This window comes from Leucoraja erinacea, chromosome 18, assembly GCF_028641065.1.
Source record: "Leucoraja erinacea ecotype New England chromosome 18, Leri_hhj_1, whole genome shotgun sequence".
Classification (NCBI taxonomy): domain Eukaryota; kingdom Metazoa; phylum Chordata; class Chondrichthyes; order Rajiformes; family Rajidae; genus Leucoraja; species Leucoraja erinaceus.
Window position 1 is genome coordinate 385,001 of NC_073394.1, and position 272,500 is coordinate 657,500.

At 45.2% G+C, this 272,500-nt stretch overlaps 4 protein-coding genes and 1 long non-coding RNA gene across 10 annotated transcripts in view; 2 read left to right on the forward strand and 3 right to left on the reverse strand.

Moving 5' to 3' along the window:
* Positions 1–2,255: 2,255 nt before the first annotated feature.
* LOC129705992 (interferon regulatory factor 3-like) lies at positions 2,256–18,206 on the reverse strand. Its single transcript, XM_055649963.1, has 10 exons — positions 17,996–18,206; positions 11,641–11,827; positions 10,665–10,750; positions 9,769–9,829; positions 8,040–8,151; positions 7,358–7,403; positions 6,169–6,316; positions 5,401–5,854; positions 3,982–4,093; positions 2,256–3,474 (listed from the first exon to the last, which is right to left on the reverse strand). Exons 1-10 carry the CDS (start codon positions 18,158–18,160, stop codon positions 3,313–3,315), a joined length of 1,533 nt encoding a protein of 510 aa, XP_055505938.1. The 5' UTR covers positions 18,161–18,206; the 3' UTR covers positions 2,256–3,312.
* A 12,637-nt stretch (positions 18,207–30,843) lies between these two features.
* On the reverse strand, positions 30,844–98,368 carry phrf1 (PHD and ring finger domains 1). Of its 2 annotated transcripts, XM_055649117.1 has the most exons (19): positions 98,235–98,357; positions 94,475–94,568; positions 88,840–88,957; positions 86,495–86,641; positions 80,429–80,625; positions 77,916–77,999; positions 71,981–72,102; positions 57,481–57,572; positions 55,203–55,384; positions 53,660–53,798; positions 53,064–53,197; positions 52,789–52,976; positions 52,371–52,502; positions 50,917–51,068; positions 43,381–46,971; positions 39,178–39,335; positions 37,370–37,675; positions 32,337–32,465; positions 30,844–31,622 (listed from the first exon to the last, which is right to left on the reverse strand). In XM_055649117.1, exons 3-19 carry the CDS (start codon positions 88,931–88,933, stop codon positions 31,470–31,472), a joined length of 6,000 nt encoding a protein of 1,999 aa, XP_055505092.1. In that variant the 5' UTR covers positions 88,934–88,957; positions 94,475–94,568; positions 98,235–98,357; the 3' UTR covers positions 30,844–31,469. The 2 variants fall into 2 exon arrangements, with proteins under 2 accessions (XP_055505092.1, XP_055505093.1); XM_055649118.1 differs by lacking the exon at positions 94,475–94,568 and having other exon boundaries at positions 98,235–98,368.
* LOC129705547 (uncharacterized) lies at positions 37,683–38,950 on the forward strand. The gene is made up of 3 exons (XR_008724922.1): positions 37,683–38,455; positions 38,488–38,600; positions 38,814–38,950. It is a non-coding gene; the product is annotated as an uncharacterized LOC129705547 (long non-coding RNA).
* Positions 98,369–117,031: 18,663 nt separating the features above from the next.
* Positions 117,032–235,218, reverse strand: cstpp1 (centriolar satellite-associated tubulin polyglutamylase complex regulator 1). Of its 3 annotated transcripts, XM_055649119.1 has the most exons (9): positions 235,138–235,218; positions 206,056–206,158; positions 175,382–175,512; positions 159,860–159,944; positions 139,754–139,839; positions 132,218–132,407; positions 129,528–129,637; positions 120,328–120,391; positions 117,032–118,793 (listed from the first exon to the last, which is right to left on the reverse strand). In XM_055649119.1, the coding sequence occupies exons 1-9, from the start codon at positions 235,178–235,180 to the stop codon at positions 118,640–118,642; spliced, it is 966 nt and encodes a 321-aa protein (XP_055505094.1). In that variant the 5' UTR covers positions 235,181–235,218; the 3' UTR covers positions 117,032–118,639. The 3 variants fall into 3 exon arrangements, with proteins under 3 accessions (XP_055505094.1, XP_055505097.1, XP_055505095.1); XM_055649122.1 differs by lacking the exon at positions 206,056–206,158 and having other exon boundaries at positions 235,138–235,202; XM_055649120.1 differs by lacking the exons at positions 206,056–206,158; positions 235,138–235,218 and adding an exon at positions 182,206–182,429.
* A 33,610-nt stretch (positions 235,219–268,828) lies between these two features.
* Positions 268,829–272,500, forward strand: part of lrp4 (low density lipoprotein receptor-related protein 4) — a 204,375-nt gene continuing 200,703 nt past the window's right edge. For 2 of the 3 annotated variants that reach the window (XM_055649123.1, XM_055649124.1), the window contains exon 1: positions 268,830–269,328. In XM_055649123.1, the coding sequence (XP_055505098.1) occupies positions 269,271–269,328 (58 nt within the window). In that variant the 5' untranslated portion in view covers positions 268,830–269,270. Of the gene's footprint in view, positions 269,329–272,500 lie in introns of all 3 variants that reach the window. The other variant, XM_055649125.1, reaches the window with a different exon arrangement.

The following is a 272,500-nucleotide window of genomic DNA, read 5'->3' on the forward strand; positions in this document are numbered from 1 at the left end:
ATGGGCCGAATGGCCTAAATTTGCTCCTATCATTTATGACGTTATTTCCCGATGAACCGGGTCAGTTTAAAGGGAGGAAATGCCGAAACAAGGAACTGCAGATGCTGTTTTAAAACAAACATACAAAGTGCTGGAGTAACTCAGCGGATCAGGCAGCATCTCTGGTGGTGACGTTTCAGATCGAGACCCTTGTTCAGACTGGTTAGGGAGAAGGGAAACGAGAGATATAGACGGTGATGTGGAGAAATACAGAACAATGAATGAAAGATGTGCAGAAAATACAACGATCAAGGAAACACTATAAATAATTCAGTCTGAAGAAGGGTCTCGGCCCGAAACGTCACCCATTCCTTCTCTCCAGAGATGCTGCCTGTCCCGTTGAGTCACTCCAGCATTTTGTGTCAATCTTCGATTTTAACCAGCATCTGCAGTTCCTTCCTACACATAATACATTCTCTTATAGGGGGGTTGCACGAAAGGTCACTGGGTCCTAGGGCTCGACGCACGGAGCCGCTCAATCCATCTGGAGGACATCCGTCACTTCCGGTATATGTTATTAATGCAAGAAACGCGCACTTTCCTACCTGTTAAAAATCGCCAAAATGTTGAATTTTTGCGCTGAAAAAATTTGTGGGAGTCTGGGTAAGTATTAGACGTGTACCCAACTTTAGAATTCTAAACCTGAAGCAAAATGAAGGTATAGAGATGTGAGAACTGAAGGGACTACAGCAGCTAAAGTGCTTGGTAAACATTGAAAATATTGGGAATTATCGCGTTTGCTCACTGCATTTCATCAAGTAAGGCATTATTTGTGTTTTTTATTGATTCCTTTGGTATCTAAAAATTCTCAGAAGTGATAAATCTGGCTGTAAATTTTTCTTCAGGTGCGTTTTCATTTTGTATGTAAAAACCCACGAGAACCATGGGCGATTTAAAAAATTACAGCCAGATTTATCACTTCTGAAACTTTTTAGATGCCAAAGGAATAAAGAAAAAACACAAATAATGCCTTACTGTTGATGAAATGCAGTGAGCCAATGGCCAATGTTCGCCAAGCACTCTGGCTGTTGTTGTCCCCTTCAGCTCTCGCTTCTATCTACCGTCATTTCTCCTCACTTTTGGAATTGTGAAGTATGCTAAATGTCTCACACACTTATCCCAATTTCCATAATTATTTACAGCGCAAAAATTGACAATTTCAGCGGTTTTTAACGGGCCCGCTACGCTGGAAACAATGGTAAGTGCCTACCTGCAGTTCATCGGGTGTAATCCATTTGGAGTAGCGTAGCAACAGTACGGGTCATGGTTCGTGAGCCGACTGCCGTGAAACCTCCCTATACAAAAACAAATCTATCAGCTACACACTGATGAAGGCCGGCAGGTGCTGTGAACATGAGCGTTAGTGGTTCCTGCCCGTTCACGGAGCCCAGTCGGTGTGAGAGGTAAATAACGGGGAGAGTTAGCGGCTGTAAACGGTGTTGGCAGGGGCGGCCGCGGTGGGAGGAGCCGACTTTGGGCAATGGCGCTGGGTCAGACTCACCCCTCCTTCACCCATACACCCGGCCTTAATGTGAGGAAATAAGGAACCGCACATCTCCTTCGGCCAAGATCAGACACTTGGCAGTTGCCAGGTGGCGCGGCCGGGATATCCCATCTTCTCGCCGCCACAGCCGGGCAGGACCAGGCTCAGATACCACCAGGTTCCTGAATCCACCCACATAACCCTAACCCAACCTCGGCAACTGAACACATCTTACACAACCGCGGGCTGATTCCTAATATCTTGCTTTTACCATGGCCTGCCTCGTGTTATTTATGTATAATGTCCCTGTGTCGGTGCTGCAAGGGACATCTCACACCGTTGCCGTCCGCTCCCTTTGCACCGCGCGTGTTCTGGTCAAACTCGGGAACCGCAAATGTACTTCCCCCGCCCGCTGACATAACTCAAGTGGACAGCGGACAGTGACCGATCTGTGGGCATCCGCCAGTTACATCCGTCCAGCCTGAAACATCACAATTCTGTTTGCCACTAGACACAGATTACAATTCATTGCAAGACACGTCCTTCAGTGCAAGTCGTTTAATTTGTTTAAGAAGGAACTGCAGATGCTGGAAAATCGAAAGTATACAAAAAAGCTGGAGAAACTCAGCGGGTGCAGCAGCATCTATGGAGCGAAGGAAATAGGCAACGTTTCGGGCCGAAACCCATTTCCTTCGCTCCATAGATGCTACTGCACCCGCTGAGTTTCTCCAGCTTTTTTGTATACTTTGGTTTAATTTGTTCAGTTTGAACCGTCCAGGCTCTTTGTCCAATACCGCTCGGGCCGGACACTGTGCCTCTGTGTGTCCACTCCCCGACACATCGGACAGTCGGCACATTTGCTTCCCCGAGGAGGATGTCTTCCTCTGTGATTCTATCTCTTTGATCGCTGATCCCAACATCTTGCAGTAGTAATCTGGACCTCTGGCCTGCAACACAAGGATTGCCTTTGTTGCTTCCAGCCAAGTGCATGAGCCAACATCTGTTGTTGTGTTGGAGGGAACCGCAGATGCAGGTTTACACTGAAGACACAGCATGCTGGAGTAACTCAGCGGGACAGGCAGCATCTCTGGAGAGAAGGTATGGGTGGCGTTTCGGGTCAAGGCTGTTGTGAGCCTGTAACGTTTACACTCTGGAACTGGGGAGGGTCTCGGATTTTAATTCGCAGAGATTGAGTTGAGACCTTAGGATTCTGGAGGTTGGAACATCTCAGGAGAGAAAGAATGGGCGACGTTTCGGGTCGAGACCCTTCTTCAGACGGATTTGTCTACATGAAGTTCAATAAGGCACTTGGTGAAGCTCCTCCTCGTGGGCTGATCCAGAAGATTATGATGCAGTGGGGTCGACTGAGTCATTTGTGTTCCGACTGGTTTACTGACAGCAGACAGGGGGGGGGGGGGGGGGAGGGGGGATTCAGGCCGCAGCTCCGTGACCCGTTCTCCCGGCCACTGACCATCGCTGACTGGGAGGGAATGTTTCCGGCCGGGGGGGGGGGAGACCAGCGGCCAGCGTCAGTCGCTCCCGGTTAAAGATGGGTGGGGTCACAGGTCAGGGCCTGGGTGGGGGAGGTCAGAGGTCAGGGCCTGGTGGGGGGGTCAGTGCCTGGGTTGGGGAGGTGCAGGGGGAGGGTCAGGTCAATTGTCCAGCGGGACGGGGTCATGGGTTAAAGGTCCAGCGGAGGGGGATTGGTCCATTGTCCTGGGGGTCGCAGGTCGGGGCCTGAGAGTGGGGGTCAGGGGTCAATGGGGTGAAAGAAGGCTGGTCCAATGGGGTCAGAGGTCGAGCTCCATGTCCTCCACCTCCCGCAACAAAGCGAGCAGGCTGTCGAGGGAGGCCGTGCTGGAGATTTGTAGACTGACGTTGTCACTGTCCAGTGAGGAGGCGCCGCAGTGCTGGGCCATCTCCGTCAGTGCAACCCAGGCCAGGGGCACCACCTGTGGGAGCAGCACCCCGGGGTGGGGGATCAGTGTGTGTGGGCCAGCACCTTAATCTCACCCCCCGCCCCCCCCCCCACCCACGCCCCAAACCCCACCTCAAGCCACCCCCCCTGCGGGCACCACCCATGGGAGCAGCACCCCCGGGTGGGGGATCAGTGTGAGGGGTCAGCACCTTAATCTCACCCCCGCCCCCCCACCCACCCCCCACCTCCACCTCAAGCCCCAACCCCCACCTCAAGCCCCCCCCCCCCCCCCTGCGGGCACCACCCGTGGGAGCAGCACCCGGGGGTGGGGGATCAGTGTGAGGGGTCAGCACCTCCATCTCACCCCCGCAATCCCCACCCACCCCCACCCACGCCCCAACCCCCACCCCCAACACCCCACCCAAGCCCCCCCCACCCATGCGGGCACCACCTGTGGGAGCAGCACCCCGGGGTGGGGGTCAACACCCTCACCACAGACCAGGGCCTGGGCGGGGGTCACAGGTCAGCCCCGCCTCCTCACCTTGACCAGGATCAGCTTCTTGTTCTTGTTGCTGCGCAGGAACTGCTGCCCGAAACACAGAAACGCGGCACAGTTTGGCGCCCCCCGCGGTGCTCCATGAACGCCCTCAGCTCTGTCGGGAACGGCAGCGTCAGTGGGTGGGGGGGGTCAGTGAGGGGGACAAGGGGTCAACGGGGGGGGGGGGGGGGGGGTCAGTGAGGGGGACAAGGGGGGGACAACGGGGGGGGGGGGGGGGGTCAGTGAGGGGGACAACGGGGGGGGGGGGGGGTCAACGGCGGGGGGGGGGGGGGGGGGGGGGGTCAGTGAGGGGGACAAGGGTGAGTGGGGGGACAACGGGGGGGGGGGTCAGTGAGGGGGTCAAACGGGGGGGGGCCGGAGGGGGACAGGTCGGGGCCGTCATCAAACTAAAACCGCAATCTTCTGTCTCCGTCAGCGGGGAGCAACGGGGGGGGGGGGGGGGGGGGGGGGGTCAACATCTGGGGTCCCAAACGGCGAGAGAGCACCCCCCTCCCTCGACCGCAAACGTCAACGGGGGGGGCCCACTCCCCCATCTCAGATTTCAACGGCGGGGGGGGGGGGGTCTCCCCCCCCCCCCCCCCCAGTGGGGGGGGCCAGGGGGTTCGATCGGCAGGGGGGGGGGTCTCAGCCCCAGCGTTGTCTGTGTGGAGTGAGGGGGGCCCGAGACTAAAAGATGTTCCCAGCGAGGGGGGGGACAGTCACCAATGGTTCAGCCCACTCCCCCATCTCAGATTTATCCCCCCCCCCCCCAGCCCCAGGTTCGATCCTCAGCCCCAACGTTGGTGGGAGTCGCAGGCGAGCGGTAGGGGGGCTGTGGTCGGCAGGGGAGGGGGGGGGGGGGGGGGGGCTATTTACCAGCTCCAACCTCAGTCTGAAGAAGGGTCTCGACCTGAAACGTCACCTATCCATGTTCTCCACAGATGCTGCCTGACCCGCGGAGTTACTCCAGCACTCTGTGTCTATTGCCAGCTCGGGGTTTCATTCAAGCATTTATCCGCCCCCCCCCCTCCCCCCGCCCGCATCTGAGGGGCGGGGCTGGTACAACCACAGCATTCGGACAGGTACATGGATGAGACAGGTGTGGAGGGACATGGGACAAACACGGGCAGGTGGGACTGGTGAAGCGGGGATGGGTTGGTCGACGCGGATGAGTTTAGTTTAGAAATATAAGTGCAAACAGGCCCTTCGGCCCACTGAGTCCATGCCGACCATCGATCAGCCCGTACACTAGTTCCATGATATCCCACATTCTCATCCACTCTCTACACACTAGGGGGTAATTTACAGAAGGGCCAATTAACCTAAAACCCGCACGTCTTTGGACCACCCGGAGGAAACGGATATGGTTACAGGGAGAACGTGCAAACTCCACACAGACAGCATCCGAGGTCAGGTTGGAACCCGGGTCTCTGACGCTGCGAGTGACCGCGCTTTGTACGACCCTGCTCACCTCTGACGAAGTCCTTGAGACATAAGATGTGAGTGCGCTGGTTGCGGTTGAGTTTGATGGCGCCGCCGCCCGGTCCCGCTCCCGCTCCCGGCTCCAGCTCCAGGTCCGGGCCGCTCTCAGAACGGGCCCAGAACACCTGGCAGCGGCCCAGGCGCTCGGCCAATACGTCTCCTGCCCAGTGGTGCAACAACAACCCGCCCTCCACACTGGCCAACAGCTGCTCCGTGAAGTCCCGCTGCTTGATGTCGGGCAGGCCGTCGGTGGGCGGGAGGCGGACGGGCTGAAGCTGAGACAACGCGGGCTCCTCTTGCCGCGAGTAGAAGCGGCAACCGCCGGGGTTGGTCACCGTGCAGTGTAGCACTTGGAGGCCGCGGTAATACACCGTGATGTCCAGGTCACTGGGCTCTGGGGGGAGGGGAGTAGAGTGAGGGAGCGCCGCGCTGGGGGAGGGGCGGTGAGGGAGCGCCGCGCTGGGGGAGGGTTGGGCGGTGAGGGAGCGTCGCACTGGGGGGTGGGAGGGGCGGTGAGGGAGCGCCGCGCTGGGGGGGGGAGGGGCGGTGAGGGAGCGCCGCGCTGGGGGAGGGGCGGTGAGGGAGCGCCGCGCTGGGGGAGGGGCGGTGAGGGAGCGTCGCGCTGGGGGAGGGTTGGGCGGTGAGGGAGCGCCGCGCTGGGGGAGGGTTGGGCGGTGAGGGAGCGCCGCACCGACGGGTCGTACGTACCTTGACCACTGATGAGGACTGGTGCCCAAAGGGGCAGGTTGGGCGTCAGCGGCCGGGGGGTGGAGGGGAGCGGGGGGGTACACAGGTCCCTGTTGGCTGAAGCCCCCCTCCCCGCACGCTCCCCCTCCCGGCAGCGGCCAACAGCGCTCTAGGAGAGAGAGACAAGGGTCAGTCCCTGACAGTCAATCCATTTCCCACCCACAGTGACCCCTCACCCCACAGTGACCCCTCACCCCACCCCTCACCCCAGTGACCCCTCACCCCACAGTGACCCTCCCCCCCACAGTGACCCCTCTACCCCACAGTGACCCCCCCCCCACAATCCCCTCCCCACAGTCACCCCCCCCACAGTGACCCCTCACCCCAGTGACCCCTCACCCCAGTGACCCTCCCCACTCACCCCCCCCACAGTGGCCCCCTCACCCCAGTGACCCCTCACCCCAGTGACCTAGCCCCCCACAGTGACACAAAGCTGGACCCAGTGTGACCCCTCACCCCAGTGACCCCCCCCACAGTGACCCCTCACCCCAGTGAGTGACCCCTCACCCCACAGTGACCCCCCCCCACAGTGAGGTTATCCACTTTGGTGGCAAAAACAGGGAACAGTGACCCCTCACCCCCCCCCCATCAGTGGACCCCTCCCCCACAGTGACCCCTCACCCCACAGTGGACTCCCCCCACAGTGACCCCACGGGTTATTGACAGTGACCCCTCACCCCACAGTGACCCCCCCCCCACAGTGACCCCTCACCCCACACAGTGACCCCCCCCCACAGTGACCCCCCCACAATGACCCCTCCCCCCCACAGTGACCCCCCCACAGTGACCCCTCCCCCCCCCACAGCCCCCCCACCCCACAGTGACCCCCACCCACAGTGACCCCTCACCCCACAGTGACCCCTCCCCCACAGTGACCCCTCACCCCACAGTGACCCCTCCCCCCACAGTGACCCCTCCCCCACAGTGACCCCTCACCCCACAGTGACCCCCCCCACAGTGACCCCTCACCCCACAGTGACCCCCCCCCACAGTGACCCCTCACCCCACAGTGACCCCCCCCCACAGTGACCCCTCCCCCACAGTGACCCCCCCCCCACAGTGACCCCTCACCCCACAGTGACCCCCCCCCACAGTGACCCCTCACCCCACAGTGACCCCCCCCCCCCCACAGTGACCCCTCACCCCACACCCGCTCCCCCTTCCTGCTCCGCGGCCCCCCCCCCAGGCAGTGACCCCTCAGCCCCCACAGTGACCCCCCCACAGTGATCTGTGGAGAGAGAGGGGGTGACCCCCCCAGTTTTGACCCCTCACCCCACAGTGACCCCTCACCCCACAGTGACCCCTCACCCCACAGTGACCCCCCCCCCACAGTGACCCCTCACCCCACAGAGACCCCCCCCACAGGTGACCCCTCACCCCACAGTGTCCCTTTTCCCCCCCCCCCCACAGTGACCCCTCACCCCACAGTGACCCCCCCCCCACAGTGACCCCTCAGGGGGTACCGCCCCCCACAGTGACCCCTCACCCCACAGTGACCCCCCCCCCCACAGTGACCCCTCACCCCACAGGGACCCCTCACCCCACAGTGACCCCCCCCCCCACAGTGACCCCTCACCCCACAGTGACCCCCCCCCCCACAGTGACCCCTCACCCCACAGTGACCCCTCACCCCACAGTGACCCCCCCCCCCACAGTGAGGATCCCCCCCCCCCCACAGTGACCCCTCACCCCACAGTGACCCCCCCCCCCACAGTGACCCCTCATGGTCACCCACAGTGACCCCCCCCACAGTGACCCCTCACCCCACAGTGACCCCCCCCCCACAGTGACCCCTCACCCCAGTGACCCCTCACCCCACAGTGACCCCTCACCCCAACTCACCCGCTCCCCCTTCCTGCTCCGCGGCTTCCGAGAGGAGGCAGCTGACTGCAGCGCCCCCTTGCTGGGGCTGGAGGAACAGCGGGTGTCCGGCGTCCAGCTGATCTGTGGAGAGAGGGGAGGGCGGGGTCAGTTTTGGGAAGGGGGGAGTGAGAGGGTCAGTGACAGGGTCAGCCTGGTGTGTGGGGTAGGGGCGAAATCCTTTAAAACCGAGATGGGGAGAACTTTTTTCACACAGACACAGACAGCAGAGACAGGTCCAGGAGGGAGAGAGAAACTGACCCAGAGGGAGAGGGAGATATGGAGCACAGGGGGTCCCTTTTCCCTGTGGCTATCAAACTATCGTGGGGTAGACTGAGACTGACTCTCCTCCTCCACCACCAATCCTTTCCACTCATCACTTTAATGTCAACTTTTATGTATCTTGTGATTTGTGACTGTTAGCAAATCAATTTCCCCCCTGGAATAAATAAAATTCTATCGTAACGTAACCGGTCCCTCAGAGACGTGTGGAGTTGAAACAGGCCATTCGGCCACCTTGCCCATGCTGACCTAGTTGGCATTCTGGGCTATTCCCATTTGAGTGCGTTTAGCCCATATCCCTGGAACCCGCACCTATCCATAGAGTTGGCAAACACTGTGATCTGTGTACCCACTTCTCCAGCTCTACTCAGTCTCATTGCACTTGGTGCAGCGGGTAGAGCTGCTGCCTCACAGTGTCAGTGACCCGGGTTCAATCCTGATCACTGGTGCTGTCTGTGTGGAGTTTGCATGTACTCCTTGGGTGACTGCTTGGGTTTTCGCTGGGTGTTCCAGTTTCCTCCCACATTCCAAAGACGTACAGGTTTGTAACTTATTTGTGAGTTTGTTATTCTGACCGGTGACAAAGGCAAGGCAGTGCCTTTACCACCTCAGGCAGCTGAGGAAATTCAGAGTCTCTCTGAGGATCCTTCAGTCTTGTACTCTGGTGCAGTGGAACGTATCCTGACCGGAAACATCACAATCTGGTTTGGCAACAGCTCTTGCCAGGACACTAATCTTCTGGAATTTTTTGAGGATGTAACTAGGAAAATGGACAAGGGAGAGCCAGTGGATGTAGTGTACCTGGACTTTCAGAAAGCATTTGATAAGGTCCCACATAGAAGATTAGTGGGCAAAATTAGGGCACATGGTATTGGGGGTAGAGTGCTGACATGGATAGAAAATTGGTTGGCAGACAGGAAACAAAGAGTCGGGATTAACGGGTCCCTTTCAGAATGGCAGGCAGTGACTAGTGGGGAACCGCAAGGCTCGGTGCTGGGACTGCAGCTATTTACAATATACATCAATGATGTATATGGTAAATATACAGTATATTTATTGTGGGGGGTGCGGCTGGTGGCCCATGGCCCAACGGGGAGCGAGTTCCTCGGGAGTTAGAGCGAGGTTGGGCTGGAGTTGGCACCTCTTCTCCGCGCTGGCTGTGGGGGGGAGGGGGGGGGGGAGGGGGGGGGGGAGGGGGAGGGGGGGAGGGAGGGGGGGGGAGGGAGAGGGGGGGGGGGAGAGGGGGAGGGAGAGGGGGAGGGGGAGAGGGGGGGGGAGGGAGGGAGGGGGGGGGGGGAGAGGGAGGGCGGGAGAGAGGGGGAGAGAGAGGGGGAGAGGGGGAGAGGGGGAAGGGGGGGGGGGGAGAGGGGGGGAAGGAAGGAGGAGGGGAGGGGGGGAGGGGGGGGGGGGGGCACCAACCTGAGGGGCTGTCGGACAGACTCATGGATCCAAAGTTCGGCATCACCTCATCCAGGGGCAGCTGGTGACAGAGTAGAGGGTCATCACCGACCTCACCCCTGACCCCCGCATGCTCACCCCTCCCCCTCCCTCTCCCTCTCCTCCCACCCTGCCCATCCGGTTACACCCATTCCCCACCCCTCGCCCGGCACATTGGTGGGGGTGCGGAAGGGGGGGGGTACGTACCTGAGGAGGGGGGCTACTAGAAGGAGGCTGGGGGGGGGGGGGGGGGGGTGTCATGTGGGGTTTTGGGGGATGGTGGGGGGTTGCGGGATGGGGGGACTTTGATAGGTATGTGCGGTGGGAGGGATTGTCGGGAGGGAGTTAGGGAGGGAGGGGGGGGGGTACCGGGGGAAGGGGACTGGACTGTGTCGGTGGTACGTGGGGGTGGGGGTGGGTGCAGGGGAGGGGGAGGGGGGGGGGGGGTGTAGGGGAGGGGGGTGCAGGGGGAGGGGGTGCAGGGGGAGGGGGAGGGGGTGTAGGGGGAGGGGGTGCAGGGGAGGGGGGGGGGTGTAGGGGAGGGGGGGTAGGGAGGGGGTGTAGGGGAGGGGGTGCAGGGGGAGGGGGGCAGGGGAGGGGGTGGGGGTGTAGGGGAGGGGAGGGGGAGGGGGGGTAGGGGAGGGGGAGGGGGTGTAGGGGAGGGGGAGGGGGGGCAGGGGGGAGGGGGTGCAGGGGGGGGGGTGTAGGGGGAGGGGGGGAGGGTGAGAGGGGGGAGGGGGGAGGGGGGTAGGGGAGGGGGAGGGGCTGGGGGGGAGGGGGAGGGGGTGTAGGGGATCCAGGGGGTGCAGGGGAGGGGGAGGGGAGGGGGGTGCAGGGGAGGGGGGAGGGGGAGGGGGTGCAGGGGAGGGGGTACGTACCGGGGGGAAGCCGGGTTGGGTCGGGTCGGCCTCGGGGCTGAGGTGCAGAATCGATTCCAGCTCCTCGTCCACTCCCATCGCTCCATCTGAAACCATGACAACCGTGTCACCCATCACTCTCTGCTGCCTCCCACTGGCCACTTGGCTGTGAAACTTCTGCTAGCTCTGGCCTCCCCTCCCCCTCTCCCCTCCCTCTCCCCACTCTCACCATGGGGGGGTGGGGGTCTCATTAGATGTTCCGCTAAAGTGTATTATTATTATTATTATTATTATTGTTGTTGTTGTTCTCCACAGATGCTGCCTGACACGCTGAGTTACTCCAGCACTCTGTGAAACATCACCTATCCATGTTCTCCACAGATGCTGCCTGACACGCTGAGTTACTCCAGCACTCTGTGAAACATCACCTATCCATGTTCTCCACAGATGCTGCCTGACCCGCTGAGTTACTCCTGCACTTCCTTGTTTTATTCATTCTACATGTACAATATATTTGACTAATGTTGGCAGATCAATTTTCCTCCTGGGATAAATAAAGTTTTATCATTTCGTATCGTATTATACCTCGCTACAACCTCCAGCATTCCAGAGTCTGTCAAACCGCTCGCTCCCTGTAACTAATACCCGCTAAACCAAGCATCATTCTGGTAAACTTCCTCTGCCCCCTCTCCAAAGCCTCCACATCCATTGTGTAATGGGGCATCAGAACTGCCCGCTATACTCCAAAACCGACCTGACCAAGGTCTCATGAAGCTGCATCGTGACTCTGGACTCTTGTACTCAGTTCCCTGTTGATGAAAACGTGACACCTTCCTTACCACCATTACTGATAGAGCGTATACGCATTGTGAGAGTGTGTACACGCGTTGTGTGACAGTGTGTACACGCGTTGTGTGACAGTGTGTACATGCGGTGAGAGTGTGTACATGCGGTGAGAGTGTGTACACTCGGTATGAGGGAAGGTGAGTACAGGTACCTGGGGGAGGTTCAGGGTTATGGTCCACGATGAAGTAGACCTTGTGTGGGTCTGTGGATTCCTTTGAGAGGTCGGTCAACATTTTGAACGACTCGTTGCTGTTCAGGGCGCAGCGGAAGTTGGTTTTCCATTTGGGGGGGTCGTCGGCATCTTGCCCGTTGAAGCGGCCACTGGCGATTGCCCAATCCTGGAGAGAGACAGGGGGGGGGTTATAAATGAATGAAGAGTAGTTTTATTGGCCAAGTATGTACACATACAAGGAATTTGCTTTGGTGCTCCACTCGCAAGTAACAACACGACAAACAGTAACAATTAAGAATGACACATAAAACATTAAACATTAATAATAAAATATTGATTAAACATGTGAATTAAATTAAATACCAGAGTAAAAGGAGGCTACAGATATTTGGTTATTGAGTAGAGCAACTACTCGTGGATAAAAAACTGTTTTTATGTCTGGCTGTGGCAGCTTTGACAATCCGGAGTCGCCTTCCAGAGGGAAGTGATTCAAAGAGTTTGTGGCCAGGGTGAGAAGGGTCAGAGATGATCTTGCCCGCTCGCTTCCTGGCCCTTGCAGTGTGCAGTTCATCAATGGAGGGAAGGTTGCAGCCAATAACCTTCTCTGCTGATCGGACGATTCTCTGCAGCATCCGGGTATCGTGCTTGGTGGCTGAGCCAAACCAGACCATGATGGAGAAGGTGAGAACAGACTCTACGTGGCCGTGTACAATTGGACCAACATTGCCTGTGGCAGATTGTGCTTCCTCAGCTGCCGCAGGAAGTACATCCTCTGTTGTGCCTTTTTTTACTTTGGAGTCGATGGTAGCCCCCCACTTAAGGTCCTTGGAGATGATGGTTCCCAGGAACTTAAAAGACTCCACAGATGTGACTGCGGTGTTGTTGATGGTGAGTGGGGTGAGGGGAGGGGGAGCTCTCCTAAAGTCTACAATCAATCCCACTGTCTTAAGAGCATTGTGCTCCAGGTTGTTGCGATGGCACCAGGACACCAGCTGTGACACTTCCTGTCTGTAGGCAGATTTCTCCCCATCCTGGATCAGTCCAATCAGGGTTGTGTCGTCCACAAACTTGAGAAGCTTGACAGGGGAATCAGTGGAGGTGCAGTCATTGGTGTAGAGAGAGTGGAGGAGAGGAGAGAGTACGCAGCCTTGTGGTGCTCCTATGCTGAGGGTCTGTGGGTCCAAGATATGCTTTCCCAGCCTCACATGCTGCTTCCTGTCTGTCAGGAAGCTGGTGATCCACCGACAGAGGGGTTCAGGCACAGTCAACTCAGAAAGTTTGGAGTGTAGTAGCTCTGGCACAAGGGTGTTGAATGCAGAGCTAAAATCAACAAACAAAATCCTCGTATAGGTCCCCTGGTGGTCTAGGTTCTGGAGGATGAAGTGCAGGCCCAGGTTGACTGCATCATCCACAGATGTATTGACCCGATATGCAAATTGCAGAGGGTCCAGCAGGGGGTTTGTGTTATTTTTCAGCTTGGCCAGCACAAGCCTTTCAAGGGTCTTCATGACTACAGAGGTCAGTGCGACAGGCCTGTAGTCATTAAGACGTAATCCTTGTCTTTTTGGGTACAGGGACAATAGTGGAGACTTTGAAGCCGGCAGGGACAGTGCAGGTTTTACAGGGACTGGTAGAAAATGTCTGTGTAGACCGGTGCCAGTTGTTTGGCATGGAGAGAGAGCTTGAGGGTAGAGGGGGAAACATTGTTGGGTCCTGGAGATTTCCGGCTTTTCTCTCTTTGGAAAATCCTCTCAACCTCCTCAATTTCTATTGTTAGTGATGGAGAAGGGGCCAGGAAGGAGGGGGTGAGTAGTGAACGAGGGCCCTGTCTTTGCCAACTGGAGTCAGGCTGTGAGTAGATGTGAATTGGTGATTGGGGAGGGGGGAGGAGGGAGGGGGTATCAGGGTTACATTCCATTTATCAAACCTGCACTGGAACTTATTAAGGACCTTGGTCAGCTGACGATTGTCCAAAGAGCAGGGGGCTTTCCTCTTGTAGCTGGTGATTTCTTGCAAACTGTTCCAAACTGAAGAAGAGTCATTAGCTGAGAACTTGCTCCTCAACTTCTCAGAATACCTTTCCTTGGCAGCTCTGATTGGTCTTCTCAGCTTGTACTTGGCCTGCCTGTAGAGGTCTGCATCCCTGCTCCTGCAGGCCTCCTCTTTAGACTGGCAGAGCTGTCTGAGTTCTGCAGTGAACCAGGGCTTGTTGTTGTTGAATCAGGTCCGGGCCCTAGTTGGAATGTAACTGTCCTCACAAAAGCTGACGTATGATGATGCAGTGTCTGTATATTCATCGAGGCTTGTGGTTGCTTCCATGAACACATTCCAATCCGTGCAGTCAACTTCAAGTTAGTTTATTGTCATGTGTCATAGAAACATAGAAAATAGGTGCAGGAGTAGGCCATTCGGCCCTTCGAGCCTGCACCGCCATTCAATACGATCATGGCTGATCATCCAACTCAGTATCCTGTATCTCTCCATACCCCCTGATCCCTTTAGCCACAAGGGCCACATCTAACTCCCTCTTAAATATAGCCAATTAACTGGCCTCAACTACCTTCTGTGGCAGAGAATTCCAGAGATTCACCACTCTCTGTGTAAAAAATGATTTTCTCATCTCGATCCTAAAAGATTTCCCCCTTATCCTTAAACTGTGACCCCTTGTTCTGGACTTCCCCAACATCGGGAACAATCTTCCTGCATCTAGCCTGTCCAACCCCTTAAGAATTTTGTAAGTTTCTATAAGATCCCCCCTCAATCTTCTAAATTCTAGCGAGTACAAGCCGAGTCTATCCAGTCTTTCTTCATATGAAAGTCCTGACATTCCAGGAATCAGTCTGGTGAACCTTCTCTGTACTCCCTCTATGGCAAGAATGTCTTTCCACAGATTAGGTGACCAAAACTGTACGCAATACTCCAGGTGTGGTCTCACCAAGACCCTGTACAACTGCAGTAGAACCTCCCTGCTCTTATACTCAAATCCTTTTGCTATGAATGCTAACATACCATTCGCCTTCTTCACTGCCTGCTGCACCTGCATTCCTACTTTCAATGACTGGTGTACCATGACACCCAGGTCTCGTTGCATCTCCCCTTTTCCTAATTGGCCACCATTCAGATATAGTCCACTTTCCTGTTTTTGCCACCAAAGCGGATAACCTCACATTTATCCACATTATACTGCATCTGCCATGCATTTGCCCACTCACCCAGCCTATCCAAGTCACCTTGCAGCCTCCTAGCATCCTCCTCACAGCTAACACTGCCCCCCAGCTTTGTGTCATCCGCAAACTTGGAGATGTTACATTCAATTCCCTCGTCCAAATCATTAATATATATCGTAAATCGCTGGGGTCCCAGAACTGAGCCTTGCGGTACCCCACTAGCCTGCCATCGTGAAAAGGACCCGTTTACTCCTACTCTTTGCTTCCTGTTTGCCAGCCAGTTCTCTATCCACATCAATACTGAACCCCCAATACTGTGTGCTTTAAGTTTGTATACTAATCTCTTATGTGGGACCTTGTCGAAAGCCTTCTGAAAGTCCAGATATAACACATCCACTGGTTCTCCCTTATCCACTCTACTAGTTACATCCTCGAAAAATTCTATAAGATTCGTCAGACATGATTTACCTTTCGTAAATCCATGCTGACTTTGTCCAATGATTTCACCACTTTCCAAATGTGCTGCTTTCCCATCTTTAATAACTGATTCTAGCAGTTTCCCCACTACCGATGTTAGACTAACTGGTCTGTAATTCCCCGTTTTCTCTCTCCCTCCCTTTTTAAAAAGTGGTGTTACATTAGCTGCCCTCCAATCCTCAGGAACTACTCCAGAATCTAAAGAGTTTTGAAAAATTATCACTAATGCATCCACTATTTCTGGGGCTACTTCCTTAAGTACTCTGGGATGCAGCCTATCTGGCCCTGGGGATTTATCGGCCTTTAATCCATTCAATTTACCTAACACCACTTCCCGGCTAACCTGGATTGCACTCAGTTCCTCCATCTCATTTGACCCCCGGTCCCCTGCTATTTCCGGCAGATTATTTATGTCTTCCTTAGTGAAGACAGAACCAAAGTAGTTATTCAATTGGTCTGCCATGTCCTTGTTCCCCATGATCAATTCACCCGTTTCTGACTGCAAGGGACCTACATTTGTTTTAACTAATCTTTTTCTCTTCACATATCTATTAAAGCTTCTGCAGTCAATTTTTATGTTCCCTGCCAATTTTCTTTCATAATCTATTTTCCCTTTCCTAATTAAGCCCTTTGATCTCCTCTGCTGGACTGAATTTCTCCCAGTCCCCTGGTAGGCTGCTTTTTCTGGCTAATTTGTACGCATCATCCTTCGCTTTGATACTATCCCTGATTTCCCTTGTTATCCATGGATGTACTACCTTCTCTGATTTTTTTTTTTGCCAAACTGGGATGAACAATTGTTGTAGTTCATCCATGCAGTCTTTAAATGCCTTCCATTGCATATCCACCGTCAACCCTTTTAGAATTAATTGCCAGTCAATCTTGGCCAATTCACTTCTCATACCCTCAAAGTTACCTTTCTTTATGTTCAGGACCCTTGTTTCTGAATTAACAATGTCACACTCCATCCTAATGAAGAACTCAACCATATTATGGTCACTCTTGCCCAAGGGGGCACGTACAACAAGACTGCTAACTAACCCTTCCTCATTACTCAATACCCAGTCTAGAATAGCCTGCTCTCTGGTTGGTTCCTCTACATGTTGGTTTAGAAAACTATCCCGCATACATTCCAAGAAATCCTCTTCCTCAGCACCCTTGCCAATTTGATTCACCCAATCTATATGTAGATTGAAGTCACCCATTATAACTGTTTTGCCTTTGTCGCACGCATTTCTAATTTCCTGTTTGATACCATCCCCAACTCCACTACTACTGTTAGGTGGCCTGTACACAACTTCCACTAGCCTTTTCTGCCCCTTAGTGTTTCGCAGCTCTACCCATATCGATTCCACATCCACCAAGCTAATGTCCTTCCTTTCTATTGTGTTAATTTCCTCTCTAACCAGCAACGCTACCCCACCTCCTTTCCCTTTCTGTCTATCCCTCCTGAATATTGAATATCCCTGGATGTTCAGCTCCCAGCCTTGGTCACCCTGGAGCCATGTCTCCGTGATCCCAACTATATCATTGTCATTAATAGTTATCTGCACATTCAACTCATCCACCTTATTACGAATGCTCTTTGCATTGAGACACAAAGCCTTCAGGCTTGTTTTTACAACACTCTTACCCCTTATACAATTATGTTGAAAAGTGGCCCTTTTTGATTTTTGCCCTGGTTTTGTCTGCCTGCCACTTTTACTTTTCACCTTGCTACCTATTGCTTCTACCCTCATTTTACACCCCTCGGTCTCTACGCTCACACATTTAAGAAACCCTTTCCCTTTAACTCCATCCTCCACTATCCCATTCGACACCCCACCCCCCTTATTCAGTTTAAAACCACCCGTGTAGCAGTGGCAAACCTGCCTGCCAGAATGCTGGTCCCACACCTGTTAAGATGCAATCCGTCCCTTTTGTACAGTTCCCCCTTACCCCAAAACAGATTCCAGTGATCTAAGAATTTAAATCCCTGCCCCGTGCACCAGTTCCTCAGCCACACGTTCAGGTCCTGTATCTCCCTGTTCCTGCTCTCACCAGCACGGGGAACGGGAAGCAAACCGGAGATAACAACCCTGGTGACCCTGTATAGGATAATGAAATTCGTGCTTTGCTTCAGCACACAGAACATAGTAGACATTTACTACAGAACAGATCAGTGTGTCCATATACCATTATATAAATATATACACACATGAATAAATAAACTGATACAGTGCAAATAACAGAAAGCAGGACTGTAGGTTCTCGCTTGTCCACCATTTCATTGTTCTGGCCACAGGCTTATTAGCAGTTTCTGCCTGTAGGTCGGAATAAGGTGAACTAGACAATGATCAGAGACCCAGAGCCACCCGGGGAACAGAGAGATATGTGTTCTTGTAAGTGTAACAGTGATCCAGTGTTATCTGGAGGGGCAGGCAACATGAAGTCTGCACTTTGGGCTCCCCCCCGCCCCGCCCCCATCGCCAGGTGTTGACATGTATGTTCCCTTCATGTGTGTCATGCGGTGGTTCCCGTGTTGGCACCCCGGAAGGAGCCGTACCCCATGTCCTCCAGAGACCGCGGCGCTCCCTCCCCCCCCGCGGCGCCCCCCCCCGCGGCCTCCCCCTCCCCCCCGCGGCGCTCCCTCCCCCCCCCGCGGCGCTCCCCCCCGCGGCGCTCCCCCCCCCCGCGGCGCTCCCTCCTACCCGGAAGATGCGATAGTCGTCCTGAGTCAGGTCCTGGCGGGACGCGTGTTTCCACGGGATCCGGAACATGTTCCGCCGCCCGTTCACCCACCGCAGCCCCGGGAAGCGGCCGCTGTTGACCTGATCGATCAGCCACGGCCGTAACTGTGGCCTGTTGTTGTTCATCCCGCGGCCGGGAGCCGGGGCCGGGACACCGGGACACCGGGAGCCGGGGCCGGGCCGGGACACCGGGAGCCGGGGCCGGGACACCGGGAGCCGGGGCCGAGACACCGGGAGCCGGGGCCGAGACACCGGGAGCCGGGGCCGAGACACGGGGAGCCGGGAGCCGGGGCCGGGACACCGGGAGCCGGCGGAGAGAGCGCGGGGAACGGGAGCCGGGGCCGGGGGATGGAGCGGGCACAGACCCGGGCAGAGTCCGAGCCGGAACACGTCCTCACTCACTCGCTCGCTCGCTCCGCCCCCACTCCCGCCTCTCATCTCCTCCCCATCCTCACCCTCCTAACATTAGAGGGTGGCTGCAGTGAGATAGCAGGGAACCGATGAGCCGAACGACCGCAAACACATGACCCCAATCCCCCTCCATCCAATCACGTCCAGGGCCCACCGCACATCTCCGTTAAACTTTTACACACATACACTTACACACACATACACACACACACACACTTACACACACATACACTTACACACACTTACATACACTTACACACACATACACACACACACATAGACACACTTACACATACACACACTTACACACACAGACACACTTACACATACACTTACACACACACACACACACTTACACACACACATACACACTTACACACATACTTACACACACACACTTACATACACACACACACTTACACATACACACACACTCTTACACACACACTTACACACACTTACACATACACACTCACACACACACTTACACATACACACACACTTACACATACACACACACACACACTTACACACACACACACACACTTACACATACACACACACTTACACATACACACTCACACACACTTCACACATCTCAAAGCTATGCCCTCTAACGTTGGACATTAGGAGAACAAGGTTGTGGACTCCCCAATGTTGGGCGACTCCAGAACCAGAGGCCACGGTCTTAGGATAAAGGGAAGGCCAAGTTTAAACTGAGGTGATGGGACAGGGGCTTTAGATAGAGCTCTAGGGGCTAGTGGAATCAAGGGATAGGGGGAGAAGGCAGGCACGGGTTATTGATTGTGGATGATCAGCCATGATCACAATGAATGACGGTGCAGGCTCAAAGGGCCGAATGGCCTCCTCTGCACCTATTTGCTATGTTTCTGTGTCCACCCTATCTGCGCCTCTCATAATTGTATATATTTCGACCAGGTGTCCCCTCAGACGCTCCAGATAAAACAATCTCTCCCTGTAACTGTAGCCGTCTAATCCAGGCATCATTCTCGTGAACCTCTACAGAGTCTCAACATCCTTCCTGCAACGGGGTGACCAAAACTTCCGGCAAATCTCCACTTGTGGGGTGTGATCTGACCCCAGCCACACCTGAATCATATGCTATGTTGTTGCCATGGATGTGGGCCTCAGGGAGAGAGAGTGACCACTCCCCTGGTCACCAGCGCTGGGGACCACAGGCCGGCTCAGCGGGTCAGGCAGCATGGTTGGAGAAAAGGGATGCGTTGTATACTCCCTAATATTAACGAGCTGAGGGAATGGACAGACGACACTTCGGGTCACGACCCTTCTTTCAGACGGAATTGAAATAATGTTGAGTAATGAGGGGCGGGTCTGTGCTGCCAGAGATCGGAAACAAACTGAATTTGCAGAGTTTACTGCGTGTGGCTCTGAGATTAATCTAGCAGGGACCAGAGGCAGGCAGCTGGAGATTGCTCAGGCCGCACTGCGCCCAGCAAATAGCACGAGCTTCGGATAAAGTCCAGGCAGACCACAACTCTTGTACTTAGTATGATTTAATGTTCAAAAATGATAGGAGTAGAATTAGGCCATTCGGCCCATCAAATCTACGCCATTCAATCATGGTTGTCTCCCTCCTAACCCCATTCTCCTGCCTTCTCCCCATAACCTCTGACACCCGCACTAATCAAGAATATATCTATCTCTGCCTTAAATATATCCACAAAAAATATCCACGCCCGTCTGTGGCAAAGAATCCCACAGATTCACCGCCCTCTGATTACCTCGCGTATTGTAGGATTGTCACTGAACTGTATGCAAATAAAACCACTTGACTTGAGTAAATGTGACCACAAAGGTCTCTCCAGGGGCAGGAGGTTTCAGTCTGACTGGATTTCCGTGTCTGAGGGGAACGCGGAAACTGCTGAGGTCAGCTACACCAGGACTCCCCGCTCTCTGAAAGAATGATGCTCATTGTATCACAGGGTCACGGAGCGGAGGCGCAGGCCGTTCGGCCCATCGTGACTTCCAGAAGGCTTTTGACAAGGTCCCACATAAGAGATTAGTATACAAACTTAAAGCACACGGCATTGGGGGTTCAGTATTGATGTGGATAGAGAACTGGCTGGCAAACAGGAAGCAAAGAGTAGGAGTAAACGGGTCCTTTTCACAATGGCAGGCAGTGACTAGTGGGGTACCCCAAGGCTCAGTGCTGGGACCCCAGCTATTTACAATATATATTAATGATCTGGATGAGGGAATTGAAGGCAATATCTCCAAGTTTGCGGATGACACTAAGCTGGGGGGCAGTGTTAGCTGTGAGGAGGATGCTAGGAGACTGCAAGGTGACTTGGATAGGCTGGGTGAGTGGGCAAATGTTTGGCAGATGCAGTATAATGTGGGTAAATGTGAGGTTATCCATTTTGGTGGCAAAAACAGGAAAGCAGACTATTATCTAAATGGTGGCCGATTGGGAAAAGGGGAGATGCAGCGAGACCTGGGTGTCATGGTACACCAGTCATTGAAAGTAGGCATGCAGGTGCAGCAGGCAGTGAAGAAAGCGAATGGTATGTTAGCTTTCATAGCAAAAGGATTTGAGTATAGGAGCAGGGAGGTTCTACTGCAGTTGTACAGGGTCTTGGTGCGACCATACCTGGAGTATTGCGTACAGTTTTGGTCTCCAAATCTGAGGAAGGACATTATTGCCATAGAGGGAGTGCAGAGAAGGTTCACCAGACTGATTCCTGGGATGTCAGGACTGTCTTATGAAGAAAGACTGGATAGACTTGGTTTATATTCTCTAGAATTCAGGAGATTGAGAGGGGATCTTATAGAAACTTACAAAATTCTTAAGGGGTTGGACAGGCTAGATGCAAGAAGATTGTTCCCGATGTTGGGGAAGTCCAGGACAAGGGGTCACAGCTTAAGGATAAGGGGGAAATCCTTTAAAACCGAGATGAGAAGAACTTTTTTCACACAGAGAGTGGTGAATCTCTGGAACTCTCTGCCACAGAGGGTAGTCGAGGCCAGTTCATTGGCTATATTTAAGAGGGAGTTAGATGTGGCCCTTGTGGCTAAGGGGATCAGAGGGTATGGAGAGAAGGCAGGTACGGGATACTGAGTTGGATGATCAGCCATGATCATATTGAATGGCGGTGCAGGCTCGAAGGGCCGAATGGCCTACTCCTGCACCTAATTTCTATGTTTCTATGTTTCTATAACCGCTTGGAGGTAGTGATCATAATATGATTAGTTTTAATCTGTAATTTGAGACGGAGAAGGTTAAATCGGAAGTGTCAGTGATGCAGTTGAACAAAGGGGACTATGAAGGCATGAGAGGGGAGCTGGCCAAGGTAGACTGGAAAGGGATCCTAGCAGGAATGACGGTGGAACAGCAATGGCAGGAATTTCTGGGCATAATCCGGAAGACGCAGGATCATTTGATTCCAAAAAGGAAGAAAGATTCTAAGGGGAGTAGGAGGCAACCGTGGCTGACAAGTGAAGTTAGGGATAGAATAAAACTAAAATAAATGATGTATAACACAGCAAAGAGTAGCCGGATGCCAGAGGATTGGGAAACCTTCATAGGACAACAGAAGGAAACAAAACGGGCAATACGGGCTGAAAAGATGAAGTACGAGGGGAAGCTGGCTAGGAATATATAGGACAGTAAAAGCTGCTTTAGACATGTTAAGGGAAAAAAGAATAGCAAAGTCAAATGTGGGTCCCTTGAAGGCAGACACGGGTGAAATTATTATGGACAACAAGGAAATGGCAGAAGAGTTGAACAGGTACATCGGATCTGTCTTCACTAAGGAAGACACAAACAATCTCCCAGATGTACTGGAGGACAGAGGATCTAAGGAGCTGAAAGAAATTTTCATTAGGCGAGAGATAGTATTGGGTAGGCTAATGGGACTGAAGGATGATAAATCCCCTGGACCTGATGGTTTGCATCCCAGGGTCCTCGGGGAGGTGGCTCTAGAAATAGTGGACGCATTGGTGATCATTTTCCAATGTTCAATAGATTCAGGATCAGTTCTTGTGGATTGGAGGATAGCTAATGTTATCCCACTTTTCAAGAAAGGAGCGAGAGAGAAAACGGGGAATTACAGACCAGTTAGCCTGACCGGTGGTGGGAAAGATGCACGAGTCAATTATTAAAGAGGTAATAATGGGGCATTTGGATAGCAGTGAAAGGATTAGTCCAAGTCAACATGGATTTATGAAAGGAAAATCATGCTTGACTAATCTTCTGGAATTCTTTGAGGATGTAACAAGTAAAATGGATGAAGGGGAGCCAATGGATGTAGTGTATCTAGACTTTCAGAAAGCCTTTGATAAGGTCCCACACAGGAGACTGGTGACTAAAATTAGAGCACATGGTATTGGGGGTCGGGTGTTGACGTGGATGGAAAATTGGTTGGCAGACCGGAAGCAAAGAGTGGGAATGAACGGGTCATTTTCAGAATGGCAGGCAGTGGCGAGTGGAGTGCCGCAAGGCTCGGTGTTGGGGCCGCAACTGTTTACCATATATATTAATGATTTGGAAGAGGGAATTAGGAGCAACACTACCAAGTTTGCAGATGACACAAAGCTGGGTGGCTGTGTGAACTGTGAAGAGGATGTCAGGAGGTTGCAGTGTGACCTGGACAGGTTGAGTGAGTGGGCAGATGTATGGCAGATGCAGTATAATATAGATAAATGTGAGGTTATCCACTTTGGTGGCAAAAACAAGGGGGCAGATTATTATCTCAATGGGGTTAGGTTAGGTAAGGGGGAGGTACAGTGAGACCTGGGTGTCCTTGTACACCGGTCACTGAAAGTTGGCGTGCAGGCAGTGAAGAAAGCTAGTGAAATGTTGGCCTTCATAACTAGAGGATTTCAGTATAGGAGTAAAGATCTGCAGTTGTATAGGGCTCTGATAAGACCACATCTGGAGTATTGCGTACAGTTTTGGTCTCCTAATTTGAGGAAGGACATCCTTGTGATTGAGGCAGTGCAGCATAGGTTCACTAGATTGATCCCTGGGATGGCGGGACTGTCATATGAGGAAAGATTGAAAAGACCAGGCTTGTATTCACTGGAAAGTACACAAAAATGCTGGAGAAACTCAGCGGGTGCAGCAGCATCTATGGAGCGAAGGAAATAGGCGACGTTTTGGGCCGAAACCCTTCTTCAGACTGAAGTTCACTGGAGTTTAGAAGGACGAGAGGGAAATCTTATAGAAACATATAAAATTATAAAAGGACTGGACAAGCAAGATGCAGGAAAATTGTTCCCAATGTTGGGCGAGTCCAGAACCAGGGGCCACAATCTTAGAATAAAGGGGAGGCCATTTAAGACTGAGGTGAAAAAAAACTTTTTCACCCAGAGAGTTGTGAATTTGTGGAATTCCCTGCCACAGAGGGCAGTGGAGGCCAAATCACCGGATGGATTTAAGAGAGTTAGATAGAGTTCTAGGGGCTAGTGGAGTCAAGGGATATGGGGAGAAGGCAGGCACGGGTTATTGATAGGGGACGATCAGCTATGATCACAATGAATGGCGGTGCTGGCTCGAAGGGCCGAATGGCCTCCTCCTGCACCTGTTTTCTATGTTTCCTCCCACCCGGCTTCTGCGTCAAGGCAGAGAAACCAAGAACCCGCCGAGTTACTCCAGCACTTTGTGTCTGTTTATCTCTGGTGTTACAGCTGGTGGACTGGCCTTGCTTCAGCATGTGGCCACAGTCTCTGCACATTTCCTGGTTACCTTGGTCGGCCTGGAGAAGGTTGGTTGAAGGGCCCGTTTCCATGCTGTCCAGCTCTAGGAGGGTGGGAGATTGCAACCTTCACGTTCACTAATGCAATCAACCTGGCGTGCACAATCAAATAGAACAAGTTGTCCTGTGACGTTAAGCTGTGCACGCTATACGCAAGAAGACTGTAAACTGAAGCAGGCTGCAGTGAACTTTCTAGAAGGATCAGCTCGCCACGGTGGGTGAAGGGTCCCCTGCACCTGACCAACCTCTCCCAGATAGTAACAAAACGCACACTCATTTTAGATGAGCCACACAGACAGTCCCTTCCTCTGTGGGTGACACAAGCGTAATCCAACCGCCACTCACCACACTACACACCAGGCATCCTCTCACCCTTTGCAGCAGAGCCATAGTGTGATACAGCATGGAAACAGGCCCTTCGGCCCAACATGTCCCATCTACACTGGTCCCACCTGCCTGCGTTTGGTCCATATCCCTCCAAACCTGTCCTATCCATGTACAGGTAGATGATCTCCAGCACCATCACCAACTTCATCCACTCCAATGCCCTACCCGACCGAGCCTCCAACCTCATCGTTCCCCAGCCCCGCACAGCCCGATTTTACCTTCTCCCTAAAATCCACAAACCAGATTGTCCCGGAAGACCCATTGTCTCCGCCTGTTCGTGCCCCACCGAACTAATTTCCAAATACCTTGACTCCATCCTATCACCCTTGGTTAAATCCCTCCCTACCTATGTCCAAGACACCTCAGACACTCTCCGTCGTCTCCGCGCATTCAATTCTCTAGGCCCTCACCCCCTCATCTTCACCATGGACGTCCAATCACTATACACCTCCATCCCCCACCACGATGGTCTCACAGCCCTCCGGTTCTTCCTCGACCAGAGAAGCAACCCATACCCAGCCACTGACACTCTCCTCCGCCTAGCGGAGCTGGTCCTTACCCTCAATAACTTCGAGTTCGACTCCTCCCACTTCCTCCAAATACAAGGCGTAGCTATGGGCACACGCATGGGCCCCAGCTATGCCTGCCTATTTGTAGGTTACGTCGAACAATCCTTGTTCAATACATACCAGGGCCCCATCCCCAACCTCTACCTCCGCTACATCGACGACTGCTTTGGTGCCACCTCCTGCACCCGCACACAACTGACTGACTTCATCCACTTCACCACTAATTTCCACCCGGCACTGAAATACACCTGGACCATCTCCGACACTTCCCTACCATTCCTTGACCTCACTATCTCCATTGCAGGTGGTAGACTTCTAACCGACATACACTATAAACCCACTGACTCCCATGGCTATCTGGACTACACTTCTTCCCACCCTGCTTCCTGTAAGGACTCCATCCCCTACTCCCAATTCCTCCGTCTACGCCGTATCTGCTCCACGGATGAGGCGTTCCACACCAGGACATCTGAAATGTCCTCACTATTCAGGGAACGGGGGTTCCCCTCCTCCACCATAAATGAGGCTCGCACCAGGGTCTCTTCCATACCCCGCAACACTGCTCTCTCTCCCCATCCCCGCACTCGCAACAAGGGCCGAGTCCCCCTAGTCCTCACCTTTCACCCCACCAGCCATCACATACAAAAAATAATCCTCCGTCAGTTTCGCCACCTCCAACGTGACCCCACTACTGGCCACATCTTCCCATCTCCCCCCATATCTGCCTTCCGCAAAGACCGCTCCCTCCATAACTCCCTTGTCAATTCTTCCCTTCCCTCTCGGTCCACCCCCTCCCCGGGCACTTTCCCTTGCGGCCGCAGCAGATGCAACACTTGTGCCTTTACCTCCCCCCTCAACTCCTTTCAGGGACCCAAGCAATCGTTCCAGGTGCGACAGAGGTTTACCTGCATCTCTTCCAACCTCATCTATTGCGTCCGCTGCTCTAGATGTCAGCAGATCTATATCGGTGAGACCAAGCGGAGGTTGGGCGATCGTTTCGCCGAACACCTCCGCTCGGTCCGCAATAACCAAGCTGACCTCCCGGTGGCTCAGCACTTCAACTCCCCCTCCCACTCCACCTCTGACCTCTCTGTCCTGGGTCTCCTCCATGGCCACAGCGAGCAGCACCGGAAATTGGAGGAACAGCACCTCATATTCCGTTTGGGGAGTCTGCACCCCGGGGGCATGAACATCGACTTCTCCCAATTCTGTTAGTCCTTGCTGTCTCCTCCCCTTCCTCAGCTCCCTTGCTGTCTCCTCCCACCCTCCAGCCTTCCGGCTACTCCTCCTTTTCCCTTTCTTGTCCCCACCCACCCCCACCCCTGATCAGTCTGAAGAAGGGTTTCGGCCCGAAACGTTGCCTATTTCCTTCGCTCCATAGATGCTGCTGCACCCGCTGAGTTTCTCCAGCTTTTCTGTGTAACCAACTATCCATGTACAGGCCTGTTTCTTAAATGTTGGGATAGTCCCAGCCTCAACTACCTCCCTTGGCAGCTTGTTCCATCCACCCACCCACTGTGTGAAAAAGTTACCCCTCAGATTCCTATCAAATATTTTCTCCTTTAACTTCAACCTCGTCTCTGGTCCTCAATGCCCCTACTCTGGGCAAGAAACTCTGTGCATCTACCCAATCTATCCCTCTTATGATTTTATATCCTGCATAAGATCACCCCTCATCCTAATACGCTCCAAAGAATAGCGTCCCAACCTACTCAACGCCTCCCTCAGACCACCTCTTCCTGGCAACATCCTGGCAAATCTTTCCCATCATTCCAACAACACAACAACCTGTGCACCAGCTCCCATCCAAACCCACAGGCTGCCCCCCCCCCCCATACCCCTCATCACCAGGGACCTACCTACCTGCATGCTTCCGCTGTGAAAGGGTCAAGGCACAGAAACAGGCCCTTCAGCCCAACTCCACCATGCTGACCCAGTTGTCCCATGCAAGCTAGAAGGGTCCCACCTCAAAACGTTGTCCGTCCATTCCCTCCCCAGATGCTATCTGGCCCTCTGAGATCCTCCAGCATTGTGTGTTGCTTAAGGTTCCAGGATCACCAGTTTCTTGTGCCCCCATCCGTGCAAGATGTCCAATGTGACTGTGTTCAGCCCATATCCTTCTAAACCTGACCCACCCATGTACCACACCATCTGGCAGCTCGCCCATATACATATATTTTGTGAAAAATTTGCCCCTCAGGTCCTAACCTACATCCTCTAGTTCTTGATTCCCCTACCTTGGTAAAAGTGTGCATACACCCTCTATATTTACACATCTCTGTAATATCCCTCCCCCATCCACCTCTGTTCCAAGTAAAACAATCCCAGCCTCCCCATTTATTATTGAGTGCTTGCCATCAACTCAGGGGAGCAAGATGTCACGAGGACAACACGAGAACTGTAAACAACTGAGCTCACAGCTACCCTGGGTATAGTTTGTGCCACATAGCATCTCTGCCTCTATCTCACTAAACACCAAGTAGTCAGCAGACTACCACCTGCAGCCTCACAGCTCGTGATCCCGCTTCGATCTTGGTCTCCTGTTCCTTCTGTGCAGGGAAAAAAATTACACAAGTGATGGAGTAACTCAGCGGGTCAGGCAGCATCTGTGGAGAACATGGATAGGTGACGTTTCACAGAGTGCTGGAGTAACTCAGCGGGTCAGGCAGTATCTGTGGAGAACATGGATAGGTGACGTTTCACAGAGTGCTGGAGTAACTCAGCGGGTCAGGCAGCATCTGTGGAGAACATGGATAGGTGACGTTTCACAGAGTGCTGGAGTAACTCAGCGGGTCAGCAGCATCTGTGGAGAACATGGATAGGTGACGTTTCACAGAGTGCTGGAGTAAACTCAGCGGATCAGGCAGCATCTGTGGAGAACATGGATAGGTGATGTTTCACAGAGTGCTGGAGTAACTCAGCGGGTCAGGCAGCATCTGTGGAGAACATGGATAGGTGACGTTTCACAGAGTGCTGGAGTAACTCAGCGGATCAGGCAGCATCTGTGGAGAACATGGATAGGTGATGTTTCACAGAGTGCTGGAGTAACTCAGCGGGTCAGGCAGCATCTGTGGAGAACATGGATAGGTGACGTTTCACAGAGTGCTGGAGTAACTCAGCGGGGGTCAGGCAGCATCTGTGGAGAACATGGATAGGTGATGTTTCAGGTGGGGGTGGTTTACACGCCCAGGCGTTTCGCTCTGTGGGAGCGAGATCCACATTCTACAAGGACAGGAATTGTGTAGTGGGACTTGGGCCAAACGCAGGCAAAGTGGGACTGGTTTATCCAGGGGAACCTTGGTCGGCATGGACGAGTTGGGCTGAATGGTCTGTTTCCATGCTGTGTGATTCTATGTGGAAATAAGGAGGTGACTGTCTTTCCCACCATCACATTCTCCTTCATGAAACACAGTATTCTCTGCCTCTGCTTTTCAATTATTCCAGGACTTAAACTGCTTGGAATGAAATGAATTCTCTGAAATGGGATGGATGTTGAACTCAGCACATGAGGTGAGTAATCTTTCAGAGAGGTCAGTGGAGCTTTGTCCCAACATTGGACCCTGTACATACACAACCCATTATTGAGCAGCAACTGTACCCTGCTATTCCAACGTTTAAGAAGGAACTGCAGATGCTGGAAAAATCGAAGGTCGACAAAAATGTTGGAGAAACTCAGCGGCCTCGACCCGAAACGTCACCTATTCCTTTGCTCCACAGATGCTGCCTCACCCGCTGAGTTTCTCCAGCATTTTTGTTTACCTGCTGTGCCAACAGGCAGCGTGCAATCACACAGATTTACAGCATCTTAATACATCAGTTCCTAGGCACTAGAAAATAAATAGCTCTCTTTCCAAATATTGTTTGGGCTATGTGCAGGTAGGTAAGAGATAGTCTTGGCATCACATTTAGCACAGATATTGTGGGCCGAAGGGCCTGTTCTTGTGCTGTACTGTTCTATATTGTAGTGAATCAGCTTGTGACAGATAGTCTACAGGTGTACAGAGGAGAGTACACTGACAGGTGCAACATGATTCATTATGGGCACTTAAACACCCTGAACCAAAACAGATCACAGGTACTGATCTCCCCACCATCAAAGGTATGTGCATGAGGCACAGCACAACATTAACCACTACCTAGCAACTATGATCTTCTAAGGCTGCACTCTGGTCTTCAGTTTTGTACCATTATGGTTGCCTCGTATTAGTTATTAATTTATTGTTTTGATTCTTATACTATCTGTGTGTTACTGATTTTACAATCCTGTTAAGCTGCAGCAAGTACAAATGTCATCGTTTCGTTGGCAGTACAGAAGACAATTAAACACACTGGACTCTTAATCAGGCAGCTGAATGTTGTAAAGATACAAACATCGAGAGTTCAAGAATGAGTCATGGCTTCAGAATATGTCAGTGAGAGGGGTTCAGCACAAGGACAGGCCCTTCGGCCCACCACATCCATGCCAGCCCATCCACACAAATCCATTTGCCCGCATTAGGACTGTGCCCTATACATTGTTTAATTAAAAATGGAAACAAGAGTGTAGCTGCGGGAGTAATGGTCAAAAGCAAAATGTTGGAAGAACTCAGGGGGTCAGGCAGCATCTGTGGAGGCACAAGGTGCAAGTCGATCCTGTGTCTCGACCGGGATGTACATTGCATGTTGAGTATAGTTAATGATTTAAACATTAGCTGTTTCTCTCTCCACAGACACTTCATGCCCGCTTCCAATATTTCCTGATTTGTTTCAATTCTCCAGTATGTATCTGCAGCATCTTTCTCTTAAATTATCAGTAGTAATTGGCGTTAAAAAACATTTTGAGCAGACATATGGATATATGGGTTTGGAGGACCATGGGCCAAATGCAGGGAGATTGACTAGCCCTGTATTGCAACTTGGTCAGCATGGACAAGGAGGGCTGAAGGGCCTGTTTCCCTGCTGTACCGTTCTATGGTTTGTGTTTGAGAGACCAGTGAATGTGGTTACCTCCAGAGCATTTGATGCAACTATACAGAGATGGACCTGCGGTGGGTGGTCTTACACAGGGGTGGGCTATGGTCACTAAACAACAACACACTTTGATCTGAGAGAGATCAACACTGACCCTCAGCCTCGATCTACAGTCAGATGGGATGAGAGTGCAAGTTTGCTGACAAATCAATGCTATGTCGAAAGGGAGCTCGGAGATGGAACAGTAACGTCAGGTGAGTTGACGTGTAGTATAATGTGGAGTAACATAATGTTATTTTGGCATAAAGAGGAGGAAAATACATTTTTAATTGGTGAGGAGCTGTAAACAATGTTTCGCTGAGAGAGTCTAGAGTGTTTTATTCTCATATGTCCCTAGAACAATGACATTCCTACCTTCAGAGACAAATGCTGGAAGCTGCAGTAAAACACAAAGTGCTGGGGGAATTGAGTCGTCCAGGCAGCATCTGTGGAGGGAATAGACAAATGATGTTTTGGGTCAGGTCCATCTTCAGACTGAAGAGTCCTGACTCAAAACGATGTCTGTCCATTCCCTCCGCAGATACTGCCTGACCCGCTGAGCTACTCCAGCAGTTTGTGTTTCTGAATATTCTGTCTGTTACTGAAGGGACTTGGTGAGTATTCTGTTGGAGCATCCTAGGTATTATTGTACGGGCATTAGTTAAGGTTTGTTCAAAGACAGGGCAAACAGAAATAAAAGCCCAGCATGAATGAATACCATTTACACTTCATCTTTATCGTCACAGACCCAGAATTATTCATACTGGGGAAGAGAAAAGAAAACACTCTAACAAATGAATTTCAAATATTATTTACAGCATTAAAAGATGCAATTATGGCTTTTAAATTATGATTCATGACAAGCAGTTTAGAGCAGGTTTTGAGAAGGCAAATGTTATGTGTTACTCAGAAATGAGGAACCTAAAAAATAAGAGACTGTTTGCAAAAGTGACCAATGTTTTATAAAGCCGAGTTATTCAGACTGTGACGTTCTCAGGCAGACTCAGACCGACCAAACGCAGCTTCAAGTATTCAATCCATTTTAAGTCAAAGGAACAGAATGCTAAAGGCAAACAATGTCTACAAACCGGATTTGTGGGAAGATGGACAGTCACAGTGTGGAATTGTGTTCTATTGTACAAAAAGAAAACAAAGCAGGCAGGAAGGTTCTAGGGGTTTTTCCTTTCTCCCAGGACCACAGATGAATGGGGTGACGATAGCATGAGATATAAAGTGTCTGGGTGCAGACGTCACGCTGACCCTCTGGCCTTGCTTGTGGCCCCTCCACACTCACGGACAATCTGTACTAGGAGCTGTCTGTGCGGGCAGCGGGCAAAACCTTCAGCTCTCCTCCGCCTTGCTGTCAGTTTCTTTGCTGCTCTCTCCCTCAGCCCCCTTCTTGTACTTCCTGATGTGTTTGTACTTCTCCACGTAACCTTTCACCAGGTTCGCCACCTTGACCGGGTTAATTTCACCACTTTTGCTGTGGCAGATCTGCAGGGTGATACAGAGATGTTTCACAAACCCAGTGCAGCAGCCAGTCCCCCCCCCCCCACCCTCCCCAGTGATACACGATGGCTGAGGGCCACAGAATGCGGTGGGCTCAGATACACTCGAGCCCAGCGTTGGCTGGCGGATGTAACGTACTCTCCAGCTACTGACAACACACATTAACTAGATTTAAAAATTAACCTACAAACCTGTACGTTTTTGTAGTGTGGCAGGAAACTGAAGATCTCGGAGTAAACACCACGCAGTCACGGGCACTGTAAGGTCTCTGGCACTGTAATGTCTCTCTCACTGTGACTCTATGTCTCTCTGGCACTATAACCTCATTGACTCTATGTCTCTCTGGCACTGTAACCTCATTGACTCTATGTCTCTCTGGCACTGTAACCTCATTGACTCTATGTCTCTCTGGTACTGTAACCTCATTGACTCTATGTCTCTCTGGCACTGTAACCTCATTGACTCTATGTCTCTCTGGCACTGTAAACTCATTGACTCTATGTCTCTCTGGCACTGTAAGGCAGCAACTCTACCGCTGTGCCACCATGCCGCCCACTAGTTGATCATTCACTGATGGGGATTCTTCACTGAAGTCTATATCCATTTGGTTTCCACCACTGTAACTAAAGTACAGCTGTGGGATTCAGGTCACTGCTACCTACACACTTGCAACAGTTCACCCACTCAGGCCAGTCTCACCTTCTGTACTGCTTTACGCAGGATTTCTTTGTACTCCTCTTTGGTGATGTCTTTACTCTGGTAATACGGCTTTAACGCCAACTTGGCTTCCTCAACAGCTCTCTCTTGCACGTGAAGTTTCTTTATATACTGAAACAGAAAACAAAGAGTTTAAGGTCAACACTTGATCAGGCCAACTATACATCCAGAACATTATGGTGCAGAGATGACTTCCAATACACTGCTCAGGGCAGGCCATTCTAATATCACATGATACTCACTGGCCCTACCACTGGGAACTCTTTATTCTGAGCCTGACCCACTGCGTTCCTCCAGAACTTGTTCTTTTATGCATTTTATTCTGTATTTCTCCGCGTTCTCATCAAGTCCATCCTTGCACTTGTCTAAACAACGCAAGGTTGCTGGCTCCAGACCCTAGACAAGTTGTTCGCCACCAATCAATACAAGGCTGATCCTCTCACCCTTGTCTACTTTCTCACTCAACCCCCAGACCTTACTTCCAGACAACAGTAACTATCGCTGGTGTCTAGGGAGATTTACAACCCTAGTCTACTCATCACTGTGATAAATGACAGCTCTCCTCCCCCCCCCCCCCCCCCCCCCACGCCCCTTTGTGTACAATCTGGCGTTTACCTTTTCAATGCTTTCAGAATATTGTGATTCAATGAGATTATCGAAACTCCCTTACAGTGGAGCAAGTACAGACTGCTTTAGTAAATCTCTTCCCATTCGGTCAATTCCCTGATCAAATAATCAATCCAGTGAATGTACTGGGCATCGAATCCAAGTAAGTATATTCCTCCTTGGATCTGGAGATCAGAACTGCTCTTCGTACCTACAGATGGGGTCTCACCAGATTGTGTTACCTAAAAAACAGAACATGCTGGAAACACTGCGCAGGTCAGTCAGCAACTGTGGAAAGAGAAGTTAATATTTGGGTCAGGGGAGAAAGAGAAATGAACTTTCTCCCTTTCCCAGTTCTGAGGAGGCGTCTTCAATCGGAGACGACAACTGTTTCTCTGACCAGAGATGATGACCAGCTGAATGTTTCCAGCATTTTCGGTTCGATTGTTTTCAGATTTCCTGCATATGTAGTTCTTTTCGGTTTTCATTAATTGTGTCTTCAACTGATTTCATTTTGTATTAGATTCTCCAGCTGGGAAGCTTTAAGCTTGCATCAGGATCAATCACCTTGTAGCTACCGTCTGCAGTTCTGGTGGCCCTGATGTAGGAAGGATGCCATGATGTTAGGGGAGGGGTGAAGAAATTCAACAGGATGTGACCTGGACTTGTGGGCTTGAGTTATAGGGAGAGGTTAGATTGGCTGGGACATTTCATTGTTGTAGTGTAGGAGGCTGAGGGGTGACTTTATTCAGGGCCATGGATAAAGAGAACACTCACAGTCTTTTCCCCAAGGTAGAGGATTCTAAACCTAGAGGGCACAAGCTTCAGGTGAGTGGGAGAGATTGAAGAGGGACCTCAGGAACAACATCTTCACTCAGAGGGTGGTCTGTATCTGGAATCAGCTGCCAGTGGAAGCTGTAGAGGTGAATACCATCATGATTTAAAATATAAATGTGGACAGATATATGGATAGGAAAGGGTTTAGCGTGAGGAGGCAAAGAGAATGGGACAAAGCCCAGTATGCCAATTCCAGGGGCATGGACAAGGTGGGCTGAAGGGCCTGTTTCCATGCTGTGTAACTGTGATGCTATTAATAAGACTACTGCAAGGTGAGTAACAGCAGAGCTGGTCTCTGTAAACTAGATCCTGCAGGCAATGGACAGAGAAAGTTCTGTACAGCACTGGAACATGCCCTCTGGCTCACAATATCCATGCTCATTTAAACTAATCTCCTCTGCCTGCCAGTGAAGGGAGGCATTCATTGTTCATTGTTTTTATCCGTGTCCTTGGTCAGGTACTAAACAGTATCCATAACAGGGACATCTGCTCTTCAGCAAACTGGGCTGACATTCCTTACATTTAAGGAGGAGCTGCACATGCTGGAAAATCGAAGGTACACAAAAATGCTGGAGAAACTCAGCGGGTGAGGCAGCATTTATGGAGCAAAGGAAATAGGTAATTTCCTTCGCTACATAGAGGCTGCCTCACCCGCTGAGTTTCTCCAGCATTTTTGTCTACCTCTGACATTCCTTATACCCATCAGGAGGCAAGCCAAGTGCTGGGTTAACACCTTCTCTGATGAAGGCTTTCACTTGCACAGGTTGCCCCGGGTTACGGCAGGGTTCCATTCCTGTGAACTGTTCATAACTCAAACAATTCGCAAGTTGGAAATGTGGTCATGACCAGAGTTGCCATGCAGCAGAAGACGTCTGCAGTCCCACAATAGCCAGCAAACCCACCCCACCGCTCTCCCAAACACTCGCTGTGTGTAGGGCTTACATAGCTCGGCCGTTAGCCGGCTGGAGTGGAGCCTGGACTATCAAGGCATTGTCTCAGCTCCGGGCTCTGGTCCGGGTGAGATGGGGATGTAGGGAGAGCATGAGGGAGTCGTGATCTCCAGAACAAGGGGCTGGTATGTTCAGGGTGATGACGAGAAGCATTCTGTCACAGAGGACAGTAGAAATATGCAACTCTTTGTCCAAGAGGGCAAGTAAAAACTTCAAACTGTGATTGGGTAATGGAGGTAATGGTCCCAGGATGGTGACTGGGATTGAAGTACTCAGCACTCATGGTCTAATGACTTTCAGGGTTAAGGAGATGTTCAGCCTCACCCTCTTCCTGTCTAACAGGTTGTGTAGTTGAACCAGTAAACAGTAGGGCGGTGTCCACATGGACTTTAGTAAGGCATTTGAAGTATTTTCGATTGTAATGATGTATTGTCTTTCCGCCAACTGGTTGGCACGCAACTAACGTTTTTCACTGTATCTCTACACGTAACACTAAATGAAAACAAGATGCATGGGGTCACCGTGACATGGTCATTTGGATTCAGAACTGGCTTCCTCATAGAAGGCAGAGGGTAGTTATGGAATGATGGAGACCTGTGACCAGCAGTGATCTGTGCTGGGACCTCTGGTCATTGTCATATTTACAAGTGACTTGGACATAAATGTAGATGGGTTGGATAATGATTTTGCAAACAACAACATTGGTGGAGTTGCAATCATCGAGGAAGGCTGTCAAAGGTTACGTACGCCAAGATATATATCGGTTACTGAGATGGACAGAGAAATGGCAGATGCAAGTGTGAAGTGCCGCACTTTGGGAGGTCAAATGTAAGGGGACAATATACAGTTAATGGCCGACCCCTCCAAGTCCACAGCTCTCTGAAAGTAGCAACATAAGTGGATAGATTGGCAAAGGTGGCAAATGGTATGCTTGTCCTACATCAGTCAGGTCATTGAGTAGAAGTCAGGAATGTTAGCTTTATAAAACTTTGGTTAGGCTAACGTTGAAGTATTCTGGTCAGCTCATTACAGGAAGGATGTGGAGATGGAGTAGAAGAGGTTCACCAGGGTGTCGCCAGGATTAGAGAGTATTAGCTATAAGGAGAGGATGGACAAAATAGTTTTCTCTAGAGAGCAGAGTCTGAGGGGGATAGATGTACGTAAAATTATGAGAGGCAGAGAGAGCGTCACAGTCAGAATCTCCCCCCCCCCCCCCCCCCCCAGAGTGGAAATGTCAAAGACTAGAGGGCACACACAGCTTGAGGTTGAGGCTGATCCAACAGTGGCATATATAAGGTTTTAGATAGATACATGAGTATGCATGGAATGTAGGGAGGGAGATGACGTGCAGGATGACAGCATTAGTTTGTTTGGCACCGACACTGATGTTCTGCCCTATGTCTCCCTCTGTTGCTGGAAGGATAACATGAAAGAAAAAAACCCTCGAAACATGAGAGACAAAGTTAAAACCAGCAGAGAAAATTAACCTTAACCAGAGATTCATCCCCAGTGAAACCATTGTGACAGATTGACAAGATGAAGATAATCGCAACATTAAGCATGAATGGGCAGCTGAATGGGACTGTCCAATGAGGCATTTGCCATGTCTGAGAGAATGATCATGTTGAAATTAAAGCCTGTCTCAACTCTACAATTAAACTAAGTCGGTGATGGACGAGGCTTAAAAAAGTACAACAGAAGCACATGGCGTTTAATGATTCGATAGAAACAAGACCAGGCATTGCAGGCCAGAGGATGAACCACACAGCAAGTTGTTTAACTCCTAACACGTACTCTACTCAACACATTCCTCAGGAGCTGGGAAACCTGGAAGAATTAAAATTATCTTCAAGACTATGCTAGTGAGCAGATGTTGACTGTTACAGCAGTAAATCCATGATGGCACTAAACCTCTGCATGTTCACCCACATGGAGGAGGGATGTAACTCTTTGGGCTCAGCAGTGATCACTGCGGATTCCAAAGCTAAAGGGCAAAGACAAGGTGAGAGGGGTTTAGGAGGATCCTCAGGGGCAACATTGTCCATTCAGAGGGTGGTGTGTGTCTGTAATGTTACCAGGGGAAGCTATAGAACTTTTAAAAAGCATTCGGACCGATACATGGATAGGATGAGTTTGGAGGTTACAGGCCAAATGCGGGCAGTTAGTATGCTGACATGGTCGACACAGACAAGGTGGGCCAAGCGGCCTGTTTTCATGCTGTACAGCTCTATGACTCTGTAAACTAAATTCATCGCTCTCCCTTGATATCTCCCTGCAATTTTCGAAACTTCTATGACAACGGTGCTGGCTCGAAGGGCCGAATGGCCTACTCCTGCACCTATTGTCTATTGACCACAACCTGCTCCGAATGAAAAGATTTCCTCCCTTGCCTCCATCGTGAGGAGATGGAATCCCAACTGCTGCAAGGAGTGGGAATGCTGGGAAAACCTTTTTTTACAAAACACAAGGTGGATGAACAGTGCACGGGAAGAGAGAATCATCAAAGGAAGAGAGAAACAAGCCTGCAGGGTCCAGCAGCCTAAAGCCAATCTGCTGCAACATGGTCTGGCTGCCCGTCAGTAGAGCCTGCCAGCTGAGTACCGTGTAATCACACTCGCTTACATTCTGATTCTGAGTCCTGTCCTCGGAGACTTTGTTATCAGTGTCCAGGTTTGCTTCCACTTGAGCCACGTGTGTCTCTGCAGCCAGAGGAGGAGCGACCACAGGGACGGCCACCTGAGCAGCTGCAGTCCCACCCTGGTAGGTGGGTGGCGGCAATAACGGCGGCACAGGCGTGGAACCAATCAGCGGGATACCGCCCTGCATGATGTAGGGAGGGGCGGGCTGGCTGACGGGCGCGTAGGGTGGAGGATGCAGCGGTGGGAACGGAGGCATGAACGGGGGTGGCATGTTGAGTTGGTTGAATGCCTGCAGGAGGAAGAGAAAAAACACTCAGAGATGGAGAGCATGAACAGCAACGAGCAACATTGTTCCGGCTCACAAACCTCACGCTGCACGCACGGCAGGTCAGGCCCAGCTCACGCTGCACGCACGGCAGGTCAGGCCCAGCTCACGCTGCACGCACGGCAGGTCAGGCCCAGCTTATAGTCACCTGCACAGGTACGGTCAGGTATAGGTACAATGGATATCTGCTTGTTGTAGCATCATGGACAATACACAAAACATAAACAAAACACACGTGCTGGACAAGCTCAGACCGTAAGGCAGCATCTATGGAGCAGATGGACAGGTGACATTGTGGGTTGGGGTCCTTGAGCTCTCGAGGCTACTGGTCTAGGGGCTAGTGGGCCCTAAAGCTCTAGGGGCTAGTAGAATCAAGGGATATGGGGAGAAGGCAGGCATGGGTTATTGATTGGGGCCATGATCACAATGAATGGCGGTGCTGGTTCGAAGGGCCAAATGGCCTCCTCCTGCACCTGTTTTCTAAGTTTCTATTTCAGAAGAACTCTACAGCCCATGGAGAACATTGTTGTGGAGAAGCTTGATAATGGAACAGGCAGTCTGCATTAGCACGCAGTGATGCAGGCAGCGCTGGGGGTGAGGTTGCTTGATGTTCATGGAGTCAGGGGTTAAGTTGGGGCAGAGATCAACCAGCAACTGACTCACGGCCTTCCCCTCTCTTTCAGGCACTGTAGGGGATTGCACCTGAGACATGTCTAGAACCAGGATCAGCAGTACAACAGACAGGTACACAGCAGTACAGCAGACACAGGTAGCAGGTACACAGACAGGTACGCAGCAGACAGGTACACAGACAGGTACGCAGCAGACAGGTACACAGCTGTACAGCAGACAGGTACACAGCAGCAGCAGACAGGTACACAGCAGACAGGTACACACAGACAGGTACACAGACAGGCACACAGCAGTACAGCACACAGACAGGTACACAGCTGTACACAGCAGTACAGGCACACAGACAGGTACACAGCAGTACAGCACACAGACAGGTACACAGACAGGTACACAGCTGACAGGCACACAGACAGGTACACAGCAGTACAGCACACAGACAGGTACACAGACAGGTACAGCACACAGACAGGTACACAGACAGGTACACAGCAGTACAGCACACAGACAGGTACACAGCTGTACAGCAGTACAGCAAACAGACAGGTACACAGCAGTACAGCACACAGACAGGTACACAGCTGTACACAGCAGACAGGTACACAGCAGGTACACAGCTGTACAGCAGACAGGTACACAGCTGTACAGCAGACAGGTACACAGCACAGCAGACAGGTACACAGCAGACAGGTACACAGACAGGCACACAGCAGTACAGCACACAGACAGGTACACAGCTGTACAGCACACAGACAGGTACACAGACAGGTACACAGCTGTACAGCAGACAGGTACACAGCAGGGCAAGGAGAGCAAGAGTGAATGTTGAGACTAACCTGAGGTGGAAACAGCCCAGGGAAGATTGGCGGGGGGATCATGTAATTGGGAGCTGCAGGTGGGAAGAGTGGCATAGGGCTCGCTGGTTGACTTGTTTCTGGAGGTTTCCAAATGCTCTCTTTATTGTAGCGGTGCGTCCTGTAGGACATTGGAGTTCCTGCAACAAAGTGATAAATTCTTAAAACCAAGCTCCCTTTCCATCCTGTAACATGTAATTCCTGTGTATCACCTTAGACGTGGACTAAACTGAGCAGGCGTGGAGGGGATGTGAGGATGTATAACCACAGGGTAGATGCAATCTGGAACCGTGGAGGCAGGGATTATCACAGTTAAGGAACATCGGGATGAGCACTTGAATCAACAAGACACTGCAGGAGCAAGTGCTGCTAAATGGGATTAGTGTATATAGGTTAGCATGGACATGGTGGACCGAAGGGCCTGTTAATGAGCTGTATGACTCTGACTTAACATTCAAAACTATTCCCAAACTAGCGGTGCCTGCAACTAGTGTTGGCACTGAGGTTCCCATGAGGGAGATTATTCATGATATCAGCAACACACAATTCTCGGGCCAAGGACAACAGGCCAAAGCCAACACAATTTCCCATTCTGGGTGGTTTTGTCAGTTCATATCCTGCCTATAAACAGCTGTGCTTAATAATGAAGAATGCAACGAAACAGAACAGCACAGGAACAGGCCCTTCGGCCCACAATGTCTGTGCCGAAATTATGTCAAATTAAACTAATCTCTGCCTCTTGTACTATACAATTTACAGTGGACAATGAATCTACCAATCCACATGCCTTTGGGATGTGGGAGGAAACGTGAGCACCCACAGTAAGGCCACAAGGTCACAGGGGAAACATGCAAACTCCGCACAGACAGCGCGGGAGTCAGGATTGAGCCTGGGCCACTGGAACCGTGAGGCAGCAGTTCCACTAGCTGCACCATGTACCCCGATCCAACTAATCACCGATGGGACTGCACCAAGACAGCTCATAGACCAATAGCTTTCAATCTAATGTGTCACTGATGAACCGCGCTGGCTGCTCTGAGGAGAGATGATATCATTTCACAGTCAGCAACCTTACATCGAGGCAATAAGAGGGCGATTCAAGCAAAATACACAAGAATGGACAGGACAAATAGATCCAATTCTATCTGGGAGGTGTTGAGAACGTCGGTGTGGTCAAGAGAGAACATTGGGAGAGAAGGCCGTCCACTATTGATGCTGCATTATCATTCACTGACATTAATATTTGTGGTCTCTCTTGTTCCTGTAGTCAGTGAACCCGAGTGGGAAATGAAACTTCCACAAAGCTTAATCTCAGCTTTAAGTACACGCAGACAACTAGGAACGTTTGGTCAGTGTGGTCTAACAGACGTCAACACCTTAACAGCTGTGGAGACACTCTGTTTCCATGCATTAGTGTTTAAAAGACTACAGAGGAATGATGGCCCTATTCTGCAATTGGCAGCTGACTTCAGTAACAGTCCCCTCACCACATGGAGCACCTGCTCACCAGAGAGAGGGTAGTTGTTGGATTTGCTGCAGCTTCTGCAGAAGGTGGGTCCAGGATGGAAGGATGGATGGATGTCAGCTGCAGGGTCTGGGCAGTGGCCATCGCTGTCTGTGACTCCCTCACTGAACAGGGTCCAGCGAACCAACGTAAGATGATCAAACGTTCGTTCAAACAACAGCAGAGCAGGAGGGGAAGTGGAATCAGAGATGGATAAAAATACAAAGGCACGAGAGAGGAGAGTGGGAGATGGGGATCTGTGTAATAGTCTTACTCATCCTACTGTGGATATTTATAGTCCAGTCCTCATTGATATTGGGAATGTGGACAAAAAGTCACTGGATCCAGTGGGTGAAGCTCTGGAGTTCTTCCCAGTGACCATCAGGCTTGAGAACACTGTACAACACTAACGTTTGGTTACAATACTGACCACGGACTTTGGTTTCTGCACTATAACGGTTACCTAGTATTATGATTATTCATTTATTGTATTGTTATTAGTATATGTTGACTCTTGTGTTATTATATTTAGGGGTCTGTAACCTGCAGCAAGCTCTGGCTGCTGAGACACTGGGTGTAAGTGCAAGCACTATCACTCTGGCCCATGTGTCCAGCAGTGTGTCAATATCACACACAGTGAATAGAGTTGTCTGAAGACTAGCTTTAGTCACAGTGGAGCCTCGAGTGGAAGAGAAGATGGATTATACTCGGCACTATTCAATAGAGCTGGCTGCAGATTCTACAGCCTAGCTTTAGGCACTTGTGCTGGCTCTTGGATTCATGGAGCCCCTTCATTCCACAAGCAGCATCTTTACAGCGGATTGTGGAAACATTAACTTTGTTTATAGAATATGTTTCTCTCTATTCATTATTTGCAACGACTAATGACCAAACCAGACCACCTGATTCAGATGAAGTGTCCGTAACATAGCAACATATGTACAACAAAAAAAGACACAGAGTGCTGGAGTAACTCAGCGGGTCAGGCAGCATCTGTGGAGAACATGGATAGGTGACGTTTCACGGAGTGCTGGAGTAACTCAGCGGGTCAGGCAGCATCTATGGAGAACATGGATAGGTGACGTTTCACAGAGTGCTGGAGTAACTCAGCGGGTCAGGCAGCATCTATGGAGAACATGGATAGGTGACGTTTCACAGAGTGCTGGAGTAACTCAGCGGGTCAGGCAGCATCTCTGGAGAACATGGATAGGTGACGTTTCACAGAGTGCTGGAGTAACTCAGCGGGTCAGGCAGCATCTGTGGAGAACATGGATAGGTGACGTTTCACAGAGTGCTGGAGTAACTCAGCGGGTCAGGCAGCATCTGTGGAGAACATGGAAAGGTGACATTTTGGGTTGAGACCATTATTCAGACTGAAGAAAGGACCCGACCTGAAACGTCATCTGTCCATAGATGCTGCTTAACTGGCTGAGTTACTCCAGCACTTTATGTGTCTTTTTTTGCAAACCAGCATCTGCAATTCCTTGTGTAGGAAGGAACTGCAGATGCTGGCTTAAACCAAAGATAAACACAAAATGCTGGAGCAACTCAGCGGGACAGGCAGCATCACTGGAGAGAAGGAATGGGTGACATTTCAGGTCTGAGGGAGGGTCTCGACCCGAAACGTCACCCATTCCTTCTCTCCAGTGATGCTGCCTGTCCCGCTGAGTTACTCCAGCACTCTGTGTCTTTTTTTGTAAACCAGCATCTACAGTTCCTTGTTTCAACATAAGTATGGCCATTACTGTTGGTCAGAGGTAAGCCACAGAATGTACTCTAGAGAGAGGGAGATCCTGTGACTATGACTTTGAGCTCCTATGTTACTTGATTCAAAGGGATGTTGGCAAAGCAGATGGATAGAAAGGATTGCCATTCATCTCAGAAGGCTCACTATCATCCACCATCCCGTAACATTCCGTGTTCTTTGTTGGTGATATTCATTCTTAAATTGGGAATGGGAATTGGCTGTGTTTCCCCAAGATGGAAAATGAAAGGAGAGAGGTAGAGTAGGGGAATGAATCAAGAACCAGAGGACATAGGTTAAGGTGAGAGGGGGAAGATTTAATAGAATCCTGAGAGGCACCTGTTTCACACAGAAGGTAGTGGGTATATGGAACGAGCTGCCACAGGTGCCATAACTAGATTTAAAAGACAATTGGACAGGGTCCTGGAGAGGAAAGGTTTAGAGGGATATGGGCCAAATGCGGGTAGGTGGAACTATTATAAATGGGCATTTGGATGACATGGGCAAGTTGGGCCGAAGGGCCTGTTTCTGTGTTGTGTGACTTCTTGACAGTAAGAAGCTCCCTACATTGGCCGTGTGGAATACCAGCGAGGTTAGAGAGCTCTCGCATTATGCTATTACAAACGTGGAGCGATATCTACACTCAATAACTCAGTACACAAGGAAACCAACCACCTGTTTTGACAGTGCTTGTATCTGTTCAGTCGACATATCTTGAAGCTTATTTTATCAATGGAGTTTGAAGGTTTGCTGGGAAGTTAATAACAATGACAGACAATGTCATTGTCCTGCACTGACGTCAGGTGAAGCAGCACATTAATTACAGAGGGAAGTCTGCAAGGTTTAATTACATTTTGGCCTCCAAAGGAAGAATCTTTAAGTGGTCTGTGATGAGAGTTTGGAGCGCAGGAGGATACAAGAGACACAGCATACTCACTGGCAGGTTTCGCTGAGGAAGCCTCATCCTTCTCTGTCTCCAAGTTCCAAGTTACTCTCTTGACCAGCGTCTTGGCTTTGACTCCGCTGTTGCAGCCCTGTGCTGCTGTATCAAGCTCTGCCTTCACATTCACAGCATCTGCCTGCTGCAAGAGCGCAATCTCCACACATTCCTTACTGCTCTCCACATTCACTGGCCCCAGCTGCTTCGGTGATGAAGCAGTTGCAGATTCATCAGTCGGCGATTCCTCTTGCTTGCCTGTACTGTTTGAAGCAAGGCAAACACTGTCCAACTCTGGTTCTGTCTTCTGGTAGCACTCATCTGTTGAGCTGCTGTCCACCTGCTCACTCTTAAAGCAGCACACAGCCTCAGAACCTGCAGGGACAGGGCTATTGGACTTCTCACATGCGCTCACATCCACCGATGCAGTCTGATCACATGCGCTTACATCCACCGATGCAGTCTGATCACATGCGCTTACATCCACCGATGCAGTCTGATTACCTGCACTCACATCCAGCGATGCAGTCTGATCACATGCGCTCACATCCACCGATGCAGTCTGATCACATGCGCTCACATCCAGCGATGCAGTCTGATCATATGCGCTCACATCCAGCGATGCAGTCTGATCACATGCGCTAACATCCACCGATGCAGTCTGATCACCTGCACTCACATCCAGCGATGCAGTCTGATCACATGTGCTCACATCCACCGATGCTGTCTGATCACCTGCACATATCGTCTTACCAAAGTTCAAAGAGTCATCTCCAGCACTAGGAGGGTCGGGTTCAGCTGGGAATGGCTGGGGGAATGGTTCTACTTCAGGGCACAAGGCTTCTTTGTTTACCGCCTCCTCTTCTTTACTGAGACCTATCAGTGGAATGGAAACCACATCTTCTGTAGCCTGCTCCTGGTAACAAGGACTGCCCATTTGGAAATACTCGGAGGGGACACTTGCACTTGTTATTTCACTGTCATCTTGCCTTGTGTGTGTGTCAGAGTCTTCCCAAACATGCTCAATAGCAGTGAGGATATCCACATCGTTTCCCTGCACGCTCTCACTCGGACACACGGACTCTCGCCATTGTTCGGGAAGTTCCCACTGCCCTGTTGCTTCTTGTACTTGGTCAATGTGCGGCACTGATTCCTCTTTTAGTCCCAGTGAATGAGCAGAGGTCTGGTCCTCAGGCAAATCATTACCATCCTGGGAGCTCTCAGCACTGCAAGGAATGATTAACTCCTGCATCGAGACGTATCTCTGGGGCGGCTCTTGATTGGGGGAGGGAACTTTCTTTTCCTCTTGATCATACTCTGCATGTAGTATTTTCTCCTGTGTAAAGTTCCATCTGCCTTCGTCCTCTGGGGCTTGGTACTTTGACTGACAGCCCCTCTCTCTGGACTGCGATCTGCTCTGGTCCCTCGATCGCGAGCGGGTTCTTGAGTGAGTTGTTGGTTTCCTCCTTTCTTTGGATCGGGAGTGAGTCTTTGATCTTCCTTTGTCTCTGTATCTGCCGGATCTTCTCTTCTCCCTGGAACTCGACCGAGTGTGTGAGCTTCTCTTATCGCGGGAGCTCGATCTCGACCCTGATCTCCTTTCTCTGGAACTAGACCTGGACCAAGACCTAATCTTCTCTCGGATTTTAGGCCAGGGCTTTTTCCGATCTCTGTTTCTGGAACTGGACCTCGAGGGCCTTCTCTCCCTGGACCACGAGTTTGACCGTCTGCTCCGTCTTTCATACTGCTCCCAACTTTGCTCCCGATGGTACTGCCTTCTCTTTCCTCTCTCGCTGCTGCTGTGGGAGTGTTTGTAGAAACCCTTGTGGTCCTTGGACCCAGAGACCTTCCTCCTCCTCTTGTGGCTGTCAGTAGACAGGTCAGAGGATGAGCTGCCTGACCTCAATCGCCTCCCTCTCTTTTCCCTGCACCGTTCCTGCTTCAGTTTCCGTCTCCTGTACCTGTCAAAACTACTGGATCGAGACCGCGATCTGGATCTTGTTCTCCTGCGTTCTCTTGAATGTGATCTCAACTTTTTCCGTTCCTTCGACCGCGACTTCGACCTGTGGCCCCCGCGGTTCCCGTGAACCAAATTCTTGCTTTGCCGTCGGCTGTGAGAACTGGAGCGTGACCTCGATCGGATCCTCGATTCAGGGCGAGCTTCTTTATCAACTCTGCCTCTTACTTCAATTTCTGAAGAAATATCTACATCAGTTCTCGTATTAATGGGAACAATCTTGTCGACAGCTTTCTCAATCCCCTCATCACAAGAGGCAGATGAAGAAATACCATCACTGTCTGCATTTACTACCCGTTGCTCAGACCATGCTCCATCTGGACACACTGAAACACTGACACGCACATTGTCCCACTTGCTCATACCTGATTCTGCCCTCAATTTCACATCCTTGACCTCAACAGAAAGGCGCGAGTCACAAGTAGCTTCCCAGTCAGAGTCCAAAGAAAGTCGAGCACGAGGTGCTGGAGACTCGGGACCCTCAGCAGTGTCTTCTGTTGCCTGGGGTTGAGTTGGGATTTGACGAGGCTCGGATAGCTGTGTAGGGGATAACTCTATACTGTCAGAATCATAATAAAGACTCGATGTGGGCTCTGTGTGCTTCTCTGCTACTGAACTCCCATAGCCAGGGCTGGACATTGGCGATTCACCTTCACATCTTGACTCAGGCCTATCAGGGGTGGAACTTGATGAACTTGGGTCAGAACCCGTCGGTTCAAAAGGATCGTACATATCATCTGCACTTTTTAAATTTATTTGCAACTGCGAATGACTGTCCTTTCTGCCACAGTGCTGCACTTCATCATCTGTAGGTTCAAATGGGTCGTAGGCTTCCATCTTGGGTAGCCTTGTGGAGTGGACAGCCTTCAGACGGGTCAGAGTGGACAGGTTGGGTGCCACGTCCAGAGCTCGCAGCTTCTCCTGGCAAAGGCGGGAGTTGTCCGAGCCCGAGGACTGAAGCCTTTCGCCAGCCTTCTGCAGCTCTCTGGCTCCTGTAGTCTGCTCACTGCTCATCTGTCTGCTTAAATGAGATGCTCCATTACCCTGTGTGTCGCTACCAGTCTGAGTCTTGATCTTTGGTATCCGAGGGAACTCAGAGATGTCGAGTCTCCTGACGGCTGGCTGCGGTGCAACACGTTTCAGCGTGCCCACGCTGCTTTTAATATGAAAGTTGGAGGCACTATTCAGCCATCGGAAAGGTGTGAAGCCGCTGGTTCCCTTCTGACCGTCGCCTGCGCCTTTACTTGCTGCTCCCGTCCATTCCGCACCAGGGAAGGAAACAGACCCTCCAGGCCGAGGGCCGGCTGACACCTCTGGCATGGGAGTAAAAGTTCCTGAAAAGGCCGGTCGCATGTTGCTGGACGCTGCCGGCTGCCGCGGGTTTGGTTGGAAACGAGACGTTGATGGAAAAGTCGGCGCGGCCGACTTGTTGGTGACACCAGCAGTTTTCCAATCCCCCTTTGGGGCATGTGTAGAGTTCCCCGAGTTATAACCACTTGACGCTGAACACCCAGTGGACGCCTCACCTGTTCTGTTGCTACCTGACGGTAACAGTGCGGGCTGGCCTGACGCAACTGTGGAGAGGGAACGATTGAATGAATACAGTGGGAAACACAGCAACAAAGCACTCTGTCAATATCAACATTACATTCACATCCAATCTGCTGTAATACATTGATGGAATCATGTGTAGCCTTTTCGCTGACTGTATAAAAACACAACAAAAATACTTTTCACTGTATCTCAGTACGTGACAATAATAAACGGAACTAAAACAAAAGTACATTGTTAGCCAAGGAGAGCGAGGGTGCTCGGAGAGATTAAGGCGGTAATCTATATATAGAAGGTACTGCAGTAACTCAGCGGAACTGGCAGCATCAATGGAGAGAAGGAATGGGTGATGCTTTGGGTCAAGACCCTTCTGCAGGCTGGTGTAGATGTGGCCCTGGTCCTGAATACCTTTCATCAGTTTCGCCAAGAAGACATAGAAAATGTTAAATTCAGGGTGAGGAATGTGGATAATCTGGAGCACGTTGGTGTGAAGGAATAGGAGGCGTTGGATATCACGGGTCAATTAATGGTTAATAAATTTCCATGGACAGACGAGAACAACCTGAGGTTGCCGTGGGAAATGAGGCACGAGGTAGTTGGGGCCCTGACAAAGATTGCTGTGCAGGAGACATTGAGAGAGCTGTTGTTGTTCCTTTACTAAAGAAAGGCAACAGTGATAAGTCAGGTAACTACAGACCAGTGGGAATTTATTGGAGAATATTCTCAGGGATAGGGTTTGTGTCCATTGGGAGGCAGGGGCTAATCAGGGATACAGCTCCATCTCATTAATTTAACTGAATTGTTTGGGGGGGAGGATGATGAAGGCATGGCGATGGACCTTGTCTACATGGTTGCTAACCCACTCACCCAGCTTGTCCACACCCATCAAGGCCTCTTTAATCCTTCTCCACACTCACATTCCCACTTAGTTTTGTCAAGTGGGTTTAATTATCATATATGCCAGCAACAGAACCAGCCAAAATCTGCTGGAAACCACATATAAACCACGTCAAAGCAAAACTGGCAAAGTCTATAGCAACATTGGGAAAATCAAGACACATTCTGGACCACAAATCATTACATACTCTGTATAATACATTCATATTGCCATATCTGAGTTACCGTGTGGAGATATGGGGTAACACCTACAAAAACCAACCTATAGCCGTTATGCACATTACAAAATAGAGCAATAAGAATTATCAATAACGTTGGATATCTTGAACGTGCCAATTTATTATTCTTAAAGTCACATACACTGAAGTTCACCGATCTGGTTACATTTAAGACTGCGCAAATCATGTACAAAGCAAGACATAATTTACTTCCAAGAAATATACAAAAACTGTTTATGGAAAGACAGGGTGGGTATAATTTGAGAGGGGAACTTAATTAAAAAAAACAATGTCAGAACAACTCTTGAAAGTATGTGCATAGCAATCTGTGGGGTGAATTTGTGGAATGGTCTGGAACAGGAGATAAAACTTAGCACAAACATAATTCAGTTTAAAAAGATGTACAAAACACATTTTTAAAAGGGTATTGGGATGAGGATAGGTGATACTGATTGTATTGGGAAGGGTGATTATAGGGTGATGGGTTGTATATATGACAACCCATCTTATATATATCTTATATATGACATATATATATAAGATACTGTGTAGTATATGAGGGTTTTTTCTTTTCTTTTTTCTTTTTTTCTCTCTTTTTTGTATGGCTTTGTAAATATTTGATTAGTGTATAAATGTAAATAATTTGGTGTACACATAGCTGCTGGTGTACTATATGATGTACATATAGCTGCTGGTGTACATATGGTGTACATGTAGCTGCTGGTGTACTATGGTGTACATATAGCTGCTGGTGTACATATGGTGTACATATAGCTGCTGGTGTACATATGGTGTACATGTAGCTGTTGGTGTATATATGGTGTACATATGATGTACATATAGCTGCTGGTGTACATATGGTGTACATATAGCTGCTGGTGTACTATATGGTGTACATATAGCTGCTGGTGTACATATGGTGTACACATAGCTGCTGGTGTACTATATGATGTACATGTAGCTGCTGGTGTACTATATGGTGTACATATAGCTGCTGGTGTACATATGGTGTACATGTAGCTGCTGGTGTACATATGGTGTACATATAGCTGCTGGTGTACATATGGTGTACATGTAGCTGTTGGTGTACTATATGGTGTACATATAGCTGCTATATCTGTATAAGATAATTATAAGCAGTTGAATAAGGGGTGGGAATTAATAAGATTTGGCTTCTTCCTGCTCCTTTTCGGACACATACGATTTCATTTATTTATAGATATTGTTTATGACACTTTATAAATATTCTTGTTTTGGTTTTTCTATGCTGTTTCACACTTGCTTTTTATTCTTTTATTCTGTTCGAAACTGTCAGTTGAACAGAGGGATCTGGGAATAACTGTGCACAGTTCCCTGAAGGTGGAATCACATGTAGATAGGGTGGTAAAGAAAGCTTTTGGTGTGCCGGCCTTTATAAATCAGAGCATTGAGTATAGAACTTGGGATGTAATGTTAAAATTGTACAAGGCATTGGTGAGGCCAATTCTGGAGTATGGTGTACAATTTTGGTCACCTAACTATAGGAAGGATGTCAACAAAATAGAGAGAGTACAGAGGAGATTTACTAGAATGTTGCCTGGGTTTCAGCAACTAAGTTACAGAGAAAGGTTGAATAAGTTAGGTCTTTATTCTCTGGAGCGCAGAAGGTTAAGGTGGGATTTGATAGGGGTCTTTAAAATGATGAGAGGGATAGACAGAGTTGACGTGGATAAGCTTTTCCCTCTGAGAGTAGGGAAGATTCAAACAAGAGGACATGACTTGAGAATTAAGGGACAGAAGTTTAGGGGTAACATGAGGGGGAACCTCTTTACTCAGAGAGTGGTAGCTGTGTGGAATGAGCTTCCAGTGAAGGTGGTGGAGGCAGGTTCGATTTTATCATTTAAAAATAAATTGGATAGTTATATGGACGGGAAAGGAATGGAGGGTTATGATCTGAGTGCAGGTATATGGGACTAGGGGAGAAAACGTGTTCGGCACGGATTAGAAGGGCCGAGATGGCCTGTTTCCGTGCTGTAATTGTTATATGGTTATATATGAAATAAAGAATCAAATAAATAAACAGATAAATAGATTATTACTTGCTGCCGTTTAATAGGGCTGTAAACACGCTAACATAAATATATAATAATCAATAATAATAACTTAATAATGGTAATACTATCGAACTAGTGCAGCCAAAGTTACAGGTACACAGTAGTTGCTGAGGTAGTGGTTTGTCTTGTGCAGACATCGAGAGTCTAATAGTTGCTGGGAAGAAGTTTTTCTTAAACCTGGCAGTCACAGTTTTCAGGCTCCTGTATCCGCTTCAGAATTAAAGGATGTTCTTTTAGGAAGGAGATGATGGAAATTTTCTTTAGTCAGAGGCTGGTGAATCTGTGGAATTCTTTGCCACAGACGGCTGTGGAGGCCACAAGTCAGTGGATATTTTTAAGGCAGAGATAGATAAATTCTTGATTGGTACGGGTGTCAGAGGTTATGGGGAGAAGGCAGGAGAATGGGGTTAGGAAGGAGAGATAGATTAGCCATAATTGAATGGCGTAGATCTGATGGGCCGAATGGCCTAATTCTACTCCTATCACTTATGACCTTTTCTCAGCAACCATCGGCAAATGTGCAAATATTAAACATAAATTTGCTTCCCTCAGCAACTTGTCAGAAGCTGGGACCAAGCACTGAGCCCACGGTAGCTGAGGTAGCTCCACTCACAACCTGTTAACCTGGGCCACCTGTTCATTCCCTCTCGTTGTTTTCTTGTTAAATACGGGATGAAAAAGGTGACTTGACCCGCATTATTAATAAAAATAAGAGTAGTTGAAGAGTTTCAGAGAGATTGACATGCTGTGGATGGAGTACCTTTAGCCTTCAGTGATCCATCCCGATTGATCACGATGTTGGAACTGTCCATCAGTAGGACATTCTGCTTGGCCAGGATGCCCTCCAGCACATCTGGAACAGGCGCGGCCTGTGGTTGTGCCTCCTGCCCCACAGCTGGAAGCCGTCCGTTTCTGTCACACAGAAAAATCACGTTAACACACGTCCTTGCAACACTCACTCTGCTGCAAGCCCCGCCATTGTGGAAGGGCAGAGGCCGGAGAAGATTGCAGGTGTCAGACATCTCAGGAGCACATGTGACACCTTGCCGTAGATCACAAAGTCCTCCCTTAGATGTCTGCCAGGCCATGAGCCGATCACACTACCTTGGGCTTCATCCTCCATCACTTTATGCACAGAGTCAATGGACTTCACCGCACATGTCTTTGGACACAAGTCAGCAGCAGTCTACACTGTGATGAACGACAATAATCTACACAGCCTGTGTGCCCAGCACACTGCACAGCCTCTGGAGCGGTGAAGGCTTCCGGCAGGGTAATTAGGAAGAAACAGGTCATCTTTGGCAGGTTGGTGGCTGGCTGACAGTAGAGATATAAGGTGAATAGATCAGCTAGATACACAGTGTTTGGGTAAGAGCATAGGTTTAAGGTGAGGGGGGTAAGATTTAATAGAATGTGTTCCCACAGAGGGTGGTGGGTGTATGGAACAAGCTGCTTGCAGGTACTAATGCAACGTTTAAGAAACATTTAGACAAATATATGGATAGGACAGGTTTCGAGAGATATGGGCCAAATGTAGGCAGGTGGGACATGTTGGCTGGAGGGCCGAAGGGCCTAGTTCCACGCTGTATCACTCAATGACTGGCAGGGGAACCAGAAGAGAGGAGAAAGAGCAAGGCTGGAAGAAATGGCAGAACTTGAATGGGCAATGCAACACTCCCACTGCTGATCTGCTAATGCACAGTTAATCCACACAACACCAGGCAAGTTTGTTTCATGCTCGTGGCTGTGAAAGATTCAAGGAAACAAACCACTCAATAATTACAAACACAGAAAGAAAGGTGCTGAACAACAAACCTCTGACAATCAAATAAGGTAAGAGGCATTAGTCTGGAGTCAGAGCCTTCCTCCTCAGGTGGTAATATGTAATACTAGAGGGCACAGCTTGAGGTGAGAGGGGCAGAGTTTAAAGGAGATACGTAGGAGATGCGAGTTTTGTGTTACACATAGGACCTGGAATGCGCTGCGGAGGTGGTGGTGGAGGCAGATACGATAGTGGTGTTTAAGTGACTTTTGAATACGCACATGGATATGCAGGAATGGAGTGATATGGATTATGTGCAGGCAGGTAAGGGTTGGTCTCGGCATCATGTTCAGCACCGACATGGTGGGCCAAACTGTGCTGTACTGTTCTATGTTCCTCTGTGTCCCAGTACGCTTCCCATCACAGTAAGGGTAATCTGCAGCTTTTCCTACCTGGAGATTTTCACAGAGATAGGTCGGGCGACCGGCCGGTGAGATCGTAGCGCTGAGCGGGACAGGATTCGTCTCTTGTTGCTGAGAGGGGAGCCAAGACTTGTTGTGTCTCCGTACACATTGTCAGCTTCACTGAAAGACAGTGGACATTTCCACACCAGTCAGTTTGAACACATTCTATATTATTGACAATTTTATGCAAAACTAATGGGTAACCATTCAAATAGTACAAGAAATGTTGAGGAGCTTGGAACTAATTAATTGCAACGAACCAAAATGATCTATATTCCCAACATTTGAAGGAACTCGCTTTGGAGATATTAAGGAACATCTGAACATTGTTGATGCTGGAGGCCAGATTTTTGCACTGGGTCATCCCGTAAACATTTTTATAAAATTCACACAAGGGCAAACTGACCTCTCAAAGGGATCCAGGTCATTGGGGTCACCATAGACAGAGAGTGAAGCGGCTCCAATGTCCGTCCGCATAATCCTCAGGGATGGCTCCAATGGCCTGTACATCGAGGGGACTGAGATCCCATTGACGGGTTTCCCCAGGCCTAGGCTCCGTGCAATGCGTGAGCGCGCTGTCACGCTCACCTTACTCTAATTAAAAACACAGAAAGAAATGTCACACTGATTTTCTGAAGGAAAGTCAGCAAAGTCACACCCAACAGAATCAACGTTGCTCACCACTTTCTTTGCACCCTTCCTTCTCCTCGTCTTTCTCCTGCGTTTTCTCGTGGACTTTTCACCAACCTTACTTCCCAACCAGAGGCCGGTTTTACCGCGAGATTTCTGTGTCCTAGCCTTCTTCCTTTTTTTACCTGTAGGGAGATTACACCACCAGTCAGAGTGGGTGGGAACTGCAAGATTAGATATTACATCCACCCACAAAATCCCACCTCGCCTTACGCTAATGGATCTCCTGATCTGCTGAATATACTGATATCAAAGCAGAGAAACACGCACCAAAGAATTCTAGCCACAGTGACAGTGAAGTTACTGAACTAGGTCATGAAGCGACTAGTCCACATGCTCCCCTCAAGGTTTTACGCCCCTCTATAAGATCATGCCTCAACCTACTGTGCTGCAAGGAATGATGTCCCCCGTACAGCTCAGGGCCTCGAGTCACGGCAACATCCTTGTTCACACTATTTCCACATTAATGGCCGTTATCCTATGGCAGGGTGCCTGAACACATTACTCCAACGCCTTGTACAACTACTCCACCTGGTCTCTGACATTGTACAACTACTCCATCTGGTGCATTCCAAGTGCGTGGTTACCTGATCTTTTCCAACGTTTCTTTGTGGTTCGAGCTCGGGGGGCGAGGGGCCGATGGTACACTGCTGTATTTAAACCCGCAACAACACACTCAATGGTTTCATCCAGCAGGCTTGGGTTCATCAGATACTGGGGAACATCCTGTGGACACACACATTACAGGCGTTACAACACAAGCTGAATTACACGTTGGTGTCTTTCAGTGCAACCCAACAACTGCAATCAGCTTCCTTCACCTGACCTTGTGTGACAGAAACTCAGAACGAATGTGAGTCAGAACTACAGCACATGGTACTCATCTTGCCACAGCATCAGAGCTCCATTGAGATGTACAGCATGGAAACAGGCCCTTCAGCCCACATTGTCCATGCCAACCAAGTTGACATACTGGGCTTGTCTTATTTGCCTGCATTTTCCCCACTGTCGTTTCTATCCATTTATCTGTTCAATAGTTTTGTAAAAGTTTGACTTGTATCTGCTTTTATAGTTACATCCAGCAGCTCATTCCACACACGGACAACCTTCCGAATGATAAAGTTGCCTGACGCTGGCAGGTGGGACTAGTGTAGCTGGGACATGTTGGCCGGGGTGGGCAAGTTGGGTCGAAGGGCCTGTTTTCACACTGTGTCACCATGAATCTAGGTCCCTCTTATTTCTCTCTCCTCTCACCTTTTGCCTGTGCCTTCTAAGAATGTTCTAGTGTGGTACAAAGACTGTACAGTCTAGGATTTGATATCAGGAGCTTATGTTAACTGTCCTGTCCCACATCAAACCATCTCCCCACATTCATTCATATCTAGTTTCCTTTAATTTCAAGCCTCCATTAATTTCAACACTATATGGGCTCAATAATAGACCATCCACAGCGTGAAGTAAAGATTTCCAAAGACTGACAAGGGGGAAAACCCTCCTCACTCCTACAGGGAGTCTCTGTTCCTCGTTTACACCACTATCCAGGACCTGTCAACCCTTGAGGTTAGATCAACTCTCAATAAACGGCAGCTGGAAATCTAAAATTAAAATAATTCAGGTCAGACAGCATCTGTGGAAAGTGAAACTTTCAGGTTAAAGACCGTTCACTGGTTCTGATGAAGGATCTTCCACTCGAACCACCTGGTTGCCTGATGCCTCCACAGATGTTGCCTGATGCCTCCACAGATGTTGCCCGATGGACTGATCATTTCCAGCATTTACAATTTTACATCATCTGGCACCTCTCGCCCCAGAAATCACAACGTTAGAAACTGCAGATGCTGGAATCTTGAGCAAAACACAAAGCGCTGGAGGAACTCAACGGGTCCGGAGCTTCAACAGAGTCTTAAACAAACTACTTCCCATCTCGACAGGAACATATAATGAAAGTTACATCGGGGATATGTCCAGGGCAGTTGGTGGTCCAGTGAATGATCACTGAAGATGCTGCTGAAAAATGGAGTAAACACAAGGGGCCCAATAACTCCTGGTTTAATGATCTTCTGACAATGTACTTGGTGTTTGCCTCCTGGTAATTTCACCCATATCCAGACTGTGAAGCTGTCCACGTACCCTGATCTGGTGAGCCCGGGTAATCCTGCTCCTGTTCACATTTGCTCGCACCCTCTCGCTCTGACGAGTCCTCGCTATGGCCCGCGTTCTTCTGGCAGTGAGACGTAACCGAGACGTAGTGGGTTCCTGGGGTGCGTCCGCAATTAGGAACGCTAACTCCTCATCGTCGATCTCTTCTACAGCTGCAGACAGAGGAAACCAGGTTTAATATTACTTCACCAGGCTCTCCCATTAGCCCTTCTATTCTGACGTTTGTGCTTGGATTAAATAACTTTCAGTTATTTGCCCATGCAGCTGGCAAATTCATGTCGAAGGAACCATTACCCTGTGAGCTGGGCAAATCACTGGCTGCTTCATAGCCCCCTGCAACAAGTCACTGACATGCTGATAAATGTAAAAGCCCATCTACAAGGGCTGCTCTCAGGTTGCTCTGTTTAAATACAATGATGGAGAATCCAAATAGAATCCATGTACATTAAGGGAAAGGGAGTAAATAGAGAGAGAATAGAGCCCGTCAGAATTCAATGCAGTCATCTCTGCGTGGAGCCAGAGCATCTCTGCGTGAGCCAGAGCATCTCTGCGTGGAGGCAGTCATCTCTGCGTGGAGCCAGAGCATCTCTGCGTGAGCCAGAGCATCTCTGCGTGGAGCCAGAGCATCTCTGCGCGGAGCCAGAGCATCTCCGCGCGGAGCCAGAGCATCTCCGCGCGGAGCCAGAGCATCTCCGCGCGGAGCCAGAGCATCTCCGCGCGGAGCCAGAGCATCTCCGCGCGGAGCCAGAGCATCTCCGCGCGGAGCCAGAGCATCTCCGCGCGGAGCCAGAGCATCTCCGCGTGGAGCCAGAGCATCTCCGCGTGGAGCCAGAGCATCTCCGCGTGGAGCCAGAGCATCTCTGCGTGGAGCCAGAGCATCTCCGCGTGAGCCAGAGCATCTCCGCGTGGAGGCAGAGCATCTCCGCGCGGAGCCAGAGCATCTCCGCGCGGAGCCAGAGCATCTCCGCGCGGAGCCAGAGCATCTCTGCGTGGAGCCAGAGCATCTCTGCGTGGAGCCAGAGCATCTCTGCGCGGAGCCACAGGAGATGGCAAGAACATTTCTCCTCTGTTTTTACCGTGGTGAATATGTCCCTGTGAGGTACAGCTTGGGAACTATAACCAGTCATCCTAATATTTCTGGTCAGCAAGTTACTGGAGAGGATTAGGGACAAGATATATATGCATTTGGATAGACAGGGGCCGATTTGGGTTAATCGGCATTATTTTGTACGTTTACAAATTTGATTGAGTTTATTGAAGTCAAAAACCAAAAGGTTGACAATTGAGAAGCTGAAGACATTGTCTATATGGATTCAGCAAAGACTTTGATAAGGCTCTGCATGGCAGACTGCTCCACCATCGACCGAGCCCCCCAGTGACCAGCTCCACCGCTGGTGACCCAAGACTCTACAGGGTCCAACAGGGACGTCTAGTTCCTGCTCCACCATAATACTGACTGTCGTCAATGGTCTGTATTAACTACTCTGAGGGAAAGGGGTAAAGTGATGGCACCCAGTTCACACTCTGAACTAGACTGAAAGCTGCACAAGCAGCCCATGCACTTCCAGTGCAGAGCGAGCATCCTCCCACCAACACCAGCTCAGCACCAGCACAGAGAACATCCTCCCACTAACACCAGCTCAGCACCAGCTCAGCACCAGCACACAATGAGCATCCTCCCACCAACACCAGCTCAGCACCAGCACAGTGAGCATCCTCCCACTAGCACCAGCTCAGAGTGAGCATCCTCCCACTAGCACCAGCTCAGCACCAGCACAATGAGCATCTCTCACCAACACCAGCTCAGCACCAGCACAGTGAGCATCCTCCCACTAGCACCAGCTCAGCACCAGCACAGAGTGAGCATCCTCCCACCAGCACCAGCTCAGCACCAGCACAATGAGCATCCTCCCACCAACACCAGCTCAGCACCACCACAATGAGCATCCTCCCACCAGCACCAGCTCAGCACCAGCACAATGATCATCCTCCCCCCAACACCAGCTCAGCACCAGCCCAATCAGCAGCCTCCCACCAGCACCAGCTCAGCACCAGCACAATGAGCATCCTCCCACCAGCACCAGCACAGTGAGCATCCTCCCACTAGCACCAGCTCAGGGCAAGCACAATGAGCATCCTCCCACCAACACCAGCTCAGCACCAGCACAATGAGCATCCTCCCTCTAGCACCAGCTCAGCACCAGCACAATGAGCATCCTCCCACTAGTACCAGCTCACTTTCACTCACCAGCTGTGGGATTGCTCTCAGCACATTCTGGACAAAACCATTCTTCCACTGGGACGGTGTGAAGGGCAGGAGTGAGACAGTCCAAGTGATACCTGGAACAAAAGAGTGACAGCCTGGATCAGCAAATACTCACAGCGCAGACCAGTTGTACATGTGGCATGTAGACATGATAGAGCTAAACGATTCATGAAGTAGCAGTGAATACTTCCCAGCTGGTCAGCAACCCCCAAACAGAAATAGGCACAAAATGCTGAAATAACTCAACGGGACAGGCAGCATCTCTGACCCTTCTTCAGGGTCTCGACCCGAAACGTCACGCATGCCTTCTCTCCAGAGATGCTGCCTGTCCCGCTGAGTTACTCCAGCATTTTGTGTCTACCTTTGATTTAAGCCAGCATGTGCAGTTCCTTCCTACCCAAACAGAAATAGCTCATTTACAACTTAAGATGAGATTTGTCGGCAAGATCTGCCTCTCTGCACAGTCACAAGCCACACTAATTGTGTAGCAGCATGGAGTGATGTGTCATGTCATCCTCCTAACTGAATACAGGAAGGAGCTGGATGAACTGAATGGCCTCATCTGTTCTGACATTGCTTGTATATATGGTGAACTCTTCAGAAGCAGTGAGTAAAGGTTCCAAGCTTTGTCATATTTAAAACACACAATCTGTTTCAAAATCTGTAAAGTTGCTGACTCCATGTTTTGTGTGTTTTGTACTGGAGCCGAAACCCCCATTCAACCTGTACCTTGATTAAAGACCAACTCCTTCCCTCAGTTTATCTTTATACTTTAGTACTTCATCACGTCATTAATTGCCCTCAATATGCACAACACGTCAAGATATGAATCAACATTTACAATGCTTGAACATTTTTTACATCACTTTATTTTGAACCTCTAAATGTCAAACATGAGGAAATAGATCAGATGGGGCATCTTGCTTGGCATGAATGAGTTGGGCCGAAGGGCCAGTTTCTGTACTGTATGACTCTATCTGTAACAGATTTGTGGACCAGTGACCTGGGCTCAGGCCCAGCAAAGAGCTAGCACGGCTAAATGGGCCAAATGGGCAGTATATGGCAATGGTTCCATAGCAACTACCGACAGTGTTCCGTGTGATGGGATTCCACTCCTCTGCACTTACATCGTCACAGTCATGGAAATAAGTGCTTGGACAGAACCTTATGCCAGCACATGGTTCCATCATGGCAGCATCTTTTTTCAGATGGTCAGTCAATGTCTCAGTGTCAAGGAAGGTCGGAGCACCACCCCATGTCCAGCAAAGAATGCTTACTGTCCTGGTTGGTAGCAAACTAGCAACAGAGCTGTGCTAAATGGGCCATTACATTATGGTTGGTTTGTTCCTGGCCTCTCAGGCCCGATCTTGCATTCTGCCCTTTTTGTCTTCAGTCACAAACAAGATTGATTAGTTGAGAAATTGAAATAAAAGGCAACCAATATCGTCAAAGACCCGCACTGTCCTGACCACGCTCTCGTCTCACTGCTACTGTTGGTACAGGAGCCTGGAAACCGTGACCTCCAGATTCAAGGACAGCTTCTTCCCAATCAACGACAGACCCAGAACAATGCACAACACTAACCTCTGCAACTGTGGACTGTGTCTCTGGTGGCACTGGACTATGGGACTGCCGACAGGTACTATTATGGTTACCTAGTATTAGTTATTAGTTTATTGTATACTTATCTCTGTGTCATTGTGTTAATGGGCCTGGCAACATTGTACATATGACAAGCTTTGACTCTTGCCTCTTGCTAGTTTGTCACTACAGAGTACATAGATTAATGTGTTTTAATTAATTAACAGACTTCCTCAGAAACTGAAGGCTAACACAAGTCAGGCAAGTTTGACGAAAGATACTGAGCATGATCAACCATGTGTTGCTTGGTAACTCAGTGACTGCATTGGGCAGTTCAATTTTAAACAAAGCACAACCCCACATTAAAGAGTAAAGATAAGGTGACTGATGGAGCAGATTCTCTGCCCTCTCCACATCCCAAAGCATTTTACCGCCCATGAAATGAACCCTTTCTAGCAATCTAAGAAATGGAACAGCCAAACTGTGTCCAGCAAGCTCCTGTAAACCACATCATGGGAACAGCATGGAAGGCCATTCAACCCATCATCTCTACCAGCTCTATGTAAAAACAATCCTTTTCCGCTTTCCATATCCTTTCAGATATTTATCCAGTTTGTTTTGGAACACTGGACCTCAGCCAATGGAGATGGAGTATTCCCAACTCCATCTATCCTGTGTGGACAGACATTTTTGTTCTATGCTCCCTGATTGATGCACCTTCCGTCAATGGGAACAGTTCCTCTCTATGTCTATCCTCCTGCATTTAAATCCCTCTCAACTGTTCCTCTTCCAAGGAAACTGATTGCAACTCCATATCCACATCATTCAGTTGCTTGTCCCTGGAATGAGTCAATCTCTCCGGCACCCTCCCTAAAGTCTTTGAATCTTTCCGACAGTGCATGGCCCAGAATTAGACACAGTATTCCAGGTTTGGACAAGCCAATGTTCTTCAAAGGACTACTGTGACTTCCTTGCTCTAGTGCCCCAAACAGAAAGCCTCAGATGCCTGTTGCTTCTTAAACCACTTTCCTCACCCACTTTCAACATAGTATGCGCATATGGGGTTCACCTCCCTCGACATTCTGCATCATCTGAAAGCTTAGAAATTATGGCCAAGTACAAATTATTAAGAAAATTACTGTTCCTTGCACCAATCTGTGGGAACTCAGGGAAAGGTAGGAAATGGGCAGACGTGGAACAACCTTTCAGTAACCGACTTCACACCATTGTAAGTTTGTGTGTTCAGAATACTGGGCTTGAAAAGCAAAGTTCCTCACCTCACACTGAGTGAGATGTTCTATGATCCTTTACTATGAGCATTTATTGATCAACCTTGACACGCCACCATTATAATCTTCTCTCCAGTCTAATGAGACAATCTTTCACCACTACTCTCTCATCCCTGTACAGTGTTAGTTCTCTATCCACTGGTAACTACATAGCAACGTGATACTGACCAGGGCATTGGTTGTTATGAAGCTGGTTTGGGGTTAAATATAATCCACAAACAAGCTGTGTTAATTCTCAGGCAAAGCAATAGACAATAGACAATAGGTGCAGGAGTAGGCCATTTGGCCCTTCGAGCCAGCACCCGCCATTCAATGTGATCACGGCTGATCATCCACAATCAGTACCCCGTTCCTGCTTTCTCGTCAAATCCCCTGACTCCGCTATCTTTAAGAGCTCTATCTAACTCTTGACAGCATCCAGAGAATTGGCCTCAATGCCTTATTTCATTCTATCCACATATGACAGTCCCGCCATCCTGGCAATTAACCTCGTGAACCTACGCTGCACTCCCTCAAAAGCACAAAGCACTGGAGGATTCCAGTGGGTCAGGCAGCACCTGTGGAGTGAATGCACAGATGACATTTCGAGTCGGGTTAGGACTGAGAAGGCTTCCGACCTGAAACGTTATCTGTCCATTTCCCTCCACAAATGTTACGTGCCTGCTCAGTTCCTCTAGTACTTTGTTTTTTGTTCAAGATTCTAACATCTACAGTTCCTGTGTCTCTCCACACTGTGTTAAATCTCAACTGAAGCTAAAGAACAGCACAGTTTTGTTGTGAATAAGTGCCGATCCAGTTGAAACATGGTATTCAGTTCTGGCCTTTGCACATTGGGAGGGACTGGCAGATTCACCAGGATGGCACTGGAGTAATCAGCGTTAAACTGTCAGGGTTAAGCACCTTGTACGGAGTTAAGGAATGGTCTAATCATGTACGGGTTGAAACATGTGGCCAGTGATTCATAGGGACATGTCGACAGCAGGGTCCCTGCACATCAGCCCGCCTCTCATGTGGTGTGAGGAAGACAGGGAACTGCTGCAGCTCAACCTGCTCCTGCTCCACTGCTGGACCCCAGGCCTGGCTGGGGTGGGGCACAGCATCAGCCCCTCGCCTTTACACCAGAGGCACCAGCGAGACACCAGCCTTTAAACAGGGAACGGGACCTTTGTGTGCACTTTTCTAATTCATCTTTAAACTGTGATTCAAGCAAAGAGTTCAAGCTCTTTGTTTATGTTCATTATTTATATCCACTTGAACTATCAAACAGCCATGGGGCTCTCTGGGAACAGGGTCTGGATCCACCTTGTGAGGCCCAGTTGCGAACATCTCCACTGGCGGGATCACTCCAGCAGGTGGACCACTCCAGCAGGTGTACACCAGCAGGTGGACCACTCCAGCAGGTGTACACCAGCAGGTGGACCACTCCAGCAGGTGTACACCAGCAGGTGGACCATTCCAGCAGGTGGACCACTCCAGCAGGTGCAGCCCTAGGAACAGCGAGGGGAGGGCAGCATGGTGGGCAAACACAGGCCGTATTCAGTTTGACCCAGCCCAATGTGCTGACATTAACTACCGAAGCTGTGAATGGTACAGCCCTGGGGTGAGTGGTAGAACAGAGGGACTGAGGAGTACAAGCACATAGTTCCATGAAGATGGTATCATTGGTAGATATGGTGGTGATGAAGGCTTCTAGCTCACTGGCCTTCATCAGTGAGGGCACTGGCTATCGAGGTTGGAACATTATCTCACAGTTGCACTAGAAGTTGGTGAGGCCATGTTTTGAGTTGTGTTTAGTTGTGGTCACTCTGTTATAGATAGGATGGATGGTGTTAAACTGGAAAGAGTGCAGAGAATATTTACAATGATGTTGCCTGGACTCTAGGGCTTGAGTTAGGGAGAGGTTGGGCAGACTAAGACTTAATTCCTTGGAGCACAGGAGACCGAGGGGTGTTTTTATACAGGTAATCATGTGGGGCATAGACAGTGTGGAGACCCGGGGCTGGGAAATCAGGAACTAGAGGGCATTGGTGTAAAGCCAGGGGGGAGAGATTGAGCAGAAAACCAAGGGGCAACGTTTTCACACAGTTACAATAATAGACGGGGTGGCACCTTTAAAACAACACTTGGATGGTACATGGATAGGAGAGGTCGAGAGGGACATGGGGGCAAATGGGACTAGCTTAGACAGGATATCTTGGTCAGCATGGACAAGTTGGGCTGAAGGGCCTGTTTCCATGCTGTGTGTCTATGACAGCTGATACATTAGATTTCAACTATTCCTTTCTATAGAAAAATACAGAACGAAAATAAGGGCCCTGAAAAATTTCACAGAAGTCTCAAACTCTCTCGCTGGCCCAAAAAGCTGTCCAATAGGAAATGTCACAGTGGAAATGGATTGACTTTAGTTTGGAGAAGTTGTGGAGTGCATGCCAGTCAATCATGTTCAGATAACAAACATGATTTTACTGGCTGGCTGGAAATGTAAAGGCCAGAACTGTGTACTGATGGTTCCTGTTGATACTATATTTCGTAATTCTGTGGACTGGGCAGCAAGCTACGGTGCAGCGTGCATTCAGGCTTGGCCTTACTATAGCAGAGCAGTTTGTGGGGCTGTTGTGGACAACTGCTCACTGGGTGAGAGCATCAGCTGATGATATTTACAGGCCCAGGTATTCTGCTCCTGCTTTACTACCACAGGCTCATTTCGTTCATTTGTAAGCAAGCAGCTCTGTACACATCAGCACAGCAGCCAGCTGCTGTGACAGCTCGAGATGAGCAGACATTGCCTTTCGCACTCACCCCTGTAGCTTGGGAGAAGGAGCTGAGGTTGACATCAGTGGAGTGCCTTTGGCCACCTCCCTCGGGTCTTTGGCTGCTTCTTTTAGGTGCAGTTCAGCCGTGTTCCAACTGAACGGTGGAGCAGGCTCAGGGGGCTGAGTGGCAGATACGGAGGAAAAGCCAGACGATCAGCTGACTGATCAGCTCCTCCACGTGTGGTCATCTTGTCGGCAGGAAGCCCACGACTATCCAGCTCTAAAGAGAAAGACATTGCTGACAGCCCCGACTCCCACTCATCTCCTATTATCAGACATTCTTGTAAATACCAGCACTGAATCACTGTTTAGACACCCCACTGTAATGCTACCATGTTAAACAACATTCTCATTCATCTGCAGTATTTTGCCAACTCGCTAATGTTCTGTGACCAAACAGCAAAATACAGAATTCTGCAACATCCCAATACCCATAATACAACAATGATACTTTTTTGTTCTATTTTCCAGTATACTGCCTATTATAAACAACCCAGCACGAAGATCACCTTAACCACGTGTCAATGCTGCTGCCTAGTAAAGCATGTGAATCAATGCTAGAAGGGGCAGAGAGTCATACAGCACAGAAACAGGTCCTTCAGCACAACCTCTATTTGTCTGCATCTGGTTCACTTCACTCCAATCATTTCCTGTCCATGTACCAATACAAATGTCTTTGAAATGACGTTATTGTACCTGCCTTTACCACTTCATCCATAGACTCACCACCTTCTACAATGGGAAAAGTTACCCCTCGGGTTCCAATTATTCTTCCCCTCTCACCTTAGACAAAGGCACTCTAGTTTTTGACTCCCCTACTCTAGGGGAAGGACCAGTTGATTACCTTATCCATGTCATAAGAGTGATACAGTGCGAAAACAGACCCTTCATCCCAACTTGCCTTCACCAACCAACATGCCCCATCTACACTAGTCCCACTATCCTGCGTTTGGCTCATATCCCTCTCAACCTGCCCAGAAAAGGGAAGTACAACGAGATCTGCGTGTCACTGAAAGTCAGCATGCAGGTACAGTGAAGCATGCAGGTATAGTGAAGCATGCAGGTACAGTGAAGCATGCAGGTATAGTGAAGCATGCAGGTATAGTGAAGCATGCAGGTATAGTGAAGCATGCAGGTATAGTGAAGCATGCAGGTACAGTGAAGCATGCAGGTATAGTGAAGCATGCAGGTATAGTGAAGCATGCAGGTATAGTGAAGCATGCAGGTATAGTGAAGCATGCAGGTATAGTGGAGCATGAAGGGAGAAGGCAGGAAAATGGGGTTAGGAGGGAGAGATAGATCAGACATGATTGAATGGCGTAGTAGACTTGATGGGCCAAATGGCCTAAATCTGCTCCTATCGCTTATGACATGACTTATGACGGCCGTGTTCTATAATACCATCATCACACTCAACACGGCCCTGTTCTACAACACTCAGCATAGCCCGACTATTTGCTGTGCAAGTCCTGCCTTGCTTTCTTTTACTAATATGCATTGACATATGAAACTATTGAAACTGGATAGAAAATTGGCTTTATGGAAGGATGCAGAGGGTGACGGTGGAAGGTTGCTTCTCGGACTGGAGATCTGTGACCAGTGGTGTGCTTCGGGGTTTGGCGCTGGGCCCGTTACTGCTTGCCATCTCTATCAATGATTTGGATGACAAACATGGTAAGATTAATGAGGAAATATTAAATAGATAGAACCACTTGGATAGTGACTTTTATATAAGCTAGATAATTTGCAAAAGAAAAGCTTAAAGTTTTCCTGAACTGAAATAAAGTGCAAACAGACAGATACACACAGGCAAAGATGAATCAAAACATGGAGGCCTGAACCTGAATCTGCTTAGCTTAGGTTTATTGCTGAGGCACTGGAGGAAATTGTATTTGATATGACTTTGTGTTGAAGAATAGATAACTGAAAAGGGGCCTCTTCTTAGGCCAGAGGTCAGTTTTTCTTTTCTTTGTGGACATTCTTGAGCTGTGAGGTTTGTGCTTAGTTTGAGATAATAGGCCCTGTAGTTAGCCTTGGCTATGTTGAATTAGGATGGATGTGAGGGGAGTATTTGTAAAAGACCTTGTAGAGAGATTGGAAATACAGCTCCCAGAGATAGCAGGAAAAGGGGAGGCTGTAAGTTAAGCTGTATGAAGTATGTAAGATAAGTGAATCCTGGAACCAAACACTAATTAAGTAAGTTGACAGATTTACGACCAATGTATCCTTGGTTGGGATGTGAATGGGTTTTGAACTTAGAAACTGTAATTCAGCAAACTTATATAATTAATGTTTTAAGGACATAGGTAAAAGTATTTCAAACTGTGAAATTGTAGTAAAACAAATTATGAAATGTATGGCCTTAGTAGAAAGGTACACTTTAGGCATAGAAATGGTTTAGATTTATATAAATATCTTTCTTCTTGGTATGGGAAGTGTGTATGACTTCCGTGTGATCATTGTATGTATCTTATATTTTGAGGAGTGGTCTTTCATAAGAGCCTACTGGGGTTTTGCTGTGTTGAAATAAAATAATTCTAAGTAAAGTTATAACACAGGCAAACAAAGGTTGTAAGATGAGGCCGGGAAGGGGGATCATGTGACTAATGTTGTAAATCACCAGAAGGACTCAGATGATTGGTTACTAGCTTGTCATACCCTCTGTATCTGAAATGTCTAATACCTATATAAATGCCATGAGTTTGTATCAAAGTTACTCCTCTCTGGACCCGCCCCAGAGCATCAGCTCTGTGTTGGAAGGTTCGAGAGACTAGTCTCAGCTAAATAAATAATTGATTTTAACAGCAACAAGTTTGAGTCAAGGTGACTTTAGATTGACAGAACTCAGTTTAACATTAGCAAGTTTCCATATAATACATAAGTGGGTGGTTTTGCAGGTACTGAAGATAGTTGTGCAAAATTACAGCAGGATCTTGATCAATTAGCCAAGTGGGCTGAGGAATGGTTGATGGAATGTAATGCAGAAAAATGTGAGGTGTTGCATTTTAAGAAGTCTAATATGGGCAGGACTTACACAATGAATGGTAGGGCTCTGAGTAGTGTTGTAGAGTTATATAAGTTATATAGGATGTTGGTGAGGCCACATTTAAGAGTATTATGTTCAGTTCTGGGCACTGTATAATAGGAAAAATGTTGTCAAGCTGGAAAGGGTACAGAGAAGATTTACGAGGATGTTGCCAGGACTAGATGGTCTGAGCTATAGGGAGAGGTTGCGTAGCCTGGGACTATTCCTTGGAGCGTAGGAGGATGAGGGGTGATCCTATAGGGGTGTATAAGATCATGAGAGGAATAGCTTGAGTAGATGCACCAAGTCTCTTGCCCAGAATTAAGGACCAGAGGGCAGAGGTTTAAGATGAAGGGGAAATGATTCGATAGGAATCTGAGTGGTAACTTTTTCAGACAAAGGGTGGTGGATGTATGGAACAAGCTGTCAGAGGATGTAATTGAGGCAAGCACTATCCCAACATTTAAGAAACAGGTACATTGATAGAACAGGTTTGGAATGATATGGACCAAATGCTAGCAGGTGGGACACGTGTAGCTGGGACATGTTGGCCATTGTGGGACTGTTTCCACACTGTATCACTCTATACCACAACTACATGGGCAGTAACAAGTTATCCAGACCAATAGTGCAGCACTATACAGATGGGGCAATCCGTTGAATGCCTGATCATTATTTCACACAGCAACAAAACAGTGCAACATGGCCATATGCACATCTGCTGCAATGCAAACCTATCAGTAGTGCTTCATTGTAAACAATTGTCAGATATCCTGAAAGGATATAAAGGCAGTACTAAGCACAAACCTTTCCAGACACATTTGTCTTTGTGTCATCATTTGTATTAAACCTTTACTATAAACTAGAAAAGCATTTTAATAAATCTAATCAGAGAATTTTCATGTTTCAGTTCCATTGTTTTGGCTTCAAACCCCAAGATTGAACTATTGTCAGCCCACATCACCGCTGTAGAGGCACAGGGGCACACAACACGCTAACAGGCTCTTCGGCCCAACTTGTCCATGCTGACCAAGATGCACCATCTAAACTAGTCCCAGTCACCCACATTTCACCAATATGCCTCTAAATGTATTGACATGACTATTTATGTACCTCAACTGGCAGCTCGTTCCATATATCCCCGTGTCTCTCAGATTCCTATTAAATCTTTCCCCTCTTACCATAGACCGATAGTTCTTGACTTCTCTACCCTGGTAAAAGAGTCTGCATTCATCATATCTATTCCCCTAGTGATCTTATTCACCTCTGTAAGATCACCCCTCATCCTTCTGGGCACCAAGCAATAAAGTCCCAACATTTACAGTAATCCCAAGGTGAATGCAGGAACACATCTCATCCATCGTATTGGCCTTTCTTAACTTCACCAAGTCTTCAACCAAGGGAGAATGGAAAACTCTCTCAAACTGAAGCCAGCATCGTATGCAGACAAGACTCGCATCTGTTCACGCTCTATTGTACCAGCACTGCCTAAAGCTGACTGAGGGAAAGCATGATTCATGATTGAATCCTCACGCCTGGCACGCAGCTCGTGAAGTAGCATTGATCCACCCCCTTTCTATCCACCCCCCCATTTCCCCAGGCCCGCAACCTTGGCATGATCTTTGATTCCACCCTCTCCCTTGAGCCTCACATCCGCCATGTCATTAAAACCTCCTTCTTTCATCTCCGCAACATCGCCAAACTCAGACCCTCTCTCACACCTCCCGCTGCTGAAAGACTCATTCATGCCTTCATCTCCTCCCGACTGGACTACTGCAACTCACTTCTCCTTGGCATCAGCTCCACCTACATCAACCGACTCCAACTCGTCCAGAACGCAGCCGCCCGACTCGTCACCCACACCAAATCCTGGCATCACATCACTCCAGTCCTCAAACAACTTCACTGGCTTCCCATCTCCCACCGGATCAACTACAAAATCCTGATCCTACAAAGCCCTCTACCATCTGGCCCCCCCATATCTCACTGACCTCCTCTCCCCCTACCAACCCTCACGGTCCCTCAGATCCACATCAGCCGGTCTCCTCTCCATCCATAAGTCCAACCTCCGCAGTTTTGGGGACAGAGCCTTCTCCAGGGCAGCTCCCAGGCTCTGGAACTCCCTCCCCCAACTGATCCGCAATTCCGTGTCCCTCACCATCTTCCAGTCCCGCCTCAAGACCCATCTCTTCACCTCTGCCTATCCTTAGCCCCACATCCCCCTCCCTTTTCATCTGTGCATTAATTGCCTCATATTGTGTTTTGTATTGAATTCTGTCTTTAATTTGTGTACTAGTCATGTCTCTACTATTTATTTCATTCCCCTTACATGTTTTTCCTCTACCTGCTAAATTTTTGTAAGGTGTCCTTGAGACTCTTGAAAGGCGCCCATAAATAAGATTTATTATTATTATTATTATCTGAGGGACAGGGACAACCTCCAATACAGACGTCAAAGCTCCCTGCTCGATCCTTCAACTACATCCACAGTGATGGCATCAGTGCCCTCTTGCAGCAAACAGCCCCAGGACTGAAACATTGACCATGCTCAACCTGCTCTGATGAGCCTGCCTGAAACCCAACTCCCAAAACAAGTACTCTGTTTTGTTCTGCTGTCTCAAAAATGTTGCACTTTAAGGATGTTTCTCAAAGGCTTCTACACAAAAGGATTATGTCCGCACCAACTCATTGAACCCTCTGGCCAAGGGATACAGTGCCCGTGGGAGAAGCATCCAGGAGGTTCTGAACCCCAACAGGTCTCAACAATGGGAGCACACAGAGGGGGAAGTACAAACAGTAGATTGAGCACTCCGTTTCCTCATCAAGCACCATCTGTACCACTGGGGCAGCCTGGAGATTTGACATTGACCTCATTGGTCATCTCAGAACTGATAGAAGCAAGTCACACTAGACTACAAGATGCCTACGTAAACAGATCAGGCTGCCATTACTCCTCTCCCCACCACAGCCATTCCACTGTGACCAGCACAGAATAGTAACAGCACGACTAGTTTACATGCCAGCTTCCTGTCTAAATGTGGCCAAACAAATTTATCATGGAAATAGGACAGAGTGCAATGTTCAATATGGGTGCACATTACATGAGAGGAGACTTGTACAAATCACTGCCACCCCACCACAAACCCACACTGCACTGGCCTCAATGTGCATTGTGTAACTCAGTGGCTAACAGTCAGTCATCCATTAGAAATTGCTTGTGCATGCACAACTCAGACATAGACTTCCCTTCTTGCTGCAACGAGGTCAAGTCAAGTCTGATGTCAGCATTTTAAATGGAGAACTATGTAATCTGTCTGCATGAGTATTCCATGCAATGGTGCAGGGTCTGCACAGTGTTGCATGCAATGCTGCAGGGTCAGGCTGCAACAGCATTGCTTCCACCCCTTGCTCCCTTCTCATTGTATCCCCTGGTGCACTAGGGTAGCATAATGAGCAAAACGCTGCTGGAGGAACTCAGTAACTCAGGCAACATCCATGGAGGGAGATGGACAGATTCCTCCTCGTCCCTCTTTATCAAACACCCTTTGTCTCCATTTCATTTCTAGCCATTCCACCATCACCCTCCACCCCCCCCCCCTCACCTGTATCCACCTATCACATGGCAGGCTTGCCACCACCACCTGCCCCCCACCTCTCTTTTTCAGCTTTCCCCCTCTCTCCTTCATGTCCCGACCCGAGATGTTGTCTGTCCATTTCTCTCCACAGACGCTGTCTGACCCGATCAGTTCCTTGTTATTTTGCTTAAGATTGCAACATCTGTAGACTTTGGTGTGGCCATGTTAAAGACACATGCTTGTGTTTGTAAGGGGTTACACTACCTGAACATTTCAACATGAAGAGGATTTCAATGATCAGTTGATCAACCAGAATTAGAACTAATCAGACATATGCCTGCCTATAATTCAGCTACGTTTCCATACTCTGGTCCCGATGAGATCCCCATCCGTCCCCCTGCAAACCTTGTCCAAGGCCCTGTGATGAAACATACAGGGCCCTGCATTCACTAACCTCCATACAACTGTCTCCACAGAGAGGATTTCAGTTCAATCAAGATAATGTTAGTTGGAGCAAAAATCGAACTGCTGGAAGAACTTAGCAGGTCAGTTAGCATTAGGGGCGGGAAATGGACAGTCAATATTTCACTCGAGGCCCTTCATCTGGAATCAGAGACCAGATACAAAATGCCGACTGTCCTTTTCCATTCACAGATGTTGATCCACTGAGATCTTCCAGCAGTTTGATGTTTGCTCCAAATGCCAGCATCTGCAGTCCTTTGTGTGGCGATAATGTTAATCAGACACTTCATAGATTGTGCTTCAATTGCTACTTTACAGAATGAATACTTTGATGTTGGAGCCCACATGCAGATTTACTGCTGATACTACCAATACTCCACTGAAAACTACAACATGATTTGAGGAATTATTATAGTGAACACTGTCATTATCCCGAAGAGAAACAGCCAACTGATGGTAGAACCTGCAGACTCCCGGGGAGTGGACAGTCAGGGTGAAAGCAGAACAGGAATAGGTGGGGCCTCGTATCACAATGTGTTTAAAGAAACTATAAACTTGAGCTTCAGACCTGGAATATTAACTGTAATGTTGCAGTTACATGTATGGGATAAGTCAAATGATAGTTATTATCATTTAATATCTTGGAAACTTCAAATATTAAAGACACAGTGCTGGAGTAACTCAGGGGGTCAGGCAGCATAAAAACATAGAAAACAGCTGCAGGAGGAGGCCATTCGGCCCTTCGAGCCAGCACCACCATTCATTGTGACCATGGCTGATCGTCCCCAATCAATAACCCGTGCCTGCCTTCTCCCCACATCCCTTGTCTCCACTAGCCCCTAGAGCTCTATCTATCTCGCTCTTAAATCCATCCAGTGACTTGGCCTCCACTGCCCTCTGTGGCAGGGAATTCCATAAATTCACAACTCTCTGGGTGAAAAACGTTTTTTCTCACCTCAGTCTTAAATGACCCTCCCTTTATTCTAAGCATCTCTGGAGAACATGGATGGGTGACGTTTCCACCAACATCCCTTCCTCTAGCTTCACAATTCACAACTCTTCAATCATTTTGTCCCACACTTTGTCCTTTGCCCTAGCTATCTGCCTATCAACCCCCCCCCCTCCCTCACCACTGTGCAGCTATTATCTGCTAAACTTCGTCCTTCCAGCTCTCTCCTCCCCCCTGCTCCCCCACATCTGGTTTGATGAAGGGTCTCGACCCGAAACGCCTGACCCGCTGAGTTACTCCAGCACTCTGTGAAACGTCACCTATCCATGTTCTCCACAGATGCTGCCTGACCCGCTGAGTTACTCCAGCACTCTGTGAAACGTCACCTATCCATGTTCTCCACAGATGCTGCCTGACCCACTGAGTTACTCTAGCACTTTTTTACTCCAGCTATTTTTATAAACCAGCACCTGCAGTTCCTTGTTTCAACATCAATGGCAACTGTGTCTGAAGCCTATTATTACTGCAGTGAATTATAAGCAGGAACGTAGGCAATTGCCCGATAAAACACACTCACTACTTGAGGCAGAAGTGATGCCGTTCTCATATTGGCCAAAGGATCAGAGACCAGTGAGAGAAATGGGTCCCAGGGACCATCGACTAAAAGCTGCTCTCAACAGTGCTAAACTTTGGATAAACAATTGACATCAGATGGGCACAGTAATGAAAGCAATTGTCTACGTCTCCACACAGCGTTAGATTAGCTCCACATCCAGCTGGTTACATACCCCGCATCACAACCATCACAGAGGAGAAGGCTATCTTCCCGGTCACTCCGTCCACACACCTCACAGTTTGTCACGTCCTCTTGCCCCTCTTCATTGTCTTTGTTAGGGTTCAGTACTGGAAGCTTCAAAAGAAATTGAAGGTTTTAGTAATCATATATCTGACAGACTTATTATACCTCAAGGGTGGCACAGTGGAGCAGCGGTAGAGTTTTTTTGGCCTTCCATCACAGCAATGTAATGGATGTTTATGTAAATTATGTTGTGTCTCGGGTCTATTTAACTTTCTGGTGCTTTCCCCACAGTGGAAAGCTTTGATTCTGCTGTGGGGGGACGTTTGTGAACTCTAAAATGTGGTGTGTCCATTTTATTCATTTTTATTTTTTAACCTACTTCTATGGTTTGTAATGGAACTTATTATTTAATTTATGTAAAGCACTTTGGGGTCAATGCAAATTGACTAAAAATGTGCTATATAAATAAACTTACTTTACTTTACTTTACTTTACTACCTTACAGCGCTGGAGATCCAGGTTCCATCCCGACTATGGGCGTTGTCTGTACTCCGTTTGTACGTTCTCCCCGTGACCTGCGTGGGTTTTATCTAAGATCTTCAGTTTCCTCCCACACTCCAAGGACGTACAGGTTTGTAGGTTAATTGTCTTGGTAAATGTAAAAAAACTGTCCCAAGTGTGTGTAGGATAGTGTTAATATGCGGGGATCTCTGGTCGGCCGAAGGGCCTCTCTCCGCGCTGCATCTCTAAACAAAATTACACTAAACTCATGTGCTGCACAGATCAGCTGTCAAAGGGGCGAGGTTGTGAAGCCACAGTGTGGGAGGGACATCAGATTCATTTGTAAAAATAACATTCTATTACAGCAAGGACAGAATGCTAAACTAGTGTTAGCCAGAGCTGTATACATGTGCATGCCTGGTTCAGACAGGGTCACATGCCAGCCTCTCCTGACTGTAACCAAGATTCATTCATGTGTACTGTTCCCAACACCACCGTGACAAACAGAATGTTTACCAAGCAGAACTGAATGAGGAAAAATAGTAATCGCTTCTCTATTGATGCAATAAGCAGTTAGCATACTGTTATATTCCGGACGGCAGAATGAATAACAACTTACACGCAGGTTGCCTGGATCACGAGAGAGATTTATTACCCATCATTCCCTGCTTAAATTGAACACCAACTCATTAACATACACATGAATATGTATGAACACATAGCACTGCTCTCCTTTAAATCTAAGTACTCAGTTACAATTTTGTTGCTGTGATACTTGATTTAAACCAGTATATATAAAATCTTAAATGATAAACATAATATATTTATTTTACATATCTACACATTTTTGTTCTACTTGTGCAGTGATTTATTTAACTTACAAACCTAACCTGGCTACGGGTTTACGCATCCTGCCTGATCGTCTAACAGTAACAGGTGTAAGAGGTTTAGGTGTTGACTCAACTGTAGGCTTGCTTGGCTCTGTTTTAGTACCCTGACTTTGACCAGAGGAATCTGTTTCATTGTCTGCACTAACTGAACTTTGTGCTTCAATCACAGTGGTCTCTTCCAACTCGGCTTCAGATAAAAACTCAGGATTAGGACTTCATGCTCAGTTTTTGGTTCATCTTTGGCAGGACTCATTTGATCAACATGAACACTTTTGATCCAATCTCTAACTTCAACTAGGTATCTTTTTGTTCCACACACTTCCACTATTTTCCCAACATCCCATTTGTCTCGACTGGACTTGTTGGGAGGACTGAGAACATGAACCTGTTCATCTGGCTTGATGTAGCTCTCCTTTTTGTGGGAGTCAAAATGGCGTTTTTGACTTAACTGTTTTTGCTCAACTATCAAGGCCAAATTCGGTTGAACTAGACCTATTCTTAGCCTTCTCTTCATCAACAGTTCTGCAGGTGAGTAACCTGTTTTTGTGTGTTGTGTGGTTCTGTACTTCAGCAAGAAACTAGCCAAACGATGTTTCATGCTGAGCTTTGAACTACCCTGCAAAACCTGTTTCTTGAGAGCGTGTTTGACAATTCTAATAGACCTTTCCGCCTCCCCGTTAGAGACTCGACAGTATGGAGGAACAAGCGTGTGTTTTACACCCTTCTGCTGCATGAACTCTTTGAACCGTTCTGAACGAAACTGAGGCCCGTTATCAGAAACAGGTTCTTCCGGTAAACCATGGCATGCAAAAATTGATCTCAACTCATCTATGGTACACTCAGTAGTAGTGCTTGACCCCATATGCTTAACCTCAATCCATTTGGAATGATCATCTACTAGTACCAGAAAGTGATCATTACCCTTTTCACAAACATCTACATGAACTCTGTGAAAAAGTCTACTTGGCCATGACCAGGGTTGCAGTGGTGTTTTTGGTGGTTTACTCCGGCAATTTTGGCAGACGCTACATTTGCTCACCAGTGACTCGATGTCAGCGTCAATACCAGGCCAATACACACAACTTCCGGCAATTGACTCCATGCTTACTATGCCTGGATGTTTGGTATGAAGTTCATTCATGATTTTGTTTCTCAAAGACTCTGGTACAACCACGCTGTAACCCCACTTAATGCATCCCTGCTCACATGATAATTCATGGCGTCGATTATGGAAAGGTTTCAGCTCTGAGTTCAGAATTCAGTTCAATCCACTATCGATTTCAGTCCATCCGTTCAATGTCTGTTCATAGACCCACTTCAGCTCATTGTTTTTCTCTGTTTCTGCTGCAATTTCTGCTGCACTCACTGGAAAGTCTTCATCTACAACTTGCAGTGTGTAGATTGAGTTCTCACTTCCCCTGTCAGAGTTCTCATGGGGCAACCGGGACAACGCATCTGCAATTGCGTTGCATTTGGAGCTTCTGTACTCAACCTTGTAGTCATACTGGGACAGTAAAATTGCCCAGCGCTGCATCCTTGATGCTGCCATGGAATGTATAGCTGACTTGGGACCCAGTATCACTACTAGTGGCTTGTGATCAGTCAATAGGGTGAATGGTCTGCCGAGACGAAACTGATGGAATGTCTTGATTCTGAACACGATACTGAGTGGTTCCTTTTCTATCTGCGCATTGTTGCGTTCACTCGATGATAGGGTGCGGGATGCAAAAGCAATAGGCTTTTCCTGACCGTCATTCATTACATGGGAGATCACTGCACCTACACCATAACTTGAAGCATCACAAGCAAGTTTCATCTCGCGTGTTGTATCGTAGTGAACAAGGAGTTTGTCACTTGTCAAGTCTTCCTTGCAGATGTCAAATGCACATTGCTGTTCCTTTCCCCACGTCCATTTCACATCTTTTTGTAGCAGATGATGTAGTGGCTTTAGCACAGTTGCTAAATCTGGAAGGAATCGTGCAAAGAACTGCACCATCCCAAGGAATGATCGTAGCTATGACACATTGTTGGGTTTTGGCATCTACATTGTCCAAGGTAGACCACCTGTGACTGCGCAAATGCACATTTACTTTGTCGCAGTTTGACATTGTGGCAGTTCAGTCGTGTGAGAACTTCCTCTAGGATTTCCAGATGTTCTACCATGCCCTCTGTGAATATCAGTAGGTCATACTGGTTGCACACACAGTGCGGAATACCTTGTAATATTTTGTCCATGATAGACTGAAAAAATTTCAGCGACGATTTCACACCATAGGGCAGCTTTGGATATGATTACAAGCCCTTATGTGTGTTGAAAGTCAAGTACTGCTGACTTTCCTTGTCAACATTGAGTTGGGCGCAAGTGTGAGACAAATCCAGTTTAGTGAAGACTCTTGCTCCGCTAAGTTCTGCGTACAGATCTTACGAGGTTGGTAACGGATATTATTCATCATCAACGGCTTGGTTGATTGTGACTTTGTAGTCACCACATAGTCGAACAGTTTTGCCGGCCTTGGGTACGGCCACAATTGGCTTTGCCCAGTTACTCTGGTCTGTCTTCACGTGTACTCCATTACACTCTAATCTGTCAAGTTCTACCTCCACTTGTTGCTTTAGTGCATATGGTACAGGTCTTGGTCGACAATACACAAGTCTCACATCTTGCTTAAGTCGAATGTGTGCAGAATACCCTATTATTCCTGGGTAACTATCGGCAAAAATCTCTGCATGTTTGCTTATGACGTTTTCAAAACGTGATTTGGACAAATCGACGTGGAAAATGTTCTTCTAGTCTAACTCTATTCTACTCAGCCAATCCTTTCCAAGGAGGGTTGGTTTATTTCTGTAGCTGGCCACTATGATGGGCAGTGTTAATGACTGACCATTATGCTGAACTTTACAGTTCATTTGTCCACAAGTCTCCAAAACTTCACCTGAGTAGGTTCTCAGCTTGACCTTATTCTCAAACAATGGTATTTGCGGGAACTTTGTTTCGTACAGGTCTTTGCTCATGACCGAACAATCTGCTGCCGTGTCAATACGCATATCGATTAACTGTTCATTTATTAATAGTTTAGTTCGAAAGTCCTTGTCTTGGCTGGTTGTATGCTTATCGATGTTGGTTGCATAAATGGTGTACAACCCAAGTTCATTTACATCTGAGTTCATCTCCAAGTTGTGAACTCCTTTCTGGTGTTTTCACTTGATTCCCGCAGATTGTTGGTTTCCTGTTTTAAGCTTGGCCCGACATGCTGAGGCGATATGGCCTTTCTTCTGGCAGTGATAGCACTTGGCCATTTTGAACGGTCAAAATTGGGATGAGTGGTTACCGTTGCAACGATAACAACTGGTTGAACTCGGCTCTCCGCCATACTTTGGTTTTGGTTTAGCGCCTCTTGGTTTGGCCATAGGCACTGCCTTGTGACTGTAAACGGCCGCTGCAGTTCGTGGTGGGCGAAACTTGCGAGCATTATTTGATGCCATCTCCATCGTGGTAGCAATCTTGCATGCTTTCTCGAATGTGAGATCTGGAATGTTCATCAGTTTGGACTGAATTCATTCATCCACTAGACCACAGACAAATCTGTTGCGTAGTGCGCGCCTGAGAAAGGTTCCACAAGTTACAGTGCAAAGTTACGTTTTTCAAGGCAACAATGTACTCATTGATTGTCTCATTCTGCTTCTGGTTTCTGGTGCCAAATTTATAGCTTTCTGCAATTTCCAGAGGCTTTGGGTTGAAGTGCTCCTCCAACTTCTTTATAATGTCATTGAATGGCACGTATTTTGCCTTTAAGGGTTCAAGGAGATTCACGAGTGTGCCGTACACTTCAGGACCGAGCTCCGTGAGCAGAATCGTTTTCATGCGTTCACAAACGGCCTTATTTGTTTCAGTCACTATCTCTCCTTCACCACTATGTTGTTTGCCATGAAAAACATGTTTGCTCTCTCCATATAGGAGCTGAACGGCTCTCTACTCTTGTCAACTGTGCCAAGGTTTCCGATGTAGCCCGTGGACACTGCCATCGTGTCGTTCTCTTTTTTTTATTAAAGAATCTGTTCAAAAACCCCGAATTCCTGTCAGTTCTGGTGTAACAATTCACCTAAAACTTAGCCGTACAAAAGCTATTTAGCTTGAGGAACTCAACAAATAAAAATCTTATACAATCCCAAGAATGGCATCTTGCCACGTAGACACAACACAGAGATAGCCTGACAAACTCTCGACGATTTGTCCAGCTGCTATTTTAAACAACATTCCCCTGCATAGAAGGATCTGCGGCTATCGTGTCCAGCTCGCAAACAACTGCGACACAATTCCGTATTTACTGTTTAAAATGTTCAACCAATACTGCATGTTGCAAAACAGTCCTGCACTGTAATTATAGGATGAGTTGACAAATTCTATCTCATCCTCGTCGCCAAATATGTTATATTCCGGACGCAGAATGGATAACAACTTACACGCAGGTTGCCTGGATCATGAGAGAGAGATTTATATGTTTTTGTATGAATACATTACACATACCAACTCACCTTCTTTAAAACTGTCCCTCCAAAATGTGTACGCACACAGATGTTTTTGAAAGTGATTCGATCCACAGGGCATGAATTGGCATTCTGTAGGAGAGATACATTGAAAAACCCCATCAGGACATTTCCTTTTACTTAGTAAAGCTGACATGAAACAATTTGCTTTGTAATTTTTTGATTTGGCATCTAGGTACTTATTCCACGTAGAATGTGCATGCAAGGAACTGCTCACTATTACATGTGCTTCTATGTCTGGGAGCAAGCATTGCAACAGCACCGTTCACCTCCTCAGGAGGTCCCTCAGCTCTTTACACCCAACTAAATAATATTGGTGATTGTACTCACCCACTTCAGCACAATATATTGGTGTTGTTACACTGTAGATTACTGTACATCCCTTCAGCATAGCTTGCCCATGCCTGCCTACATTGACATCCTGGACTTGTCCTATCTGCTATTCTATAAACCTGTTCCAAAGTAGTAATTGTATCTTGCTCAGTAGCTTCCTCTGGCAGCTCATTCCAGACACAATCTGCCCTCCGAGTGAACAAGTTGTCCCTGAGGTGGATGGGATGTGGGTCACTGAGCAAAGGCTTTACACATCCTAAATCAGTCTAGAACAGGCAGTGGTGCTGGCCTTCATCAGAGGGGCATTGAGCACAAGTCACAGCTTCAGGGGACTTTAGTGAGGCCACATTTATAGTATTGTGTGCACTGATGATCATCCCATTACAGGAAGAATCTGAAGGCTTTGGAAAGGGTGCAGAAGAGGTTTACCAGAATGTTGCTTGGATTAGAGGAGAGTAGCTACAGTGAGCTTAAATTGGATTGTTTGCTGTGGAATGTCAGAGACTGAGGGGAGACCTTATAGAAGTATATAAAATGATGACTAGCGGATAGATGGGGTAGACGATCAGAACTATCTCCCTGGGTAGAAATGTCAAAGACATTTATGCCACTTTAGGGCATATCTTTAAGGTGAGAAGGCATTAACATGAGACCACGTTAAACTAATCTCAGCCTGTGTGTGATCCATATCCCTGCATTTCCATGTGCCTATCCACAGCTTCTTAAATGTCACTATAATATCAGCCACCATGTTCCAGGGATAGGTCACTGATTTCATTCCACTCAGGGCTGAAGCAGTTTCTGGTTGACTAAATGTTACCTCCTCAAATTGCTGGGAGATTCAACAATTATAACCCCCTAGGCCAGCTATAATCATTTAAACAAGAGGGAAGTGTCCAGGTTTTAATCGTCCCCCGCGCTAATCTGGATATTTATTTTCCCTGATCTAAGGATATTCATGGCCTCACTGGGGAGTATACACTGCAGATATACGGTACACACAGTATACACTGCAGATATACGGTACACACAGTATACACTACACACAGTATACACTGCACACAGTATACACTGCAATACATGGGGAGTATACACTGCAGATATACAGTACACACAGTATACACTGCACACAGTATACACTGCACACAGAATACACTGCACACAGTATACACTGCACACAGAATACACTGCAATAAGAATACACTGCAATACATGGGGAGTATACACTGCAGATATAAAGTACACACAGTATACACTGCACACAGTATACACTGCACACAGTATACACTACACACAGTATACACTACACACAGTATACACTACACACAGTATACACTGCAGATATACACTACACACAGTATACACTGCACACAGTATACACTACACACAGTATACACTACACACAGTATACACTACAGTATACACTACACACAGTATACACTGCAGATATACACTACACATAGTATACACTACACACAGTATACACTGATAGTATACACTGCACACAGTATACACTACACACAGTATACACTACAGTATACACTACACACAGTATACAATGCACACAGTATACGCTGCAATACACGGGGAGTATACACTGTAGATATACACTACACACAGTATACACTGCACACAGTATACACTGCACACAGTATACACTACACACAGTATACACTGCAGATATACGCTACACAGTATACACTGCACACAATATACACTACACTCAGTATACACTACAGTATACACTACACACAGTATACACTACACACAGTATACACTGCACACAGTATACACTGCACACAGTATACACTGCACACAGTATACACTGCAGTATACACTATACACAGTATACACTGCACACAGTATACACTGCAATACACGGGGAGTATACACTGCAGATATACAGTACACACAGTATACACTGTGTGCACAGTATACTGCACACAGTATACTACACACAGTATACACTGCACACAGTATACACTGCACACAGTATACACTACACACAGTATGCATTACACACAGTATACACTACACACAGTATACACTACACACAGTATACACTGCAGATGTGTGGAATGGGCTGGATGCAGCAGATGTCTGTCAATAATTAAGCCTGTCTGTAGCATCATAAAGTTAACAACAGTTCCACAGGCTCAGACACTCACCTTTGCCCACTCAAGGATGCAGTCAAGGCAGAAGTAATGCATGCAGTTCTCTGGAGTCCCGATGGCCTGATCCCGGAAGACATTCAGACAGATTGGGCAATTCTCTCCCTCTTCATCAGAGCTGCTGGCCCACTTTTCCCCAGAGCCCAGCTTCTTGTTGGCCGCTCCTCCAGCTCCACCTTCAGCCTCATCGCCATCTTCACCGTCACAAGAAAAGAAAAGAGGCTTTTACAAAATATAATGTATAAATTAACCAACGATACCACTGCCGTTGGCTGAAGGATGGGTGGTGAGTTACCAGGACCTGGCTGATGATGCGGCAACAACCACTTCTCGCTCAAGTGGAAGTGAGGATCCCACACCCAGTTTTCATTGTGGCTCGGCAGTGGAGAGTGTCAGCAGCTTTAAATTCCTGGGAGTGAACATCTCAGATGGCCTCTCCTGGGCCCAGCACAGAGATCTAATCACAAAGGTGGTGCACCAGTGCCTCAACTGTATTTATACGGTTTAAAGTGTTTTGACCTGTCACCGAATATTGAACAACATTGTACACAAGATACTATAGAAAGTATCTTGACCGCTGCATCATGGCCTGGTACGGCAATTCGAACGCACAGGAATTCCAGAGGCTGCAGAGAGCGGTCGACTCAGCCCAGTCCATCATGGGCACAGACCTCCCCACCATTGAAAGCATCTACAACAGGTGCTGCCTCAAGAAGACACAGCATCTATCATCAAGGGTTCCCACCATCACTGTACCACGAGGCAGGAGATACAGAAGCTGAAGTCCCACACCACCAGGTTCAGGAACAGCTACTTCCATACAGTTCTTGCACTGTCCTGCACACACCTCATCCTACCTGAGCATCACTGGACCACCCCAGGCACTACCATGCTCTTGTTTCTCACTGTGTTGTGCACTAATGTCTTGTCTGTACCCAGTGTATTGTATAATGTTTGTGTTCATATAATGCTGCTGCCAAGCAAAGATGCAATTATACCTGTACCTCCCTGTACTTGCACACTTGACAATAAACTCAACTTGGTTTGACCTGATTAACAACATTTATATTAATCTACTTTGAATCACAATGAGCACAACAGTGACACGCAATGTGACAACAATAGCCTGCATGTAGAAGGCATCTTTAACATAGTAAAACTAATTGCCATGGTGCTATACAGAAATGTTATTCCAACCTACACTGATACCAAGCAGTTAGCCGGCTGCAGCTCTTTCCTGGTAAATATGCACTTAACTCCAGATGAACTTCAAGCAGCAACTTCATCACTGAAGTTGGTTGTGAGCTGGTTACCAAGACACTGTGTACAGCAGAGTTTTACATTGTAAACAGCAGCAGGTGACAAGCTAGTCTGATGAAGCTGAACACACACATCCATGCCTGGTTATCTACATTGTTGGTCAGTTTGAGTTCCATCATCTGCAGATTCTTGTGTCTCCAAATGACACAAATATTTGTGAATTTCTGATATGGAAACATTGAAAAACACGAAAAAAACATATTTCAAATTAAAACACTTGATCAAAGGCGAAACGTGGGAAGTCTGTCCTTGCCACCACACTCTGGGCTTTGGGAATGCCCAGCAACTCCAAGTAGTTCTATAACATGCTGCTCTAGAATGCTCCCAGAATCTGGTTTTGTTCCCAAAACACAACGCTTCCACTTATCTGAATTAAAGTCCATTTGCTATTCCTGAGTCCACCGAGCCAGCTTATCAAGATCCTGCTGTATTTCTAATCGCCATCACTGTCTACAGTGTCACCTACTTTATTGTAATCTGTAAACCTTGTGCATTCTCATTCAAATTGCTGGTATAGATGACAAACAGCACTGATCACTGAGGTACACCACTAATCACAGTCTCCAGTCTGAAAAACAACCTCCCACCACCATCCTCATCATGAAGCCAGTTCTCCAGCCAGTCAGCTCGCTCTCTCTGCATGGCATGAGATCTAACAACAGCAGCCTATCGTGCCAGACATACCATGCCCTGGTCGGCAACTCCAGTGCTTCTGCACGTTTTTAATCTACAGTGAAATCTGTACAAATGAGCTGATTCATACCAACTAGCCCATGCCAAGTCAGTGACCACACATCCTGCCAGTCCTGGAGGAAAGTGATCAAGGCCCAGGTCTGTTATCAGCCACAGCAGCTACCATATGGTCATAAGTGATAGGAGTAGAATTAAGTCATTCGGCCCATCAAGTCTAGTCTGCCATTCAATCATGGCTGATCTATGTCTCCCTCTCACTCCCATTCTCCTGACTTCTCCCCATAACCTCTGACACCCGTACTAATCAAGAATCTATCTATGTCTGCGTTACAAATATCCACTGACTTGGCCTCCACAGCCATCTGTGGCAAAGAAATCCACAGATTCCAAAGAAAGTCATCAACTCCTTCCTAAAAGAATGCCCCTTAATTTTAACACTCCTCTGCACTTACATCGTCAGAGTCATGGAAATAAGTGCTTGGGCAGAACCTTATGCCAGCACATGGTTCCATCATGGCAGCATCTGTTTTCAGATGGTCAGTCACTGCCTCAGTGTCAAGGAAGGTTGGAACACCACCCCATGTCCAACAAAGAGTGCTTACTGTCCTGGTTGGCAGCAAACTAGCAACAGAGCTGTGCTAAATGGGCCATTACATTCCTGGCCTCTCAGGCCTGATCTTGCATTGTGCCCCAACAGAACATCCTTTAATTCTGAGGCGATGACCTCTAGGCCTAGACTCTCCTCTCACTAGTGGAAACTTCATCTCCACATCCACTCTATCCAAGCCTTTCACTATTCTGTACGTTTCAATGAGGTCCCCCCTCATTCTTCTAAACTCCAGCAAAGTACATAGAACCATAGACAATAGGTCCAGGAGTCGGCCATTCGGCCCTTAAAGTCAGCACCGCCATTCAATGTGAGCATGGCTGATCATCCACAATCAGTACCCCGTTCCTGCCTTCTCCCCATACCCCTTGATTCTGCTAGCCCTAAAAGCTCTATCTAACTTTCTTTTGAATGCATCCAGTGAATCGGCCTCCACTGCCTTCTGAGGCAGAGAATTCCACAAATTCACAACTCTCTGTGTGGAAAGGTTTTTCCTCATCTCAGTTCTAAATGGCCTACCCCTTATTCTTAAACTGTGGCCCCTAGTTCTGGACTCTCCCAACATCGGGAACGTTTCCTGCATCTAGCCTGTCCAATCCCTTAATAATTTTATATCTTTCTATAAGATCCCCTCTCATCGTTCTAAATTCCAGTGAATACAAACCCAGTCGTTCCATTCTTTCATCATACGGCAGTCCCGCCATCCTGGGAATTAACCTTGTGAAGCTGTGCTGCACTCCCTCAATAGCAAGAATACCCTTCCTCACATTAGGAGACCAAAACTGCACACACTAATCTAGGTGTGGTCTCACTAGGGCCCTGTACAACTGCCAATGGACCTCTTTGCTCTTATACTTAACTCCTCTTGTTCTGAAGGCTAACATGCCATTAGCTTTCTTTACTGCCTGTTGTACCTGCATGCTTACTTTCAGTGACTGTTGAACAAGGACCCCCAAGCCTAGTCGTACTTCTTAACCCAACACCATTCAGGTAATAATCTGCCATCCTGTTGCCGACAAACGCTCATCATGGGTTAACCTACTCATTCCTGGGATCTTTCTTGTAAACTTCCTCTGGACCCTCTCCAGAGCCAGCACATCCTTCCTTGGATATGGTGCCCAAAATTGCTCACAATATCACAAATGCGGCCTGACCAGGGCCGTACAGAGCCTCAGCATTAAATCCCTGTTTTTGTATACAAGCCCTCTTGAAATAAATTGAGTTTGCTTTCTTTACTACCGATTCGACTTGCAGATGAACTTCTTGGGAATCCTGCACCAACAGTCACATTGCACCTCCCATTTCTGGATTCTCTCCCCATTTTGAATATAGTCTATGCCTTGAATCCTACGACCAAAATGCACGACTCCACACTTTGCTACACTATATTCCATCTGCCACTTCCCTGCCCACTCTCCCAACCTGTCCAAGTCCTTCTGCAGAGTCCCTGCTTTCTCTACTCTACCGGCCCTTCCACCTATTTTGATCTCATCCGCAAACTTGGCCACAAAGCCTTCAATCCCCTCGTCCAAATCATTAATATACAACGTGGAGAGCAGCGTCCCCAGCACCGAGCGCTGCGGAACTCTGTTGGTCACTGGAGCTACCAGGAGCCGGCACATTCAGGGCAGGATCAGGTTCAGTTACATTGGCCAGATAGGCTTTCAGATTCACAACGACGGTACTAGACTACCCCCTAGAGGTGCAGCAGGGCAAGAACAAGCTTCTGGAGATAAGACACAAAAAGCTGGTGTAGCACAGCGGGTTAGACAGCAGCTCTGGAGACAAGGAATAGAAATAGGGACCCTTTTTGAAGGAGGGTCTCAACTCGAAACATCACCTATTGCTTTTGTGCAGAGATGTTGCCAGACCCGCTGAGTTACTCCAGTTTTTTGTGTCCATCCGGTTTAAACTAGCATCTGCAATTCCTCCCCACCCAAGAACAAGCTTCCAACTGACTCCCCAACTATCTGGACTACACTTCTTCTCTCCCTGCCTCCGGCAAAGACTCTAACCCCTACTCCCAATTCCTCCGTCTGTGACATGTCTGCGCCCAAGATAAGGTGTTCCATACCAGGGCATCTGAAATATCCTCATTCATTAGGGAACAGGAGTTCCCCTCTCCCATCATAGATGAGGCCCTCACTGGTGTCTCCTCGGTACCCTGCAGCTCCGCCCTTGCTCCCCCTCCCCCCAATCACAACAGGGACTGAGTTGCCCTCGTCCTCACCATTCACCCCATCAGCTGTCGCATACAACACATAATCCTTCGACATTTTCGCCACCTCCAACGGGATCCCACCACGAGCCACATCTTCCCATCTCCACCCCTTTCCGCCTTCCGCAGAGACTGTTCCCTCTGCAACTCCCTGGTTAACTCATCCCTTCCCACCCAAACCACCCCCTCCGCAGGTACCTTCCCTGTTCCTATACCTCCTCCCTCGACTCCGTCCAAGGACCCTAACAGTCTTTTCAGGTGAGGCAGAGGTTCACCTGCACCTCCTCCAACCTCATCTAGTGTATCCGCTGTTCCAGGCGTGGAGTCCTGTACATCGGCGAGACCAAGCGCAGGCTCAGCGATCGTTTCACTGAACACCTCCACACAGTCCGCTTATACCTACCTGATCTCCCGTTTGCGAAACACTTTAACTCCCTCTCCCATTCCCGCACGGACGTTTCTGTCCTGGGCCTCCTCCATTGTTAGTGAGATCCAGCACAAATTGGAGGAACAGCAGCTCATATTTCACTGGGGCAGCTTACACCCCATTGACTTCTCTAACTTCAAATAGCCCTTGCTTTCCCTCTCTCCATCCCTCCCCAGTCCTAGTTCTCTGACCAGTCTGACTGAGCCTGATTAAATGCTATCACTGTATGCTTCAATGCTTGCTTCTCCTAGCGAACAATGTTCTAGTCTACATTAGCCTTGATCTGCATCTCATTTGATGTCTTGTTTTCCTATCTCCCTCTCCCCTGAGTCTGTTTGAAGAAGGGTCTTGACCCAAAACGTCACCCATTCTTAATCAGAGATGCTCCCTGTCCCGTCGAGTTACTTCAGCATTTTGGGTCAAGCTTCCTTTCAGGCTCTGATAGTCATAGAGCTGGCCCTTCCGCCCACCTTGTCCATGTGGCATACAGGGCAAGTGCCATTTGCCTGAATTTGGCCCATATCTCTCTTCCTCCTTCCTATCCATGTTTCTGTCCAAATATCTTTTAAATGTGTCGAGTTCATTGTCAGTTGCACGAGTGAAAATCTTGTTTGCAACAGCACCGTAGACCCAGACAACACACAAAAACATCAATTGTACTTTACTTCAAGTGCAGCTTCATTTTAAATTTTGCAATTGCATTCATATACTTGAAAACACCGTGCTATAAATAGACTTCAAACCTGCACAATCAGATACATTAACAGGTTTGACCAAGGAGCCAGGCAAATGCTCTACCTTCTGCCTCTTCCTCCTCGTCGTCTTCATCTTCATCTTCCTCATCATCATCATCTTCGTCATCCTCCAAGTCATCATCCTCTGCTCCCTCTCCATCGTCATCTGTATCGCCCTCATCCACATCATCACCTTCCTCACTGCTGGACTCTAGCAAAAGGCAACGTCATTCACATTACATACGGGATATTGGTTGGGATCCCATCCATACCCCCTCACCTCCCCTCCCCTCCCTTCTCCCCCTCCCCTTCCCACTTTCTTCCTCCCTCCCCCCTCACCTCCCCTTCCCCCTCACCAACCCTCTCCCCCCCTCACCAACCCTCTCCCCCCTCATCTCCCCTTCCCTCCTGACCCCCCCCCCCCACCTTCCTCCCTCTTCCCGCCCCCCCCCCCCCCCCCCCCCCCCCCAGAGAACGTGGACACACCATTACCCAGTGAGGGTTACAATTCACCACATAACAGCATAGAAAGCCTGATACAGTATCAAGCTTCTTTGGCATAAACGGTATTGGATTATTATTGTCGCGTGGAGATACAGTGAGAAGCTTTTGTTGCATGTACCCAGTTGAATCAAACTACACAAGTACAACAGATGGTGCAGAGAGAAACACACCAGAGTGTAGACAAAGGTTTGACGGCATTGAAGCATCACAGTTACAAGGTAAAGGTCCAGCCGCTGCAATGAGGCAGGTCGGGAGATCAGGACGGGTGCCACTGGTTGATGGGGGGAGGGGGGGGGTTGATGGGGGTAGGGGGGAGGTGGGGATGATGGGGAGGTAGGGTGTGGTGGGGACAGTGGAATTGGGTGATGGGGGGGGGGTGATGGGTGGGGGTGGGGGGGGTGGGGGGTGATGGGGAGGTAGGGTGTGGTGGGGATAGTGGAATTGGGTGTGATGGGGGGTGATGGGGGAATGATGGGTTGGGGGTGGTGGGGGATGGGGGGTGTGGTGGGGGTCGATGGGGGGGTGGGGGGGGGGGGTGGGGGTCGATGGGGGGGTGATGGGCCCAGTGCCTGTTTCCATGCTGCACAACCATCACCATTTTCTTATGGGAGGACCATTCTGATAATGGAGAGGAAGAAGCTGTTCCTGATCTAACAAGGATGAGATCATGTTCTACAGCAGGCCAGTCAATGGTAAATACTCGAGTTACATACTGCAGACAATTTAAAAACTGCTCATGTTGGATTTCAATCAATAAGTTGCAGAGTTACACTCACGTTTAGTAAATTCACATTGCACCAATACGGGCCACTCCCAGGGTCAGGCACTATTCCTGGTGTGATTCACTGTATGGTACCGTTAACCCTTTCAGCTGGATAGAAATGAGGCTTTTACAATTGTTTAGCTGAGGTGAAGATTAAACCATCAGCAGGGCTTTCAGCACTGGCCTCTTTGTAACAGTTTCAGTGGCCACACCAACCCAGATTAGACTGGATTACATTGGTAGCCACAATGCAACCAGACAGGCTTGGATCTGTACTCCTTGATACTGTTAGCCCACAAAACTCGAAACATCTCAGGTTTAATATCAATGTGCGAGTCAGAGGAGGGGGGGGGGGGGATAAAGGAAGGGGAGAGCAGGAGCTGAGTCAAGTTACTTTTATTTCTATAGTACATTTTATAAAACAACTCTCGTTGACCAAAGTGCTTTACATTGTTGTTTACGGACTGGTATCATCCCGGCGAGCGGTCCTGGACATCGGGCCGCCCGTAGCTGCAACTGCGGAGGGCTTGGGGAGACCCTGACCCTGACCACGGGGAACAGTGGAGGAGGAAGACCGACCTTGGTGCCTTCCCACACAGTGAGAAACTTTGGTTCTGCTGTGTGGGGATGTTTTGTGTTGAATTCTATAGTGTGTTGAGTCCTGTTTATTTTTTATTGTATGGCTGTATGGGAATTCATTTCACTGTGCCATCTGGCACACGTGACAATTAAATTTATCTTGTACATTGGTGGAGGTACTAATGTTATACAACATTGGTTCATAGATTAAGAACCTACATAAATACATACATATAGCCCTCCCTCGGAGGACGTCAAGAAAGGCTTGAGAGTAAAGATGAGTTTTAAGTCTCAACTTAAAAGAGTCGATGGAGGGGGCAGTTCTGATGGGAAGAGGGATGCTGTTCCACAGTCTAGGAGCTGCAACTGCTGAGATGCGGTTAATTACTGACGAGTGCCGCTGGTTGGGTGGGTGGGGTGGGGGTGGGGGGGGGGGGGGGGGGGGGGGGGGGGGGGGGGGGGGGGGGGGGGGGGGGGTGGGGGGGGGGGGGGGGGGGGGGGGGGGGGGGGGGTCCCAGTGCCTGTTTCCATGCTGCACAACCATGACCATTGCTCTCATTTACCTTCATCACTGAAAATGGCAATGACTTCCCGTTTCCTTTGAGATTTTCCCAGTGTTACGGATATATTGATCGGTTCATCCTGATCCTCGTCCATGGTTTACATTCAAAAACGAACGGTCTGCAAGAAACAGAATTGTTATCAATTAGAAATCAGCTGTGAGATCAATCATAAAGATACGATAAAGCTGCAGCTGGGGAGGGGAGGGTGGGGGCTCTGATCGGGTGAAACCTGAAGCTCAAATCCTCTTCAGTTCTGAGGGAGCTTTCTGACCTGTAACGTTGACCTGGTTTCTCTTCCCACAGTTACGGCCTGACCTGCTGAGTATTTCCAGCACTTTCCATTTTTGTTTTAGATTACCAGCACATGTAGTTCTTTTCAATGTCATCACAGCTTGTTGCAACTTTCAGATGTCAAAATCAAATGTAATCATTTTAGATCATTTGCTTTCTCTATTGTATTGGAGAGTTTCAAGAGAGAGTTAGCTCTTAGGGCTAAAGGAAGCAAGGAATAGGGAGAAAAATCAGGAACAGGGTACTGATATTAGACAATCAGCCATGATCATATTGAATGGCAATGCTGGCTCGAAGGGCCCAATGGCCTCCTCCTGCACCTATGTTAATGTTCAATGTTTCTATGAATAGACCAGTTGAGATATAAAGTTGTTGAGTCACAAATAGACATGGAGTAACTCAGCGGGTCTGGCAGCATCTCTGGAGAATGTGGACAGGTACAAAGTGCTGGAGTAACTCAGCGGGTCAGGCAGCATCTCTGGAGAACGTGGACAGGTACAAAGAGATTAGTTAAAACAAATGTAGGTCCCTTGGAGTCAGAAACAGGTGAATTGATCATGGGGAACAAGGACATGGCAGACCAATTGAATAACTACTTTGGTTCTGTCTTCACAGGGGACCAGGGGTCAAATGAGATGGAGGAACTGAGTGAAATCCAGGTTAGACGGGAAGTGGTGTTAGGTAAATTGAATGGATTAAAGGCCGATAAATCCCCAGGGCCAGATAGGCTGCATCCCAGAGTATTTCAGGAAGTAGCCCCAGAAATAGTGGATGCATTAGTGATAATTTTTCAAAACTCTTTAGATTCTGTACTAGTTCCTGAGGATTGGATGGTAGCTAATGTATCCCCACATTTTAAAAAGGGAGGGAGAGAGAAAACGGGGAATTACAGACCAGTTAGTCTAACGTCGGTAGTGGGGAAACTGCTAGAATCAGTTATTAAAGATGGGATAGCAGCACATTTGGAAAGTGGTGAAATCATTGGACAAAGTCAGCATGGATTTATGAAAGGGAAATCATGTCTGACAAAACTTATAGAATTTTTCGAGGATGTAACTAGTAGAGTGGATAACGGAGAACCAGTGGATGTGTTCTATCTGGACTTTCAGAAGGCTTTCGACAAGGTCCCACATAAGAGATTAGTATACAAACTTAAAGCATGCGGTATTGGGGGTTCAGTATTGATGTGGATAGAGAACTGGCTGTCAGACAGGAAGCAAAGAGTAGGAGTAAACGGGTCCTTTTCACAATGGCAGGCAGTGACTAGTGGGGTACCGCAAGGCTCAGTGCTGGGACCACAGCTATTTACGATATATATTAATGATTTGGACGAGGGAATTGAATGCAACATCTCCAAATGTGTGGATGACACAAAGCTGGGGGGCAGTGTTAGCTGTGTGGAGGATGCTAGGAGGCTGCAAGGTGACTTGGATAGGCTGGGTGAGTGGGCAAATGCATGGCAGATGCAGTATAATGTGGATAAATGTGAGGTTATCCACTTTGGTAGTAAAATCAGGAAAGTAGACTATTATCTGAATGGTGGCCGATTAGGAAAGGGGGAGATGCAACGAGACCTGGGTGTCATGGTACACCAGTCATTAAAAGTAGGCATGCAGGTGCAGCAGGCAGTGAAGAAGGCGAATGGTATGTTAGCATTCATAGCAAAAGGATTTGAGTATAGGAGCAGGGAGGTTCTACTGCAGTTGTACAGGGTCTTGGTGAGACCACACCTGGAGTATTGCGTACAGTTTTGGTCTCCTAATCTGAGGAAGGACATTCTTGCCATAGAGGGAGTATAGAGAAGGTTCACCAGACTGATTCCTGGGATGTCAGGACTTTCATATGAAGAAAGACTGGATAGACTCAGTTTGTACTCGCTAGAATTTAGGAGATTGAGGGGGGATTTATAGAAACTTACAAAATTCTTAAGGGGTTGAACAGGCTTGATGCAGGAAGATTGTTCCCGATGTTGGGGAAGTCCAGAACAAGGGGTCACAGTTTAAGGATAAGGGGGAAATCTTTTAGGACCGAGATGAGGAAAACATTTTTCACAGAGAGTGGTGAATCTCTGGAATTCTCTGCCACAGAAGGTAGTTGAGGCCAGTTCATTGGCTAAATTTAAGAGGGAGTTAGATGTGGCCCTTGTGGCTAAAGGGATCAGGGGGTATGGAGAGAAGGCAGGTACAGGATACTGAGTTGGATGATCAGCCATGATCATATCGAATGGCGGTGCAGGCTCGAAGGGCCGAAGGGCCGAATGGCCTACTCCTGCACCTATTTTCCATGTTTCATGTGGACAGGTACAAAGTGCTGGAGTAACTCAGCGGGTCAGGCAGCATCTCTGGAGAACGTGGACAGGTACTAAGTGCCGGAGTAACTCAGTGGGTCAGGCAGCATCTCTGGATAAACGCATTTTGTGTTTATCTTAGGAATATACCAGCATCTGCAGTTCCATTTTATTACTGGGCTTGTCTCATTTTCTGAATTTGCCCCATAAATCCCTACGGCCTTCCTTCCCATCCATCAGAAACGGTATGATGGAACTTTATTTATCCCAGGAGGTAATAAATAAAGAAGAGATTTAGAAGAGATCCTGACCCAAAACGTCACCTATCCTTGTTTTCTAGAGATGCTGCTAGGTTACTCCAGCACTTTGTGTCTTTTTTTTTGTAAACCAGCATCTGCAGTTCCTTGTATCTACCCTCTAGTTTCAGATCTGCTCTATTTTCAGCATTTTGGATTTTCTGAAGTGATTGGCCTGGTGTGTGTGCACACACAGGTCTGAGCTCCCACAGCCAGTTTGAATATCCAGAGAGCTATTCATAGTGTGAGGCCGGCTGACATTGCAGCTTTGTCATCTGTTGGTAAGTCACGGTCGGCATCTACTTGGCAAACTTCCTCCTGATTTCACCTTGTTCTGGGGTATGGCATGGCCCCCATTTTAATTGATGCAACTTGTTTAACATATGATTCAGTATTAATGGATGAAGTAGCAAGGCAGCTTGATGGAGCAGTCTGGCTATAATGCTGGGCCTCTCTGAGCTGCAGCTGTCACCTCTGCAGCATTTATATAACAGTGTCTCACAGCCCTCTACAAATGACAAACGTTTTGAAGTCTAACCTTTGTTTAGTGGGCAAATAACCATATAACCATATAACAATTACAGCACGGAAACAGACCATCTCGGCCCTTCTAGTCCATGCCGAACACGTATTCTCCCCTAGTCCAATCTACCTGCACTCAGACCATAACCCTCCATTCCTTTCCCGTCCATATAACTATCCAATTTATTTTTAAATGATAAAATCAAACCTGCCTCCACCACCTTCACTGGAAGCTCATTCCACACAGCTACCGCTCTCTGAGTAAAGAAGTTCCCCCTCATGTTACCCCTAAACTTCTGTCCCTTAATTCTCAAGTCATGTCCTCTTGTTTGAATCTTCCCTATTCTCAATGGAGGAGATAATTTATGCACAATAGTATTACTGACGGTAATTAAATAACTGATCGGTAGAGATTTGTTTGAGGGATCAATTGATGAGAAGTTTCCATTGCACCACCACACGGTCACACCTTATGACCATTTGTCATTGATTCTTATCCACTGTTTGCACTGTGGCTCCATGCTGTGTCCATAGCAAAAGTCTGTCAACCTTAAGCTTAAAATGTTTTAACACTATCACTATTGTTTCAGAAAGAAGTGATCCACATTCAGCCTCACTGCAAAGCCCTTAACTTCACCCTGAATGTCCTGTCTCCATTTTTAAGCCCCTTATTTAAGACTGCCACCAACAGCAAAACAGTTCTTCTAACTTCTTCAAATCTCCGATTGAAGTTAAGATGGGAGGGGAGCAACCATGACTCAACTGTTTAAGAGAAGAAGGCAGAGCAGAGGAACTATTAGTCTGAGATTGGTATAAACCTGAAATCTGTAAGTGATGTGATAGCAAGAATCTTGGAAACTAATATAATGGAACAGTCAGTATGGAGAAGGAAGAGAAATCATGTTTGACTCCGTTACTAAATATCTTTCAGGGTGTATCGAGTACATTAGATGAGGGGGAGACAGTAGGTCTTCAGGGGTTTTTTGAGGACCCTGGCAGATTGATCAACAAGGATAAAGCACGTGGAATTGGGCACAATCTACATGCGGATTGAGAGTTAATCAAAGAGCAGGAATAAATGGATCCTTCTCACTTTGACAGACTGTGAGTGCAGAGATCAGTGGTCGATATTACCTCCTGATAAACAAGGCAGGCCATTCAGCCCATTGAATCAATGCTGGTTTTCAGAGAGATAACATTCCACACACTTCTCTGTAATCTATTGTCTAATACTTAACCATTAGCACCAATTCAACCACCCAACTATCTCCACTGGAGGTTCTTTACAGTACCAACTAACCCTGTAACCCACAGTACCAACTAACCCCACAGTACCAACTAACCTGTAACCCACAGTACCAACTAACCCTGTAACCCACAGTACCAACTAACCCTGTAACCCACAGTACCAACTAACCCTGTAACCCACAGTACCAACTAACCCTGTAACATCCAGCACCAACTAACCCTGTAACCCACAGTACCAACTAACCCTGTAACCCACAGTACCAACTAACTAACCCTGTAACACAGTACCAACTAACCCTGTAACACAGCACCAACTAACCCTGTAACCCACAGTACCAACTAACCCTGTAACCCACAGTACCAACTAACCCTGTAACCCACAGTACCAACTAACCCTGTAACCCACAGCACCAACTAACCTGTAACCCACAGTACCAACTAACCTGTAACCTCCAGCACCAACTAACCCTGTAACCTCCAGCACCAACTAACCCTGTAACCCACAGTAGCAACTAACCCTGTAACCCACAGTAGTAACTAACCCTGTAACCCACAGTAGCAAGCAACTAACCCTGTAACCCACAGTACCCTGTAAACTAACTAACCTGTAACCCACAGTACCAACTAACCTGTAACCCACAGTACCAACTAACCCTGTAACCCACAGTACCAACTAACCCTGTAACCCACAGTACCAACTAACCCTGTAACCCACAGTACCAACTAACCTGTAACACACAGTACCAACTTTGAACATCGAGAGACTAGATGTCCCTGTACGCAGGCCACTAACTAACATAATGGTAAAGCCGCAATAAGGAAGGCAAGTGATATATAATGGCCTTCATGGCCCCAGGATTTGATTGCAAGAGTAAAGGTGCATTATTACAATAATATAGGGTCCGCTTGAAACCATGTAGAAACAAGATGCTGATTTACAAATGAAGACAGAGGGAGCTGGAGTAACTTGAGTCTGAAGAAGGGTCCCGACCTGAAATGTCACCTATCCATGTTCTCCCGAGATGCTGCCTGACCAACTGAGCTACTCCAGCACTACGCATCTTCTCTCCTCCATGAAAAAAATTCTGAAAAAATGCACACAATTTTAGTCCCAATACCTAAAAAAATAAGTCAGCCGGAAAAAGCACACAGAACAGTAGATCAATCACTTCTGTCCAGAGATGCTGCCTGTCCCATTCAGTTACTCCAGCATTTTGTGTCTATCTTCAGAGTACAAGGACAAACCATTTGGCCGACAATGTCTGTGACGAACCCAATGCCAAGTTAAAGTAATCTTCTCTGTCTGCATATGATCCGTATCCCTCCATTCCATGCACACTCATGTTCCGATCCACGAGCCTTTTAAAAAGCCACTGAAATATCTGCCTCCACCACCACCCTCGACAGCACCTTCCACACACTCACTACACTGTATCAAAAACTTGCCCAGCTCACCTCCTTCAAACTTTGACCCTCTCACCAAAGTTATGACAGCTAGTCATATATAAGCATTTGGATAAACAGGGTCCTATTAGGAACAGTCAACATTGATTTGTGCCTGGAAGGCCATGTTTGACAAATCTTCTTGAATTTTTTGAAGAGGTTACTAGGGAAATTGATGAGGGTAAAGCAGTGGATGTTGTCTATATGGACTTTAGTAAGGCCTTTGACAAGGTTCGTCATGGAAGGTTGGTTAAGAAGGTTCAATTGTTGGGTATAAATGCAGGAGTAGCAAGATGGATTCAACAGTGGCTGAATGGGAGACGCCAGAGGGTAATGGTGGATGGATGTTTGTCAGGTTGGAGGCCAGTGACTAGTGGGGTGCCTCAGGGATCTGTGTTGGGTCCACTGTTGTTTGTTATGTACATCAATGATCTGGATGAAGGTGTGGTAAATTGGATTAGTAAGTATGCAGATGATACTAAGATAGGTGGTGTTGTGGATAATGAAGTAGATTTCCAAAGTCTACAGAGAGATTTAGGCCATTTGGAAGAATGGGCTGAAAGATGGCAGATGGAGTTTAATGCTGATACATGTTAGGTGCTACATCTTGGCAGGCCAAATCAAAATAGGACGTACATGGTAAATGGTAGTGAATTGAGGAATGCAGTTGAACAGAGGGATCTAGGAATAACTGTGCATAGTTCCCTGAAGGTGGAATCTCATGTAGATAGGGTGGTAAAGAAAGCTTTTGGTATGCTAGCCTTTATAAATCAGAGCATTGAGTATAGAAGTTGGGATGTAATGTTAAAAATGTACAAGGCATTGGTGAGACCAACTCTGGAGTATGGTGTACAATTTTGTTCGCCCAATTATAGGAAGGATGTCAACAAAATAGAGAGAGTACAGGGGAGATTTACTAGAATGTTGCCTGGGTTTCAGCAACTAAGTTACAGAGAAAGGTTGAATAAGTTAGGTCTTTATTCTCTGGAGCGCAGAAGGTTAAGGGGGGGACTTGATAGAGGTCTTTAAAATGATGAGAGGGATAGACAGAGTTGACGTGGACAAGCTTTTCCCATTGAGAGTAGGGAAGATTCAAACAAGAGGACATGACTTCAGAATTAAGGGACAAAAGTTTAGGGGTAACATGAGGGGGAATTTCTTTACTCAGAGAGTGGTAGCTGTGTGGAATGAGCTTCCAGTGGAAGTGGTGGAGGCAGGTTCGATTTTATCATTTAAAAATAAATTGGATAGGTATATGGATGGGAAAAGAATGGAGTGTTATGGTCTGAGTGCAGGTAGATGGGACTAGGAGAAAATAATTGTTCGGCACGGACTTGTAGGGCCGAGATGGCCTGTTTCCGTGCTGTAATTGTTATATGGTTATATAGTCTTTGACATTTCTACTCTGGGGAAAAAGGGGTCTGACTGTCGGCCCTAACCATGCCTCTGAAAATCCAGAGAACACAATCAAGGTTTGTCCAACTTCTCCTTATACCTAATACCACCTTAAGCAGGCAATATAATGGTAAATCTCTTCTGCACCCTCTCTAAACCCTTCACATTCTTCCTGTAATGGGACAAAAACTTTTCACTCTGTGCACATGACAATAATAAACAAACAAACAGAACTCGAGTCAAGTCAAGTTTATTCGTCACATACACATACGAGACGTGCAGTGAAGTGCGCATAATGCTCCAAATACAGCCTAACCAAAGTTTTATAAAGCTGCAACATGACTTCCTGACTCATATAATCATACAACCAAGGGCAAGCATACCGTGGGCCTTCTTTACCACTCTATCTATTATTGTTGCTACTTTCATGGAGCTATGGACTTAGACCCCAAGATCCGTCTGTACATCAATGCTACTAAGGCTCTTTTGTTAACCATATACTTCATATTCAATATCCCAAAGCGCGCCACCTCACACTTGCTTGGATCAAACTCCACCCGACTCATAGCTGAAACTGATCTAAATCTCGCTCTATCCTTTGACAGCATTCCTACTTTCACAACTCCACCAATTTTGGTATAATCTGCAAATTTACTAACAAACCCATTTACTTTTACACCCAAGTTGTTTACATCTATCACAAACAGAGGTCCTAAGGCAGATTCCTGCAGAACACCACTGGTCACAGGCTTCCATCTGCAAGCAAGGAAACGGACGGAGTGCAACATCTCACAATGGTTCTGGGATGACAGGTCTGTCCAATGTGGAGAGAACTGGGTCCTATCAGCTTCTATTATCTCATATTTTGAAGAATGTATGGTGACTACATCAAAAGCATTCAAACTTACCAGGCTGGACATGAAGAAAATGTTTCCTTTGCTGAGGATATAAAACCATGAGGTAGTTTGGACAATAAGGGACAAGCCAGCTTGGACCAAAATGAGAATAAATATCTTAATCAAAAGGATCTTTATACTTCTCTACACTATGGGGCTGCAAGTCTCGCTTATTGAAGAAGGGTCCCAACCCGAAACGTCACCCATTCCTTCTCTCCAGAGATGCTGCCTGTCCCGCTTAGTTACTCCAGCATTTTGTGTCTACCTTCGCTAATTGAACAAATCCAAAGGACAGACTGAGAGATTTCTGAGTCTGGGAAGAAAAAACCATCCGTGATCTTGTTGAATGTTGAGCAGGATGAAGAGTCCTGATGGCCTACTTCTTATGCTTCTTTTATCCCTCAGCTACCAGTCATTTTCAAAGGGGAATACAATGAATTTTTGAAAAGGAGAATTGTGAAGTATTATTTAGAGAGATGGGAAGAAAGAATTAGGGTTGTGGGAAGTCTTGCAGGCAACCAATACACATTCATTTTGTGCAGCATGATTTTGATCTTTGAATGTGATTGTAGGTTATATTATGTGGAATAGACAAGGTGGAAACAGGCCATTCGGCCACCCCGTCCTGTTCCTCGTCTACAACCATTTGGATGCAGCCATGGGGTGGAATTTCATGGGATCTCTGCAAATTAAACCGGGAATAACTGTGTTCACACAGAGGCCCGTGAGGAGCAGCAACCGTGTAGAGGGGCCTGGAACATGGGCCCGGGCCTGGGCCTGGCGCCGGTCCCTGGGCCGTGGGTTCAAGGCCGAGGCCCTGGTGCCTGAGGCCTGAGTCCGGGGCCTGGAGCCGAGGCCGAGGCCGGGGAGCCGCGACCCTGTGCTGGGCCTGGAGCCTGGAGCCTGGGCTCCCCTCAGCCCGGCCCCGGCCTGTAGGCCTCAGGCCCCGGCTCGACCCGCGGCCTCGCGTTGTTCCCACCCCCAGGCCCCGCGCTCCAGGCCCCGGCTCATTCTCACCTCTCGCCGCCCTCCGCGGGTCGAGGCGCTCCCGGGTCGCCTGTCACAGCCGCCTCGCCGCCGCCGCCGCCCGCCCGCCCGCGATCACAGCGCCGAGTGGGGCCGAGTGTGGAGCGGCCACCGGAGGGAGGGAGCCGAGTGGGGCCGACAACAGCCGAGTGGAGCCGAGTGGGGCCGACAACAGCCGAGTCCGCCCGACAACAGCCGAGCGGAGCCGAGTGGGGCCGAGTGGGGCCGAGTGGAGCCGAGCGCCGGCGGCCGGAGGGGGGAGGGAGCCGAGTCCGCCCGAGCGCTGGCGGAGAGAGCCGAGTCGAGCCGAGCCCAGCCGAGCCCGCTGACCCCCCTCCCCGGGACAGCAGCGAGAGGCCGCTCAGCCCCTCAGTGTCCCAGCCTACAACACGGAAACAGGCCCTTCGGCCCCTCTCGCCCATGCTGCCCTACATGCCCCGTCTATCCCGCTAACCCTTTCCCGTCCATGTACCTGTCTGTGTCCTTTAAACATTGTTATAGTCCCTGCCTCAACTAACTCCTTGTCCCACACACCCACCGCCTTCTGAGTGAAGACAGACACTAAAGGATGGAGGAGTAACTCAGCGGGTCAGGCAGCATCTCTGGAGAAACATAGACAATAGGTGCAGGAGTAGAGGCCATTCGGCCCTTCGAGCCAGCACCGTCATTCAATATGATCATGGCTGATCATCCAGAATCATTACCCCGTTCCTGCTTTTTCCCCATATCCTTTGATTCCTTTAGCCCCAAGAGCTAAATCTAACTCCCTCTTGAACACATCCAATAAATCGGCCTCCACTGCCATATGTGGCAGAGAATTCCACAGATTCACAAATCTCTGGTTGAAAAAGTTTTTCCCCATCTCAGTCCTAAATGGCCTTCCCCAAATTCTTAAACTGTGACCCCTGGTTCTGGACTCCCCCAACATTGGGAACATTTTTCCTGCATCCAATCCTCTAAGAATGTTTTATGTTTCTATAAGAACGCCTCTCATCCTTCTAAATTCCAGTGAATACAAGCCCAGTCGACCCATTCTTTCATCATGTCAGCCCCGCCATCCCGAGAATTAACCTGGTGAACCTTTGCTGCACTGCCTCAATAGTGATAATGTCCTTCCTCAAATTAGAAGACCAAACTTGCACAAAATACTCCAGGTGCAGTCTCACCAGGGCCTTGTACAACTGCTGTAGGACCTCCTTGCACCTAAACTCAAATCCTCTCGCAATGAAGGCCAACATGCCATTAGCTTTCTTCACTGCCTGCTGTCCCTGCATGCATGCATCATCTTCTTCTTGCGTTTGAGGCAGCAGAAGTCTGCAGCAGGGTGATGCCATCCGGTTCGACATCCTAAAATGGGCACATGCTCCAGGTTGGCGCCAAGTTGCGGCGCTGCTGCTGTATCTGTTTGTTGTTGTTCACTGGATTGAGATCAGTTGATAGGGCTCGCCACGGGGAGGTCAACAACATGAGCCCCTCCTTCGTGCTTACTTTCAGTGACTGATGTACAAACACACCCAGGGCTCGTTGCAGCTCCCCTTCTCCTAATCTGACTCCATTCGTTTAATAATCTGCCTTCCAGTTCTTGCTACCAAAGTGGATGACCTTACATGTATCCACATTAAACTGCATCTGCCATGCTTCTGCCCACTCACCCAACCTATCCAAGACCCTGCAACCTCACAGCATCCTCTTCACAGCTCACACTGCCACCCAGCTTTGTGTTATCTGCAAACTTAGAGATGTTACATTTAATTCCCTCGTCTAAATCATTAATATATATTGTAAAGAACTGGGGGCCCAGCACCGAGCCTTGTGGCACTGCCTGTCATTCTGAAAAGGACCTGCTAAATTCCTACTCTTTGCTTCCTGTCTGCCAACCAGTTCCCTATCCACGTTAATACCCTACCCCCCAATACCGTGTACTCTAATTATGCACACATAACATGGAGAGGTGATGTTGCACAGAGTGCTGGAGTAACTCAGCGGGTCTGGCAGCATCTCTGGAGAACATGGATAGGTGAGTTTCGGGTCGGGACCCTTCTTCAGTGTCCGAGTCTGAGAGTTCTAAGGGTCGCGACCCAAAACATCACCCATTCTTTTTCACCAGAGATGCTGCCTGACCCACTGAGTTACTCCAGCACTTTGTGTCTATCTTTGGTGCAAACCAGCATCTGCAGTTCCTTCCCACACACAAACAATATTAGGCAGCACACCCCTCCCTCCCTGGTGATACAGAGCAGCTGCCGCTGGTGCCAGGGTACACAAACAGTCATCTAGAGGACACGGGAGTGGCTTCCTCCCCCTGCAGTCTCTCTCCCATGTTACAAGTGTTTGGGAAACGCCGAGACTGGGCTGTGTAAATCATTCTCGACACGGGAAGTTACCCAGAAGCCTGGGAAAGATGGGAGAGGACAGATGCCGGGCTGATTGTATCTGTCCGCTATTTTAGTCCAGGAATGTGTTTGGAGGATCTGGGAAAGTTCTCTCCGTTCCCCTGCACGGCATTTGGGTCTTTGACAATCTCGGACATTCTGTGTGTGCTGCTGTTTGCATGTTTGCCTGTCCACGGCACGCGGGCGGTGTCAGCTCTGAAACTGCCGGCCGGGAACAGGTAAGCCAAACACAACTCCTGACCTGGCACGGCACGGCCCGGCACGACACGGCACAGGGACGGGCAGGACCGGCACCAGCTGTCACCTCTGCTCTGAAACAATTTAGCATCAGGGTAAGGGGGCGAGTTGTGCAGAATCAATACACACACACTACACACACACTACACACACACTACACACACACACTACACACACTACACACACACTACACACACCCCCACACACACTACACACACTACACACACTACACACACACTACACACACTACACACACACTACACACACACTACACACACTACACACACACTACACACACACTACACACACACTACAATACACACAGTACACATTGTCACACACCACACACACACACACTACACAGCTACACACACACACGTATGTACACATACACACATGTATGTACACACACTACTGCACTGTAAACATACACACACAGTGTATTACACACACACACACACTACATACACACACACACACTACACACATTTACACACACTACAAACATCAGTACACACACTACACACACACACCACACACACACACACACCACTACACACATATACACACACTACACACACACTACACACACACTACACACTACACACACTACACACATACACACACTACACACACACACTACACACACACTACAAACACTACACACACCACACACATACACACACTACACACACACTTGTTCACTACACACACACAACACACACTACACACAAAAACACTGTGACACTTAGACACACACTACACACACATTACTTACAGGACACACTACACACACACTAACATACACTAACTGTCACACAACACACATACACACACACTACACACACTATACACACACACTACACACACACACTACACACACATACAATTTATACACACACACTACACACACACTACACACATTGCACTACACACACTACACACACACTACACACACTACACACACACACTACACACACACTACACACACACACTACACACACACTACACACACTACACACACACTACACACACTACACACACACTACTACACACACTACACACACTACACACACTATACACACACACTGCCCCCGTCAGGGCCACTAATTATCACACTTAGAACTTCCAGAAGTTGTAGAACCACGGGACTGGACATCATGAAACTTGCAGAATAGTGAAAAGCCTGGATAGAGTGGATGTGGAGAGGATATTTCCACTAGTGGGAGAGTCTAGGACCAGAGGGCACAGCCTGAGAATTAAAGGACCTTCTTTTAGGAAGGAGATGAGGAGGAATTTCTTTAGTCAGAGGGTGGTGAATCTGTGGAGACTGTGGAGGCCAAGTCAGTGGATATTTTGTGTCAATAGGCAAGTGTTTTATTGTCACATGTCCCAAACACAACAATACAGCAGCACAACACGTATGTAAACATACATGTATGTAAACATATCTGCTCTGTAAACATAAGGCGAAAAAGTTCAGTGTATTATGTGCACACATGTATGTATACGTATGTGTAAATGTATGTTTATGTGTACATGTATGTGTATATATATATATCTTCAGCACGCACACTTAAAACAAACAAACAATTATCGCGCAAACAGACTAACCCAGAGTCCCAAGTCTACGTCCAAGAGAAACATTAGACTTTCACTTTCACAAGGAGTTCCTGTCCCGGGGGCGGCCGGGCTCCAGTTGTCCACAGCACGGGCTGACTGACCACGGTGTCCAGGGCGGGCTCGGACTCTGCCACTGACCCGGGGCGGTGTGGAGGGATCGCGGCCGGACTCTGGCGCTGGGGGGCAGAGAGAGAGAGGGAGAGGGAGAGAGAGAGGGGGAGGGAGAGGGCGGGCAGCGTCGCTGTTGTGAGGCCGAGTGACTGTGACTCCGGCCCCGGGAGCGGCTTCTTGGCCCGAACCTCAAACTAAACCCACAGCCGGAGCTTCACATCGTGGCTGCGGTCACGGGGAGAGATAGTGGGGTAGATAGGGGGCGAGAGGGATAGCGAGAAACATGGAACATAGGTACAGGAGTAGAGGCCATTCGGCCCTTCGAGCCTGCACCGCCATTCAATATGATCATGGCTGATCATCCAACTCAGTATCCTGAAAGTGGGAGAGACCACGGGCTCAGGGCGAGGGTGATTAATCCCACACCAACCCCGGCTCCAGACAGACTTGACCCCAGAGCGAGTGATGTTGAGGCGGAGCGGGCGAGTGAGGAGCGACAGACACAACTGGCCGGGAAAGGAACAAATGAGACGGACACTGAGCGGGGCAGCGGGGCCGGTAGGTTGCAGTGCAGAGGGGGCGCCGCTGTTGGAACTTTCTGCTGCCTCACTGCCGGGGGGGGGGGGGGGGTGGAGGGGGGGGCAGGGGGGGGGGGGGGGGTGGGGGTGGTGGGGGGGGGGAGGCTTCATGCAACAGGAGGAGACCATGGAGGGGGGAGGGTATGAGGGAGCTCAGATGGGAGAGGGGGAAGAGGAAGGGAGAACACAGTGGAGGGGATGGGGGAGAGAGTGGGGGAGCCCAGGCCGGAGGGGGGGGGGGGCAGGGGTAAGAGGTAGGGAGGGGGGGGGGGGGGGGAGTGACCCCGGGGGCGGGGTTGCTGCTGCCACGGGCACACTGCGCTGCACCGACCCAATGTGCGTGTGACAGTGGCTGACCCGCTCCTGGACCGCGGCGGGGGAGGGAATGGGAGGGGGGATGTGTATCCTGGAGCCTGTCACTGTCCAGCGGGAGGCAAGTGTAGACTCTGTGCGTCTACCCGATCTATTCCTCTCATGATTTTGTACACCTCTATAATATCACCCCTCATCCTCCTGCGCTCCAAGGAATAGAGACCCGGCCTGCCCAACCTCTCCCTGTAGCTCACACCCTCTAGTCCTGGCAACATCCCCCTAGTGTGGGGAGAGGGGGGAGGAGTGGGGAGAAAGGCCATCGTTATATGGTCACAGCTGAACAGCATGGAATCAGGCCCTTCGGCCCATCTTATCTATGCTGACTGGGGAGAGATTTAAGAGGGACTTTCACAGAGGGTGGTCCTCATCTGGAACGAGCTGCCAGAGGAAGCTGTGGAAGCCCATACAATGCTGTACAGCTCGACGACTCTGGTTGTGTGAGAGTTTTGGACAGAGTGTGGAATCATCCGGCATCACAACTGGCCAGGGGTGCAAAGTGTCCCCGCAGTATGTAGGTGTCAGCACTAGAGGGAGCTCTGAGCAAGTGCCCATTAAAGGCTCTAGACCGGAATCACTTCTGTTGCCAGAGATGTGCAGTAAGTTAGACACAAAAAGCTGCAGTAACTCGGCCTCCATTCCATAGAGCGCAGGAGGATGAGGGGAGATCGTATAGAGGTGAGAGGAATAGATCGGGTCAGGGGTGGAAAACCCGGGGGAGGGGGGGGGGGGGGCAGAGGGAGGGGGGTAGAGGGGGGGGGGGGGGGGGCAGAGGGGGGGGGGGGGGGGGGGGCAGAGGGGGGGGGGGGGGGGGGGGGAGGGGGGGGGGGGGGGGGGGGGGGGGGGGGGGGGGGGGGGGGGGGGGGGGGGGGGGGGGGGGGGGGGGGGGAGGGGGGGGAGGGGGGAAGGGGGAGGGGGGGGGGGGAAGAGGGGGGGGGGGGGGGGGAGGGGGGTAGAGAGAGGGGGGGGGGCAGAGAGGGGGGGGGGGGGGGGGGGGCAGGTCCCCCCATGTTTTGAGAGGTTGGGGGGGGGGGGGACCCCCGTAGACAGTGGGGGGTGGGACAGCTGATAGAGGGCGCCGATTGGACGAGAGAGACGTCGGTCAGCAGGCAATGGGGGCGGGATATGACGATTCAGTGCGGTGATTGGAGGAGGGAGACGTGGCACAGACCCGCAGCCAGGGTTGACCCCGGGCCGGGTGTCCGGTGTCCGGTCTCTGCCCCCCCCCCCCCCCCCCCCCCCCCCCCCGCGGGTGGCCAGAGACATCAGGAGTCAGATGGGCGCGATGCCCCCAGGCCCACAGCCAGCGCAGAGAAGCAGCGCTAAGTCCAGCTCAACTCTGCCTGTCCCGCCAGGTTAACCTACAGCCCTGCCTGGACTGGCCCAGGTTTACAGCCAGCACGGAGAAGCAACGCTGGTGTCCCGTCAGTCCAGACAGGGCTGTAGGTTAACCCGGAGAGACAGGCAGAGTTGAGCTGCATTTAGCGCTGGATTGAGCCTCCGAAGCCTCGCCCGTGTGTGAGTGAGTGTGCGACCGCCAAAAAGATTGAGTCCCACGTCCCCTCCATGTTTTGATAGCGATTTCCGCTCTTGGATCGGGTAGATGCACAAAGTCTCTTGCCCAGAGTAGGGGAATTGTGGACCAGAGGACGTAGGTTCAAGGTGAAGGGGAAAAGATTTAATAGGAATCTGAGGGGTAACTTTTTCACACCAAGGGAACAAGCTGCCAAAGGAGGTAGATGAGGCTGGGACTATCCCAACGTTTAAGAGACAATTAGACAGGTACATGGATAGGAGAGATTTGGAGGGGTATGGACCAAATGCGGGAAGGTGGGACTAGTGTAGCTGGGACATTGTTAGCCAGTGTGGGCAAGTTGGGCCGAAGGGCCTGTTTCCACACTGTATCACTCTACGACTATGAGGCAGCATCCCTGGAGAAAAGGAATGGGTGACGTTTTTGGACGAGACCCTTCTTCAGACTAGTTAGGGATAAAGGAAACCAGAGATAGAGACGATGATTTAGAAAGATAAAGCACAATGAATGAAGAAGGGTCTCAAACCGAAACGTCACATATTCTTTCGCTCCATAGATGCTGCCTCACCTGCTGTGTTTCTCCAGCATTTTTGTCATCCTTCGATTATTCCAGCATCTGCAGTTCTTTCTTCAACTTATTGTCTATTTCTCTCGTTTCCCATTTCCCTAGCTAATCTGAAGGGTCTCTACCCAAAACGTCACCCATTTCTTCTCTCCAGAGGTGCAGCCTATCCTGCTGAGTTACTCCAGCACTTTGTATCTATCTTTGGTTTAAACCAGCACCTGCAGTTCCTGCCTGCATGTTTACCTGTCCAAGATGTTTCCAGGGACAGTTGCTCTGTTGACAATACACGCCAGTGGTGAATGCATCAGCCATTGACTCTTCTGTCCAGCACTCAGATGTAATCTCCAGGAAGCCGGGCTTGCAGTGGGGAGACTTTACACCCTCAAGCTAGAAATGCTGAGAGGTTCAGGCTGGGTGGAACATAGAACAATACAACACAGGAACAGGCCCTTCGGCCCACAGCTTGTGTGCTGAACATGATGCCAAGTTACATTGATGTCATCTGCCTGTATATGATCCGTATCCCTCCATATCCATGTGCCCATCTAAAAGCCTCTTAAACTCCAGAATTGTATCTGCCTCCATCATCACCCTCTGTGTATAAACCCTGCCCCACACATCTCCATTAAACCCAGCCCCTCTCACCTTGTAGTTATGCCCATTTCCACCCTGGGAATGTACCCTATCAATGTCTCTCATCATTTTATATTCAGTAAAGCCTCGTTATAACGGACTGGGGAAGAGGGGGAATGTTGTCTAGTATTGCCCATAGTCCACTATAACATTGTCATTGCATATTGTGGAAACAAAGAACTGCAGATGCTGATTGATACATAAAAGAACACAGTGCTGGAGTAACTCAGCCAGTGCGGGGTTGAAGGAAGGTCAGTCTATGGTTTAATTCCAGCTCCAATCACAACAATTATATTCCTCAGTAAGTGTTTATTTCTTAAACCTTCTCCTGTGGTTGGACTGTCCTTGAACGGACTCTGCTGGCTTTACCTTGCACTAAACGTTATTCCCTGATCATGTCGTGTGTGCGTGTGTTTATGCCCGTGTGTGCGTGCGTGTGTTTAACGTGTACGTGATGTTGCGCTCCAAGTAGCGCGCACACGGTCATTCACAAATCAATCAACTCATTCCAATGGCAATGGAACCAAGACGATTGGAGCCGATAGATCAGTTGCAGCTCCATCTGCCTTCACAGCCGTTGTGTTCAAGATCACTTTGTCCGCCTGGTCCGCCGTTGAGGTCTTGTAGGTTGGATCGTTCTTAGTCTGGACCCTCATCCTTGACCTTACCGCCATGGGTGGCCCGACTAGAAGCTGGTGGTTCCGACGGCATCGCTCTCGGCATCATGGGGTCATACAAGCCTCTTCACCACGACAAGGTCAATGATCCAAAGCGGCATGTATCTATACGCATGTATCTATACGCCTGTATCTATACACATGTATCTATACGCATGTATCTATACACATGTATCTATACGCATGTATCTATACGCTGTATCTATACGCCTGTATCTATACGCATGTATCTATACGCCTGTATCTATACACATGTATCTATACGCATGTATCTATACACATGTATCTATACGCATGTATCTATACGCTGTATCTATACGCCTGTATCTATACGCCTGTATCTATACACATGTATCTATACGCATGTATCTATACGCATGTATCTATACGCATGTATCTATACGCATGTGTCTATACGCTGTATCTATACGCTGTATCTATACGCATGTGTCTATACGCTGTATCTATACGCATGTATCTATACGCATGTATCTATACGCATGTATCTATACGCATGTTTCTATACACTGTATCTATACGCTGTATCTATACGCATGTATCTATACGCATGTGTCTATACGCTGTATCTATACGCATGTATCTATACGCATGTGTCTATACGCTGTATCTATACGCTGTATCTATACGCATGTATCTATACGCATGTGTCTATACGCATGTATCTATACACATGTATCTATACGCATGTATCTATACGCATGTATCTATACGCATGTGTCTATACGCTGTATCTATACGCTGTATCTATACGCATGTATCTATACACATGTGTCTATACGCTGTATCTATACGCATACGCATGTATCTATACGCATGTGTCTATACGCTGTATCTATACGCCTGTATCTATACGCATGTATCTATACATGTATCTATACGCTGTATCTATACGCATGTATCTATACGCATGTATCTATACGCATGTATCTATACGCATGTATCTATGTATCTATACACATGTATCTATACGCTGTATCTATACACATGTATCTATACGCCTGTATCTATACACATGTATCTATACGCTGTATCTATACACATGTATCTATACACATGTATCTATACGCTGTATCTATACACATGTATCTATACGCTGTATCTATACGCATGTATCTATACGCATGTATCTATACGCATGTATCTATCAGTATCTATACGCATGTATCTATACGCATGTATCTATGTATCTATACACATGTATCTATACGCTGTATCTATACGCATGTATCTATACGCATGTATCTATACGCTATGTATCTATACACATGTATCTATACGCTGTATCTATACTGTATCTGTATCTATACACATGTATCTATACGCTGTATCTATACGCATGTATCTATACGCATGTATCTATACGCTGTATCTATACGCTGTATCTATACGCTGTATCTATACGCATGTATCTATACGCTGTATCTATACACATGTATCTATACGCATGTATCTATACGCATGTATCTATACACATGTATCTATACGCTGTATCTATACACATGTATCTATACGCATGTATCTATACGCATGTATCTATACACATGTATCTATACGCTGTATCTATACACATGTATCTATACGCATGTATCTATACATGTATCTATATGTATCTATACGCATGTATCTATACACATGTATCTATACGCATGTATCTATACGCATGTATCTATACGCTGTATCTATACGCATGTATCTATACGCAGTATCTATACGCATGTATCTATACGCTGTATCTATACGCTGTATCTATACGCTGTATCTATACGCCTGTATCTATACGCCTGTATCTATACGCATGTATCTATACGCATGTATCTATACGCATGTATCTATACACATACACTGTATCTATACGCATGTATCTATACGCATGTATCTATACACATACACTGTATCTATACGCATGTATCTATACGCATGTATCTATACACATACACTGTATCTATACGCATGTATCTATACGCATGTATCTATACGCATGTATCTATACGCATGTATCTATACACATGTATCTATACGCTGTATCTATACGCATGTATCTATACACATGTATCTATACACATACACTGTATCTATACGCCTGTATCTATACACATACACTGTATCTATACGCATGTATCTATACGCATGTATCTATACACATACACTGTATCTATACGCCTGTATCTATACACATGTATCTATACACATACACTGTATCTATACGCATGTATCTATACGCATGTATCTATACACATACACTGTATCTATACGCATGTATCTATACGCATGTATCTATACGCATGTATCTATACGCTGTATCTATACGCATGTATCTATACGCATGTATCTATACACATGTATCTATACGCATGTATCTATACGCTGTATCTATACGCTGTATCTATACGCATGTATCTATACGCTGTATCTATACGCATGTATCTATACGCATGTATCTATACACATGTATCTATACGCATGTATCTATACGCTGTATCTATACGCATGTATCTATACGCATGTATCTATACGCATGTATCTATACGCATGTATCTATACGCTGTATCTATACGCATGTATCTATACGCCTGTATCTATACGCATGTATCTATACGCATGTATCTATACGCATGTATCTATACACATACACTGTATCTATACGCATGTATCTATACGCATGTATCTATACGCATGTATCTATACGCTGTATCTATACGCTGTATCTATACACATGTATCTATACACATGTAACTATACGCATGTATCTATACGCATGTATCTATACACATGTATCTATACGCATGTATCTATACACATACACTGTATCTATACGCATGTATCTATACGCATGTATCTATACACATGTATCTATACACATACACTGTATCTATACACATGTATCTATACGCATGTATCTATACGCATGTATCTATACGCATGTATCTATACGCATGTATCTATACGCATGTATCTATACGCATGTATCTATACACATGTATCTATACGCATGTATCTATACACATACACTGTATCTATACGCATGTATCTATACACATGTATCTATACGCATGTATCTATACGCATGTATCTATACGCATGTATCTATACGCATGTGTCTATACGCATGTATCTATACGCATGTATCTATACGCATGTATCTATACACATACACTGTATCTATACGCATGTATCTATACGCATGTATCTATACGCATGTATCTATACGCATGTATCTATACGCTGTATCTATACGCATGTATCTATACGCATGTATCTATACGCATGTATCTATACACATGTATCTATACACATGTATCTATACACATACAATGTATCTATACACATGTATCTATACGCATGTATCTATACACATACACTGTATCTATACACATGTATCTATACACATGTATCTATACACATACACTGTATCTATACGCATGTATCTATACGCATGTATCTATACGCTGTATCTATACGCATGTATCTATACGCATGTATCTATACACATACACTTTATCTATACGCATGTATCTATACGCATGTATCTATACGCATGTATCTATACGCATGTATCTATACGCATGTATCTATACGCATGTATCTATACGCATGTATCTATACACATGTATCTATACACATACACTGTATCTATACGCATGTATCTATACGCATGTATCTATACACATGTATCTATACGCATGTATCTATACACATGTATCTATACGCATGTATCTATACACATGTATCTATACGCATGTATCTATACACATACACTGTATCTATACACATGTATCTATACGCATGTATCTATACGCATGTATCTATACACATACACTGTATCTATACGCATGTATCTATACGCATGTATCTATACGCATGTATCTATACGCTGTATCTATACGCTGTATCTATACACATGTATCTATACACATGTATCTATACGCATGTATCTATACGCATGTATCTATACACATGTATCTATACGCATGTATCTATACACATACACTGTATCTATACGCATGTATCTATACGCATGTATCTATACGCTGTATCTATACACATGTATCTATACGCATGTATCTATACGCTGTATCTATACACATGTATCTATACGCATGTATCTATACACTGTATCTATACGCATGTATCTATACGCATGTATCTATACACATACACTGTATCTATACGCATGTATCTATATGCATGTATCTATACGCTGTATCTATACGCATGTATCTATACGCATGTATCTATACACATACACTGTATCTATACGCATGTATCTATACGCATGTATCTATACGCATGTATCTATACGCATGTATCTATACGCTGTATCTATACGCATGTATCTATACGCATGTATCTATACGCTGTATCTATACGCATGTATCTATACGCATGTATCTATACGCATGTATCTATACGCTGTATCTATACGCATGTATCTATACGCATGTATCTATACGCATGTATCTATACACATGTATCTATACACATGTATCTATACACATACACTGTATCTATACACATGTATCTATACACATACACTGTATCTATACACATGTATCTATACGCATGTATCTATACGCATGTATCTATACGCTGTATCTATACGCATGTATCTATACGCATGTATCTATACGCATGTATCTATACACATGTATCTATACACATGTATCTATACACATACACTGTATCTATACGCATGTATCTATACGCATGTATCTATACACATGTATCTATACGCATATATCTATACACATACACTGTATCTATACGCAGTATCTATACGCATGTATCTATACACATGTATCTATACGCATGTATCTATACACATGTATCTATACGCATGTATCTATACACATACACTATCTATACGCAGTATCTATACGCATGTATCTATACACATGTATCTATACACATGTATCTATACGCTGTATCTATACGCATGTATCTATACACATGTATCTATACGCAGTATCTATACGCATGTATCTATACACATGTATCTATACACATGTATCTATACGCTGTATCTATACGCATGTGTCTATACGCATGTATCTATACGCAGTATCTATACGCATGTATCTATACGCATGTATCTATACGCTGTATCTATACGCATGTATCTATACGCATGTATCTATACGCATGTATAGATACGCATGTGTATATACGCATGTATCTATACGCATGTATCTATACGCTGTATCTATACGCATGTATCTATACGCCTGTATCTATACGCATGTATCTATACGCTGTATCTATACGCATGTATCTATACGCTGTATCTATACGCATGTATCTATACGCATGTATCTATACGCATGTATCTATACGCTGTATCTATACGCATGTATCTATACGCATGTGTCTATACACTGTATCTATACGCCTGTATCTATACGCATGTATCTATACGCATGTATCTATACGCATGTATCTATACGCATGTGTCTATACGCATGTATCTATACGCATGTATCTATACGCATGTATCTATACGCTGTATCTATACGCATGTATCTATACGCATGTATCTATACGCATGTATCTATACGCATGTGTCTATACGCTGTATCTATACGCATGTATCTATACGCATGTATCTATACGCATGTATCTATACGCTGTATCTATACGCATGTATCTATACGCATGTATCTATACGCATGTATCTATACGCTGTATCTATACGCATGTGTCTATACGCATGTGTCTATACGCTGTATCTATACGCTGTATCTATACGCATGTATCTATACGCATGTATCTATACGCTGTATCTATACGCATGTATCTATACGCATGTATCTATACGCTGTATCTATACGCATGTATCTATACGCATGTATCTATACGCATGTATCTATACGCTGTATCTATACGCATGTATCTATACGCATGTATCTATACGCATGTATCTATACGCTGTGTCTATACGCATGTATCTATACGCATGTATCTATACGCTGTATCTATACGCATGTATCTATACGCATGTATCTATACGCATGTATCTATACGCCTGTATCTATACGCCTGTATCTATACGCATGTATCTATACGCTGTATCTATACGCATGTATCTATACGCATGTATCTATACGCCTGTATCTATACGCATGTATCTATACGCATGTATCTATACGCGCTGTATCTATACGCATGTATCTATACGCATGTATCTATACGCATGTATCTATACGCATGTATCTATACGCATGTATCTATACGCATGTATCTATACGCTGTATCTATACGCATGTATCTATACGCATGTATCTATACGCATGTATCTATACGCATGTATCTATACGTATCTATACGCTGTATCTATACGCATGTATCTATACTGCTGTATCTATACACTGTATCTATACGCATGTATCTATACGCATGTATCTATACGCTGTATCTATACGCATGTATCTATACGCTGTATCTATACGCATGTATCTATACGCATGTATCTATACGCATGTATCTATACGCATGTATCTATACGCTGTATCTATACGCATGTATCTATACGCATGTATCTATACGCATGTATCTATACACTGTATCTATACGCATGTATCTATACGCATGTATCTATACGCATGTATCTATACGCGCACGCTGTATCTATACGCATGTATCTATACGCATGTATCTATACGCATGTATCTATACGCATGTATCTATACGCTGTATCTATACGCATGTATCTATACGCATGTATCTATACGCATGTATCTATACGCATGTATCTATACGCATGTATCTATACGCTGTATCTATACGCATGTATCTATACGCTGTATCTATACGCATGTATCTATACGCATGTATCTATACGCATGTATCTATACGCATGTATCTATACGCATGTATCTATACGCATGTATCTATACGCTGTATCTATACGCATGTATCTATACGCTGTATCTATACGCATGTATCTATACGCATGTATCTATACGCATGTATCTATACGCATGTATCTATACGCATGTATCTATACGCATGTATCTATACGCATGTATCTATACGCTGTATCTATACGCATGTATCTATACGCATGTATCTATACGCATGTATCTATACGCTGTATCTATACGCATGTATCTATACGCATGTATCTATACGCCTGTATCTATACGCATGTATCTATACGCATGTATCTATACGCATGTATCTTTACCCTGTATCTATACGCCTGTATCTATACGCATGTATCTATACGCTTGTATCTATACGCTGTATCTATACGCCTGTATCTATACGCATGTATCTATACGCTGTATCTATACGCTGTATCTATACGCCTGTATCTATACGCATGTATCTATACGCTGTATCTATACGCATGTATCTATACGCATGTATCTATACGCTGTATCTATACGCTGTATCTATACGCTGTATCTATACGCATGTATCTATACGCATGTATCTATACGCATGTATCTATACGCTGTATCTATACGCATGTATCTACGCATGTATACGCATGTATCTATACGCCTGTATCTATACGCATGTATCTATACGCTGTATCTATACGCTGTATCTATACACATGTATCTATACGCATGTATCTATACACATGTATCTATACGCTGTATCTATACACCTGTATCTATACGCATGTATCTATACGCTGTATCTATACGCTGTATCTATACGCCTGTATCTATACGCATGTATCTATACGCTGTATCTATACGCATGTATCTATACGCATGTATCTATACGCTGTATCTATACGCATGTATCTATACACATGTATCTATACGCTGTATCTATACGCATGTATCTATACGCATGTATCTATACGCTGTATCTATACGCATGTATCTATACGCATGTATCTATACACATGTATCTATACGCTGTATCTATACGCATTTATCTATACGCATGTATCTATACACTGTAAATGGATCGATTATAATCATGTATTGTCTTTCTGCTGACTGGTTAGCACGCTACAAAAGCTTTTCACTGTACCTCGGCACCCGTGACAATAAACTAAACTGAACTGAAATGTTCCCCAGATGTAAGTTTATTGGAAACATCATTGCCAAGACTCACCACGACCAGAGATGAAAACATGGAAGAGCACAGCACAAGAACAGGCCCTTCGGCCCACAATGTCTGTGCTAAACATAATGCATCTCCTTTACACTCATCCCCTGCTGGTTGACTTTGCTGTCCTGTTGTCACCAACTTGTCATCTTCCTCGCTCCTTACTCTGTGACCCAGCAGCAACTGTTTTAATGACCACACTCTCTTCTTGCAGGAGAGGACGAGGCGACAGATTAAAACAAGTCAATCATCTGTTGTCTCCAATGGATTTAAAACACGACACCTTCTTAAAAGATAGAGCAGACATTTCCAATATTCTCGCCATATTTATGCTCCCTCAACATTACTGAATCAAATCTTCTGGTTTATATCACTCAACTCTCTGTGGGTTTAGTGTTGTACTTCCTCCATTACCCCAGTGGCTACACTTCAAACGCACCGCGTTCACTTTAGAGTGCGTTGGGATGTCTTGAAAGGAATACGAGGGAGTTTATAATGAGAAACATTCCTTTCTGTCTTCTATTTTAAAGCTATTTACATTTCACCGATGTACAACATTGGTTAGTGAAATAACGTTACATTGGAACAGAAATATCACATTAAATTTGCCAACATATGGATACCAGTCTGCTCCAAAGTTATATGTAGGGAGGAACTGCAGATGTTAGTTTAAAACCAAGATAGACACAAAATGCTGGAGTAACTCAGTGGGACAGGCAGCATCTCTGGAGAGACATTTCGGGTCGAGACCCTTCTTCAGACTTCAGGGTCTTGACCTGAAACGTCACCCAGGTCCAAAGTTATTTTATTTTTCAAAATTCACACATTGTAACAAGATAAAATGATAAGGAAAGGAAGACAAGAGAAATATAATGGACGCTTCAAGGTTTAATTCCAGGCTTTCTGTATTTTCCTTGGTAAATACGATGCAACAATTCATGGCCATGCACTACATGTACACATAGTTTAAAACAGACAACGTGAGGACAAATGTGGAGCCACTGTAGCTGATGATGAAGGTTGATGGTCACCACAAGCTTTGGACAGCAGTACATGTGTAAATAAATATCTCTGATTGTAGCTCTGGGAAACGATGAGTTTATTTTGTACCACTGATAATGATGAGAAGGTGATGGGATCACATCTGTTTTTATTTTATAAATATTTTGCAGACATGTTTAACATGATGAAAGGCTGGAAGGTAGAACTCGAAACTTCTCATTTTACAGGGAAAGTTAGGCATGCATTTCATAATTAGTGACTGAAGTAGTGACAGGTAGCTGAACCATCCTAACACCAACTAGAGAGCGGTCCTGACCTCCCATCCAGCTCATTAGAGACCCTCAGACTATGTTTGATTGGACTTTATCCCGTATGTCTATACTGTGAACGGTTTGATTGTAACTGTCTCTGCGCTGACTGGATAGCGTGCAACAATAAAGTTTCTCACCGTACCTCGGTTCATGCAACAATAACAAAGTAGAGACCGTGAGGCCATAAATATGTTACACACGAAGATACAATAATTAGAGTAAAGAATGCATGAGAAAGAATAGCAATTCAGATTAGTGGTGTTCATGCAGGATAACACATGGAATAGTTGGGCCGAATGGCCTTATATGTTGCAACCTGATACTTGTGAGTGGAAGTAGACGTTCGTTTTAATGTTTGTTTCCGTACAGAACAGAAACAACATGGTAGTATATGTTAAAAATACACAGAAAATCGCCAAAACCCCACGTATCCAAATGAACGGTGGAAAGTTACTCTTTGGTGCAATTCCGAGTAAATTAGTACAAAATCTGTGATGAAATGCACCAATGGCTACAATCTCACAAAGATAAACACAAGATTCATGTCTTCATTTTTGTCAATTGAGAAAATCAATAATTTCATAATTTTAGTAAGGAGTTAAAAATAAGAGACAGTGTACACTCCTGATAGTTAAATAATTCAAAAATACATTGATGATGCATTCAATGTTGTTCTCTTTATGATAATCCAAGAGAATTATTCAATGACAGTGTTGGTATTTTGGAGATGGCTGGGAGATACAATGATCTTTTCCCCCCTGAAGCAACATTATTATAAACTAAATCTTACGCTGCTCTACGGCAGAAACACCCAGCAATGATCAGGATGATTTAAGAGCTCAGTCTAAGATGTGAGAGCAGAGATGACGCCTTTACAATGCTGTGGGTTTTCCCTGCAGAAGGCAAGTTCATCTGAAACTTTGGGAAGTGAACATGCATTCAATACTGCTGCCTCTAAAGGGCCCGCCCCACTTGGGTGTCATTTGCGCGTCACAGCATACGCCGCCACGCCTCGCCACGCATCACGCACGTTACCACGCGCCAACCAATTTTTAGGATGTCGCGCAAATGACGCCCAAGTGGGACAAGCCCTTAACACAGCAGTTGTTGATATGTTCAACTCAGCATTCACCATTAGGATATGTACCATTGAACAAGGTAACAATGTTCTGGTAAACAATATGTATACATGAAGCTCTGTGTTAGAGTCCTGTAGATGTACAGCACAGCAACAGGCCCTTTGGCCCACCTTTTCCATGCCATCCCAGTTGGCATACAAAGCTAATGCTATTTGCCTGCATTAATTGACTGGATAAATTTTATTCTGTTTAAATTTAGTATTGATTTAATAAAGTTATTCTTTTAGTGAATGGCGGTGCAGGCTCGGAGGGCTGAATGGCCTACTCCTGCACCTAGTTTCTATGTTTTCTATGTCATTTTTGTAGCTTATACTATACGGGGAGAATCTCGCAACTTTCTTGGAAGCTTTCAATCTTTTTTGTGGGAGGTTGTTATAATTGTAAATCTGAAGTCCTCATCAATGATTTATTTAGTCTGTTACTATTGACTATGATGTTCATACACGTGGGTTAGTACTGCTGAAAATGATTTATACCACAGGGGGGTTGAGTTAGTTATCAGGCAAGAATTTCTTTACATTTCTGCTAATTCCATGGATCCAAAGACAAATTATGTTTCAATACGGACAACATATTTAGATGATTCTTGAACAGACTTGACTGAGATGCATCATCGCTGTTTCTAGGTTTAAACAGTGAAAATTAATTCCACCATGACTCTACATCAGTCAAAAGACCTTTCATCCCATCCTGGAAATTGAGCCGAGATTTCTGTCCTCAACCATAGGCAGAGTAGATGGACACAAATCATTTCTGCTTTGTGCTCATATCAAGAAGGTGTAGCTCACTGCCAAGGAATAGAACAGATTAGTGGCCCCGCACAATGGCCGTAACACCACGCCATCTTTACAAACCTTCCATCTCCAGAAGGATTCAACTAGTGGTTGTTGCTAACTTTTCATTTGGGTAAAGTTCAATGGGAAGTGGGTTGAGTTATCCCAGATAGAGCTGTATCTGTATCTGTACCTGCATCTGTACTTATACCTGTACCTGTACCTGTATCTGTACCTGTAGAAGAGACAACCTAGCACTGGTTCAGGAGAAATGGCAGGAATAGTGAGTCTTCGTGTCCAGCATGGGGTTCAAACATTGCACAACTGAGGGTTTATAATGAATAATTAATAAAACAGAAAGGGTCAATTTTCAGAGGAATCGGTTTCTTCTGTTGACCCATCACTCTCAACGTTGACTTTTTTGCGATGGGTGATGGTCTTACGGTGAGTGGTCTTTCTGGTGGGTTCCTTGTGTGTAGGTCTACTGGTGGCTGGAGTATTGAGCAACTGATCAATGCTGTTGACAAACGTAAACACTCACGTTATATATCTACAAACTGGTAGCTTTAATTGCTGGAAACAGATATTTATTGATGCCAATCTCTTGAATGTACAGCCTGCACAATAACATGGAAGGTTGAACACAAACACAACTACATGAAGTTTCTTTATCACCAAATTTGGATTATGAGATGAAGTAACATTAACAGAGAATTATTGAAATCTACTGATTGAATAAACTGCTGCTTTTCAGAGTTAACAACGTCAACCAAGATGATCCCCATCCATTCTCACGTTTTGTTTTGAGACTTTAAATCATCTAAAAGGCAGTGCAATTCCCTGTCTTTCCTCACCAACTGTGAATATAAAGGGCCTGTCCCACTTACGCAACTTTTTCGGGGACTGCCGGCACCCGTCACAGGTCGTTCAGGTCGCCGAAAATGTTCAACGTTGAAAATCCAGCGGCGACCAGAACAAGGTACGACTCTTTGGGCGACTGAGGAGACGACTCACGACCGTACAGGCGACATGTCGCGGGGTGAAGACTGTACGGTCGTGAGTAGTCGCCCAAAGAGTCGTACCTTGTCCTGGTCGCCGCTGGATTTTCAACATGTTGAACATTTTCGGCGACCTGCGACGACCTATGACGGGTGCCGGCAGTCTCCGAAAAAGTTGCGTAAGTGGGACAGGCCCTTAACAAAGGCGTATTCCTGAGATGGAAGGAAATGAACACTGGGACATAGTTCAGTGATGCAGAGTGGATTAACACCAACACTGCATGTTTCACCTCAACAATGGGACCATTTTATTGCCAAAAATACTTTAAAAACTATTGAATGGCCAACATGTAATCTTTTAAAATGTAAAACTTGATCCAAAAAAAGGTACTGGTTTCCTTTGAGGAACAGCAGCCTTGTAGACAAGGAACAAGGAACCGAGGTGGAGACACAGGAACTACAACACTGGAATGTTGAGCAAGACCAACTCAGTGCGACAGGCAGCGTCTGTGGAGGGAATGGATCAGTGACCCTTCTTCGGGAACCAAGGCAATGGCTTGTCCCTCATTAATGAAAATACACAACCTATGTGGCAGGTGTGAGCTGGGAAAAACACCCTGATACACTGGCTGGCCATTGATGCATGGGTTCGCCATTGATACACTGGGTGGCCATTGATACACTGGATGGCCATTGATACACTGGATGGCCATTGATACACTGGCTGGCCATTCATACACTGGCTGCCCATTCATACACTGGCTGGCCATTGATGCATGGGTTCGCCATTGATACACTGGCTGGCCATTGATACACTGGATGCCCATTGATACACTGGATGCCCTTTGATGATACACTGGCTGCCCATTGATACACTGGATGCCCATTGATACACTGGCTGGCCATTGATACACTGGATGGCCATTGATACACTGGCTGGCCATTAATACATGGGTTGGCCATTACGAAATGAACGGGGACTTCAGTGGCAATGGGACAGAACAATGGAACAATCAACAAAGTAGTGTAACATGCAGTTAATCTCACACGTACAATTTCTCCAGTTCTTGGTCCATTTCTGAATCGGTGAAGACCTCTAACTTGTTGGGCACAATCCCTGTAAATGCAGGAACATAAAACAGGTTGTTTCAAGTCAATCGAAATCTGCAGCTTTAAAAAAACTATATGTTCATCAGGAGAAGATTAAAAACATTACAAACGTGTTATCATTCTTCTCCACCTGTCTGAGAGGTACCTTTATCACACAAAGGATGATGGGTGTATGGAAGAAGCTGTCAGAGGAGGTAGTTGAGGCTGGAACTAGCCAAACGTTTAAGAAACAGTTAGGCAGGTATATGGATATGACAGCTTTGGAGGGATATGGACCAAACTCAGGCAGGTGGGAGTAGTGCAGCTGGGACATGTTGGCCGGTGGGGGCAAGATGGGCTGAAGGGCCTGTTTCCATGCTGTATCACTCTATGATTCTATGACTTGATTATCCGGATGGAGGGAGGAGAATTGACAATTGGAAATGAGGAAATTACAGAGACATTAAAACATTTTGACATTCATCTGCAAAGTTGACAAGAAGTGGTTAGTTTCTGTTGTAGATGCAAAAATATGCCAAGCAGACAGGGAGAAACCAGGCGAAATGACCCAAAACTGCCAGAAAGATAGGTTTCAACAACTGTTATAAAGAGAGGAGGAGAAAGAGAATGAGAGAAGGAGAGAGACAGAGAATATATATAGGGAGTGAAGGGCTTGTCTGCAGAAGATGGAATCACCACTGATGAAGAATCTGAGTCACAGCTGATCAAAAGTAATTCAATGATACTTTATTGAATCATCAACAGGAAGGTAAATTTACGTTTCCTCCCCCAACGCACATTTTACTTCCTTGTTTAAGAAGAAACTGCAGATGCTGGAAAAATCGAAGGTAGACAAAAATGCTGGAGAAACTCAGCGGGTGAGGCAGCATCTATGGAGCGAAGGAATAGGTGATGTTTCGGGTCGAGACACTTCTTCAGAACGTTTCAGGTCGAGACACTTTTTCAGTCTGAAGAAGGGTCTTGACCCAAAAAGTCACCTATTCCTTCGCTCCATAGATACTGCCTCACCCGCTGAGTTTCTCCAGCATTTTTATCTACCTTTTACTTCCTTGAGTTCTGCCACTGGATGGCACTGTAACCTTCTGAAGTATTGTCCAAGCCCCAGTTATGAACCATGCATAGTGGGCTAATGAAAGCAAGCCTGACTGCATCTGTGCAAGTCTGTAGAGTGCAGCATTACACCATTCAACCACAGCTTCTGAAACCCTTACTCACGAGGAGAAAAGAGAGAAGGGAAAACACGAGGAGATAGCAAATAGAGATGAAGGGAGGAGAGGAGGGAGAGTAAGGAAGGAAGGGGAGACAGGAAAGAAATGTATAAAGTATAGAAGTAATTGTGGCACTTTCAGGCAGCAATGTGGTGTCATGTACAGGGGCATTAATCGTCTGCCCATGGAACCTTCCTTTAACTCTTCACTATGACATTTCATTTCATTGTGATAGTGTTCAAAGAAATTTGTTAATTTGCATTTGTTATAGTCATAGAGTGATACAGTGTGGAAACAGGCCCTTCGGCCCACCTTGCCCACACCGACCAACATCTCCCAGCTGCACTAGTCCCACCTGCCCGCGTTTGGCCCATATCCCTCCAAACCTGTCCTATCCATGTACTTGTCTAACTGTTTCTTAAACGTTCGGATAGTCCCAGCCTCAACTACCTCCTCTGGCAGCTTGTTCCATACAGCCACCACCCTCTGTGTGGAAAAGTTGCCCCTCAGATTCCTGTTAACTCTTTTCCCCTTCACTTTAAATCTATGTTGAACCTATATTTGCGTTAATACATGAATACAAATAATTTCTAATCATTTCTAGAATGCAACATAAACCTGGGAGCTTCAGATTGTAATTGGGATGATGGGCTTGGAGGCCTTGGGAAAACACAGAGATCTATTCCAAACAAAATCATTTTCAAAGTGCGGATTTACAACTGAATGAGTAACATCCAGGGGGGAATGTTCTGCTATTTACACAGTTCTACCAAAGATCTTTTCACCCACTTTGCAATTCCCATATACATAATGAAACATCTTCTGATGTAAAGCCTCTTTGGATGTCTTGAGACGGCGCGTTTACACACAGGTCTCCCGTGTAGCTGAGAATTCATCAGTCAATCCAGATTCCCACACCAGGATCATGATGTTCCAAACACACCTTGCAGATGAGGGTTTAAAATCAAGACCATGGAAACCTTTGATGATTACATCAAGGCACAGAAAAGGTGCTCTTTGATACACAGACGTGAGAGGAATTTCAGTCTTGATATCCTGGAAATCTTGAACTTTTGCAAATTTTGAAACATATTCAGTGTTTTAATTTTAATAACTGATTGTTCAACTTTAATCAACATTAAAAATGGAGAACTATGCTCTCAGCAGAACACAACGCTGCATTTTTGTTAATCCATCGGAATAAAAGGTGTGGAGGAGGAAACACGCAAGGAACTGCAGATGCTGGTTTACTAAGAAAGACACAGAGTGCTGGAGTAACTCAGCGGGTCAGGCAGCATCTCTGGAGAACATGGATACGTGACGGTTTGGGTCAGGACTAAGTATCTCAGGAGGTTATTCCTGCGCTCTGTGAAACGTCATCTATCCATGTTCTCCACAGATGCTGCCTGACCCGCTGAGTTACTCCAGCACTCTGTGATACGTCACCTATCCATGTTCTCCACAGACGCTGCCTGACCCGCTGAGTTACTCCAGCACTCTGTGAAACATCACCTATCCATGTTCTCCACAGATGCTGCCTGACCCGCTGAGTTACTCCAACACTTTGTGTCTTTATTTGTTGAAGGAGGAAGCTGTGATCTGTATTTACCTGAACAGGTAGTTATGGCCTGTGGCAAAGTGCACCACATCAGGTGAAGGAATGCTGTGTTGTCACTGATATGTGGGCTGCCGCGTGATTCTACATTTCACATCTTGAAGCTAAGGCCTGAAGCTGAACTCAAACACCTGACCCAGAATGGCAACCCATCAAATGAACAAACATTTATAGACTGTAACAACAACAAAATCTAGGCTCGTAAATCACATGAATTTGTGACTTGTAATGGATTGCCGCTGCCAGTAAATTACAAATTACATTCTACATTCATACACGCCAGCGGTAAAAACTCTAATTGCCGATACTTCAGAAAGAGCTACGCGCTTCATCACGTTGCAGTGATTATTGATACATCTCACGCAGCACAACCAGGTCAATCCCAACCTGCCCGTGCGTTAACCAAGAGGTTTCCAACATGACACACACCTCTCCTTACTCTGAACATTTGCCCAAGTTTTCACTTCAACCACTTGACTTTTTTCTTTGCTTCAAAACCTCAGGTTCAGTACTGACTTGCGTCTACAACAATGTCTCTCCTGCTGCATTTGCAATCAAATGTTCAAGTGTTTTCCGACAAGGTCGGAGAGAAGCAGCGGCCAGAAGCAGCGAGAGCGAGTATTGGCTGGAAGTCGGTGAGTCAGAGGGAAAGAAGATTAAAAAAGAACGTCAAAGGCCCAGGTTCGAGTAATTTATGTTGGGAGAGGCCTTGTCGGGAGAGGCCTTGTCGGGAGATGTCGGGAGAGGCCATGTTGTGAGAGGCCATGTTGGGAGAGGCCTTGTCGGGAGAGGCCTTGTCGGGAGAGGCCTTGTTGTGAGAGGCCATGTTGGGAGAGGCCTTGTTGGGAGAGGCCATGTTGTGAGAGGCCTTGTTGGGAGAGGCCTTGTTGTGAGCGGCCTTGTTGGGAGAGGCCATGTTGGGAGAGGCCTTGTCGGGAGAGGCCATGTTGGGAGAGGCCATGTTGGGAGAGGCCATGTTGGGAGAGGCCTTGTCGGGAGAGGCCATGTTGGGAGAGGCCATGTTGGGAGAGGCCGTGTCGGGAGAGGCCGTGCTGGGAGAGGCCTTGTTGTTGGAGGCCGTGTTGTTGGAGGCCTTGTTGAGGTGAAGTGCCTTGGTGAGTAAAGTGTGAGGCCTTGGCTTGAGAGCCTTTGGCGAGGAGGCTACACTTGATTGAAATTTGTGATTTTTGTCCAGTGAAGAAATGGCAGGCAGGTTGGTACAATGTGTTTCCTGCAGGATGTGGGAAGTCAGGGATACCGCTGGAGTTTCTAGAAACTACCCCTGCAGAAATTGTGGCCAGATGCAGCTCCTGAATAACCGTGTTAGGGAACTGGAGAAGTAGCTGGATGACCTCAGAACCATCAGGGAAAACAAGAGTTTCCTGGACAGGTCTCACAGTGACGTTGTCACACCAAGTATACAGGAAGAGCGAAGGTGTGTGACTGAGTAAGGGGAGTAACTGTGGTGTGCAGGAGACCCCAGTGGCTGTGCCTAATGAAAACAGGTACACCACCTTGGGAGCTGTCGGGGCAGACGACGCTTCCAGTCCGAGCGGCTCCAATCCTAGCGATGAGACTCGACGGGTGAGAACAACGTTGGGCAGAGCCATAGTGGTGGGTGACTCCATTGTCGGAAGTGTGGACAGGAGATACTGTGGCAGCAGGCGATATTCGAGGATGGGCTGTTGCCTCCCTGGTGCCAGAGTCCGACTTCAGAACATCCTTGAGAGGGAGGGTGAGCAGCCGGAAGTAGTTGTGTGTGTGGGCACAAACGATGTCGGGAAGAAGAGAAAGGAGGTTCTGCAACATGAGTTTGGAGAGTTGGGAAGAAGACTGGAAAGCCGGACTCCTAGGGTGGTTATCTCTGGATTGCTTCCAGAACCTCGTGCTAGTGAGGACAGGAACAGGTAGATAGGGGATCTGAATGTGTGGCTGAAGGGCTGGAGCAGGGAGCAGGGATTTAGATTTATACACCACTGGGATCTCTTCTGGGGTAGGGGTGACCTGTACAAAAGGGACGGGTTACACCTTAACTGGAGGGGGACTGATGTTCTGGCAGGCAGGTTTGCCAGGGCTACATGTGTAGGTTTAAACTAAATAGTGGGGGGGGGGAGGATTGACAAATTGGGAGTATAAAGATGGAGTTAAAGGGGAAGTGAGTACAGGAAAAGTTACAATAATAGTGTTAATATGTGGGGATCGCTAGTCGGCGCGGACCTGGTGGGCCGAAGGGCCTGTTTCCACACTGTATCTCTAAACTAAACTAATAATATTTTAAAAATATTATAGTAATGGACCAATTTAATATGAGAGAGCTAGTATGAACGTGCTTTAAAACGTTACCTAAAGACTAAGCAGTAGTCCAGATTGCCAAAATGATTCTTGCTTCCCATTTAACTAACAATGATAATTCCACCGTGTTATGAAAGGTTTGTTAACGCTGATCTGATCCAAACACCTATTAAACCCAACTGGATATGGGTTCCCTTATTAAAACATAAAACATGCCCAAACAATGATCAGAAATGACTGATTAAAACCTCAGCTTGCAGAAGGAATTATTTGCTGGGTTGCCATGGTAAAACAAAGATCTATTGCAATTAATGTTAAAGGTGGGGCTTCACAATTGAATTCTAAACATTAATTAGAAGGAATGTTTCTGCTATTAATACAGCGCATCATTTCATTCAGTTTGAAGAATATAATTGCTGGAAATGTTGCTGTACAACCCTTTAGCCAGAGGTGATGTGATAAATGTTGCTGTACAACCCTTTAGCCAGAGGTGATGTGATAATGAGCAGGGCCCACACTGACGTCAACAGACAACTTATGATTGAAGACTTGCAGACCAGAGTAATTATATACTAACCCCAAAACGCCCAAGATTCCTCAGGTTTTTGTGTGGTAAAGACTATTTACTTTATACCTCAATTATAAAATGTCTCTGGATACAAATCTCCTTTTCCCACTGAATCCTCCTGCATTTCCAAAAACAAGTGTGCAATGTAGACTGTTGATTTCTCTTTCAGTACGTAGTATGTAGATGAATGACAAATAAAGTTCAGTGGGATTATGGTGACAATTTTATGTTCGAATCATACCTCAAGCTTGGTTTCCACACATAAACTATTGAACTAGTCTTGGAAATGACACGTTAATGAAGATGCAGGTTCAACCCTTTAATCAGCAGCTTTCATTTTCTGCACTCAACTCTTCACATGCATCCATTTTTTTAAAGTTTAGTTTAGAGATACAGTGAGGAAACAGGCCCTTCGGCCCACCGAGTCCGTGCCGACTAACCATCCCCGTACACTACCTACACACCAGGACCAATTTACCATCTTACAGAAGCCAATTAACTTACAAACCTGCACGTCTTTGGAATGTGGGAGGAGACTGGAGCACCTGGAGAGAACCCAAGTGGTCACGGGGAGAACGTGCAAACTCCGTACAGACAGCACCCGTAGTCAGGGTTGAACCCGGGTCTCTGGAGCTGTGAGGCAGCAACTCTACCGCTGCGCCACCGTGTCGCCATAAATGTGGGTGGAATTTTTCAATGAGGGATCCACACTGAACTCTTCACATGCATCAAATGTAGGTTTTGTTCAAACTTTATAAACAATATAAAATTAAAAAGCTAGCTGATTCCCAGCAATTTGTTTGTAGTGGTTTCCCCTCGCTGATGAAGGTTTACTGCACATGTCGCTGTGATTTTAATTCTTAGCTTTAATCTAATGTGATTGATTGATACAAGGATTGTTTAGATATGTGGAGAATGGTGTGTGGACAGTATTGACCTTGTTTCCAGCCTGCAAGCAGTTGCAAGTTATTTATGGAAGATATGGAAAACACTATATGATTAATGTTTGATGGATATTATTTGAAAAAGATCTGGAACAAACTTCTTGCTACATTAATGCCTGATACAGAAGAGCTCCCCAGACACATTGTTGCTGCTCAACTGCCCTAGTAGATTGATTCCAAAGCACACCATAGTAAGAAAGGTTTAGAAACTTTATTGTTTTGCTTAATCCTTCTGCATAGATTTTCTCTCGAAAGTTATTACGGTGTCACAGTCAATGGGTAATCAATGATAGAGTGAGTTCTTCACTCAGAGCCTCTGCGTAAAGGTTCAAACACTCCACAGCCACAAGAAATCTCTGCACCAACAATCATCCATCAAGCAAGTTCCCCCGGCAGTTTGTGGCCCATTACAAGGCACTTTTGCCAACTGTTCAGTGAAGCCAGCTTATCACACAGTAGACAATCTTCAATTACTTTCAGGTTAGCTCAAGTCTATTGTCACATCGGCAAGTAAGGCGAGGTAGTGGTAAAATGACAACATCATCAGACACTTGGACTCTCTGCTTCTCCACACGTTCTCTGCCACTTCTCAAGAGGAACCATGAAGCCAACATGGCCAGCGCACAATATTCAGCAGATAGCAAAAGCAAGGGAGATCAGGCCTTGTTGCCCTTGTTGCTCCGTCTCTGCTAATTCACTCTCTCACCTGTTTTCAGTGCTGGATACCAGCTTCTATGCCAGGGATTATTCACTGCCCATTCAGTTACATAAGGTTACATGTAGTGTGGGAATTGCATGCAGTTGATTTCAGCTTCTATCCATGGTCCAGAAAATACTTTTCCCTTTTCAGAATATTTATTACAAATTTTACTAGATTGAAATATCCCCATCCTTATAAATTGCTATTGGTTTGTTAGTGATTAAATATGTTTTCAATTTTTATCAACTTCATCCCGTAGGTTTTAATACCAAGTAACACCTCCCCCCACTTCACTGAATTCCATTGTTCTTTACTGTGAGTTTAAACTGTATTCTATATTCAGCAGAACCAATGTAAATTTATAATATCAGGATCCCACTGATATCTGTTTTTCTCAGATATAAACAGAAAATGTTTGAAACACTTTGCATGCCAGGCAGCATCTGTTGAAAGAGGAACAGTGGTCAGCATGGTAGCGCAGCAGTAGAGTTGCTACCTTACAGAGTCAGAGACCTTCCAACTTCTATACTCAATACTCTGGCTGAAGAAAGCCAATGTGCCAAAAGCCTTTGTGACCTGTGACTCCACCGTCAGGGATCTATGCACCTGTACTCCTAGATCCCTCTGCTCTACAACACTACCCAGAGCCCTAACATTCACTGTCTAGGTCCTGCCCATGTTAGACTTCCCAAAGTGCAACATTTCACATTTATCTGCCCAAAATTCCATTTAAATTGATGAAACATTAATATTAATGAAATACAAAATGAATTGAACTATACGCCTTCACACCGCCCCTCCTCATCCCAGTTTTCCAACTAGTTTCACTGCCCTCCTGATTAAATGTTACTGATTCTTGTCACCTTCTCCTCAGCTAACAATGAACCATTCTACATTTTCCTTGATTATCCTCCCCTTTGATCTCTCGTTTTCACACCATATCCTTCCATATCTCTGTATCTCCCTATTCCCTGACTCTCAGTCTGAAGAAGGGTCTCAACCTGAAACGTCACCCATTACTTCTCCCCAGAGATGCTGCCTGTCCCGCTGAGTTTCTCCAGCATTTTGTGTCTATCTTCAATGTAAACCAGCATCCGCTGTTCCTTCCTCCACAGATCCCTTCACTGATGTGTCCTGGCAAAGAGGGGAGGGCTGAATGTGAGTGGGCTCATGCCGAGGACATTACTGAATGCCCAGGACCAAGTGTGTTGGCTATTCTCTGCAGATCTGCTGCTCACCCTGAAGCAGTGGTAGTGATTGCAAGTTTGTCTTCAGTCCTCTTCCCCAGTCCAGCCTTCCTTGCTTGAGCGGTTGGCTTTCTGAACAGTGTCAGTTTTTTAATGAAGTGATTTGCTGTTTCCCCAGCTCTACATGCTGGGAAGCTTGCACATGTAGATCACAGTGGATTATGAAACATAGTTATTTGGCAGCCACACTCCTGAGAATTACTGCAACGGATTTTAAATTTACAAAATATATATAATTAAGGCTAACAAGATGGAAAAAGTTGAAGAATAAGTGGTAGGCCATTTAGAACTGAGATGAAGAAAAACTTTTTCGCACAGAGAGTTGTGAATTTGTGGAATTCTCTGCCTCAGAAGGCAGTGGAGGCCGATTCACTGGATGCATTCAAAAGAGAGTTAGATAGAGCTCCTAGGGCTAGCGGAGTCAGGAGATTATGGGGAGAAGGCAGGAACGGGGTACTGATTGTCTGATATGATTGGTGAATCAAGTGGACACATTGCACAGCTATTAAACCATTATTTTAAATTCCACAACTGTCAAGATGTAGCTTTCCCCTGTAGTTATTACTTACCCAAAGTGCCGTTAATCCCTTCGTGCTTCACAATGGCCATCAGAAAGCCGAAGAATGTCACTCTTTTCACTTTGTTCAGGATCTGCTTCAGGGACAAAGTTGATGGGTGCCTGTAAACACAGACACAGGTCATTACGCATGTAAACGCAAATACACTGTGGATCATGGTCATCACGCATGTAAATGCAAATACACTGTGGATCATGGCCATCACGCATGTAATACAGTGAATGAGACAAAGTTGATGGGTGGCTGTAAACACAGACACAGGTCATTACGCATGTAAACGCAGATACACTGTGGATCATGGCCATCACGCATGTAAACGCAAATACACTGTGGATCATGGTCATCACGCATGTAATACAGTGAATGAGACAAAGTTGATGGGTGGCTGTAAACACAGATGCACTGTGGACCATGGTCATCACGCATGTAATACAGTGAATGAGACAAAGTTGATGGGTGGCTGTAAACACAGATACACTGTGGACCATGGTCATCACTCATGTAAACACAGATACACTGTGGACCATGGTCATCACGCATGTAAACACAGATACACTGTGGACCATGGTCATCACTCATGTAAACACAGATACACTGTAGACCATGGTCATCACGCATGTAAACGCAAATACACTGTGGATCATGGCCATCACGCATGTAAACGCAAATACACTGTAGACCATGGTCATCACGCATGTAAACGCAAATACACTGTAGACCATGGTCATCACGCATGTAATACAATGAATAAGAGCATATAAAAATTACAACTTATTTTTGGCAAATATATCATCGTTAAGAAGGCTAAAAACTGTAATGCAAAAGGGATTTGGGTGAATGGCATCATAAATATGTAGAAGGAGAATTACAACAAAGTGATTGTAAGCAAAGCTAAAATTAAAAGCCGCAAGTTATCAACCATATTTGGTAAAGTTTTGGATTGACAAACACTTAAGCTGTAATAATGTCTTCCATTCTTTGAATTGAACCCTGAGAAATATTTCACTGCCAAAAGTGTACACATTTATCCGAAACATACAGAATGTGTTATGAAAGGAACTGAGGGTTGCATGGGGGTTGAGTGGAGAAGTTACGCCTCACTGAAAGTGGGTTCAGCAAACAAAGATATGCAGTTGCCCTCTGTAAACATTACCCTTTGAAAGGACGGACTGGGCAAGACTGGGCCCGCGACAGGGCAAGTAGGAGAATAGACTAAACATGCTGGGCTCACAATCTGTGCTCAAACAACTACAGGTACTCTCATTTACGTTCATTGATTATTTAGATTACATTAAGATGCAGCCAATAGTTTATGAATCTTTACTTTGCTGTGGAAATATAACAGAAATATAACAGTGTATAATATAGTCTCTCTGTAAGAAGGAACTACAGATGCTGGTTTAAACAGAAGATAGACACAAAAAGCTGGAGTAACTCAGCGGGACAGGCAGCATCTGTGGAGAGAAGGAATGGGTGGTGTTTGGGGTTGAGGCCCTTCTTCAGTCTCTGCATGGAGTCTGAATTGAAGCCAGTCATTCGAGGACAAATTGGGATTTTACCACAAACCTATCATTGTAAATACAAGACTAAGAACCAGTTCCACTTTGCCAAGAAATGTATGGTTCAGCTAGAAGGTTTAGTGTTCTGCTAGGTAATAATAATAAATATATTTTATTGTCATTGCACAGAGGTACAACGAGATTTGGTATGCTTGTTATTATGATTGTCAGGTGTACCGAGATACAGTGAAAGGCTTTGTTTTGCATGTGAATCAACAGATCAGATATACAATACATAACTAGAATCAGGTCAAACTCAAGTACAAGGGGAAAATACTCAGTGCAGAATATAGTTCTCAGCATTCTAGAGCACAGGTTCCAGAGCCAGAGTTTGACAGAGTCCACAATGGGGTAGAGGAGAAGCGGACAGTACTCTAGCTTATGGAAGGACCGCTCCAAAGCTGGATAAGGGGGGGGCAGAAACTATTCTTGAGGCTGCATGTGGACGCTTTCAATGTCCCGTACCTTCTGTTGGACGGGAGCGGGGAGAAAAAGGAATGACCGGGGTGAACCAAGCCTTGGATTATGTTGGCTACTGTCCCAGACAGTGTGAAGTGTGTTTGGAGTCAGTGGTGGGTAGTGTGTGTGGGGGGGAGTAGGAGATGTTGAACATACAGTATGCACAGATCTACCATAACTCCCCAAGCTGTTAGATATATTCCAATTCAAATCCACTTTACTACCCAAAACTAAGTCATCCATTTGGAGGAATTCCTCCTCAATTCTGTGAACTAGAGACATACTACATGGAAACAGGCCCCTTGGTCCAACCCCGATGCCCCATCCGAGTGAGATCCCACTCCCATTTGCCCACGTTTTGCCCATATCTCTCTAAACCTTTCCGATCCATGTGTCGGTCCAGTTGTTACTGTACCTGCCTCGTTAAGGCAATATTGATTTCATGAATTGCCATTATTTTGTATTGTAGAATACAATGGATAATAAAACTGAAATTGGCAGGAAAAGGTTTGAATATTAGAAAACAAGGAGCAATGAGAAAAATGAAATAAATGTTTGTTACAAAAGGAAACACACGACCAAAGGCTGGATAATGGTGACATAAATGATAGATTAAGTCCGTGCAAGAGGCACAACAATTATTAGTAGAAAGATAATACTTACTTGTACCTATACCTATCACAGAGCGTTTCCAGACAGTCATAAAAGTGAGCTGCATCAACCCCCTCTTGAGTTGGTGTTTCACTCGTTGGGGACTGGCATTGTTCAATTGAAGATGTCGGCACAATCACAGTGTTTGGGTTCTTCCCCATGTGGAGATCCTGGTAGACTATACCGATGCTTCCAAGAAATTCTAAGGGAAAAATAAATTCTGTGCAAACATTTTCAGAAAGAATAATTTTGGTAATACAGTAGTAGTGTATCAGGCACTGAAAGATAGCTCGTAGTTAGGTAATTGAAGGCATTTAAAACAATATGGAAATACTTCCTGTCAGACGACCATATTTAATGATGTTCATACTATTTGGCCCAAAAATCATGTTTATAAAATGGTACTTTGTAAACATATACAATTGATCAATGGACTCAATAAATTCCAAGTTAGATTAGAGAAACAGACCATTCCTTGCAGCTTGTTGAACAACTCATCCTTGGGTTGAGTTCTCTCTCTCCAGGTCCCTGTACCTCTCTACTCCAGCACTATGAGGGAGATCAGTGCATTCTGACGTCCCAGACAAACCAGCACAAGAGATGGAAGCCAGAGATGGCCATTGGAAGCCTGCTCCTTCACTCAGTGAGATATGACTGAGCTTGTATCTGCATCACTTTCCTGTCTGAACTCAATATCCTTTGATTCCCTGAACATCTGAAAAATCTATCATTCTCTGTCTAAAATGTACCGAGACTCTGGGCCTCTAGTCCTTTTGGGAAAGTGAATTTCGGAAATCCACTACATCCGAATGAGGAATGCTTTTATGCTCATAGTACTGACTGATCACCCCCTTATTTGAGACCGTGACCCCGGATTCTGGACATCCCATCCAGGGGAAAGATGTACTGTTCATCCACCTTCTCAAGCACTGGAAGAGTTTCAGTGCCATCACCTCCATTCATTTGCTTGAGTTTCCACCACCCATTTGTGAGGAGGGAGACCAGGAATGTGTTCAGTAAGAGCTGCATTTAAATGTAACTTCATTATTTGTACTCTGCATCCAAAGAATGAGATGCCAGTGTTTTGTTAGCATTGTTTGCAGCTGCTGACCAGAGATGGTGTTATTAATAATTACACACCTGCATGTTTGGCAGCTCTGTGAATGATTCCCCCTCAATGATCTATCCAATTTCCTTTTGAAATCCCTGACTGGCTCTGTTTTTATCACCTGTGACGGGCAATGAGTTCCAGAACAAAACAGCTCCTGGTGAAAAATGTTTCTTGTCATCTTCACCGTAGTTTTCTGTCCATCATTTTAAATCTGCATTCCCTCATTCTTGAAGCATCCACTAATGCGACCAGCTTCTCTCGAAACCTGCCACTCAATATATCTCCACTCAACCTTCCTCCCCTCAAACAAAGAACCACAGCTTCTCCAATCTAACCATTTGATTGTAATCCATCATCTCTGGACTCATATGTACATACAAACATAGAAAAACAGGTGCTGGAGTATTCAGCCCTTCGACCCAGCACTGCCATTCAATATGATCATGGTTGATCATCTAAAACCAGTAGGTAGACAAAAATGCTGGAGAAACTCAGCGGGTGAGGCTGCATCTATGGAGCGAAGGAATAGGTGACGTTTCGGGTCGAGACCCTTCTTCATGCCGGCATCTGCAGTTCCTTCCTACACGTGTGGGTTTCTTCCTGCTGTGCTTTACTAATCAAGTCCAGTAGAGGTCAACAAATGACTGCAGATTGTACAATCCTGAAATATGAGCAAAACCTTTAAATCACCATATATGAGGGTAGCAGTCAGGAAGTTTTAAAATCTCGGGTGATAGAGTAGCACAAGCAGTAAAGGGTGTCATGGTACACCAGTCATTGAAGGTAGGCATGCAGGTGCAGCAGGCAGTAAAGAAAGCGAATGGTATGTTGGCTTTCATTGCAAAAGGATTTGAGTATAGGAGCAGGGAGGTTCTACTGCAGTTGTACAGGGTCTTGGTGAGACCACACCTGGAGTATTGCGTACAGTTTTGGTCTCCAAATCTGAGGAAGGACATTATTGCCATAGAGGGAGTGCAGAGAAGGTTCACCAGACTGATTCCTGGGATATCAGGACTGTCTTATGAAGAAAGACTGGATAGACTTGGTTTATACTCTCTAGAATTTAGAAGATTGAGAGGGGATCTTATAGAAACTTACAAAATTCTTAAGGGGTTGGACAGGCTAGATGCAGGAAGATTGTTCGCGATGTTAGGGAAGTCCAGGACAAGGGGTCACAGCTTAAGGATAAAGGGGAAATCCTTTAAAACCGAGATGAGAAGAACTTTTTTCACGCAGAGAGTGGTGAATCTCTGGAACTCTCTGCCACAGAGGGTAGTTGAGGCCAGTTCATTGGCTATATTTAAGAGGGAGTTAGATGTGGCCCTTGTGGCTAAGGGGATCAGGGGGTATGGAGAGAAGGCAGGGACGGGATACTGAGTTGGATGATCAGCCATGATCATATTGAATGGCGGTGCAGGCTCGAAGGGCCGAATGGCCTACTCCTGCACCTAATTTCTATGTTTCTATGTTTTCTAAAGCTGTTGGCTCACTGCTCCTCAGACCTGTGTTTGAGCTCCTGACCTTGCCGTGGGGTGGAGTGAGATAGGACAAGGGGTCACATCCAGGACAAAGGGTCACAGCTTAAGGATAAGGGGGAAATCCTTTAAAACTGAGATGAGAAGAACTTTTTTCACACAGAGAGTGGTGAATCTCTGGAACTCTCTGCCACAGAGGGTAGTTGAGGCCAGTTCATTGGCTATATGTAAGAGGGAGTTAGATGTGGTCCTTGTGGCTAAGGGGATCAGGGGGTATGGAGAGAAGGCAGGTAGGGGATACTGAGTTGGATGATCAGCCATGATCATATTGAATGGCGGTGCAGGCTCGAAGGGCCGAATGGCCTACTCCTGCACCTAATTTCTATGTTTCTATGTTAGGAGGGCTTCCACTGGTACATTAACCTCAACTCCAATACCAAGACATCATCCAGTGGCAGCAGTTATGTAAGAACACTGTCTATCGCCTGGCTGGGAATACACTAGCAGTTTAAACCCTGGAATTCTTCCACAACCTGTGGGAGTTCCTCCATCAAAAAGACTGCTATGGGTCATCATCACCTTGCCAGGGACATCAATGCTGGCTTTGGCAGTGATGCTAATGTCCTAACAAATGAATAAATAAAGAAATAAATAGTATTGTGGTGTGAGTGTTGAATGTGGTTTGCTGGTCACTGCGCCACAACCCATACTGTTCCCTTGCAATGTAAATTATCCCGATAACAAGACTAGCTCTCAGCTGATTACATTTATGGATCATAGTCAAATATCTTGAGCAATAGAGATAAAATATACAGGATCACCAAAAATGTGAGTAGCAATAGAATGTCAAAATCAACTTAATAACTTTGTGCACAAAACACAGTTGACTTATTTGGGAGACTTGGAAAAGGTCTTGGAAGCAATAGTTGACACATCGCTTTCAATGCGGTATATTGTAAAGCAATTGAAAACACAAATAGGATGTAGGAATATATTCTATTGATGGTTTTGTATTTAGAGATCTAGCATGGAAACAGGTCCTTCGGCCCATCACATCCACACTGACCATCGATCACCCGTTCACCCATATATATACATATATTATTGCCTGACCAGCAATAAATTACAAGTCTACACAAGTTGGACTAAGACTTTACAATTCTTCAAGGCAATCAGTTTTTAGTCAGAAGTACATGCTGAGAAAATACAGGCATAATAAGACAAAGGGAAATGAATTTCAAGACAAAATGAGTTGTGATGAAAGAGATGATGTTTTTTTCGCGCTTCATCAAGAGCGAAACTGGTTAGTTAGAGGGAGTGGTTGTTTCAAATAGTGAATGAAAGGAAAACATAGCCCACATTATAACTTCAAAGTAAGCTCAGAGAGAACAAGGAGAGGTCATAAGGAAATGATGATAAGCATACTTTAAAAGGTATCAGCACAGATCTATTTATTTGAAGTTACTCAATCACTTGGAATAAACAGCAGACTGAACTGGTGGCCCTGCAGCTTTACATTGATCAACAAATTGGAAATGTATGGATGGCGTTTAAAAGGAAGGAGAGGTGCAGGAGAGGGAACTGAAGTCTCCAGAAGTAATAGTAACAGAAAGTTTAAGAAGGGAAAAGAGTCTAAGGTCAAGCAAATTGGGGAGCAATTTGAGAAGAGGTGTGGTGAACACTGAACTAAAGATGTTATATTTGAATGCACACAGTATACGGAACAATGTGGATGAGCTTGTAGTACCGGTGGAACTTGGTCGGGTACGATGCGGGCATAACGGAGATGTGGCTGAAAGAGGATTGGAGCTGAATATCCAAGAATATCCAAGGTTACACATGGTTATCAAAGGACAGGCAGGTGGGCAGAGGGAGTGGGATGGCCTTGCCAGTGAATGCCAGGAATGACGACATTGGATCAGAAGATGTAGAACCCTTGTGGGTAGAGCTGAGAAACTGCAAGGGAAAAAGATCCCGATGGAAGTTTTATACAGACCTCCGAACAGTAGCCAGGATATAGGGTGCAAATTACGACAAGATACCATGGGCATGTAAGAAAGGCAATGTTATAGTGGCCATGAGAGATTTCAATATGCAGGTAGACTGGGAAAATCAGGTTGGTACTGGATCCCATGAGAAGGAATTTGTAGAGTGCCCACGAGATGGCTTCGTAAAGCTAATTGAATCGGTAGTATGGAATGCAAATGCAATGTCAGTGTTTATTTTGAGAGCACTAGAATATAAAAGCAAGGGTAACTTAGCGGGACAGGCAGCATCTCTGGAGAGACGAATGGTGACGTTTCGGGTAGAGTCCCTTCTTCAGACTGAAGAAGGGTCTCGACCCGAAACTTCACCCATTCCTTCTCTCCAGAGATGCTGCCTGTCCCGCTGAGTTACTGCAGAATTGTACATTGTAAGTTTGAGAATATAAACATGTTCTTTAACAGAGCAAGGGGAAATGCGGAGCGGAGAGGGATTATTACTGCCTATTTGAGTGTATAATATGTTTGCTTGTGTCATTTCAAACAGAATAATTCACTGCCTCTTGTAGCTGAAATTCATAATGTGCACTTGAACCAGATAAAAACATCCACTAATTGCTTAGAATGCAATCTTTCTCTCCATATTTCCACCCACTCACATTTCCATTGCACCCACAGAGACCTGTGTATCCACATAGGGCAGATGTAATGAGTCATTTAGAACAATCTCCAAATTAAAATTGCACTAGAGAAAGTATTTTATCAGAGAGAGGTTTTTCTACTCCAGTGGGGAACTATGGATAGCCGTGTTGCATTGTATAAATAAGATCAGGGCATTTCTAGCACTCGAGCACCAAATGTATAGATCTTGAAAAGGAGTGCACAGATCAGGTGAACCTATCGACCATGGTGGGCAAATCAGCTGAACACCTGGACATCTCCCTCTCGCAAGACTGGGTAGCTCTTAATTGTTGGCTGAATCAGATACTGTTAGGCAATATGTGCAGGAATAGGCCATTCGGCCCTTCGAGTCAGCACTGCCATTCAATGTGATCATGGCTGATCATCCCCAATCAGTACCCCGTTCCTGCCTTCTCCCTATATCCCCTGACTCCGCTAACTTTAAGAGCCCTATCTCGCTCTCTTGAAAGTATCCAGAGAACCGGCCACCACCGCCCTCTGAGGCAGAGAATTCCACAGACTCACAACTCTGTGTGAAAAAGACCTAGATTTGTGGAAGAGCTAGATTTGGCATCTTCCCCTCATGTGAGGAGGAGATCTGAACATCACTGAGATGTGAACATCTTGAACGAACACCACCTTCAAATCCAAACCTACCTCGAATCTTCCTCGTAGATGATGACAGATGTTCTTTCGCTTTGCAGAGCGCCGTACCTCCGTTTGCTGAGTCAGTCCTGAGCTCAGTGAGATAGATAGACAGGGGAACCACAAGCAGCAGGAGAATCCTGAGCTCCCTGTTGCCTTTCCATCCCACTCTCACTCTGACTAGTTTGTGGCCGTCTACACTGTTACAATGCGATCCAACACAAGCTTGAAGAGCAGCACCTCATCTTTGGTGAAGAGCAGCACCCCATCTTTGGTGAAGAGCAGCACCTCATCTTTGGTGAAGAGTTGTGCCTCATCTTTGGTGAAGAGCAGCACCCCATCTTTGGTGAAGAGCAGCACCTCATCTTTGGTGAAGAGCAGCACCCCATCTTTGGTGAAGAGCAGCACCTCATCTTTGGTGAAGAGCAGCACCCCATCTTTGGTGAAGAGCAGCACCCCATCTTTGGTGAAGAGCAGCACCTCATCTTTGGTGAAGAGCAGCACCCCATCTTTGGTGAAGAGCAGCACCTCATCTTTGGTGAAGAGCAGCACCCCATCTTTGGTGAAGAGCAGCACCTCATCTTTGGTGAAGAGTTGTGCCTCATCTTTGGTGAAGAGCTACATCTCATCTTTGGTGAAAAGCAGCACCCCATCTTTGGTGAAGAGCAGCACCTCATCTTTGGTGAAGAGTTGTGCCTCATCTTTGGTGAAGAGCAGCACCTCATCTTTGGTGAAGAGCAGCACCCCATCTTTGGTGAAGAGCAGCACCTCATCTTTGGTGAAGAGCAGCACCCCATCTTTGGTGAAGAGCAGCACCCCATCTTTGGTGAAGAGCAGCACCCCATCTTTGGTGAAGAGCTACATCTCATCGTTGGTGAAGAGCAGCACCTCATCTTTGGTGAAGAGCAGCACCCCATCGTTAGCCTGGCCATGCTGCAGCATTCTGGATTTTAAACTTTACAAAATGAGGTCACTTGACTTCTCTGTCCGTGTCAGTCAGCTGTCAGTCATTCTGGCTCAGCTTGATTCCCCGTGCTACCATTTTGTAAATGCTCATTGTATGGTTTATGTTAGATTTATACTAGGAAATACAAGCCCAGAAAAGCCGGCAGAATGGTGAGAGTGGCCCAATCACTGCTTCCAATTGATGGTTTGTCTGAGTTAACGAGTAGACCTTCCCAAATCAACATTCGACAGGTATTGTTCAGTGACGCTGTGTGCCCTGTGGGATTCTCTCACGCCATTGTGGTGGCTGTTTAAGTCTTGTTTAACTTTTTGTGTGGTTATGTATCTTGTTGCTTTTTTGTATGACTGTTGGCAAATCAAATCCCTTGTATGTTTACATACTTGGCTAATAAATTAATTACAATTATATTGTTGTGAACTCGTGAACACAAAGACACCATGTATTGCCGAAACACATTAACTTCACATACGGACAGTCAGAGTGAGCTGGGCTGAAAATGCTCTACAGCCCCACATTGCAATACAATAGTGATTGTTTGTTCACCCAAATGAATTCTTCTTCTTGCGTATGGCATGCACAGCCTAAAGGTGTAGGACAACTTGTTCTATTTAGTTGCATTCGTCAAAACAGGTTGCAATCTCCAACCCCACCCAAATGAAATGAGAAAGCAATGAGATGTAAACTTACCACAATAATAGAACTGGATCTGGAACGCATACAAAAAGTCCACAAATGACATCGGGCAGTCCATTGCATCATCCATTAGGATAATCCTGCAAACAGCAATCCAGTAGAAATTCACATCTTGTTTCAAGTTTAGAAGATTAATCACTTGCAAAACCTCACAGTTGCCTGGATTAAACCTTCTATGTCATTTCTCTGCCCATATAACTGATCTATATCCTGCTCTATTCTTCGACAGCCTTCACTGTCCAGAACTCTCCACATTTTTGTGTTGTCTGTAAACTTACCTGTCAGTTTTTTTACACACGCACGCACACACACAGACTATTTCCATCCTGAACTCCTTACTCAATATTCATTCCGCACTTTCTGGATTATCAACATTGACTCTCCTCTGAATCACCCGCCCCCTCTATCCCAATCATCTTCTAGCCCTTCTTTCAATCATGGTTATAGTCTAGAGCTGATACTCTTTCCCACTGCTGGCATCTGTATACGAATTCACCCATGAATCCACCCACAAATCCATCCAACCATCTCACTGGAGATGAGTATCATCCCCATGATGTTCACAGTCTCAACAGCAAGGTTTGCCTCTCCACAGCCACAATTCAAAATTCAGTCCTGGTACTAAATGATGAAAATAGGCATCGTAATTCCAAAACATTAGCAAATTAAAGTCTACGATGATAAAAGCAACACATGTACCTTTAATTCTGCTTGATTGTACTCTCTACTGGTGAACATGGTATAATTAAATGTACTTGGCTCCAGTTATTTCACCCCAAGTCATCAGCAACAAAGCAGCTTTGCATGTTACCAGCTGTTTTACTTAAAACATACTCAACCACATCAAAAGTTTGGCAGCCGTTTGTTTAATTCCATAAATAACAAAGAAAGAAATGTCTTTAAAAGCAAAAACCCACAATTTACAATGTCCCATTTCAGTAAAATACAAATCTCTTCATTTGCTTACAGCATTTACAATCTGTATATGCCCACATACTGCAGAAGTTCAGTAAACACCGGCTACAGCTTTGTTTAAAGCAAATACAACCTGATCCCAAATGCAATCTTAACCTCAAGTAATGCCACCCATAGCGTAACTTCTACAGTGTGTTTTATTGCTTATGTTCTCTATAAATATATAGGCTTCTATTTCCATCTCCTGTGGACCAATAGAAGGAATCATGGGGTGTGCCATTGGTTTGATGTGTTGGTGCCCATTTAGATTGTGAAACGATAATTACACACGCTCACTAAAAACCAATCAGGTCATAATTTACCAGTGAGGGGAGGCATGGCCTTTTGTTCATGGAACTGCAGGTGTTAGAAAATATAGTCAACAAGGTTGTTGGAAGTGCAAACTGATTAATGGCACAGGCAGGTCAACAGGTTCAAACTGGGCTCAATGACCAAAGGACAAGCAATACGATTATAGAATAAACATTGTCAAAAATGGTGAATTATTGTGGCGGGATTGATTGTCAAAGTGGGCAAGGAAGGAAAGGCCAAGAGAGGGCAAAAGGAAACAAACAAAATAAAGGACAATATATATAAATCAAAAGTCTGAATGTTATAAAATCTCCGCAAAACAACTCACAACCAGCTGAACATAGAACACAGAGTGCTGGAGTAACTCAGCGGGTGCAGCAGCATCTGTGGAGAACATGGATAGATGACGTTTCACAGAGTGCTGGAGTAACTCAGCGGGTCAGGCAGCATCTGTGGAGAACATGGATAGGTGACGTTTTGGGTTGGGCCCTTCTTCAGACCCAGGTACATGTGCGGTTAGAAAGAACTGAAAAATGACATTTTAGATATTCTCCAAGGGGTTCATTGTATTGTATTCTATGTACTAGAGATAGTTAGGTTGAGGCCCTCATTACAATTGGGGGCATGGAAGCAAAGAATGGATCTTATGCAACGGAAAAAGACTCAGAGACTCACAAAAAATACTTTCCTCATGCCAATGGCTTTGGTAACCATGGCAGCAGTTTGAGCACAGTGTGAAGGTATTGTGAATGAGGACCAGAAGATGATGAAGTGCAGCAGGACACACCTGGGTGAGTACGCTGGACACAAAAGGATAAGTTGTTGAAGGAGGACGGAGTGCTTGCAGTGATATCCTGGCCAGCAGAGCCACATTGGAGATATGTACTCTGGCTTAATGCACAGTACTTCATTTTCACATTGACCGAGACAGTGAAGTTCTTTATTTTCCATACAATTCATTTACATGATACTATACACAAGCACGATCATACACAAGAACAAGTCTGCAACGACTGTAGTGCAAGAAGAATAGATTTCATTGAGGCAGTGGACAAATAATCACCACATTTCCAGCATCATCTCGTACTGTTCAAGTTTCACGTTTAATCCTACCTTGGCAGCAGCACTGGTACAGGCTGGCCCGACGATGCTGTCATTATCCTTCATGACAGACCCCTGGGGGGCTCCAGTGGAGCCCGATCCATGCCAACCCCCGGCAGCTGCAGGATCACCCGCGGCCTACTCCAGGGCCCACTCCAGGGTATCCAGTGGCCCACTCCAGTGTCTCCAGTGACCCACTCCAGTGGCCCACTCCAGTGTCTCCAGGGCCCACTCCAGTGTCTCACTCCAGGGTCTCCAGTGGCCCACTCCAGTGTCTCCAGGGCCCACTCCAGTGTCTCACTCCAGGGTATCCAGTGACCCACTCCAGTGGCCCACTCCAGTGTCTCCAGGGCCCACTCCAGTGTCTCCAGTGGCCCACTCCAGGGTCTCCAGTGGCCCACTCCAGGGTCTCCAGTGGCCCACTCCAGTGTCTCCAGTGTCTCACTCCAGTGTCTCCAGTGACCCACTCCAGTGTTTCCAGGGCCCACTCCAGTGTCTCACTCCAGGGGTCTCCAGTGTCTCACTCCAGGGTCTCCAGTGGCCCACTCCAGTGTCTCACTCCAGTGTCTCCAGGGCCCACCCCCGTGGCTCCAATGGCCCACCCCAGTGGCCCCCGGGACCCACCCCAGTGACCCACTCCAGTGTCTCCAGGGCCCACTCCAGTGTCTCCAGTGTCTCACTCCAGGGTCTCCAGTGGCCCACTCCAGTGACTCACTCCAGTGTCTCCAGTGCCCCCCTCCGGGTTCTCAGGGGCCCCCCTCCAGGGTCTCCATGGCCCACTCCAGTGACCCACTCCAGTGTCTCCAGTGACTCACTCCAGTGTCTCCAGTGACCCACTCCAGTGACCCACTCCAGTGTCTCTCCAGTGACCCACTCCAGTGTCTCCAGGGCCCACTCCAGTGTCTCCAGGGCCCACTCCAGTGTCTCCAGGGCCCACTCCAGTGTCTCCCGTGACTCCCCCCAGTGACCCACTCCAGTGTCTCCAGTGGCCCACTCCAGTGTCTCCAGTGACCCACTCCAGTGTCTCCAGTGACCCACTCCAGTGTCTCCAGTGGCCCACTCCAGTGTCTCCAGGGCCCACTCCAGTGACCCACTCCAGTGTCTCCAGTGGCCCACTCCAGTGTCTCCAGTGACTCACTCCAGTGGCCCACTCCAGTGTCTCCAGTGGCCCACTCCAGTGTCTCCAGTGGCCTACTCCAACAACATCTCCATGCACAAACCCACCAGGTCCTCAACAAAAACTACCATTACATAAACTTTGCAACATGACCCATTTCCCTGTATTTCTGTTGAGAACCCATTGAGAATCTATTTCAAAAAGGCACAAATGGCCAAAATATTAAAAGGATAGATTATTGGGTGGTGTGAAAACTTGTATCGAACCTTGCTGCTCCAGCTCCTGGGAGAATTTCAGTTTAGGATGCCCAGACATACCCTCTGATTCCTCTTTATAACGTGGCCCAAAATTCTGTCAGCTTCCAATGGATAAATGTACAACTGTCCTCGACCTGCCTCTAATCATCCCTAAGGCAACAATCTAAGTGGCATTTTCAATGGGATGAGGCATAAATGGCAGCATAAAATATTGCACCTTTATTGATGTTCGGATATCACAAAACATTTTACAGTCATGGAAGTATTCTGAAGAACAATAGGAAACAACTCAGCAAGCTCTCATAAACATCAGTATAAGAAAGTGACTGAATAAATTGTTTTTGTGAATTTGATGAAGGAATGAATATTAACCGATACACAAGGGATAACCTCTTTGTTCAGGGCTAAAAGAACAAAGTCTTTGATCTGAACTTTGGAGGTGGCAATGTTGTCTGTTCTGGAGGAATCTAATCTTGATAAATAGTTACACAGCAAATGCTTCAATTTCCCAAGTAGAAATATCTTTCTGAAAACGTGATCACCAAAAAATAGAGTCTATTTTTAATGTTGAATGTTTGTATTTCAACATAGGACATGGCAATGTCAGAGACATTTGCAGAGAATAGTTAATAAACTGACATTGTGAAGGAACTAAATTAGTTGTAATAAGACTATTGAATTAATTATGAGTTAATTACCATTTCCAGTTATTTTAATACATTAGCTCTTCTAACCATTTTCTGAATAATATCATCAATGCTAATCTTTTTTTCATCTTTTAAAATATATTGATGAATTTTTAATGAATAATCTTCTACATTATATTGATTGGGTACTGATTGGTGATGATCAGCCATGATCGCATTGAATGGCAGTGCTGGCTTTAAGGGCCGAATGGTCTACTCCTGCACCTATTGTCCATTGTCTATTGAAAGGTGTAGCACAACTGGCTTGCAGGTCAAGTGCAAGGATAAATATGCTGCAATTATCAGCTACAAGTCTATAATGACTCACTTAAGTGTTGATTTACAATTGGCAGCAACTAGTTTGTTAGTTATAAATCTGATTCTTATGGACACAAGGCCCATGGATCACATCCCCGCCTCAAATCACAGATTCCAGTGGACTTTTAAGGCAGAAAATAATGTTGCTTCTAAACGGGTCTGATTGTGAAAAGCATTTAAGACAATGTAAATATGTCTGCATAACATCTCAGAAATGTGGCCCAGTTCTAAGTTCAGACTTGCCTCATGTGATGGTTTGCTTGCCTGCAGCAACATAATGAAGGCATTGGCATTACATCTTAACTGCTGGACATACTAATAGTTTCATTATTTTCTGTATTCAATATCTTTTATTTTGCCACTGATCATTTCATGGAATTTACATCATGGAACACACAGTTACTGCTCAATATCTAGTTATATAATAGCTTGACACTAAGACAAAAGAAAACCTCATTATGTTTACTGAAATGGATGTAGTTGTTCTCTCCAAAGCATCAAATTAATTGCTTCTACTTTCTGAGAGGAAAACTGATAAACATTCTGGTGACAGAAGACTAATTGTAAATCACCTTGCTCATTTATTCCACAATACTAAAAATAACTATATTCAAAGCATGATTCTCCCATCTCACACTGCCTGAGAGTTAAAAATAGACTGCAGAAATGTCTGCCAACTGATGATATCCTTAAGGGCCTGTCCCGCTTTCCCGAGTTACTCACCAATTCTCCCGAGTTTTCCCCATGATTCAAACTCGGAGAATGTCCGTGGTGAGTCCGTTGGAGGCCGTAGATATTTCGTAGCGGCTCGTAATGCCAGCCATAGGTACTCGGGGCATCAGGTAAGTTGGGACCTTTTTTAAGAATATTGAAAAATGTCCACGAGTAAAATAAAATGGCCCCGAGTACGTTCAGCTGGCATCTCCGAGTTTAAATCAAGGGGAAAACTCGGGAGAATTGGTGAGTAACTTAGTGGTGGAAATCCCTGCTGGCCTTGAGTCCACCATTTGTCTTTCACCAAGAGAAAGGAAGATGACCTTTGGATTCAGGCCTCATTTTCCATTGCTGACAATTAATCAACTGCGCTGCCAAAGAAATCAACCAACCTGGATCAGAACAAACATTCCCCAACCCCTTGGTTAATTTTATTGGCTACCTGAAAGTACCAACGTCTGCAATGTGCACTAACAACCTTGTTCTATGCCTACAACCCTCACTATTGGCATGCACCACGCTATGTACTGCATGTAGTACCCCAACTAACCATCCATATTTACAACTCAAACAACATATCGGTTGTTAAGATCAAGAGTATTCACTCATTTTTCAAGATTCGGGCATCAGCTGCAAGGTCTGCAATTATTTTTTCATCTTTGTCTGCTTGAGAAGTGGGGAGTGGAGTGGAGGGGGTGGAGGGGAGTGCGTGGAGTTGGGGGGGGGGGGGTGCGTGGAGTTTGGGGTGGGTGCGTGGAGCTGGGGGGGGTTAGTGGAGGGGGGTAGTGGAGCTGGGGGGGGTGCGTGGAGTTGGTGGGGGGGTGGAGTTGGGGGGGTAGTGTTGGGGGGGTAGTGGAGGGGGGTGCATGGGGGTAGGAGTGGGGGGGGGGTGGAACAGGGTGCGTGGAGGGGGGGGGGGTGCGCGGGAGTTGGTGGGGGGGTGGAGTTGGTGGGGGGGTGGAGGGGGTGCGTGGAGAGGGGGGAAACGGGGCCACCAGTCATCATCAGTTAAAGGCCAGCGATCAATCCCGACAGGTTTTGTTACCTGTGTAGAGGTCACACATGCTCCAAGTGATTATGTATTCACAGCTGGATGCTCCGGTTTCCTCCCATACCCCAAAGGCAAACTAGTAAGTTAATTAGCGACTGGAAATGAGATCAGTGGCATGGAGAATCGGTCGGCATGATAGAGTGAATGAAGTTGCAGGGTTGGTGAGAAATAAGAGGGGGAATGGATTCATGGGATCACTTTGTCGCAGAATAGTTCTCAGCTCCAGAGACAAAGGCCAATGTCCACAATGGGGTAGAGGTGAATCGGACAGTACCCTAGGTTATAGAAGGAGCGTTCACAGGCTGTTCCTGACCCTGGTGGTGCGTGCTTTCAAGCTCCTGGATCTTCTGCCTGGCAAGAGTGGAGAGAAAAGAGGAATGACTGGGAATGGGACAAGTCTTTGATTATGTCGGTTGCTTTTCCGAGGCAGCATGAAGTGCAGATGGAGTCCGTAGTGGGGATTCTGGTCTGTGTGATGACTGGGCTGCATCCAACTCTCGTTGGCTTCAGCATAGCTGTTCCCTAATTAAGCTGAGATACAACTCCATAGCACGCTGCTCAGTCCAGAGAAGGAACCACTTCACACAAAGTAGTGAATCTTTGGAATACTTTAACCACAAAGGCTATGGTGGTTATTTCAAATGCAATAGGCATCGAGAGATTGGAAAGTGGTGCTGAGGTAAAAAATAACTTTGATCTTCAAGTTCAGGTTCACATTTATTGGCACATGCACCAATTAGGGTACAGTGGAATGTGATTTACCATGCAGCTATACAAACAAACAGAGCACAATACACAATAGAATATAACATGAACATCCGCCACAATGGAATCAACATTCTTCACTGTGGTGGAAGGCAATAACTTTCAATTACTGAAATGGAAGAGCAGGTATGAGTGGAAAATAGACACAAGGTGCTGGAGTAACTCAGCAGATCATGCAGAATCTCTGGGGAACAGGGACAGGTGACGTTTCAGTTTGGGATCCCATCTCCAGATATGCTCCTTGGCCAACTGAGTTACTCCAGCATTTTGTGTCCTTTATTGTAAATCAGCATCTGCAATTCCTTGTTTCTAGCGTTAACGAGTGGCCTTATGTTTGCATGTTCACTGTGCAGTGGTGGCCTTCACGGAGACATCAATCGGCCAAGGGTAGATTGGAGAGGGCATGGGATGAAATGGATCTATCCAAGTGTTACTTTGCTCATGATATGCTGTGGACCCAAGCTGACAGGTTTATATAGGGTTTGGCCAGGTTGGTCAATGGTAGACCTAGCGAGAACCATGTAACACAACACACAGTGATGAGTGTTTAACACAACACACTGCAAGAAAACATAAAAAATCCTTCTCGATTGAAGAGATGATTTCTCAAAATATCAGTCACTCACAAAGTGGGCTTCACATTAATAATATAGTAAAGAATAATAATTCGCCTTCAGGGGAACTCTGCTGCGTTTTATATCATTTACTGCTCTGTACAAGAGTAGGAACACAATGAGTCCATTTCTATATATAAAAATATAAATCTATCAAATTGTTTTTTTTTGATTACTCCTTATTGGAAGCACAATGAAGACTTGTTCAAGCATGGTTTATGGATGTTGCCCAAGTGAAAGAACAAAGTACAAAATATATCGGTTACATTAATGAGCAAATAAATTGAAGTTCTGATAGAAATTCTGCAAAGTTAAACATTTTGAAATATAACATGTTAATGAGAAAACAAAGAAAACCCAAAATGCAAGCACATTTTGAAAACATATTTATTTCTAAAGTAATACGTCAGAATATTAATATAGAAGAAAATCAGTTGACCCAGAACCAACATGAGATGGATAAATCCACTGCACCTTAACCCTACTGCAGAGTCTGTGTCTCTTGTCGATTAAAATCCAAACCTATATAAATACTCACAATCCCCATGGGAGTTGTCATTGGGTATCGACGTCACCTGCACTTATTATTTTCTAGTAGGATAAAGCGAAATATGAGCAAACTGCGTCATATCTGAGAGTTTCCTTGCCTTGCGACCACAAACACTCTCGACAAACATGGTTGGTCTTTCAAATACAAAACTCCGATTTTCAGTTACTTCTTTGATCATTATTGCAACAAATGTGAGTGGGATGGGAGAGGGGATTGGCTGATTGCTGTTGCCTGTACTCTTCCTACAGAGTCCACAGTTCTAATTTATATCAATGGCATTGAAACTTGAGAAACACTCATCACTGTATGGCAGTGTAAGCAATGATACTTATTTTAAAATGACACAGGCAGCTAATTTATAAGGCAGACAATGCTTCCTTTCAACACTACAGGTGTAATGCACTATACTCTGCATGAGCAAGCCTTTCTTACACTGTTCCAAGAGTTAACAAACAAACATAATTTTAAATGACAGTAATGGGGGGTCACTCGCAAAATTGTGAGAGCAAAAAATGTGCAATAGAAAGTGTAATTAATATTGAGTACTAGACCAATGAGACTCGTTGGGCCCCATCCCCCAATGCAATATTCCACCACTCACCCATAGCCCCCAACCGCGCAGGTGCGGCTGATGGGTTCCCGTTGTGACGCAAGATATCCCCGATGTGACACGGGTCACGGCAACCCTCCCCCAAATACGCAGGCTCACCCGGCAAGTGGGAGCGCGACTGCGATGGTTTTAATGTTCAAAATGGCAATAACCTGTAAAATATAGGATGGATGTGAACGCATCTCACTCTCCCTCTTCAGTCCCTACTCCCCTCCTTGATCAACCTCCCTCTCCCCTCCTTGATCAACCTCCCCTCCCCCCTCCTCCATCAACCTCCCTCTCCCCCCCTCCATCAAACCCCCTCCCCCCCACCCTCCATCAACCTCCCTCTCCCCTCCTTGTTCAACCTCCCTCGCCCCTCCTCCATCAACCTCCCTCTCCCCCCCTCCATCAACCTCCCTCTCCCCTCCTTGATCAACCTCCCTCTCCCCTCCTTGATCAACCTCCCTCTCCCCTCCTTGTTCAACCTCCCTCTCCCCTCCTCCACCAACCTCCCTCTCCCCACCTCCATCAACCTCCCTATCCCCATCAACCTCCCTCTCCCCACCTCCACCAACCTCCCTCTCCCCACCTCCACCAACCTCCCTCTCCCCCACCTCCACCAACCTCCCTCTCCCCCACCTCCACCAACCTCCCTCTCCCCACCTCCACCAACCTCCCTCTCCCCACCTCCACCAACCTCCCTCTCCCCACACCTCCACCAACCTCCCTCCTCCCCACCTCCATCACCCTCCCTCTCCCCACCTCCATCAACCTCCCTCTCCCCCCCCTCCACCAACCTCCCTCTCCCCACCTCCATCACCCTCCCTCTCCCCACCTCCATCAACCTCCCTCTCCCCACCTCCACCAACCTCCCTCTCCCCACCTCCACCAACCTCCCCCTCCTCCCCACCTCCACCAACCTCCCTCTCCCCACCTCCATCAACCTCCCTCTCCCCACCTCCATCAACCTCCCTCTCCCCACCTTGATCAACCTCCCTCTCCCCCACCTCCATCAACCTCCCTCTCCCCACCTTGATCAACCTCCCTCTCCCCACCTCCACCAACCTCCCTCTCCCCTCCTCCATCAACCTCCCTCTCCCCACCTCCACCAACCTCCCTCTCCCCACCTCCATCAACCTCCCTCTCCCCACCTCCATCAACCTCCCTCTCCCCACCTCCATCAACCTCCCTCCCCCCACCTCCTCCACCAACCACCCTCTCCCCACCTCCATCAACCTCCCTCTCCCCACCTCCATCAACCTCCCTCTCCCCACCACCCACCAACCTCCCTCTCCCCACCTCCACCAACCTCCCTCTCCCCACCTCCACCCAACCTCCCTCTCCCCACCTCCATCAACCTCCCTCTCCCCCACCTCCATCAACCTCCCTCTCCCCCACCTCCATCAACCTCCCTCTCCCCACCTTGATCAACCTCCCTCTCCCCACCTCCATCAACCTCCCTCTCCCCTCCTCCATCAACCTCCCTCTCCCCACCTCCACCAACCTCCCTCTCCCCACCTCCATCAACCTCCCTCTCCCCACCTCCATCAACCTCCCTCTCGCCCCACCTCCATCAACCTCCCTCTCCCCTCCTTGATCAGCCTCCCTCTCCCCACCTTGGTCAACCTCCCTCTCCCCACCTCCATCAACCTCCCTCTCCCCACCTCCACCAACCTCCCTCTCCCTCTCCCCACCCTCCACCAACCTCCCTCTCCCCACCTCCACCAACCACCCTCTCCCCACCCTCCACCAACCCTCCTCTGCTTCCTCCCCTCACCGCTTCTCCCCCTCATCTCTCTTCTCCCTCCCCATCTCCATTACCTCGCCATCCCTCTTCCTACCCCTATCCTCCATTCCCCCTCCCCCCCCCCACTCCCTCTCCTCCTCTTCACCCTACCTCTTCTTTCCCTCTCTCCTCCTCCTCCCCTTCCCACTCCCTCCCTCTCCTTTCCTCTACCCTCAGTCACTTCCTCATTCACTCCAATAACTCCCTCTCCCCTCCCTACCCCTTCCTCTCCTTCTATCCCCCAACTCCCCCATTCCTCACCTCCCCCTATCCCCCCCCCCCCCCACAATGAGAATCGTAATTTTTTTTATGAAATTCTCAATGAAAACCATGTTTTTTCTTTAAAATAATCTAAACAATGTTAGCTGTTAATGAAAGCAGAAGAATTTAAATGAAATGTTTTTTTAAAGGATAAAATCAATGTCAATGGAAATCGCGGTTTTTAATGTATTTTATGTAAATGAAATTTGGCATCCCATTGTGACGTCGAACCCGGGACGGGCAGGGCAAGTGGGAAAGTGTTTTTTGTAAAGTTTAAAATGTCAATAACGTAAAATATAACATAAATCTGAACAAAACTTGGCTAATGCACACCTCAGGACAATGGTGAGTAAGGTGGGCCAAATATTGTAGCGCTATCGTGTACCTTTTTGGCGGAGTTTCCAGAATACACGCACATACAAACAAACAAGAAGTGAGTTTTAGTAATATATAGATTATCTAAACCTAAATTCTACACCTATATATCTAAACCTAAATTCTAGTAGTTACTTAAGTTATGATGTCGGATGGAAGCTGCATACCCAAATCTCGTTGGACTTATATGCAATGACAATAAAATATATTATTATTATTATTAATACCGTATATTATATGTGCTTTAAAAAACTAGGATAGATGCACAAGTACAAATCAAAAGTGATAGGGGGAACTAATCAATGAAGAGGGACGGAATGACTGCTTTGATTACAAGGTCTTGTTACTGTAATAAGGAATCAAATAATCAGTCTGGTTTTCCAGCTGAATTGGTGGGGAAATGGCAACTTGCTTAACACAAGGTGATTTCAGAGTAACAGACGCATTATCCAGCCAGAATTATGCTGCAGTTGTCTCAGGCTCAACTGATGAGTTGCAGATGCTGATGAACATGTTCTCTGATGTTTGCACAGACTCAGTGCGGCACTCTTGGCCAGGGTAAGAGAAAACAATTGTCACGTCACGGAGGATGAAACGTCCACCCCAAAATCTTCATCACCATTACAGCTCCAGACCCACTCAGTAGGCCAGGTGAGAATGGTATGTCACCCAGTCATATCGAATCTGATTGGATAGCAAGCACAACAAAACTGTACCTCGGTAATAAACCTATATCAGAACCCAATGGGTGGTCTCCAGGATATTGATGGGGAGAGATTTGGCAACACAGATGGGAGCTGATTGGAACGTTTCTTGCTGTAGATTATCATTGTCTGGCATTGGTGATACAAATAAGATTTGTCACGGAATAACTCAAATCAAATGTTGTCCTGAGGTTTTAGCATGCAAGCGTGGGCTGTTTCATTAACAGAGGGATCAGAAACGGAAGTAAACATTGTTCAACCATTAACAACATCCCTATTTTTGACTTTATGATTGAGCAAACATCTCTAATGATGCAGCTGCAAATAATTAGGATTAGGATGCAGCAATGAAGAATTATTCCAGTGCATCTTGGGCTGTGATAGTTAACCTGATACATCTTCTCTGCGAGTTCAGCCACTGGAGAGCTTGCCAATTTATTTCCATTGACTTCACTTTTATTACAGGTCCTCGCTGTTATCTTTGTTCAAGGGCAGTGAGTTTCACATCACCTCTGCAATCATCTCTCTGCCCCAGTATGCCGGCCGCGAGGCAGAGGAGCAGAATGACAGGGGTGGTGATGAACAGGTCACGGTAGAGGTTTTGAGCTGCCTGTACCAGAAGGAGGAGTTGAAAGACATTTGACTGGCAGATAGGAAATTAATAACAAAGGAGCAAAGATCGAGAAAGAGAATCAAACCATGGCCCTACAGGGCAGCGATTGGACTGAAATGTCACAAATATGGAACAAGGAGATGAGAGAATTCAAAATTCAAAAATACAAACAGGACGGTCTGCACCTGGAATGGAATGGAACCAATGTCCTTGGGGGGGTGTTTGCTACTGCTGTCGGGGAGGATTTAAACTAATGTGGCAGGGGGATGGGTACAAGAGCAGAGGGGCAGGGGGGTGTAAAATGAAGGTAGAAGCAATAGGTAGCAAGGTGAAAAGTAAAAGTGGCAGGCAGACAAAACCAGGGCAAAAATCAAAAAGGGCCACTTTTCAACATAATTGTATAAGGGGTAAGAGCGTTGTAAAAACAAGCCTGAAGGCTTTGTGTCTCAATGCAAGGAGTATTCGTAATAAGGTGGATGAGTTGAACGTGCAGATAGCCATTAATGATTATGATATAGTTGGGATCACGGAGACATGGCTCCAGGGTGACCAAGGCTGGGAGCTGAACATCCCGGGATATTCAATATTCAGGAGGGATAGAGAGAAAGGAAAAGGAGGTGGGGTAGTGTTGCTGGTTAGAGAGGAGATTAACGCAATGGAAAGGAAGGACATTAGTTTGGAGGATGTGGAATCGGTATGGGTAGAGCTGCGAAACAATAAGGGGCAGAAAACGCTGGTGGGTGTTGTGTACAGGCCACATAACAGTAGTAGTGAAGTTGGGGATGGCATCAAACAGGAAATTAGAAATGCTTGCGACAAAGGCAAAGCAGTTATAATGGGTGACTTCAATCTACATATAGATTGGGTGAATCAAACTGGCAGGGGTGCTGAGGAAGAGGATTTCTTGGAATGTATACGGGATAGTTATCTAAACCAACATGTAGAGGAACCAACGAGAGAGCTGGCTATTTTAGACTGGGTATTGAGTAATGAGGAAGGGTTAGTTAGTAGTCTTGTTGTGCGTGGCCCCTTGGGCAAGAGTGACCATAATATGGTTGAGTTCTTCATTAGGATGGAGAGTGACATTGTTAATTCAGAAAACAATGGTTTTGAACTTAAAGAAAGGTAACTTTGAGGGTATGAGACGTGAATTGGCCAAGATTGACTGGCAAGTAATTCTAAGAGGGTTGACGGTGGATATGCAATGGAAGGCATTTAAAGACTGCATGGATGAACTACAAAAATTGCTCATCCCAGTTTGGCAAAAGAATAAATCAGGGAAGGTAGTGCATCCATGGATAACAAGGGAAATCAGGGATAGTATCAAAGCAAAGGATGATGCGTACAAACTAGCCAGAAAAAGCAGCATACCGGAGGACTGGGAGAAATTCAGAGACCAGCAGAGGAGGACGAAGGGCTTAATTAGAAAAGGAAAAATGGATTATGAAAGAAAACTGGCAGTGAACATAAAATCTGACTGCAAAAGTTTTTATAGATATGTGAAAAGAAAGAGATTAGTTAAAACAAATGTAGGTCCCTTGCAGTCAGAAACAGGTGAGTTGATCATGGGGAACCAGGATATGGCGGACCAATTGAATAACTACTTTGGTTCCGTCTTCACTAAGGAAGACATAAATGATCTGCCGGAAATAGCAGGGGCCCGCGGGTCAAAGGAGGTGGAGGAATTGAGTGAAATCCAGGTTAGTCGGGAAGTGGTGTTGGGTAAATTGAATGGATTAAAGGCCGATAAATCCCCAGGGCCAGATAGGCTGCATCCCAGAGTACTTAAGGAAGTAGCTCCAGAAATAGTGGATGCATTAGTAATAATCTTTCAAAACTCCTTAGATTCTGGAGTAGTTCCAGAGGATTGGCGGGTAGCAAACGTAACCCCACTTTTTAAGAAGGGAGGGAGAGAGAAAACGGGGAATTACAGACCAGTTAGCCTAACATCGGTAGTGGGGAAACTGCTAGAGTCAGTTATTAAAGATGGGATAGCAGCACATTTAGAAAGTGGTGAAATCATTGGACAAAGTCAGCATGGATTTACGAAAGGTAAATCATGTCTGACGAATCTTATAGAATTTTTCGAGGATGTAACTAGTAGCGTGGATAGGGGAGAACCAGTGGATGTGGTGTATCTGGACTTCCAGAAGGCTTTCGACAAGGTCCCACATAAGAGATTAGTATACAAACTTAAAGCACATGGCATTGGGGGTTCAGTATTGATGTGGATAGAGAACTGGCTGGCAAACAGGAAGCAAAGAGTAGGAGTAAACGGGTCCTTTTCACAATGGCAGGCAGTGACTAGTGGGGTACCGCAAGGCTCAGTACTGGGACCCCAGCTATTTACAATATATATTAATGATCTGGATGAGGGAATTGAAGGCAATATCTCCAAGTTTGCGGATGACACTAAGCTGGGGGGCAGTGTTAGGTGTGAGGAGGATGCTAGGAGACTGCAAAGTGACTTGGATAGGCTGGGTGAGGGGGCAAATGTTTGGCAGATGCAGTTTAATGTGGATAAATGTGAGGTTATCCATTTTGGTGGCAAAAACGGGAAAGCAGATTATTATCTAAACGGTGGCCGATTGGGAAAGGGGGAGATGCAGCGAGACCTGGGTGTCATGGTACACCAGTCATTGAAGGTAGGCATGCAGGTGCAGCAGGCAGTAAAGAAAGCGAATGGCATGTTGGCTTTCATAGCAAGAGGATTTGAGTATAGGAGCAAGGAGGTTCTACTGCAGTTGTATAGGGTCTTGGTGAGACCACACCTGGAGTATTGCGTGCAGTTTTGGTCTCCAAATCTGAGGAAGGACATTATTGCCATAGAGGGAGTGCAGAGAAGGTTCACCAGACTGATTCCTGGGATGTCAGGACTGTCTTATGAAGAAAGACTGGATAGACTTGGTTTATACTCTCTAGAGTTTAGGAGATTGAGAGGGGATCTTATAGAAACTTACAAAATTCTTAAGGGGTTGGACAGGCTAGATGCAGGAAGATTGTTTCCGATGTTGGGGAAGTCCAGGACAAGGGGTCACAGCTTAAGGATAAGGGGGAAATCCTTTAAAACTGAGATGAGGAGAACTTTTTTCACACAGAGAGTGGTGAATCTCTGGAACTCTCTGCCACAGAGGGTAGTTGAGGCCAGTTCATTGGCTATATTTAAGAGGGAGTTAGATGTGGCCCTTGTGGCCAAGGGGATCAGAGGGTATGGAGAAAAGGCAGGTACGGGATACTGAGTTGGATGATCAGCCATGATCATATTAAATGGCGGTGCAGGCTCGAAGGGCCGAATGGCCTACTCCTGCACCTAATTTCTATGTTTCTATGTTTCTAAAACTAAACTCACAAATCAGAGGCTGGGGACAAGTTGGCCGACAGTCAATTTAAAGCGTTGGTGACTCATTGTGGAGGTTTGGAGATAATTATGGTGAAGGACTGGATCCAGATGTGATTTGAGTGAAAGAACCACTGGCAGCATGATGAAAGATAAATAATTCATATGGATTGAGCAATAAAAAAACAAATATAGCAAATACCAACAACTTCAAAACTCATCTTTAAAATTGCCTTCAATGATCTGTTTATTTTCCATAAAATGGTAAATTTGATCAGAATTTTTTTAATATAAGGAACTGCTGATTAAGCCATTTATAAATGCAATGCAATCTCATTGTGTTAGTTTGAAAGACAGCTCAACAACTGCTGTTATGAATTATGAAGCAATATTATAAAATTATATTCTCCAGCTCAACATGCAACAATTGGCTATGAAGAATTTAACTTCACTATGAAATCAAAAGAAACAACAGAAAGAGGAAACCGCAAGATTTTTACTTCAATAAAAGGAATTTTCTTTGATCAGTATAGTATTTTTCTCAAAATGGAAAAAAAACTGCTTATGTTGGAATCTGAAATAAAAACAGAACATGCCTGAAATATTCAGCAGGTTGGGCAAAATGAGAGTCTGACATAATATCAGTAAGTTAAATCAAAGAAATCCAAAGATGTTTTATCCGTGTAGAAGGAGCTAAGGATAACATAGGAAATAGTGACGTCTATTCAGGACCCATGAGGAGATGGAGAATGGTTTGCAAAAAAAGGTAGATGATGTTTTGCTGTAGTTAAGTGGAATAATCGTGGGGTATTAGGTTGGGTTTAGAAAGCAAAGATGGAAATACTAAAGGATGTATCATCTTTTAAAATGAATGATTTGCCAGGCCCTGGTTGACAGATATCCCAGGCTGGTAAAAGAAGTAAAGAAGGAAATATGGAGGCGTTTGATTCCGGAAACAGGAATGGGGTCAGAACATTGGGAGATTGCTAACATTGGACAATAAAATGATTGAAGGGATAAATCAAATAATTACTGCCAGGTATTGGGCTACTTATTCAAATTTATTCTAAGGTGCAGTGTACATCTTCATTTAGAAAGGTACCTATTATTCAGAGACTATAGGATGGATTTGTTAAGGAATGATGATTTCTGTGAGGTAGTAACACGGAGGGTTAATGACGGAGGTTTGTTTGAACTCTGCTACATAGACTGTGGCAAGGCTTTAGATCGAGCTAGCCAAAGGTAAATGCCTGGGGGTTGTAAAGGAGAGGGGTAAACTGATCCACACTGAGATGAATGGCAGGAAACAAAGGGTCATGGTTGATGGATGGTCTTGCACCATCAGGATGCTATTCTTCATTAGCTGAAGCACAGAATTTAACACCATGGAAGTCATAAGGTCATAAGGAATTAGGCCATTCGGCCCATCAAGTCTACTCCGCCATTCAATCATGGCTGACCTATCTCTCCCGGCTAACCCCATTCTCCTGCCCATTCTCTCTGACAACAGTCCATGCTATGCTAGACTACCTCTGACATGATTAGGTCACAGCCTGAATACTGCCCACTGTGCTGGTCATCACATTACAGGAAAGATGTTATTACATAAGGGATGTTATGAATGAACTTCACCAGAATGTTGCTGGATCTGGAAAACGTATGTCTATGAAGATTGATTGGAAAAGCTGGGGCTGGGAGCTTTGGTACAGAGGATACTGAAGCGAGATTCTATATACATTTATGAAGGGTGCAGATAAAGTCCATAGGAAGGAATTAGTGAAGTCAAAACCCAGGGGCACGGATTTAAAATAATCGCTAGGATTAGAGGGGAAGTAAGAAAAATGTTTTTTAATTCAGAGGTTAACAAGGGCCTGGAACTCTTTATCTGAGTGAAGTCACAAAACCAAAACACATTTGAACAGTGGTGGAGGTATCATAATCCATGGGGCTAGACTGGAGAACATTTGCATGGGCACAGGCACACTGAACTAAATGACCTTCTGCGTTTCAATGATGCTCTCAGCTTGGATCTCCAACTGATCAGCAAACCATTGAGTGGGCTGGTCACTTGCCCTTGAAGTCCATTCTAACCTGAAGCAATTATACTCCAGATTACTGATTCCTCAATGATCAGCAAGGCCTTCCACTTTTCAACAGAAATATTTTTTCTCAAAGTAGTAGAGAATTATTGAATCCTGTCCCTAGATTTGCTAGAGATTGGAGATTCTGACGTTATTATTTCCAGTTCAGCTTCCACAGCTACATTTGCCCACACAGCACAGCACAGCACACAGCGATGATCTTCCATACAACTGACACAATTTATTACCATTAGATGTCACAGACAGTCACTACTTCTAGTGTACTCTCTCAACCTGTTTAAGGTCCCCTTGCCCCTTAAAAACTGTTGATCTGGATCATATCAGAATATATCCTACTATAATTATACCCTAGTATAAACTATGAGAGGAAATATATAAAATTACGAGAGAAATAGATCGGGCAGTTGCACAGAGTCTCTTGCCCAGAGTAGGTGAATTGAGGACCAGAGGACATAGGTTTAAGGTGAAGGGGAAAAGATTGAATAGGAATCTGAGGGGTAACCTTTTCACACTAAGGATGGTGGGTGTATGGAACAAGCTGCCAGAGGAGGTAGTTGAGGCTGGGACTATCCCAACATTTAAGAAACAGAGAGGTAAGTGGATAGGACAGGTTTGGAGGGATATGGAACAAACATGGGTAGGTGGGACTAGTGTAGCTGGGACATGTTGGCCGGTGTGGGCAAGTTGGGCTGAAGGGCCTGTTTCCACGCTGTATCACTCTATGACTCTATTTACAACTGACAAATCAGATGAACTGACTTTTTTTTGGAATTTTCTACAAATTGGCTGCTTTTATTTTCTAAGCAGCCTGCCTGAAAGACAGGAGAGACACTCCAATCCCCAGTATCTTCAGCCAATGGAAGGCTACAGTAGAACCAGACTTCCCCATATCCCACTCCCTGTTCAACAGCTACTAACTTGCAGAGAACAGGTCAGCAGGATATTCTTTGTTCTCTTGTTTGCAATTCAGCATGGTCTTATAAAGGGGGACGTACTCAACGTGCTCAAAGCTCTTCTCCTTTTCAGGGCAGTGTTTTCATATCACAGTAGTTCTTCACAAAATGGGGGGGGGGGGGAATCAAATGAACCTCTAATGTACATTTAATATAATAAATTATTAGTACGCATGATTCAAACCATCTATCCTGTTGAAATATCCAGATATAAACATTAATTTCACCCCGTCAGCAATGAAACATACAGAGTACTGATTACTATTGTAACAGGTGGAATTTAAGTACTGGAAGAAAGTCTGTCTGCGTAGGTTGACAGCTACAAGTGTGTTTTAATCTGAAAACCAGATATGCCTAAACCTAATGCAGAGCTGGAGCTCGTCACTATTAATAACTTTTTACCCGTTAACAGGGTACTTCACTGTGCAATTACAATTCAACTGGTACAAAAAACAGCTCTGGGAAATGAAAAGAAGATATTTAATCATTTTAACGCACTGATTTTATAGGCTTACTAAACAATGGATAATCAGTCTTTAGAAAAACACTGAATATTGATACAAAAGAAGAAATGTCTGCCTCCGACACCACAAAATCAGTTTTTCACAGAACTTTGCAATTCAAAGAATGTGACCTCCAGGTTCAAGAATGGCTTCTTCCCAACAAAAGGGTCTTGAACCACCCCCCACAACCCTCACCACAACCTACTTCAGCAATGATCTACTATGGGCTTGGCTTTGGCTGCACTAACTTGCACTCTAGTAGTACTGATAACATTGTATTATTGATTCTTGTACATTTATTTGTCGTGTTAATGTGTGAATGAAGCTGCAGCAAGTAAAGTAAGGATTTCACTGTTCCACTTTCAGTGCACATGGCAATTGAACACATTGAATCTTGAATGTGGTGTCACAAAGGCTTGTCCAATGGAACATTACCTTGCTGCTTTCTGGGCAAGATCCAACGGGAAGTCAGGGCAAATGAGCTGAAGTAAGGAGTGGTACTCCAACACAGTCAGTAGATCTGAAATTTAAAACAAATCAAATTATATCATTTCTGCATTAATAGTTAGAAACAAGAATATGATTGCAACTACAAAAATATCCATAGAATAACTTGTTATTGGCACTTGCTAAATTGAAAGCATGTTGTTTAGTGCTATTAGTTATCAAATGCTTAATTTAACTGAGAATTAACTATGATTATATTTGGAACTTGTGAATCCAATCTTAAAGAAATATTTGCAAGAAATCAACATAGTACTTGATGGTGCCAATAAAGTATACCCCACTGAAACACAATTCCTTGGATCACTCATCCCTTCCCATCGATATTGCCCCCTCTCCAGATACTTCCCCCTGCAATGGCAGGAGATGCCCCTTCACCTCCTCCCTCACCTCCACCCGAGGACTCAAGCAGTCCTTCCAGGTAAGACTGAGGTTCATGTGCACCTCCTCTGACCTTAATTACTGCACCCAACCTGTGTTCCCAATGTGGCACACAGTTCATCGGCAACAACAAGTGCTGACTCAGCGAGTGTTTCTCAAAACGCTAGCACTCAGTCCTCCAAGACCAACCATTTTAACTCCTCTTCCCATAGTGATTTGGCCTCCTCCATTGACAGAATCGGCTATGGACAAACTGGAGGAAGAGCATTTCATCTTGCATTTGGATAGCTTACAACGCAATGTTATGATCACTGAATTCTCCACATTTAGTTCCTATGTTTGTCAGGTCTAATATAGTGCCTTGCATTCATAATGAAGCAGGAAATAACGGACTAAATAAAAAATTACATTTGTAGTGAAAACTCAATATTACTCAAACATGATGAATTCCTGCCCACAATCTCATTTTTGTTTTGTTAACAAACTGAATTTCTTGATTAGACTTTTATTGACAACTGAGAGCTTTCTACATTTACCACACAAATTATTATGGCTACATTACACTGCAAGGAACACTAAAACTGGTAATAAACTGTCTATATATTCAGCTAAATGGAATGAAAATTAATTTAAAAAAAATGATGAGACGTTTCAGGGTTTGTGATCACGGTAATGGGCATTTAAAATCTGATTTAATTTCACAAAAGCAACTCAGCAGCATTGTTTAACCCATGGGGTAGCAGATGTGTAGTCTCTGCAGCTCCCTCTCTAGTATTCCCATTGCTCCTTGCTCCCCACACTATAGGATGGGTAGGAATTGTTTCCCATGACTAGGAACTGCTTTCCCTTACACTAAATATACAGTAATATACCTGTTCACGAGGGCCAGGCACTAAGCCAGGTGTTGGGGAAACAATACAAGGAAAGAACAAAGTCATAACTCCTCGCAACTCAATCGAGAGAGTTCACTAGAGCATAAAATAACTGCAGGTGCTGGAAATGCAAAACAAACACCGAACATGCTGGAAACAGGCAGCAGATCAAGTGGAATGAGAAAGGGAATAGATGTATTGTGTACAGTCACATCTGTGGAGATAGGAAGGAATAGAAAAGTTGCCTAAATTGGTTAATTCAAACCAAATTCTGACATCTTCAATATGAGGTGCTGCTCCTCAAGCTTACAGTCGGCATTTCTGAAACAATGGAGGGCACTGTGGAAGGAGACGTGAGGATGGAAGTGGGACATGGACAGGACAGGTTTGGAGGGATATGGGCCAAATGCAGGCAAGTGGGACTAGTGTAGCTGGGACATGTTGGCCGGTGTTGGCAAGTTGGGCCGAAGAGCCTGTTACCACCGCACGTTGTATCACTCTGTGACTCTATCTGCATTTGCTTTCTCAAGTGAGCCAAGGAGTTTTCCAAAAGAGAGACGTTATAGATATGCTGATGACAGCTGCCATGGTTATATTTTGTCCTTTGTGTATTTATAAAGTTAGTCATAGATTTAGATCCACACCCTTCCAGACTTGGAAATCGCCAATTATAACAACTATATGTTGCAGCCTCTGGTTCTTGTGCTCATGTTATTGACCAGTCCATCACTGGAAACCATTCCCCATTATTGCCTCATCAATTCCCATCTCGATTTAAAAAAATCCAACATTTCTGCTTAATGTTTCCTGCTTTAAAGACCTCAACTCCAGTTTCTCTGGTCTCTCTAAACAACTGAAGTCATTAATCTCCGGAACCATTTCATCTGCTTTCTATCAAAGGCCCTTACATGCTCCTAAAACATGCTGCCCAGAAGTGGCCTCAATGTTCAAACCAGAGCCAAACTTGTATACTTCTATACTCTTCACCTCCACTTGTAAAACCAGAGATCAAATATTTTTTTCTTTTAATTCTCAGTGTTCTTCCATCTTCAAAATTCATGTGCATTGTTCTAGTATCCCTCTTTAAGGCTGTGTCATTTGGCTGTGGTGATAATCACATCAAACTTTAGAACAGTGAAAACCATCATAGATGAACAAAAAGATCACCCCTCACAGGAAAACCAATCATTTGAAATAATCTCCTGTAATTGTAAAGAAACAATAACGTGATTATTGTCCTAATGGAATATCCTACCCCGCTTTGTATGCATTTAGCAAATAGTTTTCCTTCAAGTGACCTAACTAATAAACCGCTTGCACAGTCAGTCTGAAGAAGGGTTTCGGCCCGAAACGTTGCCTATTTCCTTCGCTCCATAGATGCTGCTGCACCCGCTGAGTTTCTCCAGCTTTTTTGTGTAACCTAGTAAATTTAAACATGTGTAACACAAAATTGGACCATTTCTCGCTGGATATACTTTTAGCAACAGTTTTCGTTGCAAAAACAGAACATTCTGTTTATCTAAACTGTGAAATAAATGAAGGTAAAGTGTTCATTCATTATCAAACCTTTTCTAATTTCCTTTTTATGAATAGGAATATGAATAGGAATCCTTAATTGTTGCTCACACACTCCTCAGAAAATACTATTTGTTCACTGTTTTGCAACTGAATATTCTGCTTTTTTCAACAAAAAAATTGCTGGTGTCAAATTAAACTGAGTTTACACAGATTGAACCAGGGTCGTCTCTTGTCTGCCACTGCTAGACAAATCTGTTATATATAATCAGACAATTATCCTTGGTTCCAGACACTCAAAGTGACATTCTTCCTTATCCAGCCATACATTTATCAATGAGATTATCCTCAGCAGTGGAATGGCCAATTTTGCTAAAGTACTTATTGCTGAATCTCTGGATGGTGAATAGAAATTGGAAGACAGCACACCCATTTTCCAGGAGTACTGAAAGGAAAATAACAGCGGACATTAGCTAGGTTTGTCAATTGTGATCAGCTATGTGAGAGATAGAGATGTAAAGGGTGGGCAAGATATTTGAAACTTAATAAATGCCAAATATGCGTTGGTCCTCTTTGATCTGAAAGGACCAAAGTGAAGCCGGGAGTAGATGCTGATCCACACTGGGGACATGTTTAAGAAAGAACTGCAAATGCTGATCCACGGACGGGACACGACTGTTTGTGCTTGTTTAAACAAATGACGAAGCAGGGTGCAGTGAATTGAACTTTTATTCTGTAAATTCATTTGTGAATATGTGTTTTCAAACCCCCACTAAATGTGTGGGGAAATTTGCTGAATAGCCATGTAAAAACAAAGGGCCAGTTAGCTATTCCTTCCCATCAAAATGGGCAGAGCCTCACTCTAGTGATATTGGAACAGATTTGTTTGAACACCCAACACTCTCCAGAGAAGGAGAGAACACTTGCCCACCATGGCTACAATTGCACTGGCCATTTCACTCAGCACATACTGGGCCATTCCATCCTCTCCTTCAACTTCTTCCCACAGAACTCAAAACGGGTACTGGAACTTTATAAAACTTAAATTAAAAACCAGAGTCCAGGGAAATTAATTGCCATTTGGACAACACATGTTTCACTTGCTGCATCTTTACGGGCACAATAACTCACAAAACAACAAATAAATACACAATAATCTACAATACAATGAATTGTCAGCAATGTTAGATAACCAGACTATAATTGTGCAAGCCTAAGTATGTAGTGCAACCTGTGTGAAGCCCGCAGTTGTGTGAAGCTGAGGGAGGGTTGTGGTTAGGGTCATGCAGTGTGGTTTAAGAACCTGATAGTTGATCTTGAACCTGGAGGTAAGGATTCTCAGACCCCTGTACCTTCTTCCTAATGGCAGCAGTGAAATGAGAGCTCTTCAAAGCGGACGGAGTAGAGGCTGTGCTCACTCCTTCTCCAACTCTCTGAACTTCTCCAAAGCTTCCTGGCTTCTTGCCCTCACCCTAGTCCTCTTTGCCTCATTCTCCCACAGGTTCTTCAGCCACCTCATCACTACACCCGCAACTTCCACTGGCCCCTCTCCACTCTGCTCCCTCCCAAGTCCCCTACACTGCTCCCCCCAAGCTCCTCAAGTGCCGTTTAATCCCCTCCTAAATCTACCCATCTCCCACTTATTGTCCAGACCCCTCCCTCTCTTATGCTCAACCTCCCCCCCACCCCCCCACCAACTCCCTATGCTCCTCTCCCCCATGCTTCCACCCAAGTTTACCTCGCCCCTCCCTCCCTCCCACCCTCATGCCAAGCTAGTCACACAGCATGGAAACAGGCCCTTTGGCTCAACTTGCCCACACCAGCCAACAATGTCCCAGCTACACTAGTCCCACCTGCCCAAGATTGGCCCATATCGTTCCAAACCTGTCCTATCCATGTACCTGTCTAACTGTTTCTTAAATGTTGGGATAGTCAATGCCTTAACTACCTCCTCCGGCAGCTTGTTCCATACACCCACCACCCTCTGTGTGAAAAGGTTACCCCTCAGATTTCTACTAAATCTTTTCCCCTTCACCTTGAACCTATGTGCTCTGGTCCTTGATTCCCCGACTCTGGGCAAGCGCTTGAGTACATCTACCCGATCTATTCCCCACCTGCGATCTCTCCAAATTCCCCTGTGATCCCTCCAAACTATCCCTGCAATCCCTCCCGACTGCCATAGCCACTTTCCATGCTGTTACACAGACATAGGCCGACAGCCCTCCAAGATGAAGTCTGACATCCCACAGTCCATCCGAGGAGGCCCGATTCACAAACCTGCGGTTTACATTGATTGCAGTGAAGGCAATCTTACATTTCAAAATGATACACATATTAAAAAACATTACAGACATTCACAATATTTTCATCGACTATTAAAATAATAGCTACATAATTAAGCTGAGAAGAAATAGCTACGATACAGCATTGGCTGGGAGACGTGGAATCAAATTTCAATACATTTTTATGACTATGGGATAATTAATCTCACATTTACAAGGACTCTTTACAGATTCAAGTTTTAACTTGAGTAAATAATGCACAAGAAGATGACATCCAATATTCAAATCTCTGACATTTATGATATATGTACTGTGCTTTTTTCAACCGGTAAAAATTTGTTTTTTTGTGATCCAAGCAAATATTTATCAGACATTTGCATTTTTGTAAATAATTCTGTATTTTATAAATGCTCGGCTATCTTGATTATCTTCCAGCAGAAATGTTTAACATATTAACCGGACATTTGTTATTTTTGTTCTTATTCGTGATTACAACAAATAAATTCTAGATTAATATTGAGTTTGGACAAAGTAATTACAAATATTTAGACGATTTTTCATCACAAGTTGGAAAAGTCTTGCTTTATTTTGCATTTTTGATTAAAAGTTTAACTTTTGTATGCTTTGACTTCAGTCAACAAACTATTGAGTATTTGTTCATTGTGGAGGGATTTACTGCCAAATGATCCCCTATACTTGATTACTTCATCTTTTATCTTCTCCTAAACCAAGGCCTGGGGCAGAATTGAGGCATAAAAATGCACAGAGGTACAAAATACATGAAGTGAATATAGAGAAAACCACACCCAGACACCAGCAACATTAAATTGTTATGCATGTGCATACATGAGGTTGAAAGGGAACTACAGTTGCAAGCATAGATAAGAGTGAAGATTTGATAGAAGGCAGGGTCTGGATACAGTGGATAATTGGATGCTGTTCGTTTTGGTGGAGAGGGTTGAAGACTATAGGTTACAGGAATATAGACTATAGGTTAAGCAGTGGAGGAAATAATTAAGAGTGGCATGAGGAATAGTCTGTTATGCAGCGATTGGCTGCAGTGTGACACATTCTGTAGGTGGATATGGTGGAGGCAGGTTTCATTGCCACCTTTAAGACAATATATTGGATCTTCCAGTTGCGAACCATTTTAACTCCACTTCTCACCCCCACACTGACATGTCTGTTCTGGACCAGTTGGCAGGTTGTGCTCCTAACTGGAGGAACCGCACCTCATATTCCCTATGGGTAGCTTACAACCTAATGGTATGAACATTGAATTCTACAATTTTAAGTAATTAACCTCATGAACCCCCACCCTGTATTCTCCCTCCACACACACACCCCGCCCTCACACCCCCCACACCCCCCCTCCCCAGCTCTTCCCTGCTCATGCCCATTTTTCCATTCATCTTCCATCTATATTCCTTCATCTGACTTCACAATTTGCATCTATCCAATCTCACAACTTTTGTTTTCTCATGCCTGGCCTTTGTCCAACTATTTGCATATCAACCCACCTATCCATGTTCTCCACAGATGCTGTCTGACCCACTGAGTTACTCCAGCACTCTGTATAAGAAAGAACTGCAGATGCTGTTGCTTCTTCTGTAAACCAATGTATAAGTTCCTTGTTTATCATTTGGATAAATACATTATGGTAAAAAGCTGTAAGTAATGAAAGCAGGGGATGGCGTGAAAAAGAGCCAGGTTACTGATGGCTTCCTTTTCTGCTGTGGCCTGTATACATGCCTTGACCACAATCTCATTTCAATCCTGCTACCAGGAAGAAGGTGTTAGACACGGAAAACTGCTTCCAGGTTCAGGAACAGCTTTTCCCGACGTTGACGTTTGTTGCTCATCGATAATGATCGGAGAAATTGGCAGTGGCACAATGTTTTAAATGGCTGCCGTTGATGTGGCCAAAGCAACTTCTATCACTTCCATGACAGTAATAGCATATGAAAGCTGTTTGTCTCAAAAAAATCTTTAAGTCATTAGTTAAATATACAAATTTCTTATGACATATGTGAACCATATTTCTCAAACCAAAGATACCAATGACATAATGTGGACAGTATTTTTAAACAATTTTTGTTCTGCTTTAATAAGTGAGATAAATGAAAACATTTGTGCATGTTTTAGTACTTTGTTGAAAGATTATTAAGAGTAATGTAAGAGTATGTTCAATATCTTATTCCACAAAACTAAATGATAAATGGTGACTCTTTTCACAAACTCTGGACATTCTCAATTACTCTGCAGCCATGACGCATTTGTTTGAATATAGTCGACATTTTGAAGTTAAAACCATAGGGTGGGAGATTACAACCTTCACATGGTCCACCCTGTTTCGACTAATGCAATCAGCTCGACGTGCACAAACAAATAGAACAAGTTGACCTACAACTTTAGGCTGTGCACACCATATACAAGAAATAGAAGTTAGAGCAATAGACACCAACGTAAATGAGGAAACTTCAGAAACATCAATGCTCCAATAACTACATTTTCAGTAAATCTAAATGCCTGGTTAGTGCAACCCATGACCAGATGTTATTACAATATCTCTTTGAAACAATAAGGGCAGTATTTGTTTAAGTTAGTTTCATTGTAAAATGATGTGGACATGAAGAAAAGGTTTTATATGGCAGGTCACATGGCAACACTGCCTCTGTCACATGGACACCCCTAATGTGAAATCTACAACCATCTTTCTTCAATTTCATTTGGATTAGTTCAACTATCCTTATCACACACTCCAAAGAAGAGAATGCAAACACTTGTATTAATGTGTCTTCAGAGATGAAAACACTAAAAACATCTTCTTTATTGTGATTTTTAAATTGCAGTTGGTCTCCTTTTGAATATTGATCATTTTGCTGGGATGTATTTTTGCTGTTAGTTGTCAGTCCAGTATGTTGGCTTCTTATTATGTCATGGCTGCAACTAAGTGAGCCCATCTGTTAACAGCTGTAGAATAGACATGGTAATTTTCGACGGGGCTGTCTTCCACCCCCCTGGTGGAGGGGTAGTCCTCACGGCTCATGACAACAGCACATTGAACTGGCTACAGCACTTGGAGGGCGTTACATAACCTCTGCTGCCTCAAACGCAAGAAGAAGACGAAGAATCCAAACACCCAATCTAATTAATCGGAGTCTGCGTGAGGCAGCCAATGGTGAATAAGTCAGTGCATCAAAGCTACATGTACAAACCATTAGGATACTGCCAAGTCATGCCACTTGACACTTATACTAAACGACCCTTCCTTGGTTATGCCAGATGGGAAAAGTCGCCTCGCAGGTCTAAAGGGACAATGAGAGGATTTAGAATCAATGATTCTGTCAAGAAGAAATCATTTTTGTGAGTGTTGTAAGCTTACAGGATGTTGTAAGTTGCAACTTAAAACACATTGTCACCACGTGCTTGCTACATAGGAAATCAGTGGAACGTTTGGTTCTATTTCACATCAGAAAATGGTTCACGAGACAAGTCAAGTCAAGTCAAGTTTATTTGTCACGTACACATACGAGATGTGCAGTGAAATGAAAGTGGCAATGCTCACGGACAACAATGATCCACCACGAGGCAAGGGCAAAAGGAGCAACTGATCTGCCTTTCATGTGTCTGAGACAATTACTACAAAATATTATTTCTCTGATCTTGAGCAAGAGCTGAAAATGCAGATTATCGAAGGAGGCATGTCAAAGCAACTTCAGCAGAGCCTTGGAAAGAGTTTCAAACAACCCCACTGGCTAAGAGAATCCAGTGGTTGCAAGAAGAAAGACGATAAGGTAAGAATATTATGACTAAAATCAGAACACACAACAAACATCAAGACAGAACATTTTGCTTGAGGATGACAACAAAGCACAATTGGAGTCACAAGAGACTGCAGAGCTGGAATCTTGAGCAAAAAACAAAGTGCTGGCTTTCCTCCATGACTTTGTTTTCTGAACAAAGAATGATTACAAGCATCACCAAGATAAGCAAGTCACAAAGCAATGCAACTTTGTGGTGGTGCTCTGCAAAGGGAAAACTACGCAAGTCATCGAGTCATACAGCACAGAAACAGGCCCTTCAGCCCAACTTGCCCATGCCGACCAACATGCCCCAGCTACACTAGTCATAGTGATATAGTGTGGAAAGGCCCTTCGGCCCAACTTGCCCATGCCGACCAACATGCCCCCGCTACACTAATCATAGTGATATAGTGTGGAAACAGGCCCTTCGGCCAACTTGCCCATGCCGACCAACAAGCCCCAGCTACACTAGTCATAGAGTGATATAGTGTGGAAACAGGCCCTTCGGCCCAACTTGCCCATGCCGACCAACATGACCCAGCTACACTAGTCATAGAGTGATATAGTGTGAAAACAGGCCCTTCGGCCCAACTTGCCCATGCCGACCAACATGCCCCAGCTACACTAGTCATAGAGTGATATAGTGTGGAAACAGGCCCTTCGGCCCAACTTGCCCATGCCGACCAACATGCCCCAGCTACACTAGTAGTCATAGAGTGATATAGTGTGAAAACAGGCCCTTCGGCCCAACTTGCCCATGCCGACCAACATGCCCCAGCTACACTAGTCATAGTGATATAGTGTGGAAACAGGCCCTTCGACCCAACTTGCCCATGCCGACCAACATGCCCCAGCTACACTAGTCATAGAGTGATATAGTGTGGAAACAGGCCCTTCGGCCCAACTTGCCCATGCCGACCAACATGCCCCAGCTACACTAGTCATAGAGTCATGGGACTAGTGTGAATGGGGCATCTTAGTTGGCGATGGCATGGGCATGTTGGGCCGAAGGGCCTGTTTCCACGATGAATGACTATAACATTGGTTCTGGGCCAATGAACGGAGGTGGAGGAGAATGACACCAGGGGAATCGCAAACTGCAACATAATGACATGTGACAGCTTCTCATCACAAGAAGCAAGCAACTTATGGAAATGCATGCTGGATGAGGTCTCATGTAATAACCTTCAAGATCTGCACAAAATCTGTGATGAAGTTACAAATGCATCGATCTTGTGCCGAGATGTCATCATACTGTCATTCCATGGACACTAAAAGAAAGTTTTATCAATATTTCTCAAGAAAACTTCAAATAAAAGTGCAAATTGATCAACGTTGAGCCAAAACCTATGAAGGCAGATTGGTTGGTTGAACACAAAATCAATAAACGGCCAGCACAGCAATAGCAAAGCTGCATCATCAGTCCCTTAATATACTCCACAGACTCTGCTTTCTGCTCTTACTCCCTTTATAAGTTTGCAGACGGCACCACCAGTGGACTGCATCTTGAACAATGATGTTATGGAGTAGAGACAGGAAGGAGATAGAGAACCTGAAGCATGAAGTCAAAACAATAATATCTCCTTAATGTCAGCAAAATGGTCACTGACTACAAGAAACAGGATGGAACACCACACCCTCTTGGACAGGTACATGGATAACACAGGTTTAGAGGGATATGGGCAAATTGGACTAGTGTAGATGGGGCATGTTGGTCGTTGTGGGCAAGTTGGGCTGAAGGACTTGTTTCCTTGAGGTATGACTTTATGATTATGACTCCAGTCTGCATCAATAGTGCTGAAATGGAGATGGTTTGCAGCTTTCAGCTAAGCCTGGTGCTCTGGGTGGGGGCATGTTGCTCCACTCTTGTCCCACCTAGCATCCTTCTTGTACAATTGCAAGAGATCAAGGTGGAAGACATCATTGCCAGCCTGCTGTATCAGAGGGACATGAAGGCCTACTGTGTACTTGGCTTCACAAAGACGTGGTTCACCCTCAGCACTCCAGGCTGAGGGCGTTTCCATCCACTATACTGGGCAGCATCATCAGATATAGAAAGAGGCAGCGATATCTGCTCAGTGTAAACTCTTCCTGCTTGTCCCAATCATGCTTCCTAGCTCAGTGGAGGTCCCCCCAACTTCGTCCAGGTGCTGTACGTATTCCAGGGAGTTGGGTCCATTGAGTCCATCAGGAGATCGTAAACTTACTCATGTATTTAAATGGGTAAAAGCCTGTCTGCTACTGCAGATTTCAGCCCTAAAAGGTCAAAATGCGAGTATACTCATGTTCTCCTGCATGCTGCCTGCAAAATGTTGCCTCTGTCTGGCAACATCTCGTAAAAACATGTTTGAAGATGGATTGAGTTACATCTGGTGAAATGAAGTGAAGCAGCAAGTTCTCCAATTGATAGAAACACGAGCAGCATTGATGATCAGGCTAATTCATTCAGATATTTACAATTTATCAATGGTCTGTTGTGCTTCACATAAACAAGAGGGGGAACATTTGTCCCCGGCTTTCATTAGGGTTTTATGGATTTAGTTCCAAACAGAAAAACCATTGAAAAATTCTGTGGAATTTCAAGAACAGTTTTGAATTATGCATACTGAATTTTAAAAAATCTTGTCGAGCTTCAAGGTCATCATGCTGGAAGCAAGGACTTCACACAGCTGGCCACAACTCCAAAATCAATCACCATGATATGTTTACATGTCTTCAAATTATGTCCAGAAACACAGTTTCAGGCAGAAGCAGCAGTGGGCACTTTTTAAATATGACAAAATATTGAATTTACCTTGAAACTGATCCATGTTTACTTATGGAGTTGTAATTGCTTTTACATAGCTTTCTGAAAATGATTTTTAATTACTTGGTTATTCACAGATGCCAGAGGAGATGAGGTTTTGATGGCAAGAACATTGAGAGGATGCTCCAGTTAAACAGGAGTCAATGTTTAAAAATAAAGGGCAATATATTTAAGATAAAGTAGTAACACTTTTACACTCAGAGAGTTGTGAGTCTCTGGAATTCTGTTCCTCAAGAGAAGATGGAAAAAGATAGATATTTGGCAAGCAAGAGATGAAATTTAGACTTTAGAGATACAGAGCAGAAACAGGCCTTTCGGCCCACCGAGTCTGTACTGATTGGTGATCACCTCCCCATACACCAAACTATCCTACACACTAGGGACAACTTTACAAATGTGCCAAAGCTGATCCACCTACAAATGTTACAAAGTGCTGCAGTAACCCAGACTGAAGAAGGGTGGTGAACCAAAATGTCACCTATCCATGTCCTCTAGAAATGCTGCTTGACCCACTGAAAACTCCAGTGTCTGTGTCCTTTTCTGTAAACCAGCATCTGCAGATCGTTGTGTCTAGGTGAAATTTGACCATGGGTAATTGGGAATGTAGAGTTGAGGTCACAATCAAAAGTAGACACAAAATGTTAGAGTAACTCAGTGGGACAGGCAGCATCTCTGGAGAGAAGGAATGGGTGATGTTTCGGGATGAGACCTTTCTTTAGACTGAGGTCACAATCAGCTCAGCAAGCATCTTATGAAATGTTAGAGCAGCTCAAGGAGCTACATGCCCTTCTGCTCCTCACTTGCAATTACAAAAACACATGTTGTTAATTCTTAGCAAAACTGCAGCAGCTTATTAATGTAGGTATGTTACAAAACCTACCTGAATCGCCATTGGGAATCTGCCCACAGCCAGGTCCGCGATTTTGGCGCTGTTTGGAGGGGGCGGGTTTAAAACGCGATTTTTACTAGGCTGTACTAATCGCACATGTTCAGCCTAGTAAATCATTAACGAAAAATCGCTGCAAGACCCGGTCGCAAAAGGTATTATTAGTTTTATAGGCCTCGATAATATAGTTATAATAGTTTAAAATTACTGTCTCATTCCGCAACCTCTCGCAGCCCCAGGGTTTTTACGAAAGCAAACAATTAAAGGTATGTCTGACAAATATTTTACATTTTTGGGGGCATATATGTATAAACTATATATCAAGTTATCTATAGGAGAGAGTTCATTTTGGGATGTTTGTATCCCGCAGTATTTTTTCTTGGCATTTGAGGGCACTAATCCAGCGCGATGTCAACAACTTAAAACCAGCGCGTTCACAGAAACCCACTTGAAAGCCGATTTAAATGGGCATTTGTTTACAGCAATTGAACACTAAATTCCTTCCATTTGGCCTAAAGATTAATGTAAATTAGATTTAAACAAATCATGTTATATTGTGAATTATTTGTGGCTAATCTTTGGACACCTTAGGCTATTTAAAAATGTTAATCTTTCTAAGAAAATGGGCTTTTGAATTGATCCAAATCTCACAGCTTTTTTGTTATGTCCATTGAGCTCAATAGGGGGGGCAGTGCTAATGTTCCGAGGATGAAAATGGCCATAACTCAAGGTGACTGAGATATGAAAGTGGTGAGTGGGCAAATTAAACTTATGTTATATTATCTGATGGGATAAATGTGCAGACTCCATTTTTAAAATCTCAAAATTTTGTAACATTGCTAATTAATGTATCATAAATATTTTATAACACAAGAAAATATAATTCCTTTCAATTTACAGTGGTTCATTTTATGGGTCTGTCCCACTTACCCAATTTCTTTGGTGACTTGCCGGCACCCGTCATAGTCGCAGCAGGTTTCCGAAAATTTTCGACGTGTTCCAGCGGCGACCAGTACAAGGTGCGACTCTTTGGGCGACTACTCACGACCATGCAGGCTTCACCCTGCGACATGTTGTCAGGGTGTCGCTTGTATGGTCGTGAGTCGTCTCCTCAGTCACCCAAAGAGTCCTAGCGTCTTTCTGGTCGCCACTGAATTTTCAACATGTTGAACATTTTTGGCGACCTATGACAGGTGCCCGCAGTCGCCGATAATGTTGGTTAAATGGGACAGGCCCTTTAGGAATTACATTTACATTATATGCACTTAAATTTGAACTTGGACTTCACTTCAGAAAACCTGGGCAAATAAACTGCGTTTCCATGGCACTCTTGTATCTTTCATTTACTCCAGCCGTTATCGTATCTCTCTCTTCATAAACTATGGAGATCAAACACTTCCACAACACAATCATGCTGTGTTCTTTCTGATTACTTAGAATAGATAATGAATGGGCTCCTTGCACATAAATCTGTTTCATCAACCAGCCACCTCTCATCAAAAATAATAAAACACACATTAACAGCATGCAGAGTTTTTCAAGTCTTTCACTAAAATTATTTTAAAAGTAATTAAAAAAAATCAAATTTTAAAAAAAATTCAAATTTAGTTTAGTTTAGAGATACAGCGTGGAAACAGGCCCTTCAGCCCACCGGGTCCGCGCCGACCAGCGATTCTCACATATTAACATTATCCTACACCCACCAGGGACAATTTTTACATTTACCAAGCCAATTAACTTGCAAACCTGTACGTCTTTGGAGTGTGGGTGGAAACCTGATATCTCGGAGAAAGCCCACGCAGCTCATGGGGAGAACGTGCAAACTCCGTACAGACAGCACCTGTAGTCGGGATCAAACTCAGGTCTCCGGCACTGCATTCACTGGAAGGCAGCAACTAAGTATTGAGACTCCAAAACAAGAAGAGAATTGCTGCAACAGAATGCTTCCATTCACCACGACAAGGCAATAGGACAATTGCCTCTATGTTGATATCTCTGCTAAAATCTTCAACTTGTATGTGCAGAATTTAATTTTATGATAAAACAGATTATTTGATGGCACTGTGATATTTCTATTGTACTTCAAAGTAAAAAGGACATCTATTCTCTGTTGACCCAAATATATGAATTTTAAACCACTTAAGAAAAGCACCCGAGGGTTATTCCATCAAATGAAGGTTTTAATGTCTCATCTTAAATCTGTTTCCAGCAGTAATTTGACTGTGCCATTCTGCTACGGATCAGTTAAGGTTAAAAACACTGATAAGGTACTGAAGGTTTTTTTTTTCTATCACAATTATGGCCTTCATAATTGAATGGATTTGATCTTCAAAAGAATCCTAGTTTTCCACATTGCATGCCCATACATGCACAGCACTGAGAAATCTGATGCAAAGCATTTATGTTCTTACCACATGTATAATTAAGGAATTAATTTTACTTTTAAGACCGAAAGCGAAATTTGCAAAAGCTTTAACACAGCTTCATGTTTCACCAGAATAAAACCAACTGCAATATATAGTTGTCCATTAACTGGGGCTTCAATGGTGGAACTGGTTCTAAGAAGCTGCCCAATGCATTCAGTGCAGAATGCACCTATGGGCATAGTGGACGGCATGTCTGTGTTTCATGCACTGATAGCCAGTGATATCAGATTACCTCTGGCCAATCCTTACAGCCAGACTTGATGCCAGTTGCTTAAGAAGGAACTGCAGATGCTGGAAAATCGAAGGTAGACAAAAGTGCTGGAGAAATTCAGCGGGTGCGGCAGCATCTGTGGAGCGAAGGAAATAGGCAACGTTTCGTGCCGAAACCCTTCTTCAGATATGTAATGAATTAAGTTATGAATAAGCTTCTTTTAAATATTGAATGAAAAATTCTCAATCAATGGCTGGGAGCTTCTTACCTCCATTCTTCCCGATCTGTCGAAAGCATTGCCAGAACATTCGGATAAATGAAGCTCTGTTGTAGGGGGTGGCTTGGACGAAGCTGAACTCACGAAACAAAATGTGGCTCCCATGTTTAACACTGGTGAAACTAAACAGAAAGGATACGGGTAATTAATTATATCTTGAAACAAACAAACAGTTCCATTCATTATTAAGACTGAAACAGACAACTGCTGATCAAACAACATGAACTGAGGGAAAGGTGTCATCATTTGGAGGGGGGCATTATAAGGTTTAGAGCAACGTATTATTTCCATCATGACCACAGATTTCACTCTGCTCAGCGAAAGGTAGCGGCTGAGTGGAGACGGTGGAGGAAAAAAGATTTCCACATTCTGTGGGCATGAACAAAGCAAAGCAGTAATTTTGTTAGATCCTGTGCCACGTTAAAGCAGAAAGCAAGTGCAGGATCTGCCAAGCCATCAACTTTAATGGGTATTGTAGGGCTGCAGGGAAGGTGGGCAAAGAGAACATGAGCTCAAGGGACATAAGGTGAAAGTAAGCTGAGCAGAAAACAACGTGCTGGAGAAAATCAGTGGGTCGGGCAGCATCTACAGATGACATTTAGGTTAGGACCCTTCTTAAGTCTGTCTAAATCCCAAGCTTCATCTGTCTATTCCCTCCACAGATGCTATCTGACCCATTGAGTTCCTCAAGCACTTTGTGTTTTGCTTAAGATTCCAGCATTGGCTGTTTCTTGTGAAACTGAATTTCCCCAGATAAAAGAAAGTTATTTTTTTAAAGAAAAGCATTTGTTGACTGTGTAATATTTGTAAATATGTAGAGACATAAGGAAATGCAGATGCAGGAATTTTGCGTAAAGCATGTGGAACTTTACATTTACCCATGAAAAGATGGGAGAGGTGAGTGGCGAATAACCCATAGAACAATACAGCATAGAAACAGGCCCTTTGGCCCAACTCATCCCTGCTGACTCGTCAAGTTGCCTAGCCAAGCTCATTCTACTTGTTTGCTCCATATCCCTCCAAACCTTTCCTATCTATGTGTCCGCCCAAGTTTGATATTTCTGATATGATTCTGTTATTTTTGCCAAACTCATACTTCTATATTTGTTGTTTCAAAACATATTTGGTGTAAAAAATAGCACCAATAGTTGATAACAGACTTCTAAAGGAAGTACATTTCATTTTTATCTTTTGCTATCAAGCATAACTGCTGAGACCTACAGTCTAGAGGCAACTCAAAGAATTCAATGTGAAGATTGAGAACAATAAATGCTAGCCCAAATGGATTCCTGAAACTGTTCTATAATAAATGCTAAAAGTGAGGAAAGATGAATATCAACAGCCATCAGTATTATGAGTTACTGCTGGGATTAAAAGGCCCTGAAATGTAAGACAGCAGGGATAACATCAGCAAATGGCAGGGCAGGGGTGGGGAGGGGAGGGGAGCATAAAGGCAGGTGAAGACTGATGGAGTGCAAACCACACCAGTTCATATTAGCTGAATCAAAGGATTTAAGACATGAAGACATTTCATTTAGGGGGCTATTACATTGTAAAGGAGTAAACACAAAGTACAAAGTCCTGAGACAACTCTGCAATGTTTTATTAAGAATGGATTGCCTTTTGTAGTTTAACTTTAATCATTTTACATTGCAGCTGGACTGAAAGATGAAAAAGTCACCACACCTAAAACCTTGCTACTATCCTCTACGACACCAGAGTTTTATGATCCTTTTGTAAAACTTAAATAACTTGTGTTTGAATCTGTTGATACGTTGAACAAACAGAAACATAAAACAGACCTCATACAATTACATGCATATTAGCAATCTGGTTGCATCTTATTTTTTTCAATCTTTAAAGTCAAAAAAGCACAACAGTACGTCTGTATTTAGAACTAGAAATCATAGAACTGCCCGGAAATATCAGTCTTTGGCCAAGAAGTCACATGCTCGCTCTTTGAAAGAGTTATTCAATTATTCCCCTCATCATTCTCTTCACTGTAGACCTGATCTTTTCTTTTTCAAGCATTTTCCCCGTTTCCTTTGAACATTATTACGGAAATGCTTTCACTTTCAAGTTGCTAATTTCTAACTGTAATACTCCATAGAAAATGTAGGTTAAAATAGGTTTAAATTATTTTCCACGTGACAGACAGCTGGTAAGCCCCTTCTTAGGTTGCAGCGATCAGATTTGTCTGCCTTCATGACGATCGTGTGATTATGGAGCCACTAACGTCCATTTTTCTATTACCATGAGATTGGCAATTTGTTACCGATGTTCTCCACTATGTTTTAGAACTTCAACGGCCAACAAACTCATGAGGTCTTGTAAACGTTCACCTTACATTTACTACACGTGGGTTGGGGGTGTGGAAGCCTGGATCAGGTCATTAGCTGTGGGATGGAGTTGATGTCACTAATGTCAAAGATAGTCATCAGCGGGGATTTCTTTAAATGTTGACATTATGGTTACGTCAGGCACAGCCAACCTCCCTTTCCTTTGTCTCTATTCTAAGATCACAGTGGGTTGTAAAACATGGGCCGTCAGGAGCCACAGCTTACTGAAGAAAGGCCCTGATGCTACAATTCATCATGACTTTCCGTGTGTCAACAGTCCTTCCATTGCCTAAGTGTTGAAGATCTAAGCAGTGCAGCTTGTCGAGATGCTGCCTCACAATGCAAGAGTCCTGGGTTTGATCCTGACCTCAAGTACAGTCTGTGTGGAGTTTGCACGTTCTCACTGTGAGGTGTGGGTTTCCTCCAGTTAAGCAAAAAGGTTTATCTGAAGAAATTCAAACTGTATGACAATTTAACATCTCAAAAACAGATTAAAAACAATTTGTTTACAGCCTATAATTTTGATGAAAAGTACTCATTCAATTTAATACAACTGGACATGAATTGAGAAAGCCACAAGTAATATGATATAATATAATTGGAGGAATAACTTGACATCATTTTAATAGGCTGGGAAAAATGATGGAGACTTAATTAAATGAAAACAGCTTTTCATACAATGGCCAGAGATGGTAGCTTCGTTGATCCATTAAATCCTATTTCCACATGAAAGATTTTATTAATGCCATTAAATTATCTTGTTGTACAAGTTATTCTGTATCGCAACTTCTATTGTCAAACAGAGCACCTCATATTCCGCCTGGGTTGCTTGCGTCCGATTGGCATGAACATTGAATTTTCCCAATTTTGCTAGCCCTTGCTGTCTCCTCCCTTTCCTTAACCCTCGAGCTGTCTCCTCCCATCCCCCCGCCCTCGGGCTCCTCCTCCTCCCTTTTCCCTTCCTTCTCCCCCCCCACCCCCCATCAGTCTGAAGAAAGGTTTCGGCCCGAAACGTCGCCTATTTCCTTCGCCCCATAGATGCTGCTGCACCCACTGAGTTTCTCCAGCATTTTTGTGTACCAACGTGAAATTAAAACATCATAGATATTCTTTAAACATCATAGATATTTTTAATAACTCAAACATGAAATGCAGTCTTTGTTGGAAGAGGCTAGCGAGCTGGGTGGGGCAGGGAGGTCTCACTCACACCAACACTCCAATGGTCCACTTTACACATCAGTCTGAACATTCCGGATAAGGGAACGTCCATCTGTTTCTTCTGAGGTGAAACATATTATTATTCCAACCCATTATATTATTGCAAATCTTCCAAATCATGAATTAAGTAGAAGTGGTAAATATATCTCAAAAATGTTTGCAACAAAGTTTGAAGAGAATAAAACCCCAAATGAGTAAATAGCTAGAGCTATTCCAGATAGATTACAGAATTGGCCAAATATAAAGTGGGAATGAATGCATTCCTCTAGCCTTCCACCCATCAAAGCTTCATGCCATTCCAGGCTTCTCACAACTGCCCCGTCAGCCTGGTTTTAAATCATATTATTTTCTGTGATCTCAGTGTCCATACTGAAAGAAGCATGTTAACCCTCCTACCAATGACTGCTGTTCCCTCGACCTTGCTCATGTCCAAACAATAATTCCTTTCCTTGTGTCTGAAGGATAGAGACTAAGTGATCGTACAGCATTCGATCTTTCAGCATGCACGTCAGCCTTCCAGCTGTATTTTGTTTAATGCCTGCCTCTTGCGTTTGTTTTTGTCTTTCCCGTCATACCATCTCCCATCCCATACCCCATCAATAATGTTGCAGCGCTACTTTCAATTATTAATGGTGTTCTCGCCCAGCAGTCATCGTGTGAAGAAGTGAATGACAATGGTGGCTAAACTGCTGCAAGTCTAGGGGGAGATGGAGAGGACAGGGTTTGCTTTTCATGTGTTGGATGCAGACTTGAATCTTGCATCATGGATTTGCAGCTCCTGTCAAAATCCATCTGCAGCTGCATCCTGAAAAACATTCTGTTTTAAAATAAAGAGATATGGGAAGCATAAATAAAGGAATTCAGTCTGAAGAGGGTCTCGACCCGAAATGTCACCCATTCCTTCCATCCAGAGATGCTGACTGTCCTGCCTGTTACTCCAGCATTTTGTGTTTATCTTCAGTTTAAACCAGCAACTGCAGTTCCTTCCTACACATAAAGGAATTAACAATGGTTGTGTAGGGTTTTACATTCTATATGACTTGCATCAGATGAACAGTGGACACTGACCACTGGTCATCTTTGTTCTTTGCTGTGTAGATGCTTTGCCTACACCGTGTGGTTCAGCTGCATCCTTTACTCATTGCCCAATACCAGGTGGAAAGACATAACAATGTCAGCATTACGCAGCTCTCTGGGTGCTTTTACATATTCTTGCTCTACCATCCAAAGTATTTTTTGTAATGTGACACTAACTGGCAAATAACTCCTTTTATTCCAGCATCATATAATCATACATTAGGAAACGGGGGTTCCCCTCTTCCATTATAGATGAGGCTCTCACTCGGATCTCCTTTATATCCCACAGCTCCGCTCTTGCTCCCCCTTCCCTCCCATTTGCAACAAGGACAGAGTCCGCCTTGTCCTCACCTTCCACCCCATCAGCCGTCACATACAGCAATGACTAATAGTCGCATACAGCAATGATTAGTAATAAGTGTTACTAATGATCTTGGAGTGAAACAATTGTGTTGCATGCAAGTCAGTAAAGTCAGCACCTTTTCAACAGGCTTGAGAAAACAACATCCAAAATCTATTTTTCCCTTTATGAAAATGAAGGCCCATTGTTTGAGCATGCAGCTGAATAACCCTCCTTGTATCCACATCTCGCACATGGCTTCTGGAGCTGTTTTGTCATTCCTGGGGCTACAACAGTTCTTCTGCAACATTTTGATCCCATTTTCCACATGGGCATGCTCAGTCTTTAGTAGTGTGAGTGAGAGTACACTGAATGACATAGTTATTTTATCCAAGCAAGTAACTGATGCAAAGATCAACTTCGGCCCTTCCTGCTACTGCTTAGGGTATACTCAGTGAAGTTACTGATGTGTCCTCAGGAACATGTCCCCACACCTTCAGTCAATGCTAACAGTCGGAGATGAAACAAGAATGATAAGTACTTTTCAAAGATAATATGTCTTTGAATCTGTGTTCTGTTCACAAGAACTAACGCTGTTCATCTCTGTGTATGGAGGCAAACTACACATCTGTTGTTGACTAAAGGTCCATTGTAATTACTAACTTACAAACAGCCCTCTTTCAAATGGATGAGTGCAAGTTGGCGAGATTTCATTCTTCTGGGATTTTGTGCAACTGCTTTGAAGCTACATTACAAATAATAGATAAAGGAGAATCGCTCAGTATTAACCCCTGGGTGCAATGTCTACATCAGTCGAATATATAGCTTCTGTTTTTCAAATTCAAGTTTATACAGGTACAGTGCAACATCTGCAGTTGAAAGATGGAGTGTAAACAACAGATTTAAACTGGGACCCTCTTCTGAAAGGTTATTCTCATATTTCTTGGCCACAGCTATGAAGTTATCGAGGGATCCATGAGAAAATATTAACCTCACGTGGACTAAAAGCATGGTATCACTTGCTCGTTATCTTGCTTTCTGCCAAATTAATCACTATTTTTCACTAATTAGACTGGTTCCTAATCTATCCACAATTCCTTAGTATTTCATTAACACTACCAAACTCTTGCATACAGCCAGTACGGTCATGTCAATATCATTCATTCTAAATTACCCTTTTTAGCCAATTCATCCTCAGAAGCTCACTTCAAATGGCTTCGCTTGCTACTGCCTGACTAGTCGCTGTTTAGTTGAATATCAAAACCTGTGATATTCTAATATTATCACATTTACATCATTTATACCATTACAACCACTGTAGCTTTTAACAAATTGCTTATGCATTTCATTATCCACCCTTTCAATATTCTTCCTGAAACGTTATCCAAATGCTAGTCTAATCTGCTCCCCATTTCCTTTTCCCTATCCCAATCCTTACATTAATTTTGAAATGTACACACCAATTGTACTAATAACTTAATTCATAATCAGGACATAACTAATTTCAAGAGACACACGAGACTGCTGATACTGGAGTCTGGAGCAAACAACAAACTGCTGGAAAAATGTTGCAGGTCAGGCAGCATCTGTAGAGGGAGGGAAAGGTGACGTTTCAAGTCGAGACAAATTCCTTTAACGCTAGCTTACATCTTCAACCCTTTTCATTGATTTTATTTGTGGGAATTTATTAAGACAACTCAAGCCTACAGCAATCTAACAACTGCCCAATTCCCTACATTATGGATAACAGCATAGTTATTTGATATTTCTGCTGTCTCTTGGATCCTTCCCTTAGGGCTCGTACTGACACTCCACAAGTCTCTCATGCTGGCACCTTTTACCTGTGAAAGAACAAATGCTGGCGTGTTGTCAAGCTCATACTGGCACTTGCCTCTGCACCTCAGTTTCTCCTGCTCTTCTTGGCAAAGAATTAAACACTTGACTCCAGGTGGAGAATTCGGAGAATTCAAAGCATGATCTTATCAGACCAAAACTGCAGGAGGTCGGAGCAGTAGTGGCACTGAGGGAAGAGAGAGACATGAGGTTTTGCTATGCAGGATATTTAAAATAGAATGTAAATCAGAAAGTAAAGCCTTGAAATCAAATAAATTAAATATATTAGTCTATTTGGTTCAGTCCGCCTGAACCTACCTGATCTCCCAGTTGCTAAACACGTTAATTCTCCTTCCCATTCCCACACTGACCTTTCTGTCCTAGGCCTCCTCCATTGTTAGAGTGAGGCTAAACACAAATTGGAGGAACAGCACCTCATATTTCACTTGGGCAGCTTACAGCCCAGTGATATGAATATTGATTTATTTAACTTCAGGTAGCCCCGGCATTCCCTCTCTCTCTATCTCCCCCACCTGAGTCGCACTAGCTTCTCAAACAGCGAACAAAAGATATACACAAAAAGCTGGAGTAACTCAGCGGGACGGGCAGCATCTCCGGAGAGAAGAAATGGATGACGTTTCGGGTCGAGACCCTTCTTCGGACTCTTCAGTCAAGACCCGAAATGTTACCCATTCCTTCTCTCTAGTGATGCTGCCTGTCCCGCTGAGTTACTTTAGCATTTTGTGTCTATCTTGTTTAAACCAGCACCTGCAGTTCCTTCCTACACTAAACAGCTAACAACGGCCTGTTTCCTTTATCATTGTTACTTTTTTGCATATCTTTCATTCATTGTTCTTTATTTCTCTCCATCATTGTCTATCTCTTGTTTCCTTTATCACTAACCAGTCTGAAGAAGGGTCTCGACCTAAAACGTCACCCATTCCTTCTCTCCAGTGATGCTGCCTGTCCCGCTGAGTTAATAGACATAGACAAAGACATAAAAAATAGGTGCAGGAGGAGGCCATTCGGCCCATCGAGCCAGCACCTTCTATTCTATCTTTTTGTTGTCTATTTTCGTCTATTTGGCTGACATTGACTCTGAAATTTTATTATAAGGTTTTCCAGTGGTCATCTGTGACTCAACATGACTTTTGAAATGGAAAGATCTGTTCTGGTGTTTGTTACCAGATGGGAGATAAAGAGAAACTAGCAGATGTTAGCATCTGGAATTTGAAAAGACATCTGAAACAACGCAAGGGGGTTGGAAGACAAGAAAAGGAAGTAATGCTGAAATTGTACACGACTTTGAACAGACCACAACTGCAGTAGTGTGTGAAAATTGTTTTCCATTTGCAAGGAAGTATTTAAATGGAATGATGAACCATTTGAAGAGGCACTTAGATAGCCGTAATGTGCAATCATTTTAATGATTCCTAGGATGAACAAGTTTATTCAATGGATTGAATATGTATTGCCTACAAATTTAGAAATACAAGAGATGACTTCACCGAAGTGAGTTTGCAGGGTTAATACTGAGAAGCTATCAGCTCAGGGCAATCTGGGCTAAAGATGTCACCTCAGTTTAAGGTGTCAGATAATTAGGATAGAACATTTTACACTTTGGAATTCTCTATCTCCACTACAATGAGTTAAATAGATCCAGAGCTGAGAATTTTACGATTTAAATAAATCACGAGAAGTCGGATGAAGTACATATCAGTCAAGATCTCGTTGAATGTTGGAGCTGGCTTGAGGGGAAATGTGAGCTGCTAATGTTTCCATTCCTTACATTCCATGCACAACGCCAGCAGGCCTCGTACAATCCATGAAATCATATACATTTCCAGGGACCAGCAAAACAACATCTATCCAGGGACCCCAGCAGTCCTTCCAGGTGAGAAACAGGTCCATGTGCAACTCCTCTACGATACGATAGAACTTTATTCATCCCAGGAGGGAAATTGGTAAATTGAACTGAAAACTGTCATAAAACACAAGGTACATGAAATATGTAATTAAAGTGATGCATAGAAAAGATTGGGGTTGTGCAAATATTGAGGGGGGGGGGGGGGGGGGGGGGGGGAAGTCAGTCTACCCCACGACAGAAGGGAAAGAGTTGCACAGTTTGATGGCCACAGGGAAAAAAGGATCTGCTGAACCTCATCTACTGAATCCAGTGTTCCCGATGCAGGCTCCTTTACATTGGAGAGAACTCGCAATTAAACACTTGTACTGGGTCTGCCAAGGCCAACTGGATCTCCCGGTTGCTAACCATTTTAACTCCTCTTCCCATTCCCACACTGACCATTCTGTCCCATGCCTCCTCCATTGGCAGAGTGAGGCCCAGCACAAACTGGACGAACAGTACCTCATATTCTGCTTGGGGAGCTTACAACCTGATGGCATAAACATGGACTGATTCAATTTTAGGCAACTCTGCCCTGCCCCCACTCACCCCATCTGATCTCTGTGTCCAAACTGGACTCAGACACATTTCTCTCCTCTCTCTCCACCTTCATTCCTTCCTCTGGCTTCACAATTCGCAACTCTTCGGTGTGGGAGGTAACAAAAGATCTCGGAGAAAGCCCACATGGTCAAGGGGAGACTGTACAAACTCTGTACAGACAGCACCCATAGTTGGGATTGAATCCAGGTCTCTGGTACTGCGAGCGCTGTAAGGGGCAACTTGTAGCCTGAATATCTATTACATAATCCGTGCTTTTTACTTTAACTCTACCATTTATTTGATGAAGGATTTTCTCCAAGATTCAAACATCTCACCGTGAATCTTGATACAAATTAATAAGGTTTACCTACATGGTTACCTACTTGTAACGGTAACTTGAGCGTCCAGGAGCAGAAAAGGCTGCAAAAAGTCGTAACCACTGCCCAGTCCATCATCGGCTCTGACCTCCCTACCATCGAGGGGATCTATCGCAGTCGCCGATTCAGAAATGCTGCCAATATCACCCACACCATCCTGGCCACACACTCATCTCTCCGCTACCATCGGGTAGAAGGTACAGGAGCCTGAAATCTGCAACATCCAGGTTCAGGAACAGCTTCTTCCCCACAGCCATCAGACTATTAAACACAACTTCAAACAAACTATGAACTATAACAACTTATTGCACTTTATCTGTTTATTGATGTGTGTATATATATATATATATATATTCTATGGTATATGGACACACTGATCTGATCTGTATTTATGTTTATAATATCCTGTTGTGCTGAAGCAAAGCAAGAATTTCATTGTCCTATCTGGGACACATGACAATAAACTCTCTTGACTTGACTTTTGATGAAGGGAGTTTTGAAAACCACTAAATTGATGTCAGTAAACGATGAAGAAATTGGCACCACTGTACTGTACACATACTGTAACTATAGAATCTCAATAAAGCATCAAAGGAATCTTTGACAGGAACTAATTCACTCCAATAAAGATTATGTTTCTATCAATAAACTTTAAATACAAAACTTACCGCTGCTGTCAGTTAATATGATTTATCTAACAAATCTCAGCTAGCTTTTCCTTACCAATATGACATTTTTCTTTATTGTTACTAATGCAGCTGAAATCTCAAACAAAAGGTGAGACCACATGGTTTTGGAAAGGCCATTACATTAGCTGACGAGTGCTCAGGTCAGCAGCCTCTCTACTGCTGTCAAATGTCCTTCAGGCAAATATTTAATCACTTCACAAGACACACGAGGGAGTGCAGCTGCACCTTGCTAATGTTGCGATCACATCACAATGCAATAAGTTGTGAAGTGCATGGCAGCTTTTCCACTTCCATACTTAAGTTAAGTGAAATGATCACTGATTGAAGCTTATACTGAACAGAGTGTATAAAGGCAAAGCTTTGGACAGTGGTAAAATTCCTTGATGTATAGTGAAATAAGTAAACATCAGAACGGAAACCCTTTACTGCAGCGCTTTATGTTGCAGGTGGGATGTTGCTGTCAGAATGTTCATATGCATCGCCTTGTGTCACAACATTATCGAAAAGTAAAGGGATCAAGTTATATGACATCCAGCCTTAATCCAGTTACATAAAGGGCCTGTCCCACTTACGTGTCCTCCACACGCAAATTACACGACCTCGTGGTTGCGTTGAGGCACACGTGCATCGTGTGGCCACACGGGGCTGGTCCCACTGGGAATCGCGGAGGGGTATGTAGTTGTGCACGACATCGTGCGGGGCTCCAAAATTTTTGTAGCGAATGAAATGTTCGCGCGCCAACGGCCTGTCGCGGAACTGACGGCCAAAGTGGGACGGGCCTAAGACCCTGGCGCAACGCAACAGCAGCAGAAGCAGGCAAACGATCGTCGAACTGGGCCCGGGGCTCACGGCCGTTGTGGATCCAGATCCACCCCCACTTCTACTCCCAGAGCGGGGCAAAGAAAATTGAAGATGGACACAAAAAGCAGGAGTAACTCAGCATCCCTGGAGTGAAGCAATGGGTGACGTTTGTCTAATGTGCCATGATTGGGAAGGTTAGACTTGTATCTGCTGTTGTTTACAACAGTGAAAGATATCCTGAGGTATCCCAACAGGGCAGATATAATAAGAATGTTTCCTCTCATGTACATAGCCAAGTATATTTACTATTCCTTATCATTGTACAAGTACTCATAAATCAATAGGGTTTATTTTATACTACAAACAAACATTCTTTAAAATAAAATGTTTTGCATATTTAACTAATTATGTTTCTGCCATATTCTTGCATGAGTAATTAGTTTGTGTAAAATCCTCTGCCTGGTCCCACAAGAGTTTGATGTATGAAAACAACTATTGCTGCTGTCAGGTTGACAGGTGGTGGCAAAGTTTCCTCTGTTCTGCTCTTATTCTGCATTTGTGGCTGTACTGTGGAGAAATATCCACAAAGCTAAATGATCCCATCAAGAGTACGGTGACATTCCTCAATGACAATAAACCATTGCACCCACTCCAGCTATCAGTCCAGCAAATCCTACACCACTGTTCTCAATGTATTCCCTTTCTTCCTGAAATAATAAGAATATTTAAACTTGAATTTTTTTCTCTCCTATTTTTCCTGCCAAAACGGTAATTCCACACGATATTCCATTCAGTAGAAATATTGCCCACTCACAATCCCATATTATCATTTTGCAGCCCCCATATGTCCACTTGCCAATTCACCTTCCTTCCGACCCTCACCTCAGAACATACCTTTGGTAACTACATTAACTATTATTAATGTTCATTGTAAAACTTGAGACATCAGCACAGATGCCCACGATACATCACTTCTCATTTTACCAAGCACAATAGGAGACATTATGCCTCTGGTCACTTTCTTGCCAGCTAGACAAACCACTCACATGCCAATGTTCTTCCCAAACATCATTAGCTTTTATTTTCTGCAATAAACTGATATAAAATGCCATCTGAATATCCAAGCATTGTACATCCATTGGTTCCCTTTCATCCACATTATACGTCACTTCTTTGAGGAGCTCCGCAAAATTAGTCAAACCCCATGATTTCCAGATTAACTTTTCCTGATTTAACTGAATATTTCTAATCATCCTACTATTTAATTTAATAATAGCTTCCAAAATGTTCCCAAATGATAAATGTTAAGCAACTGGATTGTAGTTCTTTGTTTGCTGTCACTCCCCACCACTATCCCCCTGCTTAAATAAAGGAGTAACTTTTCCTATCTTGCAATCCAATAGAACGTTACATGATTCAATGAAATTCTGGACAATTAAAGTGTAGTGAATAAACACGTATTGTGCAGCACACCAAGTGCTGGAGTGACTCAGGCAGCATATTAAATTAGAAACAAAATTAGTAAAGACCAAAGTTGGACCCTTGAAGACCGAAAAAGGTGAATTTATTATGGAGAACAAGGAAATGGCAGGAGTTGAACAGGTCCTTTGGATCCGTTTTCACTAAGGAGGATACAAACAATCATCCTGATATACTAGTGGCCAGAGGATCTGGGGTGACGGAGGAACTGAAGGAAATCCACATTAGGCAGGAAATGGTGTTGGATAGACTGATGGGACTGAAGGATGATAAATACCCAGGGCCTGATGGTCTGCATCCCAGGGCGCTTAAGGAAGTGGCTCTAGAAATCGTGGATGCATTGGTGATAATTTTCCAATGTTCTATAGATTCAGGATCAGTTCCTGTGAATTGGAGGGTAGCTAATGTTATCCCCCTTTTTAAGAAGAGAAAACAGGGAATTATAGACCAGTTAGCCTGACATTGGTGGTGGGGAAGATGCTGGAGTCAATTATAAAAGATGAAATAGCCGCACATTTGGGTAGCAATAACAGGATTGGTCCGAGTCAGCATGGATTTACGAAGGGGAAATCATGCTTGACTAATCTTCTGGAATTTTTTGAGGATGTAACTAGAAAAATGGACAAGGGAGAACCAGTGGATGTAGTGTACCTGGACTTTCAGAAAGCATTTGATAAGGTCCCACATAGGAGATTAGTCGGCAAAATTAGGGCACATGGTATTGGGGGTAGAGTGCTGACATGGATAGAGAAGTGGTTGGCAGACAGGAAACAAAGAGCAGGGATTAACGGGTCCCTTTCAGAATGGCAGGCAGTGACTAGTGGGGTACCGCAAGGCTTGGTGCTGGGACCGCAGCTATTTACAATATACATCAATGATTTGGATGAAGGGATTCAAAGCAACATTAGCAAATTTGCAGATGACACAAAGCTGGGTGGCAGTGTGAACTGTGAGGAGGATGCTATGAGAATGCAGTGTGACCTGGACAGGTTGGGGGAGTGGGCAGATGCATGGCAGTTGAAGTTTAGTGTGGATAAATGTGAGGCTATCGACTTTGGTATCAAAAACAGGAAGGCAGATTACTATCTAAATGGCGTCAATTTGGGAAAAGGGGAAGTACAACGGGATCTGGGGATCCTTGTTCATCAGTCTATGAAAGTAAGCATGCAGGTACAGCAGGCAGTGAAGAAAGTGAATGGCATGTTGGCCTTTATAACAAGAGGAGTCGAGTATAGGAGCAAAGAGGTCCATCTGCAGTTGTACAGAGCCCTAGTGAGACCAAACCTGGAGTATTGTGTGCAGTTTTGGTCCCCTAATTTGAGGAAGGACATTCTTGCTATTGAGGGAGTGCAGCATAGGTTTACAAGGTTAATTCTCAAGATGGCTGGACTGTCATATGCTGAGAGAATGGAGCGGCTGGGCTTGTATACTCTGGAGTTTAGAAGGATGAGAGGGCATCTTATTGAAACATATAAGACTGTTTAGGGTTTGGACAAGCTAGAGGCAGGAAACATGTTCCCGATTTTGGGGGAGTCCAGAACCAGGAGCCACAGTTTAAGAATAAGGGGTAAGCCATTTAGAACGGAGACGAGGAAACAATTTTTCTCACAGAGAGTTGTGAGTCTGTGGAATTCTCTGCCTCAGAGGACGGTGGAGGCTGGTTCTCTGGATAATTTCAAGAGAGAGCTAGATAGGCCTCTTAAAGATAGTGGAGCCGGGAGATATGGGGAGAAGGCAGGAACGGGGTACTGATTGGGGATGATCAGCCATGATCACATTGAATGGCGGTGCTGGCTCGCAGGGCCGAATGGCCTACTCCTGCACCTATTGTCTATTAAATCACTTTCTCCAATCCCTGTTGATGCAGGCAGCCACTCACTAACACCGCTAGCATTTGCTGCATGTGGAAATCCCAGAAATCACCATGCATAAAACGCAGTGTACTGCCTGGATTGCAAGCAATGGACACAACAAATTGCAATCAGTTAAGTAATAAAAACATCCCTGGGTTTACAAGATACCATTTTATAATATTCACATCTAAAAATGTCCTAAATGAAAAAATTGAAATGTTGTCTTTCAATTTTCTTCCAGCAGAGAAAAAGGAGAGAGAAATAAATGACAGCCTGATGATGGTGTATCTCACTCAGCCCATGGTGTTTGTCGATTCCATTCACACAGTCCAACTATCCCACTCCATTTCCATGGCCTTACAACGTATTTCCTTGTTGATATTTATCTAGCTGTAATTGAATATGTACCTAGTACTATTCATGCAAGTGCATGACTCCAGACTCTAACCAGTCATTCCATAAAAGGTTTCTCCTCTTGTTCAATTGCCTTTATTCTCAGTGTCTGCAACTTGACGCGGCTACAAATTGAATCTATCTCTCTCCATCTACTCTATTAATGTCAAACCATCTGAGAGGCCCAGCACCTGGAGGAACAGCACCTCATATTTCGCTTGGGTAGCTTACACCCCAGCGGATTGATCATTGACTTCTCCAACTTCAAATAGCCCTTGCTTTCCCTCTTTCTAAATCCCCTCTCCCTTCCAAGTTCTCCCACCAGTTTCCGACTACATTCTATCTCTGTCCCGCCCACTCCCCTGACATCAGTCTGAAGAAGGTTCACGATCCGAAACGTCACCCATTCCTTCTCTCCAGAGATGCTGCCTGCCCCTCACAAATACCTCTGGCAGATACACTCTCAACCTATATTCCAAGTGTTCTCCAATGCATGTAATTAAAAGTTTGGCATCCAGAGCTGGACACAATTATCCACATGGCCAAACCAGTATTTTATATTGTTCATTATGGCCTCCATACTCCTACATTTTAGTCCAGGTCTATAAAGCCCAGGATCCTGGATGGCCCATTAAACCACCTTCTCAAGCTACGATAGCTACATTCAATGATCGATGTATAAATACCCCGTAGATCTGTACTTCAAGAATTGTCCCCTCTATTATATTTATTTAACTACTCTTCTGGCCAAAATACAACATTTCACATTTCACCTAGCATCTATTCACCCACGCCATCAGCTTACCTTTGTCTCTTTGAAGTCTACACAGTCCATTAAACCTCCAAGCTTGTGGCAAATCAAGTAGCAAAATCCTCTCCTGCTTATCAGAGTACCTATTGTACCTCACTCAGTGCATCACATTACAGGCAGAATGAATCTCTGGAGAAGGAATGGGTGACATTTTGGATTGAGACCCTCCAGAGATACTGCCTGTCCTGCTGAGTTACTCCAGCATTTTGCTATCTTCTATCTTGGGTGTAAACCAGCATCTGCAGTTCCTTCCTACACGTTCGTCTGTAAGTTTGTTTCTTTTCAAAACATGATTGTGTGTGTAATAATGCATGTGCACTAAAAATATGTTTGAAAGAATATAAATTACCCAAATAATTATAGCTGTAACCATCTGTTGACAAAATGTCAAATGGTGACTCAACAGCCCAAACCGGAGTTTACAGATACCAGACATGTGGTGAAGATGTCATAACTACACTGACTTAGCTCTTGGCCACTGTTGCCAGGTTACCTCATTTTAAATGTGCAAACTGAACAGGTTTCAGGTACTGCGGGTGTGAAGACAGAATGTGCAGATGGTGTGGCATTAAGTTATTTTTCTCTTTACGTAAAATATCTTTATTTTCACACAAAACCCACAAATTATAACCGATGAGGCAGAACGAATATCGATTTTTCAGCTCATGGAAACATAGGTGGAGGAGTAGGCCATTGGCCCCTTCGAGCCAGCACTACCATTCAATATAAGTATGGCTGATCATCCAAAATCAGTACCCCGTTCCTGCTTAGAGAGGTCTTGCACACCGCTCTCTCCCATCTGGACAGCCAGAAGGGGGGCTACGTGAGGATGCTGTTCATAGACTACAGTTCAGCCTTCAACACGATAGTCCCCACCAGACTGGCCGGGAAGCGAATGGAATTGGGGCTCAACACCTCCCTGTGTGCCTGGGTCCTGGACTTTCTCACCGCCAGGCCCCAGGTAGTCAAGATGGGAGGGAATACATCAAAGTCCCTCACCGTGAGCACAAGATCGCCCCAGGGTTGCGTCCTCAGCCCCCTATTGTACTCCCTGTACACACATGACTGTGTGGCTAGGTTCAGCTCCAACTCAATAATTAAGTTTGTTGATGACACTGTGGTGGTGGGCCTGATCTCAGACAACGACGAGAAGGTGGCTGGTCTAGCACTCTGGTGCCAGGATAACAGCCTCCTCTTGAACATCAAAAAAACGAAGGAGCTGATCGTGGACTTTAGGAGGGCACATCATCCGAGGACGTACACTCCATTGAGGATAAATGGGGATCCTGTGGATAGGGTGAACTGTTTTAAATATCTGGGAGTCCACATCTCTGAGGATATGACATGGGCATCACACGCCTCAGCACTCGTGAGTAAGGCAAGGCAGCGCCTTTACCACCTCAGGCAATTGAGGAAATTCAGAGTGTCTCCGAGGATCCTCCAGTGCTTCTACGCAGCGGCGGTGGAAAGCATCTTGTCCGGGAACATTACCATCTGGTTTGGGAATTGCTCTGCCAAGGACAAGAGGGCTCTGCAGAGAGTAGTGCGTTCGGCCGAACGCACTATGGGAACTTCACTTGCCCCCCTGCAGGATCTATACATCAGGAGGTGCAACTCCAGAGCCAACAATATCATGAGAGACCCCTTCCACCCCTGCAACGGACTGTTCCAGCTGCTACGGTCAGGCAAACGCCTCCGTTGCCATGCGGTGAGAACGGAGAGGTTGAGAAGGAGTTTCTTCCCAGAGGCCATTCGGACTGTAAACGCCTATCTCACCAGGGACTAACTCTATTGAACGTTTTTCCTTCCATTATTTATTATGTAAAAGAATATGTGTGTTATGATTGTGTTTATAGTTTGTTTGGTTGTTTGTCTTTTGCACAAAAGTCCGCGAGCATTGCCACTTTCATTTCACTGCACATCTCGTATGTGTATGTGACAAATAAACTTGACTTGACTTGACTTTATCCCCATATCCCTTGATTCTGTTAGTTCTAAGAACTATATCTAACTTGTTTGACCTATCAGCACAACTAGCTCCATTTCACCTTGGTTCTTGGTTTCTTGGTCCTCCAAAATATTCCAAATGGAATTTAAACTGGAGGTGGTGAAGGGAGGGCTTAAGCCAGAAAGGGTTATTGGGAAGAAAGAGCTACTTTAAATTTAGTTGCATCTGGTCGGGTAACAATAGTTGGGTGGAGATTATTCCATGCTTTAATTGTGCGGGGGAAGAACGAATTGCTGTTAACCTATTAACACATCTACAGCAAGAGATCACTGAAAATGTAAGCACAAATTACTTTCAGCATAATTGAGTCTGCAAAATCTTCCACAATTAGATAAACAGCTCTGCACTGAAAGCAAAGGTAAATACCCCCATCCAATTCCCTTCCTGAGCAAAGGGAGCTGGGTGGGGTATCCTGCTTGGTGTGGGCAAGTAGGGCCAAAGGGCCTGTTTCTACGCAAGATTAATTCCCACTGAAAGATTCCGACTACCGCATATGTTTACAGGCCTTTCAGATGGTTCCAGTGGTTAAGATGGAATTTTAATGATGCCATGTATGTACACGGCCCCACACAAACACTTCAAATGCCCATGCCTTCTACCCTTTCATCATTTAATAAGTACTCAGTATTATTCTTTTAGATCTAAAGTGGATCAATTCCGAAGTCATAAAGTCATGTGATTGGAGCAGAATCACCATTCGGCCCGTCTACTCCGCCATTATCTCTCCCTCCTAACCCCATTCTCCCCATAATTCACATTCCTTTCTTCTCCCTGCTCCATCTGCCAGAAGGTACAGAAGCTTGAAAGCGCGCACCACCACTCAGGAACAGCTTCTTCCCCTCTATTATCAGGCTTCTGAACGGTCCTTCCATAAGCTAGGGTACTGTCCGATTTTACAGTTACTAGCGGAAAAAAATATTCAAAGAATTGAGCAGGACATAATGTGTGAGTGGTCCATACATTCATGTGATGATTAACTCTGCTGCTCATCCACGGAGTTGATTCATCCAAAGCTTGACTGCAAGAAAGTTAGAGAGTTTACAACTGTCAGGTACAACACTATTGAACAAATAAACAAATGTAAGAGCCTGTCCCGCTGAGTTACTCCAGCATTTTGTGTCTATAAACAAATTTAACATCCAGTATTTGTGAGCAGATGGCTTCATAATCAGCAGTAGGCATAATATAATAGCCCTCATGACATAAGATAGACACAAAATGCTGGAGTAACTCAGTGGGACAGGCAGCATCTCTGGATAGATGGGATAGGTGACGTTTCGGGTCGAGACCCTTCTTTCTCTCTAGAGATACTGCCTGTCCCACTGAGTTACTCCAGCTTTGGTTTAAACCAGCATCTGCAGTTCCTTCCTACACTAACCCTAATAACGTATTGGCAGATAAAGCACGGCAGCAAAAAGAATATTATATTATAAAATCATGACCTCATCTGCACCTGCCACGGCTCAAAGCACAGAAATGTGGATCGCCATGAATTGAGGATTCCCGGTCATTAGGGAACTGTGCGGCTGCCAAGCAAACATTTGTTATTCAATGCTGGTTTTTTCCAACTTGGAGATGAAGGAAAACAGTTGTTGAAGTTTAAACATTCCATTTGTGCTCCGTCATGCAATGCAGGAAACATAAATAATTCCATAAACAGTTCTTTAACACGCTGAATGGACATCACTGACAATAAACAATAAGTGAATGGTGAATATCAGACTTAATCACGTGGGAGATTGCAACCTCCACGTGGTCTGCCCTGTTTCAACTAATGCAATCAACAATTGGTATGCACAATCGAATAAGATCAAATAAAACAAGTTGTCCCACAACTTTAGGCTGTGCACGCCATCAGCATGAAGACGAAGAATTGAAAGTGAAAACAATGTTATGTAATGGGGCACTGTAGAGTCAAATAGGCTTGAGATACTGGATTGTAATGAAATAATTCATCATGTCAGGGAAAGCTAAAGTGAATAAGGGAAGAGATAAGGATGAGGAAAAGAAGATATGGCAGCAGAGATTTAAGGATACCAATAATCTTTGCTTTGCCATAGGGCTAATGTTGTCAGGCAGCTTAAATGTTAAGGGACTAAACAAGTTAGTTTATCATCGAAGACCAGAAGAAAAATGGAAATGAAAATCCCATTATCTTCAAATTTGGCTTTCTGGAAGGGAGGTAAAGTAATGTGTTATCTCTGAAGCCCAGTACTGACTAAGGATCTTTGACCCGTTTAACTCTCTTTCTCTTTCCACAATGTTATCCGAATCACTCAGTGACTGCAACATTATCTGCATTTATTTCACTGTGTCCTCGTTCGTTGCTTTGAGTCATAGAACGATACATCATGGAGACATGCTCCTTGCCCAACCTTGACCAAATAGCTGAACCAAGGTAGCCCTGCTAACCTGTGCCTGGCAAACCTTATCCCTCCAAACCTCTCCTATCCATGGACTTGTCCAAGTGACTTCTAGATGTCATCATTATACCCGCCCCTGCCGGCATCTCGATTCGTATACACACCACCCTCTGTATGGTCGCATGCAAACTGAAGCTCTCACTCTACATCAGTACACGTCACAACAATAAACTTCTAAATCCCAATCCCAAGATGCTTGGCATTGCCATGTATAGGCAGCTGCATTTGCTCTCTTTGGAAACAGCTCTTGCCTTGCACTTGCCATGCATGAATGTCCTGTACCATGTATCCTTCCTGCTTCATGCACACATGGCTACTTCATTAACTGAAGAGTTGATCATTGAAAACAAAAATGGAAGGGAAGGTCATTGATGAAATAGCTGGTTGGGAGCAGGAGGTGTGTGTTACAGAGTGGGAGAATACTTCAACATTCTGCCACAATAAGAGTTACCCCAGGTTTATCCTCTTAATTGACCCCGCTCTCAGTAAAAAATGTTTCCAAAATAACATGAAACAATCTATGGCTCAATTCAGCTTGAGTTATAGTCACCTCTGCTCACATTCATTAAACACTGTAGGTAACAGAGAGAACAGGGGTTGTTCCTGTGTATCTACTGTGTTCGACAGAACATTACTACATTTTTACATAGCTGTAAATTCAGAAACTGAGTAGATGCCCCTTCCACCTTCCATTAGTAAAATAGTAGCACCCTAACTACTGTTGAAGAGCAGATACACAGGAGACTGCAGATGCTGGGAATATTGAGTGAATGGTTTGTGTTCGGTCGCCAGGGGCAGCTGAAGCTCCCGATTGCAAGACATTTTAGTTCCTCCTGCCTTTCCCATCTGAGTATCTGTCTGTCTGTCTGTCTGTCTGTCCTGGGCCTCTCAAACTGGAAGAGCAGCACCTTGTATTCTGCTTATGTAGCCTCCCAACCAACAGTACCAACAATGGACTCTCCAATTTCAGGTAGCACCCCCCCTTTTCATTCTCCCTCCCTCTGCTGCCCATGCACACATTTCTTATCACTACCCGCACACATTACCCAGTTGCTGCACTTCCATCCACTCCTCTCCCATTCCTACCTACCCAACGCCTCCAGTATTCTTTCCCCCGGTTCTACCCTCCATCCTCCTTCTTTATCAGATTCCACTGTTTGCATCAATGTTCTTCTCCGCCTCCAGCCTCAGTTACTATCTCCATCCTTCCCATTCCCAACTGACTCTTCTGCCAGTCAAGCCCTCACCACCTGGATCCACTTATCACTGGGTCTTACCCCTCTCCTAACCCTCACCATTCTTCCAATTATCTACCATTAGTTGGGAAAGGATCGCAATCCAGAAACGCCACCTGTCCATTTCCTTCTAGCGATGTTGCCTGGCTGGCTGAGTTCCTCCAGCACATTGTATTTTGTATTATTAAAGAATGTGTACATTCAATATTGAAATGGTGCTGGCTGTTAAAAATGAATTTGTTTTTAAGTAACCTTGGCATTTCTGACTGCTTCGTAGCACAAGCAGATTGGCTTGGGTGCGTTTCATATTGATTTAAAAAGTTCCATTTTGTTGATAGAAGCAATCGCATTCAGTTATGTCATAGGCATGAGATGTACATGACATAACTGCAAAGATATGCAGCTCCATGGCAAGTGGCAGCTGAACCGTGTGCTGCCAACATGAACTGCATGGTGTACATATAATCAATAATGTGCAGAACATGCATGTGATTCTTATTAACAGAAGGCAATTGAAGTACGGTCTACACTGCAATGGATACCCTCTGTACAATCATCATCTTTGTACAGTGCTTGCAACTGTTTTACATTTTCCCTTATTAGACAACAGGGCCAATATATATATAAATAATATATATATATTATAATATCCTCCAGTTTTTTCATGATAATGTTATCACTTTGCAGACCCTATGGCATTGTTTATTACATTAAAATTAACATTAAAACATACTGCTCTTGTGATGAAAACCCAAAGTAACTGGATGTAATTCAGCATTGCATAATCAACATGCAACATTGTCACTTCCAATCTAATAAGAGAGGGAAGGTGATTGAAGCATTTGAAGATGAGAATCCACTAGAATAATGAAGGTATATGTCATTTGTTGGATGTAGAAGACAGAGGAAGAGATGGAATATCAGCACAATACCCAGGCGTTGATCAACTTAGGCAGTTCACAAGATGCTGAGAACAGAACAGACAGGCTTAACTAATTGTTATAAATATTTATTTTAACATCTGAGATTACAGTCATATATCACCTCACATTTATTCAACACTTTCTGAAAAATGATACTGTATAATCTGCTGGTAGAAGTCATCAGCTGAAAGTTTCCAGTTTTAGCAATTCAAAATAGCTTCCACTCTGGCAAAACAGATGGCCCTGTACCATCATTATTCTATAGAACTGACAGAAACTTTGGAATTCCCAAAGAGGATTAATGTGAGAATTCAGTCGTTGCTGTCAAAGTGCTTTCAAATTGTGGAACTGGCTGCTGCCTTTCCCCGCACAAATGAGGAGAAATAACCCAACAGGCATGAATTTAAGAAATAATCCAACAATAAAATATAATGTGTTTAAATATCTGAGGCTTAAGTGTGGTTTATGTTTGCCATTACCCGTTCAAATCTTCATTGAGCACACTTTGCAGGGAACTTCCTTGTACAACAGCCCTGCTGGTGCCAAGCTTGCAGCACTCTCTGTGTTACAGGGAAGTTCATTCTCAACATTAGAATATGCCCAACACAGGGTGCTTAGACTAACTTTCCAACCAAAATATTTTAGGCACAATATTCTTCATTCCTCCAAGAGGTAAAATTAAAGACACTATACTCTATATAAAGTTAATATATGTTTGCTCATATGGCGTAAATAATAAATAAGAGGTTCTCAAATATAACACGAGGAAAGCTTAGACTTGGACTTAGACTTGGTTTATACTCTAGAATTTAGGAGATTGAGAGGGGATCTTATAGAAACTTACAAAATTCTTAAGGGGTTGGTCAGGCTAGATGCAGGAAGATTGCTCCCGATGTTGGGGAAGTCCAGGACAAGGGGTCACAGCTTAAGGATAAGGAGGAAATCCTTTAAAACCGAGATGAGAAGAACTTTTTTCACACAGAGAGTGGTGAATCTCTGGAACTCTCTGCCGCAGAGGGTAGTTGAGGCCAGTTCATTGGCTATATTTATGAGGGAGTTAGATGTGGCCCTTGTGGCTAAGGGGATCAGAGGGTATGGAGAGAAGGCAGGTACGGGATACTGAGTTGGATGATCAGCCATGATCATATTGAATGGCGGTGCAGGCTCGAAGGGCCGAATGGCCTATTCCTGCATCTAATTTCTATGTTTCTATGTTTCTATGAAAGCATTAAGGGAATTATTTGTATTTCAGGGAAGGAAACATGAAAACTTAAGCGGACTCCATGACAGGCACCTCCAGATTCACAGGATGGTGTTTGATTCTTCATTGGTCTAGCAAGCTTCACAGCCGAATGAAACTATTACTTCACCAGGAAAACTGCGTTGGTTCAATAAAGTGCCACACCAGCAATTTGAAGGACAACTGCAGATGAACAAAAATGTATTGCATAGAAAGGAGGCCATTCAGCTAACGCCCACACACCCCTACCCCACCCAAAAAAGATAATCCAACTTCAAGTTCCTAGTTCGTAGCTACACAGTTTACACTATTCCATTGATCATCAGTGTATCTCCCAATTTGACTGAATTGATACAGCATGGAAACAAGCCTTTCTTCCCACCGAATCCACACCGACCATTGATCACCCACTCGCACTTGTTCTATATTATTCCACTCCCTACACAGTTATAGGGCAATTTACATCACTGTCCGTGCATGCACGATATCCCAAACACCCAGCACAGCTGGCAATAATTCAGTTCCAACAACTCCATTCAATCATTTCACTAGCTCCCTTAAATCAATGTTCCCCATTTACCTTACAGCTGAGCAAAACCTCACCTCGTGTTCCACAGATCCAGCACACTCTGACTAAAGAAATTCCTCAACTCCTTCCTAACGGAATGTCCTTTAATTCTAAGGCTATGACCTCTGGTCCCAGACTCTCCCACTAGGGGAAACATCCTCTCTACATCCACCCTATACAAGCCTTTCACTGTTTGGTAAGTTTCAATGAGGTCCCCCCTAATCCTTCTGAACTCCAGCGAGTACAGGCCCAGTGCTGACAAACGCTACAAGTCTAAAGTCCATAGCTCCCTGAAGGTGGCAACACAATAGATATCGCGGTAAAGAAGGCATGTGGCTTTCTTTCCTTCACCTGTTCAGGGCTTTGAGTTTTAAGGAAGCCATGTAGCAACTTTTGGAATGTTGTCTACAGTTCCTGTCACCCTACTACAGGGAGGATATGGAGGCTTTGGAAGGGATGCAGAAGGAGTTTATCAGAATACTGCCTGGATTAGAGGATATTAAATATGAGAGGTTGGACAAACTTGGATTGTTTTCTCTGGAATGTTGGATGTTGAAGGCAGACCTGAGAGAAGTATATAAAATGTTGGTAGGCAGTCAGAACTTGTCGAAAACCAGAGGCCATCGCTTTTTAGCTTAAGGCAATATTTCAGACATCATTTTATGGCCAAAATTAAAAATTAAACTATGGCATTTGTGCATGCAAATGCATTTAAGTTTATAATTATAATTTGCTGTTCAAGTTACATTGAGTTGAAAAATATTGTCAGTGTTCATTGATTCCTGCCTTACCATGTTACCCTCAGTATAGACATTTACACTCAATACTACTTGCTTGAAAATCAACATATTTCCAAAGATGTAATCAAAGTTTAAAACTTCCATTGCACATATTTGTGTACACTCTTCATTTCTACCTGTTCTGGCTGATCTATTCCTGCCCCTTTTCATCCTCTTTCTCCTTTAAACATAGTTTAGAACATCTTGCAATCACGGTTTTCCGTTTATGTGAGGTCTGCCATAAAATCATCGCCAAGAATAGATTTATCAAATGATTGGCACAGCTCAAAGTAGTAGTGGCAGAATTAGATAACAACAGAATGAACATTTTACTCCATCTTTCTCCCACTCTTGAAAGTGAAAAAGAAACTGCAGATGCTGGGATTTTAAATTACAGATAGAAAGTGCTAGAACCCGCCCCCACCACCATTGGTTAGACAACATCTGTAGACAGGGAACCAGAGTTAACATTTTGGGTTTATGACTATTCTTTGGAACCTGCATAAACTTTGGATGGGAAGAATTATATACAAATTAAACCCAAATTATCCACTTACATAGCAGTCGGAATGCAGTTGGCAGCTCTGTTTATGTATTGCATTATCTCCTTTCATTCCACAGTATTTCTAATGTTCCCAGTTATTGAAGCAGTAAGTTTCAAGCTCCAGCACGTTCTAGCACAAGATTTCTCAAACTCATGGCAAACACGGTTGGAGCTAGAAGTCTACTGTGTACTACCCTTTCCATGTATCAAGAAGTCTGCTGAAGATTACTGTTTGCAAGAAAATAGAAGGAAAGGCACGAGCAATGATTGGTTAGACGGATGCAGATACAAGGCAGCAATTGTGGCACGAGTTATTCAGCTCATCTCCAGACAGCTTGGCTGAAATTAAGAATCAATGTGGCAGAATATATTGTGCTAAAGCCATTAGCAGATAAACCAATCATTTCAGCACAAGCCTTCCTCACAGAATGAGTAAGCTAACAATGTTAAAAGTAAATCCATCGCTGAGTTCTTATCCGGAAGTATCATTTTTCGAATAGAGTAATTTCCTTAATTAAGTAAACTTGTACAACTGTACAAAGAAGCAAATCTGTAACCCTAAATTAACCAAAAAATGCTTAAAATGCAATAAATAGCAATCGGTTCAATACAAATTTCAGACTGCACAAGGGTTCAATAATTAGTCCAGTAGAATGTTCTATTTTTTAAAAACCACATTGCTTCTCATGGGAACCTTAAATCTATTTATTTCCATTTACCTCTGTGTTGCTTTTCCAATACCTGACCTAATGTTTACAATTTCTCTTAATAAAAGCAGTATTGGTTTTCAATTTTCCACTTCACACTTCATTTAAAACGTACAAACTCACACATACAACAAATACAGATTTCATAAGTTGTTCAAGAGGTATAATTGGGTTTCATATCGACCTGTTGTAGTTTTGACGACAGTAATAGAATGTTTGTTTCTTTGTAATGCCATGCAGCGCATACCGAGGGAAAGCAGCAACCTTCAGATCAACATAGAACGCACAGGATCCATCCAAATGCCTGCTCCAGATGTCTCCAAACTCATTCCATTATTCTGGTGTCAAAAATGTTCTTGGAACCTTATGGTCTTATTGATATCAGAAATTATGTGCTAAGATCTATAACAAGATTTATTTCATAGGGATTTACAAATAAAATATCTGAAGAAGGGTCTCGACCCGCAATGTCACCCATTCCTTCTCTCCAGAGATGCTGCCTGTCCCGCTGAGTTACTCCACCCTTTTGATGTCTATCTTCGGTTTAAACCAGCATCTGCAGTTCCTTCCTGCACATAATACTTTAAGTTGAGATATACAGGTGTGCTGGTGCCAATGGACAAATGAGCAAGAATCAGCATCTGCTCAAAAGTAGAGCAAAGAAAGGCAAAATTAAAATGGGTTGGAAGGAGTGGCATTTTGCTCAAAATGTATTGCATGATTATGTGTCAAAATATTCACCATTGTGCCTGGACCAGCTCTTTGATGAAGCTAAGATAAACACAAAAAGCTGGAGTAACTCAGCGAGTCATTCAGCACCTCTCGGAGAAAAGGAATAGGTGACGTTTTGAGTCGACACACTTCTTTGGAAAAGCTATTCTGTTTGTTTCGGTCCCCATTTCTTTCTCATGTCCCAAACATTCATTTATTTTCCCACCGACACTACGATACAGTAGCTGATTAACCAGCTAACCAACCACCAAGCCCTTGACACAAGGGAGGAAACTGAGTATGTGGAGAAAACCAGATAGAAAAATGTAAAAACTCTACATAGCATTCAAAATCAAGATCCCACCAAGGAGCCTGGAGCTGTGAGCAGCACCAATCAATTGTCCAGTTAACCCAGGTCACTGTCAAGTCAAGAGTGTTTTATTGTCATATGTCCCGGACGGGACAATGACATTCTTACTTGCTGCAGCACAACAGAATATGTGAATATGTATGTAAACATTGTATATAATGGGGAAAAAAGTAACACGTTCAGTAAATGACAAATGTAGTGCAAATAACAAATAATAAGTCTTTTGCAGTTCAGAGCTCATGGCTTATTTGTTGTGTTTAATAGCCTGTAGGGCAATTAGGGAAGAAGCTGTTCCTGAACCTGGATGTTACAGTTTTCAGGCTACTGTACCTTCTTTCTGATGGCAGAGGAACAAGGGAGGAAAACTGAGTATGTGGGAGAAAACCAAATAGAAAAATGTGAGATGAGTGTGTTGCCAGAATATGGTATATAATGGGGAAAAAAAAATAACACGTTCAGTGGGGCAAATACACAATAATAAGTCCTTGATCATGGATTTTGCTGCTGAACCTTTTTGAGGCAGCGACTACGATAGATCCCTTCGATGGTGGGGAGGTCAAAGCCGGGGATGGACTGGGCAGTGGTCACAACTTTTTGTAGTCTTTTTTGCTCCAGGATGTTCAAGTTGCCGAACCAGGCCACGATGCAACCAGTCAGAATGCTCTCTACCGTGCACCTGTAGAAGTTTAGGAGAATCCTCTTCGACATGCCGAATCTCCGTAATCTTCTCAGGAAGTAGAGTCAATGAAGTGCAGTGAAATGAACTTGCCAGCAGCGGTACAATAAAAAGAACACACAACACACAATTAAAAAATTTAACACAAACATCCACCACAGCATTCATCACTGTGGTGGAAGGCACAAAGTTTAGTCAGTCCTCCTCCATAACGTAGGCCGCAGGCTGGCGGTCGGAGCTATTCTCCAGGGATCCCCGGCGAGGGATCCCGCTCTGGATGGTAAGTCCCCGCCGCGCCTGCGGTTAGAAGCACCGCAGTCCACGGCTTCTAGATGATGTTGGGCGCGGGCCGGCGGTCGGGGCTCTTCTCCCTGTCTCCATCAGCTGGAATCTCCGCAGACCACGGCTTCAGGCTGCCGCGGGCCAGCGATCGGAGCACTCCCTTCTGGCAACCCCCGGGGAGGGCTCGCCCGCTCCGCGATGAAAAGTTCACGCTGCGCCCGCCGCTGAAGCTCCGGGCCCATCTCCGGGAAAGGCCGCACCAATCCTTGATATTAGGCCGCAAAGGAGGCGACATGGAAAAAGTCGCCTCTCCGTGGAGGGGGGGGGGGACCAAAAGCGGTTCCCCCCCTTACCCCCCCTCACCACCCCTACACAAGACACACTGAGACATTAAAACAAACATTTGGACATACTAGATAAACAAAAAAAGTAGAATTGACTAACACGCCGCTAGCAGGGCAGCCGTCTTGCAGCGCCCCCACCGACCAATCTAAGACTTTAGCAGCTTTACATTTTTTATTGTGTATTCAATTTATAGTCTTATTTTGAAGATTTGAATTAAAATATTTAAATTGAAAAATAATGTTCGATCAGTTTGGATGTAAGACTCCTGGTTTTAAAAAGGGTTCACTTTCAAATATTTGTTGAAATACTTCAACATTGAAAGAATATGATAACTTTTCTCATGGTTGCAAAATAAACAAAGTCAAGAAAAGATTTTCAGTATTTCTACAGTCTTGTTACAGTTGCTCGTCTGCAATTCTCAGGTACGATGCGTTTACAACTCTGGGATGCTGTCTGGCAGGCGTCAACAGAATTTCATAGTCCTGTCTATGACAGATTCAAGTAATGTATGAATGGGCCAATCTCAATATGAACTCAAATCCTGGCATATCGTACAAATTACATAGTTCCAATTAGAAACGAGTAAAACAGCTGATTGACAACAGGGCTAACCAGGCTACAATAAGGAATGAAAGAACTTAATTCAATTACTTCAAAGTATGTTTACAATTACTTAATTAATTACAATTACTTAATCCAATTACTTTTGTTAACAAAGGAATCTTGAAAGACTTTCTATTGCTCAGCCTATGTTATTACTTCCTTGTCCAAATAGTTTATAAATAAATGTAGCCAACATTGACATCTGAATACACGGGATTAGCGGAGATAATCTGTGATGATCTCAATACGCAGATGCGTTGTACTGATACCACATTTTCATTAATCTGAACAGTGTGAATGCAACCATCCTAACGAGATGCAATTATTCCACATGATGATTAAATACTGGCTGTGGTTAGCTATTCTAAACTGATGTCTAGAGATGAGCTATTTTAACTTGATGTCTTTCACCAACATTATAGGTTTTGTATTTTTAATTTGCAGTTTTCATTATTTAAGTGCAAAACCAAAAACTGCCAGTGACATGTATTTATATCTTAATTCTCTCCCTCATCTAAATGAATCACAATGTTACGAAGTGAACCTTCAGATGCTGTGACATATTTATGAAGAGAGTTGGGCAAAAGCTGGATTGATAAGATCAGCTTCCAAACGGGAAGAGTTGGAAATGAAGACCATTCCATCGGGACCCTCTAATTTTCTTTCTTTGAAACCTTGTGCTTTATCCCATGTTAATAAATTGATATCTCCTTGCATTCAGACATTTTATGGTTCTGTGAAGTGGCCATGATTGTATTCCACATTAAAAGGTACCATCCAGTTGCCATAGCATTGTGAACTCTCATCAGTCTGAGGACAGGATTGATGAGTGAATGGGATGTACTCTGGGACAATACAAGGCCTTCTGGTGTCCATGTAAGTGAACAGCATAAAGACGCTCATCAACAAGGCTTGCATATCTAAAATAGTTCTTTGGCTGAGATACAAGGGGCAACAATGTCCATGAAATTGAGAATTGCAAGGAGTTAATGCTTTCAGTAAAAGAGTACAGGAAATTGGCAAAGAACAGGGAAGGAAAAATATTGTGTGGAAGCATCTACGAACAGCAAACCACAAGGCTAGAGACGGCTATTTACATTAGCAGATTTTAAAAACATTTCCATAAAATAAACTGGCTATATAAATGTATGAGTCAAAAATAATCTTAAAATACCTCCTTGGAAAAATACAGAAATCACACTGAAATAGGCTTGATTAAAACTTATGGGAAATCAATGTACCACAAAGGGCTCTTTAGAATTACAAAGACATATTCACACTATTGGAGTAGATAACAAGAGCTGAGAGCAGAACATTTAGTCCATGCAACAATATCATAGAATGAAAAACTTATTTTTATCTTCACATGATAATTATTTGATACAAATATATATTAACAGGTTACCTTATAAAGACTATAACAAAGCAAATATGAAATTCACATTTGTCTAATCTATGAATTGGAACACAAAAGGCCTTAGTTATTTTGGTAAATTAAAACAATCTTCATTCAAAAAAAAATCTTAATAAATTGATTTGTTGTAAATAATTGCAATTTAAATATACATTAATACTTAAAGCTATATTTTACTTACTAATCAGCAAGGAATCTGGCAATCCCTATTTTACTGTGCTCTTCCTTATACTCCAATAGTTGACTCACTGCATCCTCAAGGTAAGTGAGAACATGACTCTGGCCTGAAAATTAATAAATCAATAGCACGTCAAACTTAGCCTTCACATCAATGCTTTCATTTAGTTTAATGTCCTAAACAATTTTCCAATGACCCAAACATTCTTTTCCCAGGGTGGCAATGTCCAACACTAGAGGGCATAACTCTAAGGTGACGGGCGGAAAGTTACACCGAGTTGTGTGGGGCAAATTGTGTTTTTAACACAGACACACACACACGCACGCACGCACATGCACACACACATGCACACACGCACACGCACGCTCATGCACACTCGCGCACACACACACACACACACACACACGCACGCACACACGCACACGCACGTACACACATGCACACACACACACGCACACACACACACGCACACACACGCTCACACACACACGCACATAGAGTAGTTGGGGCCTGGAACCTATTACAAGGGTTTGTGGTGGTGGAGGCAGACACAATAATGGCACATGAAGTGCAGGGGAACAGAGGGATGTGGATCATATACAGGCAGATGGGATCAGTTTAACTTGGCATCATGTTCATCACAAACATCATGGACCAAAGGACCCATTCATGTGCTGTACTGTTCTATGTTCCATGATACCATCTTGTGTTGCATTCAAGTTATTTTTTCACAGAGACATTACAGGTGTTGGAAGTAGCCATACACAAGCAGATCAGCTAATGTGATTACAATGAATGAGGTGCTGCTGACACGGACACATTATAATAAATACACCAAGGATTGGTGCGGCCTTTCCCGGAGACGGGCCCGGAGCTTCAGCAGCGGGCGCAGCGTGAACCTTTCATCAAGGAGTGAGCGAGCCCTTGCTAGGGGTCACCAGAAGGGAGTGCTCCGATCGCTGGACTCCCAGATTAATTCTCGGGATGGCTGAACTGTCATATGCTGAGAGAATGGAGCGGCTGGGCTTGTATTCACTGGAATTTAGAAGGATGAGAGGTTAGAAACATAGAAACATAGAAATTAGGTGCAGGAGTAGGCCATTCGGCCCTTCGAGCCTGCACCGCCATTCAATATGATCATGGCTGATCATCCAACTCAGTATCCCGTACCTGCCTTCTCTCCATACCCCCTGATCCCCTTAGCCACAAGGGCCACATCTAACTTCCTCTTAAATATAGCCAATGAACTGGCCTCAACTACCCTCTGTGGCAGAGAGTTCCAGAGATTCACCACTCTCTGCGTGAAAAAAGTTCTTCTCATCTCGGTTTTAAAGGATTTCCCCTTTATCCTTAAGCTGTGACCCCTTGTCCTGGACTTCCCTAACATCGGGAACAATCTTCCTGCATCTAGCCTGTCCAACCCCTTAAGAATTTTGTAAGTTTCTATAAGATCCTCTCTCAATCTTCTAAATTCTAGAGAGTATAAACCAAGTCTATCCAGTCTTTCTTCATAAGACAGTCCTGACATCCCAGGAATCAGTCTGGTGAACCGTCTCTGCACTCCCTCTATGGCAATAATGTCCTTCCTCAGATTTGGTTATCTTATAGAAACATATAAAATTATTAAGGAATTGGACTCGCTAGATGCAGGACACATGTTCCCGATGTTGGGGCGTCCAGAACCAGGGGCCACAGTTTAAGAGTAAGAGGTGAGCTGTTTAGCACTGAGACGAGGAAAAACTTTTTCACACAGTGAGTTGTGAAATTCTCTGCCCCAGAAGGCAGTGGAGGCCGATTGACTGGATGCATTCAAAAGAGAGTTAGAGAGTGTTCTTGGGGCTAGCGAAATCAAGGGGTATGGGGAGAAGGCAAGAACGGGGTACTAATTGGGGATGATCAGCCATGATCACATTGAATGGCAGTTCTGGCTCGAAGGGCCGAATAGCCTCCTCCTGCACCAATTGTCTATGTATCTATGTAAACAAGCTGAAGAATTGTGATGAAGTGAAATAAAAGAATGCTGTACTGGGGGAGAGAGAGAGAAGGGTGATACTGTTTTGAAGCAGGAGAAAGCCTTGCCTACATTTAACTGTTCTATATCTGACCTGGCAGTGGGCATTGCGGCAAGCAGGTGCCCATCAGTCCCTCTCTGGATAAGTCCATAAGCATTGAAGCTTGGGAAGGAGGAAGCTTCTGCTCGGATTGATCCCTGTAAATCCATGCAGTACAGCTGTTGGCATTCCAATGTCATGTATAGGCTTCATCTCTGGAACCTCCACAAAACCCACCCTCATCACGATTTCAACATTTCAAAACCTCATATCTGTTTCAGATTTGCATTCAAGGTCGTTGGCACCAAGGAATTTGATCAATTAGGGAAAATAACTAAAAGGTATTGAAATCAATCTAATGGTTTGGAAAGTGGACTGAAAAGTGAAAGGAGAAGCTGCAATCAAGTATAACAATTCTGAACTCGAGTGGGGCTAACATCACTCATTTGAAAAGAATCTGATCCCAAAGGATCAGAATGAGAAACTGAAAGGCCGGAATATATATGAGCAATGAACAATCTTCAAAGGGCAAAAGCTTTCAGATTTAGAGTATATACAGTCCCATGAGAAGGGAAGGAAGGTATTCAACTTCAAGGTAATCAGAATCAGCTAGAGGGCAAGAGTGTAGGTAGTTAGAAACACCAAATTGTGGAAATAATAGGAGGTTACAATACAGGAAGAAGCCATTACGCCTTCTGAACAACTAGCCGAGAACTAGTTCTCCAGACTAATTGCATTTCCTGATTCCCAGTTGGTAGCTGTCAGGATACTTGTAAATCTCACTTGAATTCTCTCTAATACGATCACATCTTCCTGGCAATGTGGTGACCAGAACACTATGCTATACTCTAGCTGTGGTCGAACTGCTTCTTTGTAATTGAAAGAATAATCTCTGAGCTGTTCTATTCCACTCACTGTGGGCTTCACCTGCAAGGCAGGCATTTGCTGCCCTTCCTTGCCCTTGATACGGATGTCTTACCAAACATTGTGGGTGTTAGACTATTTCCAAGGGCAGCATCAAACACATGAATGGTTCTGGGTTGAGAGATGGGCCAGACTGGATGAGAACAGTAGATCTCCTGTTTCCATTGTTACCATAAATATAGATACAAAGCTGGAGTAACTCAGCGGGATAGGCAGCATCTCTGGAGAGAAGGAATGGGTGACGTTTCGGATTGAGACCCTCTTCAGCTGACATAAGGTTTAAAGCCACTCCAGAATGAAAGAAAGTGTTTTTGGTTTCTGGATTTTATTCCAGCATGTATTCAATTGCTCACCTTAAGGTTACATTAAAGTGTAAAGTTTACAGCTCAGTGTATTCCACGACATATATTATTCCGTTCATCAAACACATGCTGACCATTACCCTCTTGCTTCTTGGCACCGAGACAGTTTGATCCCATTTGCCATATTTCCTTTGCATTCTATGGATTTTTAATATCTTGGTCTGCCAAACAATTAGGATCTTGTCAAAGGCCTTGTTAAAAACCAGAGACTATAGCAAATGTACCACTTTCATCAATACACCTTTTTAAAAAATGTTAGAAAGAAATGGCCTTCCCTTCATACATCCATGCGCCCTGCCCCTGATCAGTGTCATTCTACATTGTAATTTATACCATTTATCTGATTTTTAGTAAGTTTTGAGCAGTTATTATGCATACAAATTAAGTCAAATATTCTGATTAACTGTTCAATAGCTTTATTTGCACCTGTGTTTAGTTAGCATTTGACCCAAGGATGTTAAATATAACAGCTTTTAAAACACACTTAAATAAAAAATACTTTTCCTCATCTGTGTATGTGGGCCTTTGAAGATTTATATTCATTATGATTAGTTGCAGCTGTTTTTTTAAAATAAATTTAAATTGATTAACATTCACAATTACAGTAAAAAGTGAAATTAAGTTTTAGCACTGCATTAATCTCCTAACTCTTTAAAGTTCAAGAAGGTGTTGTAATATCATATTATTAATATATTCATTCTTCCGTCTAATGAGCTTGAACCATCTGGAGTTGAAAGACACAAGATAAATCGAATAGAAGCATGTTGCACTGTTGTGGCAGATAGCAGCAGACATACACAGAGATATCATGAAGCTGCACATGCCCGTTACAGCAGTACTCACTTATCACAAAACAAATAACCACTGCAGTGATTCAATATTGGAGAGGCCATCACAGAAGCATTATGTAATCAGTGGGTGGATGGTCCTTAACTAAATATGTTACCGCACTATTAACTTTGGACACACAATTCACGGTGGCAAACGGGAAATATTAATTCCTGCACGTACTCCTTTCACAGTAAAATGACCTGGTGTTAAATAACAGTGCAGAATGTGAAGCTTGAAATGGAAGATATTTACAAAGTTGATACCAGTATAACAATATAAACCACAGATCTATCAATGGATGCATTCTAACAAGCTGTACTTTTAATTCAGAAATAATATTTTTTCCATCCTGAAATGAGCCACTAGAACTGCGAGCATTTTCAATATCTGACCACTCCAGTTTAAAAATCAGCCCCACAGTTCACAAACTCAATAGCACAGGAGGTCTGACTCATCCTCTCAACATGTTAAATGTAGGGCATCAGCATGAGCATGGTACACCCAGTCTCGTTGAGTTCCCATTCTCCTGCATTGTCACCTACATTTTCATCCAGCATGCTTCATCCTGAATGATCATTTAAAAAACATTCAATTTACTGTTTCTTGCCCCCATTTAAACCTCTCATAACTAGCCCTTCACCCAGAGTTTCAATCATTTCCTGCAATTATGTTGTGCCTCCTATTCCACGTCTCTCCCTCCCACCGACAGCCTAGATATACTTTGCATTATGAATTTTGATTTCTATTTGGGACAACCATATAGATAGCTTGCTGATAAATCCTGGAACAGACACACTATATTAGGGTTAATGTACCACATTACCACATGTACATTAGTGTTTCCTTGTCAGAAACGTGCAGGATTGGAGGTTAATTGGCTTCTGTAAATTGCCCCTAGTGTGTCGGATGAGAAACTGTGTACGGGTGATGGGTGATGGTTGGTGTGTACTCCGTGGACTGAAGCTGTATCTCCAAACTAAATTTCATCAAACTCCTCAAAATGTATTATGCTGTTCACGGAATACAATGTTTACTTTTAGTACTTTACTTTAGAAATACAGCATGGAAACTGGCCCCTCGGCCCACTGAGTCTGTGCCGACCAGCGATCACCCTGACACTAGCACTATCCTACACACAAGGGACTACAAACATGTAGTCTTTGGAGCGAAGAAGGAAACCTGAGCACCTGGAGATAACCCACGCAGTCACAGAGAGAACGTACAAAGTCCGTACAGACAGCACCTGTGGTCAGGATTAAACTCAGGTCTCTGGCGCTGTGAAGCAGCAACTCTACCGCTGCGCCACCGTTTCCATACCAGCCGTGCTGCCGCATGTAATAATTTCACTGCTCCTCTTCGTGACGTATGAAAATAAAACACTTTTGACTCTTAATAAGGAATGGATAATAACGTGTAGCCTCGCCAGCACCACGAATATTCTAAAAGGAAAACCAATCTTGCAAAATGCAAGGTAATAACATTACCAAAAACATCCTAACAAACAGAAAGAGAGATTAGAGCATCCAAATTCTCCAAAAGCAAATTGCTAGTTTATAATTGACTGTTACAGCAGATCAGCAGGGTATTCTGTTACCATTGTGTAGTGTGCTTTTTTAAACCATTTATTTATTTCAGGGAAAGCATGTAGAACAAGGTCAGATTTAGAGTGTGCCTTTTACTGATCACACATATAATGCATTCAACGTGAACATCATTCTGAGGCATGTATTATGGAAATAAAATCCTTGCTATTCATTTACGTTGCTGACAGGATGCTTATATTACCATATGTGCAGTCAGACACATTCCAGAAAATCTCTTTTATTAAACTTTTGCTTCGTCTCCACCTTGCTGGAATTAGACAAATCCAAAGACTTTTCAAAAGGGTGCAATGAATACGTGTGAACATTGCAACTAGTGTAATGCCTCAAAACAAAAAAAAACTCATGCCTGGAAGGAACCAGTAGCCAAAAATGTAATTGATGCCATCATTTTCGCATTCACAATCAAAGCAGGTGGACTTACTCATGTGCATAATCTTAGAAATCCAAGAGCACAGCTTTGGCTGCCAGGAATGTCAGCACAGGCTCACAACAATATTCTGTCCATTAATTCTCACAGCACAGTTGTTCTTTCTGTATGCACAATGGAGGCAGGACCATGAAGTGAGTGGTTGGAAAACTATGTCAAATATGCATGGGGTTAGAAGCTGTGGGTTAAATTTAAACTTCATGGGTTAATTTTTTTTACATGTTCCGTCGTTAAATTTAAATTTTAAAGTCCACGTTAGAATTATGACCACAAGTCGGTATGGTGCAATTGGAACAGTTAAAGTGATGATGTATTTTAGACTTTAGAGATACAGCGTGGAAATAGGCCCTTCAGCCCAACAAGTCTTTGCTGATCAGAGATCACCCCATACACTAGCGCCATCCTATACACAGGGGACAATTGACAATTTATACAAGCTGATTAACCTACAAAGCTGTACATCTATTGGAGAAACCCCAGTCGGTCACAGGGAGAAGGTAAAACTCCGTACAGACGGCACCGTAGTCAGGATCAGACACAGCTGGCAGCAACTCTACTGATACACTAACCAGTGAGGGCAAAATGTGGTTTCAAATAGAACATGATTGAAACTGAAGAGGAATCTTTTGTTATTAGTGAAGCATATTACACAACAATAGAAAATATCCAATTAGAAAAAGAAAATATTGAAAAGAGCAAAGTAACTGACAATCACAACATAGCTAACAACATATATATGCTCCTGAATTACTGCAGCTTTTTGTGTCTATCTATGCTCAGGATGTGACATACGCAGGGACCCGGATTAAACAATTAATAGCAATCGCTACATTGTCAAAAAAAGTTTCTTTGAAATAGCTCAAACTTGAATCATCATCTTTGAAATCTCTGAATGAACTCTGAGCAAATTGCTATTCGAGTGCATCACATCTTGAAAGCTGAGTGTAGAGTAACAGGATTCAACCTACACGAAGCTTATCATGTTTCTCCCTTAAAGCGACAATGTGGAGAGGCCTTAATGTTCATAAATAATCACTGGTGTAGATTTCCTTCCTGCCCATTAGAAGTCCTTCTGCAGCTGTCCTTATGTTTCCACTGTGCATCAGACCCGACATCTTGACAACACAACAACAATGTGTACCCTTCAGTATTAAAACAGTCTCATTAAAACCTGTTCATGTGCACCACCCATTGTTTACAGCAATAATCATCTCTGTGTAGACCTGATAAAGCACTTACGCAGGGAGGAAATTATATTGTCATGTTTGAAAGATCCAAGTTGGAATCAATTTCCTTTATTTAAAAGGAAACAGGAATTCGATGTTTCACATTGATGGTTTTGCTGTTTATGGTTGGTTTGATTCATAGATTACAATCATACAGGGGTCAGCATTGTAAGGGAATAGCCACATTACAATAGAGACTGAGGCTTATCTTCTCCAATACAAGATAAATATATGATGTTTTAACATAAAACACAACCATACCCAATCCGTAACTGGGATTCCTGATATGGAGCTCAATGGATAGCATTATGCTGCTGCACATAATACGCAATTAAATAGAATTAAAAGCCATTGCATAAGTTACAGAACCTGCTCATGTATATGGATTAGATTTAAATACAGGCCCTACATGTCGGAGAAAGGAGAGACTTGTACATTAATGCAAAACCTAGTTTACCATCTTAATTTACAACATCAATCACCCGCGACAGATGAGATAACATTTCACCTCCAACTAAACTGAAGACGTTAATAATTCACTTTAAAGTAAGCAAAAGGTTAAAGGAACAAATTCTATGGTGTAGAATTACCAGATTTTCCTTTCCTGTATAAGAAATTATAAAATATTTAAATTACATTGCTCAATAATTAGGGTTATAGTGAAATTTGAAAAGCACCAAATGTATTCATTTCCAAAAAGGTGCCTAAACATAGAAACATAGAAATTAGGTGCAGGAGTAGGCCATTCGGCCCTTCGAGCCTGCACCGCCATTCAATATGATCATGGCTGATCATCCAACTCAGTATCCCGTACCTGCCTTCTCTCCATACCGTCTGATCCCCCCGGCCACAAGGGCCACATCTAACTCCCTCTTAAATATAGCCAATGAACTGGCCTCAACTACCCTCTGTGGCAGAGAGTTCCAGAGATTCACCACTCTCAGTGTGAAAAAATGGATAAGAAGAAGGGTTTCGGCCCGAAACGTTGCCTATTTCCTTCGCTCCATAAATGCTGCTGCACCTGCTGAGTTTCTCCAGCTTTTTTGTGTACCTTGCCTTGCCTTGTTGTGCCGTGGGTACGACAACGTACCGTGCCATGAATACCGTACCGTACAGTACTGTGCCATGAGTACCACAACGTACCGTGCCGTGAGTACCATACCGTGCCGTACGTTGTCGTGGGTACCACACTGTACATTGCCGTGGGTACCACACTGTACTGTACACTGCCGTAAGTACCATACCATACCATGACCTGCCCTGCCATATCATGCCCTACCCTACCCTGCCGTGCCGTGGGTACCACACCTTCCCGTGCGTTACACGCGCACCTCGTTGTCACTACGGAAACTCCTTACTCTCTGGTGCTAGCCTCAATGATTTGTTCAGCAATTGATAATTTAGTGAAAAGTCTCAATAACAGTTGGGCAAAAGCAAGATTTAATCTGGATCGTATTTGTAAAACTGCATTACATTTAAGGAAAAAAAATGTTTAAATAAAATATATTTTATGATGTTAATCATTTTGAATATTTTAAAGTTAATATATGCACTGTTTGTTCAGTATAGTTTTATCTGTTGTGATAAAATGTCTGGAATGTCTGGAATTGTTTCTGTGATGAAGGTAAGTACGTGGCATAGATGAATAATAATGCCCAAAGGTAAGAAGGTTAATGTCAATCGGGAACTTGAAATGCTAGTTTGTTTTCTTTTATAGCAATTGATGGAATGCCAGAGTGAATAATTTACTCTGATGATTGATTTATTTGACCACTTACTCTGTCACGCAACAGCAACTGACCGATAATCTCGAGTTTTAGTTTTAGGGATACAGCGCGGAAACAGGCCTTTTGGCCCGCTGAGCCTGCACCGACCAGCGATCCGCACCGACTAGCGATCCTCAACGACTAGCGATCCCCACTGAGTCCGCACCGACCAGCGATCCCCGCTCATTAACACTATCCTACACACCAAGGAAAATGTATACCTGTACCAATCCAATTTACCTACAAACCTGCATGTCTTTGGAGTGTGGGAGGAAACCAAAGTTCTCAGGGGAAACCCACGCGGTCACGGGGAGAAGGTACAAACTCCGTACAGGCAGCACCCGTAGTCGGGATGGAACCCGGGTCTCCGGTGCTGCAAGTGCTGTAGGGCAGCAACTCTAACGTTGCGCCACCGTGCCGCCCACTACTGCAACATTCTCACTGCTATCCCACGTTGGACCATTGTTTGGGATATTAGGTAGAAAAGTGAAAAGACAAAGGTGTCACTTATCCAAAGAGTTTACCCACAACAGTCCTGAGAATGTATCTGGGCTGCTTCGTATGTTTGTTCTGCTGCACAAAAGTTTGCTTTTACTTGTGTTTACAAAACCCACTACAATATGGCACTGTTCAATGACTTTATGGCAATAGTGACTGCCAACAATTTAACTGAAACCAACATTACAGATTGTTGGTGAAATCGAATCAACAGGTCTATCTGTTGCAACTGTGTTCTGCCTCAATAGTCCTTGAATAGGGAGAAGAACACTCATATTAGAAATTCCAGGATTTTACCTTAAAACAATTATGTATATCAAAACACATTGCTTGCCCATTTCAGCACAGAATTAACCCATGTCTACTTTAAGAAAAAGGCACAAATCTCCAAAAGAATGGAGATGAGAAGGAAGTTCTTCAGCTGGAGGGTGGTGAATCTGTGGAATTCATTGCCACAGATGGCTGTGGAGGCCAAGTCATTGGGTATTTTTAAAACAGACACTGATAGGTTCTTGATTAGTGAGAGTGTCAAAGGTTACGAGGAGAAGGCAGGAGAATGAGGTTGAGCGGAAATAACAGACTAGCCATGATTGAACGACAGATGTACTCAACGGGCCAAATTGCCTAATTCTGCTCCTATGTCTTATAACTTGCTGGTTCAGCAGGTCAGGCAGCATCTGTGGGGAACATATATGGGTAATGTTTTGGGTCATTACCCTTTTTCATTGCCGACTGTGTTGTTCGACTCATACACCAAACCAAGCAGCAGTGTAAGGATGTCAATAAAGGTTCAGTGCTCAGTTAGGGATCAACTCCACTTTTGACTGTTACCATTTTAAAATCAGTTACAAAAATCATAGTATGAGCTGTCTGAAGATAACCTTTTCTAACAATGCTGAATGCATAAGTACAAATGCAAAGTAATAAAGAGGCTAGAATTCCGACAATTTTTGTGGAGCCCCATTGACATCGGCTGACCTGTTATATATGTCCAGCATGTTCCATCTATATTTAAAATACAAGCAGCTGCTGACAGGTTGTCAAACCTTTTACAGTTGCGTGTTGTACTTTCCGTGTAACAATACAACACAGGAACAAGCCCTTCTGTCCAAGATACCTGTGCCAAACATGATGCTAAATTAAACTAATCCCTCATGTCCGCACACGATGCATATCCCTGCATATTCATGTCTATCTCAAAGCCACTGCCATACCCTAACTACCACCTCTGGCAAGATGTTCCAGAAACCTATCACTCTGTGGAACAAACTTGCCCCACACATCTCATTTAAACTTTTCCCCCTCTCACCTTAAAGCTATTCCTTCTGGTGTTTGACATTTCTGCTGTTGAAAGAAGATTCTATCTACTCTATCTATGCTTCTCATAATTTTATACACTGGGCTCTGCTCAGTCTCTGATGTTCCAGAGAAAACAATGCAAGTTTTCCCAACCTCTTCTCACATCTACCACTAACTAATCCTCACAGCTTCCTGGTAAATATCTTCTGCATCCTCTCCACAACTTCCACATCCTTCCTGTTCCTGGGATGTCAGGACTTTCATATGAAGAAAGACTGGATAGACTCGGCTTGTACTCGCTAGAATTTAGAAGATTGAGAGGAGATCTTATAGAAACTTACAAAATTCTTAAGGGGTTAGACAGGCTAGATGCAGGAAGAATGTTCCCGATGTTGGGGAAGTCCAGAACTAGGGGTCACAGTTTAAGGATAAGGGGGGAATCTTTTAGGACCAAGATGAGAAAAACATTTTTCCCCACAGAGAGTGGTGAATCTCTGGAATTCTCTGCCACAGAAGGTAGTTGAGGCCAGTTCATTGGCTATATTTAAGAGGGAGTTAGATGTGGCGCTTGTGGCTAAAGGGATCAGGGGGTATGGAGAGAAGGCAGGTACAGGATACTGAGTTGGACGATCAGCCATGATCATATAGAATGGCGGTGCAGGCTCGAAGGGCTGAATGGCCTCTACTCCTGCACCTATTTTCTATGTTTCTTTGTAACAGAGCCATCAGGGGATACGAGCATGAGAATATCATCTTTTCCAAAGGATATGTATACTCTGATTGGGCCGATCAAATAATACGTGCAGTGAGATAATTGAATACTTAAGAGAAAAATAAGAACTGCCCTTAAAATATAAATCGTTTAGAATCCAGATTTTGCACGTTAGATTTTTAAATTTCTATCAAAACTGGTTAGATTATTTGAGTTGCTAAAGTATTTGTTTTCATTTTGGGGGCTTCTAGCTACCAGAGGAGACAGGACATCTGAAAAACTGTCAGGACTTGTTTAAATGGATTTATTACTTGTTCTGTAGAATAAGTGTTCTGCACATTCATTCAACAAGGTATTTGCAGGAAATCTTGCTGCATATTTTTACAAGTCAAGGACCTCTTATCCATTATTTACTCTTGCTGTGCCCAGATTTGGGTCATTATGGACTCGATACACGATCTTTAGCACTCCAGTAGAAGAGTCTTGAGTTTACAAAAGCACAAATGAATTACACTTATTGAATGTTCAGGCCCCATTGCAGAAGCGACCACATCGCGGGGCTGGAAACTGGAAGTATCCTGAACTAATTCTGCTACCACCGTCATCTATTGCAACAAGTGACGGCTCCCACTGATTGTCGCCGGAAGCTTGTGACCTTTTCAGGACGGACGATGATAGCGATGTCAACATTTGAAACATGGAAGAAGATTGAAAGCTCAAGTGTACCGTGCAGCCCTGATGCTCGCCTGTCCGACCATTCCCACCAACTGCCCATTGCGTCTTCACCCTGCAGTTGTTGGCTATTTCACTCTGCTGTGCAGTTCAGCCCAGAGGCCTTTGCTCTCCATCCTCCCCCATCCACTTCCTTCTACCTTTAGCGCAGAGCAAGGGCTGAACCTGGCTGCTACAGGGCAAAGGTGCAGAGAGTTACCACAGTACAGATACAGGGCAGTACAGGTAGATACCACTGTAGATACAGGGCAGTACAGGTAGATACCACTGTAGATACAGGGCAGTACAGGTAGATACCACTGTAGATACATGGCGGTACAGGTAGATACCACTGTAGATACATGGCAGTACAGGTAGATACCACTGTAGATACATGGCAGTACAGGTAGATACCACTGTAGATACAGGGCAGTACAGGTAGATACCACAGTACAGATACAGGGCAGTACAGGTAGATACCACTGTAGATACATGGCAGTACAGGTAGATACCACTGTAGATACAGGGCAGTACAGGTAGATACCACAGTACAGATACAGGGCAGTACAGGTAGATACCACTGTAGATACATGGCGGTACAGGTAGATACCACTGTAGATACAGGGCAGTACAAGTAGATACCACTGTAGATACAGGGCAGTACAGGTAGATACCACTGTAGATACAGGGCAGTACAGGTAGATACCACTGTAGATACATGGCGGTACAGGTAGATACCACTGTAGATACAGGGTGGTACAGGTAGATACCACTGTAGATACAAGGCACTACAGGTAGATACCACAGTACAGATACAGGGCAGTACAGGTAGATACCACTGTAGATACATGGCGGTACAGGTAGATACCACTGTAGATACAGGGCAGTACAGGTAGATACCACTGTAGATACAGGGCAGTACAGGTAGATACCACAGTACAGATACAAGGCAGTACAGGTAGATACCACTGTAGATACAGGGCAGTACAGGTAGATATCACTGTAGATACAGGGCAGTACAGGTAGATGCCACAGTACAAATACAGGGCAGTACAGGTAGATACCACTGTAGATACAGGGCAGTACAGGCAGATACCACTGTAGATACAGGGCAGTACAGGCAGATACCACAGTACAGATACATGGCAGTACAGATAGTTACTGCTGTACAGATACATGGCGGTACAGGTAGATACAGCTGCCTCTCAGAACGTTGACCATAAAGGCAACACAAACACTGGACGGCTTGACAATACACATTCAGTTGCAGACTCTGCTTCCTCCTTCACCACCACCGAAAGGTTCTACATACTGAAAAAAGGGGGAAATGGCTGTATATAAAAGGCAATAGTTCCTTATGTCAAACCCGTGACTGTTCAGTGAAACAGGGACAAAATAATGATGACAAGGATCTAAAGGAAATATTTCCTTTTGTCTTGCCCTTTGTTCTGGTTCCCTCTCTGCTCAAAGTATTCCTGAGATGTCATGCTGAAAATGACAGCATGCAAAACAAAGGTGTCCTTCTTCCTGTGGAACCTGCAAGATGTCCTTTCAGCTACTGAGGGAACATGTGAGCCAACAGTAGCAACCTAACTGCTACACCTAATGACTTTAATTAGTTCAGTACAGGATGCAGATCAAACTGGATATAATAACAGAATGTAATATTCTACTCCTTATGTAGCATGTAAATCTGATTTCAAATTAAAAATCATTTATGCAATCTGACAATTCCCAAGTACAAATGCTGCATCAAAAAGCCTGATTGTTTAAACAAATGCATCAATTTACATCTCTTAATATAGACATTCAGCTAAATCAGCCATTCAAGTCTAAGTTTAGATTCCCAGAGAAATGAAGTTACTGAAATATTAACTCACTATAAAATGTGGTCAACTGACATTTCTTTCTTCACAATCAGTGAAACACAATCTTTCTGAAAATTAACTAGTTTACCCCAACACTCTTCAAGGTTCAGCTACAAACTTCTATTTTGTAGTTTGAATGTACTAATTGTGAGTTGCATCAGACATTAAGCCTCTCACAAAAATGCCAATTTTGTTCTGTCATTTCTTTCTGTTGCTGCTTTCATTACATGCCGGTTTTCACTACCAAGCACGGCTACATCAATTACCAGTTCACAGGTTAGATTTCTCATTTGTTCAAGTGAGAGAATTTTCCTACCTGCCACAGAAAATAATGAGATGACTCAGATGACACACAACTTCAGAATTAAGGGACAGAAGTTTAGGGGTAACATGAGGGGGAACTTCTTTACTCAGAGAGTGGTAGTGGTGTGGAATGAGCTTCCAGTGGAAGTGGTGGAGGCAGGTTCGTTGGTATCATTTAAAAATAAATTGGATAGGCATATGGATGAGAAGGGAATCGAGGGTTATGGTATGAGTGCAGGCAGGTAGGACTAAGGGAAAAAAGTTGTTTGGCACAGACTTGTAGGGCCGAGATGGCCTGTTTCCGTGCTGTAATTGTATATTGTTATATGGTTATAATGAAACCTTAAAAGGATGCCACACTTTGAACATGAACATAGAAATGAACAGAAAGTCAGTACATATGATGAGACATGGAAACAAAGAAAATGGGTGCAGGAGTGGGCCATTCGGCCCTTCGAGCCAGCACCGTCATTCAATATGATCATGGCTGATCATCTAAAATCAGTACCCTGTTCCTGCTTTTTCCCCATATCCCTTGATTCCTTTAGCCCCAAGAGCTAAATCTAACTCTCTCTTGAACACATCCAGTGAATCGGCCTCCACTGCCTTCTGTGGCAGAGAATTCCACAGATTCACAACTCTCTGGGTGAAAAAGTTGTTCCTCATCTCAGTCCCAAATGGCCTACCCCTTATTTTTAAAGTGTGATCCCTGGTTCTGGACCCCCCAAACATTGGAAAAAAATTTCCTGCATCTAGCCTGTCCAATCCTTTAAGAATTGTATATGTTTCTATAAGATCTCTTCTCTTCTAAATTCCAGTGAATACAATCCCAGTCAACCCATTCTTTGTCCATGAGAGTCCATTGAAGCAATATAGCAGCTTCCTCTTTATGGATGAACTTGTTAGTAGGAATACAGCTGGGGAAGATTGTCAACATCCTTTGCAAAAATTAACAAATCCACTGTGGCAATTGTGGGTTGTTTTTCATTAATCTGTGAAACATCAAATTTAAAGCAGAGAAATATATATGCATTTAAATGATACTGGACATTTCTGAATGCAATACAACACCTTATACACAGCTTCCTTTCCAATTATCCAAATGATGGCCCAGCCGGAGGCAACTCAGAATATTTCACTTGCAAACTGAGGCTTCCCCTTAAGGCAAAAGCACTACTTCAAATTTGCCAATCAGATGCTCCAGAGACTGCCTCTCTTTTTCCAATGTAAGAAAAAACTGGAATTCAGCAGAAAGATTGCATATCAAGATAAATTTCCAGGAACACAGTTTACAAAAAACAAACCGAAATAAACAAAATGAGTCACTTTGAAATTATTTTGCCACTTAAACTACATGTGTATTGAGTGGATACTATTTTCTTCTCTCATTGCAGCAACTTGCAGGAAATATTTCAGTCCTCTATTAGCGCAATTAAAGCTTAACTACATCTTTCCCTGCTAAAGGGGTCAGCAGGTTTTGTGGTTGTAATTACAGCTACAGTATCAGTATTCACTCATGTTCTTGCAAAGCTGACCACGGCCAGTGTGGGTGTGAAGTTCAAATCCATAACATTCTGATTTGTTGCAGGCAATGTCCTCCTGCTCCACAATGATTTGCACTATTGTACGTTTTACAGAGAAAATCAATGAGAAATCAATGATTTCATGCTAAATTCAACTTTACATACAATATTTTGTGTAAAAATCAATGAAAATGTTTCACCTTGTCAAGCTTTGATATAGTGTTACATCCCATTATTAATGAATAGATTCTATGGCCGTAGAAGATAATGTTGTCATGTCTAATTCCTTCAGAATTATTACTTCAAAATTCCAAAGATTTTAAAATAATTGTAAACTGAGTATTTTTAAAGTGTACATATATTTCAATTTCAATCTTAATTGTGTGCGTGCCAAGTTTGGGCACTGGAACTAGATACTTGGGAAGTTTACAAGTTTCTAATTCCAGTGCCCAATTATTTTCTTGTTTACAAAATGTTTACAAATCTGGGCTCCTTGCTAAGTTATTAGTCTGTCAAAGTTGTTTAACATAACTGGCTACATGGTCTTATTAAAGGCAAGTCTGCTGCTCAACATCAGATTCCCAATGGATGAAGTTATAATGAAAGTAGAGAGCTTCAATTCATGCCATGGTCATCACGAGAAATTTGTGGAAAAATTAACCCCCCACTGCACCCGCTACTCCCTTTTCCTTCCAACCCCCCCAATCCCCCCCCCCCCCCCCCCCCCCCCCCCCCCCCCTCCTCACAAGCACTGCATCATCAATAATTACAAAAAAAGGCGATTACTCTGTGGTGTAATTCTGCGCCACTTCATTCTTACTGCCACTGCCACCTTTGCACTCGTTAGATAGTACAGCATGCAATGTGATTTCCAGGATCTAATTCCAGTACCCATACTTGTCTCACTTCAACCCCCGGCCACCCACACTAACCTGCAGCCAAAACACAGAAATGTCCGAGCTAGAACTAGAATGCATATGTTCACGGTGAGAGGAAAGAAATTAAAAAGAGATGAAGGGTCATTTTCCACACATAGGGCGGTGAATATCTGGAGCCAGAGGAGATAGTGGGTACAGATACTATTACAATGTTTGGGAGATATTTGGATAGACCAGGAGTAGAGAAAGATATAAGAAACTGCAGAAGGTGGAAGCTTAAGCAAAACACAAAGTGTCTGAGGAACTCAGCGGGTCAGGCAGCAGCTGTGAAGTTGGACCATGTTTCGGGTTGGGACCCTTCATTAGACTCTATAGAAAGTGAGACAGGAGAAGGTATACACAATGGGACATGCCGGGGCAGTCCTGTTTGTAGGTTTGGGGAAGAGATATAATTGGGCAATGCAGAGTTGGGGAACTATAGGTTTGGAGGATGTGGAGGGAATATCGCTGAAGATGGCTGGAGGTTGGGATTTGAGATGGTGGCCTGGTGTTCATCAGTGGGGTCCCGGTGATGTGGTCGGTATGAAGAGGTGTCAGGAAGCTGAAACCTGGAGGTAGACACAAAACGTTGGAGTAACTCAGCGGGACAGGCAGTATCTCTGGAGAGAAGGAATGGGTGGCGTTTCGGGTCGAGACCCTTCCTCAGACTGAAACCTGGCATCAGCATGAGAGAGATCAGCCTGCCAGGGAACAATGGCATCTCCCTTGTCAGCTGGTTTGATGACAAATATTATTCCTGCACTAACAATGTCAAATACATATGGATATATGACGAGCTTCACATGCAGTTTAGGCAGTCTACCACGTTATGGTAACATAAATACACTTAGCCCTTGTCTACATGTACTGTATAGTATTGATATGGATCATGTAACTGCAACCAAAAGGTCATTCAATATGTCTGTCCAAGGAAAAAGAAAAAGGAAAAAGGCATAGTTAAGTGCGGTGTTCTTCTTTTTATCACATTATAATTCTCACTTCTATCCCAATGAAGCAATGGTTGCAAAATAAAATTCACTTCATGACCTATAAAATGTCCCAAAGTTTTCCCTTTTGTTTTCATGAAGATGTTAACATTTCCCACTGTGCCAAATCCAAGTCCAAAACGCCCGTTCTAGCTCCTTTGTTCCCAGAAGCATATTGTTCGATCACTGCATCTATTATTTGAACACAGTATACTTCCCTGGTAAATGGAGTTTGAAAACTGAATGTACATAAGTTTCACAAGTCTACATCATCCACACAATGGAAGAATATTTACAATCTTGATTCAACAAATATTCTTATTCCATCCTTAAATCAAGCAGACAGCATAAATTGGGAAAGCCTTTAAACATTGGTCCCTGTGGCGTACTTTTGGTCTCCTGTTACAGGGGAACACTAAATCAGTTAGAGCTTTGTGTTCTTCCTGCAAGAAATAAAATTAAACTCACCAAATAAATCTAAACCATTATGTTGTGCAGAGGTTGGGACTTCTTTTCATTTTTTTCCAACTAGTACAACCCTTCTTTGATCTCAACATCTGTGGCCAATGCAAAATCAGGCACTCGAGAAACAGGCTTTCTAGAAACTGGTTTCTGAAAGCAGATGCTAATTCACCATGCCAGATCGTTCATTAATTGTCATTTTTTTTGGTCCTTTGTCACATGAAACGACTAGCAATGAAAGATGGACTCAATAAATCACATTGACACAAAGTCTACAATGACTTAGGAGGTTTCCAGCTCATTCTGAGATAATTGCTTCAATGCAAATTGCATCACAAAAATCATAAATTACAGCTTTTCAACATTGGAAAGTGTGGCAAACCTGACTGGAAATAGTCTTAAAGAGCAAAGAGAGAAAAGAGCCATTCTTTCCATTTATTGGCAAGAAAAGGAAAGATAACAAAAACGCAAAAGATATTTTTGTCACAATTTGTTATTCGCAATGTGAGACATGTGTTGTCAACCCAACTGAGCATGAATGTTCTTCATCAACTGTCCTTGAAACTGAAGACTCAACACTATGATTACAGAGATTTCAATTCTGTTTCTCACTTAGTGCTTACATGAACAATCTACTGCATGCTGTGTCAAAATCAGACTAAAACAAGAATAATATTGGATTGGTATAGAGAATTGCTCCCGTGTTAAAATTTAACCTTTTTATATTATATTAATGATATTAAAATATGAGCATCAAGATCAGATTGGTCGCATCATCTATAATGTATTTGACTTTTTTTTAAGGTTAAGTACAAAAGATGAAATGTTAATTTATTTCCCTCTTTTCCTGGTCCAAGCCTGTGCTGTTAACCCCTTTCCCCATATTTAAACAAGTCAGTGATGAAATGCAAGGAATTAGAATGTCAATTAAGGGAAATAGCTAAATGTCAGATGTTTAACATTTATTTATGAAGAGAAACCTTCCAATGTTGCAAGGAAATCTTATAGAACATAATACTCTCATGTGACCTTTTTAATATTTATAGTTCGTCAACAGAATATTAAAAACACATTCTATGCATTTATTAATCTTGTACTAAGTGGTGATATTTTATTTAAAATATTAAAAGGCTTTATACAAATGTCAATTGTTGCAACTACATTTTAAAGAGGTTACATTTGTCGGTGCGTTATCCACATGTAAACAAACCACCTCAGCAATTTTCTTCATGCACTTTTGTATTAATTATCACATTGAATGGCGGTGCTGGCTCGAAGGGCCGAATGGCCTACTCCTGCATCTATTGTCTATTACTATTTCCTCAGGTTAAACCCAAAATGAATACAGATTTAGAGGAGTGACCGGGGCACTTCATGCCTACCTGGCATCATGAGATGTGCCACCAGGTATTTCACTGGAAGTATTACATCGAGCAATGTGCATCTACTGATGGCTTACTCTCACCTACAGCAGTAGCTTCTGTACACAAAGTGGAGCAAGAGTGAGTTTATATTTCTAGAATATTCATTAACTGAAACGTTATCAGTTGAACTACCATCGTTGTTTTACATCTGACGTTTAAGCTTCACTCAGATATGTTCATCGCTTTAAGATGTTTGCAATTGCCTGCCTGAATCCTTCAGAACACTTAGAGGATTCCGTGTACATTGGACTGAATTCCAATTTAATTCCAAAAGCATTATACTCTAACATTTCTACCCTGACCACAAATATTTACTTACTTCATTTACACTACATTACCCGTTCAGCTTTGCTCCTAATTCAGCATTTAAGAAGTATTTAGATGAGTATTTGAAATACCATCATATAGAAAGTGAGAAGAGGGGTGGAATAAGGATCAGTGCTGGAAGGCCTGCATGAACACAGTGGGCCGAGTGGCCCACTTCTGCTGTGTGTGACTAGGATTAGCAAGTCTGAAGAAGGGTCTTGACTCGAAACGTCACCCATTTCTTCTATCCCGAGTCTATCTTGTGACGAGGATTACCTCTTTGTAATGAGTTGCAAGATTTGTAGACCGCAGAGGTGACTTTACTCTCTCTCCATTGCACAAAACTTTGAAAAGATATCAGCTGAGCTTTACACTTTTTGAAAAAATCTCTTTTCCTGATTCTACACTATATTCTAGACCTTACATAAATAGTGTACAATATAATAAATTAGTCTGTTATACTGTAGGTGGCCTACAATATAGCAATTACATCTAGCTGACCAATGGCTCATGAATATTGCATTTAAAGCACATTACATTCAGTGAGGCATCATTCATTATGTATAGTAAATGTGAATATTGGGGGAAATAAATAAATAAATCCAGAACATCGATAACAACCAGATTCAACATTCCCCAGTCTAATGTATTGAATTATCCAATGCATAGGATTAGATGTGTTCTAATGGTAACATCTGTATTTGCTATCAATTGGTTAAATGTCAGAACACAGCTTGCCAAGTCCAACAGCTAAATCCCCACATAATTAAGCATATCCATCTTATGCCCCTGGAATGGTCATTTTCAGTCACCTTATCTCAGTCACAACATCACAAATGTAAGTAAATAGCTTTTACGGAGATTTGGTTCTACTTAAAACAAACCAAAGCCAATGTTTAAATGTACAATGACAAATTGTGACAGTTGTGGTAAAAGAAGAGTCTCGACCCGAAACGTTGCCCATTCCTTCTCTCCAGAGATGCTGCCTGTCCCGCTGAGTTACTCCTGCTTTTTGTGTCTAAACTGCTACAGTTGCTGGAAGTCAGAAATAAAACTCAGCAAAAACAGGGTTTGTGAATGAACTAACATCAGAAATGAGCTATTGAGCTGCCTCGAGCTGACTTTTAAGCATTAAATGTTTCAACAACTGTATTGGTATTTAATGGGATCGATGACTGAAAGGCTGAAGAAGGGTCCAGACCCTAAACATAATCTCTTCATGTTGTCCACAGATGCTGCCTGGCCCGCTGAGCTACTCCAGCACTTTGTGTCCTTTTTATCCAAGTACAAGTCATTCTTTAACATCCATCATCTGTGTATCCCAAGGTTCAAGTAATACAGCAGTGAAAGAGACTAAAGCTGCAATTTAAGGCCTTTACATGAGTTTGGGTGTAGACAGGAGGAAATGTGGCATAGTTTCTTGGGATTAAACTCATTTTCACAACTTCTAAATGCATATGCCAGTTAAACTGGCTACTGGATAGGGGACAAAATAAAGCAGCAAAGTTTAATGATCAGAACCATCCCTGTAACTCCACTTTAGAAAGATTCTGCTATGTACCCCTATAGACTTGCCACTAACATCAACATCACTTAGAAGTTTCTTCAACTGTTCATCCGCATTTATCTATCTCATTTAATTAATGCATTAGTTAGCCATAAAGAAAAAAATATCTTCTCTTAATTCACACTAGAGGTTTGACAGACCAACAATCATGCATTTTTCCATTTTAATAGGTAGAACACAAGTAACAGTTTAATCCCACTCATATTAAAGCTGATATCTTGTATGTAAGAATCTCAATGTCCCGTTGTTGGTACATAAGGCAACTAAACACTCTTGACTCTTCACAACCACATTTGTATACAAGACAAATCATTAGTCAAACAAAAGTCACAGAGAAAGATAAACAGGACTACAGTTGCTTAGATTATACACCATTAGATCTTCTTCAAATAACAAGATCCATAATTGTTTCTAGAATATTTTAACTTAATCTTTAATGGCTATAAAACATGGTGTGGATCTGTCCAACACAGCTCTCCTTCTTGCCACAACAATCAAACTTTTAAACACAAGAAACTCAATGTTGATAACAATAAGATGAAAGGAACTTCTCTTTGGAATACAGGCAGTTGTATTTATTCAGCGGGCAGGAGCAGGAGTTTGATGTATAATATTTTAAATAGAATAACTGTGTTGTTGACATTTGGACATTAAATTGTTGGGTCTGAGGAAGAACCTTTATTCACCACTATGTACACAAGCTCTGCATGCACTCGCATTGTTACTGCTAGTAAGCCATTCTGGGTGTGATTAATAGTCGAGGCTAAGTTGCTTTTCCTAACTTAATAAATAAGTGGAAACAAAGAACTGCAGATGCGGATTTACAAAAAAAGATACAAAGTCCTGGAGTAACTCAGTGGGTCTGGCAGCATGCCTGGAGAACGTGGATAGGTGATGTTTTAGGTTGGCACTCTTCTTCAGACTGTTGGTAAATAAGGGTCCTTTTTCATGAGAGGCATTGAATGATCTATTAGGCAACATTCAATGTGGAATTTACTCTAGCGATCTCTAATATCTATGCAATTACAAAATGGATTAACCAAAAATAAAAGCTTGCTGTGAAATGTTGCAGCATGACTTTATTTGAAATTAGTTCTCTTCACGTTGACAATCCCTCGTTGTGCTGTAGTTAGGCAATATTATTCTTTCCTCAATTGGGAGATGAGAATGGACTGAGCCACTCCAGACTACTTCACTCTTCTCAACCAATAGCAGAGTGATTTATATTTCATCTTATCACTATTTCATTCAATGAAAGAAGGTTGGCCCTGTATGTGTGTCATAAATCAGACCTTCATTTCCAACTGAAAGGTGATATATACTTTAATATAAACATTCAGCTGTAAAGTGTACTGGGTTCATGTTCATAAACTAAAATACATTTATTTCATAATGTTCTCCATTTAACATTATCCTTCATAAAGAAAAGGTATCTGTGATTCGATCTTTGGCAAACATTTGTTTGCTTAAAGACCTACATGCCCAATCCTTACGTACATACACTAGCTCTTTCCCCACGATGCGACACATCACTCCAAACACGTTCAGGTTTGTGAGTTGATTGGCTTGGTAAATGTAAAAATTGCCCCTAGTGGGTGTAGGATAGTGTTAATATGTGGGGATCGTTGGTCAACACGGACCCGGTGGGCCGAAGGGCCTGTTTCCACGCTGTATCTCTAAACTAAACTAAAATCTCATCAGCTATTTCACCAACATTTCTGTTTCAGGTTCTACACGCTTCTCCTGGGGTTCAATCTTTCTTCCATGATTCATTAATTCCATGAAAAGGGTAGTCAACCATTCTGATCTCAAGCACCCAACAGTCCCATTGTCCACTCACTCGACTGCTGCATTGGTAGCCAAGAGCTCGTCACAATCTAATTCCCTACATGTGGGGAATCACCCAATCGAGGCTCAATATCTTTATCTGTGATTTCTGTGCTCGAAGCATCACATCACGGCTTAGGAACATCAGAATTATCTGCAAAGCATCAGAAGCTAGCAACACTGTCTGTACAATTTGAAGGAACCGTTTCTAGTTCATGTACACTCATGCCATATCCTATAGCTTGTACAATTGCACTTTCATTGCACCACATAAAATTACTTTTCCAAATTTAAACATTTATTTCCAAAAATGATTTCCTCCAGCTGTACATTCCATGTTCAAAACAGATTTCAACAAATGAAGAATGTGCATTGAGTATATGTAAAGTAACCTGTGAGGGCAGAGTGTATATATATATATGCACAATGCACATAAATATATATATATTTATACCAGTGCATTCATTGTCATTTACAACCATTATGTTGATCCATTTTTTAAAGACAATAACAGGTTAATGGATGAGGGAAGCCAGACTGATGCATATTGAGATATGCAAAAGGTTTCAGCAAAGTGCTACAAATACAGTTGTAAATGTGAGATTAGCAGGCAAGTATTTAACCGACTATAAACGTGTAATTTTGTAGGCAGAAGTAGCTTTTAACTGTGACAGCTTTACTTAGGGAATCAGTTGGTAATGCAAGGATGGGTGACAGAGTTGCTGCAGTTTGTGGCAACTACTAAATGTCCTGCAGGTTCTGGCTCACACCGGTAGCACCCGCATACGCCTGGCGTTTAACACCAAGGAAGACAAGGGAAGGTGGTGATAAGGAAATTATCTTCACATTTCCCTTCTAGAAAGTCTGGCAAAAGATGCAGTGGTGTCTGTTGAGATTCATCCTGTCAAGTCAAATATTTGGTGCCCTTCCAGTACAAGGAGCTATCCAATGGCAGTGTAGGCAATCCCCCTTCCTAGTTCTCCCACCAGTCTTACTGTCTCCGACTACATTCTATCTCTGTCCCATCCACTCCCCTGACATCAGTCTGAAGAAGGGTCTCGACCCAAAACGTCACCCATTCCATCTCTCCAGAATGCTGCCTGTCCCGCTGAGTTACTCCAGCATTTTGTGTCTATCCAATGGAAGTATTACAGGTTGTGACATTCCAGATCTCCAGCAATGTTTATAATGGATAAAGTCAAATCGTAGTCATACAATGGAAATCGTGCAGGAAGATGAAATGATTGGCCTTGCACTGAAATCTGTGGCATATGAATGAAGATTGAGGAGGGATCTTAGAAACTTGCAAAATTCTTAAGGGATTGGACAGGCTAGATGCAGGAAGATCGTTCCCGATGTTGGGGTAGTCCAGAACAAGGGGTCACAGTTTAAGGATAAGGAGGAAATCTTTTAGGACCAAGAAGAGAAAATCATTTTTCACACAGAGAGTGGTGAATCTCTGGAATTCTCTGCCACAGAAGGTAGTTGAGGCCAGTTCATTGGTTATATTTAAGAGGGAATTAGATGTGGCCCTTGTGGCTAAAGGGATCAGGGGGTATGGAGAGAAGGCAGGTACAGGATACTGAGTTGGATGATCAGCCATGATCATATTGAATGGCGGTGCAGGCTCGAAGGGCCGAATGGCCTACTCCTGCACACATTTTCTATGTTTCTATGTTTCTATGAAGCACATGATGGACTCAGGATCAGAGAATGTAGACCATTCTGCCCACTGACTCTGTGCTGACCCATTTTATTCTGCCTCCTCCTTGCACCCCAGATTCTACCTCTCACCTTCCCACTAAGGGCAATGTGCAATGGTCAATTAACCTATCAATGCACAAGTCTTTTGGATGTGGGTGGAAACCAGAACACCCAGAGGAACCCTTGTTTAGTTTAGTTTAGATACACAGCGTGGAAACAGGCCCTTTGCCCATTGAATCCACACTGACAAATGATCACGCATGTACTAGTTCTGTTATAAACACTAGGGATAATTTACAGAAGTCAATTAACCCACAAACCTGCGCGTTTTAGAATGTGGGAGGGAACAGGAGCGCATGGAGAAAACCCATGTGGTCACAGCAAGAACATACAAACTCCGTACAGAAAGCACCCATAGTCAGGATTGAACCTGGGCCTCTGGCGCTGCAAGGCAGCAACTCTTCTGCTGCCCCACTGTGCAGCCCAGTTACATTCAGTATCTAAACACTCCACTTAGACTGGAGGTCACTGGGGCTGTGAGGCAGCTGTCACTGTGGCACCCACTCATATATTTTTATAAATCAAGTAGCCTTTTGGAAACATTTTTTGGTTGCATTTCCTGACTCCAGAAAGCATTGGCCTCACTAAAGCACAAGCAAGGTGTACAATGAGTATAGCTCTAGCATTTAAATATTCCAACATCTTTCAGGACAAAGCAGACCATCCTGGGAAAAGTATTACCTATGTTTTATTGTCACTGGTTCTTTAACTAATAACATGATGGCGTTTCTTTATTACAAGAACTCCATGGAGTTAATATTAACTGCTGAAGTTAGCGCAGAAGGTTAAGGGGGGACTTGATAGAGGTCTTTAAAATGATGAGAGGGATAGACAGAGTTGACGTGGATAACCTTTTTCCATTGAGAATAGGGAAGGTTCAAACAAGAGCACATGATTTGAGAATTAAGGGACAGAAGTTTAGGGATAACATGTGGGGGAACTTCTTTACTCAGAGAGTGGTAGCTGTGTGGAATGAGCTTCCAGGGGAAGTAGTGGAGGCAAGTTCGTTTTTATCATTTAAAAATGAATTGGATAGGTATATGGATGGGAAAGGAATGTAGGGTCATGATCTGTGTGCAGGTAGATGGAACTAGGGGAGAGTAAGTGTTCGGCACGGACTAGAAGGGCCAAGATGGCCTGTTTCCGTGCTGTAATTGTTATATGTTATATGTTAAGTCCTTATGAAAAAGATACTCCTATGACAGTGTTAGTAAAGGAACCTATGCAATAACTCTTAATTAGAAATTAGAGAATATATATTGGGTTTGTCAGAAAAGAAAGATCCAAGAAGATGCTTCAGTTTCTTCTTCTGCTGCAGCTGGATTCCAAATTAAGTTCAGCACCAAGAACAGGGCTTTGGTGGTCCACAGATAAATCAGTTATTGCTAATTTTATTTTTTAGGTATACAGCCCAACATCACCAAGAAACCAAGCTTGATATATGAAAGGTCTCGACCCGAAACATCACCTATTCCTTCGCTCCATGCATGCTGCCTCACCCGCTGAGTTTCTCCGGCATTTTTGTCCACCTTCGATTTTTCCAGCATCTGCAGTTCTTTCTTAAACAAGCTTGCTATTACAAATAGTTCGGAAGAATATGAATGTTCAGAGGAGGTAAGTTCCATAAGAATTGCCAGACTATTGTTAGCATGTTAATGTTTGCAACACCCTCTTCCAGCTTAAATACATCTGGAACATTATCAATTATTTTAGAAATTTGGCATCTTTCGAGGAATGTGGCAATAGCTGTGCCAAACATGTTTTATTCCACAGATATGTTTTCTACTGAGAACGCAGTCAAAATATACCTTAATTGTACATGTCAGCAAATTCCGAGTTCCACAATCACAATTTTTGGCCAGAAGTGAACGGTGCAAGTAGCAACAAATTCAAAAGGTAAAATTACTGGATGATCTGATATAATCCACAGTCAAAGGGAAGGCAAAATGTAGAGCAATCATTGCTGCAGAAAAGCACCTGGCCCACATTCCTCACCCCAGTCTCCACTTTAAATAATTGATAACTATTAGATATCTAGCAATAAATACCTAAAACAAAGAAGGCACATGGTACGCTTGCTTTCATTGGTCTAGCATTGAGTACAAGAGTCGGGAAGTTATGATGCAGCTTTGGTCAGGCTGCATTTGGAGCTTATGTGTAGTTCTAGTCACCCCATTGCAAGATGTGGAGGCTTTTCGAGAGGAGGTTGACCAGAATGATGCCTGGATTAGAGGATATTAGCGACAGGGAGAGGTTGGACAGACTTGAATTGTTTTCTTTGAAATGCTGGAAGTAGAGGGAGAGTTAATAGAAGTTTATAAAACTATGAGAGCCATTGATAGGGTAGACAGTCAGAACCTTTTGCCAAGGTTGAAAATATCAAATACCAGAGGGCACAGCTTGAAGTTGAGCGGGACAAGGTTTAAAGCAGATCAGTGTGTCAAGTTTTTTTCTTTAACACAGAGGGTGATGAGTGCCTGGAACATGCTGCCAGGTGGAGGTGAAGGCAGATACATTTATAAGACATTTGGATGGGCAGATGGATATACAGGGGATGGAGGGACAGGTGTTTCAGATAAGGTTGGCCCAGCATCATGTTCAGCATAGACATTGTGGACTGTAGGGCCTAATCCTGTACTGTTTTACTCTATGTGTAGGAAGGAACTGCAGATGCTGGTTTAAACACAAAGATAGACACAAAATGCTGGAGTAACTCAGCGGAACAGGCTGCATCTCTAGAGAGAAGGAATGGGCGATGTTTCTGTTGTGAAGGAGGGTCTTGACCCCAAACGTCGCCCATTCCTTCTCTAAAGATGCTGCCTGACAGCTGAGTTCCTCCAGCTTTCTGTCTCTGTTCTGCTCTATGTTCTATGACACACAAGTCAGCTCAGGCCCGGCCCCGAGCACAGCCCACACCTACACCCCTACACCCCCACCCCTACACCCCACACCCCCACACCCCACACCCCCACACACCCACACCCCCCCCCACACCTACACCCACACACCCACACCCCCTACACACCCACCCCCACACACCCCCACCCCCCACACCTACACCCACACACCCACACCCCTACACACCCACACCCTACACCCACACACCCCCCCCACACCCCCCCACCTACACCCACACACCCACACCCCTACACACCCACACCCCCCCACACACCCCCACACCCCCACACACCCACACACCCCACACCTACACCCCTACACCCCCACCCCTACACACCCCACCCCCCACACCCCTACACCCCCCCCCTACACACCCACACCCCACACACCCCTACACCCCACCCCCACCCCCACACACCCACACACACCCCCACCCACACCCCTACACACCCACACCCCTACACCCCACCCACACCCTACACACCCCCCCACACCCCCACACCCCCACACACCCCTACACCCCCACCCTACACACCCCCACCCCTACACACCCCTACACCCACACCCCCCACCCTACACACACCCCCACCCCCCCACACACCCCTACACACCCCACCCCCCACACACCCCTACACCCACACCCACCCCCACCCCTACACACCCCCACCCACACCACCTACACCCGGCCCCAACTACCCACTCCCACAGCCCTAACCCCCACAGTCCTAACCCCAACCCAGGCCCCACCCCCCCGGCAGTAGCCCCCCCCCCCGCCGGCCACTCGGCCCGTCACACACACACTAGCCGCTGCCGCCCCCCCCTCACTCACCCAGATATTCCTCGGCTGAGAGCGAGAATCTGTCGACGCTCATCCTGGCCGCAGTCTCCCGGGGGCAGGGCGGGGGCCGGGGTCAGGGCGGGGGTCAGGCAGGGGCCGGGGTCAGGCGGGGGCGGGGGTCAGGCGGGGGTCAGCGCCGGTTGGTCTCTCGCGCTCCCGGTGTCGAGGCGGCGGCCGTTCCCATAACAGCGGCGGTGCCACAACAAACACCCGCCGTGTCGGCCGCCGGCCCCGAGCTTTGGTTCCGGGCTGAGCGTCACCTGGTCCCACACACACACACACACACACACACACACACACACACACACACACACACACACACACACACACACACACACACACACACACACACACACACATATATACACACACACTCACATAGACACACACACACACACACACACACACACACACACACACAGACACACTCACACACACACACACACATACACACACACACACACACACACACACACACACACACACACACACACACACACACACACACACACACACATATATACACACACACACAGACACACACACACACACACACACACACACACACACACACACACACACACACACACACACACACACACACACACACACACACACACACACACACCCACACACTCACACACACACACACACACACACACACACACACACACACACACACACACACACAGACACACTCACACACACAGACACACTCACACACTCACACACTCACACACACACACACACACACACACACACACACACACACACACACACACACACACACACACACTCACACACTCACACACACACACACACTCACACACACACACACACTCACACACACACAGAATTCCAGCATCTGCAGTCTCTGTATTTCCCATTCCATTCGCCATATCTCCTCTATAACAGGAACAAGCCATCTGTATTTTACAGGTGTGTCTCCTCCTGAAGCAGTTCCATTGCTCATGAAATTCAACACATTATTTTGGCCCCAACTCTGCAGACACACCTCCCTCAGCGCAAAATCAGTGTTTGCACTAAAAGTGAGCGGGATGTTGGGCTCTGCATCTTGGTGAAGTTGAAGTGCTTGTGGCTGGAGCTAGCCTGTGCCTCCATCTTCTGCTGGACAATGCAAGATTGGCCGCACCAGTGAGGCGATGAACATCTTGCTTTCCCACAGCTGGCTGGAGGTCGTGGTGGAAGTATAGGGATGTGCTCCATCTTAGCTATGCAGCTGGAGGTGAGAGTGGTCATAATGCAGGGTCACAAAGACTCAACAATTTCATACACCAGTGAGTCAGTGAACGCACAAAGATTCTTCCAACTTCATGCACTATGTTGGGTTTTTTTAATTTAATGAACATCTGTTTTTTAATGTTTGCTGATTAGATTATCGAGTACCGTGTTTACAGGCTTGTTGTTTTGCTGCAAGTGAGAATTTCATTGTCCTGATTCATGACATATGATGATAAAACACTCTTGATACATTTTGCAGGAAACTTCATTGATAGGATAGACACAAATTGCTGGAGTAACTCAGCGGAACAGGCAGCATTCTTTGGAGAGAAGAAATGGGTGACGTTTACACCCGAAACATCACCCATTCCTTCTATCCAGAGATCTTGTCTGTCCGGCTGAGTTACTCCAGCATTTTGTGTCTATCTTTAGTGTAAACCTGCACCTGCAGTTCCTCCCTACACACTCATTGATGCGGTATTAGAGCTAATATTACCTACTGCACCTCACACTCAGGCATGTGGAAGCTGAGTTCTGATGTAGACCTCATACCCATATCTGTCATCCTGTAGGCAGTGCCAGCTGTTTCACTGTATTAGTTACATGATGCAAATACAAGGACACCCACTAACACACTCCTGTGGCTATGAGCATTCAGTTGGACAAAAGGTTCTAATTACCTGGAGGCACCATAGTATCTGTCACAACATAACCTGCGGAGATCTGAGTCATATTAGGAAGGAGCTAGAAATAACTGTGGAAGAAATCAACCAGCAATGAACTTTTAAGTTTTTTACTCTGTTGGTGTCTATCTGTTTAACCTCCTGCAGTTTAATATGCCTGCTTAATCATTGGCTTCACCTTTGAGCTGCTGTCAATTTAATGTGGAATACCGATTGTTTACACTTCAGAGATACAGCGCAGAAACAGGCCCTTCGGCCCACCGTGTCAGTGCCGACTAGCCATCACTCCGTACAGTAACACTACCCTACACACTGCTAACCTTGGAGTGTGGGAACAAACCAGAGATCCCAGAGTCACAATCTCGCAGAACCCACGCAGTCACAGAGAGAGTGTACAAACTCCGTCCAGACAGCACCCATAGGCATTCTTCCCATGATCTCAAGAGTCAAGAGTCAAGAGTCAATTTAATTGTCATTTGGACCCCTGGAGGTCCAAACGAAATGCCGTTTCTGCAGCCATACATTACACACAAATAGACCCCAGACCCAACATAATTACATTTTACATAAACATCCATCACATAGCTGTGATGGAAGGCCAAATAAACTTATCTCTCCACTGCACTCTCTCCCCCCCGATGTCAGAGTCAAAGTCATAGCCCCCAGCTGGCGATGGCGATTGTCCCGCGGCCATTAAAGCCACGCCGGGTGGTGCGAGGTCGCACACTTCACCTAGTAGACATAGACCGAAGTGTGCACTCCTGGTGCCATTTGGAACTCCATAGAGAGGGTGGCACCACTACAGAGATCTGCAACCAAGACAGAGAGTTAGGGGCTGTCCCATTTGGGCGACCTAATTGGCGAGTTTAGAAGAGTTTAGGAGAGTTTGAAAAAGTGTTATGTTGAAGATCTCCTTCAACTATGGTGAAGACCAGCTTCGACTAGCTACGACTAACTTCGGGAAAATTGGACACCGAATAGTGGAGAGTGAAGACGACCTCCTTCGACCTCCCTTCGACTATGATGAAGACTATCTACGCCTACCTTTGTCTACCCTCGATTACCTATGACTAACATGCTGATCTACTACGATCTATCACAACTAAACCTACAAGTAAAAAAAGTTGATTTTTTCCATGACGACCTATTTTTACTCGTGGGCAATTTTGAACATGTTGGAAAAAACGCCGTGACCTAGCTGAGGCCTCGTGTACACGGGGACTACACTCGAGCATGAAGGAGAGTTACAAAGACCTCCTACGACCTTGTGTCGACCATGCTGCGAGTATTAGTCGAGGGCAAACTCGCCAGAACTCGCAGATTAGGTCGCCCAAGTGGGACAGGCCCCTTAAGTGGACTGTTTCCATTCTCCAGGTTCTTGGAATACCAAAGCAAGGCATTTAGTGTTGGGTTTCTAATAATTACATATCCAAGTAGACTCATTAATGTAAAACTTGATAGAAAGTCCATGAACAAGTGCAGGTTTAATGTAGACGTAAGGAACTGCAGGTGCTGGTTTACAAAAAAAAGACACAAAGTACTGGAGTAACTCAATGAGTCAGGCAGTGTATCTGGAGAACATGGATAGGTTCTCCAGAGAACATGGATAGGTTCTCCAGAAATCTCCAGAGATGCTGCTTGACCCACTGAGTTCCATCAGCATTTTGTGGCAAGTTTCATGTTGTGTGCAGCTGTCTGACAAATCTAACAATAGGGCTGATACGTAGATGAATTAATTTATCATTCTCCAAAATATCACTAAAAATGGTACAGTATCTAAAGTCAAAGTTGAACTTATTGAGTCCGTGTTAAACCATGCCTCCTCTAGTAACTGTAGACTCATAGTAACAAACTCCTTTTGTGTTGCCATCCTTTAGGTTTGTATCTGCAACCTTACCATTACCGATTAGTGCGAATGAATATAGTTTGAAACTTCATCTTTACCAAGTTCTGTGCATAATCAGGTACAGTATTTGTCATTCCGGCTCCAGCCGGCTTTATGTTGAAATACATTAACATTTAGTGAGTTCCATTTTTTATGTTTCCGTGATAAGTGTAATTGATTCTAAAACTTGACCGAGGGACGTGCGTTGTGATTTTCCATTAACATTGCACAAGGTTATGAAATGCCACATCCTCAACACAAAGTAATGCACTTTATAACCTGTTGGCAGGAAGATGATTAGATTCAGATGAGATTATTGTCATATATATCAGGGTGATGTGAACTTCTTGTTCAAACTAGGATCACAGGGTAAGGTGTATACATACAGTATCGGTAAATAAATACAAAGATGGGTACAGAGTTACAAAGTACAAAGGCTGATAAATAAATCACAATCTGAAACCAAAGTGCCCGGAGCAATTCATATAGAAACATAGAAAATAGGTGCAGGAGTAGAGGCCATTCGGCCCTACGAGCCTGCACCGCCATTCAATATGATCATGGCTGATCATCCAACTCAGTATCCCGTACCTGCCTTCTCTCCATACCCACTGATCCCTTTAGCCACAAGGGCCACATCTAACTCCCTCTTAAATATAGCCAATGAACTGGCCTCAACTACCTTCTGTGGCAGAGAATTCCAGAGATTCACCACTCTCTATGTGAAAAATGTTTTTCTCATCTCGGTCCTAAAAGACTTCCCTCTTATCCTTAAACTGTGACCCCTTGTTCTGGTGGTAACATATCCCTCATGAAAACATAATTAAATAGACTAAGATTACCCTTTTTGGTGAAACATTGTTCTTAAAAAGCCATGTTCAATCCCAGAGTTGGGGAGTCAAGAAGCAGGGAACATAGGTTTAAGGTGAGAGGGGAACCTGAGGGGAAGGGAGTGGGGGGTGTATGGAGCGAGCTGCCAGAGGAGGTAGTTGAGGCAGGTACAATAACAACATTCCAAAGACATTAAGCCACGGAGCTGGATAGGATAGGGTGAGAGGGATGTGGCCAAACGCAGGCAAATGGGATTAGCTTAGAAAGGACATGTTGAGCAGCATGGAGTGGGGCCTGGTTTAGTGCTGCATGACATGATGTGTGCGTATTATGAAGCTTTGTTTGGCAGCTGGCTATCAATTTACTTTGGTCGTGCTGTAACATGCCTTTTGCTTAGAAAAGTCACCAGAGTTAAAGGGAATGATTTGAGTTCAGTTATTTTGTAGCAGTAATTTATCTTGCCCAGCTCTGTGTAAATATACTCAGGCAATCATTCAAAAAAAAATGCAAGAACAAATAAGCCTGCAATTTCCATGGCTTCTCCTGTTACGTAAGTGTAAGCTTCTTAGAGATTGCCAAAGGTTCATTCATCGAGCACAGTAAGTAATATATAACAGGTCAATCAGAGACATCAAAGCACTGTAATTCTATTCTAATCTCCCAGAACACATGTTGACACAGCTGGTTGATAGTTTAGATTTTTTGGGTTTTCTCTACATTAAATACATTAAACACTAATGAGCACTTGATTGTTTTTGCATGGTTTATGGTTATTGTGAAAAGAAAAATCCTCAACCCTCATTATTCAGATGTTCCAACCAAAGCATTCCAACAAAATCAATCTATTGTAGACAAAAATGCTGGAGAAACTCAGCGGGTGCAGCAGCATCTATGGATCGAAGGAAATAGGCAACGTTTCGGGCCGAAACCCTTCTTCAGACTATCAAATGCTGAGTTAGACACAAAATGCTGGAGTAACTCAGCAGGACAGGCAGTATCTCTGGAGAGAAGGAATGGGTGACGTTTTGGGTCAAGACCTTTCAGTCTGAAGTTCTTTCCTACACTCTATGGATGAGTTGTTATGTGAAGAAGGTTTGTGTCAAGCATGAGGCTGTGCCCTGGTGAGCATTGATATAACCACTGTGAGATCAATGCAGACATTGAGTATGTAGTTCACACCATTTGCTACATGTAATGTCAATGTTCTTTCTGTGACCATTTCAGTCTCCAGATCTTGCTGCCTCAAAGTCATTTCTTCATATTATATCATTTATTATACTTCAGAACTAGGGTGTGAAATCCTTTACAGTAAACTGAAATTCCAAAAATCGCTACATAAATTTGAGTTATTTCTTCCTACGGTGAACTGAATTCAGTATCAGCCAATGACCAAAGCTACAAAACAAAATGTCAGGGACCATGAAACCACTTTCATGCTTATCTACAGCAATAGTTGTCAACATTCAGCGCCTCCATTTCAACGTTTCTCGAGTCAAGAGTGTTTTATTGTCATACTAGACTAATTGGAACCCATGTTCACATGGGAGGGCTGGTCCCTCAACACAATATTCCACCTCTCCACCAATTCCAATATTGGTGGTCAGTGGGGGGCTTTCTGGAGCGCTAGTATGGGTGTTGTGGGCCAAAGCGACTGGGTTTCAGAGGGCTAGTATGGACATTGTGGGCTGAATGGGTTACTGGGCTGGCAGCTCAGTCACTCAGGCCTGGTGGGCTGGCAGTTCACTCATGGCTATACCTTGAAATTCCATTTCAAGCAGAGTGCAGGCCACCAAATTCAAATGCAATTTCATACCATCTGGGCTTTATACAGCTTCTACCACCTCCCCCCCCCACCCCCCCCGGAATGGACATTACCATCATCATGGTGATTGACAGGCGAGGAGACCAATCAGCTGATCTCAAGATTTTTTAAATATTGATAACTTTTTTATTTTTTGTCGATCGAAAAATCCTTAGGGCTGCCTCAGCGGAGGAGGACTGTGAGTAAGATGACCAAAAATCATAGCGATATATATTAGCATTTTTTCTAAAATCAATATACAGCGCAGACAGGAAGTGGTCAAGATGAGACTTTTAGTTATATAGATGTCCCGGATGGGACAATTAAATTCTTACTCGCTGCAGCACAACAGATGTGAATATGTAAACATGGTACATAACGGGGGAAGAGAGAAAAAAATAACAAATATAGTCTAACTAGACTAAGTAGGACCCGTTGGGTCCCAGCATCACACGGGAGGACTGGTCACCCAAAGTAATATTCCACCTCTCCACCAATTCCAATATTGCTGGTCAGTGGCGGGGGGGGGGGCTTTCTGTTATGCTAGTTCGTACTATTTGTTATTCGTTGATCACACACACTCTCCACCTCACACAGACACTCACACACAGACACACACACACACACACACACACACACACACACACACACACACACACACACACACACACACACACACACACACACACACACACACACACACACACACACACACACACACTCATTCACTCACACACACTCACCCAATACTAAAATGCCAAGCAACTTCAGAACGTGTTGAATATACAGTGTGTAAAATGAATGTTAAAAGCCTCCTGTAGAGGCAGCTGCTGCTGAAGCAAAAACGTGCTTTAAATAACATCCAACAAACACACTCACCACCATAGACAGAGCAGTCAGCTCTCTTGAATTATTCAATGGCGCCTGCACTCGGCGCCATCTTGACGTCACCCTCTCGCTTCTTGCCACGAACCGGAAATTATGCACTCAGCACCAGCATGCCGCTAACTGGAAATGACATCATCGGTGCCATCTTGCAACTAAGCGAAAATCACAGAATGAGTGCCAATTATGATATTAAACACAGTCCTGATCTAATAAAATGTTTATTCACGCTTTATCCATCCGAAAAACTATTGCAAGCAAGCCCTTTAAAAGCCAAGCCACTTGGACAGTTTGCAAGCCAACAAAACACATTTGCTGAAAGCCCTTTAAAAACCCAACCTAATTGGGCAAACACTTTGCAAACAACAAACACATTTGCTGAAAATCACATCCTGGGGACTCACTGCGGAAGTGGACGTGCGTTCAGTGTTATTCGCAGCTCAGAGAGCCATGACCCTTTCGCTTCCTCCGTCTGGCAGAGACTGAGTGAGCCACGACACTTCCGGGTTTTATAGTCCCCCCCCTGCCGCCACTGGGGGCAGCAGAGAGAACGGCAATTTAAAAAAAACATTAATATCTCTCTGATTTTTCAGCGATGGGAAAAATCATCCAGTCCAGTCCGGCGTAGGGGGGCTCTGAGCGACATGGCCAAAAATGATGGCCGTAAATGGCGGCGTTCTCTCGTAAATCACTTTGCAGTGTCAAAAGCGGTCAAGATCTTACTTTTAGTAATATAGACTAGACCAAGTGCAGACCCGTTGGGTCTGTTCCCCCAACGTGCGGTTGGGGGGGGGGGGGGGGGGAGGCGGCATGCAGCGTCACACACACTAACTAACCCCCCCCCCCCCCGCACTCACGCTAATTACCCCCTTGATATTATATTAATATTATTAATTTGCTCCTTTTACCCCATAACCACCCTATCTACTGACGCATAGCCGGCGTTCTCTCGGAAATCGCGGCATTCTCTCGGAAATCGCAGCACAGTGGGCCAAAAGCGGTCAAGATCAGACTTTTAGTAATATAGATAATATAATCTTTTAATTTACTCTTTCAAAGACATGCTCTTCAACGATTGAGAATAATTCTACTTAAGAACAAGGGTGGGTGACATGAGTGAGTTGTTTGATCCGACTAGAGAACGCGGGCATGCAACAAGATCACAGCCCATCCACTTACGTGCCCAATACCTGCGTCACTTGAGTCCAAAAAACGGATCACTCTTAGCATTCAATATAAATAAGTGTTGCACAGGGATTAAAGAAAGTGAATTCTACAGATTCATAACTTTCATAGTAAACAACTATCTCTCCTTAAAGATTGACGATTCTACCTCAGGTAATCAATGGGCGATGTCCAGCCAAATAAATGCTGTGATTACAAGAGCACTGGATATTCTGCAGCAAATTATTCATCTCCTAAACCTAAAACCTTTGCACCATAAACAAACCACAAGTCCAGTGTGTGCATCGTTGTTCTGGGGATGGGTGAAACTAGGCATGGAGTACTATGCATAGTATTCTTCATCTACAGATACATCAGATGCAACTTAGATAAGCATTAGCAGGCCAGCATCTGGAATGTGTAAGATGTCTTATAAAGATAGTGTGGGGTTTTATCTGCTGGAGTTTAGATCGGAGCAAGGGGACTTGAATCAAATATGAAGATCTTGACAGAGTGAAGTGATGAAGACATTTCCTCTTGTTGGATAATCAGCAACCATGGATCAGTGCTTCAAATAAAATAGTTGGCTATTACAGACAGAGTCAAGGCACTTTCCCCAGTCTGTTACACTATGCCAAGCGGCAGATATTCTGAAACATCTTAAAGGAGGGAGGAGAGCTGAAGAGGTCAGCTGAAGAACACTCCCGACCCGAAACGCCACCTATTCCTTTCTCCAGAGATCGGGTCTGACCCGCTGAGTTACTCCGGCATTTTGTGTCTATCTGTTGGAGAGGTTGAGAATTATAAAGAAGAACAATAATTCATGTGGTTCCATTGATGGATAAATTCAAATTAAGAATGCCCAGGAATCTAGAAATGGAGGATTATGGATCTTAGGATGTTGTAGAACTGGAGAAAGTTGAGTATAGGAAGGATTTGAAAAAGTTAAAGATTTTGTAAGAATCAGTGGTGCTCAACCAATGTTGATCATTGAGGTTGGGATGAAAGGTGAATGAAACAATATTAATTAGGAGGTACACAAAAATGCTGGAGAAACTCAGCGGGTGCAGCAGCATCTATGGAGCGAAGGAAATAGGCGACGTTTCGGGCCGAAACCCTTCTTCAGACCATCCTTCGCTCCATAGATGCTGCTGCACCCGCTGAGTTTCTCCATCATTTTTGTGTACCTTCGATCTTCCAGCATCTGCAGTTCCTTCTTGAACACAATATTAATTAGGATATGGGCAGTGGAGTTTTAATGGAGACGTTTGTGGTGGACAAGGTCAAGTGTAGGTCAGATAGACATGAATGAAGATTTCACCAACAGATTCAGTAAAACAAGTGAACTGTGCAGGTTGGTTGGTCAACGTTGCACAGATCCACAGCCCATTTTATGTTCAACAGATAGTCCAGCCATCATCAGAGGCGTGGAATGATTTGCTTGGGAACAGACTTTGTGGTTTTGGGTTGACGATGAAGCAGCAAGATAGTGCCCTTCACTTCACATTTATCTTCTGAATCAATGTCAAAAACCTCAGAAAAATGTCAGTTGTGAAAGATTCTGACTTTCACGTTCTTTGACGTTGGGCTTCCCGACAGATAATGCCCTTGCATTTTGTACAAAACCGTCATTTACTTACCAATTGCTCTTAATGATACAGTAATATCCATCCTTACATTGTAAAGTCCCAGGTAACAGTCCCGTTGCAGAAGTAACAAACAGTCGCTCATCTCACAGAACAGAAACAAACAGCTTTCCTTGCCTTACATTAATGTCTTCATGCCCCACATCTCCACTTTCTTGATGGGTATTTCAAACAGAGAAGTCCTCATTTCTTCTGTCATTATCTTTTGTATATCTTAACCTCTATGATTTAAGTGAGCACTTCAACTGAGCGAGACCATGTTATTGATCAACCAACCATTTAAACAAGTCATAAGGTCATAAGGAATAGGAGTAGAATTAGGCCATTCAGCCCATCAAGTCTATACCATTCAATCATGGCTGATCTATCTCTCCCTCCTAACCCCATTCTCCTGCCCTCTCCCCAAAACTCCTGACACCCGTAATAATCAAGTCAGACACTTTAAAGCTTTTCACTACCTCAGTACATGTGACAATAAACTAAACTGAGATACAGAAAGCTGTAGTGACTCAGTGGGTCAGGCAGCATCTGTGGAGAAAAGGAATAGGTGACGTTGTGGGCCGAGTTACATTAGTTCAGTTACATTAATCTCATAATTTTTATTCATCTTTGGTGGTATGGAATTGTGGTCTGAAGATGAACCGGCCGGTATAATTTGCCCTAGTGAGTAGATGGCCGGCTGAATGGGGGCAGAGTCTTGTATGTTTGGGGTTCTGGTTGATGAGAAAGTGGTTCAAATAAAAATAGATGAGAGCTTAAGTGAAATTAATGGTTATATGTTACATGTAATGGTTATATGTTACATGTAATGCAGTTATATGTTACATGTAATGGTTGTGTGTTACATGTAATGTGGTTATATGTTACGTGTAATGCAGTTATATGTTACATGTAATGGTTGTGTGTTACATGTAATGTGGTTATATGTTACATGTAATGCAGTTATATGTTTCGTGTAATGTAGTTATATGTTACATGTAATGCAGTTATATGTTACATGTAATGGTTGTGTGTTACATGTAATGTAGTTATATGTTACATGTATCACTACGGTATCTGTGTAGGAAAGAACTGTAGATGTTGGTTTAAATCGAAGGTAGACACAAAATGCTGTCGTGACTCCACGGGACAGGCAGCATCTCTGGACAAGGAATGTCACTACAGTACCTAATGGTATCAGGCGGTTTGGCAGAATATTGACAATATAACTGCTCAGCTAAACACTCCACTGCAGTAATTAACGCAGATGAAGTGAGCATCAGCAAAGGAGGAATAAGATGGTGACGGACTTGAATTGTCCAGAGTGAAACACATTATCCCAGAGGGACATCAAGGAGCCACTTCTCCAAGAGATTTCTCTCCAGAGATACTGTCTCACCCGTTGAGTGACTCCAGCATTTGGTGTCTATAACCAGTTCAATAAAGCTGAGTAACTAACGCTGGACTGATTATTACGGGTGTATGGGGTTATGGGGAGAAGGCAGGAGAATGGGGTTAAGAGGGAGAGATAGATCAGCCATGATTGAATGGTGGAGTAGATCATGATGGGCTGAATTACTTAGTTCTGTTCCTATCACTTATGAATTTATGACTATGTGTCCGATCCCACAGTAATGGGAGCCCTGTCGCCCCCTCTTCCCCACCATGTAACACTGATCACCCACATACTCACACTAACTGCACACCTAGGCTGAAGAACCAAAACGTCACCCATTCCTTCTCTCCAGAGATGCTGTCCGTCCCGCTGAGTTACTCCAGCATTTTGTGTCTATCGTCGGTGTAAACCAGCATCTGCAGTTCCTTTTGGCACTGAATCACCCAGAGAGTTGTGAATCTGTGGAATTCTCTGCCACAGAAGGCAGTGGAGGCCAATTCACTAGATGTATTCAAGAGAGAGTTAGATATGCTGTCGCTCTTAGGGCTACCAGAATAAGGGGAGAAAGCAAGAACGGGGTACTGATTTTGGATGAACAGCCATGATCATATTGAATGGCGGTGCTGTTTCGAAGGGCTGAATGGCCTCTACAGTACTGTAATCAAGAGACCTCGATTACAATTGAAACACTTACAATATACAAACTACATTGGGGCTTATATTATTTTTTAAACTCTGTAAACAATATCTCCAATGTAATTTCCGATGTTAATTTCCCCATGCTATTGATTCTATTAACTGGATATTACAATTATTTGACAATTTATTTCTGTCTGACTTTAGCTTTAATGGCTTTGGATGAAAGAAATTAAATCATTCCTCTTCACAGTTGAAGACTGCTTGATGGAAATTAAATTATTCCACTTAAGGTTTTATGATAATTTACAAGTGATTGGCAAAGGCCAAGTCTATTACAAATAATTTGGATTGTGCTGGTGAAATGACTCAGAGGTGAACTGAGTTGTGGATGTCAGACATCAGCGAATATGTGAAGCAAACCCCCGCTGCACTTGGTCCAACTGTCTATCCTGTCTATGCCACTCATAACTTTATACACTTCAAATCCCCCACACTTCCAAACCTCCCGAGAAAACAATCCAACTTAGTCCTGACTCCTTGTGGCTTATACACTCGAATTCAAGCAACATCCTGGTAAACTTCTGCACCTTCTCAAGAGGAAATAGACAGGTGGGATAAGTGGAAACAAATGCAATTTATCTCAGCAGAATGCAAGTGTTACATCTCAGAAGGAAGGATAGAGGGGGATACAATTCCACAGTATTAATGATTGGAAGTGGGGGGAGGGCACTCAGGAACCTGGGCTTTATTGATACACGGAGCACAATGTCATGGTGACCCTTTAAAAGTCAAGGTAGACAAAGATGCTGGAGAAACTCAACGGATGAGACAGCATTGTAAGACAATGAATGGAGTATTGTGTGACTTCTGGGCACTGCCGTTGAATGGAAGTGAATGGCTCCAGCGATGGTTAGAATGGAATGGAAAAGATGGGGCGCTTCCTTAGAGGAGGCTGCAGGGGATTGGATAACGTTATTTAATGAAGGAGCTGGATGAAGTTGCAAGAGAGAAACACTTCCCTCGACAGAAGGGTTTGAAACTGCGGATGACAAATGGATTGACTGGCGGTAGAGACAAAAGTGACATCAGGGATATTTACCGTGGGATCCTGATTTGAACTTATTCCATGTGAGTATCTGTGAGAGAATGTTGCTCAACTTTAACTGTTGTACTTGCTGACACATGTTGCAAAACCAAAGATGCTGCATTGTTTTGAGGAAAGTCTTGGCCAAATATTTGGAGCGTTGTGTACGGATATCTGTTTCTTTGTGTGTGATGTTATTATCTGTTATCTGTAAAACCAACAGTGCCTATGTATGGGTCTGAATGATGTCATTTAGGCAGTGTTAATAAAATCGTAACCCCCTGACTATGCTGTTTAAGGAACAGATATGTGCTGGTGTGCACAAGGCTTGTTTGTTTGGCATGGTATAAACCCGTGCTGTCTGTACTCTTGAGGAACTGTCTCCCGGGGAAGTTCCTCCACTAACTACATCATGTCATAAAGTCTCATTCTCCACAAGTCCGAGTCCTACAGTGATTTCTCTGACAGTAACTATCTGCCATTCTGTCATTAAGTTATTACTAGTGGGTCCTGCAATGTTGCGCTAACTACTAACTCCACAGATAGACACAAATGCTGGAGTAACTCAGCCGGACAGGCAACATCTCTGGAGAGAAGGAATGGGTGACATTTTGGGTCGAGACCCTTCTTCAGACCTGAAATGTCACCCATTCCTTCTCTCCAAAGATGCTGCCTGTCCTGCTGAGTTGCTCCAGCATAGTGCATCTATCTTCAGTGTAAATCAGCATCTGCAGTTCTTGGTTCTTGGTTTCCTGGTCCTCCAAAATATTCCAAATGGAATTTAAACTGGAGGTGGTGGAGGGAGGGCTTAAGCCAGAAAGGGTTATTGGGAAGAAAGAGCTACTTTAAATGTAGTTGCATCTGGTTGGGTAACTATAGTTGGGTGGAGACTATTCCATGCTTTAATTGTGCGGGGGAAGAACGAATTGCTGTACACATCTGTCTTTGTAGCTGGGATCACAAATTGGATCGAATGCCCTCGTCTGCTCCTAATTGGTTTGGGTTTGGTGTAGGTCTTGTAGTCTATGTCGAGCTGACCATTTAACATTTTGTAAAAACAGGTCAAACGGTGAGCTTCACGTCTGTCTGTCTTGGAGAGGGTTCCACCCCGACCAGAGAATTCAGAAGTTTGGTGACACTCGCTTCTCTCTCATAGGTGTTAGTAACAAATCGAGCTGCCTGTCTTTTCCTACATATTAATAATTCTATATACTGGGAGATGGTAGAGAGAGGAGAATATCTACTGCATGAAAGTATTTGAATGATATTAACGTTGTCCCATTAAAAAGGAAAACATGGTTGAGGTAAATCAGTTTCACGGTCTGTGAATCAGTAATCATACAACAGTAACATCATGTCAAACTCTAAACCATGACTAAAGATGTAACGTGATCAAGGTTTGCACATATCACTGCCTATAGAGCACTGGGCATGTTAAACATTACTCATCAACCACTACAGTTGTGGCAGTGAAAGTCCTTGCACAGTTGTCTGTTATTGAAAGGTCTTTCAGTGACTCTCCAGCTGATCTTGATATACCTGCGTGCGATGCTCCTAGTTAATCCGTGGCCAATATCTCCTGGCAATCATACTTGTCATAGTCATAGAGTGATACAGCATGGAAACAGGCCCTTCAGCCCAACTTGCCCATGCTGACCAACAAGCCCCATCTACACTAGTCCCACCTGCTCGAGTACAGCCCAAACCTGTCCTATCCATGCACCGGTTCTCAAGCATTCTTACCTTGTGGCTCCTGAACTAAATGTATTCTGGACCAAAAGATATGGAGGATTTTCCTTGGACCGTCTGGATGGATGCGTCAAATTCCGTCACGATCCAGCATTGTGTATTGTAGTGAAATGTAGAATGTGTGGAAAAACCCCACACACTGCTGAAGTATCTCAACAGGTCAGGCTGTGACATGGATCAGCGATGGTCCTGGTCGGGGAGTTTCAAACCTGGAATTGAATGATTCACCACCCTCTGGTGAAGGAAACGCTGCCATATCTCTTCTCTAGACGTACATCCTCTTATTCTGAGTTTGTGCCCTCTAGTCCTGGACTCTCCCACTAGTGAAAACATCTTCTCCACATCAACGACACTCTACCAAAGTGCTCCTTTCATGTGTATCCTGAATAAAACCCCATAGTAAAAAAAAGTTAAGTAAAGTATCCTCTATTGTGATTCAGACATTTCATTCTGAACGAAGTTTCAAATCAAATCAAATCAAATCAACCTTTATTGTCATCTTGCAAAGCAACAGTTGCACAGTGTAAAATAAGAAAACGATTCCCAGGGAATACTGGAGCATCGCACGGAAACTTAAAACATTTCACACATAATAACAATAATAACATAAAAACAATATTTGTTATAAGGTTTATACATCGACCTATTTTCCCTTCTCTGGACTCTGTTGTAAACATAGACCACAGGATAGCCGCTAACAGGTTTATCCAGAACAAATCCACATTCAGTTTAGCTTTGTCCTTCTCTTTTTTGATGAATTGATGGTTTGGAAGATCTTGTTTGCCAGGGTGTTGATTGCAACATTTTCATCTGTTTCCTGGATATTTGCTTTCTCTCCAGCTCGCTCCAGTTCTGCAGTTCTTTGAAGTGCTTTGTTTGTGTCTGGTATGTTTGTGGTTTGCCGTGCCATGTTATTAATAGTTCCTTGATCAGCGTGGGCAGCTAGTTCTGCTAGTGTTGCCAGTCTGAAGATTGGTACTGACCCGAAACGTCACCTATCCATGTTCTCCACAGACCCGCTGCTGCCTGACCCGCTCCACGGATGCTGCCTGACCCGCTGAGGTTGTTTAAGAGCCTGACAGCTGCAGGGAAAAGCTGCTCCTGGACCTGGACATTACAGTTCAAAGAAAGAACTCAACGAATGTGAATTTTTCCAAGGTCCATAGACAGGGAAATGTCTAGTTGAGATATTTAACTGCACCTTATCTTAGCCCATGAAACACTGTGCTCTGTAAATATAATAACAACACAGACTCCAACATTTCTTTAGAAATTCACCTACTACCTGCTTGCACATGCTTGCGATGAAATGCTGGTGAGATGTGGACAGCTTTAAATGCAAAGTGGTGATCACACAATGCTGCCTGTCCCATTCCACATTATACAGAACCCTGTGGATCACTATTTGTGACTATTTTTAATGATGTTTTCTCTGAGTGCCTCTGGGAAAGTCGTCTGCATTTCTATGTGTGGGAAGACTTGTCCAATTGTCCTCTCTGGGACCACGCACCGATCCTGATGCGTAAATAATAAAGTGTGAAACTGCGGGGGAATCTTGTCTTTGAAGTTTCTAATTAGAAGTGAGGAAATATATGACAGCTTCAAGTGGAGTTTTTCTCACCGACTTTATTGATCGGATGCTGGCAGACTGCTGTGACCAGGTTACCTGAGCTGCTAATGAATCAGGTAATGAACAGAAGGCAAGGAGCTGGTTGTTTACATTCTTTCTGTCAGATGAAGTTTTTAAAGAGTTTAATCACCAGGTTATCAATGTCCCACTTTCCCCCAGACATGGCTGATCAATCTATTTGATTGACGGTTTTGACTGATTATAAGGACAAACCTTCTGCCTCGATTATCCGAGCCTGCATCAAAGAGCAGAGAGATGTCAGTGGGAATCGGTCAGTCCCTGACTGGTGAAACGTTACAGGGGAGAAGCGGTAGAGATTTGAGGGGTTCACCCTCGTGTTCACCTTCATTAGTATTGATACAGACTATCGCGAGCTCTTGATGTCAACCTGCAGAGAAGCAGAATTATAATGGGAGTTGTTCGAAGCAATTCTTTAACCCTCACTCTGGGGAAGTTGCAAAAGCAGGGAATTAAAACTCTGGAGCTGCCGACTTCCATTTCCACTTGCTATTCCAACTGCAGGCTGATATAGAAGGCCGATAAATCCCCAGGGCCGGATGATCTGCATCCCAGGGTACTCAAGGAGGTGGCTCTAGACATTGTGGACGCATTGGTGATCATTTTCCAATGTTCTATAGATTCAAGAACAGTTCCTGTGGATTGGTGAGAGAGAGAAAACGGGGAATTATAGACCAGTTAGCCTGACATTGGTGGTGGGGAAGATGCTGGAGTCAATTATTAAAGCAGTAAGAATGGAGCATTTGGATAGCAGTAAAAAGATTAGTCCAAGTCAGCATGGATTTATGATGGAGGAATCCTGCTTCACTAATCTTCTGGAATTTTTTGAGGATGTGACAAGTAAAATGGATGAAGAGGTGCCAGTGGATGTAGTGTATCTAGACTTTCAGAAAGCCTTTGATAAGGTCCCGCACAGGAGACTGGTGACTAAAATTAGAGCACATGGTATTGGGGGTAGGGTGTTGACGTGGATAGAAAATTGGTTGGCAGACAGGAAACAAAGAGTAGGAATAAACGGGTCCCTGTCAAAATGGCAGGCAGTGGCGAGTGGAGTGCCGCAACTAGTTACAATATATATTAATGATTTTGATGATGGGATTCAAAGTAACATTAGCAAATTTGCAGATGACACAAAGCTGGGTGGCAATGTGAACTGTGAAGAGGATGCTAGGAGGTTGCAGGGTGACTTGGACAGGTTGAGTGAGTGGGCAGATGTCTGGCAGATGCAGTATAATGTGGATACATGTGAGGTTATACACTTTGGAGGCAAATACAAGGAGGCAGATCATTATCTGAATGATGTCAGTTTAGGAAAATGGAAGTGCAACGAGACCTGGGTGTTTTTGTACATCGCTAGAACCAAGAATCACTGAAAGTAGGCATGCAGGTACAGCAGACTAATGGCATGTTGGTCTTTATAACGACAGGATTTGAGTATAGGAGCAACGAGGTCCTTCTGCAGTTGTACAGGGCCCTAGTGAGACCACACCTGGAGTATTGTGTGCAGTTTTAGTCTCCAAATTTGAGGAAGGACATCCTTGTGATTGAGGCAGTGCAGCGTAGGTTCACAAGGTTAATCCATGGGATGGCGGGACTGTCATATGAGGAAAGATTGAAAAGACGAGGCTTGTATTCACTGGAGTTTAGAAGGATGAGAGAGAATCTTATCAAAACGTATAAAATTATAAAAGGACTGGACAAGGTAGATGCAGGAAAAATGTTCCCAATGTTGGGCGAGTCCAGAACCTGGGGCCACAGTCTAAGGAGAGGCCATTTAAAACTGAGATGAGAAAAAACTTTCTCACCCTAGAGTTGTGAATTTGTGGAATTCCCTGCCACAGAGGGCAGTGGAGGCCAATTCACTGGATGGATTTAAAAGAGAGTTAGATAGAGCTCTAGGGGCTAGTGGAGTCAAGGGATATGGGGAGAAGACAGGCACGGGCTACTGATTGTGGATGGTGGTACTGGCTCGAAGGGCCGAATGGCCTCCTCTTGAACCTACAGTATTTTCAATGTTTCTATGGAACACCACACGCTGAAGCTGAATATCTTTCTTTACCGATGTACATCAGAGCCAGGGTAACACTGGCATGAAGGGGGATGTTGCAGCTTGAGGGGGAAGTGGCCATTACTGTGATGTGTGATCATGGCCTGGCTGTGTTGCCAGACTGTGCTCACTGCAGTGGTGTCATGCAGAGTGAGCATGGAGTCTAAACATAAATGATGCACAAATTGTACCAGGTAGTGAAGGTGAGAATGAATGTGGAAAAACAAGACCTTCGGGCAAAGCTTAATTAGAAACCAAGTCCATGGCGGTGCAGGATAGGGTCCGTCCGCAGTGTTCTGTTGTGGAGGTGGGATGGGAGTTGTGGGGGTCGGTTCAAGAATCTGTGGCTGCAGGTAAGTAGCTGTTCTTCAACCTGGTGGTGTGGGCCTTCGGGTCTTCTGTAGCTCCTGCCCAGCAGTAGCAGTGAGAAGGGAGCATGGTCTAGAGGGTGGGGATCCTTGGTGATAGATGCCGCCTTCTAGAGGCACCGTCCTGTGACCATGTTCTCGATGGTGGAGAGGGCAATGCTTGTGATGGACCGGGCTGAGTCCACACCTCTCTGCAGCCTCTTGTGTTCCTGTGTGTTGGTATTGCCCTAGCAGGCCAGGATGCACCTGTCAGCAAGCATTGTACTGTTATAGTCATAGAGTGATACAGTGTGGAAACAGGCCCTTATGGCCCAACTCACACAGACCGGCCAACATGTCCCAGCTACACTAGTCCCACTTGCCAGCATTTGGTCCATATCCCTCAAAACCTGTCCTATCCACGTACCTGTCTAACTGTTTCCTAAATGTTGGGATAGTCCCAGCCTCAACTACTTCCTCTGGCAGCTCGTGCCATACACCCACCACCCTCTGTGTGACCAACAGTTGGTCAAGGAACATCAGGAAGAACAGCCCTGAGCATGTTGTACACGGCACAGAAACAGGCCCTTCAGCCCAACTCGTTCATGCTGACCGGGGTGCCCATTGGTTTGACATATTCCTCTAAAACGTTCCTGTCCAGCTCCCTCCATTGTTGATGTCGTGCTTTGTTATTGATTTTGCTCTGAATTTCTCGTCTTGGTGCATAATCTGGTCATAATGTCATAAGGAATAGGAGTCGAATTTGGCCATTCGGCCCATCAAGTACTTTGGCCATTCAATCATGGCTGATCTCTCTCTCTCCCTCCCAATCCCATGCCCCTGCCTTCTCCCCATAACCTAGGTATGTTGCAAAACTTACCTTCAGCGGCGCTGCAGTTCTGTCACTGCCCGTGTGCGTGACTTTGGCGCCTTTGCGAGGGGGGCGGGTTTAAAATGCCGTATTCTCCAAGCTGTTTAGATCGATGTTGGTCAGCCTGTTTAGTTGCTCAAGAAAAATCGCTGCGACTGCCGTTCTCTGCAGTTATTTTTAAACTAAGTTGGATAATTTAATTGTTGGAGTAAATTAAAAATCATCCTCTAAAGCCGTGGACGCTGACAACGGGACGGATCTCACGTAGGGGACATGGCAAAGTACGCTGTTTATTTTTACATTAAAAAGTACTTCTTAAGATGCCTTTAATCAAAATTTTAAGTTGTGAGAAGGTGACTTGGAGCCCATACGAACTGGCAGTATTTTTCCTGCCGACATGGGGTTCGAACTCACTGCAACTGCAACGTTCCAAACCAGCGCGTTCCACAAAATCCCACTCGCAAGATGATTTAAATGGCCATTAATTTACAGCAATTAAACACTAAATTCCTTCCATTTGGCCTATAAATTCATGACAATGAGATTTAAAAATCATGTTATATTGTGAATTCTTGTGTGAATATTATTTGGACATTTAGGCTATTTAAAAATGTAAATATTTTCTTAAGAAATGGATAGATGTTTAGATCTAGTAATTGAATTTTGTAATTAGATACAATTGGGCAACTAACTTATTATATGCTTTAATTTCAGGTCATCCAAGTAAGATTGTTTAATATTTGTTTCAGAATGCTTCAATCTATAATAAATGAACATTTCTTTCAGTTCTCTTAATATTTAAGAAAGTTATGGCCATTTGACTGTCTTCGATCACAGGTTTTGTGTTAAGTCAATGGAAAATCAATACAGAACAAGATACTAATTTCCGAGTATGAAAATGGCCATAACTTTTTTTAATACTGAAGATATGAAACTGAATTAGGTGTCAAATTAAACTTCTTTTTATGCTTTATCTGATGGGATAAATTACAGACTTGATTTTTTAAATCTCAAAATGTTATAACATTGCTACATATCCCCTGACACCCGTACTAGTCAAGAAGGTCTTTACAACAGGATGAAATTATTGACCGATCGGCAAAACATTCCAGCGTTTCATTTTTCAGTTGAGTTTATTGTCCCGTGTACCAAGGTACAGTGAAAAGATTTTGTTGCACGCTAACCAGTCAGCGGAAAGACAATACATGATTACAATCGAGCCGTTTACAGAGTATAGAAAATGAGACATGTTGCAGTAGTAGAGGGTCCAGAGTGTGGAACGATTGTAATATGTGGGTTGTAGATCTCCTTCTGTGGCGAGCCACACAAACAGACGCCTGGCGATCTGTGTTGCGCTATTCCCTGCTTCCACGTCCCTGTACATATCTAACAGCCTCCCAAACGCCACTATACCACTACCTCTGGCAGTTTGCTCCTGTCATGGAAATGCTTGCTTGAGATGAGCATTTATCAATGGAACATTTAAAATCTAAAACTTAAATAACTTCCAGATGAATGAGAGTTAATCAAAATCATCAGCATTATCATTTAAAAATAGACCTGATAAACTGATATCTTCTATTTTAAATGTCATTCAATTTATTATTTATTCACGTTCTAGAATAAGATGTTACCGTTCCTTGCCTGTCGATGAAAATTATTATTTAAAAAAGGTGCAAGAAAATTTATGTTCATGTCTAACCATTAGTAACATCCAGTGCATGTAAGTACGGGAAAGGAAACGTTTGATTTCCCTGGTGGATCAGACTGTTTGCAGCCAGGAGCTTAGAAATTGTCAAAGCTATTACTGACCATTAATGTAATGGACCAAAATTCCAGTGGTCACTCAATCTCCCTCCTGCACCTGAGGTGAGAGCGCACAGCTTTGGGACCCTGCATGAAGAGGCTGTCAGCCATGACTTGTAAACTAAACCCTGCTTGCAACATCACGAAGCAAAGACCAGCACTTCATGCTGCACACAGAGGGTGGTGGGTGTATGGAACCAGCTGCCAGAGGAGGTAGTTGGGGCTGGGACTATCCCAATGTTTAAGAAACAGTTAGGCAGGTACATGGATAGGAGAAATTTGGAGGGATATGGACCAAACACAGGCAGGTGGGACTAGTGTAGCTGGAACATGTTGGTCGGTGTGGGCAAGTTGGGCCGAAGGGCCTGTTTCCACGCTGTATCATTCTATGACTCTATGACAAACAAGCAGGCCAATATTCCACGTCACACTTCACTGCAGAACTGTAAAATATGGAAAAATTCTCCCCCCCCCACCACCTCCACATCAGTCTGAAGAAGGGTCTCGACCCGAAACGTCACCTATTCCTTTGCTGCATAGATGCTGCCTCACCCACTAAGTTTCTCCAGCATCTTTGTCTTGCTGTAAAATATCGGAGCCCAGTGTAATTTGTTTCAGTTTAAAATGCAATTCCATTCTAGCTCCACTCTCCACTGTTTTAAATATTCAAACCCTAACAATTGTGCAAACAAAGTCTGGTGAATTAAGGAAGTTAAATCATTCATCTTCTGAATCTCTTCGCTGCCACAGCATCTATCTTGCAGCAAAATACTTGCACACAGGCCAACAACTATTGGACTGAATAGAACCTGCAAATTGCAGTCAATTGTTGTTCCTTTAGGAGCCAAAAACTAAATGAATGTTTACAGCACTGCAGCTCCCAGACCATCAACACTCGTTAGTGTTCTGCTGCCTCACAATGAGAAGGTTCCAAGGTGTAAATCTTGCACTTGGCTGCAGTAAAATGAGATCTAGCGATGCCATTGGAATCTATGCCATGCCATTACCCTGGATCATTGGATGCCCTTACACATGTTTCCATTACACTGCATGGCCATACAAAATCAACAGGGGGCCTGCAACAGCACTTCACCCTTTACAGGTGCATGTAAATCTGGTCAGTTCCCCTGCATCCTGAGCTGGGGCAGACTGTGACGTTGCAATCCGTACAAAAATGAGTAGCAACAAAAACACAAAATTTATCGACAGGGACAACCATGCATGCTGCCTGCCATACATGTATGCATTTATCACAACAGGGGGCCATGTGCACAGTGGCACTGGGGCAGAGACTGACTGCAGCGCCAGTGACCCGGGTTTGTCCCGTCTACAGGTGCTGTCTGTCTGCAAGTTTGTGCCATCAGGTGCATGTAAATACAGCTGGATTTCAGTTCCCCTCCAGGTTACATGTAATCCTGAGCTGGAAAGTTATTAGACATAAAGACTGTGGACGTTGGAATCTTGAGCAAGAAACACACAAATTGCTGGAGTAGCAACAAAACACAAAAAGAAAATTATGAAGAGCCTCAACGTCACCGATCCATGTTCTCCACAGATGCTGCCTGACCCGCTGAGTTGCTCCAGCATTTTGTGTCTATCTTCGGTTTAAATCAGCATCTGCAGTCCCTTCATTTGCAAAGAAAGAAACAAGTTGGTGATAGCAGCAGTGAGAATGGGTGGGACAGAGAGAAGTTCTGCTGTTGGGTGAAGCAAGGAGCAGTTGGATAGACACAAAATGCTGGAGCAGCTCAGCGGGACAGGCAGTATCTCTGGAGAGAAGGAATGGGTGACGTGTTGGGTCGCGACCCCTTCGGGATGAGTTGGTGATGTAGCCAAGTGTGTGTTGTATCAGGACAGCATCATCTTCCTGGACCCACCCCTGCATGTCAATTCTTGCAAATGTTACTCTACCTGGAGTCACGTGTCAGTTTCTATTGAGTTTATTGTCACCTGTACTGAGGTACAGTGAAAAGCTTTCATTACGCACTGCCCAGTCAGCAGAAAGGCAATACATGATTGTATTCGAGCCATTTGCAGTGTAACGGAATAACGTTTAGTGCAAGGTAAAGTCCAATCAAGGATAGTCTGAGGGTCACCAATGAAGTAGATAGCAGTTCAGCTCTGCTCTCTGGGAGAAAGTAAACATGTGTGTACATGTACAAGCAGAGAGATTAGATGTGACAGAGCTGCAACAAAGTGATTTCATTTCATTATTATTATTTGAAGAAGAAAAACAATAGCTCCAAGAACACGTCGATTAAGTGAAGAGAAAGCGGTTTCATTCACATTGATTCTGTTGGAAGCATTCACTCATGAGGCATCGAGATGTGTAACTGTCAATATGCCAGTGGACTGCAACAATGACATCCTTGCTTGCTTGCAGCAGCTTTACAGGCAAATTAAACATCACAGCTATCGTTCGCTCGTGTGTCAGGTGATGTGTAGCTCGCTGTTTAAGAAGGAACTGCAGATGCTGGAAAATCGAAGGTAGACAAAAATGCTGGAGAAACTCAGCGGGTGCAGCAGCATCTATGGAGCGGAGGAAATAGGCAACGTTTTGGGCCGAAACCCTATGGGTTTCGGCCCGAAACGTTGCCTATTTCCTCTAGTGTAGATTGTTCAACCCTTTGCATGGAGCGAAGGAAATGGGCAACGTTTCGGGTTGAAACCCTTCTTCGACGTGTAGCTCGCTGATGGCTTCTGTCATCATCCAACATGGTGACAGAGTTGGTCGCCAGAGTGTCATTGTTTCTGGGGATCGCCACCAGGAGGCTTCTGCCATTATCCCCATCACAGCAATAATACGTATATAATTAATAATTAGTCACCTTCAGACACCACAGTACAAGCCAAAGTTCTCAGCTGAACCTGAGTAATGGGTCTGAAGAAGGGTTTCGGCCCGAAACGTTGCCTATCTCCTTCGCTCCATAGACGCTGCTGCACCCGCTGAGTTTCTCCAGCAATTTTGTGTACCTGAGTAATGGAAGTGGTTCTGTGGGGTTGTGCAGAACAGTTCCGGAACCTGATTGTTGGTGGGGGAGAAGCTGGTCTTGAACCTGGGGGTAACGATTCTCCTCTACCTCCCCAATGATAGCAGTGAGCAGAGAGTGCCAGGTTGGTGGGTCCGTGATGACATTGGCAGCCTTCTTTAAACATGACCCATCACTAATTAACCACAGGGCAGCAATTTCTTCAACTGGCGGAGATTCTGGTGGATCTCCCACCGTGCTATTGGGCAGGCAGTTCCTGGATTTAGACCCAATGGTGACAGAGAACCAGTTGCCAAATCAGGACAATGTTTGACTTAGAGGGAAATCTGGAATGGAAAATATTCACGTGGATGAATCAAATGGCTCTTAAAGATAATGGAGTCAGGGGATATGGGGAGAAGGCAGGAACGGGGTACTGATTGGGGATGACCAGTCATGATCACATTAAATGGCAGTGCTGGCTCAATGGGCCGAATGGCCTACTCCAGCACCTATTGTCTATTGTAAGCCTGTTGGAGGGATGGTTTACTTAGGACAGCCCATCCACAATAATCGATTGCCTTAAATCTCCACAAGGTGGTAACTGTGACTGGCTTTGGTTCTCCTTATCCTCTTGTTAAACCCGTTGCTGAATTTCTTCCCTTGGTCAAGAGTGATGAGGCGGGAATTCTCTGCCACAGAGTCAATGGAGGCCAATTCACTGGATAAATTCAAGAGAGAGTTAGATTTAGCTCTTCGGGCTAACGGAATCAAGGGATATGGGGAGAAAGCAGGAATGGGGTACTGATTTTGGATGATCAGCCATGATCATATTGAATGGCGGTGCTGGCTCGAAAGGCCGAATGGCCTACTGCACCTATTACTCCTGGGCACGTTGCTGGGAATGGCCTTCATAAAATCCGTATACCTCAAGAGTTTAATTCCACATAGCTTTGCAAGTTATGTGGAGACATCTTCACAAATCAATCCTAGGTCCAGATCTTTGCTTGAGTTCTGTGGTAGGTCAGAGACCTCTAGATGAATTGTATTAGTGGTCAACAGTGGTCCTTGGACATCTGATCTCAGTGGAGGTGTCCCAATCTTCTCCAAAGAGCTAGAATGACCCTTAGTTGCCTGGACCAAGGACAAGTGAGGACTGGTGCGCTGTTGAGGTGTCATGGCATTGCTAGGATAACAAAGACAGTCAGTGACGGTCTGAAGAAGGATCTTGACCCAAAAAGTCACCCGTTCCCTCTCTCCAGAGATGCTGCCTATCCCATTGAGTTACTCCAGCTTTTTGTGTGTATCTTTGGTTTATACCAGCATCTGCAGTTCCTTCCTCCACAATAAATTATTCACTCACAGTAGGCCCTGACCAGATGAATATTCAGGAAGTAAAACCTCTTCCTGTTATAATTTGGCCCCATAGCAGAAACGCCACATCACGGGGCTGGAAACTAGAAGTATCCTGAGCTCATTCTGCTACCAACATCATCTATTGCAACAAGTGACGGCTCTCACTGATGGTCGCCGGAAGCTTGTGTCCTGTTCAGGACGGACGATGACAGCAAGGACAACATTTGTATCAAGATGGACATGAATAGAAGACGTTATAAATCAGGACTGGTTCTTGTCAGAAGAGCACATGTAACATGTATGGTTGTCACCTGTGGAGATCCAGACTGTGGCCACATCGAGCTCGAACAGCAACTTCTGTGAGAACTGTGATCTATTAGTGCCTTGGCTGCCTGCCACCTACTTAGAAACAAAGAAACATAGAAATTAGGTGCAGGAGTAGGCCATTCGGCCCTTCGAGCCTGCACCGCCATTCAATATGATCATGGCTGATCATTCAACTCAGTATCCCGTACCTGCCTTCTCTCCATACCCTCTGATCCCCTTAGCCACAAGGGCCGCATCTAACTCCCTCTTAAATATAGCCAATGAACTGGCTTTGACTACCCTCTGCGGCAGAGAGTTCCAGAGATTCACCACTCTCTGTGTGAAAAAAGTTCTTCTCATCTCAGTTTTAAAAGATTTCCCCCTTATCCTTAAGCTGTGACCCCTTGTCCTGGACTTCCCCAACATCGGGAACAATCTTCCTGTATCTAGCCTATCCAACCCCTTAAGAATTTTGTAAGTTTCTATAAGATCCCCCTCTCAATCTCCTTAATTCTAGAGAGTATAAACCAAGTCTATCCAGTCTTTCTTCATAAGACAGTCCTGACATCCCAGGAATCAGTCTGGTGAACCTTCTCTGCACTCCCTCTATGGCAATAATGTCCTTCCTCAGATTTGGAGACCAAAACTGTACGCAATACTCCAGGTGTGGTCTCACCACACCTTAATGTACTTAATGTCTGTACGGACAGAACATTTACTGCTTATGTCACCTGTTGCAACCTGGATTGACATGTTGTATTGAAGCTGGGGCCCAAACACTCGCACATTCAATTTGATGTGTTCCTTTTGCTTGGCTGTAAATTCTCATTGCAACAGGTTTCGGAGGTCAGTGGCTGCTCTCTGTTAAACACAACATCCCACAAGTTGCTCATCAATCATGACAACATCTTGTTACCAAATAGTGGCATCAGAAATATGCAGCAGTTTACAAAGACTTAACTTAATGGAAGTGAGAAATCATTTATTATCCACGACATGTGCTCATATATTTTACTGTGAATAATTTTAAATCTCTTGGCCACCAAATGTTCAAAACTGACCAAAGCACGAGGTCTCTATACATATATATCAGAGCCAGCGTCTATTTCAGATACAAGCCTCTATTTAACACCACCTCGATTTGACCACTGCCTGTTTTTGACCAGCGAGACCCTGTTTCAGAATCGATACACAGTGATAATGGAGAATAAAATGCAAATACATTCCTTTCCTTTTTAGTGTAAGGACATTCACACCTTGTGGGTTGTTGCATCGTGTTCAACATCTTTCTTGTTTAACAAGGAAACTGTCACACCAGCCTTCACAGATGCAGAAAGAGAAAGACATTGCAAGGAGGGATACTCAGAGCAGGGGAACCAAGAACAAGACAACACTGGTTTAAGGTGAGAGTGGAAAGATTTAATGGCAATCTGAGGGGCAACTTCTTCACACGTGGGTGTATGGAGCGAGCTACTGGAGGAGGTAGTTGAGGCTGGGACTATCACAATGTTTAAAAGACATTTGGACAGGTGCATGGATAGAACAGGTTTAGAGAGATATGGGTCAAATGCAGGCAGGTGGGACTAGTGTCGATGGGGCATGTTGGTTGGCATTGGAGAGATGGGCCGAATGGCCTGTTTCGGTGCTGTGTGATCCTATGACTGTCAACAAGAGACAATTTATGAATTTAAGAGTTTGCATAAAACGGTGATTGAAAATACAGTGTACAACTGATAAGATATTCTGATAAGAGATGATAAATATTTAAATTCAAGACAAGCTGGCCACTGTTTCCATCAACGGTTTTCAAAACTTAGGAAAGTTGTTGCCAGTTTTATTGGTTTACTGAAACGTTGCCCCCACCGTCACCTCTAATAGGGGCACCTCCCCTTCCTGTGGGGTGATTCAGCCCATGGAGACACAAGGAACTGCAGATACTGGGATCCTGAGTGAAACACTGAGTGCTGGAGGAACTCAACGAGTCAGGCAGCATCTGTGGACAAGGGTTGGGACCCTTCTTCAGACTCCAAGTCCCATCTCAGGTGAAAGACAAGTCCTGACTTTCCTGAAACATTTCCTCCTTCCTTGTCATTAGAACATTAGTACATCACAGGAACAGGCCCTTCGGCCCATGCTGCCCATGCTATCTGGCCACATTCCCTAGCATGGAATCGAGGACCTGAGGACATAGGTTTAAGGTCGGGGGGAAAGATTTAATAGGAATCTGAGGGGTGACATTTGCATGCAGTGTGTCGATGGGGCATGTTGGTTGGCATGGACAAGTTGGGCCGAAGGGCCTGTTCTACGACTCTAAACGCCATGAGTCCAGCTGCAGAACAGGACCCCGACACAAGCTCACACGTTATAGGAGTAGAATTAGACCATTCGGCCCATCGAGTCTACTCCATCATTCAATCATGGCTGATCTCTGCCTCCTAATCCCATCTCCTGCTTTCTCCCCATAACCCTGGCCCGTTCTAATCAAGAATTTGTCTATTTCTGCCTTTAAAATGTCCACTAACATGGCCTCTACAGCCGTCTGTGGCAATGAGCTCCCACAGATTCACCACCCGCTCACTAAAGAAGTTCCTCCTCACCTCCTTTCTAAAAGAACGCCCTTTAATTCTGAGGATAGACACAAAATGCTGGAGTAACTCAGCGGGACAGGCAGCGTCTCTGGAGAGAAGGAACGGATGATGATTCGGGTCGAGACCCTTCTTCAGGCTGTGAGCACCAGTGGAAACATCCTCTCCACATCCACTCTATCCCAGTCTTTCATTACTCTATAAGTTTCAACGAGCCCCCCCCCCCCCCCCCCCCCTCCGTCTTCTAAAAAACTCCAGCGAGTACATGAGGCCCAGTGCTGTCAAACTGAAAATAAAGTCGACATTAGAAAAGCGTCAAACAATTCGTGTCTCGAAGTTCCGCGCCGGGGACAGGGAGCGGGTCCGCGCCTACAACTAGGGAGCGCTCTGTGGGACAAGGAGAATCAAAGATTCTGAATTAATTGACTCATTTGATGTTTGCATTTGTTGCCACGCGCATTTATTTGTTTCTCGCGGATTTCCTAATGTTTATTTTAGATTGTTCGTTTTAACAAACATTAAGTTTAAGGTATGAAGTCTGAAGAAGAGTCTCGACCCGAAACGTCACCCATTCCTTCTCTCCAGAGATGCTGCCTGTCCCGCGGAGTTACTCCAGCGTTTTGTATTTCTTCGATGTAGCTCCTTGCACATCTGGGACAGAGGTCACAGACCCGCCAGTTGCCGCTCACTGCCGGAGGTTAAACCAACCACCCAGCGCCAGATGTGGAACACCCGCTGGCTTGTCCATTCCTCAACATCTGGAACGGGCTTCAATGGATCATGTGCTCAGGAACGCGGATGGGAAGTCAAAGTGGACACAACATGCTGGAGTAACTCAGCGGGTCAGGATCATCTTGGACACTGACATTCCTGCACGGAAACAGGCCCTTCGGCCCAACTTGCCCATGCCGACCAAGATGTCCGATCTACACTAGTCTCACCTGCCCGCGTTTGGCCCATCTCCCTCGAAACCGGTCCTATCCATGTACCTGTCTAAATGTTTGTTGTACTTGTCTGAACTACTGCTCCAGCAGCGCGTTCCATACAGTACCCCCCTCCCACACACACACACACACACACACAGTACCCCCCCCCCCCCCCCCCCCCCCCCCCCCCCCCCCCCCCCCCCCCCCCCACCTCACACACACACACACCCCCCCCCCCCCCCCCCCCCCCCACCCCCCCCCCCCCCCCCCCCCCCCCCCCCCCCCCCCCCCCCCCACCCCCCCCCCCCCACCCCACACACACACACACAGTACCCCCCCCCCCCACACACACACACACACAGTACCCCCCCCCCCCCCACACACACACACACACACACACCCCCCCCCCCACACTCACACCCCCCACACCCACACACACCCCCCCCCCCCCCCACACACACACACACACAGACACACACCACACACACACACACACCCTTTAATTCGCTCCCCGGTCACTTTACGAGATAGTTACACATTTGTAAAGCTCAAGTGAACTGGCACACGGGGGTGTTGATGTCAATATGGATTAGACACAGTACCCCCCCCCAGAGGGGCCGAGTGGCCTATTGTGGCGCCCGCTCCTCCTCCACAGTGAGACCGTGTGTAAGTGAACACCCGCCGATGGGTCGAGTTAGTTGCAGGACTGTAGATGATGACTGGACGGGCGTGGGCGCCATGTAACCGCAGTAGTTACTGAGAGCCCCCGCTCTGTCCGCTTGGGGGGCAGTGCAAACCCCGATCCTCGGTGCCCTTCCCCCTCTACCCCCCCTCCCCCTTTACCCCCGCCCTCCACCCCGCCCCTCCTCCCCGTCCCCTCCTCCTCCACCCCCCCCAGTCCCCCCCTCCCCCCCCCCCCCCCCCCCCCCCCCCCCTCCCTCCCCCCCCCCCCCCCTTCCCTCCCCTCCCCCCCCCCCCCCCTCCCCCCCCCCCCCCTGTATTGTGTAGCAATACTAATGTTGGGAGTTTGATCTTTGCCCCGCAGAGTGATAGCGGTAATGTGTGGGAAGGAACTACAGATAACCGAAGATAGACACAACGTGCTGGAGTAACTCAGTGGGTCAGGCAGCATCTGTGGAGAACATGGAATGGGTGCATAGGGGTGGTTTAGTTTAGTTTATTGTCACGTGTACCCAGGTACAGGGAAAAACTTTTTTGTTGCATGCTAACCAGTCAGCAGAAAGACAACACATGATTACAATGAAGCCGTCCACAGTGGACAGATACATGATAAAGGGAATAACGTTTAATGCAAGGTAAAGTCCAGCCAAGTCCGATTAAAGATAATCTCCAACGAGATAGATGGGAGGTCAGGATCGCTCCCCTAGTTGGTTAGAGGAGTCAAGATATTTTATTGTCATGTGTCCCAGATAGGGCCATGATATTCTTGCTTGCTGCAGCACAACACAATATGTAAACACAGTACAGAACAGGAGATACAGGTTCAGTGTATCTATAGACCATATACACACACACAATAAATAAACAGATAGAGTGCAATAGGCTGTTATTGTTCAGAGTTTGTTCAGAGGATGGATCAGTTGCCGGGGAGAAACTGCGGTGAATCTGGAGCTTTGAGTTTGAACAGCAAGGTTAAAAGCAATTCGATTAAACTTTAGATTGTAAAAAGCGTGCAGGAAATTGCGTGGGATTGTGAATGATTATGCGTTCATCCAGAGGCGCTGGCTGACCCGCTGAGTTACCCCAGCATCTTGTGTGTTTTTTAGGATAGAAACATAGAAACATAGAAACATAGAAATTAGGTGCAGGAGTAGGCCATTCGGCCCTTCGAGCGTGCACCGCCATTTAATATGATCATAGGACGGGTTGAGAGCGACGCGGGGCAAATAGAACCAGCGTAGATGGGGCATATTGGTCGGCATTGTCGAGTTGGGCCGAAGGGCCTGATTCCATGTAGGCAGGAATTGCAGATGCTGGTTTAAACCGAAGATAGACACAAAGTGCTGGAGTAACTCAGCGGGACAGGCAGCATCTCTGGAGGAAAGGAATGGGTGACGTTTCGGATCGAGACCCTTCTTCAGACGGAATCATTTAGTGCATATGTTTGGGCCTGTTTCGTGCCTCCACAGAAAGAGAACATTGAGACCACACCTGGAGTAGTGAGACCACACCTGGAGTAGTGAGACCACACCTGGAGTATTGTGTGTAGTTTTGGTCCCCTAATTTGAGGAAGGACATTCTTGTTATTGAGGGAGTGCAGCGTAGGTTCACCAGGTTAATTCCCGGGATGGCGGGACTGTCATATGCTGAGAGAATGGAGCAGCTGGGCTGGTACACTCTGGAGTTTAGAAGGATGAAACATATAAGATTATTAAGGGTTTGGACACGCTAGATGCAGGAAACATATTCCCGATGTTGGGGGAGTCCAGAACCAGGGGCCACAGTTTAAGAATATGGGGTAAGCCATTTAGAACGGAGACGAAGAAACATTTTTTCTCACAGACAGTTGTGAGTCTGTGGAATTCTCTGCCTCAGAGTGCGATGGAGGCAGGTTCTCTGGAGAGAGTTTTCAAGGGCTAGATAGGGCTCTTAAAAATAGCGGAGTCAGGGGAAGGCAAGAACGGGGTACTGATTGTGGATGATCAGCCATGATCACATTGAATGGCGGTGCTGGCTCGAAGGGCCGAATGGCCTACACCTGCATATAATGTCTATAGAACATATTGTTGTCCAAAAATAAACATTATTCAGAATTAAATATTTCTACCAAAATATATGTGTAATAGGTTTTCTGTCTCGTCAATGGCCGCCCCGGCCTCGTCCCCTGGCCCCTGCCCCAAGGAGCCCGGCAGCGAGGGGACAGGACACACACACACCCACACACACAGACACACACATAGAAACATAGAAAATAGGTGCAGGAGTAGGCCATTCGGCCCTTCGAGCCTGTACCGCCATTCAATATGATCATGACTGATCATCCAACTCAGTATCCTGTACCTGCCTTCTCTCCATACCCCCTGATCCCTTTAGCCACAAGGGCCACATCTAACTCCCTCCTAAATATAGCCAATGCACTGGCCTCGACTACGCTCTGTGGCAGAGAATTCCACAGATTCACCACTCTCTGTGTGAAAAATATTTTTCTCATCTTGGTCCTAAAAGATTTCCCCCTTATCCTTAAACTGTGACCCCTTTTTCTGGTCTTCCCCAACATCGGGAACAATCTTCCTGCATCTAGCCTGTCCAACCCCTTAAGGATTTTGTAAGTTTATGTAAGATCCCCCCTCAATCTTCTAAATTCTATCTCAACTTTCTTCATTTACTCGTTTTCTTTCTTCACACACTATATATTTCACATTTTTCTATCCTTTACTATCTAACCTCTTTTTCTTATTCTCATCTTTTTTCAATGTAACAAAAAAAAAAGAAGTTGTACATAAAATGTATTATGAAAATATATATTAGGCACTTTGGTGCCATATGACTGTGCTTACTTCTAATAAAATAAAATATTAAAAAAAAAAAAAAAAAAAAATCTTCTAAATTCTAGCGAGTACAAGCCGACACACACACACTCACACAGACACACACACTCAGACGGACACACAGACACACAGGGGATATCACACACACAGACACACACACACACAGACACACATACAGTCAATGTACTCGCTATAGGATCTTTGGTGTACAGCGCTCTCAATCTATCGCGCCCCAGGGTGCTGGGCATGGAGGGGGGGGGGGGGAGGGGAGAGGGGTGGGGTTGAGGGGGAGGAGACAGACAGACAGACACAGACACACACACACTGACGGTGAGCGGCGCTCTGTGGTCACCGCGTAGTCACTCCAGCAGCCGGGCAGCGCCGCCCACATTGAGCGCGTCCCCCGGGGCCGCGGGATCGGAGCCGCCGTTTGTTGGCGACTGGGAAGTGGCCGCCGGGCCGGGCCGGGCGGAGCCGGGTTACTATTTGTTCGCGTCTCAGCGGAGGCGGCGCCAGTGACCTGGGAGAGCGCGGGGGGTTCGCTCTGTCCTCAGCCTGTCCCCGCCCGCCCGCCAGCTACAGGAGTCGGTGTAGACCCGGAGTGAGCGGCGCTTGTTGCTCGGTGCCCGGTGCTCGCCCCCGGCTCAACTCTACCCCCGGACCGCGAGAGAGGACGCGGCGGCCGGCCATGATGTGACCTGCTCTCCGCTAAAGCCGCCGCCGCTACACCGTGCAGCCCGTCCCCGGCTTGTGAAGCGCTCACACTCGCCATGCAGCCTGTTGCATTGCTGCTCGCCTTCCTGCTGACTGCTGGGCCACACCGTCAAGGTAAGACCATCCCGACCCCCGGACCCCGGCCCGGCGACGTGGGGCTGAGCGGCGGCTCACGGCTCCGGTTTGTGCTGCCGTTACCCCGCGGCTACAGAGCCGGGTCTCCGCCGCCCCAGAGAACGCGGCTCCCGGGCAGCGACATCAGCGCAGACCGGCAAAGTTGTCCAGGGTCGCGGATAAAGTTTTACCCAAGTGTTGGCGTGTGTGTGTGTGTGTATATCTGTGTGTGTGTGTGTGTGTCTGTATGTGTGTGTGTGTCTCTGTGCCTGTGTGTGTGTGTGTGTGTGTGTATCTCTGTGTGTGTGTGTGTATCTCTGTGCCTGTGTGTGTGTGCCTGTGTGTGTGTGTATCTGCGTGTGTGTGTATCTGTGTGTGTGTGTGTGTGTGTATCTGTGTGTGTGTGTGTATCTGTGTGTGTGTATGTGTGTGTGTGTGTGTGTGTGTGTGTGTGTGTGTGTCTCTGTGTGTGTGTGTGTGTGTGTATCTGTGTGTGTGTGTGTGTGTGTGTGTGTGTGTGTGTGTATCTGTGTGTGTGTGTGTGTGTATCTGTGTGTGTGTGTGTGTGTGTGTGTCTATGTGTGTGTGTATCTATGTGTGTGTGAGTGTGTGTGAGTGAGTGAGAGTGTGTGTGATAGTGTGTGGGTCTTTTGTTCCCCGACACAGGGCTGCTGTCCCCGAGTTGTGCGCGTTGATTGCGTTTGACTGGGGGAGTTGGAGCCGTGCACAGGCTCGGGGAGTGGGGGCTCGGTGTCGTGTTGGAAGAGGTAGCGCTGGTGTGTGCCCGCTGTGAGCGGACACGGGCAGATTCTCTCTCTCAGACTGAACAACTCTCACTCCGTGAGACTGGGGCGGCGGCGGCATTTAGAGCTGCTGTGAATGATCCGAGAGGGAGAGAGAGAGGGAGGGTGCAGGTTGTGTCGGGGAGGCGGTGTAGCTGGGAGTATTTACACTGAATGTGTGGAACCGTCCACGCTGTTGCGATCTTCACGCCGACTCTTGTTTTCCGCGCGGTGCAAGTTTGACCTCGGCGACCAAGCGAGTGGCCACTGATCCCTGACCGCTCCACATTGGTCAGCCCGCCGCGTTACAAACTTGCCCAGGCCGCTGCTCCAGGTTCCCCACTGACAACCGCGCCTGCCCCCCCCCCCCCCCAACTCTCCCCCCCCCCCCCCAACTCATCTCTTCTTCTCCCCCCCCCCCCCCCCCCCACAACCCCCCTCCCCCACAACTCTCTCCCTCGCCACTTCTGTCTCTCTGTACAGGGAGACAAAGGATTAGGCAGCGCGGCCGCGGGGGGAGTGGGGGCAGCGCGGCCGCGGGGGGAGTGGGGGCTTCCACACTGTTGCTCTGGAACAACATTGGTCTCGGGGGAGGAGCGAGCGACGAGGGAGAGAGGGAGGGAGGGAGGGAGGCCGCCGGCCGGGAATGGAGGGATGCGCTGCGCTGCTGTCTGTAACTCGGCGCCTCTTGGTTCGCTGGCTTTGTGTCCGCGGGGCGGGGCAGGCAGGGCTGGCCATTGGCGCCGCGGCTCTGTGACCACCGACCCGGCCTCTGGCCTCTGGCCATCATTCCCCGCCTCTTGCCCGGGACAGAGAGCGCTTCACCGGCACTCGTGTTCAATGTAAACATGAAAGTCATTTAAAGTTGAATTTTCACACAAGGACAGAGTCGCGGCGTTGTCCCCCGGGAGGGGGGGGGGGGGGGGGGGGGGGGGGGGGGGGGGGGGGGGGGGGGGGGGGGGGGGGGGGGGGGGGGGGGTGAGGGGTGGGGGGGGGGCGTCAGTGTCGGTGCGGCCCAACTCTATTCCCAGTGTTTGAGTTTCATCTCCCACTCAAAAAAGCGCAGCCACTCACACTCGCTCCGTCCCCGCGTGTTAACCGGGCGAGAGGCGAGCGGGGCCGCGGTTAAACCACAGTCCACCTTGCAGATAGACCCAGAGTGCTGGAGTAACTCAGTGGGTCAGGCAGCATCTGTGGGGTCCAGACTTCGCATCCACCCGTTTAGACGCTGTCTCGTTCTCTACAAACCTTGTGCAGGACTGTGGAAAAGGAGAAACTCGCCTGGTTTATATTGCAATATGTTGTAGAAACAGCCTGGCATCTGCTCTGGGGGACGATATTAATTTAATTGTAAATCGGTTATTTAACCAGACGTGCAACTCCGTTGTAAATATAATAATATCTGGAATATGTGAAGTGCCAGGGGAGGTGATCTTTGGGGAGGTGATCTTTGAGCCTCTGAGCTGCTCCGTGTGGCGCCGTCCACCTGCTGGGGCAGAGTAAGTGCCAAACTGGAATGCAAATATGTCTGCAAGACATCCCAGTGCCAACTCTGCCTGATGAAGTGTCTCCACCCGAAACGTCACCCATTCCTTTTCTCCAGAGACGCTGCCTGTCCCGCTGAGTTACTCCAGCATTTTGTGTCTGTCTTCGGTTTAAACCAGCATCTGCAGTTCCTTCCTCCACACATTATCTGAATGGTGTTTAAGAAGGAACTGCAGATGCTGGAGAATCGAAGGTACACAAAAAAGCTTGATAAACTCAGCGGGTGCAGCAGCATCTATGGAGCGAAGGAAATAGGCAACGTTTCGGGCCGAAACCCTTCTTCAGACCCTTATCTGAATGGTGTCAGGTTCGGGAAAGAGGAGGTGCAACGAGACATGGGTGTCCTTGTTCATCAGTCACTGAAAGTCTGAAGAAGGGTTTTTTCGGCCCGAAACGTTACCTATTTCCTTCGCTGCATAGATGCTGCTGCACCCGCCGAGTTCCTCCAGCATTTTTGTCTACCTTTGATTTTCCAGCATCTGCAGTTCCTTCTTAAACACCATTTTTGGTCCCCTAATTTGAGGAAGGACATTCTTGCTATTGAGGGTGTGCAGCGTAGGTTTACAAGGTTAATTCCCGGGATGGCGGGACTGTCATATGCTGAGAGAATGGAGCGGCTGGGCTTGTATACTCTGGAGTTTAGAAGGATGATAGGGAATCTTATGGAAACATATCAAATTGTACACGCTAGAGGCAGGAAACATGTTCCCGATGTTGGGGAAGTCCAGAACCAGGGACCACAGATTAAGAATAAGGGGTCGGCCATTTAGAACTGAGATGAGGAAAAACGTTTTCACCCAGAGAGTTGTGAATCTGTGGAATTCTCTGCCTCAGGCAGTGGAGGC

Excerpts from the sequence above, each read along its gene's own strand:
- cstpp1 (XM_055649119.1), bottom strand. The coding sequence starts at position 235,180 with ATGAGCGTCGACAGATTCTCGCTCTCAGCCGAGGAATATCTGG. Across the intron at positions 206,159-235,137 it reads CTCAGCCGAGGAATATCTGG|GCCAGAGTCATGTTCTCACT; the intron begins GTGAGTGAGGGG and ends ATTAATTTTCAG. Across the intron at positions 175,513-206,055 it reads GCCAGATTCCTTGCTGATTA|TTTCACCAGTGTTAAACATG; the intron begins GTAAGTAAAATA and ends CTTTCTGTTTAG.
- LOC129705992 (XM_055649963.1), bottom strand. The coding sequence starts at position 18,160 with ATGAACAACAACAGGCCACAGTTACGGCCGTGGCTGATCGATCAGGTC. Across the intron at positions 8,152-9,768 it reads TCTGTCCGACAGCCCCTCAG|ATCAGCTGGACGCCGGACAC; the intron begins GTTGGTGCCCCC and ends CTCTCTCCACAG. Across the intron at positions 7,404-8,039 it reads GGGGGAGCGGGTGAGTTGGG|GGGTCACTGCCTGGGGGGGG; the intron begins GTGAGGGGTCAC and ends GTGGGGGCTGAG.
- phrf1 (XM_055649118.1), bottom strand. The coding sequence starts at position 88,933 with ATGGACGAGGATCAGGATGAACCGATCAATATATCCGTAACACTGGGA. Across the intron at positions 55,385-57,480 it reads TGAGAGCAATCCCACAGCTG|CTGTAGAAGAGATCGACGAT; the intron begins GTGAGTGAAAGT and ends CTCTGTCTGCAG. Across the intron at positions 39,336-43,380 it reads TTCCTCAGCGAAACCTGCCA|GAACTCCAATGTCCTACAGG; the intron begins GTGAGTATGCTG and ends ACTTTGTTGCAG.